General features: G+C 45.1%; 3 protein-coding genes across 7 annotated transcripts; 2 read left to right on the forward strand and 1 right to left on the reverse strand.

The window, feature by feature from the left end:
• The first annotated feature begins 12,287 nt into the window (after positions 1-12,287).
• On the forward strand, positions 12,288-144,744 carry SORT1 (sortilin 1). Its single transcript, XM_040337651.1, has 20 exons — positions 12,288-12,640; positions 57,258-57,314; positions 64,537-64,610; positions 68,657-68,759; positions 79,132-79,296; positions 86,083-86,156; positions 86,235-86,287; positions 86,414-86,550; positions 86,877-87,024; positions 101,312-101,467; positions 101,557-101,663; positions 103,183-103,285; positions 103,403-103,571; positions 108,635-108,825; positions 112,789-112,978; positions 113,072-113,188; positions 114,992-115,097; positions 130,633-130,739; positions 141,034-141,154; positions 143,222-144,744. Exons 1-20 carry the CDS (start codon positions 12,401-12,403, stop codon positions 143,234-143,236), a joined length of 2,433 nt encoding a protein of 810 aa, XP_040193585.1. The 5' UTR covers positions 12,288-12,400; the 3' UTR covers positions 143,237-144,744.
• Positions 144,745-164,414: 19,670 nt separating this feature from the next.
• On the forward strand, positions 164,415-204,277 carry NFYA (nuclear transcription factor Y subunit alpha). Of its 4 annotated transcripts, none has more exons than XM_040337652.1 (11): positions 164,415-164,549; positions 180,551-180,650; positions 182,979-183,062; positions 187,418-187,561; positions 187,700-187,831; positions 187,951-188,056; positions 189,513-189,679; positions 189,759-189,932; positions 191,760-191,867; positions 203,168-203,203; positions 203,280-204,277. In XM_040337652.1, exons 2-10 carry the CDS (start codon positions 180,576-180,578, stop codon positions 203,183-203,185), a joined length of 1,008 nt encoding a protein of 335 aa, XP_040193586.1. In that variant the 5' UTR covers positions 164,415-164,549; positions 180,551-180,575; the 3' UTR covers positions 203,186-203,203; positions 203,280-204,277. The 4 variants fall into 4 exon arrangements, with proteins under 4 accessions (XP_040193586.1, XP_040193589.1, XP_040193590.1 ...); XM_040337655.1 differs by having other exon boundaries at positions 182,979-183,059; XM_040337653.1 differs by lacking the exon at positions 164,415-164,549 and adding an exon at positions 164,632-164,881.
• Positions 204,278-209,188: 4,911 nt separating this feature from the next.
• Positions 209,189-255,111, reverse strand: LOC120927171. Of its 2 annotated transcripts, none has more exons than XM_040337658.1 (6): positions 254,914-255,111; positions 254,180-254,515; positions 242,708-243,025; positions 237,787-237,907; positions 216,715-216,815; positions 209,189-209,499 (listed from the first exon to the last, which is right to left on the reverse strand). In XM_040337658.1, the coding sequence occupies exons 1-6, from the start codon at positions 254,993-254,995 to the stop codon at positions 209,432-209,434; spliced, it is 1,026 nt and encodes a 341-aa protein (XP_040193592.1). In that variant the 5' UTR covers positions 254,996-255,111; the 3' UTR covers positions 209,189-209,431. The 2 variants fall into 2 exon arrangements, with proteins under 2 accessions (XP_040193592.1, XP_040193591.1); XM_040337657.1 differs by having other exon boundaries at positions 209,189-209,502.
• Positions 255,112-288,358: the final 33,247 nt, after the last annotated feature.

Here is a 288,358-nt window from a genome sequence, read left to right on the forward strand (position 1 = left end):
GTTTAGCCTTTTTTACAGCTTAAAAACGCCTGTCCATGTTTTTTTTTGAGCTGGAGCTCAAAAACGCAGCGGTAGCGTTTTTTATCGTTTTTGCGAGTTTTTTGAGTGTTTTTTAACGTCTGGCGTTTTTACAGCTCTAAGGCTGGAGCTTCAGAACGCACTGGTCCTGGTTTTTTTTTGCAGCTTAAAAACGGCTCAGCCATCTACAGCTCAAAAACGTCATGGTGGGCATGAGGCCATAGACTAACATGGAGAGCCGTTTTTAACCACTTGCCCACCGGCCCATAGTCAAAATACGTCCTGTGTTTAAAGATGGATATCTCGGTAACGGCAGCAGCTGCTGCCACAACCGAGGTATCCATCTTTAGTGCCAACGGTCCTGTAAACGACAACGGTGGTCCCTGAGGCGGATTCGCCGCGAGATCGCCGTTATCGGTGGCGGGATAGGGCCCCCCCCGCCGCTCTCCCGCGCCCTCTGCCGCTTACCGGAGCCGTCGGTAGCGGCGGAGGCGATCGGGTCCGTTCGGCACCTGTGTGGGGATGCGACTGAGGGAAAAATCGCCCCCACCCGTCCCCATAGCTCTGCTGGGCGGAAGTGACGTCAAAACGTCAGTCCCGCCCAGCGTCTTAAAGAAACATTTTTTTTTTTTGTCATTTGAAAAAATGACAGTTTAATTTATTTTTTTATTTTTTTGCATTTAAGCCTAAATATGAGATCTGAGGTCTTTTTGACCCCAGATCTCATATTTAAGAGGACCTGTCATGCTTTTTTCTATTACAAGGGATGTTTACATTCCTTGTAATAGGAATAAAAGTGATATATTTTTTTTATTTCAGTGTAAAAAATTATAAAAATAAATAAGAAAACGAAAAAAAAAAAATTTAAAAACGCCCCGTCCCGACGAGCTCGCGCACAGAAGCGACCGCATACGCGAGTAGCACCCGCATATGAAAACGGTGTTCAAACCACACAAGTGAGGTATCGCCGCAATCGTTAGACCGAGAGCAATAATTCTAGCCCTAGACCTCCTCTGTCACTCAAAAAATGCAACCTGTAGAATTTTTTAAACGTCGCCTATCGAGATTTTTAAGGGTAAAAGTTTGACGCCATGCCACGAGCGGGCGCAATTTTTAAGTGTGTCATGTTGGGTATCATTTTACTCGGCGTAACATTATCTTTCACAATATATAAAAAAATTGGGCAAAAATTATTGTTGTCTTATTTTTTTAATTCAAAAAAGTGATTTTTTCCCAAAAAAAGTGCGCTTGTAAGACCGCTGCGCAAATACGGTGTGACAAAAAGTATTGTAATGACTGCCATTTTATTCCCTAGGATGTCTGCTAAAAAAAAATATATAATGTTTGGGGTTTCTGATTAATTTTCTAGCAAAAAAAATGTGATTTTTACATGAAGGAGAGAAGTGCCAGAATAGGCCTGGTGGGCAAGTGGTTAAAGCGGGAGTTCACCCATTTATTAAAAAAAAATTTTTCTCCCCTTAGATTCCTGCTCGTTCGGTCTAGGGGAATCGCCTATTTGTATTAAAATATGAGCAGTACTTACCCGTTTTCGAGCTGCATCTTCTTCCGTCGCTTCCGGGTATGGGTCTTCGGAAGCGGGCGTTCCTTCTTGATTGACAGGCTTCCGACGGTCGCATCCATCGCGTCACTCGTAGCGGAAAGAAGCCGAACGTCGGTGCGGCTCTATACTGCGCCTGCGCACCGACGTTCGGCTTCTTTCGGAAAATCGTGACGCGATGGATGCGACCGTCGGAAGCCTCTCGGAAGACTGTCAATCAAGAAGGAACGCCCATTCCCGCAGCCCATACCCGGAAGCGACGGAGAGGATGCATCTCGTAAACGGGTAAGTACTGCACATATTTTAAAACAAATTGCCGATTCCCCTAGAGAAAACGAGCAGGAATCTAAGGGGGAAAAGTGCCCCCTAAGGGCGAACCCCCGCTTTAAGCTGCAAAAAAAGCTCAGAAAAGTGGCTGTAAAAACGTCCATGGAAATGAAGCCATATATTTTATTTTTACACTGTCCCTTTCATTTATTTGTAAACATCCCTTGTAATAGAATGTAAACATCCCTTGTAATAGAATGTAAACATCCTTTGTAATAGAATTTAAACATCCCTTGTAATAGAAAATAAGGATGAAGAGATCTGGGGTCAAAAAGACCCCAAATCTCTCCTTTACCTTAAAGCGGGAGTTCACCCAAAAATGAACTTTCTGCAGTTAGATCCAGCATACGGCTGACATCTGCAGTATGCTGGTCTTTTTTTTTTATTTTGGTACTTATCGTTTTAGCAGTATTTCTTCTATCGCTCCGAGCGGGGAATCCTGCGGGGAATGGGCGTTCCCGAAGGCAAGCAAGTTGATTGACGGCCTTCGATAGCGCGTCACGGCTTCCGAAAACAGCCGAGGTGACACTTGGCTGTTTACGGCGCCTGCGCCTGCCGTGTAGAGCTGACTGCGCAGGCGCCGTAAATTGCCGAGTGTCACTCGTATGGATTTTCGGAAGCCGTGACGCGCTATCGAAGGCTGTCAATCAACTTGCTTGTCTTCGGGAACGCCTATACCAGGAAGTAATCCCCGCTCGGAGCGATAGAAGAAATACTGCTAAATAGGTAAGTACCAAAAAAAAAAAGACCAGCATACTGCAGATGTCAGCAGTATGCTGGATCTAACTGCAGAAAGTTGATTTTTGGGTGAACTCCCGCTTTAAAAAGCAAAAGATCAAAAAAAAATTTTTTTTGATCTTTTGGTTAAAAAAAGTGGTTTACTTACACTCTGGACCAGAAGTGATGTCATAAAGTTGCCCGATCCTCCAAGGTCATAGAGGTGATCAAAGACGATCTGAAAGACAATAGAAATAAGGATAACAGGTTCTCTTTATGGAGAGATCTGGGGTCAAAAAGACCCTAAATCTCTCTTTTACCTTTTAAGGAGCTTCTGAAAGCATTCTAGTGGCCCATGAGCCACTCGGAACGCTTTTATGAGAAAGCCAGCTGCCGGCTTCAGCTATAACCCCAGTAAACCACTTTAAAGCGGGGGGCGTGTCCGAATGGCAGAGGGAACAGACCTGTGAGACTTCAGCTCTGTCTTCCGAGTGGCATCATACAGGCATCCTATATCCGATTTGTACCAGACCAACTTCTAAATACTCCCCACGGTAGTGGGAACATTCCAGGCTGGCATCCATGGTGAAATACGGGCCACCTGCGCCAGAATCCGCAACGGAACAGCAGGCCCGATTCAGATGGCAAGATGGCTCCAGGACACAGGCAGAGCAGCATGGCATGATGCTGCAGCCACCCATCTCCACTGCTCACAAGAAATCACAGGCTCTGGTGAGTGAATCTGCCCCTGCTCCCCACTGTGCACAGCCAGACCCCCTGCAGTCTCAGGACTCCCTCATAGACAGTGAGGATGGCTCAGGCCCTGATTCTCCTCCTGCTGAGCCCACCCTGGCCTCCATCATGCTTGCTATACAGGACTGCAAGACCTTTCTCACTGCACAGATTGCATCAGTCCGCATGGACTTTTCTCTCCTGAAGCAAGACAGAGCTGGGGAGGCTGAAGAACGTATCAGCTCCCTTGAGGATGTTGTCCACCCCTTAGCTGTTAAAGTGAGGGACCATACAGGGGAAATGGCGGCCCTCCGCGCCAAAATCGTTCGAGGAGGAACTAGCTACGCTTCATTGTTTTCTCTGAAAGGGCGGAGGGCTCAGACCCAGAAAAATTCTTATATAATTGTCTGAGGGACATTTTTGGGACTGACGTACCATCCTTCTCACATGTCATTGAGCATGCCCACCGCACCCCTCCGCGTCCCTCACCTTCTGGAGCACCCCCACGATCCATTATAGCAAGGATCCTCAACTTCCAAGACAAAGTTGCTATTCTGCTCCTGGCCCGGGAGAAGGGTCCACTTAAATACAATGGCAACACCATCTCAGTGTACCCCGATTTTTCAGCAGATGTCCAGCGACAACGCACCGCCTTTGCGGCAGTGAAGGCCCGCCTGCGTACGGAGGGCCTCTCCTACGCCATGCTTTTTCCCGCCAAGCTGCGCATCATTTATGAGGGTAAAGCGCACTTCTACAACAACCCCAAGGAGGCTATGGCCTGGCTCAATGATCGATACGGAGTCCTTCCTAGGCACAGGGCTGCCTAATATCTGTGGTCCTAGGACCCTGCATTCTCCTCTATGTTTGCCTTGAACTGATTATGGATATGTCGATCCTTCCATTTTGGAGAACTAATTTGCCTCGACTGCACTGTCTGATCCGAATTTTCATGAAGGTATGGTACGCCTCCCTGCAATAGGCCTGAGAACTATTACCCTGTCATCTTTAATCCTAATAGACAGAACTTCCTCCTTATTAACAGGCCTATCCCCCTACAACTTCTGCCTGTTGTTTACTCTGCAATCTACTGCATCCGCTGTTGGACTGTGATGCTTTTCACCCCTACAATGCTGCTCGGAAGTCACTCTGGACTCCACTACACCCCCCATACCAGTTAGTGGAGAGGCCACGGTACAGCTCGCCCTCAGTTTTAGGAGGAGGGTTTTCGTTTTACAGTTCAGGGATCCAAGGCTCGCTATGTTGGGGTTGGCCGAGCGGGGAGGGGGGCAAGGGATTTTATCTAGACTTTCTGGTACTTTGTTGGTGTTTTTTTTCTTTTTTTTCTATGTTCCTTTATGCACTTTTTGACTTTTATATTTTTTCTCAGGTTGCTGCCTATGGCAGACTTTTAATGTTTTTTATTATTTCATTACTGGCTCCTGATGTCCTGATGGCGGATCCACGCACTTTTTTTACTCATATGCGTGTATGTGCTTCAGGTGGCGCGGCCTGTCTGGTCATTTATATTCTTGTATGCATGTTACTTTGTGCTTATTTACTACTGTATGTTTAAGGCCTTGTACACACGACCGAACATGTCCGCGGAAACTGGTCCGTCGGACCAGTTTCCGCGGACATGTTCGGTCGTGTGTAGGGCCAACCGGACAGTTTCCCGGCCTAGCGGACAGGTTTCCAGTGGGAAAAAGTTTCTTAGCATGCTAAGAAACTTGTCCGCTGGAAGCCTGTCCGTCGGACATGTCTGATGGTCAGTACGACTCATCGGACATGTCCGCTGGCCTGAAATCCCACACATGCGTCAAAGTGATTAGACGCATGCGTGGAAGCATTGAACTTCCTGGTGCGCGCACGTCGCGGCGTCATCGTCGCCGCCACGTCACCGCGTATTCTGTCCGTGGGGAATTTGGTCTGATGGTGTGTACACACATCAGACCAAATGATTCCATCGGACATGTTGGGTGGTGTGTACGAGGCCTTACAGTGGCAAAGCCCCTAAGGATAGTCTCCTGGAATACTAGAGGTCTGAATGCACCCCAGAAGAGATCCCTGGTCTTTTCAGTATTAAAAAAATGTCGCCCTCACATCATCTGCCTCCAAGAGACTCACCTTACAGGCTCTAAAACAAGGGCCCTAAAACGCCCGTGGTTGTCTAACTCCTATCATGCCACTCATACTAATTACTCCAGGGGGGGTTTCCATCCTTCTAGCCAAATCTCTCCCGGCTGAGACGGTACAAGTTAAAACCGACCCTGACGGGCGGTTTATTGTTCTTACTTTGCAAATTTCTACTGTGACCTTTACCCTGGTGAACATTTATGTGCCCCCCCCCCCCCGTTTTCAATGAAGGTACTCTCTAGACTGTCACTTCAGCTGCTGACTAGACCCCTTACTTTATGTGGGGGACTTTAATGCTATATTAGATCCAACTATGGACCGCCTGGGTGGTCGAGGTAGACCCTTTTCTAGACTGGGCACAGGTTCATGGCCTTACAGAGGTGTGGCGATGGAAAAATCCAGATGTTTCGCCACTTTTCCTGCCACTCTGATTCTTTTCACACCATGTCCAGACTAGATATGGCGTTTTCTCCGGCTGAGACCCTCCCTGTTGTCTTTGCTGTTTCATATCTGCCTAGAGGGGTTTCTGATCATGCCCCTCTCTCAGTGGACCTCCTCCTCCTCCCAGGTTCGGGACCTGCTATTTGGCGCCTGAACTCATACTGGTTGGAGGACGAGGTAGTGCAGGGAGAATGCAGGACAGGCATCACAAACTATTGGAGGGATAATCTGGGAAAAGTAGACCCTTCCACTGAATGGGACGCGTTTAAGACAACTCTGAGTGGCACTTTCATGTCCATCACAGGGGTCTTGCACAATATAAAAGCGGAACATTTTAGAACTACCTGAATTTGGCACACTAGTCACTGTCAGAACCAAAGGTGTTGCAGATACTTCATGAATTTTGTGAAACCCATTAACAAGAGTAATTAACGCCAGAAAAAGCGGCTCATCAGTTTTATTGAATTCCCCCTCAGGCTGGGCGCGAGCGGAGCGGCTCACAGCAGGGGTGCGGTGCGTCCCTGTTCACTGTTTCAGGTTCAATTTCAGTCTGAATGTTTGGTTGAATTAGGACCTGAAACAGACCAGAAGACACACAGGACTCCTGTGCAATTTGCTCTGCAGCTAAGGTGAACATATTTTTTAAATTAAATCCGGGGATTTTTTTTTTCTTTTTACTAGTAATGGTGGCAATCAGTGTCTCATAGCTGGACTGCAATATTGTGGCGGACAAATCGGACACTAAGTGACAGTTTGTGGGAACCAGTGACACTAATACAGTGATCAGTGCTAAAAATATGCACTGTCACTGTAGTAATGACACTGGCTGGAAGGGGATAACATTTAGGGCAATCAAAGGGTTAAATGTGTACCTAACAAATGTTTTCTTACTGTGGGGGAGATGCTTTGACTAATGGGAAGGCATAGATCCCTGTACCTGCTTTGCAGGAACACAGGATCAATGTCTTCCATACTGATAGAACGGCGATCTGCCTTGTTTACCTAGCCAGACCACTGTTTTCTGCCCGTGTACATAACGATCTGCGGGTACCGATGGACATAGAGTCCACCAGAGCCGATGATTGGCTCCCATACGGTTACCCAGAAATGCCGGATCACTGCAGCTAGGGTTGTCCCGATACCACTTTTTTAGACCGAGTACAAGTACCGATACTTTTTTTCAAGTACTCGCCCATACTGAATACCAATACTTTTTTTTCAATTTTATTTTGACAGTGGCACTAATATGCAGTACTGACGTGTGGACTGTCAGTTTTTTTAATTTTTTTTTTTTTAATTTTTTTTTTTAAATATTCTTTACAATTATTTTTTTTTTTTTACAATGCTTTCTTTTGGAGGGGCGGTGTCAGTGTGTTTTTTTAATTTAACTTTATTCTTTTTACAATTCTTTTTACAATTCTTTTTTTTTGCTTTTATCAGCCCTGTTGGGGGGCTTTGGTGAGATATTGGGGGTCTTAACAGACCCCTGATATCTCCTCTTTGAGACAGGCTCAACTGCACTGTAGATGAATGTATAGGAGACAGCGGCTCCTCTCCATTCATAAACTGAGACATTGTAACACAGTTACTATGCTCAGTTATTAATGGACAGTCAGTGATCACTGACAAAAAAAAGATCACTGACTGTTCATTCGGAAAAGGGCTCCTTCCTCCGCTCTCCATCCTGACAGATCGGGGACAGAGGGGGGGGGGAGCACGGCTGGGGACCGGAGCGGTACACGAAGGGGAGCGGAGGACGGCGGGGGACCAGAGCGGTACACAGAGGGGAGCAGAGGATGGCGGGGGACCAGAGCGGCACACGGCGGGGAGCGGAGGACAGCGGGGGACCGGAGCGGCACACAGAGGGGAGCGGAAGACGGCGGGGGACCAAAGCGGAGCACGGCGGGGACACGAGAGGAGCATGGAGGGGGACCGATGCAGAGCACAGCAGCAGGGCCGGCCTTAGGTGTTCAGGCGCCCTGTGCGAGCTAATCCTGTGGCGCCCCCCCATCTTTACCCCTCACCCCCTGGTCACCTAAACATACACAAAGAGGAAAAAAATATTGTAACAAATAATTTGATTTAATAACAGTTAATTTAAGTGCATGTGCAAACACTGCAATCTTTTTTAAACATATACTGTTCAATCTTCACACACATATAATACTGTATGAATAGTGGTATAATTCCACTTCAAAATGTGTTGTGCTAATATCCAATTTATAAACTCCTTTTGGAGTTAGATACGTTGGCTATTAGCACAGCGCATTTTGGAATGGATTTACGCCACTATTCATACAGTGACCAGACTACACTGACCTGACCAGACTACACTGACCTGTCCTGACTACACTGACCTGACCTGACCTGCATACATTGACCTGACTACACTGACCTGACCTACATACATACATACACAATCACTGACGTCACCTACCTCAGCCGTGGTGTGCGGCGCCGGCACGCCCAATGTGCCCATCATAGCGATGCAGCCAGGGAGCTTAGGAGCCAAGGAGGAGAGCCGCCGAGCAGGAAGCAGGGATGTGGCGCGGCGGGCAGCCGTGGTGTGCCCATCATACATAGATATGCAGCCACTGCAGTCAGCCAAAGGAGGCTCAGGAGACGTGGAGAGGCATGGCATGGCGCGCCGGGCAGCATTGTAATTCCCAGCCCACCCCTAATGACGCCCCTGGGAGGGGGTGTGACACAGAGAGAGAGAGAGAGAGGAGGGGGGGTTTACGCAGAGAGAGAGAGAGGAGGGGGGGGTGACACAGAAGAGGGGGGTGACACAGAGAGAGAGAGGAGGGGGGTGACACAGAGAGAGAGAGAGAGAGAGAGGAGGGGCCGTGACACAGGGAGAGAGAGAGAGGATGGGGGTGACAGAGAGAGAGAGGAGGGGGTTGACACAGAGAGAGAGGAGGGGGGTGACACAGAGAGAGAGGAGGGGGATGACACAGAGAGAGAGGAGGGGGGTGACAGAGAGAGAGGGGGGTGATACAGAGAGAGAGGAGGGGGTGGCACAGAGAGAGAGGAGGGGGTGACACAGAGAGAGGAGGGGGGTGACACAGAGAGAGGAGGGGGGTGACACAGAGAGAGAGGAGGGGGGTGACACAGAGAGAGAGGAGGGGGGTGACACAGAGAGAGGAGGGGGGGTGACACAGAGAGAGGGGGGGTGACACAGAGAGAGAGGAGGGGGTGACACCGAGAGAGGAGGGGGGTGACACAGAGAAAGGAGGGGGGGTGACACAGAGAGAGAGGGGGGTGACAGAGAGAGAGAGAGGGGGTGACACAGAGAGAGAGAGAGGGGGTGACACAGAGAGAGAGAGGGGGGCGACACAGAGAGAGAGGGGGGGTGACACAGAGAGGAGGGGGGTGACACAGAGAGAGGGGGGGGTGATACAGAGAGAGGAGGGGTGATTGACAGGAAGAGAGAGAGGGGGTGACACAGAGAGAGAGAGAGGGGGTGACACAGAGAGAGAGGGGGGTGACACAGAGAGAGAGGGGGTGACACAGAGAGAGAGGGGGGGTGACACAGAGAGAGGAGGGGGGGTGACACGGAGGGGGGGTGATTGACAGGAAGGGGGGTGATTGACAGGAAGGGGGCTGACAGAGCAGATGAGACCGACCTTAGGGAGACACACAGCAGGCAGGCTCGCCGCGCGGCCAATCGCAGACCTTCATGCTGACCCGTTCGGCCAATCACAGGGCACGCGCTGGTCTCAGACACACAGTAGGCGGGAGCAGGTGCGCCGCTAAGCCGATCGCAGACCTTCTGGGCTCAGACCGCACAGTGCCAGTGACATGACACTGATACTGTAGCGGGCAAAGGATGCGCGGCGCCACTCCAGATGCAGCCGGGGCAAGAGATCCGCTGCCACTTGCCACATTATGGTGGAATTTGTGCCCGGGTTTTCGCGAGCTGTGATGGCCGCACGGTGCCCCTATTGTTCAAGGCGCCCTGTGCGGTCGCACGGCTCGCACACCCCAAAGGCCGGCCCTGCACAGCAGGGTACAGGAGCAGAGCATGGAGGGGGACCGGAGCGGTACTCGGCGGGGGACACGAGCAGAGCATGGCGGGGGACACGAGCAGAGCATGGCGGGGGACACGAGCAGAGCATGGCGGGGGACACGAGCAGAGCATGGCGGGGGACACAAGCGGAGCATGGAGGGGGACCAATGCAGAGCATGGCAGGGTACAGGAGCAGAGCATGGAGGGGGACCGAAGCGGTACACGGCGGGGGACAGAAGCACCACTGACAAAGTATCGGATTAGGCATCGGAGCAAGTACTCAGGCAAATGCTTGGTATCGGCACCGATACCGATACTAGTATCGGGACAACCCTAACTGCAGCCCCTGTTCAAATCAAATCCGTGGACAAATTTGGTCCGGGGTCATTGTCCTCAATCCGGGGACTGTCCCTGAAAACCGGGGACATCTGGTCACCCTATCTGCAGCCTTCCTGTGTAAATCAGCTCTACTAAGAACCGGTCACAATCTCCTGTAATGCGAATTGGACAATTTGCAATAGTGTGAACCCAGCCTTAGCCCACGTTCACATAGGATCTGAATTGACATGCCGAATCCACCCAATTGCCGGCAATGGCACCGTCGGAATTAGTGCAACGCTGCCTCACTGATTCCCAAAAATAGTTCCTTCACTATGTAGCGCTACCCCCGCAGTAGCCGCTGGATAGAATAGGGATGTCGTGTTACCTTTGTGAGTGTCTAGGGGTAATGATGATAATGAGAGCAATAATGGAATGTCCAAGCAGCAGGTGTCTTTTCTGGTAGTTTTATTTCACCCAACACCGCAAAACAGTAACTTGAGGTAGATAGGTGAAAAGGAGAGTTGCAGATTCAGGCTCGAACAATACAGAAGCACTTTTACTTCGTCGCCACTCCAGCCGGAGTGGGTGTAGCGCATCTGGACAGGCCTCTCACACCGACCTGGCAGCCAGAGTATCACTCGGAAATTGAGGAGAAAGTAGTCTCTGCCACAGACTTAGTAGAAATGAATAGGTCAGAACGAGACCTCTGCCACAGGCCCCTTCTCCAGAACATAGATCGTGAAGTAAATCCTCCTTAGTAAATTTAGTGCCCGAATCTCCCTCAGGTAGTCTTTCAAATGGTCACCGACTGATAGGTTGCCAACAGACAAACTCCCAGTGTCCGGTCACCTCGATCCCCGATGGATTGTCTATGCCCTGTTGGATTGCCTGTCTCCGGGCTCTCCTCAGACTGACTCCCCACCTAACAGCACAACTCGCTTGGGATCTTCCTCAGAAAGTTGAGGGACCCAGTAGATGATTGGGGCCCCGCCATAACTTCAATCGCTCCGGGCCAGCATGGTCCCGGAACCGAGAACATCGCGTAGCACTTGCGCCCCGGCCTGGTAGGCCATATCGCTAGGGCCCGTGATGTGCGCACACCCTAAAGGTGGGTGCCGCACTCGGAACCACAAAAACGAACCACCCCGCCAAAAGGCGTCTGCCTCAGAAATACCCTCCCTTAGCATGCCCCGCAAGGAAAAAAACCTCACTGATTGGCTGCTGAAGAGAGGCACCCCTGCGTGGACCCCTCTGGTGCCATCTGTCTCCCCAAGGTGGAAAAGCATCTCTGGAACACAGAATGAAGCCACAGCGCAGCCCAACTCGGCAGAGACCCAATTTACATAAATGAACCGGATGTGAGCCAAGTAACTCTCTCATCCCCTTCTAAATTTAAGATAGCACCTGGACTGAAAGTACACAGGCGCTACAACTACTTTTGGCAACTTCGGGGGAGATTTGAATAGACACCTGTGCATGTACCCACAAATTGCCCTGGAAGTCAGATGGAAATGCCGGCCCTCAGTGTGAACATGAGCTGAGTGCGCATTCAGGGACGGCGTGTCTGCAGAGTTCTGTCCACACACAAACTTGCTGCAGCGAAGTGTGTTTAGCCAACTCTGAAGGCAACAAACTATCCACACCCTGTGGGAATGCAGCCAAACTATTTGTTGTCTAACATCTACTTCTTTGTCATCTACCTATTAGCAAATCCCTGCTGAGGGAAAAACGAAGAAGAAAATGAATGTGCAAACTTACATTTCACTCCCTTTATAATGGGCACTACATTGGAAGTTATTATAATGACTTTTATTGTCATCCTATAGGCAGACTTTGAAACCGTCAACTATCCTCACATTAGAAACTTTTTATTACCCCCTGTCACAGAGAACTGAGCAGAGCTTGCTTCCTAATTGCCCAATAGAAACGCACTACCGCAGCGGGAGCCAATCAGAAATAAGAGCCCAGCTGCCACCTGCTTATGGATGATGTAGCCTATGGGCGGACCTGTTCTGCGGGTCTGTTCTTCTTCCTGGCCAATAGAATACGTCGAAAGAAAGAGTGAAGGCTGCCATTACCAATAGGCGACGGGTCATATTGTACCTGTCAATGTGCTGGACGCGGTCGGGGAAGCTGTGGTAGAGATGTGGTGCCTGAACAGAAACGACCTCCGGGGTTTGTTGTTGTTGCTCGCCGTCAGGTTGGCGTGCGGTTTCCATCCTCGAGAGCAGCCGGACGGCAGCTCCACTGTATGGCGGCAGGAAAGCTCATGGAATCCTCGGGTGCGGAGGAGCTCGGGGAGCGCAGTGGAGTCGGGAACCGATGACGGCAATTGTCAACTGCCCATGGCCCTTCGTGCCATCCTAGGAAACGACACCTTGTTGGTGAGCAGGAGAAGGCGGGGCAAGGTTAATACCTGCCGTATGGTGTGATAGGAGAGGCCATGACCTGACAGTGGGGTGCTGTGTATGTATGTATGTATGTATGTTGGGGTTTCTCCACTGCCACCTTCTATGGTCACATCCAGACTCTTACTAGGAATTATTTAAAGGGCTATTCAACCCCAAAATGAGCATTATCATTTAACACCAAAAATCTAATATGCTTATCAATCATTAAATGTGGCGGCTGTATTAGTTTTCTTTTCTTTGACTTTTCACCTGGTGATCTGGCCAGTAACACACCTCCGGAGGAATGAGAACCGGAGGCACAGCAGCATTCCATTTTAGGGGGGGAGGAGAGTATAATGTGTATTTGCGGCTTTAAATATACTAACAAACTGCAGTCCAGCTCCCACAAATCTGTCACAGCAAACGTTCCCTCCCCCATGTTTATATGATCAAAAAAAAAAAGTGCAGGTCTTTTGAATATCATCCATGTAAACTGATCCATTCTGCTGGTGAGCTTTAACTTGTTTATAACAGATTTGTTGGCTGGATCACCAGATGAAAATAGAAGACCGCTTAAAGTGGAGGTTCACCCTAAAAACGAATTTTTAACATTAGAGCCAGCATAGTAAGGGCATATACTTTCGCAGGTTTTTTTTTTTTCTTCGCACTTACCTTTTATGTTCTGATTTGGTCCAGAGCTTCTGCGTTCTGAAGGCCCCCGGGACTGGGCGTTCCTATCCCTGCCTCAGGCTTCCGATGCTTGCGGGACTGGGCGTTCCTATCCTTCCGTTCGATGATTGACGGCTTGTGAAACAGGTGACCTGTCGCACAATGCGCGTCACCAGATTTCCAGAAATAGCCGAGCAGCGAGTGGGCACTATACGGCGCCTGTGCCTGCCGTGTAGAGCTGACTGCGCAGGCGCCGTATAGTGCCGACTTGCAGCTCGGCTATTTCCCGACATCTGGTGACGCGCGTTGTGCGACAGGTCACCTGTTTCACAAGCTGTCAATCATTGAACAGAAGGATAGGAACGCCGAGTCCCGCAGTCATCGGAACCCGGAAGCCCTGGACAAAAACAGAATATAAAGGTAAGTATGGAGGAAAAAAAAAAAAAAACCCCGCCAAAACTAAATGCCCTTACTATGCTGGCTCTGCTAGATGTAATATTAAAACATTTTTTTTGGGTGAACCCCCGCTTTAAAGCAGAGTTCCACCTAAAAGTGTCTGATCTGTCTGCAGCAATGTCGCAGTCCTGCTAAAAATCGCTGATCATTGCCATTACTAGTAAAAAAGATAAAATGAATATAAAAAATATAAATCTATCAGCTATTTTGTAGACGCTATAAGGCCCCTTTCAGACTGGGGCGGGAGCTGCGGTGGTGGTATACCGCCGCTAAAAATAGCGGCGCTATACCGCCGGAATTGCCGCGGGTATCAGCCGCTAGCGGTGCGGTATTAACCCCCGCTAGCGGCCGATAAAGAGTTAATACCGCCCGCAATGCGCCTCTATAGAGGCGCATTGCGGGCGGTATTGCCGCGGTTCCCATTGTTTTCAATGGGAAGGAGCGGTATACATGCCGCTCCTCTCACCGCTCCAAAGATGCTGCTGACAGGAGATTTTTTTTGTCTCCCGCCAGCGCATCGCCTCAGTGTGAAAGCCCTCGGGCTTTCACATTGAGTCTGCAGTGCAGGAGTTTTTCAGGCGGGATAGCAGCGCTATTTTTAGCGCTTTACCGCCTGAAAAACTCCTCAATGTGAAAGGGGCCTAACTTTTGTGCAAACCAATCAATATACACTTATTGTGATTTTTACCAAAAGAATGAAAAATGTTTGTTTTAAAAAAAGAAAAAGAAAAATTCCCTGTATAGTTGTTCTAGCAAAAAGTAAAAAAAATTGTGGAGGGAGGACATAGATTTTGTTTGGGTAAAGTGTCGCACGACCACGCAATTGTCGGTTAAAGCGACGCAGCGCCGTATCGCAAAAAAAATGTGGTCTGGTCATTAACCACTTAAGCCCCGGACCATATTGCTGGTCAAAGACCAGAGCACTTTTTGTGATTCGGCACTGCGTCGCTTTAACTGACAATTGCGCGGTCGTGTGACGTGGCTCCAAAACAAAATTTGGCGTCCTTTTTTTCCCACAAAGAGTTTTCTTTTGGTGGTATTTGCTCACCTCTGCGGTTTTTAGTTTTTGTGCTATAAACAAAAATAGAGCGACAATTTTGAAAAAAATGAATATTTTTTACCATAATAAATATCCCCCAAAAATATATAAAAAAAAATTAAAAAATTTTTCCTCAGTTTAGGGCGATACGTATTCTTCTACATATTTTTCGTAAAAAAAAAAAATCGCAATGAGCGTTTGGTTTGCGCAAAAGTTATAGCGTTTACAAAATAGGGGGTAGTTTTATGGCATTTTTATTAATATATATATTTTTTTTTTACTAGTAATGGCGGCGATCAGCCTTTTTTTTTGGGTACTGCGACATTACGGCAGACACTTTGGACACATTTTTGGGACCATTGGCATTTTTATAGCAAGCTTGGCATTGGCAAGCTGCAATATAATGTTTGCGTGTGTGTGTGTGCGTTTTCTTTTGTGTTGGAGACGGGTTTTTATTGCTGTCTGTGATGTTCGGAAGACAAGACACTTGCAGAAAGTGTACTGGAATCATGTACAGATAAGCGTTATGTATGTGGCTTTCATTAACCTCTATGGAACTAGATTTGCACTAAACTTGCACAGGACATAAAATCGCATTTTTTTGCTATAATAAATATCCCCCCCCCCAAAAAAAAATTATATATATATATATATAATCACACACACATTTTTTTTTTTTTCCCCTCAGTTTAGGCCGATACGTATTCTTCTTCTACATATTTTTGGTAAAAAAAATCGCAATAAGCTTTTGATTGGTTTGTGCAAAAGTTATAGCGTCTACAAAATATGGGATAGTTTTGGGCGGCGAACAGCGTTATTTATTTTTTGTTTTGTTACTGCGACATTATGGCAGACACATCGGACACTTTTGGTGCTATTTTTGGGACCATTCGCATTTACATGGCGATCAGTGCGATAAATTATGCACTTATTACTGTGTAAATGTGTCTGGCAGTGAAGGGGTTAACAAGGAGGAGGGGCTGAAGTGTGTCCTAGGGATGTGTTCTAACTGTGGGGGGGGGTGGGCTATGTGTGACACGACACTGATTACCGCTCCCGATTACTGGAAGCTGTGATCAGTGTCCGGTCACTAGGAAGACTGGGGAAATGCTTGTTTTACATCAGCATTTCCCCGTTCTTCCTCTCTGTGACTCGATCGTGAAAATCGAGTCCGCGGGACCTGCGATCACACTCGCACGCAGAGCTCGCGCGCGACCACAATGACGCTTCTTAAAGGCAACCTACAGGTATGTTAATCTGCCTGTACGTGCCATTCTGCCGACGTATAGCGGCGTGAGCCAGTGTCACTGTTGGTGCCACGTGCCAATCAGTGACATCTGTTGGTGCCACCTGCCAATGTCAAGTGCCACCTGCTAATCGGTGCCAACCAGTACTAGCCAGTGCCACCTGTTAGTGCCTGCCAGTGCCACCTGCCAATCAGTGCCAATTAGTTCCATCCAGTGCAACCTGCCAATCAGTGCCACTTGCCAGTGTCACCTGTCAGTGCTACCTGCCAAAAAAATCGGCATTGTATATCGACCGCAAAAATCGTCATCGTATATCGGCCGCACCGATTTCTAAATATCGGCATCGGCCAGAGAAAAACCTGTATCGGTCGACCTCTATTTTTAAGTTCTTGTTAGTATTTTGAATTAGCATGGCAGCCAATGGAGGAATTGGCACAGAGAGGTGGCAGACACTGAGAAGTTGGTGAGGTGGATGAGTCTGGCAGCAGATGCACTAGATCATTTTACAGTGGCCATACACTATTTGATACATGATCAATTTTTTTTCCAATGAATCTGTTCCGTTAGGAATAAACAACCCATTTAATGGGTATACCACACGGGTATATACATTTCTGCCGATGGTTAGTTGCAACCATATCTTATCGAGTCCACCATGTAATTTGAGCAGTATAAATACTATCACGTTCATGAGCAAAGTATCTTAGGGCTGCCAATCAATCGAAAATATTCAGTCCTGGCTGATCGACTTCATTTGATTGAATTTGCTCATAATTGAGTCTAAAGTGGGGTACACATAAGAAATTCGCACGAATGGTCGTACGGTTTTTCATGAAGATGCGTATCCCGATGTAACTGACAATGGTATAAACCTGTACGGAAATTCTCCAACTACAAAGGCAAATGTTCGTTCTTGTGTATGATCTCTATGTTTGTTTCCACCTTCTTCTTTTACTTATGATCATCCGCGTTTTTCTCTATTTGATTATTGTCGTACGATTAGAGAAACTGAGTTTATTCACTCTTGAGAAGAGGAGATTAAGGGGGGATATGATCGACGTGTATAAATATATAAGAGGTCCATATAGGGAACTTGGTGTTGAGTTATTCACTTTACAGTCATCAGAGGACACGGGGGCACTCTGGAAGAAAAGAGATTGAGCCCAGGTCCACGTTGGTGGCAGGTTCGAAATCATGCAAGTTCAAAACGGCAATGCAGTCTGACTTCGGGGCGATTTGACAGACATCTGTGCGGGTTCAACTCCCGCTAGCAGCCTAAAAAGGGTTAAAACCACCCGCAAACCTCCGCTGCAGTTCGGCCCATTGACTTCAATGGTCAGGACTTTTTTTACCGTCCTGGCAGCACAGGGCTTTCACACTGGAATGAAAGGAGAGGCTCTTTCAGGGCACTTTGCAGGTGCTATAGCGCTAAAAGTAGCACCTGAAAAGTGCCTCAGGGTGAAATTGCCCTAAATGTGTATGGTCACCATTAGATGAACTTTTTTTTTTTTTTTACAGTTTTGCTTTACCTGTTGGCATTAAAGGGGTGAGCCTCGTGATGATCAGGGGTTGTTGAACCACCAGGGTGCTGGCAATGCGGCAATAGCAAAAATAAATGGCCAACGCGAAACGCGTTGGCCATACTGATTTTTGTGGGCTTGCAGTGACTGTATGCACAGTTGAAAATAAAGACATCTCTTTTAAAGAAAATTTTGGAGTGCGGCTGTCCAGCTTTTGTTCTTTTATTTTTGCTAAAGGGGAATTGCAGTCTGCTCACATCATTTGTAATAAAAACATCTTTGCCATTCTGGAGGTTCCCTCCAACCACTTAACATATTAATTTATATATACTGTGATTTTGTACTTGCCAAATATGCTGCAGAAATCTCCCTCCACTAAGTCTGGCTGCAGCCATTTTAACTGTGGGCAGCTGAAGCTGCTGCCTGTTCACTTCCTGGATTTACACAGAAACAGAGGAATACCTCCTAGCTCTTTAGCTCTGATTTGCCCTCCTATGACTCACCCCCTCCTTCCTTGGAAACTCTCACGAGAGTGAGTGAGAGAGAGCTGTGTATGATGTCATACGCCTAGACTTTTTACCAGACAAGAAACAGGAAGTGGGCTGTATTAGGTTTTTACTGGCAAAAACAACATGTTTTACTTTCCAAAGTTAAAACAACAAGGGCAGAAGATTTAATATATGGAAAGATGAAAAAATGACTTGCTTCAAGGTTTTACATACATTAAAGCTTACAATCTAAGTTCCTTGCCTCACATACTGCGGCCCATTTAGTCAGGAGCCAAATCTGCCAACACATTTTTGGAGTGTGGGAGGTGAGTAGGTGACACTGTGGGATTCCCTCACTTTAGAAGGCTTTCCTCTCACTTCCTGTTGTGAATATGGGACAGGAAGTGGAGAAAAATCTCACCAATGGGACACAGATGGCAATAAAAATGCTGACAGGAGCTATAACCCTCCATTTACGCTATTCCAAATGAGGGAGAAAAAAGTTTTGCCTTTAGTGACACTTTAAGCTCTTTTTTTTTTTTTTTTATGTATTAATGACCTGGGCTATTGTATAGTAAGCACAAATTGTAACTTCCCTCCTCCTTAAGTAATCCTTGTTGTATACATTAACCACTTCCCGACCTCCTCATGTACATTTACGTCGGCAGAATGGCACGGACAGGCACATCAACGTACCTGTACGTGCCTGCCTAGACGTGGGTGGGGGGTCTGATCGGGACCCCCCCCCCCGGTACATGCGGAGGTCGGGTCCGCTCGGGGAGCGATCCGGGACGACGGCGCGGCTATTTGTTTATAGCCGCTCCGTCGCGATCGCTCTCCGGAGCTGAAGAACGGGGAGAGCCGTGTGTAAACACGGCTTCCCCGTGCTTCACTGTGGCGGCGCATCGATCGAGTGATCTCTTTTATAGGGAAGACTCGATCGATGATGTCATTCCTACAGCCACACCCCCCTACACTAGTAAACACACACAAAGTGAACACTAAATGTTACAGCGCCCCCTGTGTTTAACTCCCAAACTGCAACTGTCATTTTCACAATAAAGAATGCAATTTAAATGCATTTTTTGCTGTGAAAATGACAATGGTCCCAAAAATGTGTCAAAATTGTCCGAAGTGTCCGCCATAATGTCGCAGTCACGAAAAAAATCGCTGATCGCCGCCATTACTAGTAAAAAAAATAAAAAAAATAAAAATGCCAAAAAACTATCCCCTATTTTGTAAACGCTATAAATTTTGCGCAAACCAACCGTTAAACGATTATTGCGATTTTTTTTTTTTTTTTTTTTTTACCAAAAATAGGTAGAAGAATACGTATCGGCCTAAACTGAGGGAAAACAAAAATTTGTATATATGTTTTTGGGGGATATATATTACAGCAAAAAGTAAAAAATATTAAATTTTTTTTAAAATTGTCGCTCTATTTTTTGTTAATAGCGCAAAAAATAAAAACCGCAGAGGTGATCAAATACCACCAAAAGAAAGCTCTATTTGTGGGGAAAAAAGGACGCCAATTTTGTTTGGGAGCCACATCGCACGACTGCGCAATTGTCTGTTAAAGCGACGCAGTCCCGAACTGTAAAAACCCCTTGGGACTTTATCCAGCATATTGGTCCGGGGCTTAAGTGGTTAATGTATAAATGGAAAGTGTAACTAAACCTTGTATGTCCTTTACAGCCAAGGAAGCTGCCATCTTAGCTTCTGTTTGATCTGCAGTTGCACATGTAGTCAGTTGTGATACAGCCATTTGATAGATTGACTGTTGGGCTGGGAGTGGACATGAACACATAGTAACTATAATCCTTATCATTAAAGGTGTGTGGGAAACTATTAAAGCGAAACTAAAGCCCTGCTTTCAAAAACTGCGAACGGACAGGCTCTTGCGTGCAATGTCTCTCTTCTGTAATAAAAGAAGCCTGTCTGCTCAGTCTTTGCAGTTCAGCTCAGTTTACATTTTACCACAGCACCTGTGTGCTGAGATTACTGCACACCTGTGCGTGCGCAGGACTTGTGTCATCCCGCACCAGCCAGTTTTTGCGATTCGGCACTGCGTCGCTTTAACGGACAATTGCGCGATGTGGCTGCCAAACAAAATTGGTGTCCTTTTTTCCCCCACAAATAGAGCTTTCTTTTGGTGGTATTTGATCACCTCTGCGGTTTTTATTTTTTGCACTATAAACAAAAATAGAGCAACGATTTTGAAAAAAATGCAATATTTTTTACTTTTTGCTATAATTGCCCCCAAAAAGATATAAAAACTTTCATTTTTCCTCCTAAGTTTAGGCTGATACGTATTCTTCTTCTACCTTTGGTAAAAATCGCAATAAGCATTTATCGATTGGTTTGCGCAAAATTTATAGCCTTTACAAAATAGGAGATATTTTTATTAAATTTTTACTACTAATGGCGGCGATCAGCTTTTTTTTTTTTTTTTTAACGTGACTGCGACGTTATGGTGGACACATGGGGCAATTTTGACACATTTTTGGGACCATTGTAATTTTCACAGCAAAAAATGCTATAAAAATGCATTGTTTACTGTGAAAATGACAATTGCAGTTTGGGGGGCGCTGTAGGGGTTATGTGTGATCTCATATGTTTTTCTAACTGTAGGGGGGCGGGGCTGGACATGTGATGTCATAGATTGTGTTTCCCTATATTAGGGAACACACGATCAATGAATCTGCCACTGTGAAGAACGGGGAAGCTCTGTTTCTCTTATCGTCCATGGACGGACACAGCTCCTTAAGTCTTGACAAGTGGGTTATGTTCCTTGTTTACTAGTGAGGACTAGGCAGAAACATGTTAAATGATTAAATACATGTTACATTAAAAGAGTTGAACAGCCCCATCCAGGGGGCGGTCCCTCCAGACATAACCCTCCTCACTGCAGCATGCAGCCTCAGTTTCGTTCTGCCTAGCAAGGAGAAAGGACGTATGGCTCCCTTTGGGCCCAGCGCCCTGAGGAGAAATTTTATTTTCACTTTTTCGCGAAGAATCTTCTTTCTACTGTTGGCTGAGTGACAGGCTGGATATTATAGATCCTTGTAGTCTACTCAGTCTGACCAGCAAGCGTGGGCACACCTATGCAAAGAGGCTTGGTCTGCCACGCCGTACCCCATGACTCCTGGGGTGGCCAGTGAGCTTTGCTCTGAGGTCTACATATGACTGGGCTGTGGTGTTGCCTCACTCACAGTGGACCGGTCCGACAGCTACCTCCATTGCGGTTGTAGGTCTGTCAGGAATGCGCCAGCAAGTCCTCGCTCGGACTGGTAAGTACAGTCCCTCCCGCTTCGGTGGGTTGGTACGGCTGGGGTTCGGGGGTTCACCTCTCCCTTCCCTTGCTCTTTTCTCTCTGCTGCATTGTTAAAATGTTATTTTATACATATACAACATGTATATTGTCAGGGGGGGGGGCCTGCCTGAGGCGACGCTGGTGCAATTTTTTGGGTGGTTTTTCAATTGTATTGAAAACCCCATTGGTGGCCATTTTGTCGTAGCCGCGCCATTGCGCAGGCTAAATTGCGGTCGGCCATTTTCCTGTGGCCGTGTTCTGAACACTCGGCGGTCATCTTTGGATGGTCCTGGCCCCTAGTGCTGTATCCTCTGGCACACACAGGTCCCTTCGGCTGCCGCAAGTTACCTCACGGGTTCTTTCCTCCCCACACGCCGCTGTTATAACTGGGGCTTTCCTGTGAGGGGCTTTGTCTTTTTGGAACTTTGTAAGCCTTAAAAGGCTTTTACTGTTTAAATGCGGCATTTTGCTGCCATCCTGCGAACCCTCCCAGTGGAGGCTCAGCTGGGGGACTAAAACGTCCCTGGGTGCGTAAGCTGATAGCGCCAGCACCCAAACTCGCCAATGTATGTAGCTTCCCCTGCCCGTCTCTGGGGTGGAGGGTCGACTTTCTGTTCACAACTGGGTGAACCTCCCTGATCTCCGACCTGTGGGTCTGCGAGATGGTGTCTTTGGAGTTCTAGATAGGGTTCCTTCCGATCCACCAAACTGATTTCTTCCCTCGTGTCTCCCTCTCCCGGCTTGTCAGTCTGCCTTGGGGCAGTGTGGTACTTGCTAGGCTGCGGGGTAATTTTACCTTCCTGCAGGTCTAGAGGTGTGAGGGATTCTATCCATATCTGTTCCCAAAGATGGACAGGGTCTGTCCGATTTTGGTCCTCAGGGGCCTAAGATGCCTTGTGGTAGCTGCGCTCCATCTGGGGGACTTTCTGGTGTCCTTGGACATCAGGATGCATACATGCATATCCCACTTTGCGCGAGTCACGGAGGTTTCTGTGCCTCGCGATGGGGAGGCCCACTGTCTGTTGTGGCCCTTCCTTTTTGATCTGGCGCCTGCACCACAGGTTTTCTCCAAGGTATCCTAACCTTGTTGGAACAGCGAGGCTTAGCCATCATGGGCTACTTTGACAACTTTCTGACTCCAGAGTTAGTGTGTGTGTGTGTGTGTGTGTGTGTGTGTGTGTGTTTGTTTTTTTTTTTTTTTTTTTTCCCAGAGGGAAATACTGTCCGAGTGGTACAAATCTCTTGTCTCTGAATCGTCGGGTTCAGGTGCGCCACCTAGTCCGCGTCTCCCTGAATTGGTGGCTGAGATCCCCGGTTCTTCGGTCCGGGAAATAGTCTTTCTTTTTGTGGAAGGTGATTACGACGGACGCCAACCTTTCGTGTTGTGGGAGCCCCTGGGGGGTCCAGTCGGCCCAGAGTCGCTGGACTTGAGTGAACCTATGGCCACGCCTCCCTGTATGCGCCCGCTTTCGTCTGTCCTCAGTAACTACCCAGGGTCGGGCCTGGTTAGTACCTGGGTGGGGGTTCCACCTGGGAATACCAGGTGCTGTAGACCCTGTCTACCATATTTGTCCTAGTACTTTGGGCAATCAGGCTATGCCTCTCCTCGTGGTCAAGGAGGTTGCTAGGTCGTCCGATCTAGATTCAGCCTGACAACGCCACGGCCGTGACTTGCCTTGTCTTCCATCAGGTATACCGGCAGGCGGACTACTGGAGTCGTCTGATGCTGGTCCAGGACGACTGGTCTTGGTACTTGGAGTCAACTCCTTTGCAGGAGGTGTCTTACAGGGCATGGATCTCCTAGCCGCTCGTCTCAGCCGCAAGGGTGTCAAAACTTGTGGCCAGGTATGGTGATCCTGTACAGACGCGCCAGTCGCGTTGGTGGCCCTGTGGGGTATGTATCAACGACATTATGTTTTTTCCTCCTTTGTAGTGGCCTCCCCGGCTGCTCCGCAGAGTGGAGGCTGGGGAATCCCAATGATTCTAATCGCTCCAGATTGGCCTTTGGGTCCTTGGTTCGCCGATATCTGGCGCCTTGTGGCGGAGGTATCCTGGTGGTTGCCAGGGTGGGAGTTCCTTCTGTCCCTAGGCCACATACTTCCTCCTGTTGTACAGTCACTGACTTGCTCAACAGGGCTATTGGAAGCCAGACTTTAAGAGACCGGGGTCTGTCTGACTCGGTCATCTCAATCATGCTGAGGGCACGGTGGTCTTCTTCCGGGGAATCTACCATCGCATCTGGCAGGCTTACATCTCTTGATACGAAGAGATGGAGTGTCGTCCACGGACATACTCGGTGTCCAGGGTCCTGCTGTTTTTTACAGCCTGGAGTGGATCTAAAAATTGCTTAAAGCACTGTTTGGGGGCAGATTTCAGCCCTGGTTGTGTTCTTCAGTGGCCTTTTTTTGCAGCCCGTTCCCTGGTGGGTACCTTTTTGTGCAGGGGGTTAGTCCTATACTTTCCCCTCTGGGCCCATCTCTTCCTCCATGAGTTTTTACTCTGGTGCTCTCTGTTCTTCAGGAACCTTTCTTTTTAGAAACCTCAAGAGATTTTCTTGACGGCTATCTCAGAAGGTGGCCCCTTTAGTGGCCTTTACCTCTGTTAGAGGGGTTTCTTGGTTGGCGGCCTTGTCCTGCAAGCCGCCATGCTTGGCCCTCTGTAGGATTAGATGATGGTGCGCCCGCGACTTTCCCTTCTTCCGAAGGTGGTTTCGAACTTTAGCCGGGATAAGAACATTGTTCTTTCATCCTTCTGTCCTCGACTGGCGCATCCTACGGAGGTTGCCTTTCATACTTTAGGCGCGGTACTCACTTGCGGGTGTACCAGCCTGCTACGGCTCAGCTTCGGAGATCTGACTCTTTTTTTTGTGTCTGTGTCTGGCCCACAAAAGGGGCCTGGTGGTCTACTCGACCACCTCTTTTTCGGTGGATCAGGCAGGCTGTCATACGGCCCTATGCTCTTAGCGAGCGGGCCCCCCTTGCCGGTCAGGGCACTTTCGACCAGGGCAATGGTGCTTCCTGGGTCTTTTTCCGACTGCATGTGTCGGTATCACGGGTGTGCGAGGTGGCGACTTACTTGTCCGTTCACGCTTTTCCCAGAATTACGTGGTTGCTGTGAGTACATCTTATGATGCTTCCTTCGGCCGCTAGCTTTTGCAGGCGGCTGTTTAGGACTGCACCTCCTCCGTTGAGGAGCTCTGTTTGTTTTGGGGTGAAGCTAAGATTGGTTTTACTGATATATTTCCCACCCCTCGTTTTGACACTGCTTGGGGACGTCCCACTTGTCAAGACTTAAGGAGCTGTGTCCGTCCATGGACGATAAGAGAAAATAGGATTTTTTTTGTACTCACCGTAAAATCCTTTTCTCTGACGTCCATGGACGGACACCGCTCCCACCCCCCCTTTTTTAGGTTTGTACTGCTTGTTACGAACTGAGGCTGCATGCTGCAGTGAGGAGGGTTATGTCTGGAGGGACCGCCCCCTGGGCGGGGCTGTTCAACTCTTTTAATGTAACATGTATTTAACCATTTAACATGTTTCTGCCTAGTCCTCTCCTGTAAACAGGGAACATAACCCACTTGTCAAGACATAAGGAGCTGTGTCCGTCCATGGACGTCAGAGAAAAGGATTTTACGGTGAGTACAAAAAATCCTATTTTTACACACAGCTCTACCCGTTCTTCAGCTCCGGGGACCGATGGCGGGACTCCATCGGGTCCCGCGGCCGCGGAGCTTCGGACCGGTGCTCGCGACCCCCAGCTGGGTACTTAAAGAGGACGTACAGGTACGTGCTTGTGCCATTCTGCCGACGTATATCTGCAGGAGGCGGTCCTTAAGTGGTTAAATTGGTGGGTTTAGTTCTGCTTTAATACTAAATGGTCATGGCTGTTATGGGGGGGGAATAATAAATATATAATATTATACTCTGTCTCTCACCGACCACTTTATTAGGTACACCTTGCTAGTACCTGGTTGGACCCCTTTGCCTTCAGAACTGCCTTAATTCTTTGTGGCATAGATTCAACAGGTGTTGGAAACATTCCTCAGATTTTGGTCCATATTGACATGATAGTATCGCACAACCTCGAAGGCCATTGGAGTACAATGAACTCCTTGTCATGTTCAAGAACCCAGTGGTGAGATGATTGGAGCTTTGTGACATGGTGCGTTATCCTGCTGGAAGTAGCCATCAGAAGATGGGTACACTGAAGTCCTAAAGGGTTGGACCTGGTCAGCAACAATACTCATGTAGGCCGCAGCATTTAAATGATGCTCAATTGGTACTAAGGGGACTGAAGTGTGCCAAGAAAATATTCCCCACACAGTTACTTCACCACCAGCCTGACCCATTGATACAAGGCAGGATGGATCCATGCTTTCATGTTTTTTTTTTTGCCAAATTTTGACCCAACCATCTGAATCTCGCAGCTGAAATCAAGACTCGTCAGACCAGGCAATGTTTTTCCAATCTTTGTCCAATTTAGGTGACCTTTCCAAATTGTAGCCTCGGTTTCCTGTGTTTAGCTGACAGGAGTTGCCTCCAATGTGGTCTTCTGCTGCTGTAGCCCATTGGCTTCAAGGTTCGATGTGTTGTGCGTTCAGAGATGGTATTCTGCATACCTTGGTTGTAACAAATGGTTATTTGGGTTACTGCTTGCCTTTCTATCTCAAACCAGCCAGCTCATTCTCCTCTGACCTCAGAAAGGCTTTCTTGTCCACACAACTGCCGCTCACTGGATATTTTTCTTTTTTGGACCATTCTCTGTAAAGCCTAGATATGGGTGTGTGTGAAAATCCCAGTAGATCATCAGTTTTCAGTTGCCTGGCACCAGCAACCATGCCATGTCCAGTCACTTAAATCGATTTTCTTCCCCAATTCAGGTGCTCGGTTTAACCTTCAAGTTGTAGTCATTACGTCTTGATGCCTAAATGCAAATGATTTGCTGCCATGTGATTGGCTGATTAGCAATTTGTATTACCAAGCAATGAACAGGTGTACATAATAAAATGGTGTGTGTTAGGAGTAGAGGCCGACCGATATATCGGCCGGCCGATATTCAGTCATTTTGGAAAAATCGGCATCGGCCGATTTATTATCCAAATGTGGCCGATATTTAGCAGATCTGCATCAGCAGAGTGTGGAGAAGGAAGGAGGAACATGGGGTTCCCCCTCCCTTCTCCACACTGTCTGCAGAGCAGTGCCGTGTGTGTGAAACACTAAGGAGATAGAGAATGGAGCTGTCGGACTGATGTCGGGGTGGGTGGGACCCAGGGTGGACTGGACTCAGCTGTCCAACACCAGCCAATGGGATGAGATCATTGGCTGGATAGCTGCCCACCCGGGTCCCGCCCACCTCCAACATCACGATGAATCTGAGCTTCTCTCTCCCTCTCCCTCTCCCTCTCCCTCCTTCCCTCCTCTCACAGTTTCACAGCACGTAGCTGATAATGTGTGAAACTCTCTCTCCATACAGTTTCACATGGTGCTGCAGAGAGAGAGAGAGAGGCTCAGATCCATCGTGATGTTGAAGGTGGGCGGGACCCAGGATGGGCGGGACAGCTATCCAGCCAATGATCTCATCCCATTGGCTGGTGTTGGACAGCTGAGTCCCGCCCAACCCGGGTCCCGCCCACCTTCAACATCACAATGAATCTGAGCTCCTCTCTGCAGCACCATGTGAAACTGTATAGAGAGTTTCACACATTATCAGCTACATTATGTGCTGTGAAACCTGCCAATGCCAATTAGTGCCACCTGCCAATGCCAACCAGTGCCATCTGCCAGTGCTAACTATTGCCAACCAGTTTCACCTGCCAATGCCATCCAGTGCCACATGCCAATTAGTGCCACGTGCCAGTGTCATTCAGTGCCACCTGCCAATCAGTGCCATCTGCTATTGCCAATTGGTTCCATCCAGTGCAACCTGCCAGTGCCAATTAGCGCCACCTGCCAAAAAATAAAAATCGGCCTAAACTATAGGCTGCAAAAATCGGCATCATATATCGGCCGCCCCAAATTCTAAATATCGGTATCCGCCAGAGAAAAACACATATCGGTCGACCTCTAGTTATGAGTACCATTTTAGAATTCAATACAAGAGGGATCAGAGAATGCTGCTAGTTATATTACAATCTAAAATCAAAACCTACAATACAGAAGAAGGGGCAAGTGATGCCAAAAAGGGAATAATTGTGAGGGGTGAGCTCATAGAAAAGGTAAAAGTACAGTTTATTATTAGAGGCAGGGCAGATGGGTTTTCAGCCAGCCATTCTTAACCAGGGTTCCTCCAGAGATTGCTAGGTGAACCTTGAACTGTGGCTTGACTAGCCTTCTATATGATGGTGCTGGGTTAGTTAGGAGGGCCAGCGCCACATGGTAGAGCCAGCAGTATAACAATGGTTTTATAACGTGTCTGAAAGGGGGACTGTAACGGAACGTCCCACACTCCGCTGGAGTGCTTCCGTCATATACCGCTTCCTATCAGTCTGGATATAGATATCAGATATTCCAGCTGCCCTCAACACACAATGAGACGAGACTTGTTTGTGTGCTGAACATGGAGTGTTTAATAGAACCAAGAATGCAACCTTATATACAGTTTAAAGAGGTAACCAGAACATAAATTAACATGAGCTAATTAACTACAGCTGATGACTCGTACCCCTGACCTTTAATACACATTGTCATCAATAGACCTTCACACAATACAGGGTCAATTAGCACAAGCCACAATGAATGATCCTCAGAAGCCATCCTAGATTCATTTACATCACACCAGACAGGTGGGCTGGAGTTGATGACATTAACACCTAACAGTATGTGTCCCCACATTATGAATGAGTCACTCTTTCAATTAACCTGTTGTTGAGTTCAGAATCAACAAACAGCAACCAGTTCTCACAGATTTCCTGGAATATATTCTTGATAATAATTACATAATTATCCCCTCTTAGGTAGTCCAAGATATAATTTTTCAGTCATCCTATGCCCCTAGTGGACATGGGATGATTTTAGACATAAGATGGTCAGTCTGTCACAGGGACATTCTGGTTACCGCTGTCAGAGCATTCTTCCCACTGTTCACCAATGTTAAAATGGTTGTAAAGTCAGATTGGTGTTACTGCCAGGCCCTCCCAGTGATATCTGCTCCGCCCCTCCCGCTAAACCCCTTCTGAAAGAAGGTGTTTAGTGGCATCATTTTAAACAAACCTTTTACACTGTGTAGTATACCTTTTTGGAATAACGGAGGGGCTGGCAGTATCCCTTTTTCTGTGTTTGCTGCCCGCTACTAATAGCGGCAGGGGGGGGGAGGAGATCGCTCGCACACAGGAGTGTCCAATGGCTCTAGTTCACACCAGTGCATTCAGTTTGTCAGTTTCTGCACAGAACTGCATCTGGTGTGAACTGGTCCTAAGGCCTGATTCACACCTATGCAGTTTTAGTGCTTTTTTGCAGATTTTCACTACAATCCATTTAACATGGTTTCCTATGGAACACGTTCTGTAGTGCAAAATGCATAGTGTGAATCAAACCTAAGGCTCGATTTACACCTATGCATGTTGCTTTTGAGCGTTTTTGCGGTGCTTGCTGCGTTTTTTGACGCACGATTTTTTTTTTTTTTTTTTTACATTTTCTTTAGTAACCAGCTAAAAACAGGTTAAAAAACTTGCGTTTTTTGGATGCGGGTCCATTGAACTCTATTACATGCAAAACGCTGCTTTTTGCAGGAAAAAAAAAGTCCCCGACCCTTTCCAAAAATGCAGAGTTACAAAAAAGCATTGATGTGAACATGTTCCATAGGAAACTATGTTAACCAGTTAGCAACCGCCCTATAGACAAAATACGTCTACAAGGCGGTTGCTTAACTCTGGGAGGGCGTCAATGTACGTCCTCCCAGAATCGCGCTCCCGCGCGCCCTGTGGGGCACGCACACGGGAGTCTCCGTGATCGCCGGGTCCTCCGGACCCGACGGATCACGGTAAATCGACGCTGATAGCGGCGGTTTACCACGTGATCGCTCCATCCAATGACGGAGCAATCACTAGTAAACAAACCGGCGTCATGTGATGACGCCGGTTCCTCCCTCTCCTCTCTGTACCGAACGGTACAGTGTGAGAGAGGAGAGAGAGCGGAAGCAGCAGCAGCTGCTGCGGGCTGGATCTGTGACACATGTAGTCACAGATCCAGCCATCCATCCCTCCCTGTGCAATACTCTGCAATGCCCCGCAATACTCTGCAATGCCCCGCAATACTCTGCAATGCCCCGCAATACTCTGCAATGCCCCGCAATACTCTGCAATGCCCCGCAATACTCTGCAATGCCCCGCAATACTCTGCAATGCCCCGCAATACTCTGCAATGCCCCGCAATGCCCCGCAATACCCCACAATACCCCGCAACGTCGTCTATGGGGATTTTTAAGTAGCAAAGTTTGGCGCCATTCCACGAGCGTGTGCAATTTTGAAGGGTGACATGTTGGGTATCTATTTACTCGGCGTAACTTCATCTTTCACATTTATGCAAAAGAATGAAGAAAAAATACTAAATTTGCCAAATTTTATAACAGAAACAAAGAAAAATTATTATTTTTTACAGAATTTTTTTATCTTTTTTCTCTTATAGCGCAAAAAATAAAAAACCCAACGGTGATTAAATACCACCAAAAGAAAGCTCTATTTGTGTGAAAAAAAGGACGAAAATTTCATTTGGGTACAGTGTTGTATGACTGAGTAATTGTCATTCAAATTGTGAGAGCACCGAAAGCTGAAAATTGGTCTGGTTATTAAGGGGGTTTACGTGCCCAGTGGTCAAGTGGTTAAAAAAATGTTCATGCAAAATGCATCAAAAAACGCATTAGTGTGAATGGAGCCTAAAGGCAAATAGTCTGTGCATTGCAAGTGCAGTTGCTCTAGATCAGAGGGGGGACATGCAAGGGGGACACACACACACATATGCATTTTGCAGATTTGCACTACAGAACGTGTTCCATAGGAAACCATGTTAAATGGACTGTAGTGCAAATCTGCAAAAAGCACTAAAACTGCATAGGTGTGAATCGGGCCTTAGGGCCAGTTCACACCAGATGCAGTTCTGTGCAGAATCTGACGAACTGAATGCACTGGTGTGAACTAAAGCCATTGTACTACATGGAAAACACTGCATGCGTTTTTACAGCCAGTTCACACCACAAAAATGCACTCTGGATACGTTCAGATCAGTTTTTGCTTACAGTTCACATTACACGCCGTTCCAGTGCGCTATTAAACAAATGCACCATGCTATTCTTCTTTTTTTTTTTTTTTTTTTATTGGAAACTGACTGCACTGGTGTGAACTAGAGCCATTGGAATACATGGCAAATGCTTTGCATATATTTTCAGTGCAGAAAAAAAGCGCATGGAACAGCATCTGGTGTGACCTAGCACTTGGAAAATCAACCCCACAGTTGCGTACCTGCCTAAAATAACATGAGTTTGTACACTATAGTTTTATTGTCCTGGTGCTACTTGGTGTAAGCCGAAAGGAATAAAGAATGAGTTGTTTCTACACAACTACTTTTGTTTAGAAAGGTGTCTGTTGGTATAATAACTCGATGGCCTGACAGGTTGGGAGGTGCTCGGACTTCCTTGTTTACTCCTGGATAGCAACCAATAGTTTGCTGCCACTTCCATCTTTTTGATCACAACTATTTAGATTTATTGCCATGTGCCTTTTTAATATAAAAGTCACAGGTATCTATGAATATGCAACTAAAGTATTAACTGTTCATATAGCTGTTGTGCTGTCCAAATGCTTGCTGAAAGTTTTACACACACACACACACACACTTTGCATGATATGCAAAAACTAATAACTGACCAACCTTAAACTATGCACATTACATTATTTTTTCCCCTCTTTATTCTCTGCTCCATATGCAAAGCTAAACCAGAATCTAAATGCAAAAAATGGCATAGGGGACGGCGCCTTAGGAAATGTAACCTGGCAAAAATGTTGCACAACACTTGAAAAACCAGACATGCAAGTCGCAGATCATTAAGCTCAGCAATTGGGTTGTACAGTTTCAGTAAAGGACACAGCTTTATGAGAAGCCAAGCAGACAATGACCTGCTGATTCGCTATTCCATTACATTTAGTGTTTCAAAACCTGTACATAACACTATTGGGGTTGATTTACTAAAACTTCAAGTGAAATGGTGCGATTTCAAAGTAGAATCAATGTGAACCGGGGCTTAGGAGCAGTTGGACATTTTATTTCTGAAGCCCCTGAACTCTCCGCTGTTATCCTATGTGTCCTTGTACACATAGTTGTTTAGAGGAGTTTACTGGCATTTCTCTGAAAGCACAAAAACCACATTCAGAACAAGAGTTTACCGCCATTTGAAATGCCAAATGTGCCTAAACGCAAGGCGACCTTGGCACTTCAGCAGTTATTCATTTCAATGGCCCGAATAAATGTAAAATTCTGAGCAATGAAATAAACTCCCGAATTCTGCTAAACTGGTTAAAAAAACAAATCGGCTTTAGGTGAGTTTTTAAAGCTGATTTTTCTCTTGTCAGGAGAAACCGTGTTTATAATAAACCATGCATAAATCCCTTCGGAAGGATGCAGGTTGCCAGAATCGTAGGGTATACAAAAAAAAACAGCTTTCACTAGCGGAAGTAATTCCAGATGCAGAACATCGCATATACACAGATAGGAACAGAACAGTTTTCACACGTGTGTGTGTGTGTGTGTGTGTGTGTGTGTGTGTGTGTGTTTATTTTAATTTTTTTGGCTTCCTTTCAGGCCGATATCGGGTGCTGCTATTCTGTACACTTAAAATGTTTGTTTATTACACTGTCCTTTTTTCTATTCCTCTTTTTAATTCTGTCACAAGGAATGTAAACATCCCTCCATGCACACAGAAGCTGATTAACTGCAGTTTATTGGCTCTTTGGCTTTTTTCAAAAGCTCATAAACTGAACTCTGTTAGCCTATGTGCCCATGCACACATGGGCGTTTTTTAGTGTTAATGAGCTTTGGAGTTTATTTTTTTTTATTTTTTTTTCTGAATGCCCGAAATTTGCATTCAAAGTGCTGTTTTTCGGCGGGGCTAAACGCTCAAGCGTGTTTGTTTTGTTTGTTTTTTTTTATATATTTTTATTTTTTTATCCATTGGTAAAAAAAAAAGCTGAAAAACGCTATTGCTAGAGCCCAAGACCTCAAACCCCTCCTACACTTGAAAGTATTCAAAACATCAAGATCGTGTTTTTTTGACTACTTTTCTATTTTATTTTTTTCTTTTTAAACTGGTGCCTTTAAAGAGGAAGTAATCCCTCTTTAAAAACAAAACAAAAAACCCTGCAAGACAAAGGTATTACTTACCCGAGAACGAAGCCCCTGCAGTGGTCCTCGGACACCTCCATCGCCGGAATGACTTCGGGTATCGCTGCTTCGGCGCTGTGACTGGCCGGAGCAGCGATGACGTCAGTCCCACGCATGCGCGCGGGAGCCGCCACTAACGGCACGCTCAGTGTACCTGCACGCTGTTGTCTACAACGCATGCGCCGTAGACTTAGGTGCCGTCTTTCTTGGAAATATCTCCTTAACCGTGTAGGTTAAAGAGATATATTTCTTGGACCTACAGGTAAGCCTTTATCTACGCTTACCTGTAGGTCAAAGTGGTCTGTTAGGCTGCATTCACACCTGAGCGTAGGTAGTTTTTCCGGCGTTTTGTCGCGCGTTTTCATGCTTATTTGCGCGTTTGCATACAGCGTCGTCCGACGTATTTGTACTTTGACGTGTTTTATTTTAGCCAATAGGAAACATTATCATCTTTTCATCACTTATTGCTATGTTGGTAGATTTTTTTTATCTTCTGCCTGGGTGAAATGTTCTATTGATTAAAGCGACAAAACGCCCGTAGCAAACGCTCGTTGTCGCTTGAATCAAGCGTTTCCATTACTTTCTATGGGAAATGGAAACGCTCAAAAACGCCCAAACCACCCGATACGCTCAAACTTGTTTGAGCTTCAGGCGTTCGGCGTCAGGCGAATTGGAGTGGAGATGTGAACCATCTCCATAGGGAATAATGTATTTTTTCCCCTCTAGCGTTTTTTTAGCAACGCGCTTCAGGCGAGAAAACGCTCAGGTGTGAATGCAGCCTAAGGGTTTACAACCACTTTAAGATGCCAGTAATCCACAAGTGATGTTATGGCATTGCTTTCTGGCTTACTAGATCAGAGATGAACAAAGCGTTGACTTTGTTCAGGCCTTCGGCCAGCTGGTGGATGTGCCAGTTGGTGGCTCGGGAAGGGCTCGGTCTGAATGTGCATGTGCCTTTAAGAACACTGCTGCTCGGGTGCTCTTGCTAAAATCGTAAGCATGCGAGGAAAGCACAGAGGGTCAAGTGCACATTCCCCTTTTTAAGGGGGTTCTCTCCAAAGCAACACTGCTTCCTCCTCATAAGATCCTCTCTAGTGGTTAGGAGATATTCTTTTCCTGGTGGTACACTTCTCCTGGGCTCCTCACCCAGGAATAAAGAAAGGGGGGGGGTTGATAGTGTAAGGCCTCATGCACACGAGACGCTGCTAAACTCGAGTTCAGAGGCATTTGGGCATTTTTTTCAACTGCCCCTGAACACATTTAATGTTATCCTATGTGTCCATGCACACAATCACGTTTTTTGGCGTTTCAAAGCAGTTGGGTTTAGGGCCGTTTTTCCAAACCCAAAATTTTGGGTTCAGAAGCATTCAGCTTTTGCGTTTTAGACGCAAATCGCGGCAAAACGCGGTACCGGCGTTTTGCCGCGATTTCGTCTATAGGCGTTTTTAAAGGTGACCTATTTTTTTACATTAGAAATCTCAAAAATGATGGCAAATGATGAAAAACCATAAAAAAAACATAAAAAATGTAATTGCTTGTATTGCATTGTGGACAATCCACAACTTGTGGCAGGTGACGTGGCCAGTGGACAATCCACAACTTGTGGCAGGTGACATGGCCAGGTGACGTGGCAAGTGGACAACCCACAACTTGTGGTAGGTGACGTGGCCAGGTGATGTGGCAGGTGACGTGGCCAGGTCACGTGGCCAGTGGACAATCCACAACTTGTGGCAGGTAATGGCCATGGCCAGGTGACGTGGCAAGTGTACAATCCACAACTTGTGGTAGGTGACGTGGCCAGGTGACGTGGCAGGTGATGTGGCCAGGTGACGTGGCAGGTGACGTAGCCAAGTGACATGGCAAGTGGACAATCCACAACTTGTGGCAGGTAACGTGGCCAGGTGACATGGCAGGTGACGTGGCTTGGTGACGTGGCCAGTGGACAATCCACAACTTGTGGCAGGTGACGTGGCCAGGTGACGTGGCCAGTGGACAATCCACAACTTGTGGCAGGTGACGTGGCCAGGTGATGTGGCAGGTGACGTGGCCAGGTGACGTGGCCAGTGGACAATCCACAACTTGTGGCCAGTTGACGTGGCAGGTGACGTGGCCAGTGGACAATCCACAACTTGTGGCCAGGTGATGTGGCAGGTGACGTGGCCAGGTGACATGGCAAGTGGACAATCCACAACTTGTGGCAGGTGGGGTGGCCAGGTGACATGGCAGATGACGTGGCAAGTGGACAATACACAACTTGAGGCAGGTGACGTGGCAGATGACGTGGCAAGTGGACAATTCACAACTTGGCAGGTGACGTGGCCAGTTGATGTGGCAGGTGACGTGGCCAATCCACAACTTGTGGCAGGTGACGTGGCCAGGTGATGTGGCAGGTGATGTGGCCAGGTGACATGGCAGGTGACGTGGCCAGTGGACAATCCACAACTTGTGGCAGGTGACGTGGCCAGGTGACATGGCAGGTGACATGGCAGGTGACATGGCAGGTGACATGGCAGGTGACGTAGCCAGGTGACGTGGCCAGTGGACAATCCACAACTTGTGGCAGGTGACGTGGCCAGTTGACGTGGCAGGTGACGTGGCCAGTGGACAATCCACAACTTGTGGCAGGTGACATGGCCAGGTGATGTGGCAGGTGACGTGGCCAGGTGATGTGGCAGGTGACGTGGCCAGGTGACATGGCAAGTGGACAATCCACAACTTGCGGCAGGTGAAGTGGCCAGTGGACAATCCACAACTTGTGGCAGGTGGGGTGGCCAGGTGACATGGCAGATGAAGTGGCAATTGGACAATACACAACTTGAGGCAGGTGACGTGGCAAGTGGACAATCCACAACTTGTGGTAGGTGACGTGGCCAGGTGATGTGGCAGGTGACGTGGCCAGGTGACGTGGCCAGTGGACAATCCACAACTTGTGGCAGGTGACGTGGCCAGGTGACGTGGCAGGTGACATGGCCAGTGGACAATCAACAACTTGTGGCAGGTGACGTGGCCAGGTGATGTGGCAAGTGACATGGCAAGTGGACAATCCACAACTTGCGGCAGGTGACGTGGCCAGGTGACGTGGCCAGTGGACAATCCACAACTTGTGGCAGGTGGGGTGGCCAGGTGACATGGCAGATGACGTGGCAAGTGGACAATACACAACTTGAGGCAGGTGACGTGGCCAGGTGATGTGGCAGGTGACGTGGCCAGGTGACGTGGCCAGTGGACAATCCACAACTTGTGTCAGGTGACGTGGCCAGTTGATGTGGCAGGTGGTGTGGCCAGTGGACAATCCACAACTTGTGGCACGTGACGTGGCCAGGTGACGTGGCCAGGTGACGTGGCCAGGTGACGTGGCAGGTGACGTGGCCAGTGGACAATCCACAGCTTGTGGCAGGTGGCGTGGCCAGGTGACGTGGCAAGTGGACAATTCACAACTTGGCAGGTGACGTGGCCAGTTGACGTGGCAGGTGACGTGGCCAGTGGACAATCCACAACTTGTGGCAGGTGACATGGCCAGGTGATGTGGCCAGGTGACGTGGCAGGTGACGTGGCCAGGTGACGTGGCCAGGTGACATGGCAAGTGGACAATCCACAACTTGTGGCAGGTGACGTGGCCAGGTGACATGGCAGGTGACGTGGCAGGTGGCGTGGCCAGTGGACAATCCACAACTTGTGGCAGGTGACGTGGCCAGGTGACGTGGCAGGTGACATAGCCAGGTGACGTGGCCAGTGGACAATCCACAACTTGTGGCAGGCGGCGTGGCCAGGTGACGTGGCAAGTGGACAATTCACAACTTGGCAGGTGACGTGTCCAGTTGATGTGGCAGGTGACGTGGCCAGTGGACAATCCACAACTTGTGGCAGGTGACGTGGCCAGTTGATGTGGCAGGTGACGTGGCCTGTGGACAATCCACAACTTGTGGCAGGTGACGTGGCCAGGTGACGTGGCAGGTGACGTGGCCAGGTGACGTGGCAGGTGACGTGGCCAGGTGACGTGGCAAGTGACACGCTAAATACACGTACACTGCTGCTCTCTCAGCTGCTCTGGTCTCACAAAATAGCTGAAATGGTTAAATAATATTGTTTTTTGAGCTTAGGGAGGGTCTTATGATGTTTCTTAACCAAATGCTTATAAACGCAAACGCGGTAAAACGCGGCAAAAACGGGCATTTTAAATGCCGGTTTTTGCGTTTGAAAACTTGTGTTTAGATGAGTTTGCATTTGCTTCTCGTGTGCATGGGGCCTAATACCTTTTTAAAAACATCATTAAAATGGGTAGAATAGATTACACTTACAAAAGAAATCCTTGCCCTTCCCTTTTCTCCAAAGGTGGTGTTGAATTTTCACCTGAAATGAAGACCATGTCCTGCCTTCCTTGTATCCACATTCATCGCATACTAAGGAGGTTGCATTGCAATTCTTGGATGCGGTTTGTATGTGCCTGTCTGCTCCAGCCTCCTTCCGGAAGTCAGATTCTCTTTGTGCTCAAGGACGCTCCAAGAAAAGGCCTGGCGGCCTACTCTGCTACTATATCGCTTTGGTTTTGGCAGATGATTGTTTTAGCATAGGCTATTAAGGGATGGGCTCCTCCCTTAGGCTGGATTCACACCTATGCAGTTTTAGTGCTTTTTGCATTTTGTAGATTTGCACTACAGTCCTTTTAACATGGTTTCCTATGGAACACATTCTGTAGTGGAAATATGCAAAAAACACTAAAAATGCATTGGTGTGAATCCAGCCTTATTCCTTTTTTAACACTTCACAAGGGCTATTGGTGCCTCCTGAGTGTTTGGACTTTAGGCTTCTGTGTCTCAGATTTGCAAGGCGGCTTCTTGGTCATCTGTGCACACTTTTTTGTGATGCTAGATTTGGCAGCAAAGTTTTGCTGTTTAAAATTCCTTGTTTTTGGTTTGCCCACGCCTTCTTGAGTTTTTTTTTTTTTGCCTTGGGACATCCCTATGATCAAGATTTAGAAGAGCTGTGTCCGTCAATGAACGTTGGAAAAAGCAGCAGGATTTTTAATACTGTAAAATCCCCTTTTCTGAGTACATTAATAGACACTGTCCCCCCCCCCCTTTTTTTTTTTTTTGTAATTTGTACTTCTGACCCTGCTTTGTGACTAACTGGCTTGTCTATAGCAGAGAGGATGTTTACCAGCTAGGACTGCCCAGGGGTGGTGCCGAGTTATTTTTCTGCCTAGTGTCCTACTCTTCTAGGTGGTGCTATAAATCCCATTTTTCCAATGGTGCCCCTGTTCTCCTTCATCTAGAAGAGGGTATGCACTGTAATAGAAGAGGTGTGTTACTGGCCAGATCACATGGGGGGAGGGAAGAGTCCATTTACACCGGGCTTTAAAAACAAAGAAAACATTTATTTTGGCTGGGGGAAAAAGGCTCATATATAGCATTTTTAGCACTCCATATAGTATATACGTAGTGAGAATAACGCTCTATGGTTGTCTTTCATATGGCATGTGGAAGTTTTAACTGGGGCCTAAACCTAGCTAAATCCTTTCTTGCATTAACTGCTTCTAAGACCAATTCTGGCATTCCATGTAAAAGATTAATATCAATAATAGCTGGAAAATGACTTGGAAGCCCAAAACAAAGGTCTTATGCCGCGTACACATGATCAGTTCGTCTGATGGACCGTTTTCATCAGACGAACCGATCGTGTGTGGGCCCCATCAGTTTTTTATCATCAGTCAAATAACTAGGAACCTGTTTTAAAATTATCTGATGGTTAAAAAACCGATAGGAAAAATACGATCGTCTGTGGGTACGTCCATTGGTTAAAAATCCATGCATGCTCAGAATCAAGTCGACGCATGCTCGGAAGCATTGAACTTCATTTTTCTCAGCACGTCGTTGTGTTTTACGTCGCCGCGTTTTACTTTACCATCGTGTAGGCACGACTGATCATCGGTCAGCTTCATCGGATATCTGATGAAAAAATCCATCAGACCGTTTTTCATCAGATGAACTGATCGGGTGTACAGGGCATTAGAGAATGAAATGGTTGGGTGTTGCGTTTCATATGTCACATCCTTTAGCCTTGTATTTTTTTGAAGGCCTTCTCATTTTGCTTTTATATGCATTCTTGCATTGGAGTTAAGCCACCAAGGACTCTTATTAGCTATTTCCATTGGGATGCACTGGCAAATAACCTTATCTAATATGCTCCTTAAAGCCAACTTTTTCCGTGTTTTGTTCCTAAGATTTTTATCCCATTTTTGTATTTTCTAACAAGGATCGTAGTTTAGGAAAGTTAATTTGATTTTCAAAAAGTTATCAAATATTTTATTAACCACTTAAGACCCGGACCATGGTTAAGGACTTTGCCCCTTTTTGCGATTCGGCACTGCGTCGCTTTAACTGACAATTGTCGTGTGACATGGTTCCCAAAAAAAATTGGCGTCCCTTTTTTTTATTTATTTTTTTTATTTTTATTTTCCACAAATAGAGCTTTCTTTTGGTGATATTTGATCACCGGGGATTTAATTTATTTACGCTATAAACAAAAATAGAGCGTCAATTTTGAAAAAAAATGCTATATATTTTTTTTTTTTTTACTACAATAAATATAGAAAAATATTTTTTTTTCCTCAGTTTAGGCCGATACGTATTCTTCTACTTCTGTTTGGTAAAAAAAAATCGCAATAAGTGTTTTATTGATTGGTTTGCGCAAAAGTTATAGCATTTACAAAACGGGATAGTTTTATGGCATTTAAAAAAAAAATGTATAAACTAGTATTGGCGGCGATCAGCTTTTTTTTTTTTTTTTTTTTTTTTCGTGACTGCGACATTATGGCGGGCACTTTTGACACATTTTTGGGACCATTGTCATTTTCACAGCAAAAAGTGCTATACAAATGCACTGTTTACTGTGACAATGGCAGTGAAGGTGTTAACCACTAGGGGGCGCTAAGGGGTTAAGTATGCCCTAAGGGAGGGATTCTTGATGTAGGAGGGAGTGGCTGTAGGTGTGACGTCACTGATCGTCTGTTCCCCGATATAGGGGATGATCAGTGACACTGCCACAGAGAAGAACGGGGAAGGTGTGTTTACACTCGCCTCTTCCCGTTCAGCTCCTGTGACCGATCGTGGGACACTGGCGGTGATCGGGTCCTGCGTCCACGGAGCTTTGGACCGGGTCGCGAGCGCGACCCACGGCTGGACACTTAAAGGGCAACGTAGTGCCTGTGCCCAGCCGTGCCATTCTGCCGACGTACATCGGCGTTAGGCAGTCCTTAAGTGGTCAAAGAACATTTTTAAAGGGAGAGCATCTGATAGAACATAAAACATGAGCTCCGAAATATATTGAACATATACATCATACAGCCGTAATGAGTACATGTAAAACATGGCATGATAATTTTATCTTCAAGTACTACTAAAACCCCAACGCGTTTTGACCATTAACAGTAGAGGTCTTCTTCTGGGGGGAAAAATTAGAGGCTCTACAAGAAAATACATTACCGTATTTATCGACGTGTAACATGCACCCCAATTTAAGAGGTGAGTTTCAGGAAAAAATACTTTATTTAAAAAAAAAACAAAAAAAAAACACTTTGAAGCAAATTAAGTGTCGGTGCCCATGAATGTCCTCTGCAGCCCATCAATGCCGTTTATGTTTACCTTATCTGCAGCCTCACTATCTGTCATCAAAGCAGCCTGAACTTCAGAAAATCACTGAGCTGTCATCTCCTGTTTACTCGGCTCTCACACACACAGTCCCGCCTCCGCCATCGGCATTGGACCAGCTACTGTGATGGACAGAACACTGGTCCAATGCCGGTGGTGGAGGCGAGACACTGTGTGTGAGACGTGAGAGCCGAGTTAGAGCCTAATAAACAGGAAATGGCGGCTCATGAATTGCGGAGCTCGTTCTCCTCCGAGGTACGCTGTTGGCGTATAACACGCACCCGTGATTTTCCCCTGATTTTTCAGGTGGAAAAGTACGTTTTATACGCCAATAACTACGGTATATCAGTGAAATTTGTCCAAAAGGGCAAAAAACACTGTCAACAATAATGCTTGTACAGTAGTTGCAATGTTTGTATCAGTGATTATATTTACCATGAACCAAGGAAAAAACCTCTGTCTGTTTGAACTTTAAAAACCAAAAACAAACCCTGTGGTCATAGCAGGTACCTCGGAAAACCCACGTGGGGCAAGAGGGGGGTCAAAGGAGAAAACGCTGGGCTGTGGATGAAACTGACACCCTTCAGGCATACGAGAGGTTGCATTAGTATCCCCACACAGTGGCGAGGGGGGCGAGAGGGAAGGGAAACCAAGAAAGAGAAGCGGAGCCCCAGGACATGAAACCAAAAGAACAGACGTGCAATATTGTAAGAAATGTATGATGCTATTTGGTAAAGTTGGTGCAATAAATGTACCTAATGGTTGAAACGCGTCGGGTTTTAGTATGAATCTAAGATAAAATTATCATGCCATGATGTATATGTACTTATACAGCTGTATTATGATGTATATGTTCATTATGACTATTTCGGAGCTCATGTTTAATTTTTATCAGATGCTCTCCCTTTTAAAAATGTTCTTTTTAATAAAATATTTTTGATAATTTTTTTGAAAAATCAATTTACTTCTTGCTGCAATTTAAAGCCCCTTGGGGTACTTTTTCAATCTGTCCCCATATTTTGGGATGTGCAGCACTTTGTATCCACTATTAGTATCGTGCTTCCCTTGCTACGGTAGTTTAGGGAAGTTGGCTCTTTTGCAATGCAGTGTTTTCCCCTTATGTTTCCTATTTGTTTGATATCACTTTTCAGCATAGAATTTTTTTTTTTTTTTTTTTTTTTGACCTGTGATCGCTTTTTACTAAATTGCCCCATATTTCTACATCCCTGATCAGGTCTGTATTGATCAGGTCTTGTAAAACTTTGTTTCTAGTTGGTGCATTTACCATCAGAACCATGAAATTGTCATGCAAGACATTTAGGAACAGGTGAGCTTTAAATGAATGCGCGGTTCCTTCCACCCACTCTGTCTGGAAAATTAAAATCCCCCATTATGACGCTTCCCCCTCCTTGCCGCTAATCCAATTTGTGATAGGAGGACTGCATCCTCCCCCTGTTTAGGGGGCCTATAGCATAGCATTCTCCCAGTATTACTTTCCCCTTAGTTTCCTCCTCTGAAATTTGTTCAGTGCTGTCTATCTCTACCTCTGAACCCAATCCCTTCCCCGTAGCCTGGTTTAAAAACCCCCTCTAACCTTTCTGCCATCTTCAGTCCCAACCGATCTTTACCCACCTCACTTAGGTGCAGTCCATCCCTTCTATGGAGCTGGTAACAGACTGAGAAGTCGGCCCAGTTCTCCAGGAACCCAAACCCCTCGTTTCTACACCAGCTCCTCAGCCACTTGTTTTCTTCCCTGATCTCCCTCTGCCTTTCTGGTGTGGCTCAAAGTACCGGTAGTATTTCTGAGAGAACTATCTTTGAAGTCCCCTTTTCCTCAATTTAACTCCTAATGCCGCATACACACAGTCGGAATTTCCAACAACAAATGTTCGGTGTGAGCTTTTGGTTGGATATTCCGACCGTGTGTAGGCTCCATCGGAACATTTGCTGTCGGAATTTCTAGCTAGTTCTCAATTTTTCCCAATTTTTGCTGTTGGACATTCTGATCGTCTGTATGGAATTCTGGCACACAAAAATCCTACGCATGCTCAGAATCATTGAACTTAATTTTTCTCGGCTTATCGTAGTGTTGTACGTCACCGCGTTCTTGACGTTCTGAATTTTCGACAACATTTGTATGACCGTGTGTATGCAAGACAAGTTTGAGACCAAATTCCGTCTGAAAAAAATGCACGGTTTTGTTGTCGGAATTTCCGATCGTGTGTGTATAAGTCCCTAAAAGCGCCAGATAGGCAACATACAGTTCGGTGCTTGAGGTCTATATGACAGTTTGTCCTCTCTGTCCTAAGAATTTTAGTCCTCTACCACCAGAATCTTTGGTGGTTCTTCTGGAAGGTTCTCCACAGAGAAATGCTGGAGGGGTGTCGCTTGGGTTTTCTGATTCATATTGGCACATTGCTACTGCATAGACATAGAACACGTAAGTACTGTTGAGTGGTTTTGGGGGGGTTATCCTAGGCAATATTACCTCCTAATTATCTAATTTTAATCTCCTTTCCGTGACAGGGTCAGACCTTGCAGATATCCTTGTTACTTTTATTATACTACAGCATTCAGTTTTCCACATGCATGCTGCCGAAGAGTGGATGAATCCACGAAATGCATAGAGCATATTGTATGCCAGGGTTCGACAAACCCCGGGCGCCAGGTCACCATTGTGACTAGAATTAGCGACCTGGCGCGGCACAGCTGGGGTATCCTGTGTCTCCGTGCTCCCCCACCGCACGATCGTGTCAGGCTGCGCCGGCCGGTAATTGAGGCCGCGGCCTTATGCAGGCCTATGCTTCCTTCTGTGATATGGCGCCATCTTGTGGTGGCCGTTGGTATGACAAGAAAACCAGCAATGCTAATGGAGCTTCCCCTGTCTGTTTTCACTGCCATCTCCTTCCCTCTAATTAGAACCCCCAAACATTATATATATATTTTTAACACCCTAGAGAATACAATGGCAGTCGTTGCAATACTTTGTCGAACCATATTTGCACAGCGGTCTTGCAAGCACACTTTTTTGGGAAAAAATACTGGCAGCGGCGACCGCACATTGGAACCCAGTGCTGGTTACTTTATGTGGCTGATGTACAGGAGGGCCAGCACAATTTGTTGTTAGAGATGGGCTGGGCATGTTCAAAATTCCACATGCCAGAACCTGCCAGCAAGCCCACACTGCACAGCGCTAATCACAGGCAGTGAGACATTTCCCGGTCCGCAGCTGCACAGATCAGGACTGTCTCAGTGGCTGTGATTAGCACTGTGGTGTGTCGGCTTCCTGGCGGGATCGGGTATGTGGGATTTCAAATACACCCGAGCCCATCTCTATAGGTTTCGCACTGAGCTAGTGCTTAATCATGGCTAATGATCAGCCATGATTAAGCACTAGCTCAGTGCGAAACGCGTCGGCTATCTACCTGTTCCTTTGTTGCACCTTGTGAAGTGATGTACTTGCTGTGTTTTTTTTTTTTTTTTTTTTTTTTTGAATAAAAGACAACCGTTTGGTCATTTGAGTGCGGCTATCCATCCTCTTTCTTCGTATCTTAAGCCTGCGCCGCTTGATGGATGCCTGGGCTTCTCTTACAGTTCTATACAACTGTAGTGTGTATCCATGCGCCACCCAATGGTTGCTGGTGGTACTGCTTCTGATGTATAAAAAACAGACCAGTGATATGTCTAAGTTTGATTCTGCCTTTTTCATAGGAGTTATATGGTCTTCAACATTATAGACATATCACGGGTCTGTTTTTTTTTTAAATATTCATATTTTCAGATAAATCACAGGTTTTATTTATTTGGGGGGGGGGTTCTGGCATTCAGTTTTGATAATCGTGATCTTTAGAATCGTGCAGAGATATATAATGTGTGTGTGTGTGTGTGTGTGTGTGTGTGTATAATATAATAGAATATAGATATAGAGATATATATTTGCATTTTATAGTTGCCACCCCTACCTTTTGTCCCTGTGCCCCCCCCCCCCTAAATATGAAAGCTGGAGACGCCACTGCTCTGCACCTCTGGACTCTCCTTCAGGGATACCCAATTGCATTGCTGTAAACTCTAAGATGTTGATGGAGACATTGGCTTCCCTTGATGACCAGGTTCCCTGAACTATGAGCTTGGAATACTCCTCCCAGCCTGTGAGATGAACAAATGTTATCTCCTTCCATGAGTGTGGGAGAAGTGACCTTCCACGTTCCAAATCTGGACCAAGCACAATACAAGGAGTTTCTCGCTTGACTGCAGAGGTGTTGAATAAACTGAAAAAAGGGAACAGCCGCAGATGAGGCAACCATAAGGCACAGAACTCTCATGGTGAATCTCAACAAGGGATGTCTTTTGGATCTTAAAGCGGAACTCCACCCTAAAGTGGAACTTCCGCTCATCAGAACCCTCCAGTGTCACATTTGACACCTTTCAGCGGGGAGGGGGGTGCAGATACCTGTCAGACTGGTATTTGCACGCACTTCTGGGAGTCCTTACTGCTGGGAGTCTGGGGGTAGTGTGTCACTTCCTGCCCCTGCCCGTTGTGTTCTGGGAAACACTCGGCTCCCAGAACACAACGGGGACCAGTGAGGACTGCACTGCTCGACTCGCGCATGCGCCGTAGGGAATCGGACAGTGAAGCCGGAGAGCTTCACTTCCTGATTCCCTCACTGAGGATGGCGGTGGGGGCAGCAGATAGACAAGCGATTGCTCGTCTTCTGCTGCTGACATCGCTGGACTCCAGGACAGGTAAGTGTGCTGGCTTTTAATCATTTTTTAAATGGCGGAGCTCCGCTTTAAAGTCCAAACAGACCTCAGAGATGATCTTGTTTGCTGGATGGAAAACTTTTGCCTGCGCTGTCTCTAGGATAAGGCCTAAAGTATTTCAGACTAAAGGAAGACTGAAGGGCAGACTTTTAGAAGTTGAAGCTTTTGTTACCACAACACTTCATATTTCCTAATATGAGCCTGCTGTACCATGTACTTGTATGATAAAGTATCCTGGTTGCTTTTGTATTGCTTCCTTTATGTGAAATCCTTGGTGTTCCTGTCAGTCCTTCTGCTTTCCTATTAACCACTTCAATACACCCTTCCTGCCCAGAGACCAATTTTCAGATTTTAGCGCTCTTGCACTTTGAATGCCAATTACTAAGTCGTGCAACACTGTACCCAAACAAAATGTTTATCATTTTATTTCACACAAATAGAGCTTTCTTTTGGTATTTAACCACTTCCATACAGGGCATTTTCACCCCCTTCCTGCCCAGACCAATTTTTTAGTTTTCAGCGCTGTTGCACTTTGACAACTGCGCAAGGTCGCATAGATCTACATCACCTTGCGAATCGGCCACTAGGGCCGCCATTATTGGTAAGAAAAAAATATAAAGAAAAATGCCATAAAACTATCCCCTATTTTGTAAACGCTATAACTTTTGCGCAAACCAATCGATAAACGCTTATTGCGATTTTTTTTTTTATTTTTTTACCAAAAATAAGTAGAAGAATACGTATCGGCCTAAACTGAGGAAAAAATGTTTTTTTTATATATTTTTGGGGAATATTTATTATAGAAAAAAGTTGAAAATATTTTTTTTTTTTTTTTTTTCTAAATTGTCGCTCTATTTTTTTTTTTTTTTTTTTATAGCGCAAAAACTAAAAACCGCAGAGGTGATCAAAATACCACCAAAAGAAAGCTCCATTTGTGGGGGGAAAAAAAGACGCAAATTTTGTTTGGGAGACACGTCGCACGACTGCGCAATTGTCGGTTAAAGCGACGCAGTGCCGAATTGCAAAAAGTGGCCCGGTCATTGACCAGCAATATGGTCCGGGGCTGAAGTGGTTCATAAATATAATTTTTTTTTTTTTTTTTTTTTTTTTTAGTTTAGACCGATACGTATTCTTCTACATATTTTTGGTAAAAAAAAATCGCAATAGGCGTATATTGATTGATTTGCTCAAGTTATCGCGTCTACAAAATAGGGGATAGATTTATGGCTTTTTTTTTTTTTATTGTGACCGTGACATTGTGGCGGACATATCGGACACTTTTGACATGTTTTTGGCACCATTGACATTTATACAGCGATTAGTGATATAAAACTGCACTGATTACTGTGTAAATGTGACTGGCAGGTCAAGGGGTTAACACTAGGGGGCACTGAAGGGGTTAATATGTTCCCTAAAGTGTGTTCTAACTGTAGGGAGACTCGCAAGGGGAGGAGACCGATCTGTGTTCCTCTTTACTGGGATTACAAATCGGTCTCCTCACCTCTGACAGGAGGTGGATCTGTGTGACACACACAGATCCACACTGCTGCCGTGATTTCCGGCGGACATCGCAACTGCTGGGGGCGCGCACCGGGTCGTGAGCAATGCCGCAGGTGCGCGCCCCCCCCCCCAGCGGCCGCGATGCAAAGGACGTCATATGACGTCCACTCTAAGGGACAGACAGTTCCTGCCGACGTCATATTACTATGGCTCGGGAGGGAACTGGTTAATCACCACTGTGTTTTAATTTTTTTGCGACATAAGTGATAAGTGCAAAAATCTTGGGGAAAAAAAAAAAAAAACACTACAAATAAGATGTGTGGCCTGTACATCTTTGCCACTGCTTCTTTCCCTTTTCCCCATTCTTGTTCCAGGCCTAGTTTTATAAATTCAATATGGAGTTTTTCCCAAGCACAATGGCTATATACTGCATCCAGGAGCTAGAGACCGGCGCTCTGGCTGGGGTGTTCAACTCCCAAAATGACAAGTACTAATTGGATAAAAAACAGCAACTCCGAGTGCCCTTGTAGCCAATAAAATATTTTCTTGCATGTATAAAAGCACAATACAGTATATTCTAAAATGTTTCGGCTATGCAGCCTCCCTCATACTATTTTATTGTGCTTTTCTACATGTAGCCAATAAAGGATTTTCTTGCAAGAGCACTCAGAGTTGCTGGCTTTTAACTAATTGGGACTTGCCATTTTGGGAGTTGAATGCCCCAGCCAGACAACTGGTCTCTAGCTCCTGGATGCAGTATATAGCGATTTGAGCTTGGGTAAGCCTTTCAGTGCTGTAGACATTTGCCAGCAAGGTTACCTTGTACCTGATACATGCCCAAAGTGACGTGGGCAGCCTCTCTTGCTACTCTGGTCCAAATTAACTTGATAGTAATGACAGGTGCCACAGGGGAAATGAAGAGCCAAAATTGCTGACCATGGAAGATAAAGGCAACTGCCAGGGAAAAGCCAGGATCAGCCACAGGCGATCATCAAAGTACAAATAGCAGGTGGTGACAAGGTCTCCTCGCTGTGAGCCCACTTCAGTGTACATGGTTAACATATACCACAATCTTTGTAATTCAAAAATAATGCTTTAATTACCGTGGCAAGCAAGTCTAAAACCTCTGCACTATCATTTGAGAAAATGAAACTCTCTTCTAAATGCTTTTCTACATGCAGTTTACTTTGAACTTTATTTAACATAGTCATCGATTTACTTGGCAACCAGCAACTTTTGTAAAATACAAATAGTGCCGTGATCAGAGGTATGAAATACATGGCATAGTGTGTACAATGCAGGGCTCAGGAGTGCATAACACAGACCGTAGGGGTACATATTGCACATAGTGGTTGTCTGTAGAGAGAATACAACAAAAAGTAGCCCCCCCCCTCTCCCAGTACAGCGCCCCCACCCCCCACTAATGTAGCTTTTCCCCCTAGTGCAGATCCCCCGCTAGTAGAGCTATCCGATTTAGTGGGGGGTTACTATAAAACCCCCCTCCCTTCCCTCGCAATACAGATCTCCCCCCCCCTTATAACACACTCACTAGACCAGTCAGTCTAGAGTTGAGTGGACCCAAGTAGAGCCTCCCTCGCTTTGTACTGCCTGTCTCAGATCTGACAGACGGAAGGATTGATTCCTGCTTCAGATGCTCAGCTTCTGTCAGCACTAGGACCTACTCTATCTACGCTCCTGGTACAATACACCCACAACAGGTCAGGGTCAGTAAGGAAACCTCAAAGGTTCAGATTAGGGGTGCACAATGGGGTGCACAATATTTTCGGCCGAATGAAGAAACAAACTTTTCGGAGGCTGAAATTTCAGTGCACCTCCTAGTTCAGATGAAATCAGAAGGGGTTATCAAAGCAGGCCAGGAACATAAGTTGGGTCTCTAACAAACCATCCACAGGTTAGCGTCGGGCAAAGAAAAAGCTGAAGAATATTTGGCAAAGCATCTGAGAAATTCTGAGAATTAAATTGGCTTATTTGGAATCAATCTGGGGGCCAAGTGTATTCTTGCATACAGGTCATGCAGTGTGCAATGGTAGAGCATGATCTCTGAAGCGGACACCGATGACTGGCCATAAATACAAAAGAAGCGCCAAGCACGGATGCTGGTAACCGGACCAACTGAGCAACTCCTATTTCTCCTAGGATCTTGGTGTACATTTCTAACTTGTGTTACACCATATCATGCTACAGTCAGTCCGATTGCCGGTGTTCTGTCAGATAGCTGCTATCTGGCCTAGCGCGAATGTGTGATGTGCAGCCGAAGTAATGCGGCCATCTTGATACGCCCGCACTCCTTCGCATTAAGCCTGGAGTTAAGCGGACATCTTTATACACCCACGGGAGTCTTGCTTTCTCTTCCGTTCATGGACGGACACAGCAGCATATTGACCTTAGGGTATTATCCTCCTTTCTAGGATATTGACTAGGCAGAAAAACAGCATGTTAAGTGTTAAACACTCCACACAGTACCTCTCAGGGGCGGTTCCCCTGGGTACATCCCCCCCACTCTCTGCTTTGCTTTTCTTTTTTGTTTTCCTGCATTTTTGGATCCTGAGATCTACAATCAACTGCCGACTGGGGGACAGGCTGGATCCTCGATCCTTGTAGTCCCCCCAAGTTCGGCCAACGAGCGTGTGCCGGCCTTTAGCTATGCACTGGGTCGTCCATGACATGCCCCGTTGCTCCAGGGGTGGCCGGTGAGCTATACGCTCCAGGGCACACACATGACCGGGCTCTATGTCCGTGTCAGTGTGCCGGGCCGACAGCCATGCCGTAACTGCACAGACGTTGGTTCTGTCCGAATGCCTCAGCCGGTGGTCGCAGGACGGGTAAGTAGCAGTCTCCTTTGGCAGGGGTGGTGCGGCTGGTGCAATCCTGGGGAGGTCGATTGGGGGTCCGCCCTGCTTTCCTCTCTCCCTTCCTCTCCCTCCGTTACTGCTGTATTTGTTATTTACTGCAATCGTGGCCGCCATTCTGGCGGTGCCGGGCACCTTTATTGGAGATCGGCGGCTATTTTCTTATAGCCCACATGCTCTTTTTGCATGTCAGCGGCCATTTTGGATTTTTAGGTTTTTTTTTTTTTGTTTTTTTTTTGCCACTAGTGGCTAAAAAATCGCAGTGAACAGCTCCAGCACACTTCCTGAGGGATGGAGCAGCGCTCTGGGGCAGACAGCAGCAGTACAGGCCTGGTCGGGTGGTGAGTCCTCTGGGGGGGTTCTCTGCTGCGCCCGGGAGGGTGGCCTGTGGGTCTTGCCTTGCATTCCAAGGGGTGGGTCAGCATGGCGTCCGAACCAGATGCTTCTCCCCCAGACATGCCAGAGTTAACCCTTAGTGCCCCTGTACCTGCGGCCTCTGTGTATGCTATGACGGCAGTCCTAGAGGCGTTTGTTTCCAGGATTGAAGTGGCGCGTGGCCAGAGGGGGGGGGTAAAAAGCGTCCCCTCCCCCCCACCTTCTTCTGGGGATGCCTCTGACACGGAATCGGGCCCAGCTACTGCTCCCGGCCCTGGTTCCGAGGTGTCGGAGGATGCAGGCCTAGTCCACACGGACAGTGAGGATGACTACATCAGGGTCAGCGCATTATAGGGCGCTATTGGGAGCTCTTATCACTGCGGTGCGGGATACTCAAAAAATGGAGGATTCGGCGGAGACATCAGAGATGTCGGTCCCTTTTGGGTTCTGTAAGCCGGCCCGCAACTGCAAAAGTGTTTCCTTGTGCGTGTTTTCCTTCTGTGGAAAAAAAATTTGTACAGGGAATGGGATCGGCCGCAAAAGTTTTTTTCTGTTCCAAAATGCTTTGCGGTTCGTTATCCTTTTGAGGAGGACTTCCTGAAAAAAGTGGACCTCTCCTCCGTCAGTGGACCCCCCTGTGTTCAGGCTGAACAAAGTTGCCTGTGGAGTGGGCTCTCGTTTTCAAGGACCCCGCAGATAGGAGAGCTGAGGCTGTGGCCCGCTCCATGTTCACAGTGGTGGGGTCGGCGGTGAGACCGGTCTTGGCCAGGGCTCTAGTGTCAGACACTTAACGGGCAAAGTTGTTGCTTCAGGAGTTGAAGGAGCATCATGCCCCTCCGGACTGTGTGGCGCTGGCTGACCAGTTGGTGCAGGGCCTAAAATTTGTCTGAGTCAGCCCTGGATACACTTCCCATGCTCTCCAGGGCCTCTGCCTACGTGGTGGTGTTGCGCCACCTTGTCTGGCTGAAGTGTTGGTCTGCGGACCAGTCTTCTAAGAAGGCCTTGGTGGACTTACCCTTTATGGGTGAAAGGTTTTTTGGGGCTTCTCTAGATGACATCATAAAAAATGCCACGGAAAGGTAAGGGCACTCTGCTCCCACAATCTGGTAAAGGTAAGGAGCCTCGCCGTTGGCAGGGGCCCCCCTTTACCGCCCCAAGTGTTTTTTCGTCTGGGAAAACGTTCCTAAGGCGCCCGCTGAAGGGCAGAAGCGCCCCTGGTTCCACAAGCCAGCGGAAAAACCTGCTTCCGCATGAAGGTCTGCGCCCGCCCGTCTCTCGGGTAGGGGGCCGGCTTCGCGAATTTGCGGCTCGGTGGATGTCTCTTCTTTCCGACCGGTGGGTTTGCAAAGTAGTTTCCTTGGGGTACAAGAGTTTCTCTATTGTCCGCCAAACAGATTTTTTCCTTCCAACCTCCAGCTTCCTCCGGGTCGTCGGGAGGCCCTTTTTGGGGCTGTTCAGGATCTGCTGGTCGGGGGGTAATCGTGCCGGTTCCTTTACTGGAACGGTTTCAGGGGTTTTACTCCAATCTCTTTGTAGTCCCTAAGAAGGAAGGGGTCCGTCCAATCCTGGATCTCAAGGTCCTCGACTGTTTTGTCAAAGTGCAAAAGTTCAGGATGGAGGCGGTTCGCTCTGTAGTAGCGGCGCTCCATCAAGGGGATTTCCTGGCATCCTTGGATATCAAGGACCCGTACTTGTATATCCCCGTATGTGCAAGGCACCAGAGATTTCTGGGCTTTGTGGAACGGGGCACTCCAGACGTGGATCTTCTGGCGTCCCGACTCATTTGGAAGGCGGACGCGTCAGCTGGCACCGTGGGGTCACTATCGCCTAATCTACGCCTTCCCTCCTCTGAAGCTTCTTCGTCTGCTTCGCAGAGTGGAAGCCGAGGGGATACCAACAATCCTAATTGCTCCGGATTGGCCTCGCCGTCCCTGGTTCGCAGATCTGGTGCGTCCGTGGCACCTGCCACTGCGAGAGGATCTTCTGTCGCAGGGTCCTATCTTTCATCCTACTTTACAGTCGTTGGCTTTAACGGCATGGCTATTGAGCCAGGTGCTGAGGGACCGGGGTCTGTCGGATTCGGTAATCTCTACCATGCTGCGGGTGTGCGGAAGTCTACTTCCCGGAAGATTTACCATCGTACGTGGAAGGCTTACATCTCTGTGTGAGGAGATGAATTGGCACCCCCGTGCATACGTGATGTCCCAGATTCTGCTGTTCTTACAGCGTGGAGTAGATCAGGCTCTCGCCTTAAGTAGGATTAAGGGGCAGATTTCGGCCTTGGCTGTTTTCTTTCAGCGACCCTTGGCGGCACACTCTGGTGCGTACGATTGTGCAGGGGGTTTGGCATGTAGCCCCTCCTGTGCGTCCTCCACTGCCTCTGTGGGAATTGAATTTAGTCCCCTCGGTGCTTCAAAAGCCTCCGTTTGAGGGCATTAGGGAAATCCCTTTATTGACTCTTTCCCAGAAGGTGGTTTTTCTGGTGGCAATTACATTGGTCAGACGGGTGTCTGAGTTGGCGGCCTTGTCTTGCAAGGCTCCTTACTTGGTCATCCACAGGGATAAGGTGGTGCTGCGGCCGCAGCCGTTGTTCCTTCCTAAGGTTGTTTCGGCCTTTCACATTAATGAGGACATTGTCCTTCCATCCTTGTGTCCTCAGCTGGCGAACCCAAAAGAGGTTGCGTTGCATTCCTTGGACGTGGTTCGAGCCCTACGGGGGGGTACCTGTCTGCTACGCCTCCGTTTCGTTTGTTCGTGTCGGTGACTGGTCCTAAGAAGGGTCTGGCGGTCTAGTCGGCCACCATTTCTAGGTGGATCAGGCAGGTCGTGCTTCAGGCCTATGCCCTAAAGGGGCCAGATTACGGCGCATTCGACCAGGGCAATTGGTGCCTCTTCGGCTTTCCGTCATCAAGCGTCTGTTGTACAGGTGTGTAAGGCAGCAACCTGGTCGTCAGTCCACACCTTCTCAAAGGTTTTACAAGGTGGATGTGAGTGCATCTTCGGATGCCTCCTTCGGCCGCAAGGTTTTGCAGGCGGCTGTTTAAGGTTGAAGTTCCTCCGTTGAGGAGCTCTGGTTTGTTTGGGGTGAAGTTGGTTTGCTGTGTTTTTCCCACCCCTCGTGTTTTTTTTTTTTTTTTTGACACTGCTTGTGGACGTCCCTAAGGTCAATATGCTGCTGTGTCCGTCCATGAACAGAGCAGAAAATCGGATTTTTGTACTCGCCGTAAAATCCATTTCTCCGAGTTCATGGACGGACACAGCACCCACCCCTCCTTTGTTTGTATTTCTTTTTTTACGAGCTGAGGCTGCAGAGCAGAGAGTGGGGGATGTACCCGGGGGAACTGCCCCCTGGGAGGTACTGTACTGTGTGGAGTGTTTAACACTTTAACATGCTGTTTTTCTGCCTAGTCAATCTCCTAGAAAGGAGGATAATACCCTAAGGTCAATATGCTGCTGTGTCGTCCATGAACTCGGGGAAATGGATTTTACGGGGATTTTTTTAACGGTAAACTCTGCCTATGTAGGGAAATGCAGTATTTGGAAGCCCGCAATGCTCTTTTGATGAATTTTAAAAGCCGCGGCAAGCCTGCTGGTCTCACAGGTTTGCTGATGTGACCGAACACTGCTGCTTTTTAAAATTTTACTTTAAAACTAAAAAAAAAAACGTGACTGAACTGATCTAATGTACGGTCCACACGTGTGAAAGGGCCCTTACTGCATTCTAGTGTATAAGCTGAGTTTACTGTTAATAACTGTGAAAAGCAAGACTCCGGTGGGTGCATAAGGATGTCCGCATGCCGACTTCTAGCTCTAGGCTTACTGCAGTCGAGTGCGGGTGTACCAAGATGGCCGCGAGGCAACGTCTCTTCGACTGCGCATCATGCTTGTGCAGCAGCCCGGGTAGTGTGTCTGATAGAACACTTTTTTTCGAATCCTAGGGTGTGTGTGTGTTTTTTTTTTTTTGTTTACCTACAATGGCAAAGTCACATTTCTACAAGTCCGCAGTGGAACCCAGTGAGCTTTTGGACACTTATCTTTTCTATGGGTCCCCAGTAAGTCTTTAGGTACGCTAATGATGCTGCATATACGTATAGTCCCATCAAGAGCTAGTCAAACCTCTTACTGGCAGAATTAACCACTTAACCCCCAGACCATATTGCTGGTCAAAGACCAGGCCACTTTTTGCGATTCGGCATTGCGTCGCTTTAACTGACAATTGCGCGGTCGTGCGACGTGGCTCCCAAACAAAATTAGCGTCCTTTCTTTTTTTTTTTTTTTAACCCACAAATAGAGCTTTCTTTTGGTGGTATTTGATCACCTCTGCGGTTTTTAGTTTTTTCCCCGATAAACAAAATTAGAGCGACAATTTTGAAAAAAATGAATTTTTTTTTTTTTTTTACTTTTTGCTATAAAAAATATCCCCCCAAAAAAAATATATATATATATATATATATATATATATATATATATATATATATATATATATATATATATATATATATATATATATATATATATATATATATAATATAATATAATATAATATAATATAATATAATATAATATATAATTTTTTTTTTTGTTTTTTTTTTTTTTTTTTTTTTTTGGTACTGCGACATTATGGCGGAACAGTAGTAAAAAAGTATACTGCGCTCGTTTGGAAAACCAGAGTGAAAAAGCTGCAACCAAAAGATGTTGTACTACATCAAACAATTTATAAATAAAGAAAAAGTCGCGCTGTGTGCTGAAAACGGCTACCCAAAGGTCAAATTAAACAAAATAATAGTGACTGTAAGTGAATAAACTGATCAATAATTGAATCAAATGTAATACATTAAATGCATAATATACCAGTGAACAGTGATCCAATATAGAGTCCACCATATAGGAAAGAAAGTTCATAAGTATAGTCTCCCAAGTGAAAAGGTCATCAAAACATCCCAGGAAAAAAGGTGATGAGAGAGGCACTTCCAACAAGGTCACTCACTGCCTCTTACCGAATTTAAATGATCTCTAAATTATAGGAGATCAAATACAGCATAAACGATGATATCCTTGAAAGGTTTATCCAGCTCAGAATGGTGGATGGTCTCAATCGGTATGCCAACACGGGATGTACATGGAAAGGAAGAGGGGACTCGCATAGTGTAAAATCCTCAAGTTTAATACGTAATAAAAGGAATTGCACTTGCATCAAGTCAGTAGATGTAAAGCATCCAGTAAAATCTGCCGGCCGGCTTTCAAAAACAAACAGCCCGTATCTTTCGGGTCAGATCACAAAGCGCGGTGACGTCAGAACGTCGCCTCCCTACGTTTAGTCATTTGCGACTGTTCACTGATTTTTACATGTATATTATGCATTTAATGTATTACATTTGATTCAATTATTGATCAGTTTATTCCCTTTCAGTCACTATTATTTTGTTTAATTTAACATTTGGGTAGCTGTTTTCAGCACACAGCGCCAATTAAACCATATTAGCGCGACTTTTTCTTTGTTTTAGACATTATGGTGGACATTTTTGGGACCATTGGCATTTTTAAAGCGCCTCCCTATTGGCTGCTGGGAGAGATGACGTATAGCTACGTGATCTTGCCCAGCAGAGCCGACCTGCCGCCGTATAACTGCGGCGGCTGGTCGGCAAGCAGTTAAAATGTTAATTTTTTTTAACCACTTGCTGACTGCTGTCACTACATATACAGGTACGTTGCTTTGAAATTTGCACCATGCGGGCACGCACCCGCCGTAAGCTCCGTGACCCTGCCCGCGGACTCTGTCCACCGGTGTCCTGCGATCGTGTCACGCAGTGGATGCCATTGTAAACAAGGCATCTCCCTGTTCTGCCTATTGACAGTACACTGATAGTCTGCTCCCTGTTACCGGGAGCAAAGATCAGTGTCGTGTCACAGGTAGCCCAGCCCCCACACAGTTAGACTCACTCCCTAGGACACACCTAACCCCTTCCTCGCCCCTAGTGGTTAACCCCTTCCCTGCCAGTGTCATTTAAACAGTAATTGGTGCATTTTTATAGCACTAATCGCTGTATAAATGACTGGTCGCAAAATGGCGTCAAGTGTCCGCCGCAATATCGCAATTAGGGTTGTCCCGATACTAGTATTGGTATCGATACTGAGCATTTGCGCGAGTACTTGTACTCATGCAAATGCTCCCGATGCTTCAGCCAATACTTTTTTTTTTTCCCCCAGAGGGAGAGGGGGCGGAGAGAGTGGAGCAGAGCAGTCCCCCCGCCCCTAATTGATCAGCGGCGGGGAACATTACAGCTTTCATTTGAATAGCTGTGTGTTTCTCCGCCACGCCTTGTCATGTATAGACACTCCCCCTTGTCCGGGCACTTGGATAGACAGATCACCCGTCCCAGGATATATAACTTTTGCGCAAACCAATCAAAAAAATATCTCTATAATAATCTCTATCTATCTCTATAATAATCTCTATCTATCTCCCACTCTTGCGAAAGTATTCGGCCCCCTTGAACTTTGCGACCTTTTGCCACATTTGAGGCTTCAAACATAGATATAAAACTGTAATTTTTTTTGAAGAATCGACAGCAAGTGGGACACAATCATGAAGTGGAACGAAATTTATTGGATATTTCAAACTTTTTTAACAAATAAAAAACTGAAAAATTGGGCGTGCAAAATTATGGTCACTCTGCTGACCAATAAATGCCTGCCATTGGATGGATGCCCACTCCAGGTGTGTGTGTGTGTGTGTGTGTGTGGTTTTATTTTTTTTTGTACAAACTGCTACAATGGCCACAATATGCAGCAAGTTCAGAAGGGGTGACCAGGATATTTGGAGTTGGTTAACCTTTGCATTTTAAGTGAACTTGCTCCTTGCAACTCCAGTATCTGTCCCTAAAATACTGCCACTATATACCTTTTTGGATGATCTGTATACCACGGTTACATCATAAACTGCAAAATTTCTTCAGCGCTGAGCGTTCAGGAAGGTGGAGTTTTTTTTTTTTTTTTTCACTGCAGCCTGTACACACGCCCACATGTGTGATGTCAATATGTGACCTGGCTATCTCTGAAAACAAGAAACTGTTCTCTTCAGCAAAAAAGACACAACTGAGCATGTGCAGGTATTGCCTGTGTGTTAGCTGGCCTTCCCCAGATAGACAATGCAGGAGGGGGAGGATAAAACTGTCTTTTTACACAATGCAAAGGATTAACCCCTTAAGTTCCACAGCGAGTATAACAAGCATGCTATGCTGCATATACTGACTGATTTTACTTTTGTGGGTTTAGTAAGACTTTAAGGCTGTTGTGTTGTGTTGTGTAATATTTTATTTAAAACTAAACTGACTTTTTTTTTTTTTTGCTATTGCATGCAGGCCACCTTTGATACAAGTATAGAACTGTCTTTGGTCTGGGTTGGCGATGGATCAGGGGTAAGTGATTGATTGTATTCATATATGCATTTTTTTTTTTTGTTTTTTGTTTTTTGTTTTTTTTTTGTTTTTGTTTTTTGTGGGAGGGAAAAAAAAATCAACAATTATGGTAACTTCACAAGCTTCTGTTACTGGCATATTTAGATTTATGACTTCTAGGAGGGAAAAACAAACGAATATATACTGTACTGTTACCAATCACAAGCCTAAAGTCCTACAAATGTAGATCTTAATTTACCAGTAGATCGCGTTCTGGTCTTGCTGACCTGCCATTCCAGAGCATCAAACAGTGCAATGCAGAGGGAATTTTGTGAAGTTGAAGCTGTAGTAGGGAGCAAGAGCCACATAAGCCGATGTCTCCTCTGTAGTGCTGGCTCCTGTCCTAATGCAGAGTGTTATCAACTGCACTCCACCTCCTCTTCAGAGTGGTGCCAGCAGCAGGAAAGAAAAGCTCTTTAGGTCAGTGTGAAGCAAGACACTGGGCATAATGGTATAGGGCTGCAGTTTACCCACACCGCGGGTTCAGGCAGTGTACCTGCAGATTTCCTGCGGGTTTCTGTACTTAGCCATAGACTTCTATTATATCCTGCGGGTTTGGTGCACTTTTTGAATGCAGGAGTTTTGATGCACTTTTGGAAATTGGTCCACACCTGCAGGATATAACAGTTAGTGGCTAATCGTAGCTAACCTAAGAAAGTGGCAAAAGCACCGCCATGTGAAAGCAGCCTTGTAAGCGTCTCAGAACAGTAAGGGTCCATATATAATTTGCAGTTTGGGAAGTGCTGAAACCCCATAGTTAAATTGTATTTTTAGCGCACCCCGTTTTAGATGCAGTAACCAGGGGTGTACACATGTCAGACGCAGCAGGAGTTATACGCCCTGTCATGGTTGGTGGGTGTAGCACCTGCCAAGCGTGACTCATTCAAGTGAATGAGGCCGTTCTGCAAGTGCCCTGCAACCTTGTGCAGTACAGCAAACAAGGGGTTTAATCAGGCAGTGTTGTGTTGCTTTCTCACCACTATCTTAACCCTTTGGACCCCGCAGAAGCTTGCAGTTGCAGGGCACTTGCAGAGTGGCCCCATTTACTTGAATAGGTTGGGATTGGTAGGTCAGTAGCACCCACCAAAAGCAACAGGGGCTTTAATTCATGCTGCAGCATGTTTACACCTTTTTGTAATGAGGCAAATGGAGGTTTAAATCTGATGTGATGAGGCGACATTGTGATCTTTGACTTCTCGTGGTGTTCAGGTAGACCTCCCCCTTTGGTTGCCTACCCCTGGTGTAGAGTTCTATAGTATATTTAGTATATGTGTCTCTAGATAGTTAGAGCTTAGTAGGTAACAGTGCTAATTGAACTAACTTTTGAATACCCTATGAGACACTTCTTCTAATTTTTTAATTTAGAAATCATAAAAGTGAATCAATGCGGTTTGTTTTCTACATCCTTATGTGTTTTTCACTAGTAGCCCATGGTTGCGGATAAAAAGCTCTTAGTAAATACAGCCAAAGACCCAGCATGTAGCAATGACAAGAGTGGCTTGAATGTTAATGACTTTTCCAGGCAGTACTGACGGTCCCAGTTACCAGCTGGCACAAGAATGGTCTTTAGTGAGCATTTAAATCATTCCATTTTTAAACTACAAGAGGTTAGTGTGTGTGTGTGTGTGTGTGTGTGTGTGTTGTGTTGTTTTTTTGTTTGTTTTTTCGTACGTGTGTGTCTGGGACCATAGGATAATACTGTAGCATAGTGGTATTTGATTTTAGACAGGAGTGGAAAATGTAAAAAGGAAATTAAATTTTATATTTGATCCATTTTGATCTTTAGCCTAAGATTCTCACTTCTAGTAGGTCAGATGTCCACCAATTATGTGGTAAGTGAGTTTGACAAGTCCTCCACAGAAATCGGTCATATAATTTATTTACTATTGTGGGCGAAATATAAATAAATACAAATATGGACTTTGTAGACCCCTGCAGCAACACCAATCAAGGTATAAAAGATAGTTTTATTAGATTCCATATATAGGCAATTTAAAATCCAACATCCCTAAATATAACTGCACGCTAACATAGGAGGAGGAAGATCACCTTGTAAAATATACAATTTACAGGTGTAGTTCAGAAATGGGAAGTTTCACTATCCTTTGTATGGTTGCTCCACTTCCTCAGGAGCCTGTGCAGATGTGTAGTATTTGTCATTAAAATTGTCATGACGCTGTAATATGTAAGTTACAAGAATAACATCTGTGAAAACCATCCCATGGCAGGCGTGGGAGCATACACCCATAAATGGCTCAAATGTTTCTTGTACAAAGGGTTTTATTGAAAAGAGACATCAATAAACAAAAACAAATACAAAGAGAAAAATAAAGATAAAACAGCGATGGACACACCATAAGCTATCAATCATCAGAACAGATAGTCCGTAAACCTGAGAGTAATCCGACTTCCAGGGGTCCAAGGCGAATCCTGAGGACCGGCAATAAAACGTTCCCTTTAGAGGTGGCCTGCTAAATTAACCTAATGATGGCTTAGGTAACATGCCGGCTAACACGCCGGAGTAACTATAGAACTTAAAAGCAAAGTTGCTATACAATATGCAACGGTACAAAAAAAATAAAAAAATTTAAGATAGTACATAAAATAACAGAAAAAAACACAAAAAAATCAAAATTCTAGCAGGCACATAGCAGAGGATATCTGTTTTTCAAAGTATAAAACAAATAATGCATCCCGCGTCCAGGGCCGACAGGACCGAGCCTGAGGGCCCAAGCCGCATAGAAAGGGAGGTTTGAAAAGAGAGAAAGTCAACTACATAAGGCGCATGAGCAAATGGCAATAAAGAGAAAGAGGAAAAGAAATAGAGAAAAGTAAATAGAAAAAAGAAAGAAAAATAGAAGGAAAAAGGAAGAGAAAAAAAAAGGGGGGATCCACGGGGCGGGGGGAACAGAGACCTATCAAAGAGAAAGTAGTGTTGGATTAAATCGTGAAGGGTGGTTGTTAGCCACCCAGGGTTGCCACACCCTGAAAAATTTATCGTGGGCAGGGCTTTTTTTCTGGGGGAACTTGGGGGAACTCAGTTCCACCACCTTAAGCTCAGACCCTTTGGTGCCTGCTCACTACAATTACTTGTAAACACAGAAGTCTGGTTTCTGTGTTTACAAATGACAGCTCTGCACTCTGTGTGTAACCCCCTAAACTCTGCACTCTGTATGTAATGCAATTCTGGTATTTAATGCCTCTTTAAGACCCTTCTACTGTTTTTTAAATCTGAACGGGGTCGTGGTTGAGTTCCTGCACCTATTTTCTGAGAAAAAAAGCTCTGATCGTGGGTATCTGCTAACACAGCAGTAAGTTTCTCATTTACCATAATATCATTAATGCAGTTTTTAACTGCTTCAAAACTGAGAACCAGGGTCTTCCAGGCCCTTGCAATGATCAAATGGCTCAAATGTTTCAATCCCAGGTCTGAGGTAAGGATCAGTATTTTGTGTGTATATATGGAAAGTAATAATAGACAATGGGCCGGTTCAAGTGAGCCTAGATTGCTCGGCACCATATACAGTGGAGCTTTACAAATTCAGAGGACAAAAGAATACCTCGTACAGGGCACCAACGGGAAGCACTAGTTGCCATGCCTGACCAAAATGAGACCCCCCCCCCCTATTCTAAAAGCATCACATACCGGGGGAACAGGAGATCCGTTTGACACATTGTGCGCAGTGACTGTTTTTTTTCCCGCACTATAAGAACTCCCGTCACTGCTAGGACACAAGGAAAACTATTCACACGGCAACGCAGCCTTGAGCTTCGCTGCAGTGATCTGTGATACAATGCTAACCTGATGCATTTTATTGCAGGGTTCCGAGCAGGTTTGCATGTCGCTGCAGAACAGTGACATGAAGGAAGTGTCACTGTACACCTCAAAGTTGGGGGGGCGCAGGTTCACTGCAGCCAGGGTGCTCAGCTGTTTCACAGTAAACCGCTGCAGTTTACTGTGAGCAGTTATCCATTTTTATATGTGAATGGCCCTTTACAGTGTTTCTGATATTTTTTGTTTATTTTTTTTTTTTTTGTTTCACTCAGTCATACCCTTTTCTGCATGCACTGCTCACCATGCATTGTCTGCCAACAGTAATCTCTTCAACCTTGCCGTTGTTTTAGAATGGGCACACTACTTCTTGGTATTTAATAAAAGCATGGAGGCAGACTTAAAAAAATTGGATACCAAAGGAATAAATCCAAGATGGTGCAATTTCAACACTTCTTTATACAAATCCGTGAAGGTAACGTCATCATGCAGAGAGCTCACTGTCTCTGGTGAGGCAATTTGCATGAAGCTGGACTACCATTCGATGGGTATGCTAAAGGTGATTTACAAGCGTAAGGCTGGCTAAAGACTGTTTTAATCTCAGGCAGGACCCGGCTAAGATTCATATAGTGTATGGGCAGGCTGAATGTACCAAGTTGATCGATCAACCAGCCTGCTGGATATACAACCAGTCTGCCAGACCGGCTAGCAATAAATCGTGTCTTCTCCTGGAAGGGATGGCTTCCTCCGCCTGGAGCAGACAATTGCTGGGCGGGAGAGATTCCCCATCAGCACTGGTGGCTGCAGGAAAGAAATTCGCACCATTTACAGGAGCACCGGGCTGAGTTCAAATCACTTTATTTGGTGTACATACAGTGCTTTGAAAAAGTATACATACCCCCTTGAAATTTCCAAAATTTGTCATGTTGCAACCAAAAACGTGTATGTGTTTTATTGGGTTTTTATGTGATAGACCAACACAGTGTCACATAATTGTGAAGTGGAAGGAAAATGATAAATGGCTTTCAAATTTCTTTTACAAATATCTGAAAAGTGTGGCATGCATTTGTATTCATCCACACTAATTTAATTCTTTTGTAGAACCACTTTTCGCTGCAATTACAGCTGCAAGTCTTTTTGGGGATGTCTCTACCAGCTTTGCACATCTAGAGTTACATTTGTGCCTAGTCTTCTTTGCAAAATGGCGCAAGCTCTGTCAGATTGAAGGAGAGCATTTGTAAACGGCAATTTTCAAGTCTTTCCACAGATTCCTAATTGGATTTAGGTCTGGACTTTGGTTTAGATCAAAAGCATATTTATGTGTTCGAATGGCCCAATCTATTGTGGCTCTGGCTGTATGTTTAGGGTTGTTGGCCTGCTAGAAGGTTAACTTTCTCCCTAGACTCAAAGTCTTTTGCAGACTCAAACAGGTTTTCTTCTAAGATTGCAAAGCTGGTAGAGACATGCTCAACAACACTTGCAGCTGTAATTGCAGCGAAAGCTGCTTCTACAAAGCATTGACTCAGGGGGGCTGAATACAAATGCACGCCACACTTTTCAGATATTTATTTGTATTTGGCTCCATCCATCTTCCCATCAACTCTGACCAGCTTCCTTGTCCCTGCTGAGGAAAAGCATCCCCACAACATGTGGCCACCACCATGTTTCACAGTGGGAATGGTGTGTTCAGGATGATGTACATGGTTGGTGTTCCACCACACATAGCTTTTTTTGCTTTTAGGCCAAAAAGTTCAGTTCTGGTCTCATCTGACTAGGGCACCTTCTTCTATGTTTTATGTCCCCCCACATTGCTTCTCGCAATCTGCAAACAGGACTTCTTATGGTTCTCTTTCAACAATGGCTTTCTTGCCACTCTTACAAAAAAAGGCCAGGGTTGTGGAGTGCACAACTAACAGTTGTCCTGTGGACATATTCTCCCACCTGAGCTGTGGATCGCTGCAGAGTTACCATGGGCCTCTTGGCTGTTTCTCCGATTTAATGCTCTCCTTGCCTGGCCTGTCAGTTTAGGTGGATGGCCACGTTTTGGTAGCTTTGCAGTTGTGCCATACTCTTTCCATTTTTGCATGTGTGAGGGGTTAGCTCGGTAGCGGGGTGTGTGACCCCTTGGATGGGTTCACCACACACTAAATTTATACAGACTGGCAGTCGAAGACGGTTGAAAACAACGTTTTTGGTTTATTTTTCCATCTTGTTGGAAAACCATTGCAAGCATCCAAACCACATAAACAAAATCAAACATAAAATAAATCCTAGCCACTCTGGGCGTCTACCTTCCACACAGGAACCTTCCACACAGGAACCTATCTAATGAAGTCTAACACAGCCTACTGCTGGGTAGACAGTGCTGGTCATACAGCACAAAACAATAGTCTTTTGATTTTTATCACACAGAAAAATCAATGGTCTTCTCACCTCCACCGAAGACCTTCTGGCACTGCTCTCCTACTCACACAGCCTTAGGAGTGATGCAGCCCATTAGTGGTAATCCTTTGGACTACTTATAGAGGCCTTAATTGCCTCATCGTGAACAGCTGGAGTCTTTCAACGCCCTTAGACCTTGTCTGGCTATTTCTCGCAGCCGACGCCTAATAATGATTAGTGTATTGTCTAAGCAAGGCAGAAATGTATGTCCCGTTTGTGACAACACCCACAGATTTACCTGACTTCCTGTCACACATGATGGAGTGAACAGTGCTCTTTGAGATGTTCACAGCTTGGGATATTTTTTCACAACCTATTCCTGCTTTAAACTTTTCCAACTTTATCCCTGATCTGTCTGGTGTGTTCCTTGTCCTTCATGCTGCTGTTTGTTCACAGAGGTTCTATAACAAACCTCTGAGGGCTTCACAGAACAGCTTTAGTTATACTGAGATTAAATCGCACACAGGTGGACTCTATTTACTAACTGGTTCCAATAGATTTAGGGGTATCAGAGTAAAGGGGGCTAAATACAAATGCATGCCACACTTTTCAGATATATTTTATTTGTAAATCAAATTCAAAACTATTTTAATTTTTTTTCCTTCCACTTCAATTATGTGCTTCTTTGTGTTGGTCTATCACATAAAATCCCAATAAAATACATTTACGTTTCTGGTTGTAATGTGACAAAATGTGGAAAATTTCAAGGGGTATGAATACTTTTTTTTTTTTTTCTTTTTCTTTTTTTTCAAGGCACTGTACAAAACCTCCATTGTGACAATCGTCTCTAGCCAGAAAAGCTGCTACAGTTTCCTATACAATAAGACACCTTGTTTCTGCCAAGATGTTTCATCTACACTAATTTAAGCCCAATGCATTTTTTTTTTCCATTGATGTTTTGTATCAATATATCGTATATATTTTGTAAGGGTTTTGAATGCCATAAAGACCTTATTTGTTCTATTTTAGGTGGTTCTTGTCCTAACTACTTTCAAGCTTCCATTCATTATCGTTGAATACGGACAGTCAAAGCTGTACAGGAGGTGAGTTATACTTCTGTCTTCATCATTTTTAATATTTAGAATTCTTGTACTTTTGGTGGTACATGATGGCATGAAAGCAGTGCTCGTCTCTTATTTTTCTTTTGCCTCAAGATCCCCTCTGCGGAGGTCTGTGGGCTTAACCCTTGTGTTGTGTAGTTCCCACTATTAGTGCTGCTCCCCCCTTTTTATGCAGGAAAAATATATGCTCAATTCCATAACCGAAATAACAATGTTATTAAAAGTGATTGTGTAATATCGCAAACCTAATATTTAGGTTCAATCTATCAAAAACAAAACAATTGTGACACATTAATTTCAAGCTTCAGTGCCATGAATACAAACGCACATCTCACAATGACATGAGTAATATATAATCTGTACTGTGTTTAACACAGACTCCACAGTGACTCCATATACAATGTTATTGGTGTTCACTTCAACCACAATAACTCCTCCGCTGTGCAGGGCAGTGTCCCAGGTGTTAGATCGGTGGATATACCACTACTGCTCACTTATTACATGCTCGCCTCTGAGTGGACCTGTTCAATGTGTCCACCATGTAGATCTAAACCTGCTTTTTCACTCTACTCAAGGTCACCTGTGGGATTTGTGTATGTATTGTAGTTTGCTAAAAAGTTTTGATCGATACTGGAATTTGTCGCATGATGACTCCGCTCGACAGTCTTATTGATCACATGACCTGGAGCTAGGTGACGGTGGCCAAAGCTAAATACTGGCGTATTGTTTACATGTTACCATGAGAATGTTGCTCTCGATTTCCTGCATAGCGAAACAGTGACTGGCCCATGTACACCAAAACATTGCATGATGGACACAGATTATGTGCTAGAACATTATGCCACAATCACTCTGACCGTTGTATAGAAACCATGCATATGCTTATTGATTTGCTTACATTGTAAACTTATCCACCCAATCTTGATTATCACCATATTAAAAATTTCACCAGAAAAGAATAAATGGGTCCTAAAAATATAAATATTAAAAGCTTGAAGTTGCTACTACAATATTCATATCTAAAGTACCGGTACTATCCAAACTGTTTAAACTCATTAATGCCATCTTGTGGCCAAGGCTAGGTAATTGTCTGCCTTTCAGCTTGATACTCCCAAACTTTAAAAAAAATATTGCTACCCTATATGATGGCAATAATCAACATCCTTTTGTAATATGCATAAAAATTTTAAAACCATTTTTACACTAAAAACTAGTAATCCACTAATAAAGCCATTGGTATATTCCAGTTTGAGTTGTAGACCAACACCAACAGGATACAAATATCAACTTAGATTCGCATTGGCTCTAGCAGACCAGGCTGTTGTGGATCAGGGCCTAGCTGAAATGAACTCCTACTGGATAACCAACAAGCAGAACTCTTCCATCCCTGTGGTTTGGGACGCTTTTAGGGCCAACAGGCGTGGCTCCTTTGCTGCAGACATTGGGCGGGCCCATAAGGCATCTTAGTCCAGATTGGTGGATGCCGAGGGGGGCTTAGGGAGGTCAAGGCCACCTACTCTGCGCATCCTACCCCTGAGACGCATGCAGTTTGGCAAAACAAGGCCAGAGAGTTGGATCTGGTACTCCTGGAACGCACCCAGAAAAAGCTGCTGTATCAAAGTCAACGTACTTTTGAATTTGGTGACATAAAATAGTCGCCTGTTAGCCTATCTTTCTAGACCTGACTATTGGCCATGCAGCATTCCAAGAATTAAGAACTCAGAGGGAGTAATAGTAGCACAAAACAGAGTTGGTGGAGGCATTTGTTACATTTTACTCTTCACTATATTCTATTAGAGCGCATTACGCCATTGTGGAACTAGATGACTCCTCCCTTCCAATGGTACTTGACCCTCAGGCTTCATTGCTTGATGCTCCTTTAATGACTGATGAAATGGGGGCGGCCATCCAGTAATTTGCTAGAAACAAAACGCTGGGATTGGATGGATTTCCTATTTTAGAGAATAACTGATCCCAAATCTGCTTTGGGTATATAACTATGCCCTGAAGACGGGACAGCTTCCACTTTCTATGTCGGAGGCGCTAATTGTCCTCATCCCTAACCCCCATAAGGATCATCTTCTTTGTGAATCATATCGACCAATTTCGTTGATTTAACTCGGATGTAAAGATTTTGGCTAAAGTGCTTGCCAAGCGACTGAATACAGTTCTCATCACTCTTATTGGAGCAGACCAAACGGGATTCATCCCTTCCATTAACTTATGCTGACTCTTCACCAACCTGCAGGCTGTTTATGACTCTGTGGGATCTCTGGGCCATTTTGTCCCTGGATGCTCATAAGGCCTTTGACTCGGTCGAATGGCCATATCTATTAGAAGTCTTGGCTAAATTAGGATTTGGCAAGGATTTTTTTTTTTTTTTTTTTTTTAACATGGGTTACAATTACTGTATCCTAGACTTACTGCTAGATTGAGAGTGAATGCATCCTTATCCAACCCCTTAATTATACAGAGAGGTACCAGACAGGGGTGTCCCCTTTTGCTGCTGCTGTTTGTACAGGAAATGGAACCTTTTGCGGCGCTGATAAGGTCTAGTGGGGCAGTTTTAGGATTGACGCTTGGGGGTCTGAAGGAAAAGGTATATTTATGCGGACGATTTGCTCATATTTAGCAGACCTTCAGTCGTCTCTCCCTGCCCTACTGCATATTATCCAGAGGTTTTGTCACTTAGGTTTTTAGGTCAACTGGGACAAATCCCTTTGATTTATGACAGATCCGACAGCCTCAATCATATTGCCTCCCTCATGCCCACTGCGGATTGTCCATACTTTGTCGATATATCTGAGGATGTTGTATCAATTGTATATTTAGAAGAGAAGGATCAAAACAAATAGTTGCACCCAAGCACTAAGAACTGTCCCCAGTTACTTGCACACCCATAAGGGACCCCTACATACAAAAAAGTGTCTTTCTCTACTCATGTTGCATGTCATTTGTGCATGTGTGAGTGAGAGCAATAATTCTAGAAACAATATTTAGTTGACCTCTAAAGTGATGCTGGAAACATTGCCTATGAAATGTATAGAGTACTGAAGCTTGCTGGTGCACAATTTTAAAGCTTGATCTGTTGCGTATCTACTTACTCGTGCAACCTCCTCCTTTAATCATTTGATTTCCGGAAGGTTTTGGGGTTAAAAATGTTTTTATTGGTAGTATAAACAGCGTAACAATTATAAAATGGTGGCAGCGAGTGGGCCAAGTGGCTATCGCCTGCAGTGGTGCATGTGCTCTGAAACATCATAAACATGTTTCAAACAAAGGATAATAAGAGGGGGGGGTGGGAGAGGATAGGGAAAGCCAGGAATGGGGAAGGAGGAGGTAGAACAGAGGGAATCTGCTGGGAGAGCGTGGCGTAGAAAAGACATTAACTTGGCTAGTGAGGGCCGTCATTGTGCTATTAAAAAAAAGGTTGGACTGAGCGTGGAGCTCCGGAAGGTTTTAACCTTCATGACCAGGGCATTTCTTGCTATTTAGCGCTGTGCTACTTTAACTGACAATTGCGTAGTCATGCAACACTGTACGCAAATTAAATTTTATATAATTTTTTTTCACACAAATTAAACGCCAAACATTTTTAATTAGAAACAGTTTCTACTTTGTTATAAAACCAATAAAAACCTCAAAAATCAAATTTCTTCATAGGTGTAGGCCAAAATGTATTCTACTACATGTCTGGTAAGAAAAAAATCACAATTGGTGTGTATTAAAGAGCGGGGGCTGCCTCTGCAGTCTAGGATTGGCTGAGTGTGCGCTTGTGCCACTCTGTGAAAAGTGCTGGATCGTCAAGGCAGGGATGTCTTTGCGAGCTACCTGTCACCTGCCAGCAGTTGATGGGTGGCTCCCAATCGGTTGGTTGCCGACCCCCATTTTATATGGTTCCAGATATGGAGGATTTCAATTTATTTAGTCTATAGTGTGTGGTGTGTTTGTTTTTTTTTGTTTTTTATTTCTATTTCAACCTGGCTGTATGTAACATTTATAAATTGTTTTGTTTTTTTTCTTTCCAGTGAGGATTACGGTAAAACATTCGAAGACATAACTAATCTCATACAGAACACATATATACGCACAGAGTTTGGCATGGGTCTTGGTCCTGAGAATTCTGGAAGGGTAAGCCTGCAAACTGTTAAAGCATTATTAAACCCAAAAGCAAACTTTTCTTATATTGCAGCTTACCAATTCTTACATGTGATAGCTGCATGCATTTTTAATCTTTAAGGCATGCTTTATTTTTTTTTTACACGTTGTGCTCTTACCAGTAAGTCGGTTGTTTGGCGATGGCAAGAGATTGGAGAAACGGCCTTGCTGTCTTGTTTCTGACTCACTTCCTCTAGAAAATTTTCCCAGAATGCACTGGTTCCTAACAACTTTAACACATTCTAGGAGAATTCAATATCTAACGTCTATATACTGCAAAGCTATACCAGAAAGGGAACAGTAGGTGGCACCTGCGCTCTGCATATAACTAGCTGGTGTACATCAAGAAAACTCATGTTATTTTAACCACTTGCTTACTGGGCACATATACCCCCTTCCTGCCCAGGCAAAATTTCAGCTTTCGGCACTGCCTCGCTTTAAATGACAATTGCGCGGTCGTGCAATGTTGCTCCCAAGCAAAACATTTTTTCCCCACAAATAAAGCTTTCTTTTGGTGGTATTTGATCACCCTCTGCGGTTTTTATTTTTTGCGCTATAAACAAAAAAAGTGACAATTTTGAAAAAAAAAAAAACACTTTTTTGCTATAATAAATATCCCATTTTAAAAAAAAAAAAAAAAAAAAATGTTCTCAGTTTAGGCCGATATGTATTCTTCTACTTATTTTTGGTAAAAAAAAATTGCAATAAGTGTATAGTGATTGGTTTGCGGAAAAGTTATAGCGCCTACAAAATAGGGGACAGAATTGTGACTTTTTTTACTAGTAATGGCGGCGTTTTTTTTTTTTTTTAATTGGGACTGCGACATTATGGCAGACACATCGGACACTTTTTTGACACCATAAACGATTATACAGCGATCAGTGCTATAAATATGCACTGTTTACTGTATAAATGTGACTGGCAGGGAAGGGGTTAACACTAGGGGGCGAGGAAGGGGTTAAATGTGTTCCCTAGGAGTGATTAGAACTGTGGGGGGAGGGGACTGACTGGGGGAGGTGACCGATCTGGGTCCCTATGTACAAGGGACACAGCATCGGTCTCCTCTCTCTGACAGGACGTGGATCTGTGTGTTTACATACACAGATCCACGACCTTGTCTGTAACGGCCGATGTAACGGCGCGTGTATAAATGGAAGCAAAAAGGTATGGACAGCCGCACTCCGATAAATGTAAAAAAACAATAAAAGCCTTTAAGCCAGTAAAAAAACACTGCACAAACAGAGAAACAGCAAACGGTGGGATAATATAGCTGACGCGTTTCACATTGTTATACATTGCTTAGTCAGCTATGACAGGTGCCATTAATACAGGTAATGAGTGGAGGAAAGAGGAGCCTCTTAACCACTTAAGACCCGGACCAAAATGCAGCTAAAGGACCTTTCCCCTTTTTGCGATTCGGCACTGCGTCGCTTTAACTGATAATTGCGCGGTCGTGCGACGTGGCTCACAAACTAAATTGGCCTCCTTTTTTTCCCCCCACAAATAGAGCTTTCTTTTGGTGGTATTTGATCACCTCTGCGGTTTTTATTTTTTGCGCTATAAACAAAAATAGAGCGACAATTTTGAAAAAAATGCAATATTTTTTACTTTTTGCTATGATAAATATCCCCCAAAAATATATAACATTTTTTTTTTTTTCCTCAGTTTAGGCCGATAAGTATTTATTCTACCTATTTTTGGTAAAAAAAATCGCAATAAGCGTATATCGGTTGGTTTGCGCAAAATTTATAGCGTTTACAAAATAGGGGGTAGTTTTATTGCATTCTTATTAATTATTATTTTTTTTTTACTACCAGTGGCGGCGATCAGCAATTTTTTTATTTATTTTTTGACTGCGACATTATGGCGGACACTTCGGACAATTTTGACACATTTTTGGGACCATTGTCATTTTCACAGAAAAAAATGCATTTAAAATGCATTGTTTATTGTCAAAATAACAATTGCAGTTTGGGAGTTAACCACAGGGGGCGCTGATGGTTATGTGTGACCTGAAGTGTGTTTACAACTGTAGGGGGGTGTGGCTGTAGGTGTGACATCATCGATTGTGTCCCCCTATAAAAGGGATGACACAATCGATGCTGCCACCACAGTGAAGAACGGGGAAGCCGTGTTTACACACGGCTCTCCCCGTTCTTCAGCTCCGGGGACCGATCGGGTCTGCGAGTCCCACGGTCCCGGTCATGGAGCTTCGGACCGGGTCGTGGAAGCGCACTGCGGGCGCGCGCCCGCGACCCACGGCTGGGTACTAGTAGAGGACGTACCTGTAAGTACATGTGCCTATCTGCCGACGTATATGTACAGGAGGCGGTCCTTAAGTGGTTAAAGAAGAAGATACAGGTCTGTGAGGGCTTGAAATCTTATTTTCCACCATAATTTGCAAATAAATTCTTTCCAAATCAGACAATGTGATTGCCTGGATTTGTTTCCACATTTTGTCTTGTAGTTGAGGTATACCTATGATGACAATTACAGGCCTCTCATATTTTTAAGTGGGAGAACTTGTAAAATTGGTGGTTGACTAAATAATTTTTTGCCCCACTGTGTGTGTGTGTGTGTGTGTGTGTGTGTAGATAGAATATATCTATATCTATATCTATCTCTATATCAGGGCTCGACAAATCCCGGTCGCCATGGCGACTAGAAATAGCGTCCTGGCGACTTGGCTTGGAAGGTGGGGGGGGGGGGGGATATTTTTTTGTGAGCTGGCGCCATCTGGTGGTGAGTTGTTGGTATTAAAAGTTAAGCATTACAAGTTAAACAGCAATTCTAATGTCATTTTTCACTGCCATCTTCTTCCCTCTAATTAGAACCCCCAAACATTATATATTTTTTATCCTAACACCCTAGAGAATAAAATGGCAATCGTTGCAATACTTTCTGTCACGCCGTATTTGCGCAGCAGTCTTGCAAGCGCACTTTTTTGGGAAAAAATTACACTTTTTTTTAATTAAAAAATAAGACAACAGTAAAGTTAACCCAATTTTTTTTTTTTTTTTTTTTTAATATTATGAAAGATAATGTTGCGCCGAGTAAATTCATACCCAACATGTCACGCTTCAAAATTGCGTCCGCTCGTGGAATGCCGACAAACTTTTACCCTTTAAAATCTTCATAGGCGACGTTTAAAAAAAATCTACAGAATGCATGTTTTGAGTTAGAGGAGGTCCAGGGCTAGAATTATTGTTCTCGCTCTACCAATCGCGGCGATACCTCACATGTGTGGTTTGAACATCGTTTACATATGCGGGCGCTGCTCACGTATGTGTTCGCTTCTGCGCGCAAGCTCGTCGGGACGGGGTGCGTTTTCTGGCTCCTAACTTTTTTAGCTAGATTCCAAGCAAATTTGTCAAACCCTGGTGTGTGTGTGTATGTATGTATATGTATGTATATATGTGTGTGTGTGTGTGTGTGTGTATATATGCAGGGGGCACGCACCCCTAGTGGCCGCAGTGCAAAATCGCATAATACGTGATTTTGCGCAGCCGAGCCAACCTGCAGCCGTAAAACTACGGTGGGCGGTCAGCAAGAGGTTAACCTCTTGCTGACCAGCCACCACAGTTTTACTGCGGCAACATGACTCGGCTGGGCGAAACGACGTTGTGTTGCGTCTCTGTGCCCTGTGGCCACTAGGGGCGCGCCTCCGGAGGCACGCACGCGCATGAGCTGCTTGCCCCCCAGGAGCCGCGATCACTCGTGACAGAGTGAGAACCGGGAGCTGTGTGTGTGTGTGTAAACGCACAGTTCCCCGTTCTTTCAGGGGGAGAAATGACTGATCGTATGTTCATACTAAGTATAAACAGATCTGTCATTTCCCCTAGCAAGTCCCATCCCCCCTTCAGTTGGAACACAATTAACCCATTGATTGCCCCCTAGTGTTAACCCCTTCCCTGCCAGTGACATGTTTACAGTAATCGGTGCATTTTTATTGCACCGATTGCTGTAAAATTTTCAATGGTGTCAAGTGTCCGATCTGTCCGCCATATTGTTGCAGTCCCAAAAAAAAATCGCATTGCCGCCATTACTAGTAAAAAAATTTAAAATAAAAATTCCATAATTCTATTCCCTATTTTGTAGACGCTATAACTTTAGCGCCAACCAATCAATATAAGCTTGTTGCGAATTTATTATTATTTTTTTTGTATACCAAAAATATGTAGAAGAATACATATTGGCCTAAACTGAGGAAAATAGTATTTTTGAAAAAAAAATGGGATATTTATTATAGCAAAGTAAAATATTATTTTTCTCATCGTCCATGGACGGACACAGCTCCTTAAATCTTGACAAGTGGGTTATGTTCCCTGTTTACAGGAGAGGACTAGGCAGAAAAATGTTAGATAATTAAATACATGTTACATTAACAGAGTTGAACAGCCCCGCCCAGGGGGCGGTCCCTCCAGACATAACCCTCACTGCAGCCTCAGTTTCGTTCTGCCTAGCAAGGAGGACGTATGGCTCCCTTTGGGCCCAGCTCCCTGAGGAGAAATTTTATTTTACTTTTTCTTGAAGAATCTTCTTTCAACTGTCGGCTGAGAGACAGGCTGGATAATATAGATCCTTGTAGTCTACTCAGTCCGACCAGCAAGCGTGGGCACACCTTTGCAAAGAGGCTGGGTCTGCCACGCCATACCCCATGACTCCTGGGGTGGCTATTGAGCTTTGCTCCGAGGTCCACATATGACTGGGTTGTGGTGTTATCTCCCTCACAGTGGACCGGGCCGACAGCTACATCAATTGCGATTGTAGTTCTGTCAGGAATGCTTCAGCCGGACAGGTAAGTACAGTCCGTCCCGCTTCGGTGGGTTGGTACGGCTGGGGTACGGGGGTCCTCTTCTGCTCCTTTTGCCTTGCTGCATTGCTAACATTGCCTCTGTTGGGGGGGCCTTTCTGTGGGACTGTTATCTGGCCTTTGTTTTTTTCTTTTTTGTATGGGGTTTTCCTGTGAGGGTTTTTTCACTGTTAAAAAGCCCTAGGAGGCTTTTCCTGTTTAAATGCAGCATTTTGCCGCCATTTGGCCGACGCTGGCGCCATTTTTTGGGAGGTTTTTCAATTACAATGAAAACTCCCATTGGTGGCCATTTTGTCATAGCCGTGCTATGGCGCAGCTTACATTGCGGTCGGCCATTTTCCTGTGGCCGCGTTCTGAATGCTCAGCGGCCATCTTGGAGTAGTCCTAACCCCTAGTGCTGTATACGGCGCACATAGGTCCCTGCAGATGCCACACAGTTACCTCATGGTTTTTTTCCTCTTACACGCCATGTGCTGAGAGTGTATGGCATCACTGAGCAGTCTCCTCCCGAGGTGAGTCCCCTGGGTACCCCTGGTCAGCACAGCAAGTGGGTGAGATGCCCTGAATAGGGCTCTAGGAGCTTCTGTTTATTTGTAAGGACAGGTGTGCATACACCTACATATTATCCATACACACTATGTAAATATTATTAATATTTGGAGTCAGTATCTGGGTCCTTCCCCAACATGGTGGTGGTGGCAGCAGGTGTTGGCACCTGGGATTCCCACAAAGGTTTTATTGTTAGTCCTGGACACGTTTGTGCCAGGGTGGGGGTGGACTGTGGACGAGTGGTAAAAGAGTGCCCCCTTCCCCCATTATCCCCTGGGGGAATGCTCTGTTATGGAGCCATTGACCAGGTACCTGGGTAGTGTAAAAAAAAAAAAAAAAGGCATTTATGGGTGCGCTTCTCACTGCTGCAAATGAACTCTCTTAAGCTGGATAGTGCAGCTGGGTTTCCGCCGAGGTCTGTCTTATTTTGATCACACAGAAACCTGTGTAGGTTTTTTCCTTCTGTGCCCTTCTTTGCTAATTTCTAAGAGGCGGAATGAGAAAAGCCGCTGAAGGCTTTTGTAGTCCCTCACCGCCGGGCGGTTCAGTTCCCCTTTGAGGAGAGCCTTTTCAAAAGGTGGGCTTCTTCTCCGGTGGTGGACCCTCCCGGGTGTCATGTATAGGTGACCAATCTCCCTATTGCGGGAACCCCCGCTTGTATGGATCTGACTGATAGAAGATCCGAAGTACTGACCCGTTCCATGTTTACCATGCTGGGGTCTGACTTGCGGCCTATTGTGGCCACTACTCTGGGGTCTCAGTCAGAGAGTGAGCATTTTGCACCAGTCAGTGGAGGAGCACTGACTCTCTCCCGAAGATATTAGGCTAGCGGACCAGCTGGTCCAGGGCCTCATATAGGTCTGTGATGCTTCATTGAATGCTGCGCCCTTGTTATCCAGGGCTTCTGTTTCAGAACTGTTTTATGCACACGTGGTGTAGTGGTTAACTCCATTACTTGGCAGCAAGAGTCATTGGTTTGAATCCGGACACTGACGCCAATCTACCTGGAGCTTGCATTGTTGCTCCCTGTGTCTGCGTGGATTTCCTCCAAAGGCATGTGTGCATGCACCTACATAATATACATACACACTATGTGTGTGTGTGTGTGTGTGTGTGTGTGTGTGTGTATTTTTTATGGGCAACCCTCCCAGGCAATCAAAGGCCCAGCTGGGGGACTAATCCGTCCCTGGGTGCGTAAGCTGATCACGCCGGCACCCAAATCCTGCCAATGTATGTAGCCTTCCCTCCCTGTCTCTAGGTGGGAGGGGCAGCTTGCAGGTTCACAATTCGGTAAAACATCCCTGCTCTCCAACCAGTGGGTCTGCGAGGTGGTCTATTCGGAATACTAGATGGTGTTTCCTCCTATCCACAGAACAAAGTTCTTTCCTCGTGTCTTCCTCTCCCCGCCCGTCGGTCTGCTTTGGGCAGTGTGGGACTTGCTAAGCTGCGGGGTAATTTTGCCTTTCCTGTAGGACCAGAGGTTTGGGGTTTTCTATGGGCCTCAGGCCCTGAATACCTTTGAACGTCGGATAGTTCCGCATGGAATCTTTTCGGTGGGAGCTGCGCTCCATCCGGGGGACGTCCTGGCGTCCTCGGACATCAGGGACACATACATGCATGTCCCGTTTTGCGCATGTCAGTGTTTTTTCTGTGCTTCGTGATGAGAGAGGGTCTCTGTCTTTTGATCTGACGTCAGCACCATGAGTTTTTAGCTAGGAGCTCGCAATTATCCTAACTTTGTTGGGACAGCGAGGCTTTGCCTCATTGGCTACTTGGACGACTTTCTTCTGAGAGAAGCTCTTGTCTCAGACCTAGTGGATGTGTTATTCCCATTCAGACCCTCCGAAGATTCGGGTGGGTGTTAAAGGTTTAGACCAGAAGGTGTAGCTCAGTGTCAGCAAGCCTGCCTTCCATGTGTGCGACCCAGGGTTCAAATCCTGGGCATGCTAGGTTCCGACTCATAGTTGGAGTATCTAGGGTTGATCCAGACTCCTCAGTGGCAAAGGTCCTTCTTCCCCTGGAGAAATTGCAGACTCTTCAGTCTGCGGTGAATGTATTGGCATCACGCAATCGGTCTTCTCTCTGGGCACCTGCTAGTCCGGGGCCTGTGGGTAGCCTCCTTCGAGGCGGTACTGTATGCCCAGTTCCACACTTGGGTTTTCCAGGGGAAATACTGTCTAGGTGGTATAAATCTCTTGTCTCTGAAATCATCAGATTCTGGTGCGCCACCTAGTCAGAGTCTCTCTGAGTTGGTGACGGAGATCCCCACTCTTCGGTCCGGGAAGTTGTTTCTTCCTTCCAGTGGTCGGTGTTTACGACGGATGCCAGCCTCACGTGTTGTGGGGGTACCTGGGGGTCCAGTCGGCCCTGAGTCGCTGGACTGGCATGGACCTACGGCCACACCTCCCTGATTGTGCCCGCTCTCGTCTGGTCTCTACCCAGTGGGAGACCGCCTGGGAAATACCAGGTGCTGTCTACCGTTCATTGTCCTACTATTTTAGGCGATCAGGCTATGCTTCTCCTCCTCGTGGTCGAGGAGGTTGCAAGGTCATCCGATCTGGTTTTAGCTGGACAACGCCACGGCCCTGGCTTCGGTCTACCATCAGGTATACCGGCAGGCGGACTACTGGAGTCAGATGCTGGACGAGGGCGACTGGTCTTTGTGCTTGGGGTGTTTCGGCTCCCTTGCAGGAGGTGAGCCTCACAGGGCATGGGTCTCCTGGCCACTCGTCTCTACCATAAGGTTGTCGAAGTTAGTGGCCAGGTCTAGTGATCTGGTACAGACGCTGGTGACCCTGTGGGGTCTGTATCGGCGACCTTTTGCAGTTTTTCCATTGTAGTTTCTTCCTCGGCTGCTCCAGAGTGGAGGCTGAGGAGATCCCGATTATTCTAATCGCTCCAGATTGACCTTGGTACGTCAATATCGGGCGCCTGGTAGCGGAGGTACCCTGGTGGTTGCCAGGGCGGGAGGTCCCTCTGTGTCGAGGTCCCATACTTCCTCCTGTTTTACAGTCACTGAATTGCTTAACATGGCTATTGGAAGCCAGACTTTAAGTGACCGTGGTCTGTCCGACTCAGTCTTAACAATGCTGGGGAACGGTAGTCTTCTTCCGGAGGATCTACCGTTGCACCTGGCAGACCTACATCTTTTGGTGCGAAGGGATGAAGTGACGTCCATGGGCGTACTCGGTGTCCAGGGTCCTGCTGTTCTTACAGCTTGGAGTGGATCTAAACATTGATTAAAGCACCGTTTGGGGGCAGATTTCAGCCTTGGCTGTTTTTTTTCAGTGGCCTTTTTGCGGCCCGTTCCCTGGTGGGGCCCTTTTTGTGTGCAGGGGGTTAAGGGGCGGGCCCCATTTTCCGGTCACGGCACTTTCGACCAGGGCAATTGGTGCTTCCTGTGTTTTTTTTCCGACCTCATGCGTCGGTCTCACAGGTGTGTGAGGCGGCGACTTGCTCGTCCGTTCACGTTTTTTCCAGAATTTACATGGTTGCTGTGAGTGCATATTCTGATGCTTCTTTCGGCCGCTAGGTTTTGCAGGCGGCTGTTTAAAGTTGCACCTCCTCCGTTGAGGAGCTCTGCTTGTTTTGGAGTGAAGTTACAATTGGTTTTACTGATGCTGTTCCCACCCCTCGTTTTTTTGCCACTGCTTGGGGACATCCCACTTGTCAAGATTTAAGGAGCTGTGTCCGTCCATGGACGATAAGAGAAAATAGGATTTTTTTTTTGTACTCACCGTAAAATTATTTTCTCTGACGTCCATGAATGGACACAGCACCCACCCCTCCTTTTTAGGTTTGTACTGCTTGTTACGAACTGAGGCTGCAAGCTGCAGTGAGGGTTATGTCTGGAGGGACCGCCCCCTGGGCGGGGCTTTTCAACTTAATGTAACATGTATTTAAAGCGGGGGTTCCGTGGCAAAAACGTTTTTTTTTTTTAAAGATTATTCTCCTGCTGTTTAGATAGCAAATCGTTTACTCACCATTCCCGTTCTTGCAGCTGCCAGGATGTTAATTTCCCCGAAAAATATATTTTATAACAATGTAAGATGGACATTGCCATCTTAATTGTGGGCACTCTGAAGCCCTCCTGTATTTAGTTCGGGGATGCGGTGAGTTAAAATGGCTGAATTGTATCCGCCCTCGTCACATGACCGGCTGCAGAGTCATGTGACGTGTCAAATCTCCCGAGAATTCGACTCTTGCTGGTGAAAAACTCGTCATCAATCCCATCATTCAATGCGGCGATCGCCACACGCCCAGTCCCGTACAGTTGAAACCAGGAAGTGCCTGGATAAGGACACAGAAATAAGGTATGTAATCCTTTTAAAAAATTTTGAACTGCGAACTTGGAATATACATCCAGAGGACTATTGTTTAAGCAAAACTTATAAAATCGGGTGAACCTCCACTTTAATTATCTAACATGTTTCTGCCTAGTCCTCTGCTGTAAACAGGGAACATAACCCACTTGTCAAGATTTAAGAAGCTGTGTCCGTCCATGGACTCAGAGAAAAGGATTTTACGGTGAGTTACAAAAAGTCCTATTTGTTTTTTTCAAAATTGTCGCTGTTCTTTTGTTAGCGCAAAAAATAAAAACCGCAGAGGTGATCAAATACATCAAAAGAAAGCTCTATTTTTGGGGAAAAAAGGATGCAAATTTTGTTTGGGTACAATGTCGCAGGACCGCACAATTATCGGTTAAAGCGACGCAGTGCCAAACTGTAAAGTGCTCTGATCAGAAAGGGGGTAATATCTTCCGGGCTGAAGTGGTTAATGGCTGTGTTGAGTTATTTTGAGGGAACAGATAATTTACACTGTTATACAAGCTGTACACTCCTTTACATTGTAGCAAAGTGTAATTTCTCCATAGAGGTATAATAAAATATTTACAAAAAATGTTAGGGGTGTACTCGCTTTGTGAGTGATGGAGATAAATATATTTATATTATTTTTTTTCTCTCCCCCCCCCCCCCCCCATAGGTTCTTCTGGTTGCTGAAGTGTCTGGAGGGAGCAGTGGTGGTCGTATATTTCGATCTTCAGACTTTGCTAAAACATTTGTTCAGACAGATTTGCCATTTCACCCTTCGAGGCCTGTATCTTACAATCCTGAAGATCCCACAAATCTGCTGCTCATTAGTATGCAAGTGAGTAGGACAAAGCTTGTATTGATTCTTTTGACATGTTATATTCAAGAAAGGTCGACTGATATATCGGTCGGCCGATATTTGGGTTTTTTAGGTGGGCTTTACCCAGTGGGGTATCTGTCTGCGGAGTGTGGGCGAATGACAAGCCTATGTCTGCTCAGTTTCTGCTGAGCGAACACAGACACAGCCCAGCTGCCTGTGCCTAAGACCTGCATTATTTACCAGGCATTTTATATCCAGTTCAGGCTCTTTTTTGAGGGTCCGAGGCATGTTTCATTATCTCTGATTCAGAACATATACAGGCTTACCTATGTATATAAGACTGTATTTGAACATGTTCTTGATAATTCTGAAATCACTCGGTGGCTCAGTCCAAATCATGCACCCCTCCTCTTGCTGCTGCACAATCTTCTGTGAGAAGAGAGAGGGGCGTTCACTATACCCAATACCACTTGTAGCGCTTCTCAGGGTGCTCTGGTAGATCCGGTATCTCACCAAAATAGAAGGGTGCAGGCTTTCTTCTACTGTATCCAGAAAGCAGAAAAGTATGAGGCAATGGGACATTCCGCACATCATTAGCTCAACAATGTTGAATTATGGCGGAAACCCTGGGTTGAGAAACACTGATCTAGGCGGATGATTATTTTTTGCGTGCAGGTAACGGCTACCTCCACTCAGTTTAGAGTGAGTTCTAGAAAAGATGTTGCCATAAGTTTCCCTGAAGTTCTAGTTCCAGGAAGACAAGACAGTCTTTGTCAATGACATGGGTAAATTCTATACCAAAAGGATTATCTTGGTATTCTAGGAAGTTGCTTAGGTCTTGATCTGTCCAATCACATATTAGAAGAATGTCGTCAATGTACCTAGCGTAGAGGACCAGGTTTGCCCCAAACTGATTTTTATTTTATTTTTTCCATATAAAAGTGTTCTCACAATAATCCCTTAAAGTGATTTGGATAGCTGGGGCAAACCTAGCCCCCATTGCTGTGCCTCTAGTCAGTAGGTATTGTTCTCCCAGAAATGAAAAATAATTGTGTGTTAGGCTGAATTCACACCTATGCATTTTGCAGATTTGCACTACAGAACGTGTTCCATAGGAAACCATGGTATTTGGACTGTAGTGCAAATCTGCAAAATGCAAAAAGCACAAGTTCTGTGTATTCCATAGTGGGATCTTTTCTCCCTTTTGTGTAAGTGTTGGTGTCGCCCAGGAGTCTTCTTGCCTCAGCTATGTAATATTTGTTTTGAATAACTAGACATCGGCGCTTCTAATAATTACGTCCTGATTCTGCTTTAGCCTGTCTATAGATACAAAACGGGTCTAGATTTTTGGTGCTGTTTTTCTTATCAAGATGGAAGTTTTAAAAGCGTTTAAAAACCATGTCGTAAAAGGTTGAGATACATTTTTTTCCGAATGTGGAAAGAAGGAAGATTTAGGTTTAAATGAAGTGTAGACTATTGCACTCTCGCATGAGGGACCTGAATTCAATTGGGACAATGAGTTCTAAAGGCTGCGTACCAGCAAAAGGCCACACATGGGCCAAATATCAGACATTTTTTGTTGAACGAGCTGACATTGGACCAGTGTGTATAGTATACTGCCTGTCAGATAAAAGCTGGTCTAACAAGGTTGCTTGGTTGTCCTCGACAGTCTTGAGATTCATCATTCCTTAGTAGTCTTCCCTTAGTGTTGCTACCTACTCTGCTCTGGAACTCCAAATACTTTCTTGTTTCTTTTGTTTTGTTCATCTAGTCTTGTTCAGGCATTAGTTCTTAAAGAATTATTCTAGAAAGATTTACACTGTTGCATTCATCAGTGGCTGTAGGATTTCTGAGTGCCCACCCCACAGATGGACTGTTTTCGGATGTCCTATATGCCTAAGAAATGACGATGACTGGGTTGCATGTGGGGGGCTAGCTTTCAGTATTTTATTTTTTTATGTTTGCCTGTGTCTGTCCACTAAGGATTGGTGTGGACAGATGCCTCCCTTTTTTTTTTTTTTTTTTTTTTTTTTTTTCCTCTCTTCACTTATGGTGACCCTGATTTTGAGTTAAAATGAACAGACAACAATCGGCAGCTGAAAAGCTGAAAGAGTATGCTCGCTCTATAGGACAGGGGGTTGGACAGAGCCCTCCAAACACACGGAGTGGTGGAGCATCTGTGATTCCTGACTCGGTTAAAAAAGAAGCTATAGAAAAGGCAGAGAAGGTGGAAAAGCAGAGTAAATTAACGTTGGAACAGGTGAATGCACAGCTTCTAGTAGAGCTGCATGATTAATCGTCAAGAATCATTATCGCAATCTTTTTCCGTTGGATTGACACAGGGTTTCAAGATCTTTGACATGAAAAAAAATTTCTCTCTGCACTTTGGTATGCAAAGAATTTCCTCTCTGCTCTCAGCCAAAAGTCAGTCTGGGCAATCTGCCAAGTCTGGCCAGCCTGCCAAGTTTTGAAAACTTTCTGTATCAGTGGAAAGTTAAGTCTAAACATTGTATCACATTGACTTCTGTATGTAAATTATGAACGTTTAACCACTTAAACACCAAACCTTTATCTGACAGCTCTTTTCAAGTTAAAATCATAAAAAAAAATTTTTGTTAGAAAATTACTTGGAACCCCCAAACATTATATAATTTTTTTAGTAGAGACCCTAGAGAATAAAATGGCGGTTGTTGCAATATTTCATGTTGCACTGTAATTGCGCAGCAGTCTATTTAAATGCAATTTTTGGGGAAAAAAATACTTTAATGAAGAAGAAAAAAAAATAGCCAGTAAAGTTAGCCCACTTTTTTTTTTTTTTTTTTTTTATAAATGTAAAAGATTTTACGCTGTGAGAGAATCGTGATCTTCATTCTAAGCAAAAAAATCGTGATTCTCATTTTGGCCAGAATCGTGCAGCTCTAGCTGCTAGCAGCAATTCAAACCTCCTAACATGACTCTTTCAGGTAAAATGGAAGAAATTAAGATTGATATTGGATATCTGAGACAGAACATGCAATGTATGCGGGAGTGAATCACTGAAACTGAAAATAGAGTGTCAGCTCTGGAGGACACGGTGTTGCCTATGATTAGTAAGTTGCAGATTACGAAGAAGCAGGTAGCCATGTGGCAGCAGAAATTAGATCAATTTGAGAATTGCATGCGCTGAAACAATATTAAAATCATAGGCTTACCAGAGAGAGCAGCAGGTCAAAAGGCTACATTCCCAGATGCTGAATTCTCATGTGCGTTTATTATTGAGCGAGCGCATAGGATACCTTCAAAGACACCGCAACCAGGTGCTCCACCAGGGCCATTTTTAGCACGGCTATTGAATTGTAAAGACCGTGATTTAATTCTGCGGAAAGCTCGACAAAGGGGATTGATAGAATATGAAAATGTTTAAAATTTCATTTTTTTCGGACTTTTCCCTGGAGTTACAAAAACAGCGCGCTGGCTTTAATGAGATAAAGTGGAAGCTGCAAGAGAATGGGACTGTATACTCAATGGCATATCCAGCCTGGTTAAGAGTGGAGGACAATGGCAAGGTGTTGTTTTTTTTTTTTGGCATCTTTTGATACAGCCATAGCCTTTGACGCCGTAGAGTGGAGATTCTTGCAGGCAACACTGGGGAAGTTTGGATTCGGGAACAGATTTAAGCAATGGGTAAGGATACTATATGCAGCCCCGCGATCTAAGCTATTGATTAATGGGATATTGACCCCATCAATTAACTTATTTAGGGGTATGAGGCAGAGGTGTCCGCTGTCTCCTCTTCTATTTGCTATTACAATTGAGTCATTAGCCTTACGATTCCGTCAGTCTGAAGAATATAAGGGGATAGAAATGGGCGACGGTACAGAACAGATTGGACTGTATGCAGATGACATATTGTATGTGCGAGATACACAGGATACCCTGAGGAATGCTATGAGTATAAGCCCTGGTTCACACTGGGTACGATTTGGAACGATTTGACATGTCAAATCGGCGGCAATTGTCGGCAATGGCACTGTCCTAATCAGTGCGATGCCGCATCTGCGATTTCAAAAAGTAGTTCCTGTACTACTTTTTGCGATTTCGGGCCGCGATTTACATTAAATTGCGGCCAAAATCGCGGCCGCGAAATCGCGGTAAAATCGCGCATTTTACCGCGATTTTGAATTCGCAGCAGTGTGAACCTAGGCTTATAGATACATTTTGTTGGTACTCAGGACTTAAGATTAATTGGCAGAAGTCTTTTCTAATGCCAATGCATCGAGAGGGGGAAATGGAGGAGATGATGGATACCCCACATAAGATGGTGCACTCCTTTAAATATTTAGGGATCCATATAACAAGACAATCCCAGGCGGCATTGGAGGCCAATGTTTATACATTGATAAAGTAAATTAAAGTCAAGTTGAGGATTTGGAATAAACTTCCTTTGTCAGTGGTGGGAAGAATAAATTTAATTAAAATGATCCTACTACCAAATAGTATTTGTACATCTTCTCGCACTCCCCAGTAGTAGTGCCTAAAAATTTCTTTAAAAGATTGAATTCACAATTTATAAAATTTATATGGGCAAAAGGTAGATGTAAACTAAAGCTGACAACATTACAGTGCCCAAAGACAGAGGCAGGGTTGGCGCTGCCAGATGTCTATTTGTATTACTTGGCAGGACAAATTAGACATTTGTGTAACTGGTTTACACAGGAACAAAGCTCGGGAGTAGAGAAGTATTTTTTAAATATATTACAAGCTGAGAACTTTTTGGTAGTATTAGAGACAAAACGTATACGTACCAGGGGTCAAGATCCCGATGCCTTTATTGGTACGATCAGTATGGCGGGAGGTCAAAAAATTAATGGGCTTCAGGGATATCCCTGCTGAGCTATCTATGTGCGATAATCCCTTGTTTGAAGAACTATATACATTCGAGGATAGTATATTTTGGAAGCAAAAAGGAATAGTAGCTCTGGAACAGGTATACCAAAGTGGGAATATATGCTCATTTGATTATTTGAAAACACAATATTAACTAGTCTACATTCTTTTATAGATTTTTACAGTTAAGACATGCGTTAAGTGCCCAATTTGGTAGTAAAAGTATAGATATATCAAGATTCCCCCTTATAGGAATTATGAGAACTCAAGGACCAATAGGATTAGTATGCAAGTTGTACACATATTTTATGCAGGCCAAGATACAGGACTCTCCACTTCATATTAAGAGGAAGTGGCAAACGATATATCCATCTATGACGGATGAGATTTGGGGGGGGAAGCCTGCAAATCACATTTGACAGTATCACCTGCAAGCAATAATAAATTGATAGTTTTACATAATACACCAGTTTTATCTTACACCGTATAAACTAAGCCTGATGGGGAGAATAGTAAATGCGGAGTGTGGAAGATGTCGCCTACCACGGGCTGACTTCGAGAACATGATGTGGTCTTGTCCGGGCATCAGTAGATATTGGAGACAGGTTTTGGATATACTATCAGAAGTGGTGGGAGGAGTATGTCTATGTGAAAGAATAAAATAAAAACATATTTAAAAAAAAAAAAAGGATGGGCGTGTTCGCAACTCCACGTGCCTGCGCCTGGCAGAAAGCTGACACTGCACAGCAGCTCTAATCACAGGTAGTGAGACATTTCCCAATCTGCGACGGCACAGATCTGGAAATGTCTCACTACCTGTGATTAACGCTAGTGTCGGCTTCCTGTCGGTCACGTGCAGTTGTTAATCTGCCTAAGCCAATCCTTATGGGGGTCTACCATAGGCTGCTGCATATAACACATAAATGTACCAAGAGGGAGGCAAGCCCATATTTGTGTTTTTGAATTTAATCATGGCGAACAGTGGTTCCACATTAAGAGAGGCATAATCGACCGATGACCTGGTAGCACTCACTCCCAAGTATTTGATACTGCTCACTCGTCGCAGGTGCAGCCGGGTCTGTAATTCAGTCTGGGGAGCAAAATCCAGAGGGAGAATTTGCGACTTCTCCCAGTTGATCTTGAGTCCAGAGAATGAACCAAAGTGTTCAATTGTTCGCAGGGCTTCAACCAGAGAGGGACCCGAATCTGCTAGATAGAGTAGCGTGTCATCTGCGTACATGCTTATTTTTTTTCTTCCAGATCGTCCACGCGGAAGCCCTGTATCAATGAGTTGCCTCTGATGGAAATTGCCAGTGGTTCTGTAGCTAAGGCATACAGCAGGGGGGGGAAAGAGGGCAGCCCTGTCTGGTGCACCTGGAGAGTTCAAAAGTGTTTGACTGGCATCCGTTGGCCGTTACCCTGGCCACCGGGGCCTGGTACAGCAGGCGGATCCATCTGAGAAATTAAGGACCGAATCCGTGTTGTGCCAGGCACTTCCAAACTCTACCGAATCGAACGCCTTAGCAGTGTCAAGTGTCTTCCCCACTCTTTTTAATAAAATAAATAAATAAAGAATTGCCTTTGCATATACTTTACTCTATGAAATACAATTTCTTATCTGTTGTAGGCAACTGCATGATAAAGGATAGATAAACTTTTTTTAACAAGATTGCTTCCTGACCTTGCCCTTTTTGTAGGATTTTTGTACAGGCCAACCCACATCCCAATGTAGGCAAAATGTGGTTAACACTGCCCAGCCCAGGGCACTTCTTCTTTTTTTTTTTTTTTTTTTTATTTCCCCCATTGCTTCCAGCAGATTTTTAAATTGCAGCCTTTACAAATTGGCTGGCGTGAAGGTTAAATTCTGACCTTGCTATAATGGCGTAATGCTTCTGATCTATACCTTTCCTCTCATCATTTATTTATTTATTTTTTCAGTATGAATTGTGGATATCCAAGGATTTTGGAAAAACATGGAAGCGAATCCATGAATCTGTGTGCTCTGCTAAATGGTAAGAAATTTTGGTTATCAGCAGTGTCTAGTTTTAAAAAAATTCCATAGTTCTTGTGACAACTATATACTCTTTTAGGGGACCTAGAAACATGATCTTGTTCACCATAACATCCGCAAATGAATCTTGTTGTAAGTATAGTAATTTGTGTGTGTGTGTGTGTGTGTGTAAAATATATATATTTTTTTATTAATTTTATTTATTTTTTGCTATTGGGCAAAAACAGACAGCTAAAGTGTCCGTATTTTCTTTTAAAGCTGACTGGTCTGAGGCAGTTTGGTCCCTAACTATGAAAAGAACATCCGACTTTGGTCAAACATTCAAAGTGCTGAAAGAGCGTGTCCACTCATTTGGATTATGGGGTCGTTTTCTGTTGGCATCCATTATGGAGGAGGTGAGAGCAGTACCATGTTTCATAAATATAAGAACAGGGTCACACTGGCGTGTCAGTAGCAGAATCACTAGAATTCAACTGACACTTTGACTCAACCCTCGCTACCTGTAAAGTCGCTTTTTGAATTCTAGTGAGGGAGCAGTGATCAAGATACCTCACTATATTGTGCAGTAAGAAAGTGGCTATAGGAGAAGGTGAGACTTCCTAACTAAAGAGTTGAATTTCTACATGGTGGATTTAAGTCTGAGGGAGAGGGGTTAATTTATCAGTGTTTCCAACATAAAAGTGCAAATACTAACACCAAGGTTTGGATGTAACTGCTGCAGGACAGAATGAAGAGGAAGATCCACGTATCTCAGGACCATGGCGATGCATGGAACATTGCTCAACTCCCAGCTGTTGCACATGAGCAGTTTTACTCCGTGTTGGCAGCCAATAATGACCTGATATTTATTCATGTGGATGATGAAGGAGGTGTGTACATAGAACTATGATTGTACGTTTAATAAACCTGTATATAGAAAATATTTGTATGTGCTCATAATATATAATTTTTTTTTTGGGCTAAGCGAGGGGAAAAAGTGGGTTTACTGTTAAGTCGGCAATACAGAAAAAGGCAAGTGACTTTGTTTTTTATATTCTTCCCACAAACTTGTCCAATCCTTTAGTCCCCTTTAGTTCACATATATGCTATGGGGGAACCAGCGTGATTCAGCGAACCTCTGTGTGTGTCAATGCAAAGTTAATGACGCCCCCCCAGATCGGTTCGTAGTGTGCGAACTGCCAAATGTAGCAGGAATCGGATTGCATAGGTGTGAACTTACATGCGATCCGATTCCAGTGCGGACAAAGGGTCCTGCACCATTTTGGTGCAAATGCATCAGTTTGTGTGTGTGTGTGTGTGTGTGTGTGTGTGTGTGTGTATATATATATATATATATATATATATATATATATATATATACTATATCTATCTCTGCTTAAGGCAATACTTGCAGGTCTTGTACCTCCCCCAGCCTGTGACTTGGCATTGAGTGAAGAAGCAACAGGCTAATAAGCTTGTCTATCTGTCACTCTCCTGCTATTAGCATGTCTCTTGTTGGCATAAGAGCATTGTAGCCCAACTTATTGGCTCCTTGTGCTGCTGTGCCTCCTTCTAGTTTGAGCTTTGCTGTACATATAATTGTAAGAGGTTTGATACTAAGTATGGTAGTTAAAAAAATCATCATCGTTCATTCAGGGAGAATGCTCCATTCATTAGACCTGTGAGTTTGGTGCCAACTAGAGAGGGAAAAATGTAGGTGCACAAGAAAAGAAAAAAACCTAAAGAGGCAGCAACACTAGTTGACTAAAAACTCCACCTGCAAAAGCTCTGTTTTATCCAAGTGTTCTAAGAGGAATGACCCAACTCCTTGTTTAACAGATTTTTTTTTTCTGGGGGGGGGCGGGTTGTGGTTGTACAATTACATTTTTATTTCCTGCAAAGGTATGGTGGCCCCAGATTAATATGGCAGGTCATGCCCTAATGCATAAGAAGCTGCTCTTTCTAGTCGCTTCCCTTTCTAACTGAACAGTCAAGGTATCATGGGTCTTCTGGCATGACAGTCTGAGGGCTTATGTTGTGAGTAAAAAGAGACACACAGCAATATATATGCAGTAATGCACACTAGTTCCACCAGAGATGGCGTCCACCAGCCTGGGAATAAGATATAATGCTAGGCACAGCTGAGTATATCTAAACCAAAATATGAAGCAGCATCTAAACCAAAGTAATGTAACTATATAGTGAGTCACTAGAGTGGAAAACTATTGCTAGTTAGACCAAACATACTATGTGGATAAAAATAGTCGCCTATTTTCGACGCCATCTCTGGTGGAACTAGTGTGCATTACTGCATATATATTGCCGTGTGTCTCTTTTTTCTCTTTAGCCAGTGGCTACTGAACAGACAGCGCCACTACCCCCACACCCCAATTTTATTCCTTTTTTTTATTTGTATCCTATTTGGGATACAAAAGAGGGGGGGCCGCAGTCTTATAATTTACATTATTTACATTTCCCACCTCTTATCCTAAGCGCGGGTATTCCACTTATTTTCTATGTTGTGAGTAAGACTGGTTGGCCTGAAGCACTGGAAACTGTCTCAAAATTGGCTCTCTTTGGTGCCCTTATAAAGTGTCACCATCTTGCAGAGAGGGTGAGAATGCTAACATAATCCACTAGAAGGAGCGTTGGCACAATCCGTGCTCATTCTTCCTCCAACGCGTTCTAGGGGAAGCATCTTCCCACTGCTGCTTCTGCTCTCGTATCTCCTTTTGGATTTCCTGGTCTCTGGTCTTGTTCCCTTGCCTTCAGGAATTTGGTCACCTCCGGCTACCTGCAATCCTTTTCAGCATAAGCTACTTGGATTTGTGAGCCAAGCCTTGCTTCATTTTTGGTCCTTCTGCCATGTGGGGCACCAGTGGGCGAACTTGTTGCAGTAGGTTGGTTCAGCACATACACTTGTTTTTAGGGAAAATATTCTGACTCCAGAAGGAACTGCTGCCTTTAACATAGACTTAGGGGCCCTATATAGGTTTATCCTGATCAGAGACTTGTAAAGCTCTGCAATGTGAGTTTCTGACTTGCTGTGTGTTCACAAGACCCCTAATATCTGGTCTGTGCACAACCAATAGAGCACAACTAATAGAACAATCGATTCACAGAGGCTTTAAGCCTAATTCGGCACCATCCATGTCCAGAATCTTTATCTGACCCTATTGGGCTTCTACCTACCTAAGCGTGTGTGATGCCTCTATTACTATCTAATTTGGATTCGGTGACCTCACCATCTACTCCTGAATAGCAGTTCTATATGACTCAGATTTACACTGTTTTTTTATTATTTTTTTATTGATTGCAGTGCATTTTACGCTGCATTTGGAGGATTTTAGAGCTGTTATGGCTGAAAAGACTGTGGTTAAAATCTTCATCTGAGAATTGGAAGCAAACTATATAATAACGGCTACCTCCTAGAAATGTGAAGGGGCCGTTTACCTTTAAATATATTTTAATAAGTGGTCTCTGTCCACTTTTAACACTCCAGTCATCCACCATAAGCGTAATAACAGTTTGATATCTTAATCTACAAGAGTTGCACCCTACAAACGGAATCTCTACTCAGATCAACTGGAAGCAGTTCCTACCACTCCCTTGCCTTGTAAAAGCATGACTTCAGTGTATTGCTTTATTTTTGCACCCTACCCACGACTTTAACTTATGTCTACCCTAGTGATTCTTTTTTTTTTTTTTTTTCCCCTGGCGTTTTCATTGTGGAATGGTAACCAGACCTTCATTGAGAAGATATGTCGCCAGCATACCAAGAATCTCCAAAATACTGTGCAAACCGTTTATTCAAATGATGACATCAAAGCATAAAGTAGTGATGTATCAGAGCCATGCAGGCACCCCATTTGCAGGCATATAACCCAAAGAATTGGTTCTGCATGGCTCCGAAACATTGCTAGATTTGTGTTGTGATGTGATCCTTTTAATCAACCATTTGGACATTGGAGTAGATTTACTAAGGGCAAATCCACTGTGCACTTCAAGTGCACCTGGAAGTGTAGTAGCTGTAGATCTGAGGGGGACATCACTCACCTCTCCTAGGACATGGTGTCTCTGCTGACGCACATAGGAGCAGAAGAAACAGGAGTGGAGGGAGGTCAGAGCGTGCACTCTTCTCTGAGTGGGCGGTGTCCCTGATTAGACGCTCTCTCTTTGGCTGACAGGAGAAAGGGAAGAGTCGTGAGCAGGGCAAATACACAGACAGCCTGCAGCTCTCCCCTATCACAGCGCCACTGCCGAGTTCTCTGGCAAATGGAGCAGGGCCGTCACCGAGCACCATGCGGGAGGAGGGTGCGGGTGCTTTTTTGCCGCCCCTCGCAAAGTGCCGCCCTAGGCTAAAACTCAGCACTGTGTGTGTGTGTGTGTGTGTGTGTGTGTGTGTGTGTGTGAGGGGCTGATAGATGGAGCTCTAGCTCTCTGAAAGGTCAACGGGCAGGACACTTTGGGGGGAGATTTACTAGAATTACTAAAACGGGCGCACACAGAATCTGGTGCAGCTGTGCATGGTAACTAATCAGCGTTTTAACTTAATTTTGTTCACTTAAGCTTTAACAATAAAACCTAGAAGCTAATTGGTTTCTTTGCAGAGCTTCACCAAATCCTGTGTTCTCTAGTTTTAGTAAATAGCTCCTCTGTTACCTGTCTGCAGAGTTCCCCCTAGAGGAGATAACATAAGTCCAGAAGCCTTTGTGGGACCTAATTACTTGAGGATAGATTATCTTACTGCTTCCTATTGGACTTATTGTCCATAATGTTAGTATGTGGTTGATTATGCCCTTTTTATATGGCTTCATTTAATGAATCCTGGAATAACGTATTAAAGCAGGGGTTCACCCAAAAATACATTTTAAACCTTACATTCAGCCGAGTTGTCCTAATGACAATCGGCTGTTTCCCCCCCCCCCCCCCCCCGTACATACCTTATTTCACCGCCACTTCCGGGTATGTCTTCTCCGGGACTGGGTGTTCCTATCTGATTGACAGGCTTCCGACCGTCGCATACTACGTGTCACGAATTGCCGAAAGAAGCCGAACGTCGGTGCGGCTCTATACGGCGCCTGCGCACCGACGTTCGGCTTCTTTCGACAACTCGTGACGCGTAGTATGCGACGGTTGGAAGCCTGTCAATCAGATAGGAACGCCCAGTCCCGCAGAAGACATACCCTGAAGCGGCGGTGAAAATAAGGTATGTACGGGAAAAAAACAGCCGATTGTCATTGGGACAACTCGGCTGAATGTAATGTTAAAAATTTATTTTTTGGGTGAACCTCCACTTTAAATATATTATTGGGCAGGTTGTGGTGTGGTTACCACCAATCTGAAATGCCTTTTCAAGAGTTTTTGGAAGGACTCCTCAACCTTCTGGTCCTGATGTCCTTGTAAGCCAATTTTCTTTATAGTATATCCTCCCCCTGCCTTCCTTTTTTGCTGGAGTGTTGTGGATTACCCCACACTTTGTTAGAAGATTTTATAAACTTTCGTTATTTGGATTTTCTGCAGAGAGGAATGTTCTATTGATTTAGATCTCTTTTGGGATATTACTTCTCTATTAGGTAACATCCTTTTATATTATGCATGTCCCTCTCCCTGAACCTGATACTCTTTTTTAAGATTTTCATATCTGTTGGATTTCTCAGTGGCTATTTCTAACACCTTAATTGGACTGCTTTTGAACCTTCCTTATTGTCTAAGAAGTACTACGTTACTGCATCCCTCAATGGATAAAAAAGAAAATACAAAATGTACTTCCAGGAATTTTTTTTTTTTTCTCTGTCAGTTGAGAAACACAGATCCCGCCCATCTGTTATTGATTTTATGTACTACTTGCTCAAAAAAAAAAAGGCATGGCCGTTGGTGGCAAGATTAAACAGGGTTTGGTTTAAAGTGACACTATAGGTTCAGTTTGTTATTTAAAAAAATAAATAAAAATCATACTTGCCTCTACTGTGCAGTTTGTTTTGCACAGAGTGGCCCCGATTCTCCTGTTCTGGAGTCTCAGGGCGACTCTCGTGGCTCCTTCCCGCAATAGGTAACCTCTTCTGGGAAGCCCTTTCCCGAGGGGGTTACCTTGCGGGGCGTGCTCCTGTGTCATACATTCGGCATTCGTAGCTGCAGAGTGTATAACTCGGCCCCGGTGCCTGCATCATTGGACTTTATTGAAAGTGGCTGCACTACTATTTAATATATCCAATGAAGAGGCGAGAAGCCATGGAGAGAGCGACCGGAATCGCGCCCAAGGATATTTGGGGCTCAGGTAAGTAAAACGGGGAGGCTGGGGGGCCGGACAATGCAAGGTGTTTTTCTTTATCGTACATCACGGGACACAGAGCGGCATTCATTACTATATGGGTTATATGGAGTACCTTCAGGTGTAGACACTGGCAATCTCAAACAGGAAATGCCCCTCCCTATATAACCCCCTCCCATAGGAGGAGTACCTCAGTTTTTACGCCAGTGTCTTAGGTGTTAGTCATGGTTTAGCTTGCCTCCGCATCCTTGGGATTAGGTGAGCTACCGGTTCTGTCCAAAAAAGCCTCAGCGCTAAAGTGGTCAGTAACCGGACCCCAAACCCTTGGGGTATAGCCCATAATGCTTTTCTTTTTAGAGAGCTGGACCCTGGGCCCAGAACTTAGAAACCTTTGCGTACCTAAAGTTTTCTGTTGCCAGGGTGCTATATGGGCCCAGGACAGTGGATCCTTCATAGGAACCCAGGGCCTGAAGGTCTAGACATCCCCACGGAGATGGGGGAAGATTGGGCCTCTTGCTTGGCAAAGTCCTGCGGCATGGAGCAGGTAAGTGAGGGGAAAACTTGCGGAACTTGGTTCTTAGCAGGTTTTTTTCTGGGGGGTCACAGGGGACATGCCTAAAGTTATGCACTGCATCTGGCAAACTAGTCACATATCATAAAGATAGGATGGCTCTCTATGTATTATTCCCCATAAGATGTGACCTCCCTTGTAGTGTTGGAAAAGCATTGAGTGGGGCCTGTGTTATATAAAAATATATGTGTGTGTCAGAGAGCTTTGCTTACCTGCAGGCCTCCAGGCGATGCTCCATTCAGTCTTCCTCCTCAGAGCCTGCAAGCAGGCAAAACGCTGACCTCCTCATGGTTCCAAGCTGCAGGCTGCAGTTTGCTGGAACAGAGAGGTCCCTTCCTCCCAAAATCCCCCCCCCCTCCCCCTGTCGGGAGGGGCATTTCCTGTTTGAGATGGCTGGGGGGGAAGGGCGGGTCAGTGGCTTAAAGGAAGGGGCGGCCCTTCCTTGTTTGTTTGTTCCATTCAATACTTTGGAACTGAGGAGAAAGACCAGAGCGGCAGCACGGGGCGCCGAGGACACACAGTGGCCAGAAAGGATATTGCAGTCTTCAGAGGACTGTTTTTTCAAGCCTAGAAATAGGCTGTTTCTTTTCCATCTCATAGTTTTTCTTTGCAATACTACTCAGGGGGACAGAATGTTTTTTCTTTCCTGGATTTGAAACAAAAAACGAAAAAAAAAAAAAAAAAAAGTCATCTAGGGGAGAGGAAGCATTTTTTTATCCCCCAAACAGGTGTTTGGACAATTAACTTTTATAGTTCCAAATACCAATAGGTAGCAGGTGTACCTCGGTATTGTACCATGGTATGCCGCTGTTTTCCCTACAGGGAGCCTTGGGGCCATCGGGATCTGGGGCTGGAGCTGACGCGGGTCAGTCCAACCCTAAGATGGTCACGGAGGAGGTATTACTCACCTCTTTAAAAGAGGGCAGTAAGCGGAATAGATCTCCGTCGCCCGAGCGCGGACCCTCAGAAGAGGAGGTCCTTTCCTCAGGGGAATTGGACGACCTCTTGGACAAGGACCAAGTAGGTTCAGGGATCGAAGACCCGGATACAGAGGAGTCTGGGGCAGTCTCCCTGAGGGAGAGCTGGTGGATTCAAGGATTGTCGGACTTGGTCCATAGGGCATTCAACTTGCCAGTACCAGATCTCCAGGTATCGACGGTTTCAGCTTTGGGCTCACTGAGGGCGCCTCAAAGCAATGCTGTGTTTCCGATCCATCCTCTATTAGAGGGAATTTTGTTCCAAGATTGGAACAAGCCAGATAAGATCTTCTTGCCACCTAAAAGGTTCTCTGTCCTATATCCTATGGAAGAAAAATTTTCCAAAAGATGGGCTACTCCTGCAGTGGACGCAGCCATCTCATGTGTTAACAGATCGTTAACATGCCCTGTAGAAAACATACAGGTGTTCAAGGATCCAGTTGATAAGCGCTTGGAAGCACTACTTAAGAACTCCTTCACTACTGCAGGGGCAGTAGTACAGCCAGCTGTGGCTGCGATTGGGGTCGCTCAAGCATTATCGGATCAATTTAAGCAGATGCTTAAACTTATTCCGGCCCAGCAGGCAGAAAAATTTTCGGATGTCCCTAAGGCCATATGTTTTACGGTAGACGCAATCAAGGATTCTATCCAGCAAGCGTCACGTTTATCGTTATCCCTTATCCATATGAGAAGACTCTTATGGTTAAAAAGCTGGGAGGCTGAGCCCCCATGCAAGAAGCTCCTGGTAGGGTTCCCCTTCCATGGAGGACGACTCTTCGGAGAAGACCTAGATAAATACATTCAGACCATTTCAAACGGCAAGAGTACTCTCTTGCCAACTAAGAAGAAGGTTCAGGGACCTGCGTTTAAACGACAGTATTCCCCTGGGCAGGGGCCCTCTAATGCCAAGCAGTATCGACGGCCTCCTGCAAAAGCAAACTTCGGCTTCAACAGCAGATCACAAGGACAGGCTGTTAGAGGCAAAAGGCAGTGGTTTCGCAAACCAGCCCCCAAGCCAACCTTATGAAGGGGCGCCCCCACCCACGAAGGTGGGGGGAAGGCTGCGACTCTTTTCAGAGATTTGGGAAGCCAGCATTCCCGACGAGTGGGTACGGTCTTCCGTGGCCACAGGCTACAAATTAGATTTCCTAAGGTTTCCTCCTCCTCATTTCCAGAAGTCGAGGATTCCAAACGATCCGGAAAAGGGAGCCGCATTAAGATCGGCATTAGATCATCTACTTTCCCAGGAAGTAATAGTAGAGGTACCAGTCCTGGAACAGGGGCTGGGTTTCTACTCCAACCTATTCATCATCCCAAAATCCAATGGAGATGTCAGGCCAATTTTGGACCTAAAGATGGTAAATGCATATCTAAAGATCCGCTCATTTCGGATGGAATCCGTGCGGTCAGCAGCTGCCACACTCCAGAAGGACGACTTCATGGCGTCCATAGACATAAAGGATGCCTACCTTCATGTTCCAATTTATCAGCCACATCAAAGATATCTACGCTTCATGGTGGCTTCGCGTCACTTCCAATTCGTGGCGCTTCCCTTCGGGTTGGCTACGGCCCCCCGGGTGTTCACGAAGGTCCTAGCCCCAATCCTAGCCAAACTAAGGATCCTAGCATACCTGGACGACCTCCTAGTCATAGATCACTCGTCTCCCGGCTTGGAGCGAGCAGTGGCCCTCACGGTCCAATACCTCGAGAGGTTCGGCTGGGTCCTAAATCGAGAAAAGTCAGCTTTCCAGCCCACAAAGCAGTTGGAATATCTCGGCATGAGATTAGACACAGAACAACAAGGAGTGTTCCTACCTCTAAGGAAGGTAAAAGCCATCAAGGAATTAATCCTACTGGTTCTAAGCAAGAAAGAACCGACTATTCGCCTATGTATGAGGTTACTAGGCAAGATGGTGGCCACATTCGAGGCGGTACCATACGCCCAGAGCCACACTCGCATCCTACAGGCAGCCATCCTGTCAGCATGGAGCAGAAGGCCACAGGCCTTGGATATCCCGTTGCCGCTCTCATCAAGAGTCCGACAAAGTCTGTGTTGGTGGTTAGACCCTCAGAATCTACTGAAGGGGAGGTCTTTCAGCCCAGTGGCTTGGAAGATAGTGACCACAGACGCCAGCCTGACGGGCTGGGGAGCAATTTTGGATGGTTGCACTCGCCAAGGTACTTGGGCAAAGCCAGAGAAGCAGTTGCCCATCAACATCTTGGAGCTCAGAGCTGCTCGACTAGCCCTCAGGGCTTGGACGTCAAAATTGCAGGGGTTCCCGGTGAGAATTCAATCAGACAATGCCACGGCCGTGGCATACATAAATCACCAAGGGGGAACCAGGAGTCAAGCCGCTCAGAGAGAGGTGAGCTTGATTCTTCTATGGGCAGAGGCTCATGTGCCCTGCATATCGGCAATATTCATTCCAGGAGTGGACAACTTTCAGGCGGACTTCTTAAGCCGCCAGACTCTATGGCCGGGGGAATGGTCTCTGCATCCACTAGTCTTTCAAGCACTCTGCCAAAGATGGGGAGTGCCGGACGTGGATATCATGGCATCGAGACTCAACAAGAAACTAGACAGGTTCATGTCCCGCTCAAGGGATCCGATGGCCTGCGGAACCGATGCGTTGGTTTGCCCTTGGCATCAGTTCAAACTTCTTTATGCGTTTCCCCCGCTCCAGTTACTACCCCGCCTGCTGCGCAGGATCCGGGTGGAGCACATACCAGTCATCCTGGTAGCTCCAGCATGGCCCAGAAGGGCATGGTACTCACTAATCTTAAGGATGGTAGTGGGAGACCCTTGGACTCTTCCTCTACGGCCAGACCTGCTATCGCAAGGTCCGATCCTCCACCCTGCCTTACGGCATCTAAAATTGACGGCCTGGAAGCTGAATCCCTGATTCTCAGGGGTAGAGGTCTGTCTCAGAAAGTAATCTCTACCCTAATCAGAGCCAGGAAACCGGTCTCTAGGGTGATTTATTACAGGGTCTGGAAGGCCTATGTAGGCTGGTGTGAGTCCAAGCGATGGCTTTCTCGCAAATTTACCATCGATAGAGTATTAAGTTTTCTCCAGCTAGGAGTGGATAAAGGATTGGCATTAAGCACAATCAAAGGACAGATTTCTGCTCTGTCAGTGTGGTTTCAGCGGCCGCTGGCCACCCACTCGCTGGTTAAGACCTTCCTTCAAGGGGTCTTACGTATTAGACCTCCAGTTAAATCCCCGCTTTGTCCGTGGGATTTAAATCTTGTTCTGTCAAGTTTACAGAAACAACCGTTTGAGCCGTTGGCTGATATTCCTTTGGTTCTACTGACAAGGAAGTTAGTATTTTTGGTTGCCATAGTTTCCGCAAGAAGAGTTTCGGAGCTGGCAGCCTTATCCTGTAAGGAACCATATCTTATTTTTCACAAGGACAGGGTCGTTCTCCGCCCTCATCCTTCCTTCCTACCGAAGGTTGTATCCAGTTTTCATTTGAACCAGGATTTGGTATTACCATCCTTCTTCCCTAAACCTACTTCCAGAAAGGAAGGGTTGCTGCATACCTTGGATATTGTCAGGGCCATGAAGGCCTATCTTAAAGCTACAAAGAAGATCTGGAAGACAGATGTGCTGTTCATTCTACCGGATGGGCCCAAGAAGGGGCAGGCAGCTGCAAAGTCCACCATTTCTAGGTGGATTAAGCAATTAATCACTCAGGCCTACGGCTTGAAAGGGTTGCCTCCTCCAGTATCATTAAAGGCTCATTCTACTAGAGCCATGGGCGCCTCCTGGGCAGCACACCACCAGATCTCTATGGCTCAAGTTTGCAAGGCGGCAACCTGGTCTTCTGTCCACACGTTTACAAAATTCTACAAGTTGGACGTAAGAAGGAATACTGATACTGCCTTCGGGCAGGCAGTGCTGCAGGCTGCAGTTTGAGACCCTCGGATTCCGGGGGCTCCTCTTGTTCGAGTTAAATTTAAAAATTTTATTTTTCTCAACTAAGTTGGATTTATTATGATTTGAGTATTTCTCTAAATTAAATCCTTTTGTCTTGGAGATGTTCTCCCTCCCCTCATTGTAAGCATTGCTTTGGGACATCCCATATAGTAATGAATGCCGCTCTGTGTCCCGTGATGTACGATAAAGAAAAAGAGATTTTTAATACAGCTTACCTGTAAAATCTTTTTCTTGGAGTACATCACGGGACACAGAGCTCCCACCCCTCTTTTTTGAGGACCATTTTGGGAGGCATACTGCTTGCTACAAAACTGAGGTACTCCTCCTATGGGAGGGGGTTATATAGGGAGGGGCATTTCCTGTTTGAGATTGCCAGTGTCTACACCTGAAGGTACTCCATATAACCCATATAGTAATGAATGCCGCTCTGTGTCCCGTGATGTACTCCAAGAAAAAGATTTTACAGGTAAGCTGTATTAAAAATCTCTTTTTTTTTCACCTTCATGTATAGGATGCATTAAGGTGAAAAAACACAAGAGTTTACAACCCCTTTTACATCTTTGTTTGCCAGTGTCCAAACCTCCTGAAAGCTGCTGTATAATAACCCAAATGTTTAACAATTGCTACATTCGTGTCCCTTACTGGACTTATAGAAAGATTTACTGTAAGTACAAGAGACCCTGTCCCCAGATCCTTAAAGACTAATCCAATATACAGTGCCTTGCAAAAGTATTCACCCCCTTGGCTTTTTACCTATTTTGTTACATTACAGCCTTTAGTTCAATGTTTTTTTTTAAATCTGAATTATATGTGATGGATCAGAACACAATAGTCTAAGTTGGTGAAGTGAAAAATTGGAAAAATATATACATAAAACTATTTTTCAGAAATCAAAAAAATAATTGGCATTCACTCCTTTTTTGTTATGAAGCCCATAAAAAGCTCTGGTGCAACCAATTACCTTTAAAGTCACATAATTGGTGAAATGATGTCCACCTGTGTGCAATCTAAGTGTCACATGATCCGTCATTACATATACACACCTCTTTGAAAGGCCCCAGAGGCTGCAACACCTAAGCAAGAGGCACCACTAACTAAACACTGCCATAAAGACCAAGGAACTCTCCAAACAAGCAAGGGACAATGTTGTTAAGTACAAGTCGTCAGGGTTGGGTTATAAAAGAAAGAAAATAAATCCAGATCTTTGATGATCCCTAGAAGCACCATCAAATATATCATAACCAAATGGAAAGAACATGGCATAACCGCAAACCTACCAAGAGACGGCTGCACATCAAAATTCACTGACCGGGCATAGAGGGCATTAATCAGAGAGGCAGCACAGAGACCTAAGGTAACCCTGGAGGAGCTGTCAGAGACTGGTATCTGTAAATAGGATGACAATAAGTCGTACGCTCCATAGAGTTGGGTTTCATGCCAGAGAGGCCCGATGAAATCCATCATGGCATGTTTTGAGTTTGTGAAAAGGCATGTGGCAGACTCTCAAAATGTATGGGGGAAGGTGCTCTGGTCTGATGAGACTAAAATTTAACTTTTTGGCCATCAAAGAAAATGCAGTGTCTGGCGTAAACCCAACACATCCCATCACCTAAAGAACACCATCCCATCACCTAAAGAACACCATCCCACAGTGAAATGTGGTGGTGAAAGCATCATGCTGTGGGGATGTTTTTCAGCAGGTGGGACTGGGAAACTGGTGAGAATTGAGGGAAAGATGGATGGTGCTAAATACAGGGATATTCTTGAGCAAAACCTGTACCACTCTGTGTGTGATTTGAGGCTAGGACGGAGGTTCACCTTCCAGCAGAACAATGACCCCCAAACACTCTGCTAAAGCAACACTTGAGTGGATTAAGGAGAAATATGTAAATGTGTTGGAATGGCCTAGTCAAATCCCAGACCTCAATCCAATAGAAAATCTGTGGTCAAACTTAGCTTGCTGTTCACAAGCGCAAACCATCCAACTTGAAGGAGCTGGAGCAGTTTTGCAAGGATGAATGGGCAAGTGGTAAGATGTGACAAGCTCATAGACTTATCCAAAGCGACTTGGAGCTGTGATAGCCGCAAAAGGTGGCTCTACAAAGTATTGACTTTAGGGGGGTGAATAGTTCTGCACATTGACTTTTTCTGTTATTTTGTCCTATTTGAATTTTGTTTTTTTATTGTGAACCAAACAAAGTTGTGGGCATGTTCTGTAAATTAAGTGATGCAAATCCTCAAACAACCCATCTTAATTGCAGGTTGTGAGGCAACAAAACGCGAAAAAGGCCAAAAGGGGAAGGGGGGTGAATACTTTTGCAAGGCACTGTAGCCTATTGATTGATTTATGCAATTACCTTAATGTCCCTGGCAAAGTCAACTTTCTGCAGATGACAAATATTTTTAGATTTCTGGGCACTGCCATCTTGGTTTTAATCCCTGCAGCCTCAGCAGACCCAAAGCCTTTCACTCAAGTGATGCTCTTGAATTCGCAAAATGTTCGAAAAAGTTTTTTCATTCAGCGACTGTGCCCTTGTTAGCTGTCAGAGCCAGTATAGCTAAAAAATAAGTGTAAATGATGAAACATCAGTGGCAAGTTGTATTGTTTTTTAATTGCTCATTAGCTGGAGTGGGCAAGCAGGCACAGACTAATGTCTCCTTCGATAGAGCCCATCAACCTCAGATGCCAGTTCTAAAGAAGCTGAAACAGCATAGGAAGCAGATTGCTTTTTAAATGGTGACAGTGCTTGGCAAAGGCAGAAGCTCTTTAAATAAAGACCAGCAAGAGCTGAAATGCAGAATAAAAAAGTGTCTCTAAGTAGCTGGAACAAGGCATAGACAGGGACTCTAAAACTGGAACCTTACACAATCTGCAACTTCTTAGATGAAGGTGGCTCAGACAGCAGCTGTACTTTGTTTCAGTTGCTCCATAACAGCTAAGCTAAGGAACAATTAAAAAGTGCAACAGTTGCACAAATGTATTGCTGCTGAAGGTTGTCTGGAATGGTGCGAGGCTATGAGAGCTGCTGGGAAAGACAAGTGAGGTAGAAGGAGGGGCAGTAGTCAAAGACTGGCAGAGATCAGTATATTTAAACCCCAGAAATGTCAAATTTTTTGTATTTATTTATTTTTATTTGTTTATTTAGGAGAAAAAGGGAAAAAATATAGGTTTTAATGAAAAAGTGAAGAAAAACAAATGGTGCGGTATTTCAGATTTAAAAGCTGGTGACAGGGTTTCTTTAACAATTTATTAACCAATACTGTGTTAATTTAATTTGTGTCTTCTATTTCTGCATTGAGTTGAGCTTTAACTACTGTATGTAATGCTGAGATACTGAATACAAAGTCATGTTTAATAGCCAAATGTTACCAAGGAAGTGAGAAACATTGATAATTTATTTTGTGATTGTTTATTCAGACACAGGCTGTGGAACCATATATACATCTGACGATCGAGGCATTGTTTATTCCAAATCCTTAGAGCGACATCTTTATACCAAAACGGGAGGAGAAACTGATTTCACCAATGTGACATCCCTCCGTGGAGTATTCATTACTAGTGTTCTTGGGGAAGGTTGGCACTGCTTATGTTCATTGTAATTACCAGGTTTTAGATTGCAAATTTCTAACCGTTAATTCTGTGTACACCATTTATTCTTTCAGATGATTCTGTCCATTCTGTCATCAGTTTTGATCAAGGAGGGGAGTGGAACCGCATTAACAAACCAGTAAATGCCAAATGTGACTCAACAGCAAAAGACAGTGAGAAGGTAAGTTATGTCTCCATCACTGATAAAAGCTCTCTGTACTCTCCTTTCCTTCCTGTGGCCAAGCTATGGATGTTGGCAGTATTTACATATTCTTAAGACGTTAACCTGAGCTTAAAACAAGCACTCACTGACCTCTCTAATTGCTGGCACTATGGCACAACGTTTGTTCTTAAAGTTTACAGAAGAATCACTGTGGGCTTTCATTCAGTTCATTAAAAAGCAACTCTGCTCATCTCACCATGCTCTCCTTTCTAAAGAACCTGTTTTTTGTTTACATTTATAGATTAGTATGCTTCTTAGTCAGTTGGGATGGGGGGGGGGGGGGGTTCAGGGTCAACTGACCTGTTAAAGAAAACTACTACAGTGCTTCTGCTGTAATATTGTCATTGTTTCATGGTGCCTGTAGCTACAGAGGTCTGTGATTTGCATGCTTTTAAAGCCAATTTATCGCTAGTTACAAATCTGTAAATGTTTTAATATCCATAGCCTGGCCATAGTTGCACTTTAAGAAAACGATCTCATAGTGAGTCTGGCACTGTTTTTCTGATATAGCCTGTTTGGTCTTTTAGTTAAAGCAGTTGTATACCCTCATATAGTACTTGCACCTACATTAAGGCTTACCTGTAGGTGCTTGCAATATCTCCTTAAAGCGTTTGTAAAGGAAAAACATTTTTTCCTTTTTAAAATAACAAACATGTCATACTTGCCTACACTGTGCAGTTCGTTTTGCACAGAGTGGCCCCGATCCACATCTTCTGGGGTCCCTCGGAGGCTGTCTCTGGTCCTCCCCGCAATTACTCGCCACAGTCATGCGAGAGCTCGCCTGGTGGTCAGTAATTGCGGGCGGGCTCCCGTGATACAGCGAGCGGCCATAGCAGCTCACTATATCACTCGGCCCCGCCCCATCACTGGATGTGATTGATAACAGCGCCAGCCAATGGCTGTGCTGCTCTCAATCCATCCGCTCTAGCCAACCAGCGGCCAGGCTGAGTGGCAAAGGGGATATCGGGAGCGCGCAAGACTTTCGACGGGTCAGGAATGTAAAACGGGGGCTTTGGGGGGGGGGGGGGACCGGCGGCGGCAACACCAGATTTTTTTTTTTTCACCTTAATGCATAGATTGCATTTAGGTGAACAAAAAATGTATTTACAACTCCTTTAACCTACATGGTTAAGGAGATATTTGCAGAAAATCGGGCACTGATGTCTACGGAGCGCGCCTGGTCTTGAATTGGAGCCTGCCGGAAAGGCGCGCAGGGATCGTGCTGGTTCCCCGTGCATGCGCGGGAGTGACGTTCTCACCGCTCTGGCCAGTCACATGCTAATCATACTAGCTCACTATGCCTTTGCCTTGCAGGTTTTTTTATTTTTTATTATTATTATTTTGGGTATACAACCGCTTTAATTTATGTATTGACACTCCTGTTGTAGTATTTAATTTGCCCTTTTATATGTGTGCTAAAATACTTTGCTGTACAGTGTTTTATGTAATTGTTTCTCTTTACTGTGTGTATATACAGTGTAGTCTGCATATTCATGGCCAGTATAGTATATCACAGAAACTTGCAGTCCCACTCCCACCAATGTCTGAGCCCAATGCTGTGGGGATTATCATTGCACATGGTAAGTACGCAGGCATGTTTTAACTGCTAAGTGTGTGTGTGTGTGTGTGTGTGTGTGTGTGTGGTTCCCCCCCCCCCCCCAATATGCATTGTATCCACATTTATTATTTTGTTGCAGGCAGTGTGGGGGATGCAGTGTCCGTTGCTAGCCCCAGTGTGTACCTCTCTGATGATGGCGGTTACATGTGGACTCGTGTACTGGATGGCCCTCACCATTATGCAATTTTGGACTCTGGAGGGCTTATTGTGGCAGTACAGCAAAGCGACATCCCTATCAAAACCATTAAGTAAGAGCATAGGGCTTATGACGAGCAAAATGAACTTAAGCCTTGTACACGCGATCTGATTTTCCACAAACGGTGTCGAACCTTTGTCCGAAGGACGTTGGCCGGGAATTTGTCTTGCATCCAAACTCCAAAGACTTGTCGGCCAACAAACGCGAACGTAGTGACGTACTTCATGGTTTTTCAGCTCTTTAGCGCCACCCTTTGGGCACCTTCTGCTAATGTTGTGTTTGGTGAGCATTGCTTCTAAGCAATGCGGGTTTGGACTTTGGCTTTTGTCTGACGGACTTGTGTACACCCCTTTGGAAAATCTGACAAGACCGTTGTCCACGGAAAATTTTAAAGCCTGCCAGCCAACATTTGTCTGCGGAAAATCCAACAATTATTGTCTGATGGCGCGTACAAACGGTCGGATTTTAGGCCAACAGTCTGTCAACACACAATTCCTGACGGAAAATCCGATCGTATGTGCGAGGCTTTAAAGTGGAAGTAAACCCTCCTATCTTTTTCAGCCAAGGAAGCGGCCATCTTAGCCTCTGATCTTCAACTGCCATGATGCTGTATATCTGACCAGTTATCACACTAGCCATTGGATGGTTTGACGATTTGGTTGAGCGCACATCCAATGTAACGATTACATTCCCGGCAGGGAATGTGGGTTTCCTTCTGCATTCATTTTTTTTTTCAAGCGAGTCACTCCAACCTATTTGTTTCAGTGTGTGTATGTGTAGCGCACACACACACACACACACGCGCACACGCATGCTTTGCTGCCCGAGCAGTATTTGCATTTTTTTTGCACATAAAGTAACTTTTTAGGTTTAAAGATTAGTCAACCCCAAGCAGTATATAATTTCTGAAAGCATATACTTTCTTAAAACAGAGATTACATTGGTAGTTCCAATATTTTATGTTTACACGGTATTGGAGAAAAGTTTTATTTTTTTTCCCAAGCGCACATGTTCTGTAAAAATGCACTTAAGTTAATTTTGCATAGAATGCAACATTCCTCCTCGACCTCCAATTTTTCATAGGCAAAGTTTTTTTAAAAGTTCTTACAAGTAGTCAGTTTAGAATAATTGGTAAAGTATTCTAGCTCTTGACTCCAACGCGTGCAGCGATGTTACATGTGTAGCGCAACAAAGTAGGTAGAGAAGGTAGTCCCCACTAAAAGGGAGTACTTTTTTATTTCCCTGGAATTCAACTTTAACGGCTGTGCTTTTTAGTAATTTTTATAATCCTTAGACTTTGGGAGCATGTATTAACAAAAAAATGTAGACCTATTCTGATTTTTTTTTTTTTTTTTGCCCGACTCTTAAATTCCTCGCTCCAGCTGCCTTGCACTGTACCGTAAAGTGATTGCAAAGGTTTTTTTTTTTTTTTCAAATAACAAACATGGTATACCTGCGCAAGGGTTTTGCACAGAGCAGCCCGATCCACCTGGGGTTCCCCCAGCGGTGCTTCTGGCTCCTCTAAACCGGGTGCTCCCATGGAGAGCCGCTTTCTCTGGGGACACGGACACAAGTCCATTGACACAGACGGACTCAGCCCTGTCACCCCCCTCCCCGCTCTTGTGTCACTGGATTTGATTGACAGCAGCGGGAGCCAATGGCTCCTGCTGCTATCAATCTATCCAATGAGGACAGAGACAGTGGCTGGAGCTGCTGGACTCATGCTCGCCGCTTGAAAGGGATGGGTTCAGGTAATAAGGGGCGGGGGGGTCTGGGGGCAGCTGCCGCACAAAGTTTTTCACCTTGATGGATAGAATGAAAGACCTTAAGACTTTAATAAAAACGACCACTTGTCTTGTGTAAAAAAGCTGTCTCCTCTTGATGAAATTCTTTCGCTAGTGGTGATTCTGTTGGACATGTGCAGAAGTCTTCCGGTTGTCTTCAAAGAATTGCAAGCACGTGGGATACAGGACTCAATATCACTAAACAATATCGCATTCGATATGTGGATCATGGGACCCATTTGTTCAAATATCGCATGTGATATTAAAACACGTGGCTTAATACCGCAAAAACTGGCATAGTTAGTCTGGCTGTCTTTGTACTCCTCAGTTGCTGCCACACACGTTTGAAACCGTCTGAACCAAATAAGTTTCTTGGTCTCATCAGACCACAGGACATGGCTCCAGTAATCTTTTAGAAGAGGCTTCCTTCTGGGACAACAGTCATGCAGACCAATTTGATGCAGTGTGCGGCATATGAGCTGAGCACTGATGGGCTGTAACACCCACCTTTTCAACCTCTGCAGCAATTTTGGCAGTACGTCGATTTCCCAAAGACAACCTCTGGATATGACGCTGAGCATGTGTGTGCACTCAACTTCTTTGGTCGACCATGACGAGGCCTGTTCTGAGTGGAACATGTCCTTTTTAAACAACTGTATGGTCTTGGCCACCGTGCTCCAGCTCAGTTCCAGGGTCTTGGCAATCTTCTTATAACCTATGCCATCTTTATGTAGAGCAACAATTATTTTTTTTTCAGATCCTCAGTTCTTTGCCATGAGGTGCCATGTTGAACTTCCATTTTCGTGAATTTTAGGGCCAGGAAATATCTGGCATGGTGCGAGGCTAGGAAGCAGGAATTTTGCAAATATGTTGTGGGCCAGAGTTTGGCATTCTTCTTCCAGTTTGGAGTAGATCTGATGCTTGTCATGGGTACGATCAAGAGGCAGTGTTCTGCTTTGGCCATTTTCAAAGCCCCATTTATTTATTTTTCTCTCTTCAGTGCACATTTCTGTTCAGTGTCGCACACATGGTGCCTCCAGTTGGGTCACCTTTATCCTCACAGGATTTCAGTTGGTTTGGTGTTGTCTGTTTTACAGAGACAGCCTTTTTGAATCATTTAATGGCCTTCAATTAGTGTTGTGTGTTTGGCCTTTTTTTTTTTTTTTTAAGGTTGTGTTCTAAGTATCAGAATGGGTGTTTTTATTTCTTGCAAAGAACATTTTTTTTATTTTTTTTGATACTCTGCTACATGATCTTGCCAAAGGTTGTTTCAAAATTTTATCATAATCGGGGCGTTTGTTTTTTGTCTGTTTTTTTTTTTTTTTTAAATGTTTTTCTCTTCCCAGGTCTGTCACCGGGGGGACATAGCCCTTCACACATTAGTGGTTTTTCTAGCTGTCAAAATGTATTTGAAATTGTCTGCTGGATTTATTGTTTCTACTTCCTGATGGTCCTAAGAAGGGTCAGGTGATACCATTTCACAGTGGATTTTACCATTTATTGCTTAAGCCAGGGGTCTCCAAACAACCACTGTTGTGGTGGAGAGACCTTTTGTCATTAACACATCACCAATGTGCTTTGTGCAAAGTATCTCTCCTCCAAACCCCCTCTCCCCCCCCAATATGTTAAGAGAATGCATCCTGGTATAGCTCAGGAAGGGGAGGCTGCACCCCCCCCCCTTCTTTCCTGGCTAGTCGGCCTGCATGCCCAGATGAGGGTTTGTTATGGATTTTTGATGGCAACTCCCAGCTGACAGCAGCGATGACTCACTCACCGGTTATTAAAGTGACACTAAAGGTTCCCGTTGTTACCGTATTTGCCGGCGTATAAGACGACTGGGCGTATGACGACTCCCTAATTTTCCAGGAAAATTATGGTTTTGGGATATACTCGCCATATAATACTACCCCCTTCCTACTAGTCTTTCTGGAAGCTGAGGGGTAGCCAGAACCGCTGACAAACAGGCTTTTTTCAAATCAAACTGTGCCATTACATTACATGCCTCACTGTGCCATTACATCACTTGCCCCCACTGTGCCATCACTTGCCCCCACTGTGCCATCACTCACGTTTTGCTGATTTGTTTCCAGGCCGGTGACGGTCTCCGTCTGCTGCGAGCGTCCATGATTTGAAAGCCGCGCCTTCTTCTCAGCGTGTCCTGTGATAGGCGGAACACAAATTTTCCCAGCAGCGCCTCTGTTCGGTGTTCCGCCTATCACGGACGTCCTCTCGTCCGAGGATGAGAAGGTATCTGTGAGAGGAGGAACACAGAACAGAGGCGCTGCTGGGAAGATTTGTGTTCCGCCTATCACAGGACACGCTGAGAAGGAGCGGCTTTTAAATCATGGACACTCGCAGCACGGAGACTGTCACTGGCGTATAAGACGACCCCCGACTTTGGATGCATTTTTTTGCATCCAAAAAGTCGTCTTGTACGCCGGAAAATACAGTATTTGAAATAAATACGGTACTTGCTTCCACTGTGCAGCTTATTTTGCACAGAGTGGCCCCAATCCACCTGTTCTGGGGTCTCATGGCTGCTCTCGCAGCTCCTCCCAGCATTAGATGGCCCCCTCTGGGAAGTTTTCTTCCAAAGGGGTTACCTTGCGGGCGCGCTCCTGTGTCATACACTTGGCGTCCATAGACACCGAGTGTATGACACCTGCGTCATTGTATTTGACAGCAGCGAGAGCCAATGGCTGCACTGCTATCAATCTATTCAATCAAAGTCGGGACTCCAAAGAGAAAAATAGCGGAGACGTGCCCACGGAAATTCGAGGCTCAGGTAAGTAAAACGGGGGGGGGGGGGGGGGCGCTGGGGTGCCAGACACTGCAAGGTGTGAAAAAACATGAGGATATACAACCCCTTTAAGTAGACTGGCATGTGCCAGCTCCTAACAATCAGCTAAAACTTTTAAAAAGGAGAGTTACATTAGGCAGGTATTGGAATATAATTTTAGGCAAAATTAATATGTGTACTTTTTATTACAACTCATTCACTATAGGTAGACAGTTTACCTTTTTTATGTTCCTGCTATATTATAAGATTTGTATTAATTTCTTTAATGGGGGAACCATTTCATATCTGTAGTGTTGTTGTATAAGAAAGAATATACTGCATCTGCATTACCACAGTGCATAGTCAAAATAATCGGCATGCAACTTTTTTTTTTTTTAATTTTTGTAAAGAAGCATTTTGCAAGTATTTCTGATATTTGTGTTATATATATATATATATATATATATATATATATATATATATATATATATATATATATATATATATATATATATATATATATAATCTATCCATGTGCATTTGCTCTTACAGGTTCTCAACTGATGAAGGGCAGTGTTGGCTCTCCTATAATTTTACCACTCAACCTGTAATATTCACTGGTCTAGCTTCGGAGCCAGGGGCTCGTTCACTGAATGTCACCGTGTGGGGCTATGAACCAGGAATTTTTCGAAGAGTTTGGAATTCCTACACTATTGACTTTGCTTCCATACTAAATAAGACTTGTAAGTATCAAAGTATGTTTACTACAGTGTTCTTATAGCTCAGCCGTTTATGAAAATTATTATGATCCAGCACCAAAAGCTGACCTTTAATTCAGATCCCTTTTTCTGTTCTATAGTTTTTATACTCTTTTATAAAAGGTTTACATTTAAAAATGTTTTTATCACAATTTTATAGCGCTGATGGTACTCGTGAACATTAGGGCTGCTCGCAGCAAAGCGCAGTCAATATTTTGCAGAGCCGCGTTGCGTGCGGTATTAACCCTTTATTGGCCGCTAGCGGGGGTTAATACCGCACCGCTAGCGGCCGAATCCCGCGGCAAATCTGACGGTATAGCGCCTCTATTTTTTGCGGCGCTATACCGCCACCGCGCCTCCCGCCCCAGTGTGAAAGGGGCCTTAATGATTCTGTCCAGGAAAACAAAGCTCTGGCTAGAATGGGGGATCTCCAGCCCTGGCCTGGAGTTGGAAAAGCCTTTTCCAACTCCAAAAAAATTTTTTGCTCGTTTTTCAGAAGACAAAAAACAATGTTTTTTGCCCACACACGATCCTTTTAAAATTACACAAAAAACGACATTTTGAAAAACGACATAAAAAATTGAAGCATGTTCGAATTTTTTTTGGTCGTTTTTCAGAACATAAATAGAAAGTGATTCAGCGCTGGAAAATCAATAAAAATTAAACTAAAATGCAAGCCAGCACTGTAGATATAACTCAAAAATATCTCAAAGTGAATATGTAGAAAAATAGTGCAGCGCAAATAATACAATAAATACAATAATAAATCAATAAATAAATTTGGTAAAGTCCATAAAGTGCAAAGTGATAAAAGTGCTCCAAAATCAATGGTGATCAAAGGTGCAAATAATCTTCAACAGATCCGTGATCCACAGGAAAGGGTTAACCTCCACCAAGAGAAAAGGGTGGCCTCTCACCTCAATAATTCGACCTGTGGCTAGGTCAAAAGGCAAGAAGCAAAATCTCCAAAGATTGGTAATCAGCTTTACATGGGTTCAATTTCCAAAGAATCCACCAGATGGCACCAGCGGGCAATAAGCAAGGCAACACTCTCCCATACAGCAATAACATGGACCGAAAAGGAGTAAGAAGGACAATTCTAAGTGCTAACTGCTTAAAACGTTTAATGAAATTTAAAAGCATAAGGTAAAACACTCACATAATCCTGCACTCATAGACCGAGTGCAGGTATAACAGCAGTTACCGGAACGAACGTCCGGATCAATGTACACAGCTTGTTGGGTCTCTGTGAGGCAAACGCGGATGACGTCGACGTAGCTCCTCCCCCTCGTACGCGTTACGTCCCAAAGTGGGCGGGACTTCATCAGCGTGGGGCGGCCCACGCTGATGAAGTCCCGCCCACTTTGGGACGTAACGCGTACGAGGGGGAGGAGCTACGTCGACGTCATCCGCGTTTGCCTCACAGAGACCCAACAAGCTGTGTACATTGATCCGGACGTTCGTTCCGGTAACTGCTGTTATACCTGCACTCGGTCTATGAGTGCAGGATTATGTGAGTGTTTTACCTTATGCTTTTAAATTTCATTAAACGTTTTAAGCAGTTAGCACTTAGAATTGTCCTTCTTACTCCTTTTCGGTCCATGTTATTGCTGTATGGGAGAGTGTTGCCTTGCTTATTGCCCGCTGGTGCCATCTGGTGGATTCTTTGGAAATTGAACCCATGTAAAGCTGATTACCAATCTTTGGAGATTTTGCTTCTTGCCTTTTGACCTAGCCACAGGTCGAATTATTGAGGTGAGAGGCCACCCTTTTCTCTTGGTGGAGGTTAACCCTTTCCTGTGGATCACGGATCTGTTGAAGATTATTTGCACCTTTGATCACCATTGATTTTGGAGCACTTTTATCACTTTGCACTTTATGGACTTTACCAAATTTATTTATTGATTTATTATTGTATTTATTGTATTATTTGCGCTGCACTATTTTTCTACATATTCGTTTTTCAGAACATGCCTCAATTTTTTATGTCGTTTTTCAAAATGTCGTTTTTTGTGTAATTTTAAAAGGATCGTGTGTGGGCTAAAACGACGTTTAAAAAACAACGTTTTTAAACCCGCGCATGCTCAGAAGCAACAGGACAAGCCAGACCTCCCTCTCCACAAGGTCTCTGTAGCACTGTCAGCCTAAATCTCGGATGACCAGTGCCCCAGAGAAAAGACAGTAAAATGGTTGCAGTTGCACTCTAACAGGAAGACTCCATTAACTACTAGAGCGCTCAACAGTGCCCTGGTAGTTAATTGAGAACCATAAACGGCTGCAAAAGTTCCCCCACTCGCTGTCAAAACTGGATCGGGAGTGCGGGTGCCGGTATGTCTCTACCCTGAGTACAACTGTAACCTGTTACATAAAATTAACTTATGCTTTAACCATTTTGCTGCCAGGCCCTGCACTCCAATTTTAAACTCAGCTGGCCGAAGCATTTTTGCAATTTCTCCATTGCTTTGTTTTTCAACTATGCCTTTTTGAGTTTGTAAGGGTGCACGGGTGCTGCCCCCTCTCTCCATTCACCCACTCTGACCAATGGATAGATTAATGCATTGTCTGCATGAGTCTAGCCATGGTTGCCGCGGTCATCCCCTATCTTTGCGCTGGGCCCCTAAATTACAGAGGCCAGGGGGTTTGAAGCACCCGATTAGAGCCATATGCTCTAAAAGGCTTCAAAATGGGTGAACTGCGAGAGCCATGCTTGTTGCTCGCAGTTCACCCAGCTGTGTTGGAAAAGCGAATGAATATTTGCTTTTCTAACACTGAACCGCTTTTCCACCAATCTCGGGTCTGTTACCAGTCACCTGATTGGCTGAAACGACAGGCGCCGCTATTGGATGCCTATCAGGAGAAAAGAATGGGAGATGAGGACGGCAGGAGACTCGTGAAGGACACCACTCATCGCGGTCACCCGCTGCCCCAGTTGCCACTGTAAAAGACCCCATGAAAGCACATGACCAGTAGAATAAAAAGGTGCTACTGATTTGTAAGGCCTTTGATATTTGCACAGATGTTTATCGAAACAATACTTTAACTAAGAATACTCTAAAATCATTATTGGGAGATAAAAAAACAGCACATTTCACTAAATCCCTCCTAAATGCATTCTAAATACAGAATATGAACCCGTGTTATGTTAATAAATAACAAATATTTATTCATTTTTAATTTGCGCCTTTTTGCAAAATTAGTGAAAAACGAATTTGAAGGTTTTCATTTTTGACCTACAGCTTTCAGAGTTGGTAAAAACCATATATTTTCTGAAACTACATGGCCTGTAGAATAAATAAAAAGGTGCTTCTACTTTTTAAGACCCTGCAATTATTGCGCAAGTCTTTATCAAAGCAATATTTTCGCTACAAATACACGAAAATCATTGTTGGCAGATACAAACAGAAAATTTTACAAAATTCCTGACAAATATAAAAGTTAAACCTGTATGGAGTTAAAAAAATGTAATTTTTTTTTTTTTATTATTTATTTTTGCGAAATGGGGAAAATCTAACGTACCCAAAAATGTATCTAAAAATCTGGCGGTCTTAATTTTTAACTAGCAGCTTTCAAGGTTTGTTCAGAAAAATTCATTTTTTTTTTTTTAAGGCACGTGACCGGTAGAAGATAAAGCAGCTGCTACTGATTTTAGGGCCCCTGCGATATTTGCGTAAATGTTTATCAAAGCAATATTTTTGCTAAAAATACACGAACATCATATTAGTAAATACAAATATAGCAACACTTAAAACATTTCTGCCAAATTCCTATTAAATATAAAAGCTAAAACTGCATTGAGTGATTTTTAAATATTTTGTAAGTTTAAAATTGCGCCTTTTTGATGAAATGGTGAAGGGATGGTGTGCAAAACTGTAAAAAACACTATTTATTCAGTAAGCAGAGACAGACCTGCCATCCACATGCTCAGCTTTTTTATTTGTATCTAAACAGGTGAAGATAAAGATTACATAAGTTGGTTGGCACATTCCACTGACCCAGGAGACCCCTCAAATGGTTGCGTTTTGGGATACAAAGAAAGTTACCTTCGCCTACGAAAATATTCTGTTTGCCAGAATGGACGAGATTACTTAGTGAGCAGTAACCCTGTGCCCTGTACTTGTACGCTGGAAGACTATATGTGGTAATGTTGTACCTGCATAACTCCTACCATCATATTTAAAATCCATACCACGTTTAAGTATGTGGCAAGTTACACAATTTATTTTATTTGCAGTGACTTTGGATACTTCCGTAAGGAAAATGAGTCGACATGTGTGGAGCAGCCTGAACTCCGAGGACACGAACTAGAACTGTGTATTTATGGGGAGGAGGAAGAACTAAAGACAAATGGGTAAGTGGGAGAATTTTTTTTTTATTATTATTTAATCGTTCGTTTACAAAAAAAAAATGTATACAGCCCTTTCCCTCCCTTCACACAAACATTAAGTCCTCTAGCAACACTTTGCTTTGGCATAATTTTTGGCCTTCAAAGAAATGACAATCTTTCCATGAATCACATAATCCTGTCAACCCAGAGGTATTTAAATTAATGTTGTCCTATAGTCAGTCACGGTGATTGGATATGGCCTCTCCCATGCTGCCTATAATTTGTTTGCCGCATAGGGACTAAAACATACATTCTGACACACTTTGTATTTCCTTTCTCTGGCATTAGTCTTATCAGCATTTTTGCTTGGCCTTCATCTGTGTAATGATCTCCCATACCATCCCAAATTGTGTCTCCATTTTGTCCAAGATCCTCAGTACATATTTCACCACTGACCTTGGAACCAGCAATCTGGCCCTCTCAAGGCTCTCATATTATCTCAAAGTTTACTAAACTTTTGTATAGTCGTTCAAATTCCAAATAGACTGTAGACTCCTACAATATCTCTCTTGTAAGCCAACAGCCACCTGCTGTTGGCTTACAAGAGAGATATTGTAGGAGTCTAGGCAAATGTCGTTCCCAGTTCCTTTCCTGTGACTTCACAAAAGTCCTTCGCATTTGTTTCAAGGTCCCTGTTAAATCCCTTTCAATGGATGTCAAATTTCTGAATGGTAAAGACTAGCTTTCCTACTGGGAGCCTGCATCAGGTTGGACACAAACTGCACACCTTAATAAACTGCACACCTTAATAAACTGCACACCTTAATAAACTGCACACCTTAATAAACTGCACACCTTAATAAACTGCACACCTTAATAAACTGCACACCTTAATAAACTGCACACCTTAATAAACGAAAACATTTCATTGAGAACTCCACTCCCATAAACTGCCTCAGCAGAGAATCAGCAATTTTGTCTGTTTTTGACAAAGAGCAGCATCATAGTCCCTGGGTGCCTGGTGCAATAGTCCTTTTCCCAAACTGCCAGCAATGGCTAGTAGCTGAATGATCCACTGCCACTATCTCAGGAGATTCATTAATTGCAGATAAAAATTGTACTGGAGCCCTATGAGCAACATCTGCTTTGTCAACCCTGCAAAGATGTAACAAACATCTTATACCAGAAAAAATTATGCATAGTCTTTGTCTGGTGATTCCCAAGTGACCTGCTAGGGATATTTTGTGGGTCATCTTTAACACGTGTCCCCTAAGTTTGTTGGGTTCAATGATCTGCTTTTTGACCATTTCTGCCTCACTGCTTTTAATGGTAGATACTCCTTGTGTACAGCTTTTCATTGACCCCTTTTGTTTTTCTCCCCCCTGCTGGAGGTTGGGAGCTGGGCTTCTATGCTTCGATCTGCATCCCCTCTTCTCTTAGAACAAAGATGTGTGTGTTTACACACGCACGCACGTACCTGTTCTGCCTCTCGTGCCTGTGATCGCTCGTGGCCAGCGGTCATCGCAACCGCCGGTTATTAGCATCGGCACCCCCGCTGTGCAGCGCCCGTGCGCCCGCTATCCCACTGGAAGGAACAGACTTGCAGCTACGACAGTCAGTGGGAACAAGCTGCCCTGCCGCAGTAAAATGACAGCGGCTGGTCGGCAAGCGATTAAATCATAGTTAATTGATTGGCCCTTTGTTCAAATGCAGTCTATGCCTTTTTTGTTTTCTGGTGTATTAAGTCACACTCAAATCGTGTCAATTTCATGAAATGGTTTAATTTCCTTCAAATTATTTTACCAAGCTAAATCTGGCTTTTATCAGATACCGCAAGATCCCTGGAGACAAGTGCAGCGGTGGCATTAACCCCACACGTCAAGAAATGGACATGAAGAAGAAATGTCCAGTTGATGCGCCAGCAAAAATGCAGGTAAAATATATATAAACACTGCCAGTTTCATATTTCATAAGGCTCATTATTTACATGATCTTCACATTTAAGAAAAAAAAAACCCTGCTGATAAAAATCTTTAAGGGGGGGGGGGGGGGGACGGACAAAAACAAATCCTGCTTTCTCTATACTAAGCCCAATGTCTGAGAGCTACCTTCATGGGGATTACTCCTTTTTCCTTTTGATCCATTGACCAACTCACCGGGGTTGATTCACTAAAGTGCAAGATCTGGTGCAGCTCTGCATAGAAACCAATCCGCTTTTTTTTTTTTTTTTTGGTCAAGGTTTAATTAAACAAGCTGAGGTTAAAAGCTGGCTGGCTACCATGCACAGCTGCACTATATTTTGCACTCTCCAGTTTGAGGCTGGGTTCACACTGGTGCGACAAGACAGCCGTCCTACTTTGGTTTCCGACTTTGCCCTGCGACTTGAAGCCTACATACGACCGATTTTCAATGAACAGGGATCTGACTTGGATCTCCGCCAATACCAGGCATTGTGTTTGGTATGAATCTTGAGAGGAACTCCACGTCAAATTTTAAATAAAAAAAAACGGCATGGGTTCCCCCTTCAAGAGCATACCAGACCCTTGGGTCAGGTATGGATTTAAAGGGGAACCCCTACGCTGAAAAAACGGTGTGGGGGTCCCCCCAAGATCCATACCAGACCCTTATCCGAGCACGCAGGTCAGTCGGGATTAAGATAATGCAACTGTGTGAATACGTGGTATTGGCTGGTAATTTTTGAAGAGAATAGTAGTAGCATAAGTAGAATGAAAATGTTAATACACGTATGTATATTATTGTATAATATTAATGCTGCAGAGAAAATAAAGAATTTATAAAAGGAAAGGGGGTGGGGACGAGCGAGCGGCCCCCCCTCCTGAGCCATACCATAGGCCGCTTGCACTGCCCTGCGGACCCCCCATCCCAAAGCACCTTGTCCCCATGTTGATGAGGACAAGGGCCTCTTCCCAAAAAAAAAAACCGCACTACACAGATTTTTTAGGTTATTTTATTAGGCAGCTTCGGTGGTCTTCTTCCGACTCTTTGCTCTCTGGTGCCTTCTCCCGCTCTCTGCTGCCTTCTGCCGGGCTCCTCCACTATCTTCTTCCAGCTCTTTTACTAGCGTTGGCACGGTCTTCTCTGTCTTTTCCCTCTTCTTTTCTTCCAAAGTTGACATGACCGCTGCAATGCCGTGTGCACCGGGCGCAACGATTTATATAGGCATGGGGCGTGGTCCCCAGGTGATGTCACCTGGTGACCCCACCCCTCGTGATGTCAGTCTCATCATGCCCTGGGGTCATTTGGGGGGGGGTTGTGCTATCTGGACATTTCAGGGCCTCTGTAACTGTGATAGGTAGTGAGGAGTACACTCACAATTTTACGCCTTTAGAAAGCCTGAAGGCGGTGCTTGGTTTTTGTGGTCCTGTACACGCGGCTAGGCTCCCAATATCTCGCACATGTGGTATCCTCATACTGGAGAAGCAGCAGAATGTATTTTGGGGTGTAATTCCACATATAACTATGCCATGTTTGAACAATATATAATTTAGTGACAACTGAAAAAAAAAGTGTAATTTTCCCGACAAAATTAAAAAAAAAATCCATGGACTCAACGTGCCTAACGGCAATATTATTTTTTATTTTAAATTGGGGTCTATTAGACCCTAGATCTCTCCTCTGCCCTCCAAAGCATCTGACCACACCAAGATCGGTGTGATAAAATGATTTCCCAATGGTGCTGTTTATATCCAGTGAAATCTAAGTCATGAAATACTCGTAGCTTCCAGTTCCTTAGGCCATAGAGATGATTGGAGCCCTTCTGCTCTCCAATCGGCTCTATGGTTAGCTGGCGGAAGCAGGACAGGAGAGCCAGAGAAAACCATGGAAGATGGTGGGGGGACGTTCCCTCCCAATGCTTGTAAAAGCCGTCTAGAGACTAATTCGCTGCTAGGATTGCTTTTACGTGAAAGCCGACCACTGGCTGAAAAGAATGATGCCAAGATGATACCTAAACCTGCAGGCATCATTCTGGTATAACCATTCAGCCTGTGGGCTCAACGAAAAAAAAGATTGATCGGTGGGTATGCCCACCATTAGAATACCTCCCTTCATCCACCCACTTCTATGATGTGATATGATGGGCATACATGCACCATTTTTTTTATTATTATTTTTTTTTTTTTTTTTCTCAAAAAAGGATGTTTATTGAAAAATATGGCAGACATACAGAGTACAGACAATATGTCCATTACATGACATATCCACTTTTTGTACATCCAAACAAGTCAGCAAAATGATATAATAACACAAAAAAAAAAAGGACAAAACGACACAACATTTCTGGAATGCTACCTTCTCCTACTAAACCATCACAGTTTGCATTATTATAACTTACGAAAATCAATGCGCTCTCACACTCTGGGATCCGCTCCATTGTTCACATAGGAACTATCTCCTAGCCCCCACCTCTTCCCCCTTTCATAGCGTGCCCCTGAACCGGTCTTAAATTCTCACCACCAGTCATTTATATGAGCAGCCGGTCTAGCACCAGCTCAAGCGGGGCTAATCAAGGTGAATTTAACCACGGGGCCCACAACAACTCAAACCTACCCCCCTGTTTCCTGTGCTGATAGATGTATTTCTCAGCCCGAAGAGTGAATCCCATCTGGGCTATCCACTCTCCCAGCCTTGGGGGTTCTGTGTCCTTCCAGTGTCTAAGGATACGTTTACAGGCCTGGAAAAGGGCCCTACCAACAGCCTTTTTAGGGTTATCCTCCAGTGGAAGGTCTTCTACAAGCCCCAAGATACATACTTTGGGGTTTTGTGGTATCTGAGTCATAAATACATCATTCAGTGTTTTGAGAACCCCCGTCCAATATAGATGTAGCTTGGGACACCGCCACATCAAATGGATGAGGTCTCCATGGTCCCTGGCACATCTAGGACAGCTGTCATCCTCAACCAGACCCATTCTGTGCATTCTGGCCGGGGTAAAATGTACTCGTAGAACAATGTATAGTTGTGACAAACGGTGTGCTACATTGAGCGAAGCCCCCTGTATGGCTAGTAGCGCCTCTTCCCACTGTTCTTCCTCAAATTCACCCACATCCCTTTCCCAGGAGTCCACCACCCTAGAAGGAAGGGCCGGTAAGAATTCTGTCAGTAACATGGCATACAAGCTTGAGATAAAGCCTCTGAAGCTGGTTATCCCAGTCATGAAGTGAAAGATCGGGGCAGGAGACAATGTCCAAGGGTTGTTTCCGGCCTGGGCCCTGATGGCATGCCTCAGCTGCAGGTAGTGGAAATGCATTGTCTGAGGGAGGTCATACCTCTCCCGGAGCTCCGCAAACGAAAGCAGACGGCCCCCGGAAAAGATATGCACCAAGTGTGTAACCCCGTATCTCCTCCAACGCTCACCACACGACAGAGTCATCAACTCCTCGTAGTATCGGTTGTTCCAGATTGGGCTGTGACCCGTGAACCCCTCTATGTTCTGCAACTGGCGGGCCTTATTCCAGATTTTCTGCATTAATGCATATGTGGGGAAAAGTTTATTGGACTTGGCACATTGCAGCGACTCAAGACCTGTCACTATGTTGTCCACGTCGGTCATGCGGTTTACTATATCGACCACCGGGTCCCCCTGTCCCTTACTCATAGCTCGGGTTATATGTTGTAGTTGTGCTGCCAGGTAGTACAACCAAGGATTTGGGAGAGCCAGCCCTCCCGCCTCCTTCGGTTTTTGTAGCTGTTCTAACTTAATCCTGGGGGGCTTATTAAGCCAAAGAAATGTTCGGAATAGTGAATTAATAATTCGAAAGACCCTGAGGGGGACAACCATGGGGGTGTTGTGTAAAATATACAGCAACTGAGGCATAAACACCATTTTTGTAAGGTTAACTCTACCTACTAAGGACATTTTCAATTTTGACCAGATTTTAATTTTATCTCTAATCCTGCTCACTAGGAGGGTGAGATTTAAAGTGATATAATCGAGTGGTTGAGGGGTAACCCAGACTCCCAAATATTTAAATTTAGTCGCCACCGGGATGTCTAGTAGCGAACGGTCCTGTGGGCCGGATGAGTCCAGAAGCATAATTGCGGACTTAGTCCAATTTATCAATAGACCAGAAAAAGACCCGAATGTTTGAATCACCGACATTGCTTCTCTGAGAGAGCCCGACGTATCGCCTAGTAACAACGTTGTATCATCCGCGTAAAGCATAATTTTTTCATGCGTCGATCCGTGCCAGAATCCCGTAATTGGGGGGGTTAGATCTCACCAGAGCCGCCAACGGTTCTATGGCAACCGCGAACAGCAAGGGTGAGAGGGGGCACCCCTGCCTGGTCCCCCTATGTAGCGGGAAGGGAGAAGATACTCTACCCTCCTCCCTAATAACCGCCAAGGGGGAGTCGTACAGGAGCCACACCCATGACTGAAACACCGGCCCAAACCCAAATCTGGATAATGTCACCCACAGATACTGCCACTCAATACTGTCGAATGCTTTGTGGGCATCCAGGGAAAGCAGCGCTCTATCCCCCCCATTATCCGCCGTCGATTGCATGTTTATGAACAGCCTCCTGAGGTTGATGGCTGTAGAACGTTCGGGTATAAACCCTGATTGGTCAGTGTGGATGATCGACGTGATTACCTTATTCAACCTTATGGCTAAGATTTTTGCTAGGATTTTAATGTCAGTTTGTAAAAGCGAGATTGGTCTGTAGGAGCCTGGGTCTAGTGGGTCCTTTCCTGGTTTAAGTAGTAACACTATGCTTGCCTGTCTCATTGAGTCCAGAAGACGCCGTGCCTCCCTGGCTGCATTCAGGGTATGAAGCAGCTTCGGAAGCACGACATTCCCATATTGTTTATACACCTCAATCGGTATACCGTCATCTCCTGGGGCCTTCGAGTTGGGGAAAGAATTGGCAGCCTCCGTCATTTCCTCAATGGTGATGGGGGTCTCAAGGGATTCTGCCTGGGACTCCGTTAAACACGGTAGCACTATCCCCTGCAGAAAGTCCAGAGTCTCCTCTTCAGTATGTGTTTGTTTTGATTCATATAGACTGGCATAAAATGTGACAAGTTCCCTCATCACCAGGTCGGGGGTGTTTACCAGGTTACCTCCCTCTGTCCTAAGGGCTCCGATAGTCGGGGACGTCTGTTGTGACTGTACTATCTTGGCTAATAGTTTGCCCGTCTGCTCCCCCTCCTCATAGAAAGCCATTTTGGAGAAGAAGCGCTTCCTGTCTGCCTTTGATGTGTCTAGTCTGGTCAGTGCATCCTGAGCCGCTATCCATGCCTCCCAAGAGCCCTCCCCAGAATTGGCTATGTACTCTGCCTCCAGTCGCTTTACCATCTGTGCTACCTGTTCCCTCTGCTCAGTGGTGTTACGTTTAATGGCGTTCACCTCTGCAATAAAAATACCCCTCAGAAAGGCTTTAAAAGCGTCCCAAGCAGTGTCTGTTCCAGGATAATCTGCGTGACTCCGCCAGTAGGCCACAATATCCTTCTCTATTTTTTCATGAGAGGGGAAAAGGTTGAGCCAGAATGCATTAAGCTTCCACGGTGCTCTAGGAAGAGTCGTAGAAGGCCTGACCCTCAGTGAGAGTAGGACAGGAGAATGATCCGAGACACTCCGGGGAAGATACTGTATGTTCTCAACAAACTGAGTCGCCGAGGTCGAGCACAGACACGGGTCAATTCTGGACAGAGACATATGCGTCTTGGAGAAGCAAGAAAATTGCTTCTCAAGGGGATTTTTCCTCCTCCAAGGGTCTACCCAACCTACCTCCTCCATGAACTTAGCCAACGCTGGCCTCATCATCCCCAGGGGTCCCCCCGGAGCGGGTTGTCTATCCAAGTACGGGTTCATAATCCCGTTAAAATCCCCTACTACCACCAATGGGATCCCAGGATTGGACAGCTGAAAGGCCAGGAGGGTACGCAATATCTGAGGACTGAACGGGGGGGGGAACATACACTGCCGCCAGAATGAGCGTCAGTTGGGAGATCCTGCAGAGTAAAAATACATATCTCCCCTCCTGATCCACTTGTGAGTCCAAACACTGAAAGTCCACGGACCTATGTATCAGTACACTCACACCCCTTGAATAGGAGGTGTGAGTGGAGTGATAGGCCCAACCTGCCCATGCAAATCCCAGCCAGGATCTAGTGTCAGGGGTCAGATGTGTCTCTTGTAGGACACATATAGCCGGGAAATGCTTCCTAAGGGAGGTAGACACCATGGTCCGTTTAAGTGGGTCACTCATACCTCTGACATTCCACGAAATTATAGCCATTCCCGTCATCATTTCACAAGTATATTGGCATCACATGTCATATTAACCCTCCACCCGCCAGAGCAGCTGTCATAATTATTCCACAGCCTGTCCAGTAACCACACCATAAATAGCAGTATTAAGGAAGAGAATGCAGTATACCTGTGTTTCAAAAATAGAGGCAAAGCCAGTAGAGAGACAAAAAAGCACAACATAAGTCGGCAGCTTCATACACACCACCAAGTCCCAGTATCGAATAATAGAACATACCCCCCCGCCCACCACAAAGCCATAGCAGGGTACGTGAGTGTGAGACAGCAGTTCTTCTATGTGTGAGACATATCTAGCAGCATCCAAAAAATAAAAAATAAGAAGTCAGCAGCACCAGAAAAAAATCAACAATTAACTGTGCAGCGTTCAGCCGCTGAGCAAAACTTGTGCCCATGTCGCACCACAGACGCAACCGGCAATCTGTGGTTCCAACCTTGCGCCTCAGCGGGCGCTCCGCATTTGGACCAAGTCGCATGTAGAACCAGAAGTTCAAATTCAAGGGAAAAACAAAAAATTCGTAAGGTAAACAGTTCGCTCAGTTCCTGAGTGGGAAAAAATCTGCATATATTGTTCTCCCGGTCTCGCGACCGCATGAATATAACTGAAAAACAGTTGCCCGGTGGGTATCAAACAAAAACAGGAGGGTAAGTCGGCTTACCGTCGAACTCTGCAGTCCAGCATTTCAGGGTGAGTCAGTCCGCATCCGCCGCTGGTTCATCCGCTTGGCGAAGCAGGTGTTCATTCATGTCGAGCCACGATGAGGCCTCTGTCGCAGATTCGAAGAACTGGGCTCTACCGCCTGCAATAATTCGGAGCTTGGCAGGATACAGCATAGCGTAGTTAGCACGCAGGCGTTGCAATCTTCTCTTCACTTCTCCAAATTTGGCCCTGCGTCTCTGCACGTCCGCAGAGAAGTCGGGGTAGAAAGACACCCTCACACCATTAAATTGAATGTTGCGCCGTTCCCTAGCCAATCTCAGAATAATTTCCTTGTCCTTAAAGTTAAGGAGTTTGGCCAGCATGGTGCGGGGCGGGTTGCCAGGAGGGAGAGGTCTAGGTGGTACTCTGTGCGCCCTCTCCACTGAATAAAAGGGCGTAAATGCGTCTTTGCCAAAGACCTCTTGCAGCCAGGTCTCCACAAATGCGGTGGGGTCCCGGCCCTCCGTTTTTTCTGGGAGGCCCACTATGCGCACATTGCTCCTCCTCAGACGGTTCTCGATGTCTTCATTACGGTTCTCGTTAGCCGTCACAATCCTGGCCGTAACCTGCAACTCTCTAATCAGGGGGGCCACTCTGTCCTCCACCTCACTAACACGACTTTCCACCGCCGTGGTGCGCTCTCTAATTTTTTGAAAGTCATGGCGGATCAGTCCCACCTCCTCCTTCAAACCCCCAAAGTGATGTTGCAGGGTTTGCACTGAAGCTGTGCATTTGTTCACTGCTTTCAGTATTTGGGCCAACGTGGGTTGTTCAGCGCCCTCATCCTCCTCTTCCCCCATCTGCATCCGCATCTGATGTATTCTGGGCTGGGGCCTGCTGGGAGGCCTGGGCAGATGAGGGCCCGTGTGTCAGTGCATGAAAAATGTCTGGCGTGGCGTCCAGCTCCTCGTCCGAGGGGTGATCTGCCATATTATTCATTTTTTGCGCATAATACACCATATCCTTAGGGGCCTCCCTTCCATGGGCTTTAGGTGTCTTGGGGGGGATCTTACCAGCGTCCCTCTTGTCTCCTCGAGACTTCCATGCTGCCGCGGCGCCATTTTGCAGGTCGGTGAGCTCATCACCTTTCAACTGCTTGCGGGTCATCATGCCGGTGATCGGGCGGATGAGCGGATCGGGACGTTCAGCGGGTGCCGTAGGTCAGCTGGGAGATGTCCGGTGCCAAAAACTAGCAATATTTCGGCCGGGAGAAGGATCACTGCAGTGTGTTGTCAGGGAGCTCTGTGAGACACGTCCGCTCACATGCCGCTCTTGGCCACGCCCCCCTTATTATTATTTTTTAACTGGTGGTGAAATCACCTCCTACAGTGCTGGAGTCGCTGATTTGCGTATCGTGAGTGCTGTTGCTGTCAAGATAAATAAATCGGTGCTGCAGCTGAATGGCGTACATCAGGGGTGCCCAACCAGTGGCCCGCGGAGCCCTCTGATGTGGCCTGCGACCTCCTGCTCTGGGATGGAATATAGTACTGTTATTAAAGGTCAGTTTATTACTAAAATCAGTGTATATATGGGCATAACTGTTCTGCAGTGGTTACTGGGCTGCTTTCATACTAATCGCCAGATGCAGAGCAGCGCAAATGCGGGTTACCTGCACTGAGCCATAGACTTCTGTTATTACCTGCAAGTTTAGTGAGCGTTCTGAAAGTGCACCAAACCTGCAGAATATAATAGATGTAGATTGCAAAGTGCAGAAATGCCAAAGGTACACTGCGTTGCCCCCACGGTGTGGGTAAACCACAGCGCATCAGTGTGAAAGCAGCCATGGGCCCCTTTCACACGGTCAGTCCAACCCAATTGGACCCTCCATTCTTGTGTCTTGCCTGCAATCCGATCCGGCTGCCTCCGTGTCCACTCTGCATATGCCGAGCGGACATGGACCTGCCATCCACCCCCTCCGCTGATTGTGGCCCTTGCGCTTCAAAAGGTTGGGCACCGCTGGCGTACATGCTAAGCAAATGATGGTTAACCCCCTTGGCGGTAAACCCGAGCGTGACTCGGGGTAGGTTTCCAATGTTAGGATCGGTATCCCCGAGTCACGCTCGGGGTGGACGTGCAGAGTGTGCAGCGGCGCGGCTTACCTTCTCGCTGGATCCACAGGCAAGTTACTTACCTTGTCCCTGGATCCAGCGATGCCACCCCGCTGTGTGAGCGAGCGGGACCTCCTCGCTCGATTCACAGTGTCCTCCTGTGCCGCCGATCTCCGTTCCCTGCGACGTTACGACGCACGGGGACGGAGAACGGCGCCAAATTCAAAAAAGTAAACAAACACTTTACATACAGTATACTGTAATCTTATAGATTACAGTACTGTATGTAAAAAATACACACCCCCCCCCCTTGTCCCTAGTGGTCTGCCCAGTGTCCTACATGCACTTTTATATAATAAAAAATGTTCTTTCTGCCTAAAAACTGTAGATTGTCCAAAAGTGTCCCTTTATGTCAAAAATGGTTTTAGATCAGCTAGAAAACAGCGATAATAAATTATAATCACTTGCAGAAATGTGCGATAGCGATTTTTGGGGAAATTCGTCATAAAAAAAAAAATGACAGCGACAATTCTGCAACTGAGCAAATTTCAGTGATTTTGAGTTGATTACATTATTGAATAATTTTTATTATAATTATATTATTATTTGTTATAATTATTTATAATTATTTATTATATTATAATTTATAATTTTGTTTAAAAAAAAAAAATCATACCCGGGATGCCTACAAGACTCTTGCTTGGTCAGATTTAAGTGAGTTCTTTCTAAAAATTACAGGCCTACAGTATAAAATGCCAAATTTCCTTGCAAAATAATTGTACCGCTTTTGGTACGTAATTCCAGAAAGAATCATACCGCCAGGGAGGTTACCAATAATACAAAGTAGTATAACAGTAAGACATGCCATTCCTGCAAAGCAAATACAATAAAACATAGTGGGCCAGATTCTTAAAAGGCTTACGTCGTAAGTCCTAATCTGGCCCAGGGTATCTATGCGACTGATTCTTAGAATCGGTTACACATAGATACCCATTAGATCTGACAGGCGTAAGGCTCTTACGCTGTCAGATCTTAAATGCATTTTTTTTCCCGCCGCTAGGTGTCGCATCGTCGTTTTCCCCGTCATCTATGCAAATTGGCTAGTTACGCGAGATTCCCGAACGTACGCAGTGATTTTACGACGTTTCCGTAAGCGTAAACTTGCCCCTGCTATATGAGGGGCAAGTTTACGAAGGTCCGTCGTATGCCATGTTAAGTATGGCGTCGGGTCAGCGTCGGCTTTTTCAGTTGTTTACGTCGTTTTCGTAAGTCGTTCGCGAATAGGACTTTACGTCAATGACGCTCACGTCGGCATCATTGACGTTTTCCGTCGTGAGCTGGAGCATGCGCACTGGGCTATTTTTATGCCTGGCGCATGCGCAGTTCGATCGTCGCAGGGGCGCGCTTAATTTAAATACAAGCCGCCCCCTTTGAATTACGCGGCCTTACGCCGGGCCATTTACACTACGCCGCCGCACATTACGGAGCAAGTGCTTGGAGAATACGGCACTTGCTCCAGTAATTTGCGGCGGCGTAGTGTAAAGGGCTTGCGCTACGCCGCCGCGGAATATACAAGAATCTGGCCCAGTAAAACTAAAATGTGACAGTTCTAAAATACATGAACAATAGAGAGCGGAGAAATAAAACCACAACTATTTTTAGCGCTTTTTTTTATTTATTTTTATTTGCACTTTTATATAAAACTGTAAACGTTCCAGATTAGGGTCTCTCAAAATGTGATGGCCATCTCATCTTTCAAGACCCTGTGTAAGTGTGCATAGGACTGTGTAGTGCTGTACCCTACGCTAATGCTCCACTAGTGTGTGGTAGCGTTTGAAACAGTCACCAATGCAAAGACCGGGTTGGTCAGGACATGAGGGACAATAAAAGCAGGTGTCACGCCTATAGCTGTGCTTTCTACAGACACAACTTCTTTAGGTAGGGGTACCAGGTAGGACATGCGGAAAATGCCTCCCATGCAGCTGCCTTTCTGCATTTGGATTGGGAAGTTGGGCCACATCACAGTCTGGAAACAGAAGGGCTGTAATTATCTCTTCCTGGAATTTAAGGAAGGATACAGTTTGTCCTGAAGCTTTGTATAGCACATAAGCATTCAGCAGAGTCAATTGGAATAAGTATACAGACACTTTTATATTTTTATATTTTTTTTACTTTTTTTTTTAAATTGCTTTGGTCCACAATAGATCTATAGAGATCTTCTGTGAAAAATCAAGTAACATAAAATCAACTGTTTCCATCTGAATTCCGGGTTGGCCAGTGGCCCAATTCGGATTGGCAAATGCAGCAGGAAGGGCACTATGGGCTTGACGAGCCTGTCTTTGTTTTCTTGGTGGCAGTGGACACTAGTTGTGCTAGAAACCACACCAGTTTGAACTGCACTAATGGGACGCACCACGTCACCAAGTGATACTGCAGCGCTGGTTTGTCTACCACCAAGTTGTACTAGGCCGCTGGTGCTTGCCAGTTCACCAGAAGGATGAGCGGCACTAGTACTGGCTCTCTGCTCCATATGAGAGCCCTGCGGTTCTTGCGCCTCAACAGCAGAAGAACGGTGTGGGGTATGCCTGACCTTGGCAGGGCCCACTTCTCCGTCGTCGGAGTCATCTAGGGTGCCGCTGTTGTCTACGAGTTTGTATTCTGAGCCTGAATCTGATAGATGGGTTACTTCCTCTTCACTATCTGTTATGCTCAGAAATGTGTAGGCCTCTTCATTAGTGTACCTTCGAGTTGACATTTTGGCCTTTAAATTTACTGGTACACTAGTGAGACTCGCAGGAAAAGGAGCTCCTGACTGTCGGCGACTGATTCCAACGCTACAAAAAAAACTGTTAGTGTTTGCAGGGATCAGGCCTGACTCTGTGAATACTGCAGTTATGGGCCAGATTCACGTAGGAGCGCGTATCTTTGTTCCAGCGTAGCGTATCCTATTTACGCTACGCCTCCGCAACTTAAGACGGGCAAGTGCAGTATTCACAAAGCAGTTGCGGCGGCGTAGCGTAAGTTGGCCGTCGTAAGCCCGCCTAATTCAAATGTGGAAGAGGTGGGCGTGTTGTATGTAAATCAATTGTGCCCCCTCGTAAATGACGCGCTTAAAGAACGGCGCATGCGCGCGCATGCTCAGTATCACGTCGAATTTTTTTTCCTACGTTACGCCGGCTCCATGCCTGTGACGTGAACGTAACCTACGCACAGCCCCATTCACGTACGACTTGCGTAAACGACGTAAGAAGATACGCTTGTGCCGACGTCCACTTTGCATTGGCTGCGCCTCATATAGCAGGGGTAACTTTACGCCGGACGTAAGCCTAACGTAAACTGCATAGCGGGCGCAAGTACGTTTGTGAATCGGCATATCTACCTAATTTACATATTCGATGCGGGAAAAATCAACGGAAGCGCCACCTAGCGGCCAGTGTAAATATGCACCCCAAGATACGACGGCGTAGGAGACTTACGCCGCTCGTATCTTGCCCAAATTTATGCGTAACTGATTCTATGAATCAGGCGCATAGATACGACGGCTCGGATTCAGGCTTACGACGGCGTACGTGGCGATACGCCGTCGTAAGTCCATCGTGAATCTGGCCCTATGTGTTTAGTGTATTGTAAGTGACAGTGATCGATCGATACTGCACTTGGCTGGGCGGAGAGGGGCTAAGTGCAGGTGCTAGCAGGTATCTGGGCTGATCCCGCTATCGCTGCTTTTTTGGGAACCCTAAACTACTGGGGACGCTAGTATAGATTAGATATTGATCCGTTCAGACACTATACTACTAAGGGAGGTGTATGGTGCGTGCATTTGTGTTGGCATTACTTGCACTAATCTGACGCTGCCTAGAGTGACAGATCCAAACTGACGCTAACTGAGGGTTATACCTTAATTTAGGTAAAATACAGCGGGTGCCTTGACGTGACACTAGTATGGTGATGGGGTGATCAATGGGTTAAACCTTTATTTTGGGGGGGGGGTCCCTTGACCTAACGCTTATTAGTGTCACTAATGACACCAGTACAGTGATGAAAGAAAAATATGAACACTGCACTGGGTGACACAGTGACGAGGGATTAAGGGGTTAACTGGGGGGGGGTGACATATGTACCTATGTGTACTAGTGTTGGTGTAGTGTTGGTGCAACTCAGTTCAGTGCAACTCAGTTTGATGTCCTCACTATGGAATGAAAAGACACCACAAGGAGAGATAACATCACTTCCAGGGGAAGGATTTCATTCGTCAGGACCGATCAGGTCCAGGCCAGAAATCATTGGCCTGGAGACTGATTGGTTCTAAAACTAATCTGATCATCGTGGCTGTCGTAACATAACGTTGATTTGCCCACTTGTGCCATGCTGCCGCAGTAAAACTGTGGCGGCTGGTCGGGAAGTGGTTAAATTGGCATTTAACACAATAAGCTTAAGCTTTGGAAGTTTTTTCAGATTGAAAGTCAAAGTGTGAAACGGTGGAGCAGGAAAATGTGGGTAATGAGGGATCCCAGCAAGAAACTTGCAGTAAATCAACACCTCGAGGGCTGGGTGGTGTGAGGGAGGGTGAGGGGCAGCTGTATTTCCCATAGTCATTATATCAGGCCACAAAGTAGTTATACTGCATCAGCAAGTTCTCTCCATATCAAAGATTATAAAGCAGACTGGGGTTTCCAGATGTGGTGTTCAGGGTCTTTTGAAGAAGTACAAAAAAACGGCAGTGTTGAGAACCATAGATGCAGTAGTTGGCCAAGAAAATGTAATGCATGTTACCTCCCTTCAACATTGGGAGATGTCCAGCGGTGCCATCAGCACAGAACCGGCAGAAACCAGTGAAACCCAAGTACACCCATCTACTGCCCTGATCTCCACATCAAGTGGGGATTTCAAGATGCTTACGAAGGGAAGAAATCTCTAACCCAGTGTACAGCCTTTGTAATGATAGGCTAGGACAAAGCTCGGGGCTTCATTTTTGGAGACAGATGCGTGTTCCTGCCAGTATTATTTTTAACTTGTTTGTTTTGATGGTGAAGACCCCTGTGTGGGATATCCTTATGTAATGATTTGGCTTTATTTTTAAATATAAGTGGGTTGGCAAGCCCTAAAACCACAGTTTGGATGGGCATGACTTTTTTTACAATGCTATAACCACGGAGCTAAACAACCCCCAAGATCACAGCGAACTGTAATGGGTTTATGGCAAATTGCAATGTTTTTATTAGAATTGTAGAAGTTATCATATATATTGTGATATTGGTTAATTTGCCAATTCTGGTGATTTGTGAAATGTAGGTATTTTTCTTTTGGGGCCATGGAGTGTTCACATTTATTTGCAAATACAAGTTAATCTTGTTCTGTTTGGTCAGTGAGGGTCTGTTTGGTTTTACAAATTGTGGTAAGCAGTAAAGCCATACATTAATCATTGATGAAGAAAAAATATCAGATTTTCCTCTTCCACACATTTGAGGTAGATGAGGGAATCTCTCCCGCAGTGCTTTGTATTTTGTCGATAGAGAGCCTTCCCTGCCAGCAGAATACAATGATCAGTGTTGCTGGCTATAGCCAGCGGCACTGATCATTTGGAAAAAACCCAACAGGTTGGTTGTACGCAAGTCAATCGATGGAACCCTGCTGAACCGGCTGAATGGGCTTCCCATAGCATAAGCGGACTGGGGGCATAATTCTCTTTTGAAGTAATTGTCCAGCTCTTTATGTTTATCTGCATTGACAAAATTATCCTGAAAGAGACATCCATGGTTTTTGCTAATTGTGGAGAAAGGTTTATTATGGTAGATATCAATGCATGGTATGAGTATGAGATGCTATCAATGGTGCCTGGATTAGAGTGATGCACAAATTGTCTATCCTAGAATATGTTTTGTGAACTGGTGACCGTTTTATCTCCCAGATCAGTGACCTACTCCATAGTGAAGCTTGGATTAGAATAAAAGCCATACAGTTTAAATATTATCAGTGGTAGTTCTGATATTGCTATCCTCAAAAAATCCTACTTTGCAATCCCTGACTGTGATTGGAAAAATATATGCACTGTCACAAGTTGTGCCCATTCAATCAGCTTGTAGACAAGAATGCTAAATTAAAGTGGTTGTAAATCCCATTCATGAAATTTGACCTAGGCACCTCTATCTGTAGTGTTCATCTCTCTCCTAAGTGCCATTTTTTTTTTCTACTGTTATGTTCCTCTGTTATCAGCTGAGTCACTTTTGACAAGATCTCTGACACACAAGATGACAGCAGCTGAAAGTTTGTCTCGGGTGGGAGCTTGGAGGTAGATGAGTGGAGAGCTTGTCTATTCAAAGTACAACCACTTTAAGTCTGATCATGAAGGTCGAAATGATTATTGCTAAAAAATATATCCAAGCGTTTTACTCGCTGTATTTAGCTAATTATTTTTCTCTGTTTATCCAGGAAAATACAACAAGCTCTATTCCTGTAATTTTATCTGTAGCTGTGGTTCTGTTGGTTGCTGTTGCTGCAGCCATATTGATAATCAAGAAATATGTTTGTGGTGGAAGGTAAGTAGATTAAAGTGTTAACAATCATGGTTTTGGGGAGTGTTTTGCCTGCATGCAAATATTCCTTTTAGAGCTTTTAAATTTCTAAATTTCATTACTGAGCAGCATCCATGATCTTGGTACTTCTAGGCTCTCTGGCATTTAGTGGCTCAAATTCATTCTTGAGAACCTACCAGTCTGACTTTATGCTAGAATGCCATTTTTATTATACATACAGTCCAAGTAAAATGTGGATGTAACCTAAAAATATACTTCTAGACAAACCATTATAACTCAAAACATGTAGGCAATTGAAGCACAGTGTGGTGGGCAACTGGAATGGCTAAAGTCACTTTAAATGAAAGTTAAAATAGGAGGAAAGGCTGTGATGTGAGCAGCTGAGAGTGCTCACAACTGATTACGCTCCGAAGCCTGGCTGATTCATTCTCATCCAAGCTGACTGATGCTAGCTAATGCTCCATCCTCTGTGTCCCATGCCTCGTGTTATACTGCTACATGGAGCTATGAGTAAGCACTGATTGTAGTGCGAAACGTCAGCTGTATGCCTCTCTTTGCTGTGATGTGTGGTGTTTGAATACTTTTACCAATAAAAGGCAACCGAGAAGCTTTTTCCAGAGTGCGGCTGTCCAAACATTTCTTTCTACAATTGCTTTGTGCATTGCCGGCACCTGGGTTTCTCTGAGAGGATACGGATTCATCCACATACCTAATTGGAGCGGTGACTATCTTCTTGCTAAATGAATCTTGGATATTGACAGAGGCATATTGAGGGTTGATATTCGTGACTGAGCAGTGTCCTTTCTTGCTGACTGGGCTGAGCTGATACCCTGTACCTGACGGGGCTGTGGGCTGCCAGTTCCTGCCTTCCCATCCTTGTGGATCCCTGTGCTTGAGGATTCATCCTTCTTGGGTCATGCTGCACTAGAGAGGTTTGTGATTCCTGCTGCCATTTTGAGTTAAAATCTCCTGTTTTGCTGGTTGGTTGATCGTCTCTCTCGTGCCTCCTGTCTCTCTGCACCTCCTGCCCCCCCCCCCCTCCTCTTGGCTGAGGCTGATGTGGTTGCTGTCTGGGGGTACTGGATGCTTTTTGTTTCTGAATCTGAAGAAAAACCGCAGAGACTGCCCTAACCCCTAAATCGCAAAGATTACTCTAACCCCCTAAACCTTTGGGAGAGTGACAATTTGCGACAATCTGCTGGTGTGACATTTTCACTTTTCCTGGTTTCTCCTCCCTCTGCCTGTCATGTCTAAAAAGCAAGGAGGGTAAAGGGGCAGCAACTACTACTTCTATAAAAGCTATTTTTAACTTCTTTCTTCTTTATTTCTTCTTTCTTCTTCTTCTTCCTCCTCCCATGCTAATGCCTCTGGATCCCTTTCCAGATGTATTGCCATGTACACTTTCTCATCTGAAGGTTATTTCTTCTATGAAATATTTGGGTATAACTGTCTGACTCCCCACAGTCCTATATTGTGGCTAATGTACTTCCATTACTTTCTACATTCCAGAATCAAAGTAAAACCTGGAATAAGCTCCCCTTATCGTTAATAGGCCGTATTAATCTAATTAAGATGATATGGATGTCTCTGCGTCTTTATTTTTTTACACAATGCCCCGATTTGGATACCCATATGGACCTTTATTAAGATTAATACCATATTATGGCGGGACAAAACCTAATCCAAGGTTATACTTCTTTGCATTGCAACTACAGCACTTTGCTGGATGGGAGTCTGAGCAGACACTTCCTGCTCAATGATTATTTTTCCTTGCATTTAAGGTCGGTTAACACTCTGTGCCCTAGATCAGTGGTCATCAACCCTGTCCTGCAGGGCCCACTAACAGGCCAGGTTTGCAAGATAACTGAAATACATCACAGCTGATATCATTTGCTCCTCAGTGATTGCAGTATTCTAGACTGCATCTCCTCAAGGTAATACATAAAACCTGGCCTGTTAGTGGGCCCTGCAGGACAGGGTTGATGACCACTGCCCTAGATGGTGCAAGAGGGGGTGTCTCTCTTGCCGATATGCCTACTTGCATGTTAATATGTAAAATATGGGATACATTTAAAAAAAGTACTGGGTGTCTCCTATCCTACTAGATACACCCCCATATGGGAAAAATTACAGACTTCCTCAAATTTTGGCCCTTAGAGGCTTTCAGAGATGGGGGAAATTAGGAATAACAACTTCTAGCTCGGTAATAGGAAGCCGGTATACTTAAATCCTTTTTGAAGATCTAAGGGGAGAGTTCTCTTTATAATCTAGTTGGTTCGATCAATTCCTCCAACTAAGACATGCTTTACATGCCCCATTCTCTTCTGCTAGGATATCCCCCCTACCCCCTATCCTTTGTTCTTGATAAGATGGTACAGGCAGGGTCAACTAAAGGTCTCACCTCTGCTACATATAGGGTATTGTTAGATAGGTTTTTACTGAACTTTCCCATTCGCTCTAGGGCTGGCTGGGAAAAAGATATCAGTTCTATCCCAGAGGAGTTCTGGGATGATATTCTTCGACCCTCGTCCCGGGTGTCCCTTTCTCCATCACACAGACTGACACAGAGCTTTATTCTCAATAGAGTCTGTAGAACTCCCCAATTTCTGTATGCATTTGGATTAAAATCCGAGCCAGCCTGTGCTAAATGTGGTAATACAGGTACGCTAATACATCCTTTTGTGGCGTTGTCCGAAACTTCAAAGATACTGGGCGGAGGTGATGGGTACCCTAAACGGGCTATTGGATACTAATATTCCGGTTGAACCACTTGTATGTCTATTGGGATACTGCAATGCATCTATTTTATACCGCCTCTATTGGTAACAATACAAGACGCGCACTTTTTGTTGCCCGTAGACAGATTGCTCTTAAGTGGACCTCTCCCTATCCACCAACCGTATCTAAATGGTTTTTAGATCTCAATAGGATTATTCTTTCTGAAAAACGTACATACTCCCTAAGGAATTCCATGAGTAAGTTTTGATGCTACCTGGTCAAGATGGCTTCAATTCATGACCTAGGTATCGTGTAAACTATTGGGTACTGCAAAAAATTAAAGGAACACTTGGAAAACATATCGGATCTCAACGGGCAAAAATTTCATGCTGGATATCTATACTGATATGGACTGGGTAATGTGTTGGGAATGAAAGGATGGCACATCATTTGATGGAAATTAAAATTATCCACCTACAGGAGGGCTGAATTCAAAGCCCCCCCACCCGAAAATCAAAGTGAAAAAATTATGCAGCAAGCTAGTCCATTTTGCTGAAATTTTCATTGCGACAACTCACAAGTTTCCTCAGTAGTTTGTATGGCCCCCAAGTGCTTGTATGCATGCCTGACGACATCAGGGCATGCTCCTAATGAGACGACGGATGGTGTCCTGGGGTATTTCCTCCCAGATCTGGACCAGAGCATCACTGAGCTCCTGAACAGACTGAGGTGCAACCTGGCAGCACCGGATGGACCGAAACATAATGTCCCAGAGGTGTTCTTTTGGATTTAGGGCAGGTAAACGTGGGGGCCATTCAATAGTATCAATTTCTTCATCCTCCAGGAACTGGCTGCATGCTCTCGCCACATGAGGCCGGGCATTGTCATGCACCAGGAGGAACCCAGGACCCACTGCACCAGCTTAGGGTCTGAAAATGGGTCCAAGGATTTTTATCCTGATACCTAATGGCAGTCAGGGTGCCATTGTGTAGCCTGTAGAGGTCTGTGCGTCCCTCCATGCATATGCCTCCCAGACCATCACTGACCCAAAACCAAACTGGTCATGCTGAATGATGTTGCAGGCAGCATAAAGCTTCTCCAGACCCTTTCACGTCTGTCACATATGCTCAGGGTCATCTGTGAAAAGCATGGGGCACCAGTGGCGGACCTGCCAATTCTGGTGTTCAATGGAAAAATGCCAATCGAGCTCCACAGTGTCCGGCAGTGGGCACAGAGCACACTAGAGGACATCGGGCCCTCAGGCCACCCCCATGAAGTCTGTTTCTTTTTAAATCAGAAAAGTGTTTATTTATTCTTTCTTTTGAAAAAGGAACACAGTAGCAGTACAGAATACCAGGAATGAACAGCATTAATTGACGACAAAAAGGAAACAAGGCCATTCAGGGTACAGAGTTGGTAAAACATAGAACCAAGAAGCAGTACATATTCACAATGGCATCTCTAAAGCAATTCCTCCAAATTTCTGGCACACTGCTATGAAGCACATTGAGCACCAAAGAAATATAAGGCGGTGAGTGATAATAAAAATAAAACAAAAAGAACAGGGAAAAAATAAAGAAAATAAAAACTAAAACAATAAGGGGTGGGGAAACCACCCCAGCCTGTTGCCAAAGGTATCGCATATAGTAGACCATACATCCCGTGAACTCCTCGACCATTAGTATAGAGAGATGATCCCATCTCTCCATTGCGCCCAACCCGGTCCTCAACCAAGTAGTAATCTGTCAAGTACCAGTTGTGGGGGGGCCACTTCCGGGGAACTCAGCCACCCCTGCCATATGTTGTCAAATTTTCGTGATGCTTTTCTGTGCAAGTACGTGTTCTTCTCCCTTATAAGGATCCTATTGACCTCCTGTATCCACTGCCGGCTCGACGGCACTCGGGCCGACAACCAATATCTCGCTATAAGCTTTCGTGCCAAATACAGTAGTCTAAGCAAGGCAGTGTACACAGGAGGCTGGAACAGGTCCTCGTCCACGCCACCCAGCAAGCACACCAGTGGGCCTACCGGCAGCTGGACCTGATAGACAGAGTTAATGACCTTAACCACAGCGTTCCAGTATCTCACCAACTTGGGGCACCTCCACAGCATGTGGATGAGGTCTCCCGGGTGTGCCTGACATTTGGGACATATGGGTGTATCACGCCTACCCCAACTGCAATTGTACTGGAGTCCGATATACCCTGTGAAGGATAAATAAATGCGACAATCTTTGGGCTGCTGAAACTGAAACCAGGGGCCCTGTACTCAGTATTTGTTCCCATTGCTCCCCATCTATCGGACCTATATCACTCTCCCATTTCCCTCTGCAGGGAAGGACATCAGGGGCCTGTAAGGGTGCTAGTAGTTGTAGGTACGTCCTGGAAATGAACCCCTTTTTCTCAGTTTCCTCGAAGACTGAGCTTAGGAAGCGAGATTCCTCCTGTCGCAATGTGGAACAGTGACCCTGGGATCTTATCGCGTGAGCTAGCCGAAGATATTGGTATTGTGACCCGACCAGTAAAGGGAATTCCTCCTTCAGCCGTTCAAACGATTTCAGAACCACCCCATCGAAAATTTGACTTAAGAATTGAATGCCCGCTGTCTCCCACCTGGAGCAATCCTGAATTTTAACTAACTCGGTGTAAAATCTATTCCGCCAGATTGGCGTGCTAGGCAAGAAACCTCTGATCCCCATCCTCCTCCTAACCGCATTCCACAGTTTTTTTTAAAAGGCAAATGAAGTCTGTTTCTGGTTTGGTCAGAGACCTTCACACCAGTGGCCTGCTGGAGGTCATTTTGTAGGGCTCTGGCAGTGCTCATCCCTTTTTCCTTATTGCACAAAGGAGCAGATACCAGTCCTGATGGGTTAAGGACCTTCTATGGCTCTGTCCAGCTCTTCTAGAGTAACTCCATGTCTCCTGGAATCTCCTCCATGCTCTTGAGACTGTGTTGGGAGACACGGCAAATAATCTGACAATGACACATATTGATGTGCCATCCTGGAGGAGTTGGACTGCCTGTGCAACCTTTATAGGGTTCAAGTATCACCTCGTGCTACCAGTAAGTGACACTGACCCTAGCCAAATGCAAAACTAGTGAAAAACAGTCAGAAAAGATGAGTAGGGAAAAAAAATGTCAGACACTTTCACCTGAAAAAACATTCCTGTTTTTGGAGGTCGTCTCATTGTTGCCCATCTGGTACACCTGTTGTTAATCAGTTTCAGCTGCTTTGCTGTTAATTGAAATTAACAACCCCCTCTGTTTACACCCCTCCCCCTCTGCTACTTAACTGACCAGATCAATATCCCAGGCGTTCTGATTCAAAAGTGTTCCTTTTTTTATTTTTTTTGAGCAGTGTACTTTGTAATATTAAAAAAATATCAAACAATATTGCGCAAACCACTGATTGTCGTGGATCAGGCTGCCAACATAACAAAGTGGATACTTCGTGAAAAATGTGAAAAAAATGTAGCGCCAAGAAATAAAAAGTAAATATAAATCACCTAAAAAGGATAATATAAAAGTGAATGTGACAGTCAAACGACTGGTATCAATGACTGCTCTAGTGACACAAAAATATGTATAAAAACCTGTGAGGTAAGATCAAACACATGCAAATCAATTGAAAATACCAATGTGGATAGTGCAAAAAAGATGACAAGTGATCTAATCAACTATAAGTAAATAAGACAGAGCATCTGGTCTCTCATAAACACACACTAGTGTTGGATGAATAGTACAAATACACAAAAAATCCTTGGCTTAATAAACCATACGTGATGGTGAGTTTAAAATAGTGCACCAGAAAAAGCGTCCGTGTAAGTACACCTTGAATGAACAAATAACTGAAAAAGTCAATAAAAAAAGACTCCATACAAAAGTGAACAAAAGAGTCCTTAAAAGTACATATATGTTTCTTCAAATATTGGGGTGGAGCAAGAAATCTTCATGTACTTTTAAGGACTCTTTTGTTCACTTTTGTATGGAGTCTTTTTTTATTGACTTTTTCAGTTATTTGTTCATTCAAGGTGTACTTACACGGACACTTTTTCTGGTGCACTATTTTAAACTCACCATCACGTATGGTTTATTAAGCCAAGGATTTTTTGTGTATTTGTACTATTCATCCAACACTAGTGTGTGTTTATGAGAGACCAGATGCTCTGTCTCATTTACTTATAGTTGATTAGATCACTTGTCATCTTTTTTGCACTATCCACATTGGTATTTTCAATTGAGTTGCATGTGTTTGATCTTACCTCACAGGTTTTTATACATATTTTTGTGTCACTAGAGCAGTCATTGATGCCAGTCGTTTGACTGTCACATTCACTTTTATATTATCCTTTTTAGGTGATTTATATTTACTTTTTATTTCTTGGCGCTACATTTTTTTCACATTACTTTGTAATATTGTATGCTGTTTTTTTATTTATTTTTTTTCTGTCTTTTCTTTTTCTTTTTTCTCTTCCATACATACGCTAAGAGCAGGGTTGGGGGGTTGGATTTTTTTTTTGGGCTGTGTTTTTTGTTTAATGTGACTTTATACATATTAAGACAATACAGACAAATTGTACAGAGGGGTGTAAATAAAAGCCTGCAGAACACCCACTCGGCGCCGAATCAAACCCACAGATCCCTAAGCAGCACCAACAGAGACAAGAATAGTGAAATATTTTTCAATATACAACCATTGAGCAGCCGTTTAAAATTAAAAGGAAAAAAAAAACACGGTATAAGAATAAAACCGTACAGTCTCTGTAGTATTAAAATACACAAAACGGCGCTAAAAAATCACTGAATAACGAAAGTCTTCGATGTAGTCAAGGTGATGTAAACAATTCAAAGTGCTGAATGGTGTCTCAGTAGTGGTAATCCTAGCGTGCACCTTCCACCAGGGTAAAAAATGATCTCAATCCACCACGTGATGCATTCTCCCCAAGGGGGTTAAACAGACCAGAAGACTGAAATATCAGAGCCTTAAGTAAGCGAATATATCAGCCACTTTGTCACGGACCATCACCAGCAGCCACAGGAGCTCCACACAACGTCATAAAAACAAGGAACAGCAATATAGTGTAATCCTGTTTACTAATCCAAAGTAGCCCATACACTGAAAGCCCACTTAAACCTATCTACTTACATCAAATCGCAATAAAATGAGCATACAAGTGACTCCAGAGGGCGCTATCACCAGATCCAGACATCCATGGAGAGCAGGGGAATCCTTGCAGACACTAGTAGCTTCCTAGTTTGGAGAGCGGAGTGGGTGAAGCGCACACGTCCCTTCCGGGTTAGCGGGAATGTCATGGGTCACGCTCTGACCCACAACATTACCATTTAGCACTTTGGATTGTTTACATCACCTTGACTACATCTAAGACTTTCTTTATTCAGTGTTTTTTACCACGAGGCTATCAATGATTTTTTAGCGATGTTTTGTGTATTTTAATACTACAGAGACGGTACTGTATTGTCTTAATGTTTGCGTATAAAAATAAAAAAAAGATCGGATTTTGTTTTTTTGCATATGATCACATGACCACAGTCCTCTCTCCTTCTGGTGTGGCTCCTCCCACTATGGACAGCATTGCCATTTGAGAGCATTGACATTTCACTAAAGAGTTCATCCTGTTCACTTCATATTACAGTAGACACAGATATTTGTAGTTATTTAATTTGCATGTACAAAAAAATATTTGACATTTTGTTATAAAGTGCAATGTAGGACCATTAGGAGAGAATATTTAAATGTCAGTTTGTAGTTGGCCTTTTCTGACCTTTTAAGCCAGGTAATTGGAAATCCACACCTGAAAATGAAAAGGAAAAAAAATCACACCCTTGAATTAAAACCATAATGATCTACAGATTTGGATTCTTTTTACATGGTGGTTCTTTATAATCCTTTTTGTTGCTTTCATTATCAAGCCTTTTGTTTCCATGTGGATAAATTCCAGTGACTTATCTTTTTTACATTTTTTTTTTTTTTACATTTACAAAAGTATTTGATCCCCTGCTGATTTTGTATGTTTGCCCACTGACAAAGAAATGATCAGTCTATAATTTTAATGTTAGGTATATTTTTAACAGTGAGAAACAGAATAACGCAAATATCCAGAAAAATGCATTTCAAAAATGTTCTCAATTGATTTTAATTTTAATGAGTGAAATGAGTATTTGATCCCCTATTAACCCCCTGGCGGTATTCCCGAGTCTGACTCGGGGTTACATTTTTGTGCTGCGATCGGTAACCCCAAGTCAGACTCAGGCTCGCCTCGCTGAATCCACAGGCAGTGTTTACTTACCTTGTCCCTGGATCCAGCGATGCCACTGCGCTGTGTGAGCGAGCGGGTCCTCGCTCGATTCACACAGTGCCTCTGTGTGCCGCCGATCTCTGTTCCCTGCGACGTTACGATGCACCGGGGCGGAGAACAGCGCCAAATTCAAAAAGGTAAACAAACACCTTACATACAGTATACTGTAATCTTATAGATTACAGTACTGTATGTAAAAAATACACATCCCCCTTGTCCCTAGTGGTCTGCCCAGTGCCCTACATGTTCTTTTATATAATAAAAACGTTTCTTTCTGCCTGCAAACTGTATAATTGTCCATAGCAACCAAAAGTGTCCCTTTATGTCAAAAATGGTTTTAGAGCAGCTAGAAAACGGCGATAATAAATTATAATCACTTGCAGAATTGTGCGATAGCGATTTGTGTGGAAATTCGTCATAAAAAAATAAAAGTAATGACAGCGACAATTCTGCAACTGAGCAAATTTCAGTGATTTTGAGTTGATTACATTATTGAATAATTTTTATTATAAATATATTATTTGTTCTAATTATTTATAATTATTTATTATATTATAATTTAGAATTTTGTTTTTAAAAAAAATTTCATACCCGGGATGCCTACAAGACTCTTGGGTCAGATTTAAGTGAGTTATTCCTAAGAATTACAGGCCTACAGTATAAAGCGCCAAATTTCCTTGAAAATAATGGTACCGCTTTCAGCAACTTTTTTTCTGAAATAATCATACCGCTAGGGAGGTTAATCAGTTCTTGCTCCCAGGTGTCTATACAGGTAACAAGCTGAGATTAGGAGCACTCATTTAAAAGGAAGGCTCCTAATTTCAGCTTGTTACCTGTATGAAAGACACCTGTCTACAGAAGCAATCAGTCAGGTTCCAATCTCTCCACCATGACCAAGGAGCTGTCCAGGTTGTGCCTGACACATTAGGAATAAGTCAGAGGAGACTTAATGATTTAGAGCCAGATCCACGTAGGGCGGCGTATTTTTAGGCAGGCGTAGCGTATCGTAGTTGCGCTACGCCGCTGCTACTTTGAGAGGCAAGTGCTGTATTCACAAAGCACATTAGTAATATAAATATATATATATACACACACACACACACACTGGGATGCCATTAAAGTTCATGTGCATGGAAAAACAGGTGTCCCAATACTTTTGGTAATATAGTGTATGTAGCCCCCGAGTAAAGAGACTTGAAGTGTGCTTTTAAAGGACTCCTATTGAATTATTGCTTAATTGAATTTTGTCCATTTCCCACAGATTTCTTGTACACAGGTACTCTATCCTGAGGGAGCATGTGGACACTACAGGAGATGAGCATTTGGATTCAAACATTGGTGCAGCTCACAGAAGCAACAGTTACCGTGATGACTCTGATGAGGTAGTGTAGCATGCTATGGATGGAAAATTACTTTACTTTTACTAAATCATCTTATTTAATTTTCTGTTCATCTTCAATTCTTTTTTGTTTTTATTTCATATGAGGAAAAACAGGGAAGCGTTAGATCTTCTGTTGAGTTTTTATTGTAATCTGTGTCTGTTGGGGTAATTTCCCTTTACTTCCTGTCAGTACAAACCTTTATGGGAAATGTCAGTATGTAGAGATGGATCTTCATATGAGAATCTAAATATGAGTGTCTTCTTGATGGGAAAACAATGGAATTGGCAGCTCTCCAAAAAATGTCCATAAACGTGTTTCAAAGGTATCAAGAGGAAAGCCCCTTTAAAAATAGTTCAAAGGAATTTATAAAGTAGCTTTATTAATTTTTGTTGTATTATTCACAGCTCTGAGGAACACCCAAAACATGTTAACCTTTTTTTAATTTTTTTATATATATATATATATATATATATATATATATATATATATATATATATATATATATATATATATATATATATATATATATATATATATATATATATATTCAGAAATGTTCCTCCTGATATTTTTGACCTATTAGCAATATAATAAAATAATAAAATGTATGAAATAAACCTGCACTTTTAACCACTTCCCGACCGCCTTACGACTATATACGGCGGCACTTTAAAGATGGATATCTCGGTAACGGCAGCAGCTGCTGCCACAACCGAGATATCCATCTTTAGTATGAGCGGTCCTGTAAAAGATGACGGTGGATTCGCCGCGAGATCACGCTTACCGGAGCCGTCGGTAGCGGCGATCGGGTCCTTCAGCCTGCTGTGTGGGGATGCGAGTGAGGGCAAGATGGCCCCCACCGTCCCCATAGCAGGGCGGAAGTGACGTCAAATTGTCAAATGTGGAGCTTAATATGTCAAGAATGCATCCAGTTAGCACTTTGAAATTCATCAGATATGAATATAAGTTGTCATAATTAGTAATTAGTTACCTCGAAATGTTGTCCATATGTCCCATATCTTGTGAAATTGTCCCTTTCACAAGGGAATTGTCCCTTTTGTACTTGGGTTGCTTGACTTACCATAAAATCTTAATTTTTTTTTCCAAGATATTTCCTAATGCCCACTGGACTTTTTTGCAGCTGCTTCTAGTGGTGACAGACTTTTTTTTTTTTTGGCCTCTAAAGTCCCCTGATATGTGTCCATGCAGAAAACCGCTTGATGCATACTAACGTGCCTAAACGATGGGAAGGAGGGTTTGCAAAATGTTCTGTATGCATGAGGCCTTACAGTGCTTGTGACTGATTGAATTCCTCCATACCTTTTGCAGGTCAAGTAATGCCACAGCTTGAGATACTACAAAAATAAGTATAGAAAGAATGCCTATGCATATTTGTATTAATCCTAAAGCAACGCCAGACGTGCATCAGACGTACATCCAATTAAGAACTAGATTAAAGAATTGGTTTCTGCCTATAACTCATTCATAATCTCTAATTTACATCAAATGCATTCTAGGCATTGATTAGAATTTCTGAAAGTTATCACATAGCATTGTTTTGTGTATAGCAGTAATTGCTCATTTTATATTTTTCTGCATATCTTTCAAGATCTTCTGCTGGTCTCTTGAGAAATTTGAATGCATCCTTGTTCTGTCTTTTTTTTTTTTTTTTTTTTCAGAAGGTGACATATGTTTAGACCAGTAGTTCTCAACCTTTCTAGTGCTGTGACCCCTTGATAAATTTCCCAAGTTGTGGGGACCCCTAACAGTAAAATTTTCATAGCACCCAAGGCAAGACAATTAATTTGCGCCCCTAATTCAAGGACATTTAGTGCTCCCTGAGTACCTGGCGGGCTTCAGGAACAGTCCAGGATTTTTTTGACCCCTCGTAAATCTTAATTTGACCCCCGAGGGGGTCCCGACCCCAGGTTGAGAACCACTGGTTTAGACATACTGTATAGCTCTTCCTGTATTAATGCAACTAAAACTTTTTGTTCAAGTTTTGGTAAAATCTGTTTAGATAATACATATTGCTATGATCTTCAAACCCATATTTTTTTCTTTCAGGATCTTTTGGAATGATGCTTATTTTTAAGAGGGAAAAGAGAATTGTGCATTGTCTGACCCTTCTCAGATCTATTTTGAACTGCTTTACTGTGAAATGAATCACCGGTGAGGCAGAATACACAGACAAAGGACCCTCCTTCGGTTTTCTGCAAAGAATGGTGGTTGTACTGTTAACAGAGTTCTTTCAAATGAACAGTTTGTTGGAAGCATGAAAAAATTATAGAACCTATTTTCCCTACACATCTAGCAAATCCAGATTTGCCTCCCAACATTGTTCTAACGTTGACCCTTCCCTTTTCTCTTGTAACATAATTTTGGAGCTAGGATTTGATAGGTGAAATACACAGAGGTCCAAAATAATCACTGACTTCATTGCAGCGTTTTTAATGCACTGATGGGTCATTCCACCCAAAAACTTGTATGTCCATTTTGAGTTGACTTCAACTTATTACCCTGATTACTCAACTGCAATTTCAGTCTCTTCCACCAGACATGGAGCTTTAACACCTGCAGCAAGGGGTGTCTCGCATTCTAACCTGCATTTGCCATAATGTAATATTGATAGGAACTCTTTAATGGTTGGGCTGACCTGTGAACTCAAATGAAGATGCCAGTAGGCATATGTGTGGACTTAAGCTTCCTTTCTGGCTCAGGTTGTATAGAAGTCACTCTTTCCCTAGAAAAAAACATCTCACCACCTGTATGTTTGCGTTATTAGCTTATGCTCTGTAGCAGTTTTTATTACTTTGATGCCTATGGTGGTGGCAAGGGGAAGTTTTTTTTTTGTCCTTTTTTTTCTTTTTTTACACAACTGTACAACATAAATTTTAAGTGCTAAATAGAAATGTTTCACCTAATGAAAAAGTGTCAAGCTTTCCAAGTTTCTTGTAAATAATTACTACTTGTTCATATTATAAATCTTGCACTTAAATGGTCAGAGTAAGCAAGATAAATGTTTTCTGATAGACCTTATCTGTATATGTTTGTGAAATAAACAAATACTTTTTTATTGTTTTTGGGTTATTTTGGTTCACAAAACCATCAGCATTGTCGCACACTAAAAATTAAGAAATATAATTAATACATTTATTGTTGTAAAACAAGTGATGACCTCTTGTACATCAGGTGTAAAATGCAATAATGACAATAATGCAATACAGATGATAGAGTGAATGCAGTTAGCAATGTCTTCTATTTAACCATTACTTCTATGCTTACCGTTTTTGATTGCATCTTCAAATATTTTAAGATGCTAACTGCTTTAATTTACAATTTCATGAGGAATACAAATTTTCTTGTAAATGGGATGAAAAATATTTTAACGAATGCAAAGCAGCTTATAATTTTTAAAACCATTAATATATTCATATTACAGCTTGTCTTGGCATACAGATAGGTCTGAAGGTGTTTATTTACTTGAAAAACATTTAGAGTTCCTACAAAATGTATGTTCTTTGTACATGAACAATGTATGCTTTGTGTGTATAGAGGACAAATAAAGCCTGTTTATGATTTAAAAAGTTTTTTTACTTTGTTTTTATTTTTCAGGAACAAAATTTAAAAGTACAGAATAATACAAAATCTCTTTTGTATCAAAGGAAGCATTCATTATTCACAAAAGTAGACAACTTGGGTGGATTTATTAACCAATTTGGAGTAAGAGCTCCAGTACTGCTCCAATTTTCCTTGCTTCTGTTAATGCAACTTCTTTAACCACTTCAATACGGGGGAATTTGTTACCCCTTCCTGCCCTGGCCTGCCCTTTAGTCTGTGTGACTGTAATAGAGTCCACAAACTATTGTATATATCTGAAAATGTATCAATTTTTTTAAGTAGTAATTTTTTGCCACATGCCTTTTTTTTTTTTTTTTTAAATACCGTCACCAGTGCGGTACAGCATCGTCCTATAACTGGTGTGGTGCTCAAAGATAATCACATGGTACAGATGGGCTGCGAGTCACTCTGTCTGTACCATGTGATGAAAAATGTACCAATCACAGCTAGCAACACAATTTTACACAATGGATGGCATGAAAGGAAGCCATCCATTGTGTACGACTGTCGTGTGACCTGCTGTGATTCATCAGGGTGGTCACATGGTACCGGCAGCGAGCCGGTACTCCAGATCAGTCAGCAGCTGTGTCTCATGGACCCGGTCGGTGAGAGAGCGTGCAGCCCTGCGATTGGTGCTTTTTGAGAGGATGTCACTACTCGGCCGTCTATTTGTCTATAGGCCGGGCGTGAAGTGGTTAAATATGAACTCTGGGCACCACCATTTTTCATTTCTTTAGACCTTGTTTTATAACATCTTTGGTATAGCAAGTTATTTTTATTTTTACTTCAAACAGAATAAAAAATTGTCTACTGTGCCATCACAAGCTGTGTTTTGTAAAAAGGGTAAATATACACAGGGCTGAAACATGACACCAGTGCTGATGTAATTCATAGCTGAAGCACTTTACCAAAGAATGGTAAAGTTATGTTTAAATGAAAAAAAAGGATAACTTTTTTTGCATAGTTTACCAAAGAAGACACATATGTTGGACATTTTCTACATTCAACAAAGAAAATTGGTGCACACATAACACAGTACAATAAGGATCTGCGTAGGATCAGCTGTAGTTTACTCAAATGTTCATAAAATGAGGTGCCTAAAAACATACAACCAACGGACAAAGGTATAGAAAATGACAGCTGGTGATATTTAGACAAACAAGCAGTACAAGGGGTAAAGATGCACAGGCAAGGAATCTATGAAATGTAACGGAGCCAATGGTAAATTTTACACAGCTCAAAACATGGCATATGCTCGTGTGGAAAATATGTGTAACATATAAAGGGTTTAATCCTCTATACCCCCCCCCCCCCCAATACTGTAGACTTCCACCCTGATCAAATTCTATCGAATTTCTAGACATTTTTCTTGACCAGTGATATTGTGAGGTGAAGGCTTCCTACATTTGCTGGCAGGAGTTCTTTAAGAAGGTCAGAAAAAATCTTCATGTCTGGATATGAGTGAGATCACCACCTTGTGGAGTTCAGAGGAACTGCAGCCCCAAGAAATGTCTCGTAGTAGCCACGCCTGTAAAATACCTTACAGAGCTACCACAGAAGTTCAAATATAATACAAAAAAGAGCCATCTTTGTCTTTTCGGTATGATTTCTGCCACTGGAATCCATCGAGTGATTTGACCTGAACCACCATCATTCGGATTTGGCTGGAGTCGAGTGAGCTGTATCTGTTTAAAGCTGTCTTTGATCCTCTGTAACAGGGGGTCATTGAGATCCGGTAAGCAGGCATTTCTCTCGGTGGTGGATCTTATCAAGCAACTTCTATTTGTGAAGCAATTACAGCATATGGAAGAGACTGTTTTTACACAGGTGTTTCAACTCTTTGAGTTTATTATAACTTTTTACTGAAACAAACAAGGTATAATCCACCTGCATCTGGATGCACAAAGAAGTAGTGATGATATGTATGCTTTTTACTAACACATGTCAAAGTTGCAAAATTGGGCTTAGGCAATAAGATTTGTATTACCGTTCGGCATGAAGAGGTTAAGTTCTGGTATTTTGAAACTTCCTATGTTCACTCACCTTAGGTCATTGTTTTTATGCCTTTATAGTTAAATGGGTTGTAAAGGTTTGTTTTTTATTTTCTAAATAGGTTCCTTTAAGCGAGTGCATTGTTGTTCACTTACCTTTTTCCTTTGATTTCCCTTCTAAATGTTTTTTTCTTTGTCTGAATTTCTCACTTCCTGTTCCTCCTCAGTAAACTTGCCTCCATCATCTGAGCTGTTCTGGCTGGGGGTCAGTCAGCGTGCTCACCCCCTCCCTTGGGACTACATCCCTGCGGGGAGATGCTGTGTTCACAAGCTTACTGAGGAGGAACAGGAAGTGAGAAATTCAGACAAAGAATAAAAACATTTAGAATGGAAATCTAAGGAAAGGGTAAGTGAACCAACAATGTACTAGCTTAAAGGAACCTATTTAGAAAATAAAAAACAAACCTTTACAACCCATTTAAGCCCCACTTGTGGAATTTTGTTTCCTTCCCCGATCCAAATTTTTGGGCCTCTAAGGGAATCAAATACCTTAGTCAAGCATGTGAGGGAGGTTCTCTTAAAACCTTTGATTCCTTGAAAGAGCAATACAATCTTCCTAACTCGCATCTGTTCCGATACTTCCAATTGCGCCACGCATTTCAAACACAATTTCAGTAATCAACCAGTTGCCCTGGTTGTCCCAAGAATTTAGGGCCAGATTCACGTAGAATCGCGGCGGCGTAACGTATCCTAGATCACCAAGCACTTGCGATAAACTACGCCCGCGGCCTCCGGCACAAGGCGGGCCAATTCAAATGGGCGTGTGCCATTTAAATTAGGCGCGCTCCCACGCCGGACCTACTGCGCATGCTCCGTTTCCTAACTCCCTGCTTTGCGCGCCGTGACGTAATTTTTTTTGAACGGCGACGCGCGTAGCGTACTTTCGTATTCCCGGACGGCTTACGCAAACGACGTTGATTTTTAAATTTCGATGCGGGAACAACGGCCATACTTTAGACAGCAATACACTTGCTGACTAAAGTTAAGGCACCAAAAAAAAAAGTGTAACTTTGCGACGGGAAACTATACTAGCGGTGACGTAGCGAACGCGAGAAACCGTTGTGGATCCGCCGTAACTCCTAATTTGCATACCCGATGCTGGTTTATGACGCAAACGCCCCCCAGCGGCGGCCGCGGTACTGCATCCTAAGATCCAACAGTGTAAAACAATTACACCTGTCGGATCTTAGGGATATCTATGCGTAACTGATTCTATGAATCAGTCGCATAGATAGAAACAGAGATACGACGGCGTATCAGGAGAAACGCCGTCGTATCTCATTTGAATCTGGCCCTTAGTTTTTACTGTGAGATGATTCCCTCATAAAAAAAAAAATGATATATATATAATCTCTCTCTCTCTCTCTCTCTCTCTCTCTCTCTCTCTCTCTCTCTCTCTCTCGAAGACTGGAAAAACATCTGGCGATACCCTATACAACAGCTGGTCTGTACGCAGGACCAGCTAATACAATTTAAAATTCTTCATAGAATATCCTTCACTCCCCGAAAAATGCTTGGCTTGATCGTTCACTCTGGGGCTGTTTCCATTCATCCTGCTGTCCACCATCCAGCTGCGGCATCCACCTGGAGCTGGCAGGTTTTGCCAGCAGCCAGTACGCTTCCCCTCTGGGAACTGAATTTTCTCCCCTCCATTTCTTTGGATGGTGATTGATATTCAAACCATCTCCATACAAGCCTCCCGGATGATTGTTTCCCCCTATATCCACTCCGAGGTCACTGGTAACATTCACCACCATTTATTTTCAACTCTGACTATTCAACCATTGGAATTCACTTGATTATTCTTTCAGAGTGCTGCGTTCTGTTTTTTTTTTTTGTTTTTGTTTTTTACTCCCCAAAAATTGCATAGATGTTTCCATCACACCTCGCTAAATGTTGGCGCTGTCTGGAAGTCCTGGCAATGTTTGTACATGTCTTCTGTGAATACGCTGTCATCCAGCCATTTTGGGCTGCTGGCTTCAAGTGTATAAGTTCTGTAACCTCTATATCTGTACCCTTATCTGTTTGTAACCTGGGTCTGGTCCACCTTTTGGCCATGTTTACAGCCATGATAGGCTTGCTCCGGTTTTACGCACATAAGGCCATCCTCTTAAAATGGAAGTCCCCGCAGTCACCTACATTTGATCTCTGGAAGCGCTTAGTTAAAAAAGCAGTCCTATTGTAGAAGTTTACTTAAGAAGTGAAGGGTTGCCCAAAAACATTTTCAAAGTTTTGGGATATTTGGATAGCCTCTACTGATATCGCATCTAATGACACTGGATTCATTTGGTGCAGCGATTATTTTTCTGTTGGAAGTTTGTCATTTCATCTGACATTTTTTCCTTTTTTTTTCATTACTAAAACTTCACTGCATGTCGGAGGGTAACAGTTTCCTTGTATTAGCTAAATATCACACAGAACTGTCAGGTAGTGTGTGAGTCAGCGCTCACTGGCAGCTATAAGGTGGACCATAAGGGATCAATAACAGGTGGGAGGAAAACAACATGCTATACCCAAAATGAATTGATAAGAATTAGTCCATAGTAGTAAGGGATATCAAGGAGACGTCCAAAGGACGGATGGATACACAGGTGGATGGAGATTGCACACGCAGCTCCTCAGCAGAAAATGGAAGTTCAATCAAAAAGGGTGCCTGGGTCAGTGTTATAGTAAAAGCAAGTAAGGCCGTGTACACACGATCGGTCCATCTGATGAGAACGGTTCGAAGGACCGTTGTCATCGGTTAACCGATGAAGCTGACTGATGGTCTGATGTGCCTACACACCATCAGTTAAAAAAAACGATCGTGTCAGAACGCGGTGACGTAAAACACAAGGACGTGCAGAAAAAAACCCGAAGTTCAATGCTTCCAAGCATGCGTCGACTTGATTCTGAGCATGTGTGGGTTTTTAACCAATCCTTTTGCATACTAACAATCGGTTTTGACCTATCGGTTATCAGTCCATCGGTTAAATTTTAAAGCAAGTTCTAAATTTTTGGACCGAAGGTTAACTGACCGATGGGGACCACACACGATCGGTTTAGACTGATGAAAACGGACCTTCAGTCCATTTTCATCGGTTTTGACCGATCGTGTATACGCGGCCTAACACTTTATTCAGATACACTTACATAAAAGTATCTTGCAAGCTGCACACAGGGTGGATGTGGATCACCAATCAAGTAGTCGGCCTTCACAAGGGATGAGATGACCACTGTGGGGATAAGCTCAGACCTGTCGTATGGAAGTATATAAACAGCAGCGTCTCCAGCTCTCACAGAGCTAGCAAGAGACCAAATCAGGACAGGGGAACTCGCAACACGTTTCCGAGACGCTATCTCCTTCTTCAGGCACGACTTTGATGCAACTTCAGGGAATGTCTGTGTAATCTTCCTGTAATCCCGGATCCAAATCACATAATTTAAGAAGTCTATAAGCATAATTCGGATAGAGGTCGCCTTGAAGTAGTACAGTAAATTTTCTAAAGTAGGAGTGACTTCAGTAGTGCTAATTAAGACAGCTCTCATTGACTGAATTGATATTTCACATGTCGTGCAACTTGGGGTCTCACAAGTCGAATCCCAGGTCGTGGAAGTATGAACCGAGACTACAGTTATTTGTGGTGTACCCCGAGGTTCAGTGCTGGGACCCATACTTTTTAATATATTTATACATGATATAGAGTTTGGGAATAAAAGTACCATTTCAGTCTTTGCAAATGACACTAAAAGTCAACCTCAGTGCAATGTTTAAATTGGCCACTATGTGGCAAATGAGGTTTAAATAAATTTAAAGTTATGCACTTGGGGGCTAAAAATATGCATGCGTCATACATACTTGGGAAGGGCAGCCATCAGAATTTTTAGGGTCACTTACACAGCTTAACCACTTAACCCCCGGACCATATTGCTGGTTAAGTATGTTCCCTGGGTGTGTTCTAACTGTAGGGGGGGTGGGACTGACTTGGGGAAATGAAGAGAGAGAGAGAGAAAAAAAGAAAAAGCAGGTTCACTCACCAATTATGCCTGCCCCCTTCAGGCTCATCTCCCTCAGAGCTGTAGCAGCTATTGTTTTAAAACTGCCGCCCAGCTGCCCACAGAACTCCTCTTACAGCACAGTGGCACCAATTTTAGTTAATCAACTCCTATGCAACTATTCAGTGCTCCACAGGATATATTATAGAATTCATCACATTTTGGTTAATTATTCATCCATGTTGTTTCTCAAGCATTTATTTCCGTGATACCCTAACTGATCATAACCCGCCATATTGTACTAATTCTTTTCTTGAAAATACGTTACAAACAGAGGAAAAACAAAGCATTAATAAAGCCTTATTAAAGGGCACATATAATTTCTCCATAAAAACATAAAGAAAAGATTAGACATGTGTGTTCCCGTTCGTAACGAATGGATTTTTGTACAAATTTGTTAGTATTCGTACATTCGGCTCAATTCGAAAAGCTGAAAAAAACAAAATACGAAAATTACGGAATAAAGAATAAGCAAAATAACGAACAGGCGCAAATACGAACGTACGATTGGACAATCTTACTAAAATACGAAACACCGAAACAGCAAAAGAACGAAAATTACATCTATAACGAACGATTTACATTTCGTATTTTAAATCCTTTGTTCGTATTTTCGCGTGTGTTTTGTAAATCCGTTTCTTTGTCTGTTGTAAATTTGTGTACTCATATCGTTCTTTCGATTGGGCACTGGGCAGTGTAGTTAGTGAGTGATGTATCTTACTAAATATCTTAGCCAATCAGCTTATCTCTTTTGTGCTGAGTCACATTGGACAGTGTAAAGCCTCGTACACACGATCGGACTTCAAACAATCTTTTCCATGGATTTTTGTACGAAGGGAGTTGGCCGGACTTTTGAAACCAAAAAAGTTTGTCCGATAGAGCGTACACACGGTCGGATTTTTTGGAAAATGCTAATTTTGAAGTTTGTTGGCAAAAAGTCAGACCGTGTTTACGGGGCTTAAGAGAAAGTCTTAATATGGATTAGCCGCGTGTTGCGATGTATTTACGAAAGTACAAAATTACGAATCCATTAAACGAAAATTATTATCTAACAAAATTACGAAATTCGAATCAACGAAAATAAATTAGACAGAATTATGAATCATTCAGTATAAACGAAAATAAAACTGTTCCGAAAATACGAACAGGTCCGAATAGGAAAACTTGCGTCTTACGAAATTACGAATCTTTACGGAACGAGACGAAACCAAAAAAACATTTTTTTTTTGTTGTGCACATGTCTAGAAAAGATGGTTTACATTGTGCATTTCAATATAAGTAAGGCCCTTTCACATGGGAGCCTCTGCTAAGCGCAGTGGCGTATCCAAGGTATGGCACATATGGCAAGTGCCATGGGCGCCATATGAAGGGGGCGGTCGTGAGTGGCTGTACTGGATGTACTAGCCATCCAAGCTAACAGGAGTTTCCCGGTGGGCCGATGTCTCAGTGGGACGGTTTCTGAATCAGACAGCCAGCCTGTGTTAAAGTAATGGCTGCGCGAGCCGCATAGGCAATTACTTTGAGCACTGCACCGCTGTACTGTCTATATGCAGGGTCGGGCAGGTACAAGGAAGGGGCAGATACCCTGGGCTGGGCAGTACACTTTGCTGGAATGAGGGGGGAGCAGGTGAAGTGCCAGCAGTGCTTCACACAGTACACACTAGCCGCTGCTAGCTGTACTGTAGTGGTCTGAGTCTCTACCTTACTGTAACAATGTGCCCAGTGTGCTCCTGCACGCGGAACAAGCACCAGCCATCCCTGTAAGGGCTGCCACTTCACTCCCCCTAAATAGTCACATCGGTGTGATGTCACTCACGGCCAGATGTGGGATGGGAGGAGCTTGGAGAGCTGCTACCAGTGCCTAAGCTGCAACCAAGAGGAGGATCCAGCAAGTTCAGCAAAAAGTGTGTATAAGTTAAGCTGAGTGTTGTAATGAATGATTCATTGCCAAATGCCATGTGGGATGCGGCCATCCGACTGACTTATAATGAACTGTCTAGATCTGATTGGGGTAGGGGAGGAGGCTGACGGGGACATTACCAATGCTAGTATGCTACCTATTTATAATTTCTGTAATATGCAGCATGGGGGGGATTAATGTACTGCCACTGGTCAGCCATTAATGCATCAGTGTTAAGGTTATCTGAAATATGGGTTTTAAATGTTTTGACAGGTCCGCAGTTTCAGTGCTTTCCATAGGCGCCATTTTCACTAGATACGCCTCTGGCTAAGCAGAATCTGCTTGCTCAGTGGGGGATCTCTCCGCGGATCCCTACTGAGCAGGTGGATGACAGGTCTGTGTCTGCCCTGCTATGCAGAGTGGACACGGACACAGTCCTGCTCTCCTCAATGGGGCAATCGGATGGAAACCGACCGCCTGTCCGTTTCCATCCGATGCCATGCAATCCACTGAATAGATGAGGAATAGGACCACCATCCATCTGTTTTTGGCGGACAGGATCAGATTGGATGGTGGCAAGTGTCAGCGGACATGTGTCCACTGACATCCGCCGCTCCATAGAAGAGACTGGAGGGTCTGTTCAGGTCCGCCTGAAAGAATGACAGGAGGACCTGATCGGACAGCCAGTGTGAAAGGGGCCTAAAAAAACACATACTATATTGTAAAAAATATTGGATTGCCTGCCTTTACACACACATGAAGTTTAATGGCATCCCTGTCTTAGTCTGTAGGGTTCAATATTGAGTTGGCCTACCCTTTGCGGTTATAACAGCTTCAACTCTTCTGGAAGGCTGTCCACAAGGTTTAGGAGTGTTTTGGGAATGTTTGACCATTCTTCCAGAAGCGCATTTGTGAGGTCAGGCACCGATGTTGAATGAGAAGACCTGGCCCTCAGTCTCCACTCTAATCCATCCCAAAGACATTCTATGGTGTTGAGGTCAGGACCAGTCAAATTCCACCACCCCTAACTATATCATCCCTGTATATATGGACCTTGCTTTGTGCACTGATTTGGTCCAAATGATTTGGACCAGTGCACAAAGCAAAGTCTATAAAGACATTGATGAGCATCTTTGTGTTGGAGGAACTTGACAGATAGAACACCTTTAGGATGACCGCTGCCCCATCAATTGCAGAAACTGTCCCATCAATTGCAGCCTCTGCCCCATCAATTGCAGCCTCTGCTGCAGCGACTGTCCCATCAATTGCAGCGACTGTCCAATCAATTGCAGCCTCTGCCCCATCATTTGCAGCCTCTGCTGCAGCGACTGTCCCATCAATTGCAGCGACTGCCCCATCAATTGCAGCGACTGTCCCATCAATTGCAGCTTCTGCCCCATCATTTGCAGCGACTGTCCCATCAATTGCAGCGACTGTCCCATCAATTGCAGCGACTGTCCCATCAATTGTAGCCTCTGTCCCATCAATTGCAGCGACTGTCCCACAGGGCAGATCCTAGGCAGGGTCACAGGGTGCTCCGCACCCAGGCGCCACAGAGGTGGGGGTGCCAAAGCTCCAAAGTGCTCCCCTACCTCCTCCTTGTCTGTGTCCAGAGGCAGAGCGCATGTAGATGGTGCTGCGGTTCCCCATCCCGCTTGAACTCTCCGCTGGCAACTGACAAGAACGCATTACCAGGAATCCGGGCTGGGTACCAATGTCGGGTGCGCATGGAGCAGTCTCCTTTCTGCCCCACCCCCTCTGCCTGTGTCGGCTCTTCTCCCATAGGCGGTGTGATGAGAGGCTTCTGGGTTGGCCGGAGCTGCTACCAATCATCTGGTACACTCCGAGAAATGCTCTCCGAGTGCCACCCTCCAAGTGACCAAAGATGCCACATATGCCCTGCCCCCCTGTAATGTGCTTCTGCTCCCAGCGCGCCCGAGCTACAGGGATCTATAAGACAAGTACTGATCTATGGGGACACCTGATGTGGGGGGCTCTGATGGGGACACCTGCTGGGGGGGGGCTCTGCTGGGGGAAACTAATGAAGACTTCTTAGGGGAGCATCTCTGTGTTTGAGTCGTAGCCATAGAAACATTTGTAAAGGGGAGGAGTTAGTAAGATGACCACGCCCATGTGGTTGGCGCCAGAAATATTTCTGCACCCAGGCGTCTGTGACCCTAGGATCGGCCCTGCTGTCCCATCAATTGCAGCGACTGTCCCATCAATTGGAGCGACTGTCCCATCAATTGCAGCCTCTGCCCCATCAATTGCAGCCTCTGCTGCAGCGACTGTCCCATCAATTGCAGCGACTGCCCCATCAATTGCAGTGACTGTCCCATCAATTGCAGCGACTGTCCCATCAATTGCAGCCTCTGCTGCAGCGACTGTCCCATCAATTGCAGCGACTGCCCAATCAATTTCAGTGACTGCCCCATCAATTGCAGTGACTGCCCCATCAATTGCAGTGACTGTCCCATCAATTGCAGCGACTGCCCCATCAATTGCAGTGACTGTCCCATCAATTGCAGCGACTGTCCCATCAATTGCAGCGACTGCCCCATCAATTGCAGTGACTGTCCCATCAATTGCAGCGACTGTCCCATCAATTGCAGCCTCTGCTGCAGCGACTGTCCCATCAATTGCAGCGACTGCCCAATCAATTTCATTGACTGCCCCATCAATTGCAGTGACTGTCCCATCAATTGCAGCGACTGTACCATCAATTGCAGCCTCTGTGGCAGCGACTGTCCCATCAATTGCAGCGACTGCCCCATCAATTGCAGTGACTGTCCCATCAATTGCAGCCTCTGCCCCATCAATTGCAGCGACTGTTCCATCAATTGCAGCGACTGTCCCATTAATTGCAGTGACTGTCCCATCAATTGCAGCCTCTGCCCCATCAATTGCAGCAACTGTCCTATCAATTGCAGTGACTGTCCCATCAATTTCAGCGACTGCCCCATCAATTGCAGCCTCTGCCCCATCAATTGCAACCTCTGCTGCAGTGACTGTCCCATCAATTGCAGCCTCTGCCCCATCAATTGCAGCAACTGTCCTATCAATTGCAGCGACTGTCCCATCAATTGCAGTGACCCATCAATTGCAGCGACTGTCCCATCAATCACAGCGACTGTCCCATCGATTGTAGCCTCTGCCCCATCAATTGCAGCGACTGTCCCATCAATTGCAGTGACTGTCCCATCAATTGCAGCGACTGTCCCATCAATTTCAGCGACTGCCCCATCAATTGCAGCCTCTGCCCCATCAATTGCAACCTCTGCTGCAGCGACTGCCCCATCAATTGCAGCGACTGTCCCATCAATTGCAGCGACTGTCCCATCAATTGCAGCCTCTGCCCCATCAATTGCAGCGACTGTCCCATCAATTGCAGCGACTGTCCCATCAATTGTAGCCTCTGTCCCATCAATTGCAGCGACTGTCCCATCAATTGCAGCCTCTGCTGCAGTGACTGTCCCATCAATTGCAGCGACTGCCCCATCAATTTCAGCGCCTGTCCCATCAATTGCAGCGACTGTCCCATCAATTGCAGCGATTGTCCCATCAATTGCAGCGACTGTCCCATCAATTGCAGCGACTGCCACATCAATTGCAGCCTCTGCCCCATCAATTGCAGCCTCTGCCCCATCAATTGCAGCCTCTGCTGCAGCGACTGTCCCATCAATTGCAGCGACTGCCCCATCAATTGCAGCAACTGCCCCATCAATTGCAGCGACTGTCCCAATCGATTGCAGCGCCTGTCCCATCAACTGCGGTGCTGCCGGGGGGGGGGTTTCTTCTGCTGAAATTCCCTGAAAATGACATTCAGTTTAAAGATAAGGGGGGAGGGGTTGGGGGGGTCCGTTAATGACCGCCGAGAGATAAATGACACAGCGGGACAGCAGCACTTAACATTCTTGTGGTATTCTCTCCTTGTGCCTTCTTCTAATGGCAGCGGCCATGGAGGAGTCCACTCCTCATACTTCCGGTTTTCTCTCTCTCGGGCGCAATGAGAGAGAGAAAACAGGAAGTCACATCATGACCTCAGATGTCAATCAAACTGCCTGGCCATAGTAATACATACTACAAGCGCCGGGCAGAAGCTGTAGCGCATAGGTAAGCGCCACAAGGCGGTACTAAAGCCTGCAAATGAAGCGCCGCGTCTGCAATATCGTGATTGCATTAATGTGGCGCTTCCCATAATGCACGTGGCCGGCGCAACATAGTGCATTTGGTAAAAGGACGGGCCGCCACTGGTCCTGACTCTTCTGTAGTCCAAGGGAGGGGGCGAGCATGACACTCCTTACTAGGGTAAGGTGACCAGATTTTTTAAATGAAATTCGGGGACATATTTTTGTTTTACTAATAATGGCAGCAATCAGCGACTCTCTGCCCATCGCCGCCCGCCTCACAGCCTATCAAGTCTCACTCTCCGAGCCCCGGCTACTACTGGATGGGGTGTGGAGCAAGATACCTCCACCAGGGAAGGCAAAGAGATAGGCAGGCATGCGGCTGGCCGGGACTTGAGCCAAGGCAGAAGAACAGAATTGGAGCGGAATGGGCATGCACCCGAAACGGAAGAAATATTCCCTCCGCTCCGACCAGCACATGATCATCAGAAAGGGGCACAGATAATGGAACAAAATACACTCCCCCTGAGCTAGTAGGAGCGACGGAGTGGAGGTGTGTAATTCAGATTTATTTTTTTATTCTGCACTGAATGTCTTTGAAATTGCCCCAGTCCCTGTTCAAATCCAATCCGGGGACAAAACCGGGGACAGACTTGGTCCGGGGACAGTGTCCTCAATCCGGGGACTGTCCCCTGAAACCGGGGATGTCTGGTCACCCTACACTAGGGAGAAAGCCTTCCATTACTGTGTGGAGTTACAGACAAAAGAACAGGAAGTGAGGATTTCTCAGAAGAAAAAAGGACAATAAAAAGCAAAATCGAAGTATGAGGTAAGTGAAGGAGGACTGCACTAAGGTAGAGGAAGCTATTTAGAGGGAAAAAATTGTACCTTTACAACCCCTTTAAGGTGAAAAAACATGAAGGTTTACAACCCCTTAAAACTGGGCCAAACTTTATCAAGGGGACATCTTGTGGCCAAAAAAGAAACTGCAGGTAAAAAATATATTATAACTGATCAGATGGATCACCATGCACAAATGTATTGCTTTGTTTTTCTATTATTTTTATTTGCGTGGGTGTAGGTACGCTGTATTATTTGTTTTCATTTCACCATGAGTCATCTTTGACTCAGACATGACTATGGACACACAAATAGGATCAGTGGTCAGCGGATCACACGTTTGCTGCGTAGACTCATCCCCTTCATCCCGGAAGAAGACACAGCAGTAGTAGTGGGAACATTAATCAATTCCAGACTCGACTACGCAAATTCCCTCTACCTAGGACTACCGAAATACCAGATGTCTCGTCTACAAGTCGTCCAGAACACTGCAGCCAGACTGGTAACAGGTGAAAAAACGTGGGAACCAATCTCCCCAGTCTTGAGGTCCCTCCACTGGCTAGCCGTAAAGGATCGGTGACATTCAAGACCCTCTACCTCACCCATAAATGCACACAAGGAAACACGCCACAATACTTATGTGAGAAAATAAAACACTACACACCAAATTGGGCCCTACGATCAACTAAGCAGAACCTCCTCCACATCCCCAAGTCCCGCTACAAATCTAAAGGAGAACGAAGACCACGGCTATGGAACGCTCTACCTACAGGCATTCGGATGGAAGTGAACCATCGGGCCTTCAGAAAAAAACTTAAGACCCATCTATTCTGAAGCGTGGCTGGACGTCATTGGAAACATCGCCTTGAGGCGATTTAGTTTGCATTTGTAGCGCTATACAAGTTACTCACTCACTCACTCATGAGTCACCTTGAAACTTGACATGGATCAAACAGTAATAATACATGAAAAAAGGAAACCGTGCAAATGTCAATAATATAATCAAAGCATTCTTGAGGTCCATCTAGGTCAGTAGGACCAAACCTAAGTATGATGTGGCGGAAATTAGGATGAAACAGGTCATATTACAGTAAAGCCTCGTACACACGATCGCACATGGCTGAATACATTTTGGCCTAAATGTATGGCTAAAATTGAGAATTATTGGATTTTTTTTATAGAAATTTGCTAACTTTAGTTTATATTGCAAAAAATAAAAATCCCAGAGGGGATCAAATACCACCAAACGAAAGCTCATTTTGTGGGGAAAAAAAGCATGCAACTTTGGTTTGGGTAAAAAATTGCATGACCGCACAATTACCAGTTAAAACAGCGCAGTGCAAATTGTAATAAAGTGAGTTATTAAGGGGATAAATCATTCTAGGGCTGAAGTGGTTAGTGAGACAAGACAACTAGAGCTGGCTCTTCTGGGTATTAGACTCACCAGGGACTTCTGCAGGGCCTTGGCTCTGTTTACTATATCTGCATAGGTGTGTTTGAAGCACAACTTCTACTTGACACTTTTCCAATTTGAAGCAAATTTACATGGCAAGTCTAGAGACTAGAGCAAGAGCAAAGTTGCAGTGGTGAGTCTACAGCAAGAGCTCTGGAAGTCTACAGCATTAAAATATAGCCACAGTGACCCCTGTGGTTGGATAACTATTGCACAACATAGCTGAACCAGAACTTGCAGCAGACTTTATAAATGTTTGCAAAGACACTTGATCTGGAGTCATGCAATGTGGACTTGCTGCAATTGTGCAACAAACGTGTGAAGCCTGGCAAGTCTAGCAATAGCTTTACAAGTCATTTTCAAACTTGCAGAACAATTTCTTCCTACCTGGGATTCATGTCACTCACTTGGGATGCAGCAGCTGCATGGATACAGCTGCTGCTCCCAATTTGACATTGGTGTGGGTGTGTGCACTCCAGGAATTCAGCTCCGTTGTAAAAAGTGAAGGCACACTATGAGTTAAAGAAGTCAAGCCTCAGCTCGTTTTTGGCTGTACTTCTCTTATGGATCACAGGAGTGCAGTTCGTTTTGCACTTTTGTGACCCATTTTCAGCAGAGAGCGGGCTGAAGTCCGCTCTCTGCTGACGTCACAGAAGTCAGTCCAGGCATGACGTCATCCCGACAATAAATTTTGGATCTGTCAGGTGCCTGGACTATAACCTGGCTCAGGCTCTCAGCGAGCCGCTGAGAGCCTGAGCTGGCTGCCCCCACCCCCTCCACAGCCCAGCGCTCCAATGAGCAAGGAGGGAGCAGACCAGAGAGCTGTCACAGACTACAGTCTACAGCTCTCTGCTCGGGGAACTCTGAAAACCGAGCGATAGGAGCCGGGGGACCGATGTTGTATGATTCCTAAAAAAAAAAAAAAACCTTTACTTCTCTTTTAAGTCCAAGGCGGTGCATGACATCTTTTGGACTTTTCTCTATTATCTATATCTGACAGGTTTATAGTACTCCTGGAAGACGGCTATTGTTGTATTTCCAGGAGCCCAATGCTGATCTCTGAATCTTCAACTGTAGTCGCTACAGCTGCTATGCCTGCTCCTCTTCTTCTACCCAATCATAGAAGCTTTGGTATTATGTGAACACGTTCACAAAACACAGTCTTCTGTAAATGGGCAGCAGGGTGCATAGCTGCTCTGTGTGCTTCTCTCCTCTCAGATAACGGAGTGTCTCATGCACCTCATTGGACTTAAATGGGTTGATTTACAAAAACTGGAGAGTGCAAAATCTGGTGCAGCTATGCTTAGAAACCATTCCACTTCCAGGTTTCTTGTCAAAGCCTAAATCGGAGGTCCACACAAAAAGGGAACCTCTGCTTTTCAACCCCCCCCCCCCCCTCCGGTGTCACATTTGGCACCTTTCACGAGGGAGGGGGGTGCAGATACCTGTATAATACAGGTATTTGCACCTACTTCCAGGAATAGACTCCCGCGGGAGTCACACCCCTTCCCATCCCCCCCGCTGTCTTCTGGGAAACACACTGGTCCCAGGAGACAGTGGGGACCAGTGAGGACGGGCCGCGCCGCTCGCACATGTGCAGTAGGGAACCGGGCAGTGAAGCCGTAACGCTTCACTTCCTGATTCCCTCACCGAGGATGGCGACATCGCGGGTGTGCTTGACAGGTAAGTGTCCATTTATTAAAATTCAGCAGCTACAGTATTTGTAGCTGCTGGCTTTAAAAAAATAAATTTCAGTGGACCTCTGCTTTAATTGAACAAGCTGAAGTTAAAAGCTGATTGGCTTCCATGCACAGCCGCTTCAGATTTTGCAATCTCCAGTTATAGTAAATCAACCGCATAGTACCGCAACTCCCAAAGTGTCTAAATGACTGGAATTTGGATTTATGCTGGCCATACACAAGTAGAATGCAATAAAAAAGAAAATATTTTAACAACATTCATTTGATTTTCAAATTGTTAATGGGGTCAAAATTCAAAGGAGCAGGATGTAAATTTGAGGTGCGGTAAAAGGAAGAAGTCTGGGCTTAGAGAGATCCACAAAGAGTGGAGTGAGACATTTGGTAAACTGCTGATTCTAAGATGCTGCTTATGTCCAGAGCTCCCCATGATATCTTGAGTGAGACTGTGCTGTCACATTTGCACGGGAGCTGCTGCCATCAAAGGGAGACGGAAAACTGGAGGAGAGTGTAATAGATTTCTTCCGACCCAAAACCAGAATGTATGTTCTATTCTGCCTCTAACCAAAATTCAAAGTGATGTGAATGCATGCATGCAAAAGAATCACACTGGGACACACTGGACAGTGTGAGCTCTCTCTCTCATCAACCCGGGGTTTATTATGCGTCACAGCCCCTTATATAAGCAAAGTGACATAAGCAAACATCATCACATATGTTAACTAAGGGCTAGTTATTTGGATTTTTAACTCTTCTTCCATATATATCAGGACGTGGCACCCTCTACTACTAAGTATCCACATGCTCACTACATGTGAGGATACTGTTTCCCCTTTCCTATCATCACATATGTGTGTATATATAAGGAAAAAGTGTTACTGCGCTGATCTAGTACTCCAAAGAATTCAATCTCTGGAAATGTAAACTGTGAACTAATTTAGTGCACAAACAACCATATATAGCATATACAATATCAGGAACTACAACGTACCTAATATTCTATGTGAATAAACATCTGTGAATCAATCAATCTTAATATGAAAAATATATATAAAAAAATATGAAATTTATGTGTTATACGAATATTGCGATAAACACAATACTTTAAATGTGACCCCAAAATTTGTTGTCGGCATACACATCAATGCACCATGGTACCCCTGTAAAGGAAGAAATTGCCACTCAGGCTGCTCTAAGCTGACAAATAGTGAAAACAAAACAAAACGATAAAACAAAGAATGTTGTAAAAATAAAAATAAACAAACAAAACCAGAACAAAACCAATGACAAAGCAAAGAGTCCCAAATATAAAGTGCGCCAGCTGCACTGAAAAAAGTCCAACAATAGGCAACAATCTTGCTATTGCACAATAGATTCCAGTGGAAAAAGGGTTCAATGCTGATAATGCTGTATATAAAAAGGTGCAACTGTCTCTTCCACCTGACAAAGATGTGCCACCATCACCAATGGTTAAACTCAACACTCACCAGACCCCAGATAATAAAAGGCCCCAAAGTGGTGTATTTTCTTTGTCCGTCACTGGGTATTGCCTCCTTCTCCCTCTTACAAGATGTCCTTATTAAAACAAGGGGCTCATCAGCGCCCTCCGCCGCTTACCGTAGTCGTCGGTAGCGGCGGAGGCGATCGGGACCGTTCGGCTGGTGACTGGGGACGAGACTGAAGGAAAAATCTCCTTCACCCGTCCCCATAGCTCTGCTGGGCGGAAGTGACGTCAAAACGTCAGTCCCGCCCAGCGTCTTAAAGCAACATTTTTTTTTTTGTCATTTGAAAAAATGACATTTCCAAATTCTTTTTTTTTTTTTTCATTTAAGCCTAAATATGAGATCTGAGGTCTTTTTGACCCCATATCTCATATTTAAGAGGACCTGTCATGCTTTTTTCTATTACAAGGGATGTTTACATTCCTTGTAATAGGAATAAAAGTGATCATTTTTTTTATTTTTTTTATTTCAGTATTAAAAATTGTAAAATATATAAAAATATATGCGAAAACCCAAAACAATTTTTTTTAAAGCGCCCCGTCCCGACGAGCTCGCGCGTAGAAGCGAACGTATACGCGAGTAGCGCCCGCATATGAAAACGGTGTTCAAACCACACAAGTGAGGTATCGCCACGATCGTTAGAGCGAGAGCAATAATTTTAGCCTTAGGCCTACTCTGTAACTTCAAAAATGCAACCTGTAGAATTTTTTAAACGTCGCCTATCGAGATTTTTATGGGTAAAAGTTTGACGCCATGCCACGAGCGGGCGCAATTTTTAAGCATGACATGTTGGGTATCATTTTACTCAGCGTAACATTATCTTTCACAATATATAAAAAAATTGGGCCAAATTTATTGTTGTCTTATTTTTTAATTTAAAAAAGTGATTTTTTTTCCCAAAAAAGTGCGCTTGTAAGACCGCTGCGCAAATACGGTGTGACAAAAAGTATTGCAATGACTGCCATTTTATTCTCTAGGGTGTTAGAAAAAAAAATATATAATGTTTGGGGGTTTTAAGTAATTTTCTAGCAAAAAAAAATGTTTTAGTCTCGTAAACACCGAATCTGAAAAACAGGCCCGAGGCTAAAGTGGTTAAACTTGAGGTCTATGGACCAAAGTAGTACAGGGACTACTTTGAAGTCGGCACGACTTGAATTTACACATATATGAATGGAAATCATGGGGAACGACTTGTCATGCGACTTTGTAGTACCAAGTCGCCGAACAAGTTGCACAAGTGTGAAAGAGGCCTTAGGTAAATACAGTAGGGAAGTCTGTACTGTGTTAAGACTGGGTCACATTAAAATGTTGTGCGCATTTCCTGCACCGCACTCCAAGTACACTGCTTTTGCGATCTACCACAGGTGCCAACGTAATGTAAAAGGCGCACCAAATCACATGATACTGCAGTACTTACGCAATTTGGTACATGCACCACTTTCTGGTGCAATTTCAGCACATACAAAATGACTTAGCCGCAATTAGCATATTTTTCCTAAAAAGGTGAACTAGCCTTTTAACATGGGGGTCCCTCCAGATGTTGCAGAACTACAAGTCCCATCATGCCTCTGCCTGAGGAAGTCATTCTTGTAACTGTCAGCCTTGCAATGCCTCATGGGACTTGTAGTGTCACAACAGTTCTGATTATAATAGCAAATCTCTTTGTATTTACCGCCACCTAGAATATGGACCTAAGAAAACCAAATGTAAATGGCACAAAGCCACACACATAGAGCACTGGTTTATTTCCCCACCACCAGTCATTTATACTCTTCACACAAGAATGGCTCCCGTCCAAAATATAACAACCATGACATCGCTCCGATCCTACCCTGCAAAACATTTATTACTATCGCCTACTTTTGTTTTTTTTTGCATAGGGCGGTAACACAACAACAACACCCCGCCTCCCTGAATACAATTATAGATTTTTTGCAGCAGTAATACCGTAACACGCATGCGCAAAAGAGAACTAGGGGGCGGGTCGTCCGGCAGGCTCTTGTCGCGCTTGCGCCATTTTGGGGCGTAGCTATCTGCGCTTGCGTAGTCGGAGTAGCCTTTCGGCGCCTTTGTCCTTCCGCCATTTTGTGTCTAAAGCGCTGATTGGGCTCCGTGTTTCGGTTCTGGAACCAATCAGAGCGGAGAGAAGAACCGAGACCGGGAGAAGTGGTGAGTAGGACCGGGGGAGAGAGCCAATAACACAACGGGGAGGGAGATACATGACCTGAGCCGCACAGCCAATAACACCCATGTATATGGCAATAACATAAATAGCCAATCCGGGATGACTTGGAGAGAAACATTCGGCCGAAGCATGACAAAAGCCGCGTTTAGTGTGCTGAGAAGAGACATGGAATCAGGATAGCCGAGCGGGCTATGGGAGAGAGAGAGAGAGAGAGAGCAGACAATACAATACAATACAATGAAGAGCTGGGTGATGTCCCTGCATGGAATGGGAGCGCCATGGCCAGAGTACAAGTCCCGTGTATGGGGCTTGACCTGTGTGTATACATGAGGGGGGCTAGACCTGTATGTATACATGAGAGGGCTAGACCTGTGTGTATACATGAGGGGGCTAGACCTGTGTGTATACATGAGAGGGCTAGACCTGTGTGTATACATGAGGGGGCTAGACCTGTGTGTATACATGAGGGGGCTAGACCTGTGTGTATACATGAGGTGGTCTGACCTGTATGTATACATGAGGGGGCTAGACCTGTATGTATACATGAGGGGGTCTGACCTGTATGTATACATGAGGGGGCTAGACCTGTGTGTATACATGAGGGGGTCTGACCTGTGTGTATACATGAGGGGGTCTGACCTGTATGTATACATGAGGGGGTCTGACCTGTATGTATACATGAGGGGGCTAGACCTGTGTGTATACATGAGGGGGTCTGACCTGTATGTATACATGAGGGGGCTAGACCTGTGTGTATACATGAGGGGGGCTAGACCTGTGTGTATACATGAGGTGGGCTAGACCTGTGTGTATACATGAGGGGGGCTAGACCTGTGTGTATACATGAGGGGGTCTGACCTGACCCTTCTCCTCTCGCTGTGTGCCCAGCACATACTCTCCCAGGCGTTTGGCGGCATTCAGTGCAGGGACGTGGGAGAATCTCTTTTCTGTCAGGCTGGGGTCACACCTCAGCTTCTTCAAGTGTATTTGAATCCTTTTTAAAGCTTGTTTTGTTATTGTCAATCGTTTTTGTTACTAGGAGGAGAGGTAAGAAATTTGTGCGTTACGCCTCAGTAAGGACTGACATCATGTGACTTGCGCCAAACATTAAATCCAGCCCAAGATCTGACCGATGCACCATGTTCACAGAAACCGACAGGGCTTTTTTACACCAGCGTTCAGGCCCACACCTATGCGTTTTGCAGAAACGCACTGCAGTCCATTTAACATGGTTTCCTATGGGGCTCTTCACATTTGTGTGTTTTCCACTGGTGCGTTTTGCTTTCTGCAGCGGTTTTGGTTTTATGGACTTCAATAGAACGGCATCAAGAACGCATGTGTTTTTCTGCTGCATTTTTGATGATTTCTCCCATAAGACAGCAGACGCCATCCAAACGCATTAAAAACATGTCAAAACCGCGTATGAAAAAAAATACTGCAAGACATACTGGGAAAATGCATCAACTGTAACCCGCCTAGATGTCAACCAGGCCTCAGTCTAGATCCATCGGCCAGTTTTTCAGACGCATCAAGACTGAACCACAATGTCTATAGGGGGGTATGATCATCGGTTTACATCGTCTCCATTCAGGTCCTCCCCCCCCCCCTTTTTTTTTTTTTAACAAGACTGCATCCTTTTTAATTTTTGAAGGATATTAATGGATGTAAACAAATGCTGACTGTCCCTTTAGCCTAGGTTTACATTTGTGTGAACACAAACCTCACATGTGATTCGCACCCCTGCACTGTGAGGCAGAGCGCTTAAGATGTCTGTGCAGCTCGTTTTGCACAGAGTGGCCCCGATCCATGTCTTCTGGGGTCCCCCGGCGGCTGTCTCTGGTCCTTCCCTCACTCCACACATTCATGCGAACTCCCTTGCATTGTGTGGAGTCCTTGCGGGCGCGCTCCCGTGATACAGCAAGTGGCTGTATCACTCGGCCCCGCCCCTCGACGCGTCATTGGACGTGATTGGCAGCAGTGCCAACCAATGGCTGCGCTGCTTTCAATCCATCCGCTCCAGCCAATCAACGGTCAGGCTGAGCGGCGAAGAGGATGTCGGGGCCGAGCATGGGACTTTCAAAGGGGTCAGGTAAGTATAACAGGTGGGTGGTATAGTCGGAAGTTTTTTCACCTTAATGCATAGAATGCATTAAGGTGAAAACTTTTATCGTTACAACCCCTTTAAGGCTGCATTCACACCTAAGCGTTTTGTCGCCTGAAGCGCTCAAAAACGCTAGAGGGAAAAAAAAAAATCCTTCCCTATGGAGATGGTTCACATCTCCACTCCAAAACGCCTGAAGCTCAAACAAGTTCCGGACCCTTTTTTGTCACGCGTATTGGGCGTTTTTGAGCGTTTCCATTTCCCATAGAAAGTAATGGAAACGATCGATTCAAGCGACTAGCGCGACAACGAGCGTTTGCTACGGGCGTTTTGTCGATTTAATCAATAGAACATTTCACCCAGGCAGAAGATAAAAAAAATCTACCAACATAGCAACAAGTGATGAAAAGATGATAATTTTTCCTATTGGCTAAAATAAAAAACGTCAAGTACAAAAACGTCGGATGACGCTGTATGCAAACACGCAAATAAGCATGAATATGCGCAACAAAACACTGAAAAAAAAATGACCGAACGACCTACGCTCAGGTGTGAATGCAGCCTAACAATGTATTGACACCTGCAGCGATTCGCAGAGGGCAGTGTGAACTGCTTGCGGGAGAGATGCGATGCTGAAACCGGCGCTGTAATCGTGCCGATTCCTGCATTGCACAAGTGTGAACCTGGGCTTTATGTCAGTTTTAGGCAAACATTTTTTGTTTATACTTTTGTCACCTCTGGTTTCTGCAACAATTTAAAAAATAAATAAAAAAATAAATGGATATAAACTGAACTGAAGACCGCTGTGCAAACTGATGTCATTTGAATCTACAGTCGCCGTGCAAAGGGAAAATTCAAAATTGTAGCTAAATGTACCTTTATTTACAACTGCAGCATTCTTTTAGGTTACCTGAAGGTATAATAAATTTAACAAATATTATTAAAATGTTAATTTTCCTCATGTATGGAGACTTTTAGGCACACTCTACAGTTTATTTTTTATTTTTATTATATATATATATATATATATATATATATATATATATATATATATATATATATATATATATATATATATAGTGACTGAATTGATGATGCACATGTGAAAGAGCCTTAATGTGACCAACTAAGAGCAGCAACGATTTAAAGCCAAGAAGTGCAGCCCTTGCCACCCCTCTGAGAAGCGATCCACAGTGGATTGCTTTTTAGAAGGTAGTTGACAGGCCGCGTCTTTGTTTTTTAAAGGGTTAGTTTACCTTTTTAGAAAAAATGAACTAACATCCTACACCCTCCCCACCCCTTGGTTCCTAATGTACTTGCATCCATGGACGATGAGTTGTCCCACACAGCCAGTGTACAGCCCTGTCCACAAGTTTTGAGAATGATATACATTTTCACAAAGTCTGCTGCTTCAGGGCCAGGTCACACCACATGCAGTCCAGTGCGTTTTTTTTGCATTTAAAAAAAAAAAGCATGGAACGTAGGTTATATGGTTTTCAATTGCATAGTTCACACCAGAGTAGAACATGGTTCCTGCACTGGACTGTACTGGAACACTGTACAACGCATCAAAAATGCACAAACGCATGTCCTTATTAAAGGTTAAGAAAAAGAGGGGGAAAATGCACTGGTCTGCATCAAAAATGTGTGAAATGCGCATGCAGAAAAGCATCCAGACTGCGTTTCTATGGTGTATACTGGCCCCTAGTGTTTTTAGATCCTTTTTGTCAGATGTTACTTTGGTATCCTGAAGTATAATTACATGCATTTCATAAGTGTCAAAGGTTTTTATTGACAATTGCATTGTTTATGCAAAGAGTCAATATTTGCATTGTTAAATCTTAATTTTCAAGCCCTCTGCAGTTTGCCCTGGCATGCTGTCAGGGCCGATCCGCCCTATAGGCTCCATATGCAAGCTGTTTAGGGCCCCGCAAAGCTGCAGAGGGCCCCCCAAATTACTAGAGGCCCGACCTGGTGAGAAGTCATTTTCGGACCCTCATCCTACCTCTCAACTCGCTGGCTGCATGGGAGAAGAGGTAAGAAGACGGCACCCCCCGCTTCTCACTTTAATGTAAGATGTCATTTCTGACAGCAGAACACCCCCTACCCCCGTTTCTTAACTTATCTAATCTTTAATGGCTTCTCAACCTTAATGTGACATTTCATTTTGCTTAGGGCCCCAGGGAGGTCAGGATCGGCACTGCATGCTGTCAATCAACTCCTGGGCCACATCATGACTGATGGCAGCCCATTCTTGCATTATCAATGCTTGGAGTTTGCCAGCATTTTTCTTTTTGTGTTCACCCACCGCTTGAGGATTGACCACAAGTTCTCAATGGGATTAAGGTCTGGGGCGTTTCCCGGCCATGGACCCAAAATGTCCCTGTTTTGTTCCCCAAGCCACTTCGTTATCACTTTAGCCTTATGACAAGGTGCTCCATCATGCTGGAAATGGCATTTTTCCTCACCAAACTGTTTTTGGATGGTTGGGGAGAAGTTGCTCTCGAAGGATGTTTTTGTACCGTTCTTTATTCATTGCTGTGTTCTGAGGCAAATTGTGAGTGAGCCCATTTCCTTGGCTGAGAAGCAACCCCACACAGGAATGGTCTCAGGAGTGTTTACTGTTGGCATGACACAGGGCTGATGGTAGCACTCACTTTTATTTTTACCGGATGCCCCAAACAATCGGAAAGGGGATTGATCAGAGAAAATGACTTTCCCCCGGGCCGCAGAAGTCTAGTCCCTGTACCTTTTGCAGAATATCAATCTATCCTAATGGTTTGTTTATGGAGAAAAGTTGCCTCCTTGCTGCCCATAACACTAGGCCATCCTCAAAAATCCTTTGCCTCACTGTGCGTACAGATGCACTCACACCTGCCTGCTGCCATTCCTGAGCAAGCTCTCATATATAATGTTTGTTGGTTCCCAGTAATTTTCTAGCAAAAAATACACATTTTTAACTTCGTAAGAAACAAGTGTCAGGAAAAAGGTTTAGACTTTAAGTGGTTAAACTGCCTGCATTTACACACAAGTTGTATCCCTTTGATCTAAGAAGGAAGAGTTACAATGTTTCCACTTCTCTACTAGCACAGACAATGTTGTTAAGGCCTCATTCACACGGATGGACCGTTCGGTCCGCCTGTCAGTTTTCACGGCAGAACCTGAACGGCTGATCCATGCATCCCTATGGAGCGTCTGATGTCAGCGGAGACATGTCCGCTGAAATCCGACCCGACCTGCTAAAAACTGATGTATGGGGGGCACGTCCCCATCCGTCCATGCGGATCGGGTAAGATCTGATGAAAACGAACATGCTGTCCGTTTTCATCAGATCGCTTCATAGGAGACAGCGGTGCCCGACAAGCCTTTCCCCGCTCAGTGAGCAGAGAGGAGCTTGTCATTCATGAGATCTGTGGACTGATCTCCCGCTGAGCTGGCGGGAGCAGGCGGACTCCGTAGGAACAGAGTCTGCCTCGTGTGAACGGAGCCTAAAAACTTGGCAGACTGCCAAAGTGAGCAGAGAAGTCTCTACACTTGTTGCATGAAAGAAACGGGAAACTCTGCAATAGACATTGTGAGGGGGTGTTGAATCGAGATTGCGTTTTTTAATGATTAATTGTGCAGCTCTTTTTGATGCGGTCAGTGTTAATCGGACACATTTGAAAAATAATCGGGCAATGCTGATTTCTTAACCACTTGAGATCCGCGCTATAGACGAAATACGTCCGCAGCGCGGCTCTCAAGTGCCAAGTGGCCGTTTAAAAACGGCCTTTATGTGCATTACCCGCGCGCGCCACTGGGTGGCGCGCGGCGGGTAAAAACTGTCCCGGCGCATCGCCGAAGACCCGATGCGTGTACCTGGCGGCCGCGATGTCCGCCGGGTACACGCGATCGTCGGTGACACGGCAGGTGACAGCAGGGACGTGGAGCTCTGTGTGTAAACACAGAGCTCCACGTGCTGTCAGAGGAGAGGAGACCGATCTGTGTCTCTTGTACATAGAGACACAGCATCGGTCCCCTCCCCCAGTCACCCCCCTCCCCCCACACAGTTATAACACACCCAGGCTACACAGTTAACCCCTTCCTCACCCCCTAGTGTTAACCCCTTCACTGCCAGTCACATTTATACAGTAATTCGTGCATTTTTATAGCACTGATCGCCGTATAAATGTGAATGGCGCCAAATTTGTGTCAAAAGTGTCCGATACGTCCGCCGCAATATCCCAGTCCCAATAAAAATCGCAGATCGCCGCCATTACTAGTAAAAAAATAAATAATAAAAAAAATCATAATTCTGTTCCCCATTTTGTAGGCGCTATAACTTTTGCGCAAACCAGTCGCTTATTGCGATTTTTTTTTTTTTTTTTTTTACAAAAATACGTCGAAAAATACGTATCGGCCTTAACTGAGAAAAAAAATAGTTTTTTAAAAAAAAATTGGGATATTTATTATAGCAACAAGTAAAAAAAATATATATTTTCTCGAGTCGTCTTCCAGGACGGCACCTTGAGAGTAGACTGGCTTCACCTGACAGGAAACACAATCAAAAAGAGGTTTAAAAACCCCGCCCCTCCCCGTGCACCTCAGTTCATGATTGTGTTTCCCCCAGCGAAACGTTTTTTTGTTTTTCCAAAAAGACCTAAGGCCTGGGGCTGGTGGTCCCCCTCTTGGAAGGTGAGCCATGGGTCCTGGGAGGCCTTGAGCTCAGTGAGGCTATTGCCTGTCCAGAGGGTCTCCCTGTATTGAAGGGGGGGGGGGAGCTGAAGGAAAAACCATGTTTGGAAACCCCCCCCGGCTAGGTGTATCTGGGATAGTGGCTATCTCAGAACACCTAGGTGGCTGGAATCCCTCTCTCCCGAGCGTCTTCCTACCTGCTGGGCCGGGTAAAGATGCATCTCCGTGCTGTGGAATCGGCTGCTGTTCTCCCAGGCTCGTTTCTCGATGGAGCCAGCATTCGACGCTGCATCGATGGCGGCGCAGGGTGATGACGTACTTCCGGTTCCGGTCTTCACCAAAATGGCGGCCGCCATCGGCGTTAGCACACACACACACGGAGCGCAGCAGGGGAGAGAGTGGCGCCCGATTCGACGGTACCATGGAGCGTGAGCTAACCACTGCTGCAGAGGAAGCCACCAGGGGTGAGTCTACCTCTAAAAAACCTCATTGGGGCACTTGGACTGGGTCCTTATTCCCCACACACCCCCCCTCCCTTCCCCTACTCCCTTTTTGATTAAAGCCTCTGTCTTTTACTTTCAGGGGAAGAGGTTATTGCCCAGGGGGAGGCTTCTAGTGTTTCTGCTAAACATACATCTAAAGCTAAAAGATGTGGGAATTGTAGCATTAAGCTAGCCACAGATTATTCCAAGCTTTTGTGTGCCAAGTGCATTCAAAAACTCACAGGAAAGGAAACTTCGCTAATAATGAAAGAATTCCTGACGGTTCAGTCAGAGATGCTTTCCACATTAAAGGAGTTTAAGGAAGTCTTAAAACCCAAAGGACCTGATCCCCTAGCAGCTGGACCCTCCTCACAGGAAAGCTTATCCACCTCGGCTCCGAAATTATTGAGGGCTAGGGACGTTCTTCTGTCAGACTCTGAGGATTCAGAGGCTCAGGAAGAAGGTCTCATTGATAGCCAGACAGATGAGGAGGATGAAGATGCTAGATCAGGCAAATTCATTTTTTCAGCGGATGACATGGGTGGTTTACTGGCGGCTATCTATACCTCTGAGGGGATTCAGCAGCCGGCCGAACTAGTGTCAGCACAGGATAAGATGTACCAGGGTTTGGCTAAACCCCAGCCAAAGGTTATCCCAGTTCACCAATCTCTTCAGGACTTAGTTCTAAGAGAGTGGGCAGAACCTGAAAAGAAGTTACTTAGGTACAAAACCTGGAAAAGGCGCTGTCCCTTTAAGGAGGAACTAGAAAACAAATTTTTCAAAGTCCCTAAACTAGACGCTTCCCTAGCTCAACTGTCTAGACAGTCTGACCTTTCCTTTGAGGATGCTGGGAATTTAAAAGATTCACTAGACAGACGGGCAGAGACCTCCCTTCGCAGGGCCTGGGAGGCTAATGCGGCAGCCCTTGGGCCCGCCCTGGCCTCATCCTGCATTGCCAGAAATACGGATACCTGGCTATCCAGGATGTTGGAACATATCCCGCAGACTTCAAAGTTTAAGGATATCCGAGATTCCCTTAGAGTCATAGGTAGCGCTGTCGCTTATCTAGCAGACGCATCAATTGAGTCCGCTCGAGCCTCTGCTAAAACGGGCGCTCTTATTAACGCCTCAAGAAGGGCACTATGGCTCAAAACATGGGAAGGAGATTTGGCCTCCAAATCCCGTCTCTGTGCCCTGCCCTTTGAGGGATCCCTCCTCTTTGGGACAGGTTTAGACCAGGCTCTAACTAGGGCCTCAGAAAAGGGTAAACGGTTCCCTCCCAAACCTAAACAAAATAGGAGGAGATTTTTTCGAGGCCCCCAGAATAAAAACCGACCTTCAGACCGAAGAGCGGCCTTTAATAGGAGGTGGATCACAGGAAAGGATAAACCAAAAGGGGGAATCCTTTTCCCTGATCCTAAACCCGCTGGGAAAGACTCCAAGTGACTCGAGAGTCGGGGGAAGGCTCTCCCGATTTCTTCCAGCTTGGGAAAGCATAACACGGAGTCCTCATATTTTGCAGATAGTGAAGGAAGGCTACAGATTGGAGTTCCGCCATCTTCCCCCACCAATTTTCCTCCTCACTCATTTACCCCAAAATCCCCTCAAAGCGGCAAGCCTTCTAGGGAATATGTCAGACCTGGCACAACAGGGGGTCATAGTCCCAGTTCCGGTAGACCAACAGGGTCAGGGGGTGTACTCTCACATCTTCGTAGTACCAAAACCCTCGGGAAAATTCCGTCTAATCATCAACTTAAAACCCCTGAATACTTATCTCCTCTACAAGAGGTTCCGCATGGAGAACATTTACAGTCTCAAAGGACTTCTTTTGGAAGGGGTATTTATGATAACCATAGACCTGAAGGACGCCTACCTCCATGTCCCCATTTACCAGGACCATCAAAGATTCCTGAGATTCGCCATTGTTTCCCCTCAGGGGATCCAACACTGGCAATTCACTGCTCTTCCCTTTGGGCTTGCCTCCAGCCCAAGAGTTTTCACGAAGGTGCTAGCAGAGGTGGTCGCCTTTCTACATCTGAAGGGCATCTCCCTTGTTCCCTACCTCGACGATCTGCTGCTGTTCAATCCCAGTCGAGCACTTCTTCTCACGGACCTGACCACCGTCCTGACTACACTGGAATCCTTAGGATGGATTATAAACAGAGAAAAATCTTCTCTCCTCCCAGAACAGAGAAAGATCTATCTGGGATTCTTAATAGATTCCTTAGAGAAAAAGCTTCTCCTACCAGTAGACAAGGTCCAGAGACTCATCTCAGTGGTCAGGTCTGTCAGGGGAACAGCAGATATTTCACTCAGGGAGATCATGAGATTGTTGGGACTTATGACCTCATGCATCCCAGCAGTTCCGTGGGCCCAGCTTCACTACAGGCCACTACAGGCCTTCCTCCTCTCCTCCTGGGACGGGAATGAAACATCCCTAGACTCCAGGGTCTCCATTCCAGAGTCGGTAAAGAACACTCTAGAGTGGTGGCTCATTCCTCGGAACTTGGGAAGAGGCCTTCAGTGGAACCAGTCAAACCCCCTCAGGATAACCACGGATGCCAGCTCCTGGGGATGGGGAGCCCACATGGCGGGCCTACAGGCCCAGGGTTCCTGGGATCGACACCAAAGAGAGTCGTCTTCCAACTTCCGAGAATTATCAGCGGTCGGAAGAGCCTTGGAAGCGTTCGAGGAGAGAATCCTGAACCAGGAAATACAAATTCTCTCCGACAACGCGACCACGGTGGCGTTCCTGAACCATCAGGGAGGCACCAAGTCCCGTTCGCTCCTAAGGTTGTCCCTAGAAATTCTAGGCTGGGCAGAACAGAGGGTTCGCTCCCTGTCAGCAGTTCACATCAGGGGAGTCCTAAACCTAGAAGCGGACTTTCTAAGCCGCCAACCCATTCTCCAGGGAGAGTGGGAACTAAGTCAGGAGGTCTTCGATTGGGTATGTCATCATTTCGGCATCCCAGAAATAGACCTCTTTGCTCACAGGAGGAACAAGAAGATAGAAAGGTTCTTCTCCCTCTCCCGGGATCAGGGATCGGAAGGTGTGGACGCGTTGGCCCAGGCCTGGACATTTTACCTAGCCTATGCCTTTCCTCCTCTGAATCTGATCCCGAGGGTATTGCAAAAACTGAGTCGTTCACAAGGGAAGCTGATTCTGATCGCTCCCTGGTGGCCCAAAAGATCTTGGTTTCCAATGTTAGAACAGTGGTCAGTCCTTCCTCCCCTCCCTCTCCCGGTCCGGGTGGACCTTCTCCGGCAGGGGCCGATCTTTCATCCAGAGCCAGGCTTTTTCAGTCTGACGGCCTGGTACTTGAGAGGTGGAACCTGCAGCGGAAGGGTTGCTCAGAGAAGGTAATAGATACCCTCTTAGCGAGTCGTAAGGTAGTTACCAGGAAGATCTATGCCAAGACCTGGGGAGTGTTTTCACGCTGGTGCGCGGCAAGACAAGCTCCACTACCCGAAATATCCGTTATCTTGGAGTTCCTTCAGAAAGGGGTAGATCTAGGTCTAGCTACGAGAACCCTAAGAGTACAGGTTGCCGCCTTGTCCTACTTTTTAGACAAGAGGCTGGCTCTGGATCCTCTTATTAAGAGGTTCCTGACGGCCAGGGATAGGTTGTCACCTATACAGATATCCAGAGTTCCCCCTTGGGACCTCTCCCTGGTGCTAGATCAGCTATCCAAACCTCCGTTTGAACCGATAGACAGCATTCCGGTTAGGCTGTTAGTATTTAAATTCTCCTTTCTTTTGGCCATCACCACGGCCAAAAGAATAGGAGACATGCAAGCGCTCTCAATCAAAGAGCCTTATTTTCGTTTATTTGAAGACAGGGTAGTCCTAAGTCAGGATCCCCTGTACCTACCTAAGGTGGCAACGAAGTTTCATAGGTCACAAGAAATTATACTTCCTTCTTTTTGCGCAAAACCACAGAATGAAAGAGAACAAACCTTTCATTGTTTGGATGTAAGACGCTGTTTGTTAATTTATTTAGAAAGGGTGAGCGAGTTCAGACGCTCATCACACTTGCTAATCAATTTTTCAGGAAAGAAAAAGGGTTGCCAAGCATCTAGAGCCTCTATATCTAGATGGATAAGACAGGCAATTTCAGTAGCATACAGTAAGGCTGGCAAAACAGTACCTAAAGTCAAGGCACATTCCACGAGATCTATAGCAACCTCCTGGGCAGAGAGAGCAGGAGTTTCAGTGGAACAAATCTGTAGATCAGCAACGTGGTCAAGCCAGAATACCTTTCTAAAACACTACCGAGTGGAACTCCTGTCACCCCAAGACTTGACGTTTGGCAGAAGAGTCCTGCAGGCAGTGGTCCCGCCCTAAGGTAGGCCTGAGGGTTACTTGCTTATCTCTCAAGGTGCCGTCCTGGAAGACGACTCGAGAAAATACCAGTTACTCACCGGTAGCTGTTTTTCTATGAGTCTTACAGGACGGCAGGCCTATTTCCCACCCTGATGACTTTGTATGGTTTGTATTTTCATATACTGGTTCCCGTGCTCTTATGGTGGTTACTTTATCACGAACTGAGGTGCACGGGGAGGGGCGGGGTTTTTAAACCTCTTTTTGATTGTGTTTCCTGTCAGGTGAAGCCAGTCTACTCTCAAGGTGCCGTCCTGTAAGACTCATAGAAAAACAGCTACCGGTGAGTAACTGGTATTTTTTTTAAATTGTTGCTCTTTTTTTGTTTATAGCGCAAAAAATAAAAACCGCAGAGGTGATCAAATACCACCAAAAGAAAGCTCTATTTGTGGGGAAAAAAGGACGCCAATTTTGTTTGGGAGCCACGTCGCACGACCGCGCAATTGTCAGTTAAAGCGACGCAGTGCCGGACGCTGAGATTTCGCCTGGGAACGAAGGGGGTTTATGTGCCCAGTAAGCAAGTGGTTAAAGGCCAAATATCAGCTGATCTATTGGTCGACCTCTAATTGGTACTATAGCTTGTAGACTCTATAAGGCCCCTTTCACACGGGCTTTCCGATCAGGTCTGCCTGTCGGTTTTTCAGGTGGACCATATCGGATACTCCATTCACCGCTGTGGAACGGCAGATGTCTGCTGACATCTGCCAATATCCGATCCTGTCCGTGAAATCCAGACAGATGGAGACCTATTTTTCCATCTGTCTGGAGCACAGGTGTCAAACGCAAGGCCCGTGGGCCGAATCCGGCCCTCCAGGCCATTTGATGTGGCCCTCGCACCTCTCCTGCAGCTCCAGCCCTCCTCCAGACCCTGTACTTTCAGGCAATGCATTCATCTTCTTCTCAGCAGCAGCATAAGAAAGGGGGTGTGCACTGTGATGGAGTGGGGGACTCAACTTCTGATGGTGGGGTGGCTCTTGAAATCTAATGTAAGGGAAGGGGATGCGCTGGACATCTAATCTTACAGCCCTTTGAGGCCAATCATAATGCTGATGCGGCCCACAATGAAATTGATTTAGACTCCCCTGGTCTGGAGACTAACCTGTCATCCGCCTGCTCAGCGGGGATCCGTGGATCGATTACCCCACTGAGCAAAACCCATGGGAAAGGACCCTTACTTTCATACAGACCAAATCATTTACACTGAAGGAAGGGGGTGAAAGTGCCCTGTATTGAGATGGTTAACCGCTTAAAGACCGCCTCACGCCGATATACGTGGGTGGTGGTGGAGCGCTCGCAACCTGGTCCTGAGCACCGTGGCCGCGCCCACGTGACACGATTGCCGCCGGTGTCCCGCGATCGGGTCATAGAGCTGAAGAACAGGGAGAGGTAAGTGTAAACAAACCTCTCCCCTGCTTCCTAGTGAGCCTGTCACTGATCGTCTGTTCCCTGTCATATTTTTGTTTATAGCGCAAAAAATAAAAACCGCAGAGGTGATAAAATACCACCAAAAGAAAGCTCTATTTGTGGGAAAAAAAGGACAACAATTTTGTTTGGGAGCCACGTCCGCGCAATTCTCGGTTAAAGCGACACAGTGGCGAATCGCAAAAAGGACTGGTCCTTTACCTGCATAATGGTCCGGGGCTTAAGTGGTTAAACAAGCGCTAATTTTCCTATCTATCTATAACGGGTAGAACAGAAACTTCTGTGCAAAGGTTTGATTTGACCGGGTCTTTAGTGTGTGTCCGTGTTTGAGCTCTTCTCCGCTCTGTATTGTTGAAGTAAAATGAACATGGAATAATTGTAATTCCTACAACGTAACAAACTTTCTCTGCTTGTATTTAAACACTATTTACTGTCAGCATGTTGGATGTTGTTTTTACTTTTACCTACAGGTAAGCCTATACTAAGGCTTACTTGTAGGTAAAAAAAAATCTCCCAAACCGTAAACCATATTCCCCTCACAATGTGCCGCTGACTGCAGCGGCGCATGCACACAGGGGATTCTTGGCTGAAGGCCCGGCAGACACCGGACCTTGCCGGAAAGAAGTCTTTTGGGCGCATGCTGCTCCAGCCACTCGCAGCGCCCGGAAGACACGCGGAGGCGAAATGTCAGCTGCCTCGGCATGGACCGGGAGGGACACAAACGCCGCGTTCTAAGGTAAGTATTTCATAATGAGCTAGTATGCGGTGCATAATGGCTCATTATGTCTTTTCCCTTACAGGTGTAAAAAAAAAAGTCAGCGGGTATACAACTGCTTTAAGGGTTCGTTCGCACCTGCAATTAGTGCTGGGCAGCAGTTTTCCTGCAGCTTAAATTGTGGCATCCAGCCACAATCACTATAGGTCATTGTTTTGTATGGGCAGAGTGTCTATTCTCACACACACCTGTCGTGCTGGACAGAATATGCAGATTCCTGCTGCTGCAAAATAAAGGGTGTGCTAATTGCCACGTTCAATGTAGCCTAAACACGTGTTATTCTTGTATATAAACGTCAATGGTCCCAAAAAAGTGTCCGATCTGTCTGCTGCAATGTCCCAGTAAAAATCGCGGATTGTTGCCATTATAAGTAAAAAAAAATATTATAATAAAAATGCCTCTAATTTTCTAAAAATGCCTCTAATTTTGTAGACGCTATAACTTTTGCGCAATCCAATCAATTGCAAATGTTTATTTTTACTTTACTAAAAATATGTAGACGAATACATATTGGTCTGAACTGATGAATTTTATTTTTATTTTTTAATTTTTTTTTAATTTGGGGATATTTATTATAGTAACTTTTTTTTTTTTTTCAAAATTGTTGCTTTTTTTTTTTTTTTTTTAATAGCGCAAAAAAAACTAAAACTAAAAACTGCAGAGGTGATCAAATACCACCAAAATAATGCTCTATTTGTGGGAAAAGAACATCAGTTTTGTTTGGGTACAGCATTGCACGACTGCGCAAAACGTTGCAGTGCTGTATCGCAAAAAATGGCCTGGTCATTAAGGGGGGAAATCTTCTGGGGCTGAAGTGGTTAAAGTGGTTGTGAGCCCTTACATATACCCAGTGAAGTGACTGGCCACAAGTGTTACAGAGAAGAAACAAATTCTCCTACATGAGTTGTATCTGTTTATCTGAAATCTTCTCTTGTCTACATCCATTTAAAGTGCAGAGTTTATAAAGTTTGTCTGGGAGTTAAGAAAAAGGGGGCAGAGAGCTGACATTACACTCTGGAGAGATAATTGGATGGTAGGGACCCCCCACACACAGCAACATAGCTGAGGGTGTCAATCAGCTGGTGATCCCTCCCCTGTCACCATTCTGTCTCTTGGTGTCAGGAAAACTTGTCAGAAGTGATTCATGCTGGTTGCACACAGAAATGATGCTTTTAATTGAGACAAGCGCCCATTCTGGGATATGTTCTGTTCATATTTCATGTCCTGAGGTTTACAACCTCTGCCATTCAAACTATGAATGTGGCTGCACCTGTCGGCACCTCCTGGCTCGACAATAGTAGATTGTTTGTTTGTTTGTTTGTTTGTTTGTTTGTTTATTTAACTTTTGTCAAAGGAGCCGGGTAGAAAATGTTCTAGAGGAACAGTGACTGCCTTCAGGGATTTTGATATCTACTGATGCTGGTTGTCCAAATACAATCAATGGAGGAATCTGTTAGATTTTTGGTCCGGTCTTCTTCAGCTTCACTTATACACACACGCTGATGTCAATCATCTTACCTTTTGAATTGCTGCAATACAATGAGGGTTATTTACAAAAGCCAAATCCACTTTGCACTACACTTGGAAGTGCAGTTGCTGTAAATCCGAGGAGAAGATCTGAAACGAGGGGAAGCTCTGCTGATTTTATTATCCAATCATGTGCAAGCTAAAATGCTGGTTTTTATTTTTCTTGCATGTCCCCCTCGGATCTACAGCGACTGCACTTCCAAGTGCACTTTGCACTTGTAGTGCAAAGTGGATTTACCTTTAGTAAATAACCCCCAATGTGTTTATGTATTTTAATAATTTTTCCAAAATGTGTTGATTATAAAACATTTTGAATTACAACTTTGTTGCTGTGTAGTAGGCTTCCATAACAGATAATGGGATGCAGATGCTAAATATGCCCACCCTTTGTAAGAGCGCACATACAAGTTTGAAATTATGGGCCGTGGGCGTGAGCTGTGATATGCTGTATGTAAGGTTTCTGAGAATTGAAAATCCAGTTTAGTTCTGGGATATGTTAGGAAGTGTGTCTGAACTGTTTGTGATGGGAATAGTTTGAGGGGGGAAAAAAAGAACCGGGAAATTGCACTATACATTTTTATTGCCAGAATATTTGATTTTCATTGCTTTTATTTATATTTACAGGCATAGACAGATTGCATACTTGTAGATGGAGCAATACACAAGTAGCAATGGCTCGCCGGAGCAGATTGTGGTGCAGGCTGGGCAAATCCAACAGCAGCAGGTGAGAGTTGGAGGCGGATTGCATTCAACTTATAATGTGTAGAATAATTCTCAGTTGGCATAACGCATTGTTTAAATTTATAAATAATACTAGCAATCATTTTAATCTTGTAATTGACATTTTACTTTCCCAATTTGTTCAGTAAACTAATTTTTAATAACTAATCAATGTGTGTGCTTTGTGCTTTGGGGCTGTGTCACTGGCATTGATTTGATGTCAATTTGAGAAGCTTCTGAGATCATTCAGAATTCACTGACAGGTGCATTTAGTGCTGGTTCACACCAGATTCAGTTCTGTGCGCTTTTTTTTCTGCACTGAAAATGCATGCAGTGTTTTCCATGTGTTCCAATAGCTCTAGTTCACACCAGTCAGTTTCAAGTGCAGAAAAAAAAAGTAGAGCGTGCTGCATTTTTTTCTGCACAGAACTGTACTGGAACCTAGCAAATGGTATCAAAAATGCACTGGAACTGCATGTGGTGTGAACTGTAAGCAAAAACTGATCCGGAACGCAGGGCTGTGGAGTCGGTAGATAAATGTTCCGACTCCTCAGTTTTATGTAACTCCGACTCCAACTCCCCGACTCCGACTCCTCTGTATTAATATGCGAATGTATTTTATACATTCCTTGAGGGAAAGAAACGCAACCTACCACAGGACTACTGGCTGGGAAGCCAACAGTCTACTGTATTGCACAGTTTAAGCAAAAGACAAACACAATGAAAACAATCAAGTGACTGGATAGTGGCAGCAGGCATAAACATCAGGAACAGGATCTTTACCAGTTCAAAAATACAAACCACATTATTTGGTTGTTTTAGAACAAAAACAAAGCTTATCTATAATGAACCAAAAACAAAATCTGCAAAACCTAGAAATGGTTTATATTAATCTTGAAATGTAGTTCTAGGCTTAGCAAATGCAAATCAATTCAATGTAGAGTTCTAAGGAAGAGAATTGCCTCTGCCAGATCCTCTTTCATAGAGGCTCTTAAGTCAGACTTTATTATTTTTAGGGCTGAAAATAATCTTTCGACACTGACTTGGGTGGGTGGCATTGCAGTAACTATTCTGGCCACATCACTAACGATCTCTGGATAAACAAGGCTGGCTTCTTCAACAGTAAGTTTTGATGAGCGATCATACTTTTCAACTTCTTTTAGTGCTTTATAAAACTCCTGTTGGAATTTTTTTATTTGGACACTTAGGCCCCGTACACACGAGAGGATCTATCCGCTGGAATTGATCTGCGGATCAGTTCCAGCGGATAGATCCGCTGGTGTGTACAACCCAGCGGATATTTTTCCGCGATATTTTTCCGCAGATGCTAAGAAATCTATCCGCTGGAATCGGCTCCAGCGGATCGATCCGGTGGTCTGTACAGACTCACCGGATCGATCCGTCTGAACCCATCCCTCGCATGCGTCGTAATGATTTGCGTGGATATCCTTATATGACAGCGTCGCGCACGTCATCATCGCGGCGACGGCGCGACACGTCACCGCGGTGTGAATTCGGCGCGCATCAATGGTTCTCTAACATGCGTTCCCTGTAAAAGCAGAACACAACACTATGGAAAGTATAAGTATTGCAGCTCCTAATTGTGCGTTGCGTGCCATATAGTGAAGCACATGAAACGTGTTCGTTTTGCGGTTACGTGAGGCACTGCATGCATTGGTCTGTATTCTTACAGTAGAGAAGTCATTAATTATAACTTTTTGTGAATTGGGACATTTAAACTTGCTTTTTTTTTTTTTATTCCAGTCTAAATTTAGTAGGAGTCGGTGCATTGTTTGCCGACTCCAGGTACCCAAAATTTCCTCGACTCCGACTCCACAGCCCTGCCGGAATGTATACGGAGTGCATTTTTGTGGTGTGAACGGTCCCTAAAAATGCATGCACAGTGTTTTCCAATGACTCTAGTTCACACCAGTGCAGTCAGTTTTCAGTACTGAATCTGACTTCCATGTATTCCAATGGCTCTAGTTTACACCAATGCAGTCAGATCCAGTACTGAAAACTGACTGCACTGGTGTGAACTAGAGCCATTGGAATACATGGAAAACACTGTGCATACATTTTTAGTGCAGGGAAAAAAAGCACGGAACTGCATCTTGTGTGAACTGGCCCTTAATCTTTGACATTTTGACCTGCCTCAAGCAGGTTTTGCGTTCCCAGAGAATTGCATGGGTGTTCAAAACCTGTCTGAAGTGAACAAAAGCCAGTCGACATGGATCCCCAAAAAAAACAAATTAGTGTTATTGTTTGGATGTATGACTCCTGGCACTCTCTCATAGTCAGGCTGTCTCTTTATTCCTTTCCCTTTTCTTAGCCTGGTGCTGTCACTGCTGTCCAGTTACAGACTGAGGCTCAAGTGGGAGCAGCCTCTGGGCAGCAAGTTCAGACCCTCCAGGTAGTTGTGTTTGGCAGGTGAATGTAAACGTCACCATATAGAACTTGCCATTGCCTACTCATTCATGTTAGCATGGATCAGTTACATTGTCTAAAGTGTCACTTGTAGTTTTTGTCTCTTGCATGACATTGTAAATTATTAATCCAGCATGTTTTCAAAATATTTGTACACTGCAATTCACCTTTCCGCTGCTGCTGACATAACTACTACAACATGTAAACAATCTCTTGGAGAGAGAAACGTGCATGTAGAAGTAATAAGATACATGTGCATTTCTTAACACGTGAAAAGGAAAACAAAAATGGCTCCGGCAACGAAAGGGTTAAGCCTGTATCCATTTTATAATTTTATTACATTGTCAGTTTGCTTTGTTTCTGTTCTGAGCATTGGAAAAGGAAGCATGGCTGAAATGCAAACCCAGTAGAACTGAACTCATTTTGATGTAATCTGTGTTTTAATGTGAAATCTGTATTTTAAAGAGTAACTCCAGATACAAAACAAACACCATCCCCTGGTAGAGCACACCTAAAGTATCCAGAATGGCAGTGTTTACTTTTGTTCTGCTGCTTTTTGGTACTTTTATTATTATTATTAATTTTTTACTGATCCTTTAATGATCAGCTTGTATGTTGCTTAATAACTCTTGGCCATGATATTCAGGGTTGGCAACAATGTCGGTGTTGAGGATTCAAATAAGTCCCACGGTGGAGCTTGGAGTGGTACACAGAACTTTGTGTCCTTACAGGTGTCTCAAGGATTACGTGGTAGCACCTTTAAACAATTGGGAACCTATTTTATATAATGGGTCTGTGGACTGGGCTGCCAGCTGGAAGAAGGAAAAGGTGTTTTGAATTTGAGGATTAAAAAAAGAATTGCTATTAATCTACAAACACTAGTAAGGTCATTATTGTTAGTAGAGTGAATGTTTCTGTTGCTGGAGTGTCTCTAAAATATATATATTTCATAGCCGTGTACAAATTTTTAGGGGGTTTTCCAGGTTCAGGGACTATTTGCAAATTGGGTTTTAACCTTACATCAGTTAACTTCCTGACAAGTTTGTTAGTAAGTTCTCTACACCACACCTATTCAGATCATTTCTACATTAGTGACTTTTTCACCATTGTAGGTCCCAGATATTACACAACAGTGTCATCTTTATTGCTCCTACATCCCACTGGCTATGGACCTAGAATAAAAGCATTGTATATTGGTAATTATTAGTGCACTCTGCTGCTAGCTTATTGTATGTTTTGAAAACGATAGTGTCACTCTTTTCAAATTGCATGTTTTGTTGCCAAGGAGTCAACACCACGGGTACATAGGACTTAAACATTACATAGTTCTATAGTTAAAATCTGTTGACTGGGGGAAGACCTCATAAACTGTGGCATGTGTACAACTTTTAGGCCTCTTGTATGACCAGTTTTCAGGCATACAGGCTTTTTTTTTTTTGTGATCTTAATGCAGCCCATTGTTTCAAAGTTCCTGTACACACAGGCAGGTAGTATGCACTGTGTATAGATGAGTGCTGAGTCGCCACTCAGTGTTTTTGTATATGTGCAAATACACACATGTCGACCATCCTTCATTAAAATAACGCTAGTATAATTTTTATACTTGTCTGCATACTCGCAGATACACACAAGTGATATACAGCCCATCCTTGCATTTTTCTGATTACGTAGTGTGTGCTCAGTACAATGTCACACTTTAGTACAGTGTGTAAGAGGCCAGTTGAATTGCTAGAGGTAAAGCTTAATAGTGGTGTTTTTCGTTGGTATCCCAGCTCATCTGACCTTGGAATTGCTAGCACGTAATAAATTAGTTCAACTCGCCATAATGCAGAATTAGTGGGAGCCCTCAGTGTGTCACTTGCCACGTCTCCTGCCACCAGATGTTGCCTGTCACCTGCCACGCTGCCTGCCACAAGATGCAGAATGTCACTTGCCACAAGTTGTGGAATGTCACTTGCCATGCTGCCTGCCACTGCATTTGTAGAAGAACTGGTCCATTTAGCACAGAGGGGTGGCTGGGTGAAGGCAGGAGAGCGGTGAGAGATGTCGCATGCCTGCCGCAAAATGGGGAATGTCACCGGCCACAGGATGGGGAATGTCACTTACCACATCACCTGCCACAATGCCTGTTGCGGAATATCACTTGCCATGTCGCCTACCATGTTGCCTGTCAGCCGATGCGGAATGTCACTTGCCACGTCACCTGTCAGCCGATGCGGAATGTCACTTGCCACGTCACCTGCTACAAGATGTGGAATGTCACTTGCCATGCTGCCTGCCACTGCATTGGTGACAACACTGGTCCATTTAGCACAGAGTGGTGGCCGAGTGAAGGCAGGAAAGCGGTGTGAGATAATGTCCTCTCTCCTCCCCGCCACACCTCAGACATTGAGACTGACAGGGCAGAAGAGCAGCGATGCGGGGGCGGAGAGAAATGTCATCTCTGCTTGTCTGCCCGCTCGCTTATCTCTTCCACCTCCGCACTCATATGCCGGCTGTCTCATGTTGGCTGCTGGGCTCTCTCATGCTGCCCGCCCCCGCCCTGGGTCCAGCTGCAGAAAGGCCACGGCCCTGTAGTGTGCCGCGGCATGGGAGTTGACGACACCGTGTGTAAAGAACAAGTCCTGGAAGTGATGGTTTGGCTCCCACAGAGCTCTGAGCTTAACATCGAGTTTGTCTTGGATTATGTGACTAGACAGAAGGATTTGAGGCAGCCTACATCCACAAAAGATCTGTGGTTAGTTCTCCAAGATGTTTGGAACAATCTACCCCCCGAGTGCCTTCAAAAACTGCAAGTGTACCTAGAAAATGTATGCCGTTTTGAAGGCAAAAAGGGCGGGTCACACCAAATTTTGATTTCTCCTTTGTTCATTTACTTTTTGTTCATTGATTAAAAATAAAAGAATAAAGGTTTACATGCACTTTAAAGGGGTCGTAAAGGTTCGTTTTTTATTTTCTAAATGGGTTCCTTTTAATCTTGTGCATTGTTGGTTCACTTACCCTTTCCTTCGATTTCCCTTCAAAATGTTGTTTTTCTTTGTCTGAATTTCTCACTTCCTGTTCCTCCAGTAAGCTTGCCCCCATCATCTAAACCGTTCTGGCTGGGGGTTAGTCAGCGTGCTCGCCCCCTCCCTTGGGACTACATCCCTGCGGGGAGATGCTGTGTTCACAAGCTTACTGAGGAGGAACAGGAAGTGAGAAATTCAGACAAAGGGGGGAAAAAAACATTTAGAAGGGAACTCGAAGGAAAAGGTAAGTGAACCAACAATGCACTAGCTTAAAGGAACCTATTTAGAAAATAAAATAAAAAAACCTTTACAACCCCTTTGTCATAACAATCAGCCCCTTGTTTTTATGAAACCCCTTTACGCCAACATTATATATGTGGTGTCACTGGACTGGGCTTTTTCCCCTGGGGCCGCATATATTATTATTATACAAGATTTATATAGTGCCAACATTTTGCACAGTGCTTTACAACATAAGGACAGACAGTACAGTTACAATACAAATCAATACAGGAGGAATCGGAGGGCCCTGCTCATTAGAGCTTACAATCTAGAAGCAGATCTGTCTTTGTGCTGGGAGCACCCCACACAGCAAGTCCTGTACGAACGCTCAGTACCCGTAACTCATGGTTCCAGGTCACCTATTCACTGTCGTAGCCTTTTATTGGCTATCGTAATGATCGGTCTCCCGCTCCCTCCCCTCCTTGCAGAGAGAACAAAATGGCTAGATCAAGGTTTGATCTCTAGGTCAGGGACCAGGGTTAGTGTGTGGTTCAAAGGTCATGGTCAGTATATTTTGGGCAGGATTAAAAAATTATTATTTTTTTAGTGTCGGTGTGCTTTGGGTGGGATAAAAACAAAATGCGTACTGTTGTTTTTGATTGTACTACAGATACAAATGGCATACACATTTGTGGTTATCCCTGCGATCGTCCAGAGTAAGAGAATTAATTTTTTGGTTATTTTGCATTAGGTCACGGTAGTACCAAGATATATATACAATAAAAAAATGAAATGATAATTTACCACCAAATGAAAGCCAATTTGTCCTGAAAGAAACAAGGTATAGTCCACCTGGATGCATAAATGAGTTGTGATATGTATGGTTTTATTAACACATTTCAAAATTGTGCTTAGGGAATTAGAACAGTTTGGCTTTATTTCATTTTTTTAACAGTTGACATATAGCATGGCAGTATTAAGAATGTAGCAATTCCTCATATTGCAGCTGGAAAACCCCTTTTAACATATCTGTTTATAGTTTCATAGCATACAGGAGTATGCATATAGCATTTGTCTTATATGACTAACTTTTTTTATTTTTTTCTCGGTTAAGGTACAAGGCCAGCCACTCATGGTTCAAGTCAGTGGAGGACAGCTAATTACATCCACAGGGCAGCCTATCATGGTACAAGCTATGAGTGGACAAGGCCAAACTCTAATGCAAGTCCCTGTGTCTGGATCCCAAGGCCTTCAACAGGTTGGTTTTCCACCTTCTATATTTCGGTTTGTGTGCGGCAAAGGTTCCGACTACCCCCCCACAATTTTGTGCTCAGCAAGCTTGATTCGTTTGAAGTAAGGTTCAGTGTTTGTCATAGTATTCAATTGTCTGTTATAGATTCAGCTGGTGCAGCCAGGGCAGATCCAGATCCAGGGGGGACAAGCGGTGCAGGTTCAAACACAGCAGGGGCAAACTCAACAAATAATTATTCAGCAACCACAGACAGCAGTTACTGCAGGCCAGAATCAGGTATAGTGTGCAGACATTTGTGGAAACTTTTTTTTTTCTTCTCCTTTTATTTGAAATATATATTTTTTGCATGGATTGATGCTATTATTTTTATTTTTTTTCCACTTCCAAATTGTTAGGGTCAGCAACAGATTGCTGTTCAGGGTCAGCAGGTGGCACAGACAGCTGAAGGACAAACTATTGTTTACCAACCAGTAAATGCAGATGGAACAATTCTACAGCAAGGTAGGTTTGTATTCGCCCAGGACTTGCAGCTCATTGTTGCGCAAAATCAAGCTTACCAATCTCTGTACAGTCGTGGCCAAAAGTTTTGAGAATGACACAAATATTAGTTTTCACAAAGTTTGCTGCTAATCTGCTTTTAGATCTTTGTTTCAGTTGTTTCTGTGATGTAGTGAAATATAATTACACGCACTTCATACGTTTCAAAGGCTTTTATCGACCATTACATGACATTTATGCAAAGAGTCAGTATTTGCAGTGTTGGCCCTTCTTTTTCAGGACCTCTGCAATTCGACTGGGCATGCTCTCAATCAACTTCTGGGCCAAATCCTGACTGATAGCAACCCATTCTTTCATAATCACTTCTTGGAGTTTGTCAGAATTGGTGGGTTTTTGTTTGTCCACTGGCCTCTTGAGGATTGACCACAAGTTCTCAATGGGATTAAGATCTGGGGAGTTTCCAGGCCATGGACCCAAAATGTCAAAGTTTTGGTCCCCGAGCCACTTAGTTATCACTTTTGCCTTATGGCACGGTGCTCCATCGTGCTGGAAAATGCATTGTTCTTCACCAAACTGTTGTTGGATTGTTGGAAGAAGTTGCTGTTGGAGGGTGTTTTGGTACCATTCTTTACTCATGGCTGTGTTTTTGGGCAAAATTGTGAGTGAGCCCACTCCCTTGGATGAGAAGCAACCCCACACATGAATGGTCTCAGGATGCTTTACTGTTGGCATGACACAGGACTGATGGTAGCAATCACCTTTTCTTCTCCGGACAAGTCTTTTTCCTGGTGCCCCAAACAATCGCAAAGTGGCTTCATCGGAGAATATGACTTTGCCCCAGTCCTTAGCAGTCCATTCGCCATATTTTCTGCAGAAGATCAATCTGTCCCTGATGTTTTTTTTGGAGAGAAGTGGCTTCTTTGCTGCCCTTCTTGACACCAGGCCATCTTCCAAAAGTCTTCGCCTCACTGTGCGTGCAGATGCGCTCACACCTGCCTGCTGCCATTCCTGAGCAAGCTCTGCACTGGTGGCACTCCGATCCCGCAGCTGAATCCTCTTTAGGAGACGGTCCTGGCGCTTGCTGGACTTTCTTGGGCACCCTGAAGCCTTCTTCACAAATGCAGTGGAATTTTTTTTTTTTATGGGATTAAGTAAATTTTCATGGCAAAGAGGAACTTTGCAATTAATTGCAATTCGTCTGATCACTCTTCAGAACATTCTGGAGTATATGCAATTTCCCATCTCAAAAACTGAGGCAGCAGACTTTGTGAAAATTTGTATTTGTGTCATTCTCGAAACTTTTGGCCATGGCTGTAGTTTGCTGCCTGCTTTTGCTCATTATTTCAAATTTTACAGAATATGTAATAACACTTCCAGAAACTACAAATAGTAACTTCTCTCCCCCCCCCCTTTTTTTTTTTTTTTCCCCCTCCCTTACCTGTTTTTTTTTTTACTAAAGTTACTGTGCCTGTTACTGGAATGATCACCATACCTGCTGCTAGCCTGGCAGGGGCTCAGATTGTTCAAGCTGGAGCAAACACAAATACAACCAATAGCAATCAAGGAACAGTTACTGTCACCCTACCAATGACAGGGAATGTTATGAACTCGGGAGGTATGGTAATGGTAAGTAAAGTCCAGTGTACAGTGTAAATTTATAAATGCAACATTTCTTACCTTACATAGCGTATCCTCCCTTAACTAGATGGTACCCGGTGGAGGCTCTGTTCCAGCACTGCAAAGAATACCGCTTCCTGGAGCTGAAATGCTGGAGGAAGAACCTTTGTATGTAAATGCCAAACAATATCACCGAATATTAAAGCGAAGGCAGGCAAGAGCTAAATTGGAGGCAGAGGGTAAAATCCCCAAAGAGAGGAGAGTGAGTATCTGGCTTTGCGATGTCCTAAATCGCATCAATTATTTGTTGCATAAATTCAGTAGGTCTGACAAATGTCAGATTCAAAATTGTATTTAACGTAGGTAAACTGAGGTGTGGTGGTGGCTAGGGGGAGGAATAACTATTCGGTCTGAATTCTGTCATACAGCTACAAATACTGTTCCTGAGTTGTGTGTGTTGTTTTTTTTTTTTATTTTTTTTTTATTAAATGGATGTCCTCATCCGAAACGATTCTTCAATCGGCTTCGGATCCAGGCACTGGCATCTTGAATAAAGTAAACTGTCAGTGAAGCCTTGCGGCTTCACAGCCAGTTTCCTGCTATGCATGTACGACCTGCCTTGCTTTGTGAGTGGGTCCTGCAGTCTTTTGAGACCAGTAATATGTTCCAGAAGTCTGTGGGGTTAAGGAGAGGGGGCAAACTGACCAAAAATGGCAGCGGGTACCAGTCAAAACCGAAACCACAAAAAAAAAAAGTGGAGGGGGGAGGATGCAAATAAGCAGAACTTCCCCTTTTGGGTGAAGTTCCACTTTGAAACCCCTTTTCACACAGGGCAGAATCAGATTAGCTAAGCAGGAGCAGGCAGAAGGCAGGTCTGTGACCACTCAATTTATGCAGACATGGGCACAGCCCATTCTGCTCTATTGGTGGTCGAGAGTAAACGGGCTGGCTGTTTGTGTACACCTGACTACCCTCCGGAAGAATGGATTGGTTGGTAGGTAGATGTAAATGTAGACAAGTTTATTTGCACTCGCAGGTTCATACAAATAGAGGGCCTGATCAGGTCCGCCTGAAAAACTGACAGGATTGCCTGTGTGAAAGGGGCTTTATGGGAAAAAATCTGTAATAAAAAAAAATTCTGCCATTGCTGAACAGTTCTTCTGAAAAAATAGTAGTTTAAGAGTTACAGTACTTGTATTTAACATTTACTTTTTTTTTTTTTTAGAATGACAGTAGTGGCAGCCTCCCATATTTCTGTCGTTACAGATTTTTTAATACCATAACATAGTCTAAAGCAGGGCTCGACAAACCCTGTGCGCCAGGTCGCATGTGCGACTAGAATTATCGACCTGGGGCGGCACAGCTGGGGGTACCCTGTCTCCATGCGCACCCCCCCATCATGATCACGTCAGGCCACGCCAGCCGGTAATTGAGGCTGTGGCTTTGCGGCCTTCTGCAGTCCTATGGTTCCTTCTGGAATCTGGCGCCCTCTTGTGGTGGCCGTTGGTATGACAAGACAACCAGCAATGCTAATTCCCTTTACTTAGTTGGAACCCCCAAACATTGTATATATTTTTTATTCTAACACCCTAGAGAATAAAATGGCGGTTGTTGCAATACTTTCCGTCACACTATATTTGCGCAGCGGTCTTGCAAGCGCACTTTTTTGGGAAAAAATCACACAACAGTAAAGTTAGCCCAATTTATTTTATATTGTGAAAGATAATGTTACGCCGAGTAAATTGATACCCAACTTTTACCCTTTAAAATCGCCATAGGCGACATTTAAAAAATTCTACAGGATGCAGGTTTTGAGTTAGAGGAGGTCTAGCAATCGCGGCGATACATCACGTATGGTTTGAACACTGCTTTCAAATGCGGGCGCTACTCACGTATGCGTTCGCTTCTGCACGTGAGCTCGGCGGGACGGGGTGTGTTCCTGGCTCCTAACTTTTCTTTTTAGCTGGCCCCTAGATTCCAAGCAAATTTGTCAAGCCATGGTCTAAAGGAAGTAGGGTACTATACAGAATGCTGTGAGGTATCTGTTGCGAATCTAATGTTTGCATTTGCCTTTATTTTAAAATCTCAGAAATACTTGCATGAGTCACGACATCGTCATGCTATGGCTAGAAAGCGAGGAGATGGTGGACGTTTTTTCTCCCCTAAAGAAAAAGAAGAACACCACTTACACGTACAGGTACACAAACAAGGATTATTTTTTTTTTTTTTAATGCTTTGCCTAATATTCTCTTGTTTTTCTTCTTAATGATTGATTATGATTTTTCGTGTTTTACTAGCCAAATGCAGTGTTAAATTGATACTAAAGTCTTTGTTCTTAAAAGCAAAAAACAAAACAAAACATGTTATATATTTGCCTGCTCTGTGCAGTGGATTTGCTCCGAGCAGCCCAGATTCTCCTCTTTTTGGGTACCTCTTCGGTGCTCCTGGTCCCTCCCTCCTGTTGATTGCTCCACCGCAAGCAGCTTGCTTCGGGGATACCCGAGCCAGTGCATTAAGATAAAAAAAAAAAAACTTTTGCCTTTTACAATCACTTTATTTCACACTTGGACAAGAACAAAATATCACCAGTGCAGTTATGGCTGTTTTTCAGTAAAAAGATTGTGGTGTTGGAGTCAAGTCAAAGAACACTTCTGGTGTTCTACACTACTTGTATACCTTCATTATATTGCAGGTTACCAATTCTTGGATGTGATTAATATTTATTTTTTTAGACTCTTATTTTCATCTGGTAATCCAGACTGTAAATCTGTTATTTTTAACAGAGCAAGCTGTCCCGCAGATGAATCGGTTTAGAGTGTTGCTACAAACCGTTTACCACTAGAAGGGATGCTTGCAAAGATCAGCTTTTATTTATTCATGTAAAACCTTTATCCCAAAAGTAGTAGTTCTAACTATCACCACTTTAAAAATCTGTCGCTATGGCAGAAAGAGTGTTAAAGAAGTCCTGCCAGTTTGTAAATGAGGAAACTGGCAGTTATTATGACCAGCTTTGAGTTGGTGTATGGTGGTACACCAGTACTCAAAGTAGGGCATGTAGTGCTGGGAAGCTTTTATGTATCTACTTCGCAAGCAGTGCTGTATCCCTGATCCAACTCAGCTGTCGGCTTGAAGATCCCATAGCCAAAATCTAAATGTAGAGAAGAGGGTCAGGTAAGGTGAGTGGTGATATATAAATGGCAATGCCCATGTTTGGGAAATTACTTGTGCCACTGGGTGAGCAGAGCCTGATGGGGGAACTGCAAGACTAATTCCCCATCAGGTCTGCTTTACTGGTGGCGTATGTCAGTGGGCATATTCAAAAGCCTTTATTGGACTGAATAGTGGCTATGGGGTCTGAACACAGACATGCACTGTGGGGCAACAGTAAGGTGGACCTGAAAAGGGACAAATGTCTGTTTCCCTATTGGGCTTTGCTCACCCCACTACAAAAGGGAGGAAACTCACTAGGGAAACTGTGTCCAGTTTGCACACTCCAACCCCTGTGCCCGGCACTGACAGATAATTGTCTCTCTGTAAACACTGTCATTTTGGTTTCAGCAGCCGACACCAGACTTTTATCTGGCTTATGCTGACCTATTTGGAAAAAAGCAAATGTATGATCCTTAAAGCGGAGGTTCACCCTAAAAACATGTATTTAACATTCCATTCAGCATAATGCCAACATTTACACTATGCCGTTTTTTTTGTTTTTTTTGCTGTACATACTGTCTTATTGTTTTCCACCAGGGTTCTCACTCCCGCGGGAGTAGGCGTTTGGATGATTGACGCCTTGTGAAAAACTTCTCCTCGGCGCATAAGGCGTGTCACCAGTTTTCCGAAAGTAGCCGGCTCTATATGGCGCCTGCACAGTCAGCTCTACACGGCAGGCGCCGTATAGAGACGACTAGCCGTTCGGCTACTTTCGGAAAACTGATGACGCGCCTTATGCGCCGGGGGGAGTTTTTCACAAGGCGTTAATCATCTAGCCTCTGCATAGTAACGCCTACTCCCGTGGGAGTGAGAACCCGGAAGGCGGGTGGAAAATAACAATAAGACGGTATGTACAGCAAAAAAAAAAAAACGGCATAGTGTGAATGTTAAATACATGTTTTTAGGGTGAACCTCTGCTTTAAGACCCCTTTCACAATGGAGAAGTTTGCAGGAGCTTAAAATAGTGCCTGCAAGCCGAATTGAAACAGCCGCTTCTGTCTCTCCAGTGTTTAACTCCCGAGGGCTTTCACACTGGAGCAATGCGCTAGCAGGACGGTAAAAAAAGTCCTGCTAGCAGCATCTTTGGAGAGGTGTGTGTATACCGCCTGCAATGTGGGCACCGCGGGTATACCGCCTGCAATGTGCCTTTCTTGACCGTTAGCAGGGGTAAAACCGCTAGCGGCCGAATAGTGCTGCGAAATTGACGGTGAAAGGGGCCTAGTGTAAAAATAATAAAGGAATACTCCTGTGCTAACAATGAAGGTGAGAATAAATAAAACTGCTGCAAACACTGATGGGTGAATCCGTGACCAAAGTAATAAGTGTATGTGAATGGTGTTACTCTGTTATTTGAACCATAATGAAACCTGTGTGACACAAGTAATATGCTGTAAATGGAAAAGTAATACTAAAACTGTGCACAAGATGGCAGTAGAAACAAATGTCTAATACAAAAAGCCTTCCAAAGTAAAACTGTGAAAAAGGTATCCAATGCAAATATCTTTTGCAGCAAAAAGAACAGTGGTAAATCAATCTGTGCTCATACAGGTCAAACTCTAAAAACTAGAATATCGTGCAAAAGTTCATTTATATCACTAATGCAACTTAAAAGGTGAAACTAATATGAGACTCATTACATGCAAAGCAAGATAGTTCAAGCCGTGATTTGTCATAATTGTGATGATTTTGGCTTACAGCTCATGAAAACCCCAAATCCACAATCTCAGAAAATGTGAATATTACATGCAATCAATAAAACAAGGATTGTACATAGAATAATATCGGACCTCTGAAAAGTATAAGCATGCATATGTATGTACTCAGTACTTGGTTTGGGCCCCTTTTGCAGCAATTACTGCCTCAATGCGGTGTGGCATGGAAGCTATCGGCCTGTGGCACTGCTGAGGTGTTGTGGAAGACCAGGATGCTTCAATAGCGGCCTTTAGCTCTTCTGCATTGTTTGGTCTCATGTCTCCCATCTTTCTCTTGGCAATGCCCCATAGATTCTCTATGGGGTTCAGGTCAGGCGAGTTTGGCCAATCAAGCACAGTAATCCCACGGTCATTGAACCAGGTTTTGGTGCTTTTGGCAGTGTGGGTAGGTGCCAAGTCCTGCTGGAAAATGAAGTCAGCATCCCCATAGAGCTCGTCTGCGGAAGGAAGCATGAAGTGCTCCAAAATCTCCTGGTAGATTGCTGCGATGACCCTGGACTTGGTGAAGCACAGTGGACCAACACCAACAGATGACATGACACCCCAAATCAACACAGACTGTGGAAACTTCACACTGGACTTCAAGCATCTTGCAGTGTGTGCCTCTCCACTCTTCCTCCATACTCTGGCTCCTTGGTTTCCAAATGAGATGCAACATTTTCTCTCATCAGAAAAGAGTACTTTGGATCACTGTGCAACAAACTAGGTCTGTTTTTCTTTAGCCCAGGTAAGACGCTTCTGACGTTTGTTGTTCAGGAGTGGCTTGACAAGAGGAATACGACATTTGAAGCCCATGTCCAGGATCCGTCCGTCTTTGTGTGTGGTAGTGGTGCAACAGATCGTCATTGATCCGTTCGGGTCGGCACACCAGGCGATCCGCGGATTGAGCTCCGCTGCCTCGACCATAGGAAAGGCTTCGGCTTAGCTCCGGAGCGGTGGCTATCTTGGTACACCCGGCGGCAGCCTAGGTGAGCTCCCCTAGAGCGGCGCGCTGACGTCATCACCCGCCTCAACTGCTCGTGGATCTGCCTGCTTGTGGTGTTCTATTCTGTAGTGGTAAGACTAAGCAAGCAGACAATCGTATATACAGTGGGGGAGATGTGGATATTACTAACATCCACATCTCCCCACTGTAATATATTACATCAAACATATATTACAGTGGGGGAGATGTGGATATTACAGTGGGGACTTTATATGGTGGTGATCCGAGGGAAGGATCCAAACCGTGAGTTTTTTTTTGATCCGGTGCACCCCTAGTGTGTGGTGGCTCTTGATGCACTGACTCCATCGTCACTCCACTCCTTGTGAAAGTCCCCAACACTTTTGAATGGCCTTTTCCTGACAATGTTCCCCAGGCTGCGGTCATCCCTGCTGCTTGTGCACCTTTTTCTGCCACGCTTCCCTTCCACATAACTTTCTATTGATGTGCTTTGATACAGCACTTTGGGAACCTCGAACTTCTTTTGCAATTACCTTTTGATGTTTTCTTTCCTTATGGATGGTGTCAATGATGGTTTTCTGTACAACTGTCAGGTCGGCTGTCTTTTCCATGATTGTTATTCCTACTGAACCAGACTGAGAGACCATTTACCCTTTGCAGGTGTTATGGCTTAATTAGTTGATTAGAGTGGGACACTTTGAGCCTAGAATATTGCACCTTTTCACAATATATTTACATTTTCTGAGATTGTGGTTTACAGCTCATGAAAACCCCAAATCCACAATCATCACAATTATGACAAATCACTTCTTGAACTATCTTGCTTTGCATGTAATGAGTCTATCTCATATATTAGTTTCACCTTTTAAGTTGCATTGGTGAAATAAATGAACTTTTGCACGATATTCAAATTTTTTGAGTTTCACCTGTAAAATAAACATCATGTCAATGCATGTAGTGAAACTATTATAAAGTCTCTAGAATAATCCTGAGATGAGGAGTGAAAGGTGTGGTGCTCCAATCTTAACCATGCAAACTGTGAAGGAAGTGACAGTTGTCTCTTCATTCCATGCAGTGACACCTCTATGTGAAGTAGGCTCTCACCTTACTGCTGTAAGGTAACCGCATGGGAAAACAACCAATAATTCAGATATCCTCTGTAGGTCCTTGCATAGATAGCTGGTGGCCTCTTTAGCCTTTGAGAGTCGTCCTCCCATTTATCCAAGAATTTGATATTAAGTGGTGGATGGTTGGTTCTCTGTACTGAGCTTCCACTCTCGCCTTGGGAGGGATGCAAAGGGAAGAAGGGGAATGCCCAAATAGTGTAGTATGTCGTATAAAAATGTATTGTTAAAACCAACACAAAGTGACACTCACATTAAGCAAGGTGAGACACAGTATAACATTCACGAGCGCCAAGCTCATCTCCCGCGTCACTTCCGGTGTGCCTTTCAGCCAATCCCGACGCGTATCCCGTATGAGCACTGAGTGATTTACTGCTATACTTTCTCTTCCGTTCATGGACGGACACAGCAGCCTTTGACCTTAGGGTTATATCCGCTTCCTTCCAGGAGAGTTGGGCAGAAACAAAGCACTTTAAGTGTTAACAACACTTTCCTCAGTGCAGCTCCTCCCAGGGGGCGTGGTTCCCTGGGTATAACCCACACCCTGCTCTAGCAGCTCCAGTTTTTTTCTGCCTAACGACAGGAGAGGACAGGCACTCTGGAGTCCTGTACTCTGGAGATTTTTTTTCTTGCGATTTTCTCGCTTTTTATTATTTTGTTCCTGCATTTTTGAATCCTGTGATTCTTCTATCAACAGCCGACTGGGTGACAGGCTGGGTCTTGACTCTTGTAGTCCCCCCATGTTCGGCCATCGAGCGTGTGCCGGCCCTCAGCTCTGGGTCGTCCACGACAGGCCCCATTGCTCCAGGGGCGGCCGGGGAACTACATGTTCCAGGACACACATATGACCAGTCTCTATGGCCTTGTCAGTGTGTCTGGCCGGCAGCCATGCCGTTAGTGGACGTTGGTTCTGTCCGGGATACCTCCAGCCGGTAGTCGCGGGACGGGTAAGTAGTGGCCCCTTGCCCTGGCAAGGTGGTTTGGCTGGTGTTTTTCCCTGGGGAGGTCGACTGAGGGTCCGCCCTGCTTTCCTCTCCCTCCTTCCCCTGACTGGGTAGCAGCTGTGAAGGAGGGCCTCCTGGGTTTTCTTTATTACCACCGGGGCCCGTGTGTTGGGGGACTGTGTTACTCTGGGGGGTGCTGCTGTGTTGTATGAGGTGTTTGGTGCGTCACTGGGGATTTTAAACTGCGCCGCGGCCGCCATTTTGCAGTGGTCGCGATTTACATGGCTCGGCGGCCATTTTCCTGTAGCCCGCTGGTGATTTTTACCTCACATGGCGGCCATCTTGGGAAATCTCTTGGCCTCTTGTGACAGTTTTAGCGCTGTGATTCTTCCCTGAGGTGACAGACACAGCACAGCCGGCACATCAGAGCACACCTCAGGTTTTCAGCTCTCTGCAGCTGGGTGGGGTGGTGTGTCCCTGGGAGGCCTCTGCTTCTATTTTTGCAGCCAGGAGGTGTCCGTGGGGTGTTCTGTCTTGCAGTACACAGCGGTGGGGCAATATGGAACCTGCACCTGGTTTTTCTGCCTCGGCAATGCCTGAGTTATACTTTCATCGCCCTGCTCCTGCCGCATCTGTTGAGGCAATGTCGGCTGTACTTGAGGCATTTCTCGCCAGGTTTGAAGCAGCTAGTGCCCAGTAGGGGGGTATAAAGCGCCACCTCCCTGAGCCTGCTTCTGGGGATGTCTCTGACACAGACTCATTGCCTGCTGTTGCTTCTGGTTCTGTAATGTCAGATGATGCAGGCTTAACCCACACGGACTGTGAGGATGACTCTTCCTCAGGGTCAGTAAATGATAGGGAATTTGTTGGAGCTCTTATTTCTGCGGTGCGTGATACTCATAAACTTGAGGATTTGGCGGGAGCACCAGTTGTGCCGGTCCCTTTTGGGTTCTGCAAGCCGCCCAGCACCGCAAAAGTATTTCCCTGTATTCCTTATTTGGAGCATTTGCTATGTAAGGAGTGGGACACGCCACAAAGTTTTTGCTGTTCCTAAAAACTTTGCGGTCCGTTATCCATTTTGAGGAGGAATTAAAAAAAAAAGTGGGTCTCTCCTCCGTCAGTGGACCCTCCTGTGTCCAGACTGAGTAAAGCCACCACATTGCCTGTGGTAGGGGCTCCTGCTTTTACGGACCCCACTGATAGGAGTGTGGAGTCTGTGGCCCGCTCTATGTTCACAGTTGTGGGTTCGGCTGTGAGACCGGTCGTGGCCGGGTCTCTGGTGTCGCAGACACTGACTGAACGGGCAAAGTTGTTGCTGCAGAAGCTGGAGGAGCAGGATGCTTCCGAGACTTGCAAGGACCTGGCTGAACAATTGGTTCAGGGTCTAAAATTTGTCTGTGAGTCGGCCCTGGATACGCTTCCCTTGCTTTCCAGAGCCTCCGCCTATGCGGTGGTACTACGCCGCCTTGTGTGGCTGAAATGCTGGTCTGCGGTCCAGTCCTCCAAGAAAGCCTTGGTGGATTTGCCCTTTAAGGGTGAACGGCTTTTTGGTGTTTGCCTGGATAACATCATTAAGGATGCCACAGGTGATAAAAGCACACTGCTCCCACAGTCTGGGAAGGGCAAGGAGCCTTGCAGTAGGCAAGGGCCCTCTTTTACTACCCCAATGCAGTTTTTTTCGTGCGCCCAGTGCAGCAGGAAAAAGTTTGCAAGGTGCTAGGGCACCCGCTGCAGGGCAGAAGCGCCCCTGGTTCCACAAGCCTGTGGACAAACCTGCTTCCGCATGAAGGTCTGACCCGGTCTCGGGTGGGGGGCCGGCTTTGCGGCTCGGTGGAGATCTCTCCTCTCCGACTGGTGGGTTTGCGAGGTAGTTTCCTCAGGGTACAAGATGGTTTCTCTCTCTCTCTCTTGTCCACCAAACAGATTTTTTTCCTTCGAACCTCCTGCTTCCTCCGGTTCGCCGGCAGGCTTTTTAGGGGCTGTCCAGGATCTTCTGGTCAGGGGAGTGAATGTGCCAGTTCCCTTGATGGAACGGGTTCAGGGGTTTTATTCCAATCTGTTTGTAGTCCCCGAAAAGGAAGGGGTCCGTCCAATCCTGGACCTCAATTGCTTTGTCAAAGTGCAAAAATTCAGGATGGAGTCTATTCGCTCGGTAATAGCGCTCCATCAGGGGGACTTCATGGCATCCTTGGATATCATGGACGCATACCTGCGTGTTCCCATATGCACAAAGCACCAGAGGTTTCTGCGCTTTGCGATCAGGGAGGACCACTTTCAATTTGTGCCCCCCCCCGTTCGGCTTGGCCTCTGCACCACAGGTTTTCACCAAGGTGCTCGCCCCGATACTGGCCCTGCTGAGACAGCGACGGATCGCTATCGTGGGATACCTGGACGACCTTCTCCTGAGAGCTTCCTCAGGCTCAGAATTAGAAGAGGATGTGTCTATCACGTGTCAGACTCTCTGAGAGTTCGGCTGGCTTCTGAATATCCAGAAGTTAGTGTTGGTTCCGTCTCTGCGTCTGGAATACCTAGGGCTAGTCCTGGATTCCGCGGAGGCGAGAGGTTTTTCTCCCAACAGAGAAACTTCAGACTCTGCAATCTGCGGTGCAGCAGTTGTTGACCCAGAAGTGATCGTCTCTTCGATTCTGCATGAGGGTTCTGGGTCTGATGGTGGCCTCTTTCGAGGCAGTTCCTTATGCCCGATTCCACACCAGGGAACTACAGAAGGAGATTCTGTCACATTGCGACAGGCTCCCGTCCTCTCTGGATTCCCAGATTCAGTTGAGTCAAGTCTTCCCTGGTGTGGTGGCTGACGTCTCCGGTGCTTCAGGCCGGGAAGTAGTTTCTGCCATGTCGCTGGACAGTGGTCACAATGGATGCCAGCCTCTCCGGCTGGGGGGGGGCGTTTGGGGCACCCAGTCAGGCCAGGGGCGCTGGACTTGGGAGTCTAGCCTGCCGATCAATGTTCTGGAGCTCTGAGCAATCAAGCTGTCCGGCTCTATCCGCCGTGTACGTTCCGGGTGTTCAGGATTGTCAAGCCGACTACCTAAGTCGCCAAACACTGGACCCAGGAGACTGGTCACTTCACCCGGAGGTGTTTCGGAGTCTGTGCCAAAAGTGGGGCATTCCAGACGTGGACCTTCTAGCGTCCCGTCTCAACCGGAAGGTGCCACGGTTCGTGGCCAGGTCGAATGACCCGCGGGCGGACACGTCGGACGTGTTGGTGGCTCCTGGGGGTCACTATTGACTGGTTTACGCCTTCCCTCCTCTGAAGCTTTTTCCTCGCCTGCTGCGCAGAGTGGAAGCCGAAGGGATTCCAACAATCCTGATCGCCCCAGACTGGCCGCGCCGCTCCTGGTACGCGGACCTGGTGCGTCTGGTGGCAGACGCCCCCTGGTGTCTACCTCTGAGAAAAGATCTGTCGCAGGGTCCGATCTTCCACCCTGCTTTACAGTCGCTGGCTTTAACGGCGTGTCTGAGAGCCAGGTACTGAAGGACCGAGGCCTGTCAGGCTCGGTGGTCTCTACCATGCTGCGTGCACGGAAGTCTACCGCACGTAGGATTTACCATCGTACATGGAAGGCCTACATCTCTATGTGTGAGGAGATGAAGTGGCACCCTCGTTCATATGCGGTGTCTAGGATTCTGCTGTTTGTTTTTTGTTTGTTTTTTTACAGCAGGGAGTGGATCAGGCTCTCGCCTTGAGTGCGGTTAAGAGTCAGATTTCGGCTGTGGCCGTTTACTTTCAGTGAGCTTTGGTGGCGCACTCCTTGGTGCGTACGTTTGTACAGGGGGTCCGACATGTGGCTCCTCCGGTGCGCCATTCACTACTCCATGGGACTTGGTCCTTTCGGTGCTTCAGGATGCTCCCTTTGAGGACATCCGAAAGGTTCCTTTGTTGACTCTGTCAAAAAAGGTGTTTTTTCTGGTAGCAATTACCTTGATCAGACGAGTGTCTGAACTGGCGGCCTTGTCTTGCAAGGCTCCCTATTTGGTCATCCATAAGGATAAGGTGGTGCTGCGACCGCAGCCGTCTTTTCTCCCGGAAGTGGTTTCGGCTTTCCACATTAATGAAGACATTGTTCTTCCATCCTTATGTCCTCAGCCGAATAACCAGAAGGAGGCCACTTTACATTCCCTGGATGTGGTTCGGGCCCTACGAGTGTACTTATCTGCTATGGCTCCGTTCCAGAAGTCGGACTTACTGTTCGTGTCGGTGGCTGGTCCCAGAAAAGGTCTGGCAGTCTCAACGGCCACCATTTCTAGGTGGATACGACAGGTTGTGCTTCAGGCCTATGCCTCCCTTTCGGGGTTACGGCGCATTCGACCAGAGCGATCGGTGCCTCTTGGGCTTTCCGATATCAAGCCTCTGTGTTACAGGTGTGTAAGGCAGCGACCTGGTCGTCGGTCCACACTTTTCAAAGTTTTACGAGGTGGATGTGAGTGCATCTTCTGATGCCTCCTTCGGCCGCAAGGTGTTACAGGCAGCAGTTTAAAGTTGGAGTTCCTCCGTTGAGTAACTCCCGGTTTTGTTTGTGGTGTAGCTTGGTTTGCTGTGTTTTTCCCACCCCTCAAATTTTTTGACACTGCTTGGGGACGTCTCTAAGGTCAAAGGCTGCTGTGTCCGTCCATGAATGGAAGAGAAAATAGTATTTTTGTACTCACTGTAAAATCAATTTCTCTGAGTTCATGGACGGACACGGCACCCACCCCCTCCTTTTGTTTGTACTGCTTGTTACGAACTGGAGCTGCTAGAGCAGGGTGTGGGTTATACCCGGGGAACCACGCCCCCTGGGAGGAGCTGCACTGAGGAAAGTGTTAACACTTAAAGTGCTTTGTTTCTGCCTAACTCTCCTGGAAGGAAGCGGATATAACCCTAAGGTCAAAGGCTGCTGTGTCCGTCCATGAACTCCGAGAAATGATTTTTGCTGCATAAGATTTATACTTGCATTGGATATCTTTTTCACAGTTTTACTTTGAAAGGCTTTTTGTATTTGACGTTTGTTTCTACTGCCATCTTGTGCAGTTTTAGTATTTACTTTTCCATTTACAGCATATTACTTGTGTCACACAGGTTTCATTATAGTTCAAATAACAGCACAGCACCATTCATATACACACAATGCTCCTATATGTGTTTTTAATAAAAAAAATAAACTAAAATGTCTGACAGTAGTTGTAGTTCATTCACAGAGCTCTGTAAATGACTGAGACAGTCACGTGGGTAGAGCCCTGTTTTTGAATTGTGACAGCAGGTGTGGGGAAAAGATCTCCTCCCACTGTCACATCAGGGAATCGGGTCTGGGTGGCAGCAAATGATTTAGTAACATGTTACATGCTAAATATGGGTGTAACATGTTACTAAAAGTGAACCTATACTTTTAAGTATGCTGTTATTTCCCACCATATTACTAAGAGGGGGGGGGGGGGGAGGTTCCCTGCTTCTTCACATGTCCTATCATCTAGATGTTGATTTGAAGTATGTATGTTAACGAGGGGGAAAAAAAATCCCAAGCTTCTATACATGGTTTCATCTCCCCCTTCTTTTTTTTTTTGTGTTCTAGGAAGTGGAATTTCATTAATACAGATCTGTAAAAATGGTAAGTGTGTCTAAATATGGCTTTGTTGCATGTGGGGGGCAAGCAAGCGCCTGGTCTTATTGTCTTATCCTTGCAGGATTCATCTCAGGGAAGAGATGTTTTTACACAGATGATGCAACAATTCTGACAGTGTCCTAAACACAACAAAAACGATGCCACCTTACAACTCCAAGACGACTTCAGATTTTTAACAATCCTCAACCCAGCATTAACATATTGGACTTTGTTCTTAAAGTGCACCTACCACCAAGAAAATCCTAGGCAAGCCTTTTCTTGAATAAATCATGTGTTGTATATAAATCTGGATGAAAAAAAAACAAAAAAAAAAAAGTAGAGCAGAAAAGGGTCTGCAGTCATACTGCGACATAAAAATTAATGAAAAAAAAAAATTATTTTTTAAGTAAAGCGATTTAAAAAAAAAAAAAAAAAAATGTGGGCAGTATTCAAAACACTCAATGTGGTTTTACACTGAGGTGAAGAGCTGGCTGTCTTTTTTTTCATATCATACAAGAAGCTGGACTCCTCATCTGAGTTTGGAAATATGCATTGTAGCGGTCTGTTTTTCTGGTTTACTGTTCTTTAAATTCTTCTTCCTTTGTGTGAAGAAAATGGCGGAAAGAGACTTTTCATATATTGCATAAGTTATCAAATTTATATTGATTCTAGGTCTTGTTTTATATATTTCTCAAGTCTCGTTGGCTTTAGGGACTCATTTGGGTTACAGAGGTAGTACAAAATGTGATGTTTAAATTTTTGTGGGGGAGAAAAAAACTGGCATAAAATGCCATTACTTTTCTGTTCAATAAGATTAACCCTTCACTGAACAAGTACAATTAATCTGCTATAACAGCATTTTTAATATACTCACAAGCATTGCTGTTTGCATGCAGGAATGTTTTATTTCTGACTTTTTTTGAGTCTTGAGAACTAGAGCAGGCATAAACTTGTGAATTTGTTACTTAAACTATTTGTACATAATTTGTTTTTGTTTTATGATACAGTATTTCATTTTTTTTTAATTAGCTGTATTTGTAAGTACTGTGTACCTTGCCCAGCTAATAAAAGAATTGTTTGTTTTTAATTTGATTTTTTGAATAAAAAAAAAAGAAAATATATATATATATATATATATATATATATATATATATATATATATATATATATATATATATATATATATATATATATATATATATATATATATATATATATATATAAAAATTTAGTATGTGTTTTTGCATGTGTACCTATACATTTTATAGGCATAACCTACCTTGTACTTCATAATAAAGAGGAAACTAGATGTTCTGAAGTAGTTAACTCTGGTAACCACTAATCTTTTATTTTGCAGTAAGGACATTTTTTTTTTTTCCCCCATCTCTGCATTTCACTAAGAAACAATCCCATGGAGCCATGGTAAGGGTAATAAGGTAACTCTAAACCTACTCCCAGTTAAAACAATAGGTCCTGTTGTACTTCAATTTTTGTCTTGAGACCTTAAAGAGGAGGTTCCATAAAAAAAAAAAAAAAAATTGAAAGTCAGCAGCCACTAACACTGGAGCTGCTGACTTTTAATAAGGACACTTACCTGTCCTAGCCGCCAGCGATGTCAGCCCCCGCCGAGGCTGATCCTCGATCCTGGCAGCGCCAAGCGCCGCTATCCACAGTAAGGGAAACAGGGAGTGAAGCCGTACGGCTTCACTGCCCGTTTCCTACTGCGCATGCAGCGCGGCGCTTTGTGAATGGGCAGGCTGCTTTCTGGGACACACACAGTTCCCAGAATGCAGCGCGCCCCATTCACAAGAAGACGCCCAGTGTAGGAGGAGGAAGAGAATCCACCGCGGACGATGAAGAGGCAGATTCGGCACTTCCGCATAGAAACAGCTATTTAGGGTGAGTAAAACCTTTTTTTTTTTTGGTGAAATATTTTTATTTTGGTGGAACCTAACCTGACAAAAAGCAGAATGTAAGATGGCCGCCAGATCAGGTCTATTTATAAGGTAGGGGGTATGTCCATGTGCTGAAGTGTCTCAATTGGCTGTCCTGCACCACCTGATGGATGTGTCATGGGTCAAAGTTCTTCTCAATGTAAAATGGCGGACCGCCGCGAATATCGCCAGATGTCCACCTGTTTGACGGACCGCGAACGAGCAAATTTCGCCGCGAACCGCCAGGCCATCTCTACCAGTCAATTCTCTTCAGTCTCTTCTGAACAGGAAGATGAGGACGACCTTTGTCCAGATTGGTAAGTTAGGTGAAATGCCATTAAATAGAAGTGAAGCTTTGGAAGTATTTTAAGTACCTCCAGAAGACAGCTTGACAATGCCCTTATGTTGGATGAATAAAGTGCTTATTCTACAAGATTGGAGTATATTGTCACAGCAGGATGACAAAGTTATGGCCTTTTGAATTGAAAGATGTTCAGGGGTTGGGATCACCCCTCTGGTCAGTGTGTGTCCCTTGTGGGATTGGCCATATATATGACCTTACCATCAGAAGATGTGGCCTTCAAGGACAAACGCTATCACTGCATTTTTCTTGATCGTAGATCAGTTTGTCTTCCTGCCTCAAGATGAATGTCTGCTGAGTTAAAAGAAGACCAAAAACTCAAGAATCAGTTTCCACGCTCACACTCACGCCAGAGAGATTAGCTTCTGCATTTCTGGCTGGGAGTCCAGGAAAAACGGGGAAGCCAATGCCTAAACCAAGATGTCAGTAAAGAGTTCTATGTTAGGATGCTTTCTGTTATTTTGGGATTGTGCCTCTGTGGACATAGGTACAGCCTTGGTGATTGACACGTGGTCCCTTAAGGCAAGCATTTTAGGCCATATTTGGAGATCTTTTATTGTTCACGTCTCAGATTGAGCCATAGAAATCGTCTCGCTCCAGCAGCTCAGGTAGGCTCAATTTAATGCTCGCTCCTGTTCAAGTCAGGTTTCTGGACCAGTGGCCTAAACGTGTCATTGTAGAAACGTAATTGTCTGCAATGTCATTCCCTTCTGACGACCTGGTGGTGCAGTCAGACACAAGCAAAGTGTAGGGTTGCCCTACTTCAAGAGCAATCTAACTATTTGCAAGGCAGCTACGTGGGCACCAAAATATTCATATTCATGGCTTAATGACAATTGATTTTGGAAGAGGCATCCTGGCTTCTGTTACTGTTTTAGTCATAATTGAGGAGTGTGTAGCAATATCCCTCCCCTGTTTTGGCTAGTTGGTTCCCAGCTGTGCTGACATGGAGCTGTCAGGAAAACGGAAATTTGAATTCAAATTCTTACCGTAATTTTCCTCTCCTGACGAGCTCCATGGCAGCTCAGATCCCACCCAGCTTGGTAGGACTAGTTACAGAACTCAGAGGCTGTAGGTGGGCTCAAATTTATATGATTTAAGTCCTGTAGGCATGGGGGCAGAGCCTATACCCAGCTGTGCTGCTATGGAGCTCGTCAGGACAGGAAAATTACGGTAAGTATTTGAATTCAATTTTCTGTTTTTGTCACATAGCAATCAATCAAACTGTCTTTCTATGGAGCTGGTTCACATATGTGCGGTGCAGCAGCAGTTCGAATTCACTGAAATTCCTGTGCGGTTTTTGAGCACTGTAGTAAATTGTGCATTGGATTTTGAACACAAATTTGAGCCGGAAAAAAAGCCTTCCAGGTATAGTATGAATTTTGAGGTGAACCCCCACGCCAAAATTTTAAAAGAAAATGGAGTGGGCCCCCCTTAACCCATATTAGACCTTATCTGAGTATGCAGCCTGGCAGGCTTGGTAAGAGGGGGGACAACGAGCGAGCACCATACCAGGCCACATGTCAGGACCGGGCTTGAACCTGGGACCTCTTCTGTGTCTGGCATTGTCTCTTCCCACTGAGCTATCTGGGATTCTGGACAGTTCCCTGCCTGATCTGCTGGATAAACCTATATAATCCATTAGACTACTATGCTTGGTGTCTTGATTGCAGCTGAACCTTGAACCCCTTGCTCTTCCCATGAACTTCCAATAAAAGCCTTGTCTCAGCACTTCCTCTTTGCCAGGCTATTGTGCCTTCCCTGCCAGGGCCTTGCTGTTGTCGTTCCTGCTGCCATTTGTACCGGCAACCACCCGTGTTTGACCCTCTGCCTGTTCCTGGACTACTCAACTGCCTGATCCCAATCTGCAACCACCCGTGTTTGACCCTCAGGCTGTTCTTTGACTACTCTATTGCCTGATCCCAACCTGCAGCCACTCGTGATTGATCCCTTGGCTTGTTTACTGACCACGCTGCTGTTTCATCCTTGCCTGTTTATCTGCTATTGGACCCCGGCTTGCTCACACCCTGGTGGGGCAAACTTGAGGACGGCAACCTGGTACTAGCTTGCAGCTAAATTCATCTCCACCATCAGGAGCTCTGGGGAAAACCAGCTAGTACTTAGACTCCGCACCTTAGGGGAGCCTGTATCATCTGCCAGAAGTGACTGCCTGTCCTGCCACTGCTGTAGCAACTGGTCGTCAAGCCTGAATCCTGATCATGACACCACATGCCTTTAACAGAGCGGCGGGGCTCTGATGGGGACAAGGGCCTCTTCCCTACAACTCTGGACGGTGGACGTTCCGATCTGCGGGCAGGGGGCTTATCGGAATCTGGAAGCCCCCTTTAACTCGCTCGTCTGCCTCCTTTCCTGAATAGATTTGGCGAGGACCCCACCCTGTGTTGTTTTTTTTTTTTACATTTTGGCGTGAAGTTCCCCTTAAAAATCGTACTAGACCCGAAAGAGCCTGATATGGACTGGTAGGGACCCCCATGCTGTTTTCTTTTACAATATAATATTGTACATTTTTTTTACATTCAGTTGACAGCTGTTGTTAAAGACCTTCCCAGCCCACTCCTTAACCACCAGCAAATTTGCATCTGAACCGCATTTAAAATCGCAACTAAACAGCTGCTTAGGAAATTCCCAGTGAAAGCGGAGGGGAAATTCGCATCGGCCATGTGTGAAACTAGACTTACAGCTGCTTCTAATGTTTTATTGTTTACTTTTTGTGGTGATGTTAAAGCCTAAATCCACATTTAATCTTTTTTTAATTAGCTTGGTCCTAACAAACGCTTTACTGCACTAACAGGTGCCCTTGCTGGGTGCGCTGTATGAACTCTAGGAAGTCTTAGCTACGTGCAGTATACAGCGCTGCTCAGCCATTCACGGGAAGCCCTGTATTCTAGTAATGAATGCAAAGTGTCTTCTGATTGACTAAAGCGGAGATTGTGATGTCGTCTGCCTGCCTCTGCAAGTCAGAGGAAACTTTGTATTTATTCATGGAATACAAAGCCTTGCGTGAATGGCTGAGCAGCACTCGGCCCCACTCTATTTTGTTCTGGGAGTGAGAGGGGAAGTCTCCATCTTAAAGTGGAACACAGCTCTCTATACTGTACGTAACTGTTGCTACATACGGTTTATACCGGTTCAAAGCAACATTAAACATGGAGTTAGGCTTTAAAGCGGGTATCCAACCTGTTTTTTTTTTTTTTTTTTAAGTCAGCAGCTACAAACACTGTAGCTGCTGACTGACTTTTAATAAGGACACCTACCTGTCCTAGGCCCCCACGATGGCGCCCCACCCGAGGCTGATCCCTCGATCCTGGCGTCGACATCCTTACTGAGGGAAACAGGCAGTGGAGCCTTGCGGCTTCACTGCCCGTTTCCTACTGCTCACAGAACTGTATTTGTCTATTTGTGTGATTAATTCACATCTTTAAAGCTTGCCCTGAGGTGCAGGTCACAGGTGTCACTTGCTGAAGGGTTTCAGGTGCAATACATTTTCAGGGTTTCCTTTTAAGTTTATACAGTAAATATGTTCCCTTTGTGATGGGATATCCAAAATCCCAAATGAATGATTGGGGCCAACAATGACCAGAAGTGAGGAAACAATCTCTCCAATGACAAAAAAACATGCAAGTGGTTTTAACATTTCTCCCCTCTATCCAAAAAAAGTTTTAACCAGACTTTTAAATTCACTCAATTTAATAAAGGCTTTATCAAAGGTCCATGATATGTCACTTTATACACAATGGTGAAATACATTTGCATAATACATAGGAAGGCAACAAAACAACATTTTATACACACCTCATATTTAGTGTGATGCTCTTTTCACACCAATAAACAATAGAAAAACAAACATGTTCCTGTAACATTTTGATGATTTTAACAACTGTAAAATGAACACAATCAGAAAGTTATGAAAATAGAGATTTAGACTTTGCTTGTGTTCCGAATCTGGGATCTTGACCGGTTGTAGATTTGCCATACACCCGAGATGTCTTCTAGAAGAAAACAAATACAGTATAAATAGATTTATAAATATCCATCGCTCTCCATGTACAGTGTCTTTTACAAAATATTCACCCCCTTGGCTTTTTACCTATTTTGTTACATTACAGCCTTGAGTGTAATGTTTTTTTTTTATCTGAATTATATGTGATGGATCAGAACACAATAGTCTAAGTTGGTGAAGTAAAATTAGAAAATCAATTTTTCAGAATAAAAAAAAATAATTGCCATGTGCATATGTATTCTCACCCCTTTGTTATGAAGCCCATAACAAGCTCATGTGCAACCAGTTACCTTCAGAAGTCACATGATTAGTGAAATGATGTCCACCTGTGTGCAATCTATGTGTCTGTCAGGGATGTCTAGCACAGGCATCCAACACAGGTTTAAACAGATCAGTGGGCTGCACTTCAGGAAACGGGCACAAAAGTAGGTGAGAAATATATATTTATTGAAGATAAAAGGCACACGTGCAAACCAAACAGCAAACCAAAAACAAGCAAAGCATACAAGAAAAAACAGCAAACCCCAAAACACCTAATCGAACTAACTAACTAATATATACAAAAACAAGAGCATATATACATAATCAAAGCAGGGATGAGAGACGAGAGGGAGCAGTGGCAAGGGGAAGCTGGAATCAGGGGACAAGACTCAGGGACTGGGTACAAGGTACAGGAAACAAAGTCCAGGACAGGAAGCGAATCAGGAACAGATTCAGGCACAAATCCAACACATCGCATCACCCAAAGAACACCAGTCAGGACTAGGAAACTGGTCAGAGTTGAAGGAAAGATGGATGGTGCTAAATACAGGGATATTGTTGAGCAAAACGTGTACCACTCTGTGTGATTTGAGGCTAGGACGGAGGTTCACCTTCCAAGAGGACAATGACCTCAAACACACTGCTAAAGCAAACACTTGAGTGGTTTAACCACTTCAGCCCCGGACCATTTTGCTGGTCAATGACCGGGCCACTTTCTCTTCCGTTCATGGACGGACACAGCATCCTTTGACAGGGTTATATCTGCTTCCTTTAGGAGAGTTTAGGCAGACAAAAAGCACTTTAAGTGTTAACACATTCCTCAGTGCAGCTCCTCCCAGGGGGCGTGCCCCCCCCCCCGGGTATAACCCACACCCTGCTCTAGTAGGCAGGAAAAAACTGAGGCTGACAGGAGAGGTCAGGAACTTCTGGAGTCCTGTACTCTGGAGATTTTTTTCTTGCAATTTTTCTCGCTTTTTATTATTTTGTTCCTGCATTTTGAATCCTGTGATTCTTCTATCAACAGCCGACTGGGTGACAGGCTGGGTCTTGACTCTTGTAGTCCCCCCATGTTCAGCCATTGAGCGTGTGCCGGCCCTTAGCTCAGATTTGGGACGTCCACAACAGGCCCTGTTGCTCCAGGGGCGGCCGGGGAACATCTTGTTCTAGGGCACACATATGACTGGTCTTTTTATGGCTTTGTCACAGTGTGTCTGGCCGACAGCCATGCCGTTTAGCGGACATTGGATCTGTCTGGGATACCTCTAGCCGGTGGTCGCAGGACGTGTAAGTAATGGCCCCTTGCTCAGGTAAGTGGTCTGGCTGGAATTTTCCCCTGGGAGGTCGACTGAGGGCTTTCCCTGCTTTCCTCTCTCCCTTATTTCCTCTCCCTCCTTTCCCATTCGGTAACGGCTGTGAGGATGTTTTTTTCTGGGGGTCCAGGATCTTCTGGTCGGGGGAGTGATTGTGCCAGTTCCCTCGATGGAACGGTCTCAGGGGTTTTACTCCAATCTGTTTGTAGTCCCCAAGAAGAACAGGGGCCAACCCATCCTGGACCTTGAGGCCCTCGTTTGTTTTTGTCAAAATGCAAAAATTCAGGATGGTGTCGATTTGCTCGGTAATAGCGGCACTCCATCAGGGTCGTCCTTGGATGTCATGAACGCGTACCTGCATGTTCCCATATGCTCAAAGCACCAGAGATTTCTGTGCTTTGCGGTCGGGGAGGACCATTTTCAATTTGTGGCCCTCCCGTTCGGCTTGGTGTCGGCACCATGGGTTTTCACCAAGCTGCTTGTCCCGATGCTGGCCCTGCTGTGTCAGCGGGGGTTTGTTATCGTGGGATATCTGGTCGGCATTCTCCTACGAGCTTCTTCGGACTCAAAATTAGTAGAGGACGTGTCTATCACGTGTCAGAATCTCCAAGAGTTCGGCTGGCTTCTGTATTGTCCAGAAGTCAGTGTTGATTCTGTTTCAGGGACTGGAATACCTGGGACTAGTCCTGGATTCCGCCGAGGCGAGAGTTTTTCTCCTAACGGAGAAACTTCAGACTCTGCAATCTGCAGTGCAGCAGTTGTCGACCCAGAAGTGGTCTTCTCTGCGATTCTGTGTGAGGGTTCTGGGTCTGATTGTGGCCTCTTTCGAGGCGGTTCCGTATGCCCAATTCCACACCAGGGTACTACAGAGGGAACTGCTGTCACGTTGGGACAAGCTCCCGTCATCTCTGGATTACCAGATTCAGTTGAATCAACTGGTCAAGTCTCCCCTGGTGTGGTGGCTGGCGTCTCCGGTGCTTCAGACAGGGAAGTCATTTTCTGCCGTGCCACTGGACAGTGGTCACGACGGATGCCAGCCTCTCCGGTTGGGGTGGTGTTTGGGGCACCCAGTCAGCCCAGGGGCGCTGGACTCAGGTAGAGTCCCGCCTGCCGATCATGTTTCTGGAGCTCCGAGCAACCAAGCTGTGCCTTGCCAGGTGGTCCCTGGATCTGCAGGGCCGACCGGTCAGGATCCAGTCCGACAACACCACGGCCGTGGCATACGTCAATCATCAGGGAGGCACACGGAGTTCAGCTGCAGCGACAGGGGTCGCACACATCCTTCGGTGGACCGAAAGGTCCGTTCCGGCTCTATCGGCCGAGTACAGAATTGGCAAGCCGACTTCCTAAGTCGCACTGCACTAGACCAAGGAGAGAGGTCTCTCCACCCGCAGGTGTTTCGGGGTCTGTGCCAGAAGTGGGGCACTCCGGACGTGGACCTTCTAGCGTCCCGTCTCAATCGGTAGGTGCCACGGTTCCTGGCCAGGTTTAAGGACCCGTGGGCGGACGCGTCAGACGCATTGGTGGTGCCTTGGGTCACGATCACCTAATTTACGCCTTCCCTCCTCTGACGCTTCTTCCTCGCCTGCTGCGTAGAGTGGAAGCCGAAGGGATTCTATCAATCCTGATTGCCCCAGATTGGCCGCGTCGCTCCTGGTACGCGGACTTGGTGCGTCTGGTGGCAGACGCCCCCTAGCGTCTTCCCCTGAGAGATGATCTTCTGTTGCAGGGTCCGATCTTCCACCCTGCTTTACAGTCACTGGCTTTAGCGGCGTGGCTGAAGGACCGAGGCCTATTGGGCTCGGTGGTCTCTACCGTGCTGCGTGCACGGAAGTCTACCTCACGTAGGATTTACCATCATACGTGGAAGGCCTACATCTCTATGTGTGAGGAGATAAAATGGCACCCTCGTACATACGTGGTGTACAGGATTCTGCTGTTTTTTACAGCAGGGAGTGGATCAGGCTCTCGCCTTAAGTACGGTTAGGAGTCAGATTTCTGCTCTGGCTGTTTACTTTCAGTGACCCTTGGCGTCGCACTCCTTGGTGCGTACGTTTGTTCAGGGGGTCTGGCATGGGGCCCCTCCGGTTCGCCCTCCACTACCCCCATGGGACTTGAATTTAGTCCTTTCGGTGCTTCAGGATGCTCCCTTTGAGGACATTCGGGAGGTTTTTTGTTGACTGTCACAAAAGGTGATTTTTTTTCTGGTAGCAATTACCTCGATCAGATGAGTGTCTGTCTGAACTGGCGGCCTTGTCTTGCAAGGCTCCCTACTTGGTCATCCATAAGGATGAGGTGGTGCTGCGGCTGCAGCCGTCTCTTCTCCCCAAGGTCGTTCCAACTTTTCACATTAATGTGGACATTGTTCTTCCATCCTTATGTCCTCAGCCGAAATACCAGGTGGAGACCACTTTACATCCTCTGGATGTGGTTCGGGCCCTACGAGTGTACTTATCTGCTACGATTCCGTTCCGGAAGCCGGACTCACTGTTGGCTGGTCCTACAAGAGGGCCTGGCAGTCTCGTCATCCACCATTTCTAGGTGGATCCGACGGATTGTGCTTCAGGCCTATGCCCTGAAGGGGCGGGCGTCTCCCTTTTGGGTTACGGCGCATTCGACCAGGACCTCTTGGGCTTTCCGGCATCATGCCTCTGTGTTACAGGGGTGGTGAGGCAGCGACCTGGTCGTCGATCCACACTTTTTCAAAGTTTTACAAGGTGGCTGTGTGTGCATCTTCTGATGCCTCCTTTGGCCGTAGTTTATGATTGGAGTTCCTCCATTGAGCAACTCCGGTTTTGTTTGGAGTGTAACCTGGTTTGCTGTGTTGTTTTCCCACCCCTCAAAATTTTTGGACACTGCTTGGGGACGTCCCTACTGTCAAATGATGCTGTGTCTGTCCATGAACGGAAGAGAAAATCGGATTTTTGTACTCACAGTAAAATCAATTTCTCTGAGTTAATGGGTGGACACAGCACCCACCCCTCCTTTGTTTGTACTGCTTGTTACGAACTGAGGCTGCTAGAGCAGTGTGTGGGTTATACCCGGGGGGCCACGCCCCCTGGGAGGAGCTGCACTGAGGAATGTGTTGTTAACACTTAAAGTGATTTTTTTCTGCCTAAACTCTCCTAAAGGAAGCTGATATAACCCTACTGTCAAAGAATGCTGTGTCCGTCCATGAAATGGATTTTACGGTGAGTACAAAATCCTATTTTTTGCGATTCGGCACTGCGTCGCTTTAACTGACAATTGCTCGGTCGTGCGACGTGGCTCCCAAACAAAATTGGCATCCTTTTTTTCCCACAAATAGAGCTTTCTTTTGGTGGTATTTGATCACATCTGCGGTTTTTATTTTTTGCGCTATAAACAAAAATAGAGTGACAATTTAAACATTTTTTTTTTATATTTTTTACTTTTTGCTGTAATAAATATCCCCCCAAAAATATATAAAAACACGATTTTTTTTCCTTAGTTTAGGCCAGGGGTCTCCAAACTGCGGCCCTAGGGCCAGATGTGGCCCTTTGCGAGCCTTTATGCGGCCCTTGGGGCACTATTTCTCCAACAAGCAGTATTTTTCCCACTGATAACAACAAGAGGGCACTATTTCTTCTACTAATATCAATGATGGGATACTATTCCTCCTACTGATGGGGGCCCTACTCATCCTACTGATAGGGGCCCTACTCGTCCTACTGACCACCAACCCTGAGGCCACATTTATTCTCACTGGAGCTGGGTCCAGGACATTTTCTGCCCCCCGCTGGCCACAATCCGGCCCTCCTTGAAGTTTAAAGGACAATAAAGTGGCCCTTTGTTTGAAAAGTTTGGAGACCCCTGGTTTAGGCCGATACGTATTCTACATATTTAAAAAAAAAAAAAAATCACAATAAGCGTTTGATTAGTTTGTGCAAAAGTTATACCGTCTACAAAATAGGGGGTAGTTTTATGTCATTTTTATTAATATATATATATATATATTTTTTTTTTTACTAGTAATCGCGGTGATCTGCGATTTTTATCGGTACTGCGACCTTAGGGCGGACACTTCGGACAGCTTTTTGGGACCATTGGCATTTTTTTATAGTGAACAGTGCTATAAAAATGCATTGATTACTATACAAATGTCACTGGAAGGGAAGGGGTTAACATTGGGGGGCAAGGAAGGGGTTAATTATGTTCCCTAGGTGTGTTCTAACTGAAGGGGGGGTGGGACTGGGACTGACTAGGGTAAATGACAGATCGCTGTTCATACATTCAGTCATTTCTCCCCCTGAAAGGACCGGGAGTTGTGCGTTTACACACACAGCTCCTGGTTCTCGCTCTGTAACGAGCGATCGCGGGTGCCGGCGGTGATCGCGCCCACCCCTAGTGGCTGAAATGTGAAATCACGTTATATTACGTGATTTTGCGCAGCCGAGCCCACCTGCCGCTGTAAAACTGCGGCGGCTAGTGGTTAAGGGGAAACGTGTAAATGTGTTGGAATGGCCTAGTCAAAGCCCAGACCTCAATCCAATAGAAAATCTGTGGTCAGACTTAAAGATTGCTGTTCACAAGCGCAAACCATCCAACTTGAAGGAGCTGGAGCAGTTTTGCAAGGAGGAATGGGCAAAAATCCTGTGGTAAGATGTGGAAAGCTCATAGAGACTTATACAAAGCAATTTGGAGCTGTGATAGCCGCAAAAGGTGGCTCTACAAAGTATTGACTTTAGGGGGGTAAATAGTTGTGCACATTGAAAAAAAAGAAATAAAAAATGTTCAAAGTTGTGGGCATGTTCTGTAAATTAAATTATGCAAATCCTCAAACAATCCATGTTAATTCCAGGTTGTGAGGCAACAAAACACGAAAAATGCTAAGGGGGTGAATACTTTTGCAAGGCACTGTGGGGCAGATCCACATACATCTGCGCTGGGCGAAGCGTATGTCAGATACGCTACGCCGCTGTGACTTACTTGGCTTTGGTTTGAATCCTTAATGAATTTGCACGGTAAGTTATGGCGGCGTAATGTATCTCTCGCGGCGTAAGGGCGCGGAATTCAAAATCGGCGGGTAGGGGGCGTGTTTCATTTAAATGAAGCGTGTCCCCGCGCCGAACGAACTGCGCATGCGCCGTCCATAAAAACCTCCCAGGGTGCATTGCGCCAAATGACGTCGCAAGGACGTCATTGTTTTCGACGTGAATGTAAATGGCGTCCAGCCCCATTCACGGACGACTTACGCAAACGACATAAAATTTTCAAAATTATACGCGGGAACGACGGCCATACTTAACATTGAGTACGCCACCATATAGCAGCTTTAACTATACGCCGGAAAAAGCTGAACGAAAACTACGTAAAAAATGCAACGGCTGCGCATACGTTCGTGGATCGTTGGAAATAGCTAATTTGCATACTCGACGCGGAATACGACGGAAACGCCACCTAGCGGCCGGCGAAAAATTGCACCTAAGATCCGACGACGTACTAAGGCGTACGCCTGTCGGATCTAACCCAGATGCCATTGTATCTTGTTTTGTGGATACCAAAACAAAGATACGATGCGCAAAATTTAAAAATTACGCAGCATATCAGGAGATATGCCGGCGTAATTTCTTTGAGGATCTGCCCCTGTATGTCTACCTTACAAAACTTACCAGATGACCTCTTATAGTGGCTGAAGATGACAACGCACAACACCATACTTAGAAAAAGGATCCACCGCATGATATTCCATGGTTTGTGCCTGTGACGACTCCTGCAAAAATAAATAAAAAACAGAAATTTCTCAAATTATTGGCAATTAAACCTCCCAGCTAGTTCATAAGAAATTAAAACTTTAAATTAAAGTACAAGTCAAAAACGCAGATAAGAGAAAGAGGGGAAATTCATCCAATGGGGACAGCACGAAAAAAAAAAAACATTTAAATTACAGTCTAAACCTTCCCCATTCAATTCCAATAAACATGTCTGTTAGAGTTTCACCTAAATTTGAATTCCAGGCAGATATAAAATACAGTGCCTTTAAAAAGTATTCATACCCTTTGAAATTTTCCACATTTTGTCATGTTACAACCAAAAACATAAATGTATTTTATGTGATAGACCAACACAAAGTGGCACATAATTGTGAACAGGAAGGAAAATGATAAATGGTTTTCAAAATGATTTACAAATAAATATCTGAAGTGTGGCGTGCATTTGTATTCAGCCCCTTTACTCTACTACAGCCTAACTAATATCTAGTGAAACCAATTGTCTTCGAGACCCTAATTAATAAATAGAGTTCACCTGTGTGTAATTTAATCTCAGTATAAATACAGCTGTTTTGTGAAGCCCTCAAAGGTTTGTTAGAGAACCTTAGTGAACAAACAGCATCACAAAGGCCAAGGAACACACCAGACAGGTCAGGAATAAAGTTGTGGAGAAGTTGAAAGCAGGGTTAGCTTTTAACAATTGCTGCTAAAATATCCCACTGGGTTTTTTAGCAGCAAAAAGAGTCAATAGATTTTGGTTTATAAAATAAACAGGTTCTTTTATTTGCAAAACTTTTTAAATTTTCTCGCACAAAAAGTTCAAATATGAGCTCTGGTTTGTGTAGATTCAGCAAGACAACTGGAATTGACGGAAACAATATGCATCAAGGAGTGGTGTATCTGTAAGTAGTATTTACACCATATGATACAAAAAAATATCCCAAGCTTTGAACATCTCACAGAGCACTGTTCAATCCATCATCTGAAAATGGAAAGATTATGGCACAACTGTAAACCTAACAAGACATGACCGTCCACCTAAACTGACAGGCTGGACAAGGAGAGCATTAAATTGTAGAAACAGCCAAGAGGCCCATGGCAACTCTGGAGGAGCTGCAGTGATCCACAGCACAGGTGGGAGAATCTATTCAAAAGACAATTATTAGTTGTGCACTCCACAAATCTGGCCTTTATGGAAGAGTGGCAAGAAGAAAGCCCTAAGAAGTCCTGTTTGCAATAATCCATGTGGGGGACACAGCAATCGTGAAAGATGAACCAGATCAATTTACCTTTTTGGCTTAAAAGCAAAACGCTCCATTGATCAGGCTGCATTCATGGCACATGTGAGGCTGCATTCATGGGACACGTGGGACTGCACCCAAGACACGTGAGGCTGCATCCAAGACACGTGAGGCTGCATTCATGGAAATGGTGAGGCTGCATTCATGGAAATGGTGAGGCTGCATTCATGGAAATGGTGAGGCTGCATTCATGGCAATGGTAATGCTGCATTAATTGCAATGGTAAGGCTGCATTGATTGCAATGGTAAAGCTGCATTCATGGCAATGGTGAGGCTGCATTCATGGCAATGGTAAGGCTGCATTGATTGCAATGGTAAGGCTGCATTAATGGCAATGGTGAGGCTGCAGATGGGCACTGATTAGGTTGCATTGATGGACACTGACCCTTATTTTGCTTCACAGTTCTTCATTTACATATTTTTTCCTGAAATCCACATAACACGCCGGAGCTCATCCTTCGTCCTGAGCGGTGCTCGGGGATTCATTGGGAGCCACAAAAGATATATATATATCCAAAGCTTCACCACACAAGAATTATTTGTGGGCAGTGTATTAGTGCTTGGACGAACACACTTATGCCGTGTACACACGGTCTAAATTTCCAACAACAAATGTTCGATGTGAGCTTGTTGTCGGAAAATCCAACCGTGTGTATGCTCCATCAGAACATTTGCTGTCAGAATTTCCGACAAAAAAAAATTGAGAGCTGGTTTTCAAATTTTCCGCCAAACAAAAGTTGTTGTCGGAAATTCCGACCGTGTGTACACAATTCAACGCACAAAAATTCTACGCATGCTCTGAATCAATTTGACACATGCTCTGAATCATTGAACTTATTTTTTCTCGACTCGTCATAGTGTTGTACGTCACTGCGTTCTTGACGTTCGCAATTTCCGGCAACATTTGTGTGACCGTGTGTATGCAAGACAAGTTTGAGCGAACATCCATGAGAAAAAAATCCACGGTTTTGATGTCGGAATGTCCGATCGTGTACGCGGCATTAGACCAAATATTAATGGTTCAAAGAATGTTTGGCAAAATGGTCGACCTTCACGCATGTTCACTTCATCAAATCTGGCCCTCTTTGAATAAAGTTTGGACGACCTCCTTCTTTTTCAGATGATGGATTGAACAATGCTCTGTGAGATGTTAAAAGCTTGGGATATTTTTTTATAACCTAACCCAGCTTTAAACTTCCCCACAACTTTATCCGTGTTCCTTGGCCTTCATGATGCTGTTAGCTCACAAAGGTTCTCTAACAAACCTATGAGGGCTTTACAGAACAGCTGTATTTATACTGAGCTTAAGGACCGCCTCCTGCACATATACGTCGGCAGAATGGCACGGCTGGGCACAAGCACGTACCTGTACGTCCTCCTTAACCACTTGACCACTGGGCACGAAAACCCCCTTAACCTCCCTGGCGGTAAACCCGAGCGTGACTCGGGGTTGGTTTTCAATGCTAAGATCGGTATCCCCGAGTCACGCTCGGGGTGGACGTGCAGCGGCGCGGCTTACCTTTCGCTGGATCCACAGTTACTCACCTTGTCCCTGGATCCAGCGATGCCACCCCGCTGTGTGAGTGTTAAATGCAAGGGGGCAAGGGGAAGAGGTGACAGAGATAGAACAGTGAGGACATAATGGACATATGCCTCTAACACGTATCATGCAATGTGTCAAAAACCTCTTCCTCTCCAGGCGTTGCTTCCAAAATATTCAGACATTAATTCCTTCATTATACGATGTTTTATTCTTCCAACGATTATGACAGCTAGACAGTTTATGCTTACATTGTTACGTTGTTACAGACATCATGGCAGGTAGGCATCACAAAGTTACAGAAGGAGGAAATAGATGTTACATCTTCTCTGCTGGAAAGAGCCCCTTATGATCTTTCTCCTGGGTGAGGGTCCCATCCCCACCCTGAGGCTTCCGTAGGCTTCCGTAGGGCCGGGATGACCCTCGAGATTCCTAACTTACTATGCTCAAACCTGTATACTTATACAAGTTTTACAGCTAACTAAGCACAATTGGCTCGTTTCCAAAGAAGGTTGCGATGAGCTCTAACGCCCAGTATATTTAACTAACATCTCCAACCTCCTTCTTGACGTAGACTTTCAAGAATAGATGTGGCCTACAACAGATGTAACTGACCTTGTTTGCCCTCAAAGCTACCATGTCTAAACCAAATGATTCAGAGACCTTTAAAACATAATATCAATAAATTTAAAATCTAACAGTGAGCGAGCGGGACCTCCTCGCTCGATTCACAGTGTCCCCGCGTGCCGCCGATCTCCGTTCCCTGCGACGTTACGACGCACGGGAGCGGAGAACGGCGCCAAATTCAAAAAAGTAAACAAACACTTTACATACAGTATACTGTAATCTTATAGATTACAGTACTGTATGTAAAAAATACACACACCCCTTGTCCCTAGTGGTCTGCCCAGTGCCCTACATGTACTTTTATAAAAAATAAAAAATTTAATTTCTGCCTAAAAACTGTAGATTGTCCAAAATTGTCCCTTTATGTCAAAAATGGTTTTAGATCAGCTAGAAAACAGCGATAATAAATTATAATCACTTGCAGAAATGTGCGATAGCGATTTGTGGGGAAATTTGTCATAAAAAAAAAAAATGACAGCGACAATTCTGCAACTGAGCACATTTCAGTGATTTTGAGTTGATTACATTATTGAATAATTTTTATTATAATTATATTATTATTTGTTATAATTATTTATAATTATTTATTATATTATAATTTATAATTTTGTTTTAAAAAAAAAATCATACCCGGGATGCCTACAAGACTCTTGCTTGGTCAGATTTAAGTGAGTTATTTCTAAAAATTAAAGGCCTACAGTATAAAACGCCAAATTTCCTTGCAAAATAATTGTACCGCTTTTGGTACGTAATTCCAGACAGAATCATACCGCCAGGGAGGTTAATCACCAGACCAATTTTCAGCTTTCGGTGCTCTCACAATTTGAATGACAATTACTCAGTCAAACAACATTGTACCCGTCTGAAATTTTTGTCCTTTTTTTCACACAAATAGAGCTTTCTTTTGGTGGTATTTGATCACCTCTGCGGTTTTTATTTTTTGCGCTATAAAAGAAAAAACCTGAAAATTCAGTAAAAATAAAAAAAAAATTATAGTTTCTGTCATATTAGCGGGTTATTTCTCACACACAGCATATGCATACCACAAATTACACCCCAAAACACATTCTGCTATTCCTCCCGAGTATGGCGATACCACATGTGTGAGACTTTTACACAGCGTGGCCACATACAGAGGCCCAACATGCAGGGAGCACCATCAGGCGTTCTGGAGCCAATTCTGACATTCCTCTCCTACATGTAAAAATCATCATTTATTTGCTAAAAAATTACATAAAACCCCAAAACATTATATATGCTTTTTTTCAAAGACCCTAGAGAATACAATGGCGGTTGTTGCAACTTTTTATCTTGCACGGTATTTTCGCAGCAATTTTTTGAACGCGTGTTTTAAAAAAAAAACTGTCTTGTGCTTAAAAAAAAAACCCCAGTAAAGTTAGCCCAATGTTTTTGCATACTATGAAAGATGAAGTTACGCTGAGTAAATAGATACCCAACATGTCACCCTTCAAAATTGCACACGCTCGTGGAATTGCGCCAAACTTCGCTACTTAAAAATCCCCATAGGCGACGTATTGCAGAGTATGGGGGGGGGGGTATTGCAGAGTATGGGGGGGTTTGGCAGAGTATGGGGGGGGGTTGGCAGAGTATGGGGGGTTATTGCAGAGTATGGGGGGGTATAGCAGAGTATGGGGGGGGTATAGCAGAGTATGGGGGGTATAGCAGAGTATGGGGGGTATTGCAGCAGTATGGGGGGTATGGCAGCAGTATGGGGGGTATTGCAGCAGTATGGGGGGTATGGCAGCAGTATGGGGGGTATGGCAGCAGTATGGGGGGTATTGCAGCAGTATGGGGGGTATGGCAGCAGTATGGGGGGTATTGCAGCAGTATGGGGGGGTATTGCAGAGTATTGCGCAGGGATGGATGGCTGGATCTGTGACTGCAATTGTCACAGATCCAGCCACAGTGCTGCTGCTGCTGCCACCCGCTTCCCCCCTCCCCTCTCACACTGTACCGAACGGTACAGAGAGGAGAGGGAGGAACCGGCGTCATTACATGACGCCGGTTTGTTTACAAGTGATCGCGCCGTCATTTGACGGCGCGATCACGTGGTAAGGAGCCGCTTCCATTGGCTCCTTACCGCGATCCTTGTTGCTGCGGGTCCCGTGGACCCGGCGAGCGACGGTGATCGCGTGTGCGCGCCCGCTCGGGCGCGCAGGTCTGATTCTCTGGAAGGTCGTATATTGACGCCCTCCCAGAGTAAGGGAACCGCCTTGTAGCCGTATTTCGGCTATAGGGCGGTTACCAAGTGGTTAAGTGCCCAGCCGTGGGTCGCGGGCCCGCGACCCGGTCCGAAGCTCCGTGACCGCGGCCCTGATCGCCGCTGGAGTCCCGCGATCGGTCCCCGGAGCTGAAGAACGAGGAGAGCTGTGTGTAAACACAGCTTACCCGTTCTTCACTGTGGCGCTGTCATTGATCGTGTGTTCCCTGATATAGGGAAACACGATCAATGATGTCACACGTCCACCCCCGCCCCCCTACAGTTAGAAACACATATGAGGTCACACTTAACCCCTTCAGCGCCCCCTAGTGGTTAACTCCCAAACTGCAATTGTCATTTTCACAGTAAACAATGCATTTTTATAGCATTTTTTGCTGTGAAAATTACAATTGTCCCAAAAATGTGTCAAAATTGTCCGATGTGTCCACCATAATGTCGCCATTAGTAGTAAAAAAAATATTTTTTTATAAAAATGCAATAAAACTATCCCCTATTTTGTAAACACTATACATTTTGCGCAAACCAATCGATAAACGCTTATTGCGATTTTTTTACCAAAAATAGGTAGAAGAATACGTACGGGCCTAAACTGAGCAAAAAAACGTTTTTTTTATATATTTTTGGGGGATATTTATTATAGCAAAAAGGAAAAAATATTGCATTTTTTTCAAAATTGGCGCTCTATTTTTATTTATAGCGCAACAAATAAAAACTGCAGAGGTGATCAAATACCACCAAAAGAAAGCTCTATTTGTGGGGAAAAAAGGACGCCAATTTTGTTTGGAAACCACATCGCACGACCGCGCAATTGTCAGTTAAAGCGACGCAGTGCCGAATCGCAAAAACTGTCTGGGTCCTGCATTTTGGTCCGAGTCTTAAGTGGTTAAATTAGACACAATTGGACTCTATTTATTAATTAGATGACTTCTGAAGGCAATTGGTTCCACTAGATTTTAGTTACATGTATCAGAGTATAGGGGGCTAAATGCAAATGCACCCCACACTTTTCAGATATTTATTTGTAAAAAAATGTTGTATCTGCCACTTTGTGTTGGTTTATCACACACAATCCCAATAAAATACATTTACGTTTTTAGTTGTAACATGGCAAAATTTTGAAAATTTTAAGGGGTATGAATACTTTTTCAAGGCACTGTACATTGTGACATTTATTTTTGTGATTTAACCACTTAAGGACCAAGCCTCTGCAACCACAATGGCCCCAAAATGGTGTCAAAAGTGTCCGATGTTTCCGCCATGATGTTGCAGTCACAATAAAAATCGTTGATCGCTACCATTACTAGTAAAAAAAAAAAATATTAATAAAAATGCCATAAAACTATCTCCTATTTTGTAGACGCTATAACTTTTTCGCAAAGCAATCAATACACGCTTATTGTGATTCTTTTTACCAAAAATATGTAGAATACATATTGGCCTAAACTGAGGGGAAATTATTTTTTTTATATATTTTTGGGGAATATTTATTATAGCAAAAAGTAAAAAATATAGATTTTTTTTTTTAAATTGTCGCTCCATTTTTTGTTTATAGCGCAAAAATAAAAACCGCAGAGGTGATCAAATACCACCAAAAGAAAGCTCTATTTGTGGGAAAAAAAGGACGTCCATTTTGTTTGGGAGCCACATCGCACGACCGCGCGATTGTCGGTTAAAGCGACAAAGTGCCGAATCGCAAAAAGTGGCCTGGTCTTTGGCCAACCAAATGGTCAGGGGCTTAAGAGCATTGTTCGAAAGTGAAGTTTTGACGTCGCTTCCGCCCTACAGTGGTATGGAGATGGGTGGGGCCATCTTCTCCTCACTCATCTCCAGGCCACTGACGTAAGAGGATCCGATTGCCTCCGACAGCTATGGTAAGCACCAGAGAGCGGCGAGAGGTGGGGCCCACTCCCGCCGCCGATTAAAAGAGATCTTTCGGCGTATCCTCCGCAGAGACCACTTTTATCTGAAAGAGGACTGCCCGCTCTTGAAGAGAGTACCAGGGTTATGGTAGCTAGCTGCTACCATAGCAACGGTATTCCTCTTCAAAGTAGCGACGTATAATGACGGCGGGCGGTCCGTAAGTGGTTAAGCAGTGTCAGCACCAGAATTTTACTTGGTGTCAACGACTTGCAGTACCTGTATCAGGGCGGGTGCTACCACTAGGCAGCCGCCTAGGGCGCCTGGCTGCTGGTAACTATCAAGCAGGCAGCCGCTCTGGAGATTGGACAGCACCCGCACCCCACCCGCATCCTGACATGTGTCCGTTTCACCACTGGAGGCTGGAGGTGAGGCTGGACAGCACCCCCCACCCCCCCATATGGAGGCCGCTTTGCATCCTGACATGTGTCCATTTAACCACTGGAGGCGAGGCTGGACAGCACCCCCCTGAGGAGGGCGCTCTCCTGGCCTGTACTGGCAGTGTCACTGGAGCAGAGTAACTCATGGGCTGCGCTCTAGGCTTGGGGATAGATGGAGCCTGGAGGAGGCACTGACTGAGGCAGGCACAGAGTTTAATATTGGTGCGAGCGAGGAGCACCAAGCACAGAGTCATGTCGTTGAATACAAGTTTGCTGAGCCAAAAACCATCACCTGTCGCTCGCTGCGATATGAAATTGTATTATCACATGCAATTTGCAAATGTGTATATGTATATAGTGACTGATCTGCCAAATGCCAGATGAGGCTGCATTTGATGGGTGCTGGTGAGGCTGCATTTGATGGGTGCTGGTGAGGCTGCATTTGGGATGGGTGCTGGTGAGGCTGCATTTGATGGGTGCTGGTGAGGCTGCATTTGATGGGTGCTGGTGAGGCTGCATATGATGGGTGCTGGTGAAGCTGCATATGATGGGTGCTGGTGAAGCTGCATATGATGGGTGCTGGTGAGGCTACATATGATAGGCACAGGTGAGACAGTATTTGATGGGTGCTGGTGAGGCAACATTGATTGGCACTAGTGAGGCTGAATTGATTGGCACTGATGAAACTGCATTTTATGGGCACAGATGAGCCGGGGGGGGGGGGGGGGGGGGGGAATTAGGTTTCGCCTAGGATGTCAAAAATCCTTGCAATGAGTCAATAAAGAGAGAGTGGGGGTCGGGGCTGAGCCACGGTTTATGTGTCTTATGGACGCATAGAGCAAAGCTCAGGAGGCTTTTTTAGTTTGTTTTCGGAAATGTGAAAATATGAAAATGTAACATTTCGGGAATTTGGACATTTCAGAAATTCGAAGTTAGGAAATTCAAAATTTTGGAAATTCAAAATTTAGGGAATTAGAAAATTTGAAATTCGAATTTCCGAATATCTAATGCCGCGTACACACGGCCGGACTTTCCAACGGGAAATTATAAAATTTGGAAATTCGAAAATCCGTAAATAAAAATGAAAATCGTAAAATTCGAAAGAATGAAAATCCAAAAACCCAAAAATCCGAAATAACAAACTAATAATAACATAACTATTACTAACTATCAAATTATAGGTATTGGAATTTCCTTTCAAATTTGGCCGTTAGTGAACATAACGAATACAAATTTATCTGAAGTTCCGAATTATCTGAAATAACAAATGCCGCATCTAAATGAATGGAAGGTAACCATCTAATAATAATAAATAATAATAATAATAAAAACTTTTTATTATTATTATTATTTATTATTAATGTGTTCTATTCCATTTGTTTAGATGTGGCATTCAATATTTCAGATAATTTGTAACTTCAGATAAATTTGTATTTATTACATTTACTATCAGCCAAATTTGAAAGGAAATTCCAATTCCTAGAATTTAAAAGTTTTTATTAGTTAGTTATTATTTAAAATTTTACTGATTTTCCTAATTTTTTTCAAATTTTCGAAAATTCAAAAATCGGAAATTTGAAAATTCGGAAATTCCAAAATTTGAAAATTCAGGATTCCAAAATTCGGAATTCAAAAATCCAAAAATGTGAAAATCCAGAATTCCTCACTGGTCCCCGCTCTCTCCTGGAAACAGTGTGTTTCCGAGAAGACAGCGGGGGGGGGGGGGGGCGGTAAGTGGCGTGACTCCCACGGGAGTCTATGCGCAGAAGTGGGTGCAAATACCTGTATTAGACAAGTATCTGCACCCCCTTCCCCCTGAAAGGTGCTGTCATGGATATGCAATAATGTCTGGCAGCTTACCTGCCTCCATGTGTTCATTAGAGGCCTGACTCTTTTCCTGGCTTTCTTTTATCACCTTCCTCCCTGTATGGCTCCACCCCAGGCCATCCCAGGAAGCCTATATTAACCACTGCACTGCTAGTCTGCTTTGCTGTTCAACCTTTGTTTGTAGCTTGAGTTTCTGTCTGCTGTGTTAAGTTTACCTTCCTGTGTACCGATTTTGGCTCGTATCTGACCACTCCTGCTTGCCGGTTTCCCTGACCTTTTGCCTGTCACTCGGTTACCCTTGTCTGCCTGTTGCCCTGACCTTGGCTTACCCATCACTATCGCTTGTCCTGGTTGCTGCTTCCCCTCTCTCCCTGCGGAGCATGACCTAGGGGACCCCAGGGGTCGCGACCTGGATCCAGCTGCAGCAAAGGCCATCCTCACCACCAGAGGCTCTGGTGACCACCAAGCTGGGTCTTAGGCTGCATTCACACCTGAACGCGGCATATTGTACCGCGATTTGCCGCGACAAATTGCGGCGTTTTGTCCCGCGATTTGCCGCGACAAAACGCGTCATTTTTTAGCCTAAAATACGCCGGAGGGGTGATTGAACATTGTCGGCTATGCCGAATGCCGAAGCCACCTGAAGAAAAGGGTCCGGGACTTGTTTTGAGCTTCAGGCTACAGCGTTTCGGCGTGGAGATGTGAACCATCTCCATAGCCGACAATGTTAAATCACCCCTCCAGCGTATTTCAGGCTGCAATAGCATTAGACTCCGCGCCCTGGGGAATCTTGGGCTCACGCTTCCTCTCTGTTTGCAGCAGTCAGCTATAGGGTTCACTACCCTGTGGTGCATCCCTGACCCTAACGGGATGCACTTGTCATCTGGCCACAGGTGACCTGACAGGTGCCAAATGTGACACTGGAGGGGGGGGAGGGTTCCGAAAAGCGGAAGTTCCACTTTTGGGTGGAACTCTGCTTTAACCACAATGATGATTTTCATACGGTCTAGGTATATTTCGGCTTGGTTCACACTGCTGCGACAAGTCGTACAACTTTGGCTGCAACTTTTCCCTTCCAACTTGGATGTGATTTAAGAGCCTGTACAAGGGCTAAAATCGCACTCATGGCAAAGCCAAAGTAGTGCAGGAACCCTTTCTAAAGTCCCAGAGGCGATTCAGTTTGCATGTGTTGCGCTATATAAGTTTCTCACTCACTAAAGTCAGAGCGACTTGTGTAGTATCAGTTAATATGGCTCTCATAGGAAAAAATAGAATTTGACAAGTCATGCGACTTGGGTTCTCACAAGTTTGATCCCATGTAACTAGTGTTGTTGCTACCTCATCCCTTGAAACCCAGACACATATTAATTACACAGGTTCTTTGGCTGATTAAGGTGGTAAATAACCACTTCATTACCAGGCACGTACACGCCCTTCCTGCCCAAGCCAGTTATCAGCTTTCAGCGCTGTCGCTGTTTAAATGACAAATACGCAGAATGTTTATCATTTTCTTATAAATATATATCAATAGAGATTTTTTTTGGGTGGTATTTGATCACCTCTGCGTTTTTTATTTTTTACTAAACAAATAAAAAAAGACAGAAAATTTCGAAAAAAAAAAAGTTTTTCTTTTGTTTCTGTTATAAAATTTTGTAAATACAGTGGAACCTCGGATTACAAGCATAATCTGTTCCAGTAGAATGCTTGTAATCCATAGTACTCGCATATAAAAGTGAGTTTCCCCATTGAAGTCAATGGAAACGAAAATAATTTGTTCCTCACTGACTTCAATGGCATTCAATACCGCATGCCGCCAGAGGTGGGGGGGGGGCCAGCAGTCACCAGCGCCCTTAACAACCAGGGAATAGCTGGTTGTTAAGAAGCCAGAAGACGGCAGGCATCGGCGTCCTTAACTGCATAAAGGGAATAGTGAATTGAAATTTTTAGTATTGCATGTGATATTTGGAAAAATGTGTCACGACTCATATATTGCATGTTATAACCGCCACCAGAGACCACTGTATTTTATACAGTTAATCTCCTGTAAAAGCCTTCCTTGTGTAGACAGGCAAAAGCCCCAAGGCTCTAGGCTATATATTTTTTTTTTAAATCAAATACACGTTTATTGAGAGAACAACATATGTACAAAAAACACACAGTACAGTACATACATTGTTTGTACACAGGAAAAGTACACCTCTTATGCAAAGACACTTAACCACGTACATCGTCCACATTGGTAATGTAGATCTGGTGGTACATCTAAGGCCTCGTACACACGACCGGATCTATCCGCTGGAATTGATCCGCGGATCAGTTCCAGCGGACAAATCCAGTCGTCTGTACGGCCTAGCGGATATTTATCCGCGTAGATTATCCGCAGAGATTCCGGTTGAAGCACCTTCCAAACAGAGGAAGTATTTCAAACACCTCAAAAAGGAGCGTCCCAATTTTCCCCTCTTGGGTGAACTTGGAGAAATGATCACTGATGAGTGGACTGCCACAGAAAGGAAGAACTCGTTGCTTTCTAAAGTAGCAAAAATGTATCCATTCAAAAGTGAGGAGGTAAAACATGTAGAATCTGCTCCTTTGGTTGACGCCGCTTTAATGAGGTTGGTAAAGCATGTTACTCTGCCTCTGGAAGATACCGTTTCCTTTAAAGGTGGTTTGGATAGGAAGATTGATACAGATCTCAAACGCATATATATTACAGTAGGTATGGCGTGCAAACCAGCTTTGGCCCTTGCAGCCCTGTCCAAGGCAATGGAGGCCTGGACAGATGAAGTTGACTCTACCTTGTCAAATCTGTCTGAACATATGGTCAGAGACTTGCCAGTCCATGAACTAAGATTGGCGTCTGCCTTTCTAGGTGAAGCTACCATTGATATTATCCGCTTAGTGGCACGGGTCATGCTCTCTTCGGTCACAGCTAAACACGCCCTATGGCTTCGTCCTTGGGTAGCTGACCCAGCCTCTAAACAGGCATGGTGTAGAATTCTTTTTCAGGGGTCTTCCCTGTTTGGGAATAAACTCGACAGCGCTATCACCCGTGCCACAGGTGGTAAGTCGGGGTTCCTTCCCCAGGATCGTCGTGCCTTTAGTCAAAGAAGATTTTTTCCCAGACAAGATCAGGATCGTTCGAGATATGCTTGTTGGTACAAACCTGGTAGAGAATTCAGGAAGAACTGGAGGAGAAACCAGCCCTCTAGTCAGAAGCCCACAAAAGGGGCTGCTTCTGGTGGTCGTGACGCCCCTAAGTCTTTTTTATATAGGGTCGGCTCAGACGGAACAAGTTGGAGCTCGGCTTCTGCAATTCCGGCATGTCTGGGCAGCCTCGATAAAATATTTTTGGACGGTCAAAACAGTATCCTCAGGTCACTCCTGGACGTTTGTCAACCCACCTATACTTCAGTTTGTTCCTACAATTCTGCCTTGCTCAGAAGAGAAAAAACAAGTTCTTCTAACATACACAAACACTCTCTTATCCCAGGGCGCCACCATACAGGTGCCAACAGCAGAAAAATTTCAAGGGATGTACTCTCCCCTGTTCATGGTTCTTAAAAAGACCGACTCCTGGAGGCCAGTGATAGACCTGACACATCTAAATACCTTTATCAAAAAGGAAAAGTTCAAAATGTAGTCATTACTCACAATACGCCAGACGATTCTACCGGGCGATTGGCTTGTATCAATCAATCTGAATCTGCTGAATGTCCCAATAGCAGTAGAGTTTCCCGTTCGATCTTACAACATCGCCTCGCGTATTTTCGAAGCTCTTACTGGCTGTCGTAGCTTTAATCAGAACGAAAGGTATTCGTCTACACCACTATCTGGATGATCTGCTATTACTTTCACAAAGCAGGGAGCAACTATTGATACATCGGGCCCAGGTCATCCATACTCTGACCAAGTTCGGTTGGCTTCTAAATAGAGAGAAGAGTCATCTAGAACCCACACAGTCTCTAGTCTTCCTCGGTGCCCAATTCAATACGGTTCAGAGTACCATCTCCTTACCCTTGGAAAAAATCCCAGTAGTTCGGGACAGAATTTGTCTAGCATTGGAATCTCCTTTCCTCAAAGCCTCACTTTGTCTCAAAATAGTAGGCACCATGGTGTCCAGGATTCCCATGGTAAGATGGGCACAGTGGAGAATGCGTCCCTTCCAGAAAGGTTTTCTCCAACAATGGGATCCGAGATCTCGGAATCATTTGATACGGATAACCTCGTCGATGTGGGAAAATCTTCTCTGGTGGCTTCTGCGGAATAACCTCATCAACTGTCTCTCTATAGCCTCTGTCTCCTGGATCACAATTACATCCGACACCAGCAGCAGGGGCTGGGGTGCTCTTTGCCTGAAGGAAGTAGCTCAAGGGAAGTGGGACTTTCCGTCCCGGAAGGTAGTATCCAATGTCCTGGAACTCCGTGCAGCCTTCTGTGCCCTTCAAACCTTCATTCATCTAATAAAGGGGTCGTCAGTCCTTCTAAGAATGGACAATACGACAGCTGTGTCGTACATAAAGAGACAAGGAGGCACTCGCAGTCTGTTCCTACTGAGGGAGGTAGATCCGATCATGTCATGGGCGCAGACACATCTGACAGATCTGACAGCTGTTTATCTCCCCGGAGCTCATAATCTACAGGCAGATTTCCTCTCGAGAACGTCACTCGACAACAACGAGTGGTCTCTCCACAGCAAAGTTTTCAATTGGATCCTGTCACTGGGATTCGTACCGGAAGTGGACCTGTTTGCATCTCCATGCAACTTCAAGCTGGAGAAGTTTTACACGAGAAATCGCTGTCCCCAAGCTTTCGGGGTGGATGCTCTAACAGATCAGTGGAAGTTCCACAGAGCCTATGCCTTTCCCCCAGTTCCGGTCGTTCTCCGGTTCCTGTCGAGACTCAGGTGGGAGGAGGTCGAGATAGTGGCGATAATTCCTTACTGACCCAACAGACCATGGTTTGCGTTGCTGTTCCAACTGAGCTTCCGGGATCCATTTTTGCTCCCAACCAGACCAGACCTCTTGTTGCAAGGAGCGACCCCTCACCCATGTCCGACCCATCTACATCTGATGGCCTGGAAAGGCTGGAAGCATTAGGTTGCCCAAGCCAAGCAATCTCTACTTTGTTAAATGCTAGGAGAACAAGCACCAACAAGGTCTATCAAAAAATATGGTCTAAGTTCTCGGACTACACCTCTTCCATGAACGGTTCTCCTAAAGATCCCAGAGTTCAAGATGTTTTAGGTTTTCTTCAGACGGGGCTTGATCTACCCTTATTAGTCAGCTCCTTGAGGGTTCAAGTTTCAGCAATCTCTTCCTTCACAGGAATATCCTGGGCTAGACACACCCTTGTCAGGCAATTCTTTAAAGGAGCTATGAGGCTGAGACCTCTAAGGAAACCGAGGTTCTCCAAGTGGGATCTCCCACTGGTCTTGGACTTTTTCTCAGAAAGTCGACATTCGGATCATCTATCTATCAAGGATCTCTCCCTAAAGGTTGTCTTTCTTGTTGCCATAACATCGGCTAAGAGGGTTTCTTAAATTGGTTCTCTAGGATCCAAAGAACCATTCCTTACTTTCTTCCCAGACCGTGTTGATCCCGCTGCTGCGATCCAAGCCAAAGGTAACATCAATTTTTCATGAGAACCAAGAAATTGTCCTCCCCACCTTTCGGTCCTCTGAGAACTCTAATGTTCATACTCTGGATGTCGAGGAAGTCCTAAAACAATATTTGTAGGCTACAGCGTCCTTCCGCCAATCTGTTTGTTTCTTTTCATGGGAAAAACAAAGGAATGCGTGCTTCCTCCAGAACCATTGCAGCATGGATCGTCCAAGCTATCCCAAGGGCTTATAAGGCGAAAGGGTTGGCTCCTCCTGAAGCGGTAACCGCTCACTTTACTTGGAGCATTTCCACATCATGGGCGGCTGCCCGACATGTTTCCCCTGAAGTGATTTGCAAAGCGGCCTCATGGTCGTCATTGAACACATTTATGACGCACTACTGCGTAGAACCGGCTTCTTTATCGTCGGTTAATTTTGGTTTACATGTTTTATCTGTTGACAATGTCAATTAAATCCCTTTCTTTAACCAGCAATTGCCCACCCGGGTGTGTATGGCTAGTCATTTCCCACACGTAGGCTGCCATGGAGTCTGTCAGGGAAAATTTATATGAAATACTTACCATAATTTTCCTTTCCTGATGGACTCCATGGCAGCAGGAGTTCCCTCCCTTTGCTGGAGTAGGCTATATTATGGAACACAGTCTATGGTGAGAAGCAAAGCTTTATGGGAGTAGGGTCCTATGAGGTATGAGAGGCGGGATTAACCAACACGTAGGCTGCCATGGAGTCCATCAGGAAAGGAAAATTACGGTAAGTATTTCATATAAATTTTCCCTTTTCTGGGCATCAAATGAATTCCTAAACCCCATCCAAGTTATAATCCCTCAATAAAAACACAAAACAAAACTAATGGACTGTTCATTGTCTTGGAGTGTCTTGTAAGTGAATTCCGGGCTGGGCAGGGTGACAGGTGGACTACAATCAGGCCCGTTGCAACAAGGCAAGCAAACCAAGCAATTGCTTGGGGCCCCAAGCAGGGCCCTTGCCGCGCTTCCTATAAATGCTGCAGCCTCCTGAGCGCTCTATAGAGAGCCACAGGCTCCCCCCTCCCTATGTTCTTTTTACTCCCCCTCCCTATGTTTTTTTGACTCCCCCCATGTTCTTTTTACCCCCCCCCCCTACCGTACCGCGGTACAGGAGATTTAGTTTCCTGTTCCCGGCCGGACTGACAGGAAGTGCACACTGAGTGCTTACTTCCTGTCAGTCCGGCTGGGAACAGGAAACAGAATCTCCTGCCGCGCGGTACGGTGGGGGGGGGGGATTAAAAAAAACATGGGGGGAGTAAAAAAAACATAGGAAGAGGGAGGGGGGAGTAAAAAGAACATAGGGAGGGGGGAGTAAGAAGGACACAGGAAGGGGGAGCTTAAACTGTATCGCTATGCTGTGGTTCCTGTAGGCTTTGCGTGTTGGGCTCCTGCAAACTATCTTCTGCTCTACCTGTACCTATGTATGGGCTGTCATTTGGAGAGCTGGAGGAAGATTCAATGGCCTTCTTGTAGATCACTGTGAGTGAATGATGCGGATGGAGGCTTGCACAGCTACGTTGAGTTTAAATGTGACAGCATCTGGGGGGAGAAGAACAAAACCTCCCTTCTGTCACTGGGGGGTGACTAAATAGGGTGTAACATAGTGCAAAAGATTAATTTAGCCTTTAAAGTGGTTGTAAACCCTTTTTTTCCCTAGCTTGTGCCGTTATCGTGCGCATAGGCGGGAGTGACTTCACGCGGCTCCGGCGGATCAGAGTCGGAGTTCACAGCCCAGAAGAGGGGCGAGAAGATGGACGCAGCCTACACAGGGGACAGCGCTGGATTCTTTTGCAGGTACGTGTCACATAATGGGCTAGTATGCTATGCATACTAGCCCATTATGCTTTTAATTTGCAGGCAGTTTATTGTATAGGCCCATGCTCTTAGCAGTGCATCCAATCCAGGATGCTTCTTCTATCATGGACAGGAAGGACCTTATTTAAAGGCAACTTGCCACTGCTTTCATCTTGAGTCTCTCCAGCTTGAATCCTGTAAATTGTTACCAATTCCACGATGCTAAATTCTCTCCCTGGGCAAGGTCTCTTTAAGAGCCAGGCCTTATACTGTTCCAATACCACTTATCCCAGGATATGGTAATTACCAGGAGACAGTTTTACCACTGCTCCTATACTGCTTATCCCGGGACAGGACATTAGAAAGTCCTACAACTGCTCCATTAGCGCTCATCCCAGATCAGGGCATTGCCAGGGGCAAGTCCTACCACTGCTCTAATACTGCTCATCCCAGGGTAGGACATTGCTGGAATAAAGTCCTACCAAAGCCCCTCATCTAAGTACAGTTCATTACCAAAAGAAAGTCCTATCACTGCTCCAATATCGCTCACTTGTGGACAGGACATTACCAAGAGAAAGTCTTACCACTGCTAAAATACCACTCACCTCAGGACAGCGCATTACAAGCAGGGTTGCCAACCGCCGGTAAATTTACTGACAGTTTGTAAAAATCTGTGATTTTTTTTTTTACAACTGCCAGTAAATATCAGGGGCTGATAATTTCATGCTGTGTTGACTTTTTAAGTGTAAATCAAGCAAATTTGTATTCTTTCCCAGCGTTCGCTGGGAAAGCATAGAGATGACTGGTGACCAGATGGTCACCAGTCATCTCTATGATCGTCGGAGGTCCGGGCGCGATGTTATGACGTCACGCCCGGTACCCGGAAGTAAACAAAGCCGCAATCGCGGCTGTCGGCATTAGATCAGTGAATTTTTTTCACCGATTTAATGCTTGTAAGCCTGAAGGAGAGATGTGGGGTCAATAAGAGGACCTGTCACAGTGATTCCTATTACAAGGGATGTTTACATTCCTTGTAATAGGAAATAAAAGTAATCAACAAAAAAAAATAAATGTAAAATATAGTGTTAAAATTAAGTAAAATAAAATTACAACATTTTTTTTTTTTTAAAACGCCCCTGTCCCCGGTAGCTCGCGCTTAGAAGTGAACTTGCATGCAAGTCCTGCCCACATATGTAAACGCCCTTCAAACCCCACATGTGAGGTATCGTCGCGTGCATTAGAGCGTGTGCAACAATTCTAGCACTAGACCTTCTCTGTAACTCAAATAGTAACCTGTAAAAAAAAAATTAAGCGGTACTTAAAAATCTCCATAGGTGACGAAGTTTGGTGCCATTCCATGAGTGCGTGCAATATTAAAGTGTGACATGTTAGGTATCTATTTACTCGGCGTAACATCTTTCACATTATACAAAATGTTATTTTGTTATTTTTTTAGCCATGAAACCGTTTTTTTTCCCAAAAAAAGGCATTTGAACAATTATTGCGCAAATACCGTGCGAGGAAAAAAAGTTGCAGTGACCGCCATTTTATTCCCTAGGGTGTCTGCTAAAAAAAAATATATAATGTTTGGGGGTTCTGATTATTTTTCTAGGGAAAATTGTGATTTTTACATGAAGGAGAAAAGTGGCAAAATAGGCCCGGATGTCAAGTGGTTAAAGGAACACTAAAGGCAATTTTTTTTTTTTTTTAAATAACAAACATGTTATACTTGCCTCCACTGTGCAGCTCGTTTTGCACAGAGTGTCCCCTAACCCTGTCTTCTGGGATCCCTCGGCGGCTGTCTCGGCTCCTCCTCGCAAAAGCTTTCCACCTTCATGCGAGCGAGCAAGCATGGTGGAATGCTTTTGCGAGCGCGCTCCCGTGATACAGCGGCGGGCATAGCCGCCGACTGTATCACTCGGCCCCGCCCCCCGGCGCGCCGTGTCATCCGCTACGATTGACAGCAGCGCCAGCCAATGGCTGCACTGCTATCAATCCGTCCAGCCTAGCCAATCAACGGCCAGGCTGGGAACCGAAGAGGATCACATGGACGCGCGCGGGACTTTCGAGGGGTCAGGTAAGTAAAACGGGGGTTCGGGGGGGGGGGCGGGTTCCGTCGGATGTTTTTTCACCTTAATGCATAGGATGCATTAAGGTGAAAAAACATTTACCTTTACAACCCCTTTAAAGTAAAGTAAGTTCACCTTTTCACAATTTTTTTTAAAGATGCACTAACTCCCCCCGGTCCCGCTGCAGTTGTCACCATGGGTGATTAGCTATCGCTGACCACAAAGGCGGTACAGTGGTTCAGAGATTTGAAAGCCCAGCTATTCTTCTCCTCCTTCTCTTAGGCTTTGGGTATGGATCAGAGCAATTCCTACCGTGTTTCCCCGAAAATAAGACTGGGTCTTATATTAATTCTGGCTACAAAAAAACACACTAGGGCTTATTTTCAGGGGATGTCTTATTTATTTATGGTATGTACAAAAAAGTTTCTCCCCCTGTCAGCTCTGGAGTCAGCATTGTGAAATTCTGTAATCCCAAAAATAAACCTTTGTTTAAAGACCTTATAAAATGATGTAATCCGTTCTGTAAAAAGATAATATTATGTGCAGTGTGTCTCCTTGTGTAACATTATTGTGGAAAATACCTTACTTACAGTGCTGCTTGCCGCTCACGTGAGCCGCTGGAGCTCTTCTCCCTACTCCAAATACCGCAGAGGGAGGGGCCAAGATCCCCAATGACGTCAGCCCCACTCTGAATACTGCAGGGGGAGGGGCTTGATAAAGTTTTATTGAAAAAAAAACAGCTGACATCAGCCGGGAGGAGAGGAGAAGAGCTCTGGCGGGTCACGTGAGCGCCCAGCAGTGCTGTAAATAAGGTATTTTCCACAATAAAGTTACAAAAGGGAGACACACTACACATTAATCTTTTTACAGAACGGATTACATGTTTTTACAAGGACTTTAACTAGGGCTTATTTTTGGGGTAGGGCTTATATTGCAGCCATCCCAGAAACTCACGCTAGGTCTTATTTTCGGGGTAGGGCTTATTTTCGGAGAAACAGGGTAGTTAAAATGGTAACGTGCCAGCATGGGACCAATCAGAATCGCTGTGATCCATCCTGGAAATATGTGAAAAGCACAATTTTTGGGTGTGGGAAAGATTTAAAAAAAAAAATGCCTGTTGAAATGAACCTGTGTGTTTTGCGCATATATAGATTACTACGTTCGGAAAAGGTCCTGTATATACAGTAGAACAGTAAGCACTTGTAAAAACTCTATAGTGTAAGTGCATAGTATACAAGCAAAACGAACTACTCCAGCAGCATAATGACGTCAACACAGACTCCACCCCAACATATTTAGTCTCAGAAGATGTTTTTAAGGGGCTGGCAACATTTTTTTCTTTTGGATGTATTACACAGTTGTATATACAGTATATGTTTTGAGTGCTGCTGTAAATTAATTTCTTTCAGTTATTATTTAATATTTTTTGCACCAAGCACAGTGTTTTCCTTTTTATATGTGTTTACCTGTTCTGTGCAATGATATTGCACAAAGCAGCCTAAACTGTGTTCTGAGCCGGGTTTAGGACACAGTAAAAACAAGACATGGGAAGAAGAGAGTAACATTCAATATAATGAACAATACACAACAAGCATAAAAAGTGTAATTAAAATGGGTTATGTTCACTTACGGAGGCTGTTGTGTCGCATAGCTGTTATTCAGAGTACTGGATTGGTGAAACATCGAAGGATAATAGGTGTTCAGATCACTGGACTGGGTTATGCCATCAGTTGGACTGAGAGGTTTGCTTTCTATTAAAATAGAAATTTGTTCAATTTAACACATTAATTTATTGCGGCCTACAATTTGTATACTGTATATTTTTGTAGCTTACCTGAATTAACTGGTAATGAGTGAGACAATGGGGGTTATTTACTAAAGGCAAATCCACTTTGCACTACAAGCGCAAACTACAAGTGCACTTGAAATTGCACTAAAAGTGCACTTGGAAGTGCAGTCGCTGTAGATCCGAGGGGGACATGCAAGGAAAATAAAAAAAAACAGCATTTTAGCCTGCACATGAATGGATAATAAAATCAGCAGAGCTTCCCCTCATTTCAGATCTACCCCTCAGATCTACAGCGACTGCACTTTCAGTGCAATTTCAAGTGCACGTTGCACTTGTAGTGCAAAGTAGATTTGCCTTTTAGTAAATAACCCCCAAAATCTTTGTATTTTATCTAGAACAGTGGTCTACAAACTGTGGCCTGGGGGCCATATGTGGCTCTTTGCTTGCTTCTATCTGGCCCTCAGGACACTATACCTCCATCTGACATTAATGATGTCACCATTCCTCCCACTGATGCCATCAATGGTGCACCATTCCTCCCACTGACAACCATCGATGGGGCACTGTTCCTCCTACTAAGACCAGCGATGAGGCGCTATTCCTCCCACTGACACTGATAGGGAACTGCTGCTCCTACTAAGACCAATAATGGGACACTATTCCTCCCACTGATACCATCTTACATAGTTAATCAAGTTGAAAAAAAGACACAAGTCCATCTAGTTCAGGGGTGTCCAAACTTTTTTCAAAGAGGGCCAGATTGGATGAAGTGAACATGTGCGAGGGCCGACCATTATGCCTGACATTCTTTGAACCACTAAAATTCAGTCTAAGTGTGTTCATCCGAGCACTAATACACTGCCTAACAAGAATTATCTTGCCTTTGTGGCTGTGTGTGGTGAAGAGGTGAGCTTGGGCGTGTTATTTGGATATACCGTATTTATCAGCATATACTGTAACATGCACCTTCACTTTAAGAGGGAAGTTTCAGGAATTTTCTTTTTTTTAAATAAAAGAACTGTGAAGCAAAATAAGGGTCGGTGCCCATGAATGTGGCCCCACCACTGCCATGAATGCAGCCTCACCATCAGGGCTGGACTGGGAAAAAAATTTGGCCCTGGACTTCATCCAGACCGACCCACTTAAATTTTAAGTGTCCCCATCGGCAGCCCCCTTACATCAGTGTCTCTCCTCCCCCTCCCACCTGTACTCACAGTTCTGAAGCCATCTTCTTCTCTCTCCAGTCATGTGATAATTGATAAGGGGAGAGAGGAAGGAAAGTCTGCTGGCTGTCTATATCCCCCTGCAAGCTAGAGAGAGCAGAAAGCCTAATCCTCTCCAGCAAGTGTTGGTAGCGGCTCCTCCTGACAGGAGTGAAATCATGATCACTCACTGTCTGACAGGAGCGGCTCAAGGACTGCACTTGACTGGCCCACTGAGCCATTGGCCCACCGAGAAACTCCTAGTAGTCCAGATGGCCAGTACATGCCTGCTCACCATTGCCAGGAATGCAGCACCACCATTGCCATCATTGCAGCCTGATCCATGTCCATCTGCAGCCTCAGAGGGGACAAGATGAGCGTCAACAGATTACATACAGGAGAATCTATTTTCTCGTGGCCTCTTTAATTCAAAGTCCCACCTTCTTTGATGACCAGAACAGTTGTCCAATGGCAGCGCAGTAGACGGTACTTCCTATTACAGAGGCCGCTGTGTGAACAGGAAGTTTCCCTTTATGTACGGCACTCGTCCCGCCCCCTCCAAGGCAGCAAGCATATATATCTTTTGTGGCCCCTGGCGCTTGGGGATTCGTTGGGGCCCACAAAAGATATACATGTTCGAAACCGGAAAGTGGGCTGCAATTGGTCCGGACTTTGGACATGCCTGATCTAGTTCAACAAAAAAAAAATAAAAAAAAATACAATCACACATGCACAATCCTTCACCCACAGTTGATCCAGAGGAGGGGAAAAAAAACAAAAAAAACAGCAAAGCATGCTCCAATTTGCTACAGCAGGGGAAACAAATCCTCCTTGATTTCCCCTCACCCTCTTTGAATCCATGCTGTCTGTTGCTTAAAATATTTTTTTCCATTTCCCCAGCCAAATTAGCTTAGGCTCATCTTCTCCTTTAAACTAACAGGTTAAAAGTCTCTTGGTAAAGACTTTAATCCCTTTTTAAATATGGGCACCACATTGGCAAATCCAGTGGTACCATTCCAGTCATTAGCGAGTTCTTAAATATTAGAAACAATGGCATTGAAATTACAGAGTTAAACTATTTTAGGATCCGTGGGTGGATGCTATCTGGTCCAGGTGCTTTATTCTGTTTAAATATTTCTGGACCTTATCACCTTTGAGCTATTGTGGATCATTTGGGGATGTGTCCCTACAATCCCCATTATGGACATGAGCTCCCCTATGCTCCTTTTGTATACACAGAGCTGAAGCAAGTATTTAATACTGTGCCATTTCTTTGTCCCCAGTCACCCACTCTAGATTATTTTGTAAAGGGCCTACATGCTCAGACTTGACCTTTTTACTATTAATATATTTAAAGAATTTTTGGGGGTTTGTCCTACAATCTTTTGCAATCTGTCATTTGTTATGAATTTTTGTGTCTTTGATTTCCTTTTTACATATTCTGTTATATTCTATATAAGATTTAAATGATAGCATTCCTTCATTTTTTTTTTTTAATCTTTTTTATTAATCGCCATTTTAACTTTGGCTCTGAGCCGCATAGGTTTTATTTTTAGGCTTTTAAACTTATTGCCCATGGGAATATACTTTGCAGTGAGTTTACATGGTCACTTTGAAGAATTCACATTTCCATTGATGCCAATATTCTCTCCCAGTCTGATGCTGCGTACACACGGTCATTTTTCGGCATTAAAAAAAACTACGTTTTTAAAAACGTCATTTAAAATGATCGTGTGTGGGCTTCACATCGTTTTTCGGCTTCTGAAAAACTACCAAAAAAAAATTCGAACATGCTGCATTTTTTCACATCGTTTTTTAAAATGTCGTTTTTCGTGTTGTAAAAAATGATCGTGTGTGGGCTAAAACGACGTTTTAAACCCGCGCATGCCCAGAAGCAAGTTATGAGACGGGAGCGCTCGTTCAGGTAAAACTACCATTCATAATGGAGTAAGCACATTCATCACGCTGTAACAGACAAAAAAGCGCAAATCGTCTTTTACTAACAAGGAATCAGCTAAAGGCAGCCCAAAGGCGAATATAACTTCCCCTTTAGAGTGCCTTCGTACGTGGTGTATGGCACCGGGCTTTGTTCATTATTTTGCAAAAACGATGGTGTGTGGGCAACATCGTTTTTAATGATGAAGTTGGAAAAACGTAGTTTTGTTTCATGCTGAAAAACGTCGTTTTTTTCCATGCCGAAAAACGACTGTGTGTACGCGGCATAAGTCCTGGAGAGCAGCTCACATCCTTAAAAAAAATTTCTCTCTTGAAGTGTTTTTATCTTACCCGTATGTGTTTCTTGCTTACAGGCGAAATCATGTTATTGTCGCTGCTACTGAGATTTTTTTTTTATGAATATTGGTAATAAGCTCTGCATGGTTTGAGATTACCAGGTCCAGCAGAGCGTCATTCCTAGTCGGGGGCCTTAATAAACTGGACCATAAAATTGTCTTGTAATAGGTTTATACATTTTTGCCCTTTTAACTGTCCCTGCAGTGCCATTATTCCAGTCAATTTCCGGGTAGTTAAAATCCCCCATTATTATCACTGTCCCAGCTCTTGCAACCCTTTCCATCTGTGCAAGGAGCTCCCACCTCCTCACTAACACTGGGAGGTCTATAACAAACTCCAATGACAACCTTTTTTAGTACACACACCCATGTACAGTTCCACCCATAATGCTTCAGACTCATCACACTCCATCAACTAGGTCCTCTTTCACACTCGCTTTGAGATCACTTCTCACATAGAGACAGACACCACCACCCCTCCGTTTTATCCTGTCTTTCTGAAAGAGAGCATAGCCAGGAATATTAATAGCCCAGTCATGAGAAGACTGAAGCCAAGATTCAGCAATACCAATTATATTATAGTTTTGCTTGTGCACCAGAGTTTGCAACTCGCCTGTTTTTCTTGGCAGACTTCTGGAATTGGTGAACAAACCCTTTAACTCATTGTCGCATTTTGCACATATGTTGCATATTTTTTATATTGGTACAAATGGTACCATTTCCAATGATTGTAACATTGTAACATCTATGGGGCACTGTTCCTCCTACTATGACTAATGATGGGACATTATTCCTCCCACTGACACCATCAATGGAGCATTATTCCTCCTGTTAAAACCAATAATGGGAGAGTGTTTGCTCCCACTAATGCTGGTACATTTTCCATTCACACTGGCCAAAGTCCGGACCCCCTGCGCGCGGGAGATTTCTTTCCGACAAGGTTTGGCGTCTGCTGGGCTTTCAGTCGAGAATACCTGATGCGCCGCTGAAGTCAGAGGCGCATTGCAAGGGGAATATCTCCTAAACCGTACAGGTTTAGGAGATATTCTTTTTACCTACAGGTATGCCTTATTGTAGGCTTACCTGTAGGTAAAATTAAAAAACATAGACTATACAACCACTTTAAACTTTTTTAGATTTGGACAGGTTCTGTGGATGTTTTATATAGGGGCGGAGCTATATCATATGTATGCTACCATGGTTGGCGTCAGGAAAACATGTTTACCTAAACTTCAGATTCAAACAATATCAGTATGCTGTTTAACTTACCATTATCCATGGTCACTATCAGTAAGATTTCAGTCAGTATGCTGTTACTAGCTGAGCACTGGTAGATACCACTATCCCAGAGTTCCACCTGTTGGAATTGAACTGTCAGTCTCTTCTTCTGTTCATCATTGATGACTGAAACTCTTGATTTATAATCTGTGCCTTTGTTTCCACTTGAATGGGCCACCCATGAAGATCTCTTTTCATTAATCTTCTTATACCAGACTTTGGAGTTCTTGATGTTCAACGCATATTCACAATGTAATTCTGTAATTTCATGAAGTTTAAATCTAGCAACACGAATATTGGGTGGCAAACCTGTAGACATAAGCAGTCATATAAAATGTAACTATTAGTGCACATAACACAAATACATCAATATACTTGTTTCACTCTTATTTTGAATGGCAAAACATTAAGATGTCCACCCTAGATATCTTTACATAGACACAACCACCAACGTCTTTCAATCTGCAGTGGCTCTATTTTCAGATCGTGGTACAGGAGTAGATAACAGGCCTTCAGGGGCAATACTGCTGCCTCCTCAAAGCCTGTTTTTTTTGACAGCTGAATGGGGTCTTTGAATGAGAATACCACAGTGCAACTGCAAGGCTATCAATTGGCTTGCAGTTATGGCTCGGCTCCATTAAATTGGTTTCATTCGGCGTAGAAACTGCCTGCTTAATGTGTCAGAAGGTATCGTTTTTGCTCCAGTTAGTGTACAACTCTATCTGGCTGCTGTGCTAGGTTATGGGGAAATAAAACCACAACTTCACTGCATATTTCTACTGTCCTCTAGCCACAAGTGTAAATGATGCCTTAATTTTTTTTTCTCCCTTTGCCTTTAAGGACAGTACCTTGGAGAGAGCGCAGCTCCACCCCTTCACAGGAAACACTGCTGTTACACATGCACCTGTAAATGCTTAAATGCAGCTGCTTCCACCATGCCGTCAGTCTGAGGCCCCGTACTCACGACCAAACATGTCTGCTGAAACTGGTCCGCAGGCCAGTTTCAGCAGACATGTTTGGTCGTGTGTGGGCGCGAGCGGGCCGAATTCCAGCAAACATTTGCCCGCCGGGCCTTTTCCCAGCAGACAAATATTCCTGGACTTGTTTTAAAACAGTCCGCTGGAATTCTGCCCGCTCGGACATGTACGGTCGTCAGTACAGACCTACCGTACATGTCCAGGCGCCCGCCGTCCCTCGCATGCGTCGAATGACTTCGACGCATGCGTGGAAGCATTTTAAAGGCGGGCCGCCCACGTCGCTGCGTCATTGTCGCGGCGACACCGCGTCATCGACGCGGCGACACCGCGGACACGCCCCGCGTATTGTTTACGCGCGGACTTCTGTACGATGGTGTGTACAACCATCGTACAGAAGCCCTCTGGCAGACATGTATGGTGAAAACGGTCCGACGGACCGCTTTGTGTTTCCTCCGCGATGGTGAAAGCGCTGCTGGGGAACTAGTGAGGGAGCTGTGCTCTCTCTCCAAGGGGTTGGCAGTACCTTTAGGCTTCTCTTTCTTTCTGTTGCGACCAGCCCAGCACCACCCCCCCCAGCCCCTTGAGAAGGGGGTTTGCTCCAGTATCCTCTTCCCCCTCCGGCTCAGGGGAGTAATGGTCAGACTGAAAGATCCCGCTCCAGCCACACGGAGGCTGCAGGTATGTTTGGGTGTACAGAGAGAGCCTGAAGCTCTGGGCATGTCGGCTCGGCATGGGGGGCAAGACTTCTGGCGGGGCATAGCGGCAAGTAGTTCCAACCGATGCAATGCAGGTCGATGGGGCAGTTCTTCTGGCTGGGACTTCCTTCTGGCCCTTGAGCGTGGGGACGCCAGAAGGACTATTGCCTTTATAAAAGGACACATGTCGGCAGCCACTGCGCTCGGCGATGAAGGAGACGGAGCTGTCAGCAGGGATGCCAGATGCAGGGGCCCAAAACCCCAGCCAGGCTCATGTAAGGGAGGTACAGAGATGCCACTTTTCTTACACTCTGGGTGTGTTTTTGTCTGATGGTTCTTTCCCTGGGGAAGCCTGCAGCTGACTGTTAAAAGTGCATGCCTTTTTAACAGTTCAGCAGGGAATGGTGGCTTTATTGTTATGTGTAATGGTGGAGGTTGCTCTGTCTCTTTCTCTGTCACTCTTCAGGGTGTTTGTGGTGACAGCAAATGTCAGGGTCCTGCCCTAAAAATAAAAGAGGGGGTTCTTGTTTGTGTCTTCTAGGCAAAAGCCACTGCCAAGTCAGAGAGCTTCTTCAGGGGTAGGTGCCCTTCCTGTAAAAACCCACTAAGGGACTCCTGACCCAATCCACTCTGTAGGTCTTGCATTGCAGAACTTGTGAAAGAGGAGTCTACGCAAGAGTGTGTAAGGAACTCTTCTTCGTAAGGAAGGAACTAGCAGAGATTTTGAAGAAGCAGGACCAGGGATCTGGCCAGTGCCAGAGCTCCCATTCCAATTTTCTGCCTTCTACTTCAAAACCGGTGGAAAGTGAGTCTGATGAGGAGAGGGAGAATATTCCCCCCTCAAAATTACATTCAGATGGGGAGAAGGAGATAAGGGCCTCCTGTTACAACTGACTTTGGAGGAAGTGGATGACCTATTAAAAGCGGTTTATACCACCCTTGACATACAAGAGGGTAAAAAAAGCAATTATCATTTCATGATAAGATGTACCAGAGTCTAGAGAAAGACCAAACATAGGGTGTTCCTGGTCCATAAGGTACTACGGACCAAGACGGTGACGAAAGAGTGGAAAGACCCGCAAAAGGGCCAGTCTCTAAAAGGGAGATTTCCTTTACAAGAAGATGAGGCTTTCGTTCAGACTCTCTCCTGAGGAATGCATGGGACTTTTCCTTGTCCAATCTGAAGCCAACAATGGCGTCTACCATAGTAGCTAGAAACCTTGAATGCTGGGTAGAGCAGGTTAAGTGGTAGCCTGCACCTCTAGAAAGGATTTACTAGAATTCTTCCCTACGCTCCTAAAGGCGGTTAAGTCCATTAGAAGGCCAGGTTTTCCGTGTACTATCCTGCTACCATATGATCGCTGTAACTAATCGCAGGTCGCATGACAATTGAGCACAATGAATGGCTTACATTAATTACATTCATTGTGTTGATCTCTGTGATTGGTCACAGTGATCACATGGTACAGACCGGGCCAATTTACAGCCCATCTCTGCCGTGTGATGAGCTGTAAAAAATCAGTTAATCACAATAGTAAAAACTGAGGCCGGGTTCACACTAGTCTGACATACGCTCCGACATTGGGAGCTCATGTCGCATGACGTGTGAAAAAAAATGTTTCCCTATGGGAGCCGTCTTAACTGGTCCGACACATGTCGGTCCGACTTTGCAAACGCTCCCTGTACTACTTTGGTCCGACTTTAATCCTACTTCACTCCATTGAAGTAGGATCAAAGTCGGAACGCAGTCTTGCACACTCCGACTTTGGCATGCGACTTGTATTCTACTGATCTTGAGGGGGAACTCCCTGCCAAATTTTAAGCAAAAAACCGGCATGGGTTCCCCTCCAAGAGCATACCAGGCCCATGGGTCTGGCGCGGATTTAAAGGGGAACCCCCTACGCCGAAAAAACAGCATGGGGCTCCCCCCCAAAATCCATACCAGACCCGTATCTGAGCAGCAGCCCAGCTGGTCAGGAAAGGGGGTGGGGACGAGCGAGCGCCCCCCCTCCTTAACCATGCCAGGCCTCATGCCCTCAACATGGGGAGGTAGGTGCTATGGGGCAAGGGGGCGCACTGCGGCCCCCCACAGCACCCTGCCCCCATGTTGATGAGGACAGGGCCTCTTTCCGACAACCCTGGCGGTTGGTTGTCGGGGTCTGCGGGTGGGGGGCTTATCAGAATCTGGGAGCCCCCTTTAACAAGGGGGCCCCCAGATACCGGCCCCCACCCTAGGTGAATGAGTATGGGGTACATCGTACCCCTATCCATTCACCTGGAAGTAAAGTGTTAAACACGCTACACAGGTTTTTAAAATGTATTAGTCAGCTCCGGGGCCCCCCTCTCTTCTTTAGCTCTTTTACGAGGGGGGACTTGCTTCTTCCGACGTCTTCTGGGGGGTCCCAATCTTCACCGCCGTCTGGTTCTTTTCCGCCGGGTGGGGGCCGCTTTCTTATTTAGCTCTTTTACAGCGGGCCCCTCCCGGGCTTCCTCCGACGTCTTCGGTGGGGGGGGGGTTGCCCAAGCTTCTGTCACCTTCTGCATCCTTCTGCCTTCTCCTTCTGCCTTCTGCCTTCTCCTTCTTCGCTGTTGACACGTCGCTTCCTCCCACTGTAATGCTGTGTGCGCGGCTCGCACCGACTTATATAGGTCTCTTATGACGTCAGTCCCATCATGCTCCGGGTGCACGGAGCATGATGGGACTGTGACATCATAAGAGACCTATATAAGTCGGTGCGAGACGCGCGCACAGCATTACTGCGGGAGGAAGCAACGTGTCAACAGCGAAGAAGAAGGCAGAAGACAGAAGCCGGGGCACCCCCCCCCACCGAAGACGTCGGAGGAAGCCCGGGAGGGGGCCGCTGTAAAAGAGCTAAAGAAGAAAGCGGCCCCCACCCGGCAGAAGAGAACCAGACGGCGGTGAAGATTGAAACCCCCCCCCAGAAGATGTCGGAAGAAGCAAGACCCCCCTCGTAAAAGAGCTAAAGAAGAGAGGGGGGCCCCGGAGCTGACTAATAAAATATTTTAAAAACCTGTGTAGCGTGTTTATTTTTTTTTTTAACACTTTACTTCCAGGTGAATGGGTAGGGGTACGATGTACCCCATACTCATTCACCCTTATTAAAGGGGGCTCCCAGATTCCGATAAGCCCCCCGCCCGCAGACCCCGACAACCAACGGCCAGGGTTGTTGGGAAGAGGCCCTGTACTCATCAACATGGGGGCAGGGTGCTGTGGGGTGGGGGGCCCGCAGTGCACCCTGCCCCATAGCACCTACCTCCCCATGTTGAGGGCATGCGGCCTGGTATGGTTAAGGAGGGGGGGCGCTCGCTCGTCCCCACCCCCTTTCCTGACTGGCCGGGCTGCTGCTCGGATACGGGTCTGGTATGGATTTTGGGGGGACCCCCACGCCGTTTTTTCGGCGTAAGGGTTCCCCTTTAAATCTGCACCAGACCCATGGGCCTGGTATGCTCTTGGAGGGGAACCCATGCCGTTTTTTTGCTTAAAATTTGGCGTGGAGTTCCCCCTCAAGATTCATATCAAACAGTGCCTGATATTGGCAGGGATCCAAGTCGGATCCCCACTCATTGAAAGTCGGACTTCAAGTCCAGGGCAAAGTCAGATCAAAGTAGTATCCTGTTCATTAAAGTTGGATGGATGTAGGACCAATGTAGGATAAATGTAGGACCAATGTAGGATCAGTGTAGGGCCAATGTCGCAGAACAAAGTAGGATGAAAGTCGTGTAGTATAGTGTGAACCCAGCCTGAATGAATTGATTTCTTTCAGTAAAAAAGGCTGTTTATAACGGTGATATTCATTGTTATAAGCAATGATTTCCATAGTAACACTGTAAAGCAAAGTCCCCGCTGCTCACAGGTGAGTCGGCAACAACTGTGATCCAAGTGTAAATTCCACAGAGTTGTGTGCACACCCTGCCACTGCAGCAGTCGTATGTGAATGAAACAAATCAGATATGATGCACACCCACACAGTTGCATCAGTTCAATCAATTTATTAAAGCATCATAAAAGCACTGGACAGGCAGAGGAAGGAACGCGGTTGACGCATTTCACAGACTCGTGTGCTTTGTCAAAACCAACATATGCAGAAATGTTGGCATTTAATTTGAAAATATAACTGATCGTGGCCAAAAAATTGTCTTTTATTTAACCACTTCTGGCCTGCCCAACACAGTTTTATGTCCTCTGTTTGAAGAGGAATACCATTGTTATGGTAGCAGCTAGCTACCATAACCCCAGTATCCTCTTCTTCAGCGAGCGGTGCGCTACAAGATAAAAGTGGTCTCTGCGGTGTAATTTTTTAAAGCGCCCTGTCCCGACGAGCTCACGCGCAGAAGCAAACGCATACGTGAGCAGCGCCCGTATATGAAAATGGTGTTCAAACCACATGTGAGGTATCGCCACGATCGCCAGAGCGAGAGCAATAATTTTATCCCTAGATCTTCACTGTAACTCAAAACATGCGAACTGTAGAATTTTTTTAAATGTCGCCTATGGAGATTTTTAAGGGCAAAAGTTTGACGCCATTCGACAAACGGGTGCAATTTTGAAGCGTGACATGTTGGGTATCAGTTTACTCTGCGTAAAATTTATCTTTCACAATATAAAATTGGGCTAACTTTACTGTTGTCTTATAGTGATTCAAGGAGGGGAGGGGTTGGTTAGAGAACCTGGGGGAAGAATAAAGGAGAGGGGAGAAAAGAAGAAAGAGAAGAAAAATGAGAAGAAAGAAGAAAAAAGGAGAGAAAGAGAGAGAAAGGGAGACGCAGAGGGGGAGGAAAATTAAAGTGGAAACACAAGGAGAGCACTCACATGGGCCACATCTGTAGTAATATTAGGGGAGAAACAATATCAAGCAAGTGGACATTGATGGTCAGACTTTAAGGCCAAGGAAGTATGGTTTTGTAAAAATATATAATTTAATAGCATATAAATAAATTAAACAAGAGATACAAAAAATAAATAAATACAAGAAAAATTATCACAAATTAATCAACAGCAAGTGACCACTGTACATTCCTCCGAAGTCGCCAACGCACGTTTCGCCGTGGGGCTTCTTCAGGGCGAGGATGAGGAATATAAAGTTAGCAGAGAGATAGAAACTTATATGGCTGGTGGTCCCTCGACGGATGCGTCCACGGGGCATATAAGATACAGATGGAGATAGAACAGGTCGGGAGATAAGCTTAGGCACAAGCTTCCATATATCGAGAATCTTGGGTAAGTCGAAAGAGTCAAGACTAAAAGTCCAAAGAGTGGAAAATATGTACCACAGGGAGAGTAGTTACTCGGACTATTTTTATGAAGTCCTGAGCAAACTGGGACAGCAGATGGCAGTATAACAGCAATGTGGGGGGGCTTACATAAAGAAACCCTTTCTGTAGCAGCATTTACATGGGGCGTTAGTACAGGCCCTATAACTGATTGCAGCAATGCGTCTGTGTCCCAGGGTGTACACACGGTAACACAGACGCATTGCTGCAATCAGTTATAGGGCCTGTACTAACGCCCCATGTAAATGCTGCTACAGAAAGGGTTTCTTTATGTAAGCCCCCCCACATTGCTGTTATACTGCCATCTGCTGTCCCAGTTTGCTCAGGACTTCATAAAAATAGTCCGAGTAACTACTCTCCCTGTGGTACATATTTTCCACTCTTTGGACTTTTAGTCTTGACTCTTTCGACTTACCCAAGATTCTCGATATATGGAAGCTTGTGCCTAAGCTTATCTCCCGACCTGTTCTATCTCCATCTGTATCTTATATGCCCCGTGGACGCATCCGTCGAGGGACCACCAGCCATATAAGTTTCTATCTCTCTGCTAACTTTATATTCCTCATCCTCGCCCTGAAGAAGCCCCACGGCGAAACGTGCGTTGGCGACTTCGGAGGAATGTACAGTGGTCACTTGCTGTTGATTAATTTGTGATAATTTTTCTTGTATTTATTTATTTTTTGTATCTCTTGTTTAATTTATTTATATGCTATTAAATTATATATTTTTACAAAACCATACTTCCTTGGCCTTAAAGTCATTTACTGTTGTCTTATTTTTTTGTTAAAAAAAGTGAATTTGTTCCAAAAAAGTGTGCTTGTAAGACTACTGCGCAAATACGGTGTAACAAAAAGTATTGCAATGATCGCCATTTATTCTCGAGGGTGTTAGAAAAAAAAATGTATATTTGGAAGTTCTAATTAAATTTTCTAGCAACAAACCTAGTTCTGAAAAACAGGCTCGGTCCTTGAGTGGTTAAAGATGGCAATCACATGAAACCATTTATTACGTAATAACAGAAATCGCAAAATGGCCCTGATAAAAAGTTGACATACCCTGGAATGTTTGGCCTTGGTACAGACACAGAAGGTGGCACACAGGTTAAAATGGCAATTAAAGGTTAATTTCCCACATCTGGCTTTTTAAATCGCAGTTAGTGTCTGTGTATGAGGCTGGGTTCACACTATACTACACGACTTTCATCCTACTTTGCTCTGCGACATTGGTCCTACACTGATTCTACATTGGTCCTACATTTATCCTACATTGGTCCTACATCCATCCGACTTTCATGAACAGGATACTACTTTGATCCGACTTTGCCCTGGACTCGAAGTCCGACTTTCAATGAGTGGGGATCCGACTTGGATCCCTGCCAATATCAGGCACTGTGTTCGATATGAATCTTGAGGGGGAACTCCACGCCAAATTTTATAAAAAAAACTGCATTGGTTCCCCTCCAAGAGCATACCAGGCCCGTGGGTCTGGTGCGGATTTAAAGGGGAACCCCTATGCCGAAAAAACGGCGTGTGGGTCCCCCCCAAAATCCATACCAGACCCATTTCCGAGCAGCAGCCCGGCCGGTCAGGAAAGGGGGTGGGGACGAGCGAGCACCCCCCCTCGTTAACCGTGCCAGGCCGCATGCCCTCAACATGGGGAGGTGGGTGCTCTGGGGCAGGGGGGCGCCCTCCGGCCCCCCCCACCACACAGCGCCCTGCCCCCATGTTGATGAGGACAGGGCCTCTTCCCGACAACCCTGGCCGTTGGTTGTTGGGGTCTGCCGGCGGGGGGCTTATCGGAATCTGGGAGCCCCCTTTAACAAGGGGGCCCCCAGATGCCGGCCCCCCACCCTAGGTGAATGAGTATGGAATACATCGTCATTCAAATACCCTTTAAATCCGCACCAGACCCATGGGCCTGGTATGCCCTTGGAGGGGAACACATGGTGTTTTTTTTGTTAAAATTTGGCGTGGCGTTCCCCCTCAAGATCAGCAGAGTACAAGTCGCATGCCAAAGTCGGAGCGTGCAAGACTGCAATCCGACTTTGATCCTACTTCAATGATGTTAAATGGAGTGAAGTAGGATCAAAGTCGGACCAAAGTAGTACAGGGAGCATTTGCAAAGTCGCTCCGACATGTGTCGGACCAGTTAAGACGGCTCCCATAGGGAAACATTAATTTTCACACGTCATGCGACATGAGCTCCCAATGTTGGAGCGCAAAAAACGTCTCTTGATTTTTTTTTTTTTTGTAACACTACACTGCTTTTTTTTTGGGTTAATTGGTACTAACTCAAATGTGGGGGTTGGGGTTACGGGTAAAAATTATGTTTTGGGTAAAGTTCTACTTTAGTCAGTAAATTAAAGTTCCACTTTAAGTACTTGGATGCAAGCCATATGTCGTGGCAGTAAAAGCATTAATATTGTTCTGATTTGTTTTGGCCATGTTTGGTCAATGACATCACCTGAGTCACCCCATCTGTTTGTTTAAATATTACAATGAGGACTATGGTGTATGTCATTTGTGGCAAGTGTAGCAGTATGTTCTTAAGTGTCCTTTTGATTGTCCTTTCTTTTCATTTTTGCATTCAGTTGCCATTATTCATCATAAATTACATAAATCTGCATTGCTGGACAAGGTCATTGATGATGGATTTACATCATGGGACATTTTTTATTTTTTACATTTTTCAATAGACTATTAAAAAATAGTTTTGTCTTTATTTATGTTTTACACTTTTTCTTTGTGAATGAGTAGGGGTACTATGTACACAATTCACATTGTAGGAGAGATTCCTGGCAATATAACTTCCCATGTTAAAGGGCATGTGGCCTGGTATGGGCCCTGTAACGGAATGATCCGTGACAAACAGAGACTTTGGAAGGATGAGGGGTACTCCTGTGCCAGCGTCACTAATAACTCTTGTGTCTAGGGTCACCCTGTGTCCCTTTTGGGCATAGGGTGACTGAGAAATATTAATTAGAAATTACATGAGATGGAACATTACTGATCATATTGCAGGATCTTGAGATATTGCAAGTTGTTGGTTAATGTTGACCCAACCGGTCAATAGTGATTCATTCCTCTGTGTAGACTGTTGACATGCTAATTGAGTCTGCTTCTGAAAGACCTCTCATTGTGTGATGCTGCTTTGTGTGAATTCCATTGATATAAGATGTGGAATGGAACTTGTCACGCTGTATGCGGAGACAGAACGTCTGTCTAAGCCCCAGTGTGTGATGAGGGGGGTGGAGAGTCTCTTTGTTCCTTTCATGCTTGAACGGTATAAAACCCTGAGAGTGTACCATTAAAGATGTCTTTCATTTGAAACCAGAACCCAGAGCTGTGTGTCTCGGTTATTCTGGGAAATAGGATGGATCGGGTCCTGTTGGTTGGAGTGTCAGATAAGCTGTCGTAATTTGTAGAAATCCCAAGCCATTTGTTTTGCGTGGGGTCCCATTTGACATCCATACCAGACCCTCATCAAGGATAAAGATCTGGAATGTATTTTCAGGGGAGATCGCATGCATTATTGTTTCTTGTTTTTTTGCGGGGCCCCTTATAAACATCCATGTGAGACCCTTCTCTAGGAATGGATGAAGGGAATCCCCTGCAGCTTTGTTTACAATCACAAGAAATAAGACAATTTGCATCTTTAGTTTCACTTTAAGCATTATTAAAATTGCTGCTCCCTGCCATACATAATTACAATGCCTTGGTACTTGGTCTCCAGGGCAGTACCCAGCCACCATGCCATCTGACAATCTTTTGCTTTTCAGCCTAGAAAATGGCAATTACGGGTTCTTAATATTTTGTTCCTAATGACTTTAAAAGAGTTCTGATTTGGCACCTCAACTTCAGTACAGTTTAGTGGACCTGCCTTGAACCAAACTGGGTTATTTGGCTCATCCCTAGTCTGTGAGACTGTTGCTTAAGTAATTAAAGATGTTTATTTTCAGCTGAAGAACATCAGCTGCTACAAATACTGTAGCTGCTAACTTTTATAAAAAATCCACTTGCCTGTCCAGGGATACATCGCTAGGGCTGGTTCTTGGCTGGTCTTTGGGTCCCTGGCACTACCATGTATACTGTGGAAAGCCAGCTGTGACTTCTTGCGTCTTCACAGCCAGCTCCCCACTGTGCATGCACAAGTTGTGCTGCACTTGGTGAATGGACCCGCAGCCTCCTGGGACCCGTGACACATCCCAGGAGGTTGTGGGCGTGGGGGGTAAACTTCCGCTGGGATCACCTAGTGGGAGTGAGTAATTGTTAAAACTAGGTACCTGCTCCCTCAAATTATTATTATTTTTTTAAAAACCTCCAAAAGGCGGGAGGAGGGAGACAAAGCATTTCTCTCCCCCCCCTTTTTTTAGGTAAAGTTAGGCTTTAAGGTGTAGACTGCAAGAAAGTTAAACTTAAATAGCAAAGACTTTAGCTGTAGGGGTCCCCGAAATGCAACAAAACCAACTTTTTCCTTTCTCTGAGCACATTTTTACTTACCATTAATTACTTGGAGCAGTACAGTCTGTATAATCTCATAGTCGCTTCCATTCCAGACTCTCCAATGGTATAAACCAGAGTCCCATGGTTGTAGGTTAAATATTGTTACATTAACCGTTCCAAAATGATCCATAGTTTGTGAGACATTGACTCGTTCCTTATAAATGCTCGGTTTGAATCCCATTGTCTGAACAATGTTCTCACATTCTATTGCTGATATCTGCCGGCACCAGCTGCTTCCCAAGTTCTTGTATTGATATGTGTCATAGATGCAGGTGATGGTTATAAAGCCTTTAACTGTGGCCCAGACCTCACGCACGTCTGATCTGGAGGAACCTGAAGGCAAGGGGTAACCGTGTATACATTAGACATTCAATGTTTTCACTTTGAAACTGAACATGCCCGTGAGTAAATCAACCCCCACCCATATTTTATATTGTAAAAAAAGACTAAAAAAGTTGTTACCATAAAACACACAAATAATATAAATTAAATCAGGATGGGTTTCATTAGTATGATCAGTACCACTAAATAACACTATTCTTTTCATGTCCATGTTCTATCTGTTTAAATCCATAGGAATGCATTGCTGTCTGTTTTTCATCCATCTACGCCAGACAGAATGCTGTGTGAAAGGACCCAATGTTGCATGTTTCCAAATTGATATTTATGTGCAATACTAGACTACTGGATATTCAATAAACAGCATTTAGGTAATAATCTATAAAACTCACATTGCGTCCATGTGTGGAAGATAATTAGTAGAGCCACAAGACCCCGCGCTGTTTTATACAGGATGGTTCTGAGCACGATCATTTTTTAGCTGTTGCCTTCTAGAGTTTTCAATGGGGAATGTGTTTTCCTGGAGATAATCGTGCCTATTTTGTGAGCAACATATCTTGATCATTCTTCCCAAGGCACTGAAATAGGAAGTTTTGGAAGTAGCTGATAACCACAGTAAGGAAACATTTTGTAATAGCAGACACAATGCATACTATACATTTAATACACTAAGCCAATAAGTAAACTACCACTGTGTGCTCTTAACAGGTCGGTAGTAAATGTTTGTTTCTCTTATCGTCCATGGACGGACACAGATCCTTAAGTCTTGACAAGTGGGTTATGTTCCCTGTTTACAATAAGAGGACTAGGCAGAAACATGTTAGATCATGTCCCTCCAGACATAACCCTCCTCACTGCAGCTGCAGCCTCAGTTTCGTTCTGCCTAGCAAAGGAGAAGGACGTATGGCTCTCTTTGGGCCCAGCGCCTTGAGGAGAAATTTTCTTTTATTTTCTTTTTATTTTAATTTTTTCTTAAAGAATCTTCTGCGAGGTGGTATCTTCGGAGTACTAGATAGGGTCCCTTCCGATCCACCGAACAGTGTCTGCCTTTGGGCAGTGTGGGACTTGCTAAGCTGCGGTGTGATTTTATCTTTTCCGCAGGACTAGTGGTTTGAGGGATTCTATCCAAATCTGCTCTCGGTCCCAAGGATGGGCATGGTCCGTCCGATTTTGGGCTTCAAGGGCCTAAAAGGCCTTTGTGAATGATGGGTAGGTCCGCTCGGAATCCATTCCTTCGGTGGGGTAGCCACTTGCACTTTGGTGCAGAAGGTCATAGGTACGACCCACCATGGGGCTGCTACCTGTATAGCTTTTAGCTGCGCTCCATCCGGGGGACTTTCTGGCGTCCTTGGACATTAAGGACGCATACATGCATGTTCCACTTTGCGCAAGTCACAGAGGTTTTCTGTGCCTCGCAATGGGGATGCCCACGGTCAGTTGTGGTCCTTCCATTTGAACTGGTGCCAGCACCAATGGTTTTCACCAAGGTGTTTTGCACTTATCCTAACCTTGTTGGGACAGCGAGGCTTTGCCATCGTGGCTACTTAGACAACTTCCTAACTCAGAGGTTGTGTCTGTGGCTTTTCGGACCCTCCGTGAATTCAGGTGGGTGTTAAACATTTGAAGTCGGTCCTGATTCCGACTCAGTTTGGAGTGCCTACGACTTCCGGACTCCTCGGTGGCGAAGGTCTTTTTTCCCCCTGGAGAACTTGCAGACTCTTCAGTCGGCGGTGATTTATTGACATCACGCAATCGGTCTCTCCATTTGCAAGCAAATCCTAGGTCTGTGGGTAGCCTCCTCCGGGGCGGTACCGTATGCCCAGTTCCACGCTCGTGTTTTTTTCCAGAGGGAAATGCTGTCCGAGTGGTACGAATCTCTGGTCTCTGAATCATCAGATTCAGGTGCGCCACCTTGTCAGTGTCTCTCTGAATTGGTGGCTGAGATCCCTGACTTTTCGGTCCGGGAGGTGGTTTCTTCCTTTCTGTGGAGATTACAACAGACGCCAACCTCTAGGGTTGTGAGGGCGCCTGGGGGGTCCGGTCGGCCCAGAGTCGCTGGACTTGAGTGGACCTACGGCCACACAGCCCTATATGCGCCCGTTCTCGTCAGATCTCGGTAACTACCCAAGCTTGGGCCTGGTTAGTACCTGGGTGGGAGTACGCCTTGAAATACCAGGTTCCGTAGACCTTGTCTACCGTTGCTTGCCCTAGTACTGTGGGCGGTCAGGCTATGCCTCTCCTCGTGGTCGAGGGGGTTGCAAGGTCATCCGATCTTGATTCAACCTGACAACGCCACGCCGGTGGCTTCGGGCTACCATCAGGTATACTGGCAGGCGGGCTACTGGAGTCGCCTGATGTTGAGCCAGGACAACTGGTCTTGGCACATGGAGTCAACTCCCTTGCAGGAGGTGAGCCTCGCAGGGCATGGATCTCCTAGCCACTCGTCTCAGCCGCAGGGGTATCAAGGTTCATGGCCAGATCTAGCGATCTGGTACAGACACGTAACTTGCGCTGGTGGCCCTGTGGGGTCTGTCTCGGCAGCTTTATGCCTTTCCCCCATTGTAGTGGCTTCCCCGGCTGCTCCACAGAGTGGAGACTGAGGAATTCCGATGATTTTAATAGCTCCAGATCCTTGGTGCGCCGATTTCGGGCGCCTGGTAGCGGAGGTACCCTGGCGGTTGCCAGGGCACGAGGTCCTTCTGTCTCGAGGTCCCATACTTCCTCCTGTTGTACAGTCACTGACTTGCTCAACAGGGCTATTGGAAGCCAGACTTTAAGGGACCGGGCTCTGGCCGACTCGGTCACCTCAACAATGCTGAGGGCACGGTAGTCTTCTTCTGGTGGACCTACCATCGCGTCTGGTGGACCTACATCTCTTGGTGCGAAGAGATGGAGTGACGTCCACGGACGTACTCGGGGTCCATCGGCCTGCTGTTTTTACAGCTTGGTGGATCAAAAATTAGATTAGCGTTTTGTGGGCAGATTTCAGCCTTGGCTGTGTTCTTTCAGTGGCCTTTTTGCGGCCGTTCCCTGGTGGGTACCTTTTTTGTGGAGGGGGCTTGTCCTATACCTTCCCCCTCTTGGCCCATCTCTTCCCCCATGAGTTTTGACTCTGGCGTTCTCGGTTCTTCAGGAATCTTCCTTTTGTAAACATCAGAGAGATTTTCTCTTGACACTATCTCAGAAGTGGCCTTTACCTCTGTTAGAGGGGTTTCTGAGTTGGCGCTCTTGTCTTGCAAGCCGCCATGTTTGATCCTTCATAGCCTTAGGTGGTGGTGCGTCCGCGACCTTCCCTTCTTCCGAAGGTGGTTTTGGCTTTTTCGCCGGAATAAGGACATTGTTTCTCACATCCTTCTGTCCTCGTCCGCCGCATCCTACGGAGGTTGTCTTTCATACTTTAGGCATGGTACGCGCTTTGCGGGTGTACCAGCCTGCTACGGCTCCGTTTCGGAAGATCTGACTCTTTTGTGTCGGTGTCTGGTCCACAAAAGGGACTGGCAATCTCGTTGCCCACCATTTCTCGGTGGATCAGGTAGGCTGTCATACAGGCCTATGTTCTTAAGGGGCAAGTCCCCCTTTTCCGGTCTGAAAGCACGCGTCGGTCTCAGGTGTGCGAGGCGGCGACTTGGTCGTCCGTTCACATTCTTTCCAGAATTTACATGGTTGCTGTGAGTGGTTTCGGCCGCTAGGTTTTTGCAGGCAGCTGTTTAAAGTTGCACCTCCTCTTTTGAGGAGCTCTGCTTGTTTTGGGAGTGAAGTTAAGATTGGTTTTACATATATATTTCCCAACCCTCGTTTTGACACTGGGGACATCCCACTTGTCAAGACTTAAGGAGCTGTGTCCGTCCATGGACGATAAGAGAAAATAGTATTTTTTTGTACTCACCGTAAAATCCTTTTCTCTGATGTCCATGGACGGACACAGCTCCCACCCATCCTTTTTAGGTTTGTACTGCTTGTTACGGACTGAGGATGCAGCTGCAGTGAGGAGGGTTATGTCTGGAGGGACCGCCCCCTGGGCGGGGCTGTTCAACTCTGTTAATGTAACATGTATTTAATGATCTAACATGTTTCTGCCTAGTCCTCTTCTGTAAACAGGGAACATAACCCACTTGTCAAGACTTAAGGAGCTGTGTCCGTCCATGGACGTCAGAGAAAAGGATTTTACGGTGAGTACAAAAAATCCTATTTTTTTTTTTAAGTCTTGGGGTGCATTCACACCAGAAACTGCACAAACAGTGGGGACATTTTTTTATTTGAACCCCTGCAGATTTTGTAAGTTTGCCCACTTACAAAGAATTCAAGGGTCTATAATTTTTATCATAGGTGTATGTTAAATACACAAAGAAAAAACACATAATACAGCTGTGTGAATGAATGATGCATTTGGGCATGGGGCAGATTGACAACTCATGGGAGTATGAGATCATAGCGTTCCCTGTGTCCCCGTTCAAACACAAGTCACACCCACACAAAGCCCCACCTACATATTGCCATGCGTTCAGGTATCCCCAGTCTCCCCTATTCCTAGTTTTACTCACAACTCGAGCGGCCCCTACCCCTGAGTATACCCTCCCTCCAGTGGTGTCCCTAGTATGCTCTCACCCCAGAAGATTACGATCAGGGCCACTCTGCAAAACAAACTGCACAATGGAGGTAAGTATGACATGTTTTTTGTTTTAAAAATAAATGAAAAAGGAGGGTTTACAAGCTGGTGACCCAATAAAGGTACCAGGAGTCTGGGCCAATGCCAGGATTTTTGTCTACACAGGCGAATGTGCACCACCCCCCTCCCCTGCACAGTGCAACCCCCACCAGTTGTTCCACCACAAATACTGCAGCATGCTCCACAAATATTACAGTTGCTCCACATCTAGCACAGCACACCACCATACTCACCAGCACACTTTCGTATCCCCTAGCTGCACATCTCTGCACCTCCAGAATACGCCATACCCCCAGCTTAACTCCGAATTTCCAGCACATGTTTGTACCCCTAGTACACCTTTGTAGCCCCTTAGCACATCTTTGAAGCCCCAGAACACCTCCATACCTCCCAGCACCTGTACCCAGCACACAGAATGCATCCAAACCCTTAAGCATGCCTCTGTGCCCCCAGCACATCTCCATACCCGCCAAAAATTCCCGGTACCGCAGGACACCTCCATGCCCCCTTGCATACCACTGCACAACCCAGCACATGTCTATATCCCCCACACAACTGTATCCCCAAGTACCCCAGCACACCTCTGTAGCCTCCCACACACCTCTACATCCCCAACATTCCTTAGTACTTCCCAGCAAGCCTTTGTTACCCCTAGCAGGCTTCTGCAACCACCCTTGTTACACTTCTATATCGAATTATGTGTGATCAAAAAAACACGCCCTAATGACTCACTGATAGCGCTGTTTATATATAATTTATTTCTTATTTTATTATTTGAACACGTTAACCCAAATCAGTGTATATTATTTAGTCCTTAGGAAAGTTATAAAGACCACAAACTATGGTACATATCTGAATTGATCCTGATGTACTGACACCCTATTATTTCTGAGGCCTACAAATGTCAGGACAGTACAAATATTCCCCAAATGTCTCCATTTTGGAAAGTAGGCAGTCAAAGGTATTTAGTGAGAGGCATGGTGAGTTTTTTGAAGTTGTAATTTTTTTGTCATCTTATAACTGGTGTGGCGATGATTAGGTACACTGACTGGTAACAGTACGAAAAAACATTGCATTACATTTAGGGTTGCACCGATACCACTTTTTTAACACCAAGTATGGGTACCGATACTTTTTTGAAAGTACTCGCCGATACCAATTACCGATACCTATCGCGTAGGTAGGGGGTGGTTTGGAGGGGGGTTGTTACAAAGCTGGGGTGAGGGCAGGATGGGAAGTAGAGGGGTAAATGAGGGCAGGGTAGTATAGAAATTGTGGGGTAGGAGAATTGAGAAGAAAAAGGCTGTGATTGCTGGGGGAATATAATGGGAGGGTCATTGAGAGACATGGGGACAGGTGACAGCTGGTGGGGGAAGGAGGTAACACAGGGAGGGCGCAGTACAGGGCGTTAGGTACAGACCAGTCTTTTACACTGACACCATACATCATATACAGACTGGTGTGTGTATAACGTATGCAGTACAGTGTTGGGGTACAGACTGGTTTGTATATACTGTGTGGTACTAGTGTATGACTGGTCTGTACCCTACTGACACTGTCCTGTACATACTACACTAACCTGTTTGCAGGACTTGCTCTCCTCATTACTCGGTTCTGCATTCAGGGACTTCCACAGCTGCCTCATGTTGAAACACACGTGCTTATGCTGTCCAGTCCCTTGCCCTGGCGACCTGCCCACTCTGTTATTGAATAGCGGGCAGCCATCCAGCCAGCTCTCTCTCTGTGCAGGAACAGGATGTGAGGAGTCATGACATCACCCACCCTCTTCCTGTTTTGTTTACATAGGGAGGAGAGGCTCCCGGCAGTGCTGCATAATGGGGAAAAAAAAACAGCTGGGAACAGGAGTGTCATTGTGGGCAGCTGTTGGCCTGTTCCCACTGTGCTGTGGATTTTCCCACCCTGGCACCGTAAGGCAAGTACTGCTCTGAACCCCATTGCGGAAGTGAAGGAGGAGGAGGTATCCCGCCCCAACTGATATCTCTTGCGGTATCGGTTTTCAGCATCGGAGCATTTTTGCGAGTACCTATACTCGTGAAAATGCCTAGTATCGGTACCGGTGCATCCCTAATTAAATTGTTTATGATTTTTTTTCACACACTGTGACCAGAGCAACATAATGTTACAATAGCAACATTGAACTACTCTGGGGAAGTAATCAGGATTTTTTTTTGCATATTATGATTTCTTATAGCAGTAGTTTTAAGCAAGCATTTAACTGAATTAGACTTTGATTAGTTTGTTGTGATTGGCCAGAGCTAATCACATGGTACAGATGGGCTGTAATTAACCCTGTTTGTACCATGTGATTGACCAATCACAGCTAGCAGCACAATTGTGCACAATGGATGACATAAAAGGAAGCCATCCATTGTTTACAACTGTTAAAAAAAATAAACAAAGGTTAACACTGCGCTAGGAAGAAATAAATAAAGAACTAAAGATGAGTAAAGTAAAGAAAAGCTGCCAGCACCAAAAAGGTCTTAAATACAAAACTCAGGGCGCATGCGCGGGAGCTCCTAAGATGGCTGTTTAGGACTGGAGCTCCGCTCACCACCGGCCGTTAGACACCAATACCCGTAGATTCAGCCCTGGATACGGATGACAAAATGATATCTGAGGACTGCGGAGACGACGTTGTACCGGAGGATACCCGGTAATTTTGTCTAAGTAAAGGGGAAAGGTAAATAGGAGCCTAATAACGGACGATCGCTAAGGACCAGGTCTCCGCTCCCCGTCGTTCGTACAGCGGTAATTACCGGGATTACAGACCCGATACAGGCGGAAGATTAACATCCGTGGGTTGCGGACACATTGAAGACCCGGTTTATGCCAGGGAATAAAACAAAGGGGGCAAGAAACATAACAGAGAGCCTGTTAAGAACCGAACACTTTTCAAGATGGCCGCCGTACCTCAGACACGCACACTGAATGCAGCTGAGGCCTCCATCTGACAGGAAAGTTATTTCTCCTATAATGGCTCCAACTTTACCTCAGACACCAAATTCTGACTCTTGCCCTATTATATCTTCCCCTGTACTAATGGAAAAAAAGAATCCTATGGAAGCTGGTTATTAACCCCTGTGGAAATTTCCTCAAAATCCTGTCCATATGATTACAAAGGCTGAACAGGCTCTTGATGTTACTTTCAATATTTCTGAATTATTCACTAGAATATCTGAAATGCTGGAAAAAGGATTAGCACAGAATGCAGAGAGGATCACTGGGGAAATTAGGGCTGACTTTTAGTGTCTTGGAAACAGAGATGGATCAAAACGCTGACCATTTGCAATTCATGCAGGAACAGTTGGAAGCTGCTCAAGCAAGAATCGACGATCTCGAGATCAGATCAAGAATAGATAACTTTAGGGTCAGAGGACTACAGGAAACCATTATTGATGTTAATACAGCTATACAGGACATTATTAAGATTCTGATACCATCTATTCCAGCTCACAAACTGGAATTGGATTGTGCACATACAGTAGGTGAACCCGATTTTGTGTCAATCTCGCTCTCTTTCTCAGCGAGATTGAGCACCTACGAGCCCCATCGCGGGAGCCAGCGCCGAGCTGGCTTGCCGCGATGGATACAGAGCCGTCATAGAAGCGACGGGAGATCCGACTTGGATTCCCGCCAATTCTACACGTGTGCGGCGTTTGTTATGAATCCTGAAGGGGAAGTCCCCGCCGGATTTTAAATAAAAATCCGGCATGGGTCCCCCCTCAGGAGCATACCGGGCCCTTAGGTCTGTTATGGGTTGTAAGGAGAGCCCCCCTACGCCGGAAAAAACGGCGTAGGGGGTCCCCCTACAATCCATACCAGACCCGTATCCAAAGCACGCTACCCGGCCAGCCAGGAAGGGAGTGGGGACGAGCGAGCGCCCCCCCCCTCCTGAGCCGTACCAGGCTGCATGCCCTCAACATGGGGGGGTTGGGTGCTCTGGGGCAGGGGGGCGCACTGCGGCCCCCCCCACCTCAGAGCACCCTGTCCCCATGTTGATGAGGACAGGGCCCCTTCCCGACAACCCTGGCCGTTGGTTGTCGGGGTATGCGGGCGGGAGGCTTATCGGAATCTGGGAGCCCCCTTTAATAAGGGGGCCCCCAGATACCGGCCCCCCACCCTAAGTGAATGAGTATGGGGTACATCGTACCCCTACCCATTCACCTGCAAGAAAAGTGGTAAAAACACAAATAAACCACACAGTGTATTAAAATATTTTATTTTTCTGCTCCGGAGGCCGCCCCCTGTCTTCTTTATTAGCTCTTTTACCAGGGGGGGCTTCTTCTTTGACGTCTTCGGGTGGGTGGGGGCCGCCGTCTGGTTCTCTTCCACCGCCGGGGGGGGGGTGGCTTTTAAAAAAGCCCCCACCCCCCCGGCGGGTTTCCTCCGGCGTCTTCGGCGGGGCTCTTCTTCTTCCGCTATCCCGACGGGTCTTCTCAACTCTCCGGGGTTCTCCTTCTGTCTTCGCCGCTCTCCGTTGTTGACTCGGCGCACCCCGGTTCTTCGTCTCGCTGTCCGGTGTCTTCTTCCGTGATGTACGTCTTCTCCTTCCGTGCTGTGATGAGTTCTTCTTCCGTGCTGTGACGTCATGTTCTTCACTTCTCTCCTTCTCCCGATGTTGCCACGCCGGTCCTCCTCGCTGAAATGACGGATGCGCGCCTTGCATCGGACCTATATAGGCCTCACAGTCCCATCATGCTCTGTACCTACCCATGTGATACCTACCACGTGGGTAGGTATCACATGGGTAGGTACAGAGCATGATGGGACTGTGAGGCCTATATAGGTCCGATGCAAGGCGCGCATCCGTCATTTCAGCGAGGAGGACCGGCGTGGCAACATCGGGAGAAGGAGAGAAGTGAAGAACATGACGTCACAGCACGGAAGAAGAACTCATCACAGCACGGAAGGAGAAGACGTACATCACGGAAGAAGACACCGGACAGCGAGACGAAGAACCGGGGTGCGCCGAGTCAACAACGGAGAGCGGCGAAGACAGAAGGAGAACCCCGGAGAGTTGAGAAGACCCGTCGGGATAGCGGAAGAAGAAGAGCCCCGCCGAAGACGCCGGAGGAAACCCGCCGGGGGGGTGGGGGCTTTTTTAAAAGCCACCCCCCCCGGCGGTGGAAGAGAACCAGACGGCGGCCCCCACCCACCCGAAGACGTCAAAGAAGAAGCCCCCCCTGGTAAAAGAGCTAATAAAGAAGACAGGGGGCGGCCTCCGGAGCAGAAAAATAAAATATTTTAATACACTGTGTGGTTTATTTGTGTTTTTACCACTTTTCTTGCAGGTGAATGGGTAGGGGTACGATGTACCCCATACTCGTTCACTTAGGGTGGGGGGCCGGTATCTGGGGGCCCCCTTATTAAAGGGGGCTCCCAGATTCCGATAAGCCTCCCGCCCGCATACCCCGACAACCAACGGCCAGGGTTGTCGGGAAGGGGCCCTGTCCTCATCAACATGGGGACAGGGTGCTCTGAGGTGGGGGGGGCCGCAGTGCGCCCCCCTGCCCCAGAGCACCCAACCCCCCCATGTTGAGGGCATGCAGCCTGGTACGGCTCAGGAGGGGGGGGGGCGCTCGCTCGTCCCCACTCCCTTCCTGGCTGGCCGGGTAGCGTGCTTTGGATACGGGTCTGGTATGGATTGTAGGGGGACCCCCTACGCCGTTTTTTTCGGCGTAGGGGGGCTCTCCTTACAACCCATAACAGACCTAAGGGCCCGGTATGCTCCTGAGGGGGGGACCCATGCCGGATTTTTATTTAAAATCCGGCGGGGACTTCCCCCTCAGGATTCATAACAAACGCCGCACACGTGTAGAATTGGCGGGAATCCAAGTCGGATCTCCCGTCGCTTCTATGACGCGCTTGCTGGGATGTGCTGTCACTATTCCAGTGAGTGTGAGATGTCGGCGAGATCTCGGCACCCTGTCGCCGAGTATCAGCGCGACGCTGTCGTGCTAAAAGCACAATATCACAAACACCTACTGTAGGTCTCTAGGAAAAATTAGGAAAGATGGTTTACCAAGAGATGTGGTGGTGAAACCACATTATTATTCCACCAAAGAGGACATAATGAAAAAGTCTTGCCAACTTGAACAGTTTCAATATCGGGGCGCCACCATCCAAATATTTTCTGATATTTCCCCATACACAATACAAAGAAGAGCAATGAAGCCTTTACTATCAGCACTCATGAAAAAGGACATAAGATATAAATGGGCATTTCCATTCGCATTGAAATTTTCATTTAATGGCAAGCATTATATAGTACATAATTTTCAAGAAGGTGAAAGACTGTTGATGGATCTGAAAATGATTTATATGGAACCAGACATGGATACTACACCTACCCTGCAAGGTCCTGTCAAAAGACAAACTCCTATTAGCCCAACTTCTTCTGCCTGGAACAGAGTCAAACATAGGAAGGTTAAAGATAACTTTGCTACCTGAGGAGGAGATCCAAACCTTTGGACTTTTTTTTTTCCTGTTGCACATGATCCTATTTTTTCCTTTTTTCTTCCTCTATTTTTTCTGGAAGAGATGATTTTACCGAATATTGCACGTCTGTGGTTTCCCAGGAATAATTTTATATATTTTTTTTTGGTATATAACTGCATTTGAATACGTTTATATATGTGTGTTTATCGAATATGTGTTCTTGTGGGGGGGGTTTTGTTTTTATTTATTTTTTTATTTTTATATATTTCTCAAAGCAATCCTGGGAATGATACTTCTGTATTTATTGAATTTAAAGGGTCATATCGGGTTGAATTCTTTTTAGACAAGATTTTCATCTTTGGTTTCTGAGCAGTCGTCATCAGCCGGTGGTGAGGCATTGGGCCTCAGCTTGCTTCTTGGGTCGACGTTTGGTCGCCCTCTGAAGTAAGTACATAGCCCTTTTTATGGGCTATTCTATGGTCATGTGTTTGAATGAGGGGAGGAGTAATTTACTCTTCCCTCATTCTGGGTCATATTTTGACCTTCTGTTATTCTACATATTGCTAAATAGTTTTTGTCCTTTTTTTTATTTCTCTATCTTTCTCTCTACACTGTCTTCTTAACCCTATCGGCCTACCTGCCAATGAGAGGTTTCATGTGGATGTGTCTACAGTTATCATTACGCAACCCAGTTAATATATCTACTCTGTTTAAAATGTTTCCTGGTATGGATATGGTTTGGGCAAGCATGAGGATTAATTTTACCACTATTATGACCCATGGCTGGTACAACTAGTCTTCCTACATCCCTTTGTGTTGTTTCACACAACACACAGGGGTTGAATTCTCCAGTTTAAAAACGAAAGGCACTACAAGTCTACAAATCCCTTCATATTGATGTGGTTTTTCTACAGGAGACCCACTTCCCAAGGCGGTACACCCCCTCGTTTTTACATGCACACTTTCCGATGTTTTACTTGTCAAAAGCAGAAAATAAGACTAGAGGAGTGGCAATTTTATTCTCCAAACACTGCAGTTTTAATTTAATTAAGGAATATGCGGATCCAGATGGTAGATTCATTTTGGTAAAGGGCACTCTGGAGGGGAGAATCTGTATACTTTTGTTTCATATTATGCACCTAATAGGGGACAGAAAAGTTTTTTTTGCCAAATGTTTGAGACTCTCCAGTCCTTTGTAGAGGGTGTCATAATTATGTGAGGAGATTCCAACTTAGCTTTTGTTGGCCTGGATTTATCCAATCCGGAATCAAAGGCTAAGTTAATCAGACCAACTAGCCAGTACACAAGTTGCTCGTATGCTTCACCAATCTGGATTGACTGATATATGGAGAGAATTGAACACAACAGCAAAAGATTTTACTCACTTTCCCAACCCCCACCAATCGTATTCACGTATAGATCATATATTACTTTCTACTCGTCACATCCCTTCAGCTCTGAAGTCCTCTATTATAGATGTCCCATGGTCGGACCATTCCATGGTTCTGTTATCTTTAAGAAGAGACAGTACTAACCAAAGAGTATCTCATTGGACCCTTAACCAGTCGATTTTGAAGGACCCAACTATAGTTACGGAGATTGAACAAGCTATAAGAGATTATTTTGATATTAATGACATGGAGGAAGTCTCCCCAGAAATCTTATGGGCGGCTCACAAGGTGACTGTAAGAGGCAAACTAATACAGATCGCAGCTAGACAAAAAAAAAATGAAGAGGTTGGAGGTGGAGGAACTTGAAAAGACATTCGATGATTTGAGTAAAAAACATAAAATAGATCCTTATGGATTTCCGACTTCCAAATTGGACGCTACCAGGACAGCTTTGAATCTAGCACTTACAGTAAGAGCAGATGAGGCTATTAAATGGTCTGGAGCTCGATTTTATATATTAAAGGATAAGATAGGCCCGATGTTGGCACATAAAAGTAGTTGCAGAACAGGACAGTGTCACACACTAAGCAGATCTTGGAAGCCCCAATATCTGCTCAATGTGATACTGTCTCAGCATGGCAAATCACAGCAGCATTTCACAGCAGCCCAGCGGGCAGATCTCGGGAGAGCATGGGGCTACACAAACACTGCAAGGGTGATTAGGGTGTGCCCAGGCACATCCGGCACACGCCTATGCAGCATGGGTGAAAGCTGCAAAAAGAAACAAAAATAACTAGGGTAAGAAAACACTATCACCAATTAAAAAGGATTTAAAGGGGTTGTAAAGGGAAAAAATATGTTTTTCATAATAAGCATCCTTTACCTGCAGACATTCCTCTTTTCACTTCCTCATTGTTTGTTTTTTCTCAGAAGTTGCTCTATTTCTTCTCTGTTCTGTTCACTTCTTGCTTGTCTGATTGTTACTCACCACCGTGAAGGGAGGCTTTGCTGCGGTGGTCAGTGAAGTGCTCGCCCCCTCCTGGGAACTACATCTGTGCGGAAAAACTCTCCACGTGTTAGGCCCCATACACATAGAATCTATCCGCAGATAAATCCCATCGAATGGGTTTCAGCGGATAGATTCTATGGTGTGTACACTCCGGCGGATATTTATCCAGCAGATAAATATTTGTCGACATGCACAGAATATCTATCTGCTGGAATCGGATCCCACGGATGGATCCGCTCGTCTGTACAGACTCACCGGGTCCATCCGTCCAAAGGGATTCCCCGCACGCGTCGTAATGATTTGACGCATGCGTGGAATTCCTTATATGACAGCGTCGCGCCCGTCGCCGCGTCATAATCACGGCGACGGTGCGACACGTCATCGCCAGAGGATTTCGGCGCAGATTTCAATGCGATGGTGTGTACACGCCATCGCATAGAAATCTGCTGAAATCCTCGAGAGGATTTATCCACGGATACGGTCCGCTGGACCGTATCCGCGGATAAATCCTCTCGTGTGTATGGGGCCTTAGACTTCAAGGAGGTGTGAATTACTGGGCGTGCCGCAATGCATACTGGAAAATGTAGTTCTTACATGAACGAGCGCTGCAAACCAGGAAAGGGAATGAGAGAACAAACTAGAACGCCGGAAGTGATATAGATGAAGGAATTTAATAGGTATTTACTCGTTTTTAACAGAATCATTACACTATTCTGTCTGTCTACCTTGCAGACATTAATTTTAGGCAAAAAAAAATTCCTTTACAACTCCTTTAACGAATGCTTAGATAACTGGAATTGCACCTTGTTGAAAATAAAATGTTCAATCAAAGTAAAAAGTTGGGAACCCCTTGTTGGACTTATTAACTGTTAAGGTAATGACTTCGAGCTTAAAACATTGCTAGAAAACCGATGTTCTAAACTGCCTTATTCAGTGCTAAGTGCAACATGTTAAAAACTACAAATATGTTACCAAAGACTTGAATGTTGGCGAATCACAATCTTGAGTATAAATATTATAAGTGTTGTGTGCTAGTCCTTCCAGTCTTCTTAATGAATCGATCAGAATAGCTGTGTTTGTGTACAATCAGAATTATTCTAGGTTTGAACTAGGTTTCAAGCTGTAATGTTCTCCTGACTGGCTACCTGCTGAGCAGGTGGAGTATACAGTATCTCACAAAAGTGAGTACACCCCTAACATTTTTGTAAATATTTTATTATATCTTTTTATGTGACGACACGGAAGAAATTATACTTTGCTACAATGTAGTCAGTGTACAGCTTGTATAACAGTGTAAAGTTGCTGTCCCCTCAAAATAAATTAACACACAGCCATTAATGTCTAAACCGCTGGAAAAAAAAGTGAGTAATTTTGCCCAATTAGCCATTTTCCCTCCCGGTGTCATGTGATTTGTTAGTGTTACTGGGTCTCAAGTGTGAATGTGGAGCAGGTGTGTTAAATTTGGTGTTATCGCTCTCACTCTCTCATACTGGTCACTGGAATTTCAACATGACACCTCATGGCAAAGAACCCTCTGACTAGCTGAAAAAAAAAAAGAATTGTTGCTCTACATAAAGATGGCCTAGTCCAGTGTTTCTCATCTCCAGTCCTCAAGGCACCCCAACAGGTCATGTTTTCAGGCTTTCCATCATTTTGCACTGGTGATTTGATCAGTTTCACTGCCTTAGTAATTACCACAGCCGTTTCATCTAAAGAGAATCCTGAAAACATGACCTGTTGGGGTACCTTGAGGACTGAAGTTGAGAAACGCTGGCCTAGTCTATAAGAGGATTGCCAAGACCCTAAAACTAAGATGCAGCACGATGGCCAAGAACATACAGCGGTTTGGTTAGGACAGGTTCCACTCAGCACAGGCCTCGGCATGGTCAACCAAAGAGCCTGAGTGCACATGCTCAGGGTCATATCCAGGTTTTCTGTGGGAAATAGACATATATGAGTGCTGCCAGCATTGCTGCAGAGGTTGAAGGGGTGGGGGGGGGGGGGGTCAGCCTGTCAGTGCTCAGACCATATGCTGCACACTGCATAATTTTGGTCTGCATGTCTGTTGTCTAAAAAAAAGCCTTTTCTAAAGATGATGCTCAAGAAAGCCTGCAAACAGTTTGCTGAAGACTAGCAGACTAATGACATGGATTACTGGAACCATGTTATGACGGATCTCGAATACCCCAGGTGGGCACATCCACCAGGCCTGTGTCTCCTGTCCTCCAAACACACCTGCAGCCTGCAGATTCGCCATAACCAGCCCTCAATCACGAGACAATCCACACAGGTGTTGAGGGTTAAACATGCAGAGCATAAACTGTTTATTAAATACAAGACATACACTTTTACACACAGTTAGGGACACTCCCCTTAGCCTTGTCATAGAGGGGAGGGGGTAGGGGACAAGGAACAACCAATGGGAACTAAATTCTTGTACATTGAAACAGAAACTACAGATAAACATAAAGAGATTATGGTAGGCAGGCAGCCTCTCAATACATATCCCCTGCGAAGAAATGTCTCCAGTCCAGACCATTGTCTATGTGCCATGAACCAACACAATTAGACACAGCAACAAGAGGGGGGGTGGGGTAGAAGGAATGTAGCATTACATTACATTATCTCAATGCCAGCTTGTCCCCAGGTCTCCAGTCTCTTCTGGGCCATAATCTGTGGGTTGGAGGCCTGCCCACAGTCCCTTCCAAAACACACAGTGACAGTGGGTTCTGTCACACATGTCCTGTGATCTGACAAGACCAAGATAAACTGATTTGGTTCAGATGGTATCAAGTATGTGTGGCGTCAACCAGGTGAGGAGTACATAGACAAGTGGGTCTTGCCTACAGTCAGGCATGGTGGTGCTGCTGGCACTGGGAGCTACAGGTCATTAAGGGAACCATGAATGCCAACATGTACTGTGACATGCTGAAGCAGAGCATGATCCCCTCCCTTCCGAGACTGGGTCGCAGGGCAGTATTCCAACATAACGACCCCAAACACACCTCCAAGATTACCACAGCCTTGCTAAAGAAACTGAGGGTAAAGGTGATTAACTAGCCAAGCAGGTCTCCAGACCTAAACCTTATTGAGCATCTGTGGGGCATCCTCAAATGGAAAGCGGTGGAGCTCAAGGTCTCCAATGTCCACCAGCTTCATGGAGGAGTGGAAGAGGACTCCAGTGGCAACCTGTGAAGCTCTGGTGAAATCCATGCCCAAGAGGGTTAAGGCAGTGCTGGAAAATGGTGGCCACACAAAATATTGTCACTTTGGGCCCAATTTATACATTTTCACTTAGGGGTGTACTCACTTTTGTTGCCAGCAGTTTATACATTAATGGCTTTGTGTTAAGTTATTTTGAGGGGGACAGAAAATGTACACCCTTATACAAGCTGTACACTCACTTCTTTACATGGTAGCAAAGTGTAATTTCTTCTGTGTTGTCGCATGAAAAGAAATATAATAAAATATTTACAAAAAAGTGAGGGGTGTACTAACTTTTGTGAGATACTGTATGTATTGTTTTGTGCTTGTTGTATATACATCTATAATTTAATATAGTTTTATATACTGGTATAGTGCACTATGCTAAAAACCACAGACGGAAGACTGGTGATGACTAAGCTTTTGTTTGAGCTCTGTGCTTGGTTTATTTTTGTCCATGTTTTGTTCTGTGGTTGTGAGTCAATGACACTCTTATGCTGATTTAACATTTAGGAAATAACCACGATCATATGAGTAAACGGATGCTAAATTAAACGCTGGTTTCAATAGATCACAACACATAAAGCTAGGTTCACACGTATGTGGATTGAGGAATGCATGCTCATCACACGCGTTCCCTGACCCATCGTCAAAATGCGCTACTCTTTAACATACACATGGGGGTGCCATTAATTCTTATTTGCATCCCTATGCATCAGAAACTGCAATGCGTTTTCAGGTGTGCAAACATCAAGTTCTGTGCTGCCAGGTTTTAGAAAAAAAGGGTTGGGGACATTTTCCCTGCATTTCCTGTAGGTAAAGCTGCCCATTTCAAATGAATGGGCTGCTGTGCTTGCACACACGCAGCACACAGGACCCACCCAAGTGTGAACCCAGATTAACTGCTCTCTACTGAATATTGAATAAACATCCTTTCCTTGCTGTCCAGCAAAATTGGCATTAGCAATTTCAAAAGTGAAAAAAGTTTTTGGACACCGATCTCTGCTTAGCCCATTTTCAGTTTAATTTCCCTGATACATTTTTGTTGATGCCAGTGATGAAGATCGAACATTATTGGTCGTTCGCGCCAAATTCGAGCGCCATGGCCCATGATGCACTTCGTCATCACAGTTCATTGCTGGCTGATGATTGGCCAAGCATGCGCTATGACCTGCATGCTTTGGCCAATCACAGCGCCGTCAGTGAAGAGAGCCATAAATGGCCAAAGGCAGGGTGCCTTTGGCCAATTATGGCTCAGGGGGTTGGGTACATGCCCCACACTATATAAGGCCGCCTGCACGTCGGCCTTCTGTAGTGTGTTCCTGGCGGAGAGAGAGAGAGAGTGACATTTCATTTAGTTTGAGCAGGCAGGCGATTCAGTTAGCTGCAATGTATTATATAAAATATACATCCAGGCTATGTGTGTGTGTGTGTATATATGTGTATATATATATATATATATATATATATATATACATACACACACTGTATACAGTTTAGCTTGATCTCATTGCAGACCGTTCCTGGTGTACTGTTTCTAATATAGGAGCTTGTTCTGCCACCACGCTTCCAAAATGCTGGTAGTGGTGATTCTGCCACACCTCTCTCCACCCTCTCCTCTATGGCCTCTTCCTGTGCAGATTTGTCCTCGGAACCAGCAGTGCTCTGTAGGCATTCTAGGAGCTATGCAAGCACTCGGGCAAAAAGATGCCATGCGGTGCTTGAGTTGGTCTGCTTAGGTGACAGGAGCCACACTGGGGCAGAGATTCTGTCAGCTCTGCAGGGGCAGGTTGACACCACAACAACTTCAGCCAGGAATGGTTGTTTGCGACAATATCACCAACCTCCTCTCCGCCCTCCGACAGGGACACTTGACCCCTGTTTGGCTCACGTCCTTAATTTGGTGGTGCAGCGGTTCTTGTGCAGGTACCCAGGCTTACAGGATCTCCTGAGGCAGGCCAGGAAAGTATGAGCATTTCCGCCGGTCATATAATGCCAGTGCTCGGCTGGTTGACCTCCAAAAGGAATACAACCTGCCCAAGAGCCGCCTCGTCTGTGACATGCCCACCAGGTGGAACTCAACGTTGGCAATACTGCAGTGGCTGCACACACAGCAGAGGGCCATCAATGAGTACCTGTGCGAGTAAGGCACCAGGGCAGGATCAGGGAGCTTGGCTTTTTTTGCCATGCCAGTGGCACATGATCAAGGATGCATGCACTGTCCTGTTAGCATTTGAGAAGGCCATGAGGATGGTGAGCAGTGACAGTGCATGCATCAGTGATACTGTCCCTCTTGTATACCTGTTGGTGCACACGCTGCGTGGAATAATGGACAGGGCACTTGAGGCAGAACAGAGGGAGGAAGAGGAGGACTTCTTTTCCTCTCAAGGCCCCCTTTGTCCAGACAGTATTTCTGTGGGCCCGCCAATCTCACAGGAGGAGGAGGATGAGGATGACGATTGTGTCAACATGGAGGTGGAGCCTAGCACTCAGCATCAGCAGCAGTCTTCAAGGGATAATTTTTGGTCCTCCAGAAACCCATGGACTTGTACGTGGCTGAGAGGAGGTGACTGCAGATCATGTTGTCCTTCATGACCCAGAGGACTCCGGACCGAATGCTTCAGCAAACCTACACTGCATGGCCTCCCTGATCCTGCGAAAGGACCTTCAGATTTCGTGGTATCAAGGAGAGGGATCATTACTAGCTGGCAAACCTTCTTGATCCACATTACAAGGGTGAGGTTGCAGAACTTATCCAGCCTTCGCAGAGGGAGCAGGGGATGAAACAACTTTGGGAGGCCTTGCAGAATAGTTTATGCAATGCGTTTCCAGAGCCTGGGAGGTTACCATTTCCGAGTCATCCTGGACAACGTGTTGCTGAGGCTTCGATCAGTCACAGAAGGAGCAGTGGAGAAGGTGGCCGTCTGTCCGATGCGTTCAGACAATTTTTTAGTCCGCAACCCCAAGGTCTGATCGGTTTCAGCAACCATCACCAGCGTCTGATTTACATGGTGCAGGAATACCTAGGGAATTACCGAAAATCCACTGGGTTACTGGGTCTTGAGGATGGATCGCTGGCCAGAGCTTGCACAGTATGCAATTGAGCTACTGGCCTGGCCTGTCCTGCATCCAGTGTTTTTTCGGAATGCACATTCAGTGCTGCAGGAGGCTTTTTAACCGATCACAGAGTGCGCCTGTCCACAGACTCGGTTGATCGGCTCACCTTCATAAAAATTAATCAGTCTTGGATCACCAGCTGCCAAGGACCTGATGCTGATGTAACCGAATAACTCTATGAATCAGAGATCCCTTGAAGACTGCATATGCTGATGCTGAGTGACTATCCTGTTATGCTGAGTGACTATCCTATTCCTCCTCAATGTTCATGTTGATAGTGGCATGTAATTACAATTTTTGCTGTAATATTTCACAGCAGGGCACGTTCCTGCGATCAACAAGAGTATCTGTGAGGCTTCACAGTGTTGTGTCACCACCGCTGCTTAACCACATAAGCCCCAGGCCATTATGCAGCTTAGGGACCAGGCCCTTTTTGCGATTCGGCACTGCGTCTCTTTAACTGACAATTGCGCGGTCATGCGACGTGGCTCCCAAACAAAATTGACGTCCTTTTTTCACACAAATAGAGCCTTCTTTTGGTGGTATTTAATCACCTCTGCCGTTTTTTATTTTTTGTGCTATAAACAAAAATAAAGCGACAATTTTTAAATTCAATATTTTGTACTTTTTGCTATAATAAATATCCCCCAAAAAATATAAAAAAACATTTTTTCTCCTCCGTTTAGGCCGATACCTATTCTACATATTTTTGGTAAAAAAAATTCACAATAAGCGTTTATTGATTTGCGCAAAAGTTGTAGCGTATACAAAATAGGGGATAGTTTTATGGCGTTTTTTATACATTTTTTTTTTTACTACTAATGGCGGCGATTAGCGATCTTTTCTTTTCTTTTTTTTTTTTTTATCATGACTAACATTATGGCGGACACATCGGACACTTTTGACACATTTTTGGGACCATTGTCATTGATACAGCGATCAGTGCTATAAAAATGCACTGATTACTGTGAAAATGACAATGGCAGTGAAGGGGTTTACCTCTAGGGGGCACTGTAGGGGAAAGGTTTGTTTACACTTACCTCTCCCCGTTCTTCAGCTCTGTGACCCGTGTGCGGGACACTGGCGGCGATCGGGTCCCGCGGCTGGGTTCTTAAAGGGGACTTACCTGCATGCCCTTGTGCCCAGCCGTGCCATTTTGCCGATGTATATCGGCGTGCGCCGGTCCTCAAGTGGTTAAGACCCAATTTTTCTGCCCCTGTATAACAGGGGCGCGTAGTTAACATTTTTGATCTAATATTTCACAGCAGGGCCCGTTCCTGCGCCCACCAAGAGTAACTGTGAGGGCTTACAGTGTGGCACCACCACTATCACCACCCACCAAGAGTAACTGTGAGGGCTTACAGTGTTCTGGTACCACCAACACCTAAGGCTTACATTTCTGCAGAGTATATATGGCAGGGCATATAGTATATACAGGCGGTCCCCTACTTTCAAACATTCGACTTACAAACGACTCCTACTTACAAACGGAGGGAGACAACAAGAAGTGAGAGGAAATCTACCCCTGGGAAGGGAAATTCTCTCCTGTATGAGTTAATATGGGAAAAAGGTGTCTCCACTGATGCTTTATCACCAATCCTTGTTTCCCTAAAAACCCACATTTTCTAAATCCAATTGTCATTGGGACAGAAAGTGAGGTAAAATCTTCTGAACAGGGGCACAGACAGCAAAACAAATGTTACAGGGGTGATGATAACCCTTCCCTATGATATCCAAAAAGCTTAAATAGATGTTTTGGCTGGAGCTACACTTACAAAATGTACCTGTTCCAAATTACAAACCGATTCAACTTAAGAACAATGGGCCAGATCCTCAGCCAGCGGTGCAAATTTAGTTTGTCCTAACTTATGTCATTTAAGTTACGTTGCCCTAAGTTGGTGTCGTAAGTGCCGTATCCACAGCGCATTTGCGTCTAAATTTGCGCCAGCGTAACTTAAATTCAGAGGCGTAAGGCGGGGTTTTTGCAAGTGGGAAGGAAGTGGGCGTGCTTCATTGTAATGAGCCGTGACCCCATGCAAATGAGGCGCCGGCCGTACTGCGCATGCGCGCACGAATCGGGACCTCACTGGGCATGTGCAGAACTGGTCTCGGCGCAATCAGTGAGATAGGTAAAAGGCCAAGTGTACTTAGTTTGAGGATCGCCCTGTGTGTAAAAAGCACCACACACACACACTTCCCTTGCAAAAGTATATCCCATTGTTCCCCTTCCATGAGCAATTTGCTTCTGCTCTGTTTGTTTGTGTGTTGGTAAGTTGTGTTTGTGAGAAAAGTGTTTGAGGAGTTGGAGAGTCTAGTTGTTGTTTGTTTTTGAGAAGTGTCTTTATTTATTTTGTTTGTTATTGTTTTTGCTGATTGTTTTTTGGTGTTTGTTTTTTGGTGTTTGTTTTTTGGTGTTTGTTTTTTGGTTGTTTGTTGGTGCGTGTTTGTTTTTGAATTACTATTAGCTGTGTCCTTGTGTGTTTAGATTTTGGTTAGTTTTTTGTGGTATATATTTTTGTCAGGTTTTTGGGTGTGTATTGTAGATTGTTTGTCGGGTGTGTTTGTTGTTGCTGGGTGGTGTATGTGATGCCCCCCAAACGCAGGAAGCTTAATTTCACCCTGGGAGAGAAGCAAATTCTTGCTCGGGGCATTGTGAAATATGGGCGATTTCTGCATGGCCCTGAGAGCCAGAACACCACCCCGGCCAGGAGGAGGCAGCTTATAAAAAAAATCACCGACCAGATCAATGCGGCGGGGGGGGGGGGAGACTAGGACCCCCGCTGGCATACAGAAAAAAATAAATGATCTGAGAAGCGTCGTCCGGAATAAGATGGCAAGGATCGACGCCCATACCAGGGGCACTGGAGGAGGGGGACCCTGCCCAGTCAGACTGACGGAGGAGGAATGGGCAGTGGCCCAGTGTTTCCACCCACAGCAGGTGGTGGGCCTGCCTGGCTATACGTCAGATGTTCCTAGGAGGACAGGTAGGTTTTTTTGTTTATTCTCTGTTGATTAGCATGTGTGGGTGGGGGAAGGGAAGATGTGCCAAGTGTGTGGTTCCTCAAACATGTGATTGTTTTGTGTCCTCCACAGATGGCCAGGAGGTTACACGCCAGGAGGTTACACGCCAGGAGGTTGGAGGCCAGGAGGTTGCAGGCCCATCGGGCCAGTCTGCAGCACCACCCCCAAGACAGGCTGATGATGAGTCCCAAGAAGGGCAGGATTCCCCAGGGGAGGGGATTGGCCAAACCTCCACTCATGAGGAGGTTGAGGGGGAGGAGGTTGAGGGGGAGGAGGTTGAGGGGGAGGAGGATGAGACTACCCCTGAGGCTGGCACCAGTCAGGCCACCATCAGGGGTAGCCCCTCCCACTTCTCCCCCAACAGGCCTCCAGTCACCAGGGTCACTCTCTCCCGTCCTCCAGGCCCGCAAGACTCAGCGGCAGCCAGGGGGCCAACCCAGGAGACCGTGGCTGTGGGCGAGCGTCTGTCGGCCAGTGTGGTGAAGGACAATGCCCGGCAGACCCGCACTCTTGGAAAAATACTGGAAAAACTTACGCAGATGGAGCACAGCCAGGGTGAAATGATGGAGGCACTCGGTGATGTGGCCACCAACTCAACGGCGGTCATTACATGTTTGAACGACATACAGACCGCCACAACGCGCGTGGTCCATGAGCTGAGTGCCCTGACCCAGGCTGTGCAGGACAATACAAGGTCTGGCCAGGCCAATGCGGCTGCCCTCACTGCCTGTCTCACTCGCATTGCAGGGGCCATGGAGGGCAGGCCAGCAGGGGCGGCTCCTCCTTCCCCAGCTCACCCCCCCCAGGAGGCTCCTCCTTCCCCAGCTCACCCCCCCAGGAGGCTCCTCCTTCCCCAGCTCACCCCCCCAGGAGGCTCCTCCTTCCCCAGCTCAACCCCCCCAGGAGGCTCCTCCTTCCCCAGCTCACCCCCCCCCAATGGACATCCTCCGCGACGGCGTGGCCGTGGCCGTGGCCGTGGCCGTGCCCCTGCCCGTGCCCCTGCCCATGCCCCTGCCCAGCCAAGGCGTAGCAATCGCCGCCGCTAATTAATTTGCTGGGATACTTTTGTTTTTTTGTTTATGCATTTTTTTTTTTTATTATTTAATTTGGTCTTCTGTACTTATGATTTGATTTATGTGTGTGAATGATGTGTGAATGTGGGGGGGGGGTGGCATTCCTAAGAAATTAAGGGTGTCACCCTCAGTTTTGGTGGAGAAGGGATCCCCAGGACCAGGGAGAAGTGCAATCCCAGGTTCCTGAATGGTGTATGAATGCACAGTGACATAATTGGAGCCGTGGCGTGGCGTTACTGCTCCCAAGTCCCAAAGGGGGGGGGGGACTTGGATCTAATCCAATTCGATGTGCATGTGATGTGTCTGTGCTAGGAACCACAGTGGTGTGCATTCATGCATTATCATTGTGACTTTATTGATGTGCATTTACAGGGAAAAGATACATTCTTATTGTGACATTAATCATGTACATTTACTGGGAAAAAATGCCTTCTGCAAGGCGTCTCCTGGCTGCTGTGCCCTCAGCAGACCGGGTAGAGTTGGTTGGGGGAGTATTGCCTGGGTCAGGGGTCAGGTCATCACATAAGTCAATATGCAGTCCCCTTCTGAGGGCAAAGTTGTGGAGTATACAACATGCCCCAATTATTTGGCACACAAAGTCAGGGGAATACAGCAGTGTACCCCCAGACTTATCCAGGCATCTGAAGCGGGACTTCATAGGCCCAAAGGTCCGTTCAACCACTCCCCGGGTTCGTATGTGCGCCTGGTTGTAGCGTTGCTCTCCTGGGGTTTGGGGGTTCCTGAATGGGGTCATTAGATGAGGTCCCAAGGCATATCCTGAGTCACCTGTAAGGGAAAAGACAGGAGGATATTAGTCATGCATGTGCCCCTTGTGATGTGAGCATCATGGGGGGGACATACCTGACACACATGTCACTCACCAATCAGCCAGCTGTCTCCATACATGTTCTGGTCCAAATCTCTTGAGATCTGGGTCTGCCGGTAAATATAACTATCATGGCAGGATCCCGGAAATTTAGCACAGACGTGCCAGATGAGGCCATGGGCATCTACGATGACTTGCACATTGATGGAATGCCAGCCTTTACGATTCCGGAACATGTGCTCAGTATCATGGGGTGGTTGTAGTGCCACATGGGTACAATCAATGGCCCCGATGGTGCGTGGAAATCTGGCAATGTGATAAAAGTCTGTCATGGTCTTTAAACGCTGATCCTCCTGGGTGGGTTTTTGAAACTGATTTCCCATGCGCCGCAGGATTGCAGGGACCACTTGGTGCACACACCTGCTGATGGAGGATTGTGCCATCCCAGCCACGCCTCCACTTGTGCGTTGGAATGAGCCAGTGGCAAGAAAATGCAAAGTGGCCAGTACTTTGGTGAGTGGCTGCAGTGCATGGGAGCGTTGGGTTGGGCTGGTAAGATCATCCTGAAGTATTGTTGTTAATTCCAGGATGGCCTCACGGGTAAATCTGTAGTTGCGGAAAACTTCAGAAGCAGGCATGCCAAACAAATCTTGCCGTGGGCGGTATACCCTCTCCTGTGCCCTCCTCCTCCTCCTCTGTGCCCTCCTCCTTCTTTGTGCCTCTATAGACACTAATGCAGCTAGTATCATTGATGGTCCTGGCATTTTGGCAGAGAGATTTTAGTCCTGAACGTGTGTGTGCTGAGCTCTTCCTGAATGGTGTTGCTTCAGCAGACATTCAGACGGCATGTGTAAAATTAGGGCTGCTTTTATAAAGTGTAAATTCCCACCAGGAAACTAACAGGTGCGCACAGGGCGTAATCTACGGCGCACACACTTAATTCTGTGGATCGCCTTATCTCCCTCATTTGCATCTTTGCCTATCAAATAAAGCGGCGTGCCTAGCGTAATTTGCGCACGAGAATGCGCCGGTGTAATTTTTTTAGGTAGGACGGAAAAGCCGGAATTTCAGGCGCTTCTCGTTTTGAGGATCGGGCGCAAAGATACACGCCGTGTAAAATTAGAAAAATCGAGTTAAGTCGGCGTATCTCTTTTGTGGATCTGGCCCAATATACTGCTGTTCAGAGTATATAGGGCCTGGGGGGCCCCATGCCTTTTATTTTTTTAATTTGGGTGTGGGGTTCCCCTTAATATCCATACAAGACCCAACGGGCCTGGTAATGGGCTGGGGGGGGGGGGGGGTACCCATGCCGTTTTTTTTTTTTTTTCAATTTTCATCCATATTGCCCGACGTTACATTACAGCCGCAAGCAGTTTTAAGTGACGTATTCCTTTAGGAATGTCATTTTGTGCAGGGACTGTACTATAAACGAGAAAAACGCGCCACTTCACAGGCATACTATACTAGGTATGATATTTAAAGGAATATTTTATTTTATTTTTTCACTTCAAGCATCATTAAAATCACTGCTCCCGAAAAAAACTGCAGTTTTTTAAAACTTTTTTTTTTTATACATATCTCCTGGGGCAGGACCCGGGTCCCCAAGCCCTTTTTAGAACAATAACGTGCATATTGGCCTTTAAAAATCACACTTTTGATTTCTCACGTTCGAGTCCCATAGACTTTAACAGGGTTCGAATCAATGCTTTGCTAGAAATTCTTGACAATATTGCTTCTGTTTTTATCATTGTTTCTAGTTAGTGGGCCAAATTCTCAAAAAGTCTGCCTAACTTAAATTTCAGCAGTTAAGTTACACAGACTTAAAATTTCTACCTAAGTGCCCGATCGTCAAAGCACTTACCTAGAAATTTCAGGCCGTGTAACTTAAGTGCCGCCGTCGTAAGGCGGTCCTCCTCTCCTGGGGGCGTTTAAAATTTAAATGAGGCGCGCTCCCGCGCCGGCCGTACTGCGCATGCGTGTGACGTCATTTTCCCGACGTGCAGCGCGCAAACGTAATTAACGCCGGGCGGCTTTGAGAATTTCGACGGGACACTAAAGTTGCGACGGGTGAAAAAAAAAAGACGCGCCGGGAAAACAAATAATTATAAAAAAAAATGACAATGTCGCTCAGCATGCATTCCTGAGGGAGAACTCCATGCCAATTTTCAAAGAAAAAACCGGCATGGGTTCCCCCCCCAGGAGCATACCAGGCCCTTAGGTCTGGTATGGGTTGTAAGAAGACCCCCCCACGCCGAAAAATTGACGTAGGGGGTCCCCCTACAATCCATACCAGACCCGTATCCAAAGCACGCTACCCGGCCGGTCAGGAAGGGAGTGGGGACGAGCGAGCGCCCCCCCCCTCCTGAGCCGTGCCAGGCCGCATGCCCTCAACATGGGGGGGTTGGGTGCTCTGGGGCAGGGGGGCGCACTGCGGGCCCCCCCACCCCAGAGCACCCTGTCCCCATGTTGATGAGGACAGGACCTCTTCCCGGCAACCCTTGCCATTGGTGGGTGCCTACCCACGTGCACCCACCACGTGGGTACCTGCCGGAGCATGATGGGACGGTGATGCCTATATAAATGGGATGCAAGGCGCGCTTCCATCATTACAGCGACAACAGGCGACGAGTCAACATCGGAAGAGGGGAGAAGAACAGAAGACCCTGACGTCACAGAAGACCGCGCCGGCTGCCTGTTACTAATTGAGCTAACACACAAACATAGCAGGCAGCCAGCGCTGAAGAAGAAGGCACCGGACAGCTGGAGAAGAACCGGGGTTCGCCGAGTCAACAGCGGAAGAGGGGAGAAGATGGAAGAAGCCCCCCGGAGAGCGGAGAAGCCCCCCCCCGGAGAGCGGAAGAAGAAACCCCCCCCCGGAGAGTGGAAGAAGACCCCCGGAGAGCGGAAGAAGAAGCCCCCCCTGGAAATAGAGCTAATAAAGAAGACAGGGGGGGCATCCGGAGCAGAATAATACATTATTTTAAAAAGCCTTGTGTTGTGTGTTTACTAACTTTTACTTTTTGCCTCCAGGTGAATGGATAGGGGTACGATGTACCCCATATCCATTCACTTAGGGTGGGGGGCCGGTATCTGGGGGCCCCCTTATTAAAGGGGACTCCCAGATTCCGATAAACCCCCGCCCGCAGACCCCGACAACCAACGGCAAGGGTTGTCGGGAAGAGGTCCTGTCCTCATCAACATGGGGACAGGGTGCTCTGGGGTGGGGAGGCCCGCAGTGCGCCCCCCTGCCCCAGAGCACCCAACCCCCCCATGTTGAGGGCATGCGGCCTGGCACGGCTCAGGAGGGGGGGGCGCTCGCTCGTCCCCACTCCCTTCCTGACCGGCCGGGTAGCGTGCTTTGGATACGGGTCTGGTATGGATTGTAGGGGGACCCCCTACGTCGATTTTTCGGCGTGGGGGGGTCTCCTTACAACCCATACTAGACCTAAGGGCCTGGTATGCTCCTGGGGGGGAACCCATGCCGGTTTTGAATTTTAAAATTGCCGTGGAGTTCTCCCTCGGGAATGCATACCAAATGCCGTCGCTGGAATGGGCCTTTACAATGTGTGACTAACTTTCCACATTATAAAACCAGCCCTAGTTTTGCGCAGGCAAATTCGGAACTTAGGCAGAAATCACAGTGATGAAATGCTTTGAAAATCTGCTTAAGTCCTCATTTGCATACGCAAAGCTGCATTTCAATGAGAAATGCCCCCAGTGGCGGATGCGGTACTGCATCCTAAAATCTGACCGTGTAAGTGTCTTACACATGTCAGATTTTCTGCCTAACTTTGGAAAAAGCCTTTTGAGAATCGTTTCCAAAGTTAGGCACAGGGATACGCAGGCTGAACAGCAGTTAAGTCTGCGTATCTCTTTTGAGAATCAGGCCCAGTGGGGGTTATCCACAAAGCCGCGGCGCAACGTAACTTTTCGGATTTAAGTTACTCCGCCGCAAAATTCCCAAGTTAGGTGCCGATCCACAAAGCACTTACCTGGAATTTTGCGGCGCTGTAACTTAAATCCGTCCGGCGCAAGGCGTTCCTATTCAAATGGGCGAGTCCCATTTAAATTAGGCGCGCTCCCGCGCCGGACGTACTGCGCATGCTCCGTCGGGTAAATTACCCGACGTGCATTGCGCTAACTGACGTCGCTCCGACGTCATTTGCTTAGACGTTAACGTAAATGGCGTCCAGCGCCATTCACGGACGTCTTACGCAAACGACGTAGAATTTAAAATTCGCCGCGGGAACGACGGCCATACTTAACATGGCTTAAGACAACTAGGGCTTAGCCCTAGTTTTACGCGGCGGAACTCGACGTAAACTACGTAGATTTAGGGCGTCGGGCCCGTCGGAGCGTTTGTGGATCGCCGTAACTGGTCATTTGCATATTCTACGCCGGCCTCAATGGCCTCGCCACCTAGCGGCCGGCCTAGAATTGCATCCTTAAGATCCGACAGTGTAATTCAATTACACATGTCAGATCTTCGTCCTAACTATGGGAAACTGAGTCTGTGGATCAGTTCCATAGTTAGGACCAGGGATACGACGGAGTAACAGCAGTTACTCCGCCGTATCTCTTTTGAGGATCTGGCCCAGTGTTTTTATGCTGCCCAGCATTTACGTGAAAAACTGGGTGGCTCGGGTAAGTAATAGGGGGGCTGCTGCACACTGAAGGCTTTTTATCTCAATGCATAGAAGGTATTAAGATATAAAAAAAAAAACTGCCTTTAGAACCACTTTAACCACTGCTTTTAAATATTTAACCACTTGCCTCATACCACAGTAGCTGTACATCGGTACTTTGAAGTAGAATACCGGGGCTATGGCAGAAAATAGCTGCCATAACACCGGTATTTTCTGCAATAGCCACTGGGGCCCCTTTGCAGTTTTAGTTGCTCCGGGCCATGAGGGCCCAGAGTCAGGAACTCCGCGTAGCACGTGCGCCCCGGCCTGGTAGGCCATCTCGCCGGGGCCCGTGAGGTGCGCACACCCTAAAGGTGGGTGCCGCACCTGGAACGGGCAAAGACCCCCCAAAATGGCGTCCGCCCTAGAAGTACCCTCACCCAGCATGCCCCACGAGGGAGAAACTCCTCTGATTGGACCCCTCTGGCGCCACCTGCTATCCAAAGATGGAACGGTAACTTTGGAAAACACAGAATGAAACCACAGAACAGTCCAGCCAGGCAGAAACCTAATTTAACTAATCATCATGAATGAGAGCAAAATAACTCTCATTCCCCTCTAAATTTAACATAGCACCTGTACTGAAAGTACACAGGCGCTACACTTAGTAGCATGGAGCCGAGTGAGGGAAAGGTGGCCCCAACTCAGCTCCATAACATTGGATGACGTAAGCAACGTCAAACATCACTTCCGCCCAATAGTCCTAAAGGGGAAATATTTTTGTGTAAATGTGAGATCTGAGGTCTTTTTGACCCCTGATCTCACATTAAAGGGGTCTTGCCATGCTTTTTTTGTTTCTATTACAAAAGATGTTTACATTAGGAATAGGAATAAAAGTGACCCCATTTTTTTTTTTAATAGGACAGTGTAAAAAAAAAAGAAAAAAAAATTAATGTTTTTTTTTTTTTTTTTTAAGTGCCCCATCCCTACGAGCTTGCGCACAGAAGCGAACACATACGTAGGTTATGCCCGCAATATGAAAACTGTGTTCAAACCACACATCTGGAGTAGTGCTGTGATCGTTGGCATGAGAGCAATAATTCTAGCACTAGACCTCCTCTGTAACTCAAAACTGGTAACCTGTAGAAAATTTTAAACGTCGCCAATAGAGATTGTTGAAGCGGGGTTCCAACCTTAGACAATTTTTTAAATGTATGTGCTTTCACTATGCGTTATAGTGGTACAACTGACTTCACTTACTATTTCTAAATCCCGCGCCGCTCCGCAGTGTTATTCTCAAAAAAATACTTTTAAAATTTCCTTTCCGAAGGTTCTCATTTTGCTTGTGGGCATTGTGAGCACTTCCTGGAACTCCATGACGGTTATTGATAATGGACCGCTCTTCCCGCCCCATTCTGGCGCATGCACATTGTAATACCAGCACCGCGCCGTCCAGCACTCGGGTTGCCATCACAACAGGCGGCGTCGTCGGAAGTGCGCGCTGTTGTGATGGCAACGAAGAAGCTAGTAAGAAGGCTGTGTGTACATATCATCAAAACAAAGGGGTTTGCCAATCTTGAAAATGGCGCCGAAATCCTCACTGAATCGCGTCACTTCCGGTCTCAAAGTCCTGCGATTCTAACACTAGGGGAAGCGCACAGGATCCTGGGAAAATAGAGTGCTGAGGAGCCAAGGGAGCTGACGTTGGAATCCTAGGTGAATCCGAAGGCAGATTTCATGGGACCGCATAGCAACAGGCATTTCCAGGTGAGTAAAAAAAAAAGTTTTCTTTTTTTTTTCTTTTTTAGGTCTAATCTGCACTATAATGGGAAAAAAAACGTTTTTGATGGAAACTCCGCTTTAAGTGCCAAAGTTTGTCACCATTCAACGAGCGGGCGCAATTTTGAAGATTGACATGTTGGTTATCACAGGGTTGTGAAGAGGATAAGGGGATTATATTGGTGCCATTAACAAGTCACAAAAAATGTTTGAAACTAAATAAGGAACAATATTTTATTCAATATATAAATTGATCAAAAACATGGACAGTAAGCTAGAGATGACACTGGTTTAGAATGGTTGTATCACAATATCCCGACATGTTTCGGCAAATCGTTGCCTTCTTCAGGGGTGTGAGGGTCAATCAGTAAACTTATTACAGTCTATTAAAGAAACACAATCAATTGGTAAAAAAGTATATACAGAAATGCTTCATAACAAGGCTGAATTTGTCAAGAGATATGCGGGCAAACGGATCCAGTGTATGGGAAGACCAGCAAGACAGACTGAGTGCCACAACACAAGTGAGACAAAGCAAAAACTGGTGAATATGAAAAAGTGTAGCACTTATTTTTGTGAAAAAGTCAGTTTAACAACACACATCAAATGTTGTAAACATACATATATATGAAATCTTAATTTCTGTGACACCAAGTGACTGAGTGTGATCCGTGAAAAAAAAAAAATCAGAACAAAGCAGTCCTCTATTGTGACCACACACAAATAACAGTCCAAAAGTGTAGAAAAAACTGCAAGGTTGAAATGAAGCGTCCCACATGGATGCAACCCTCTCTGTGAAAGGATAGAGACACCACCACCGATGTAGGGGGGAGGCTTACCAGATGGTGTCGACTTGGTGAGGTTTATACCACCCAAGTCAAAACAGGCTTATATAATCAGTCAGCAAGATGTATCCAGCTGGTCCTGAATCTACATATCCGTCGGCACCGCAAGTTCCTGAAACACCAGGAAGTGTAAATGCATGTATTCTTGTTGGAGCCAGAAATACGTTAACCACATAACATGCGTAATGGGAAAAAAACTCACACAGTGTGATACCGTACAAGGTAGTATTTATTAAAAAGATTAAAAAATGAACACTCACATTCGGGAGAACATCATAGACATAACACAAAGTGCAAGAGCGATGTGTGTGTGTGTGTGTGAATGGGTCCACCCGATGCGTTTCAACTAAATGACTCTCTGGTTAAAGTCGTTAGACGAAACACCGCGTCAGAGCGTGAGCCACGACATCCCCGCTAACCCAGAAGTGACGTGTGCACTTCACCCACTCCGCTCTCCAAACCAGGAAGCTGCTGCGGTGTCTGCAGGGATTCGCCTGCTCTCCATGGACAACTGGACATGGTGATAGCGCCCTCTGGGGTCACTTACATGCTTGTTTTAATTGTGATTGATGTACATAGATAGGTTTAAGGGAGCTTCTAGTGTATGGGCTACTTTGGATCAATAAACAGAATTACACTATATTGCTGTTCTTGTTTTTATGAACTTGTTTGGAGCTCCTGTGCTGGCTGTTCCCGCCTGATGGTGATGGTCCTTGACAAAGTGTCTGATGTATCTGCTTACTTAAGACTTTTAGGCTTCTGGTGAGTTTAACCCCCTGGGGGAGATTGCATCACGTGGTGGATTGAGATTGGTTTTTCTGGTGAAAGGTACACGCTAGGATTACTACTATTAAGGCACCATTCAACACTTTGAACTCTTTTACATCACCTTGACTACATCTAAGACTTTCTTCATTCAGTGTTTTTTTTTTTTCCACAAGTCTATCATTGATTTTTTTTGCACTGTTTTGTGTATTTTAATACCACAGAGACTGAACTGTTTTATTTTCATACTGTGTTTTTATTTTCTTTCAATTTTAAACGGCTGCTGACTGTTTTTATATTGAAAAATATTTTCACTATCTCTGTCTCCTGTTTATGCTGCTCAGGGATCTGTTGGTTTGATTTGGCGCTGAGTGGATGTTCTTCAGGCCCTTATTCTTCATATGGATGTATGTTTACAACATTTGATATGTGTTGTTAAGTGACTTTTTTACAAAAATAACACTACACTTTTTCATATTTACTGTTGCAGCACTCCCTGCACCCCCAGACCCTTGTTGTGACATTAAGCAGGGGTTCTTCTCCCCACATTTGCTACCACAATTTGAAAAAAAAAAAAATATATTGTGATGGGCGACAGATTTAGGTGGTTCTAACTACCACCACTTTAAGAACCTGTTGCTATGGCAGGATATATATTTAAAGACGTACTGCTAGTACATAGATTAGAAAACCGGTAATGATTAAGACGAGCTCTGATGTACAGAGCTGATCTTCTGCACAGTACTGTATCCCTTGCAGTGTTTAACATTGCATCTATATTTATCAATTGAATATGCTGTTATGATAATTTGTATGTATTAAATTACTCCACTTATGGTATATACAGCATATAATATATACATATATTCTGCATACTTCACTTCTAATTTTATTATTATGCATTTCAAATTATTTCCTTATGCAGTTTTGTATAATATATTTTATATACATGTTTGATTGGATTAGAAATGCCTGCAAAAAGGATTTTAATTGTAAGTTGTAGTCCCTTTCACCTATTTTTGGGTAGTTTCTCCCTTTCTTCTTCTCAAGCTCCATC

Source organism: Rana temporaria, chromosome 2, assembly GCF_905171775.1.
Source record: "Rana temporaria chromosome 2, aRanTem1.1, whole genome shotgun sequence".
Taxonomy (NCBI): domain Eukaryota; kingdom Metazoa; phylum Chordata; class Amphibia; order Anura; family Ranidae; genus Rana; species Rana temporaria.

Coding starts and splice junctions, on each gene's coding strand:
- NFYA (XM_040337652.1), top strand. CDS start 180,576: ATGGAGCAATACACAAGTAGCAATGGCTCGCCGGAGCAGATTGTGGTG. Junction 183,063..187,417: donor AAGTTCAGACCCTCCAGGTA/GTTGTGTTTGGC, acceptor TTCTCGGTTAAG/GTACAAGGCCAGCCACTCAT. Junction 189,680..189,758: donor ACTCGGGAGGTATGGTAATG/GTAAGTAAAGTC, acceptor TCCCTTAACTAG/ATGGTACCCGGTGGAGGCTC.
- SORT1 (XM_040337651.1), top strand. CDS start 12,401: ATGTGGTGCCTGAACAGAAACGACCTCCGGGGTTTGTTGTTGTTGCTC. Junction 79,297..86,082: donor TGCTGCTCATTAGTATGCAA/GTGAGTAGGACA, acceptor TTATTTTTTCAG/TATGAATTGTGGATATCCAA. Junction 101,664..103,182: donor CAGCAAAAGACAGTGAGAAG/GTAAGTTATGTC, acceptor GTGTATATACAG/TGTAGTCTGCATATTCATGG.
- LOC120927171 (XM_040337657.1), bottom strand. CDS start 254,995: ATGATCGTGCTCAGAACCATCCTGTATAAAACAGCGCGGGGTCTTGTG. Junction 237,908..242,707: donor GATAGTGACCATGGATAATG/GTAAGTTAAACA, acceptor CTATTTTAATAG/AAAGCAAACCTCTCAGTCCA. Junction 209,503..216,714: donor CCACTATAAGAGGTCATCTG/GTAAGTTTTGTA, acceptor GTTTTCTTCTAG/AAGACATCTCGGGTGTATGG.